General features: G+C 35.4%; 2 protein-coding genes and 1 pseudogene across 3 annotated transcripts in view; all 3 read right to left on the bottom strand.

The window, feature by feature from the left end:
• Positions 1–122,350: 122,350 nt before the first annotated feature.
• Positions 122,351–126,427, bottom strand: LOC127831530 (uncharacterized protein DDB_G0271670-like). The gene is made up of 3 exons (XM_052356513.1): positions 126,395–126,427; positions 123,096–123,345; positions 122,351–122,721 (listed from the first exon to the last, which is right to left on the bottom strand). The coding sequence occupies exons 1-3, from the start codon at positions 126,425–126,427 to the stop codon at positions 122,351–122,353; spliced, it is 654 nt and encodes a 217-aa protein (XP_052212473.1).
• A 2,097-nt stretch (positions 126,428–128,524) lies between these two features.
• On the bottom strand, positions 128,525–228,369 carry LOC127881239 (polyamine-transporting ATPase 13A3-like; annotated as a pseudogene).
• Positions 228,370–251,474: 23,105 nt separating this feature from the next.
• LOC127882073 (thymidine kinase 2, mitochondrial-like) overlaps positions 251,475–288,358 on the bottom strand; it is a 66,665-nt gene continuing 29,781 nt past the window's right edge. For both annotated transcript variants that reach the window (XM_052430498.1, XM_052430499.1), the window contains 6 exons: positions 274,591–274,680; positions 264,813–264,886; positions 261,798–261,886; positions 258,325–258,404; positions 257,723–257,803; positions 251,475–251,650 (listed from right to left, as the gene is read on the bottom strand). In XM_052430498.1, the coding sequence (XP_052286458.1) occupies positions 251,561–251,650; positions 257,723–257,803; positions 258,325–258,404; positions 261,798–261,886; positions 264,813–264,886; positions 274,591–274,680 (504 nt within the window). In that variant the 3' untranslated portion in view covers positions 251,475–251,560. The remainder of the gene's footprint in view (positions 251,651–257,722; positions 257,804–258,324; positions 258,405–261,797; positions 261,887–264,812; positions 264,887–274,590; positions 274,681–288,358) is intronic.

Here is a 288,358-nt window from a genome sequence, read left to right as displayed (position 1 = left end):
GGTGCAGTGTATCGGTACTGTACACCGGGCACTTAAAAGAACCAGGGGCGCCTCTGGAATCGGGGCGCCCTCTGTATCCCGCTCGAACCCCCACTAACACCCCTCGGGGCGGAGAGCACAAAAACCACACACAAACTATAAGGAATAAACATAAATGCCAACAAGGATAATGCTAATCTAGAGATAATAGGAATACTGCAAAAACCATTTCGATAAAAGGCAAACCACTACAATATCCATAAAAAATCAAACAAAGCATCTAGACACATTAAGGTCTCACTGGCCATCGTGCTCTGATGTATAATATGACCTAATTTTCTCCCCTGAAGGATCACAGGGGCAGGTCGATACATCTGTAGTCGCGAAGACGCTGGACGACCTGTAAATAAATCTCAAACACACACACACGCAAATTGGGCAGTATATAAAAGGCTTGCAAATAGGCAAGTTGGGCAGAGGACTCGGACGATGGTCACTTCGGTGTTGTCCATATGGCTTCTCGTCTGGGCCCGGCTCGAACTAATATACTAATATTAATTAATTTGGCTCTAAAACTGTACCGTAAAACAATTCATGATATATGTAATTTTTAAGATTCCAATTAATAATGACTATCTTATGTACTTATGACAAGAGGAAAATTGCATCAACAAATAAATAGATATAGAAACACTGCATGTAATGTGCACGCCGAGAACCTATATTTGTATTTGGGGTCCAAATTGACTTTGGATTGGTAGTACATTACAGTGCAGTGTCCAATAACACCTTGTTGACGTCAATACATAAAAAGTAAATAAACAATACTATAAACAAGGCAAAGATGAGGGAGCTGTCTATAACGAACGTTCGCTGTTTCCTCGTCTGCGCTTTAAGATATATAGGAAAATTACACCAATAAATAAATAGATAAAGACTAATAATACTAAAACGACGGAAGGGTACGCCCCCCCCCCCCCAATACATATGTCACTTGGCCCCTTTCGACCACTATGGATAAGCTCTAACCCTTCTTTTACAACCAAATAGCGCTCTAGGTTCCGTGAGACCCTCGTTTGCCTTCTCTTAAGCTGTAATCAGCAACGACAACGAAGGTAGGGGAAAAGCACACAGACAACATACTTCCACGCAGGATCGGAAGACGCAGTAAGTGCGCACGTGGGCAAATTTACCCACAGTGCAACCCCTATAGGTGTAAATATTGTTGTAATTAAATGTGATTAGTAAACATTTTTTCCCATATGTACAAGACTTAAACATGTTGAGTAGAGCGTGTCGGCTGAGCTAGAGGGCGCGCCTGGATAGATATCTCTCGTCCGTGCACTCTGGCTCCGTTGACATGACATACCCAACATGACAAAACTAAAAATAAAAAGAGAATGGTGACGGTATTTGTTGTTGCTGTTTCCCCTACTGTAGCGTAGGTGATGTTTTCTTGTAGTGTAGTGTTAGTTTTTTCCTTGCATGCCTGTGCCTTGTTACGTTTGTCGTTGAAGTGTAACCTTTGTATTGCTAACCTGCACGTATTACCCTTGTCACTATTGAGGGTCAGATCGAATTAGAGGGATGGTCAGCATTAACATCCCAGATCTATTCCCTCCTGACCATATAATAATATACATATAATTACCATCTGTGTAACCACTAGCAATATGAACAGGAAGAAGAACGTGCGCTCTCTCTCTCTCTCTCTCTCTCTCTCTCTCTCTCTCTCTCTCTCTCTCTCTCTCTCTCTCTCTCTCTCTCTCTCAAAAACAAACCAATATAAAGGCGCGTGAAAATTGTCTCCCCAAGAAAGAAAGTGTAGAACCAGAAATTGTCCTCCCTGTACCCCCAACAACCAGTCATCTCGGTCCAACCACACAAACGCAGCCCCTTTTCTACTATATTAAACTAAATTACCTTTCAAAACTAGTCTGACCCTTGCAACACCATTAAAACACCTGACAATATCCAATAGCACAACAGAGAGAGACCATGTGAATTTACACCAAGACACAGGGCAGTAGAATAATATCTGTACTAATCTATGTTTATGTACTAACTAGTCCTCCGCGAGGGACGTTAAACGGGGGTGCAGTGTATCGGTGCTGTACACCGGGCACTTAAAAGAACCAGGGGCGCCTCTGGAATCGGGGCGCCTTCTGCATCCCGCTCGAACCCCAACTAACACCTCTTTGGGCGGAGAGCACAAAAACCACACACAAACTATATGGAATAAACATTATTGCCAATAAGGATAATGCTAATCTAGTGATAATAGGAATACTGCAAAAACCGTTTCGATAAAAGGCAAACCACTACATAATCCATTAAAAAAAAATAACAAAAAAAACACAAAAAAACATCTAGTCACATTAAGGTCTCATTGGCCATCGTGCTCTGATGTATAATATGACCTTATTTTCTCCCCTGAAGGGTCACAGGGGCAGGTCGATACATCTGTAGTCGCGAAGACGCTGGACGACCTGTAAATAAATCTCAAATACACACACCCGCTTAAATGGAGGACTAATAGGGACTGGCTATTCTCTTATCTGATTCCATGCTGTGTCTAAGCCAAAAATTACATAGTTTGAGAAATACTGATAAGGCAGTCATTTCAACACCAAAATATTTATTGCATAATACACAGCACCCTTAACGCATTATATTTAATTGTGAATATTTGAATATAACATGCTGAATGGTGTTAGCAAATAATAATAATAGTATAAATATTATTTTAATTGCCTTTTAAATGTATGTTTATGGTCAATGTGGTAGACATTAATTGTATTGGGGTGTAAATATCAGTATAAAAAAGTTCAAATACTTATTTTTTATGTTGAGGAAATATTATTGATACTTTCAAGCCCACATAATATTTTTGACACTTTGAATATTTTTAATTAGTTACCCACCGTCTGATTAAGGTGGAAATTTTGAGAAATGTTTGAGATTAAAAAATGTTATTAAATGTTATTAAAATAAGATTAAAACGAAAGCAATGTTATATGCATTGAAATTGTATTATAAAGTATATTAACATTGATCAGGTTCATATGCACAACCAGTAACCGCTTTGAATTCAAACTGCACCTTATATTATAACAGGTTACTGAGGTACATGTCTATGTTTATTCATCTGATGCAAATAAATTGTTAGAGCCTGCAACAATTTTGTTTCTTGTTCAATTTCTGTACAACATTTGCTAAACGGTTGTTAAAGACGCACTTTTTAAGAAGTGTGTTAAACATGTGTCTTTTTAGATGCATCCGTTTAAAACAGATCATATGATAAAAACGCACTTATGAAATAAAAGACTAACTTATGCTAAAAAAAGACGCACATCAAAAAATAAAAACGCACTTTTGTGAGAAAAAACCCACATCTGTAAATCTTAAAACACACTTCTAAATAAAAGACGCACTTCTTAGATAAAAAAAACACACATTTTGCTCACATCTTCACTCAAAAGCGCACTTACAGATGAAGAAAACACACACAAAACGCACTTCCTAAATAAAAGACGCCATTCTTAGATAAAAACACACATTTTGCTCACATCTACACTCAAAAGCGCACTTACAGATGAAGAAAACACACAAAAAACGCACTTTTTCACTAAAATAACGCACTTGAAACGAAAAAATGCACAAAATGCGCAATTAAATGCACTTTTAAACACGGAAAATGCACATATTAACAAAAAACACACACAATTAACGCACTTTTTAGTGCGCTAAATGTGTGTTTTGGTAAAAAGTGCGTTTTTAATTGACAAGGGTACTGATAAAATGCAAAAATATGTATGGATTCCAACTAATAAGATGATAAGTAGAGCATATTAATGATCACAAAAACAAGTGCTCTAGCTTAAGAAATAAGAAAACGGTTTCCAGATAATAAGTATTCTTATCTGGAAAAAATATTGGTTGCAGTATTGTTGTATGACAAGCAATATATAAAATATGAACCGGAACAAGTTGACAAGATAAATAAATCATTAAACATATGTATATAATTATTCACATTAAGACATCACACTCAAAAACAGCTGCTTTAGTTTGAAAACTGTTTGAAAGCACAAATATATCAAAAGCATAGGGGAAAGTGTAGTGCTCTCAAAAACAGAAAGCATGAATATATAAAAAATGAGGCTATTTAAGAAAAACACAATACAATATTTACAGTCTTGGAAAAAGTAAAAGACAATATATAGCTATTTTTGTGTTAAGATAGAAAAATATTTCATATTATACTCGCCTTATACAGGTAGAGCTTTCATTAATTATGTGTAATAAGTTCATCAATTTAAAATACACATTTTGAAGCGCGATATTTTTATAACAAGGGGCGAAACTGCGTTATAATAACAGCACAATGCATGTGCGTAGCTAGATTCTTTATGCTACTTGATTAAAAGAGGTAGTGTTTAATTATATTTTTCACATACTGTAACTTCAATGGTGTTGTGCCGGGTATTTTATCTGCGTTGCATGTTGGTTGCCTTTAAACAACGCAAATATTTTGCCCTCGAAGAACCACGCTTTTTCGACGTCGCTACATGTATTTTACAATATATTCATATTTCATTTTCAGTTAAAATGATATGCATCCAATGTTTTGGTCTGGGAACCAGACTACCAATGTTTACGGTGACTTTTGTATTATTAGCCAATCAACAATTCGGGTTTATTCAAATTTCACTATACAAATGCACTTACCGATTTCTGGCACAATTGCTTGTAAAATTCCAGATGACCGCGCATGAAATCTTTCACTTTAAATCCAGGTTATGGGAACACTGTGCATAAAGTGCTTGACTCAAGATACTTAGTCTGTGAATGTCCAACTATCATAGCCATAATAATAACTATTTCTGAACACACACACACACACACACACACATAGAAATAAAACCCGCTTAAATTACGAAGAAACACTTAGTAATGCTTAATTGAGTATCATACAACATATATGTTCTACAGGTTTTTAAAAAAAACTGGATGTTTTTTAAATATATATGCAGTCGACATTTACTCTACCATTAACAGCTTGTTAAAGGTGTGACATATGTGGACATAAAGATCATATACTTGTTAATGAAAAAAAAGGTAAAACTGACAATCATTATCGCAGATCACAGAAACTCCAATTATATTGTTATGGGAAAACAGGCTCAAATGAGTAAAGTGTTGTCCCAGATTAATGAGGCAAATCAGGAACGACATTTTCCGCCTAATGAATTTTAGTAAGAAAAGACTTCCTTTAAACGAAAATACCATGAAAGCGGAAAATGTCATCATAAAAAGCCTGTGCAGACTGCACAGGCTAATCTGTGAAGGCATTACACACATGCTTTAAGCAGTGTTATCTCAGAATGAGGCTATATTTCTCAATTCACTTTGTTTGCATAAATGGTATGTTTTTGAGTTACCATATTTTGCATTGCATATACTTGTGGTTTTTAGGGAATGTTCCTGGGCAAGAAACACTTTCCTAGCCTTGTAGTGGTTTGCAATTCAGGGATCATGACAAAATAACATAAAATCTCCATACACATTACAAGTATAGAATTGTAGCTGTATAATGTTTTTTAGTAACATTCTATCTTTACGTATAGTTCAGTTATATTGCGATCCACTTATTGGTGATTGAGAAAGATCCCTATCACTATACAACTAGATCAAGTACTTGGGTAGAACGATGGTCCACGAAAATTCTCTCTGCCTTGGGATACGAAAGTTTTTGGTTCAAATTCTGTGATAAGCAGTACAACATCTTTTAACTCTGCTTACTACCAACCCCTTTTTCAAGTATTAAAGGCAGCTATGTACCATACACCCTGGATACCTAACCTTCTGGTTTGGAGAACTTATGTCACAATCAATAAATTAATTCGCTGGCTTATTATGTGAAATAAAATGATTGATGGCTAATTCCTGTAAATAAATATTCAACCTGTCAAGAAGCATACCTTAAGCTTATAATTCCTATTGTGTGGAGTATAGTCAGTCCATTTGTTATTTTAGACTGAAACAAGAGCTGTGTTTGTGAAACACAATGCCCCCTATTGCGCCGCTTTGAAGCCATATATTTGACCTTTGACCTTGAAGGATAATCTTGACCTTCAACCACTCACAATGTACAGCTCCATGAGATACACATGCATGCCAAATATCAAGATGCTATCTTCAATATTGCAAAAGTTTGACCGAGGTTAAGTTTTTGGACAGACACACACAATGACAGACAGACAGACAGACAGACAGACAGGCCAAAAACAATATACCCCCGATCATTCGATCCTGGGGCATAAAAATGAGGTACTATGCCACAAGTTTAAATGTGAACAAGTGCATAAAGTGAGTTAATCAGTCAAGAATTATTTCTTTGTCCCTTTAACATGAATAAAAGACTTTGAAGAGATGAGTAAATTAGTCATGTTCTTGCGTAAGTGTGAATGCCATCAAAAATCCATATGTCTGCGGTGTTATTACAGGTCCGGCTGTGTCCAATGTTGCTTGCCAAGGTTCTAAACATGCCTTCAGGGCGATGCTGATCTTCTAAAATGTTAAACCAAGGCCCTTTTGTCATTCAGGGGGCTCCATCCAGCATTCACTCCAATGGTGGATTCAGGACACCCTTTATGACCAAGGTGAGTGCATATCTTGTATGTGTGTTTGTTTTTAAAGTTCTTTAATACACTATTAGTGCATCTGATTTTGAATTTTCTTGTAGATTTTTGTTTTATTTTCCCTTTAATAGTATATAACACCACATTTCAAACAAGTTATAAACAATAAATACCAGCTTGTTATCTTTGAGATTTTGATCACAAAAAAATGTCTAAAGGAGAAATTTACTTCAGAAGCTCATGCAAAAATGGGTCTTAGGACATATCAGCGCGGTGCTGCAGATATGCCTCTGCCATCCGTACACTCTGATACGGAGTCATAATGTCCCCTTTTGAGTCCAGGAAACCTTACATGACTTTATGGCAGACAGGCTGGTCTGCAGTTTTTCTGGTCGCATCTGTTGAAGTAAGATTCTTATATCCATTCGCACGAAAAGGCTCATAAACATTCATGTTGAACATTGTAGGGCCTGGGTCTTGCTCAAAACGCAGTGATGGCAGTGAAGTGACCGACGCCATATGGGTCTCTTTCTCATCAGATTTACCGCATCATGACTAATCACGGGTTTGGTGGAAAAGACTTCTCGTCTGCTTTTAAATTATTGCTCGATTAGAACAAGCAAAAGACATGATAAATAACATCACTATGTACTATTATTATTTCCTAAATGTACATACAAAAATCATGTAAATACATGAAAACTAGTGTTTATGAATCAAGAAATTTCAAAAAATGATTTTAAAATGATTTTTTGTATAGATTATACAATATTTTTTACACCTGAGGCAATTATTTTGTTAAAAAAAACAACAACAACCTTTTCTTAGATATAACTTAAAATAAAATTGTTGATATTTACCTGGTGAAATATGTTTTTTGTTATAAAAAGCTTTTGTTCAGCCTGAAATGTCTTAGATAAAATAATATTTTTATCTAATTTTCACACTGTATAAAGGGTGTTTCAGCAGATAACCAGACATCAAACTGCGTGTCAGCGGTTGTTACACGTATCAGTATGATCAGTTTGTGTTTATTTTGTATGTACTAATACATTTTGAAAGAGTTGAAGAGATACTATAATTTTTCTATCTTGATGACTCAAAAACGTGCATTTTAAGAAAGAGCTTTCTATGACAGTGCCTCTTCAAAAGTCAACATTTTGTTTCCATGATAGGTTGTATTTTGAAATAGCATTTAAAATACTTGTATCTTTTAAAAGAAGCAAATGGGAATGTTGTTTATGGTAGTTGTTGTTGAATTCAATATGAATTGCTATGAATAGAATATATATTCTGTATGCACTGTATGTGCTTCTTTAGTATGGTATATGGTACCAGTTTAATTTATCACATAGTGTGTATAGCTTTTTAAAGTTTTCATGAAATGCCAATTGTGTTGTTGTTTTGGAAAGATGATTGCATCTTGTTGTAACTAATGAATAAATCTTTTTTATTTGAACAATTATGAGATTTTCAATAAATTGCAAACCACTATTGCTGCTCTTCATTGGATATATTTCTTTATAGTGCATTGCTTTACATTTGAGTCTGGCTCTGGGAAAATTAGACTCAATGCATGTGCTCAAAATGTTTTCTCATATTAGCCTGTACGGTCAGCACAGGCTTATCAGGGACAACACTTTCCGCCACAGACTTTTTTATCGAAAAATTCCAATTAGGTAAAATTGCATCGCTGATTTGCCCTGATTAACACTTGACACACATGCTTAAGACCCATTTTCCCAGACCATGTCTCAATTATGTTGTTGCTGTGTGTGAATGAAGCCATCCATGATGAAATAGCGTGTCAACATAATCTAAATACTGAATAGCATTTTTTAATTTTTTTTTAGGAAATATATGTATAACATGGCATACTGGTTAAATAAATATTAGGATGAAACATATATTACATAAACATCATCTGAAAACAAAATTATCACTCCTGTTGCTAGTGTATCCCACACATACTGCTTATGACTAGACATATGCAACTTTAACATGATCATACAATTGTTTTCAAAACAATCTATACACTGGTGCAATAAAAGTTAAAAACCTACATATACATGTGAGATTGCACTACTGTCTGGTTATATGTAAATGCCTGGATGCACAATAAATAAATAGATTCATATTTGTTAATTACATATACTTCCATCATGCCTTTATAATTTGTGTAAAACAAATGCATAAAACCACAATAAAAATTAATACCTGTCATTTTGTTTGCCAAACTTTTTTTTACACATGTTAACTTCTTTCATGTTAAAGAAGTAATATATATGGAAAACATTTTTGGTAGCAAATATAATTGTTGCTAGTGTTCACCTTTTACTTATAAAAGACATAGAATAAGTGTGGAAAAGCACATAACCTAATAAAATGCTTGAATTCAGGATCCTGTCTTAACAAAGATCTTGTGACACTTTTTGGTTATGACTGAATATTCAGCTTACAACAAATAGGCGTTTAGAATCTGTATGATCCTAAAATAAAAATATGTGAATATTGAAAGGAAATAAATACAATTGACCCTTGCTCTGGGAAAATGGGATTTAATGCACGTGTTGTCACAGATTAACTTGTACGGTCTGCACAGGCTTATCAGGGAAGACACTTTCTGGTTTTATGAGATTTTGAAAAAGAAAAGTCAAGGTCGAAAGTGTTGTCCCAGATAAGCATGTGTGGACCACAAAAGCTTATCTGGGATGACACTTCACACACATGCATAAAGCCAATTTCCCCAGGACGCGGCTCAATTTGATTGAATACATGTACCACTACTTAACCTAGGCTGTTCACTGCAAACAAATTATAACTAATGTCTAAATGTCAGCACAACAAAATAGAAAGGCAAGAATTTTTACTAAAAATCTACACCATTAAAAATCTAGCAAGAACATATCTGCTTACCAGTCTACAAGATGTGTGAAAAAGATGCTTGTAAAATCATTGCAAGATAAGTAAAATAATCTGAAATAAATCAATTTCTCTAATTTTATGTTGAGCTTAAGCATGCCAAATGCTCAAATGACAAACAACAAATTGCTGCATGATTGAATAAACAGTTCAATATGTTCAAACTAGAAGAATATTTCTTATTAAGATTGGCCTTTTTTCTAAATCTTAATAAAATACCACTTTAGATATTGGATACAGAGTAGCACAAATTCTTAGCAATAAAACACATAACACACTGTTATCATTATCAGAGCATTTAGACTGGTCCCTGAAGGTTTTTCTTAAGCTGCTTGTAGCATAGTAATCAAAACGTCTTACTGTAGGCTTGTTTGAATTTAACTATGTTTTCGTCGCATATCTTCGTAAAACTGTCATTTATCTAATAAAATTGGTTGATACCTAGGGTGGGTAAAATTGTATCTCATTCAAATGATTCTTTTTAATTGCTTTGACTAGTTTATCCCCAATACGGCATGGAAATTCATACAAAGAGCGAATTAAAATGGAAAGCAATGTGAGAAAATAAGTATGCACAGTTACCTTATTTACCTATGGTTCTCCGTCGTGTATGCAGTATTGCTTATGCATTCGTCTTAATGAGGGCATTCGTGTGAGCTTCATGTGAGCTGCTGCCGTGCGCTTATTCATTTCGCTTAGTAGAACTTACACAAAATGCCATTTTCTAGCAATATTTCTAGTATTGAAATGATAATATTTCAGCAACAAGAACTTTTATCAACGCCAAAACAGCAAAGTATCTTTATTTTCAGGTTGTTCACGAGTCGTGCTAGTAACGACAAACGCAAAAATAAAAAACTTAAAAAACTTGCAAAGATCAAATTTTACAAATTTGCAATTTTCGTACCGATGTATCGATCTTTTTGAGCTGTCATTGAGTTGTATTCATTGTTAAACACAATATAATCATATTTGTACAGTCCCAGAAATGCAAATTAAAAAAGTTAAACAATTGCAAATTTGTAAAATTTGAACTTTGCTTCTTTTTTATGTTTAACTTTATTCAAATGCTTAATTACTAAAAATAAACGATTTTCATCGCCAAAGACACAGCAAGTTCAAATTTTACAAATCATCATGCGAAAACAGCAACACATGAATCTTTTTGGACTGTTCTTTACGTTCTACTCATGATTTGAAACACATTTTTTCACATTGTCAGTAATGTAAATAAAATAAGTTCAAAAATTGCAAATTTGTAAAATTTGAAATTTGCTTGTTTTTAAATGTGAAAACACCTTTATTAAACGTAAACAATAAACGTCACAAACATGCAAAGTTCAAGTTTTTGGTTCAAATTCTGTGATAAGCAGTACAACATCTTTCAACTTTGCTTACTACCAACCCCTTGTTCAAGTATTAAAGGCAGCTATGTACCATACACCCTGGATACCTAACCTTCTGGTTTGGAGAACTTATGTCACAATCAATAAATTAATTCGCTGGCTTATTATGTGAAATAAAATGATTGATGGCTAATTCCTGATTGTAAATAAATATTCAACCTGTCAAGAAGCATACCTTAAGCTTATAATTCCTATTGTGTGGAGTATAGTCAGTCCATTTGTTATTTTAGACTGAAACAAGAGCTGTGTTTGTGAAACACAATGCCCCCTATTGCGCCGCTTTGAAGCCATATATTTGACCTTTGACCTTGAAGGATAACCTTGACCTTTAACCACTCACAATGTACAGCTCCATGAGATACACATGCATGCCAAATATCAAGATGCTATCTTCAATATTGCAATAGTTTGACCAAGGTTAAGTTTTTGGACAGACACACACAATGACAGACAGACAGACAGACAGGCCAAAAACAATATACCCCCGATCATTCGATGCTGGGGCATAAAAATGAGGAACTATGCCACATGTTTAAATGTGAACAAGTGCATAAAGTGAGTTAATCAGTCAAGAATTATTTCTTTGTCCCTTTAACACGAATAAAAGACTTTGAAGTAAATTAGTAAATTAGTCATGTTCTTGCGTAAGTGTGAATGCCATCAAAAATATGTCTGCGGTGTTATTACAGGTCCGGCTGTGTCCAATGTTGCTTGACACGGTTCTAAACATGCCTTCAGGGCGATGCTGATCTTCTAAAATGTTAAACCAAGGCCCTTTTGTCATCCAGGGGGCTCCATCCAGCAATCACTCCAATGGTGGATTCAGGACACCCTTTATGACCAAGGTGAGTGCATATCTTGTATGTGTGTTTGTTTTTTTAAAGTTCTTTAATACACTATTAGTGCATCTGATTTTGAATTTTCTTGTAGTTTTTTGGTTTATTTTCCCTTTTATAGTATATTATACCACATTTCAAACAAGTTATAAACAATAAATACCAGCTTGTTATCTTTGAGATTTTGATCACAAAAAATGTCTAAAGGAGAAATTTACTTCAGAAGCTCATGCAAAAATGGGTCTTAGGACATATCAGCGTTCTGCAGATATGCCTCTGCCATCCGTACACTCTGATAAGGATTCATAATGTCCCCTTTTGAGACCACGAAACCTTACATGACTTTATGGCAGACAGGCTGGTCTGCAGTTTTTCTGGTCGCATCTGTTGAAGTAAGATTCTTAGATCCATTCGCACGAAAAGGCTCATAAACATTCATGTTCAACATTGTAGGACCTGGGTCTTGCTCAAAACGCAGTGATGACAGTGAAGTGACCGACGCCATATGGGTCTCTTTCTCATCAGATTTACCGCATCATGACTAATCACGGGTTTGGTGGAAAAGACTTCTCGTCTGCTTTTAAATTATTGCTCGATTAGAACAAGCAAAAGAAATGATTAATAACATCACTTTGTACTATTATTATTTCCTAAATGTACATACTAAAAATCATGTAAATACATGAATGAACGTTTATTAGAAAACTAGTGTTTATGAATCAAGAAATTTGAAAAATGATTTTTTGTATAGATTATACAATATTTTTTACACCTGAGGCAATTATTTTGTAAAAATAAAAACAAACAACAACAACCTTTTCTTAGATATAACTTAAAATAAAATTGTTGATATTTACCTGGTGAAATATGTTTTTTGTTATAAAAAGCTTTTGTTCAGCCTGAAATGTCTTAGATAAAATAATATTTTTATCTAATTTTCACACTGTATAAAGGGTGTTTCAGCAGATAACCAGACATCAAACTGCGTGTCAGCGGTTGTTACACGTATCAGTATGATCAGTTTGTGTTTATTTTGTATGTACTAATACATTTTGAAGGAGTTGAAGAGATACTATAATTTTTCTATCTTTATGACTCAAAAACGTGCATTTTAAGAAAGAGCTTTCTATGACAATGCCTCTTCAAAAGTCAACATTTTGTTTCCATGATAGGTTGTATTTTGAAATAGCATTTAAAATACTTGTACCTTTTAAAAGATGCAAATGGGAATGTTGTTTATGGTAGTTGTTGTTGAATTCAATATGAATTGCTATGAATAGAATATATATTCTGTATGCACTGTATGTGCTTCTTTAGTATGGTATATGGTACCAGTTTAATTTATCATATAGTGTGTATAGCTTTTTAAAGTTTTCATGAAATGCCAATTGTGTTGTTGTTTTGGAAAGATGATTGCATCTTGTTGTAACTAATGAATAAATCTTTTTTATTTGAAAAATTATGAGATTTTCAATAAATTGCAAACCACTATTGCTGCTCTTCATTGGATATATTTCTTTATAGTGCATTGCTTTACATTTGAGTCTGGCTCTGGGAAAATTAGACTCAATGCATGTGCTCAAAATGTTTTCTCATATTAGCCTGTACGGTCAGCACAGGCTTATCAGGGACAACACTTTCCGCCACAGACTATTTTATCGAAAAATTCCAATTGGGTAAAATTGCATCGCTGATTTGCCCTGATTAACACTTGACACACATGCTTAAGACCCATTTTCCCAGACCATGTCTCAATTATGTTGTTGCTGTGTGTGAATGAAGCCATCCATGATGAAATAGCGTGTCAACATAATCTAAATACTGAATAGCATTTTTTTTTTAAATTTTAGGAAATATATGTATAACATGGCATACTGGTTAAATAAATATTAGGATGAAACATATATTACATAAACATCATCTGAAAACAAAATTATCACTCCTGTTGCTAGTGTATCCCACACATACTGCTTATGACTAGACATATGCAACTTTAACATGATCATACAATTGTTTTCAAAACAATCTATACACTGGTGCAATAAAAGTTAAAAACCTACATATACATGTGAGATTGCACTACTGTCTGGTTATATGTAAATGCCTGGATGCACAATAATAAATAGATTCATATTTGTTAATTACATATACTTCCATCATGCCTTTATAATTTGTGTAAAATAAATGCATACAACCACAATAAAAATTAATACCGGTCATTTTGTTTGCCAAACTTTTTTTTACACATGTTAACTTCTTTCATGTTAAAGAAGTAATATATATGGAAAACATTTTTGGTAGCAAATATAATTGTTGCTAGTGTTCACCTTTTACTTATTAAAGACATAGAAAAAGTGTGGAAAAGCACATAACCTAATAAAATGCTTGAATTCAGGATCCTGTCTTAACAAAGATCTTGTGACACTTTTTGGTTATGACTGAATATTCAGCTTACAACAAATAGGCGTTTAGAATCTGTATGATCCTAAAATAAAATATGTGAACATTAAAAGGAAATAAATACAATTGACCCTTGCTCTGGGAAAATGGGATTTAATGCACGTGTTGTCACAGATTAACTTGTACGGTCTGCACAGGCTTATCAGGGAAGACACTTTCTGGTTTTATGAGATTTTGAAAAAGAAAAGTCAAGGTCGAAAGTGTTGTCCCAGATAAGCATGTGTGGACCACAAAAGCTAATCTGGGATGACACTTCACACACATGCATAAAGCCAATTTCCCCAGGACGCGGCTCAATTTGATTGAATACATGTACCACTACTTAACCTAGGCTGTTCACTGCAAACAAATTATAACTAATGTCTAAATGTCAGCACAACAAAACAGAAAGGCAAGAATTTTCACTAAAAAACTACACCATTGAAATCTAGCAAGAACATATCTGCTTACCAGTCTACAAGATGTGTGAAAAAAGATGCTTGTAAAATCATTGCAAGATAAGTAAAATAATCTGAAATAAATCCATTTCCCTAATATTATGTTGTGCGTAAGCATGCCAAATGCTCAAATGGCAAACAACAAATTGCTGCATGATTGAATAAACAGTTTAATATGTTCCAACTAGCAGAATATTTCTTATTAAGATTGGCCTTTTTTTCTAAATCTTAATAAAATACCACTTTAGATATTGGATATAGCACAAATTCTTAGCAATTAAACACATAACAAACTGTTATCATTATCAGAGCATTTAGACTGGTCCCTGAAGGTTTTTCTTAAGCTGCTTGTAGCATAGTATCATTGTAACGAAAGTGTGTTACGATGAACAAAACGTCTTACTGTAGGCTTGTTTGAATTTAACTATTAATTTCATTCTGTTTTCGTCGCATATTTTCGTAACACTGTCATTTATCTAATAAAATTGGTTGATACCTAGGTTGGTAAAATTGTATCTTATTCAAATGATTCTTTTTAATTGTTTTTGACTAGTTTATCCCCAATACGGCTTGGAAATTAATACAAAGAGCGAATTAAAATGGAAAGCAATGTGATAAAATAAGTATGCACAGTTACCTCATTTACCTATGGTTCTCCGTCGTGTATGCAGTATTACTTATGCATTCGTCTTAATGCATTCGGCTTACTTCATGTGAGCTGCTGCCGTGCGCTTATTCATTTCGCTTAGTAGAACTTACACAAAATGCCATTTTCTAGCAATACTAAGTATTGAAATGATAATATTTCAGCAACAAGAACTTATTTCTGTCAACGCCAAAACAGCAAAGTATCTTAATTTTCAGGTTGTTCACGAGTTGTGCTAGTAACGACAAACGCAAAAATAAATAACTTAAAAAAACTTGCAAAGATCAAATTTTACAAATTTGCAATTTTCGTAGCGACGTATCGATCTTTTTGAGCTGTCATTGAGTTGTATTCAATGTTAAACACAATATAATCATATTTGTACAGTCTCAGAAATGCAAATTAAAAAAGCTTAACAATTGCAAATTTGTAAAATTTGAACTTTGCTTCTTTTTTATGTTAAACTTTATTCAAATGCTTAATTACTAAAAATAAACGATTTTCACTCGCCAAAGACACAGTAAGTTCAAATTTTACAAATTTGCAATTTTCTAATCATCATGCGAAAACAGCAACACATGAATCTTTTTGGACTGTTCTACTCATCACTTGAAAGATGCAAATGGGAATGTTGTTTATGGTAGTTGTTGTTGAATTCAATATGAATTGCTTTGAATAGAATAGTGAGAACTGTATGTGCTTCGTTAGTATGGTATATGGTACCAGTTTAATTTATCATTTAGTGTGTATAGCTTGTTAAAGTTTACATGAAATGCCAATTGTGTTGTTGTTTTGGAAAGATGATTGCATCTTGTTGTAACTAATGAATAAATCTTTTTTATTTGAACAATCATGAGATTTTCAATAAATTGCAAACCACTATTGCTGCTCTTCATTGGATATATTTCTTAATAGTGCATTGCTTTAACATTTGAGTCTGGCTCTGGGAAAATAAGACTCAATGCATGTGCTCAAAATGTTTTCTCATATTAGCCTGTACGGTCAGCACAGGCTTATCAGGGACAACACTTTCCGCCACAGACTTTTTTATCGAAAAATTCTAATTAGGTAAAATTGCATCGCTGATTTGCCCTGATTAACACTTGACACACATGCTTAAGACCCATTTTCCCAGACCATGTCTCAATTATGTTGTTGCTGTGTGTCTTGTAATGACTGTGAATGAAGCCATCCATGATGAAATAGCGTGTCAACATAATCTAAATACTGAATAGCATTTTTTACAATTTTATTAGGAAATATATGTATAACATGGCATACTGGTTAAATAAATATTAGGATGAAACACATATTACATAAACATCATCTGAAAACAAAATTATCACTCTGGTCCTTGTTGCTAGTGTATCCCACACATACTGCTTATGACTAGACATATGCAACTTTAACATGATCATACAATTGTTTTCAAAACAATCTATACACTGGTGCAATATAAGTTAAAAACCTACATATACATGGCACTACTGTCTGGTTATATGTAAATGCCTGGATGCACAATAAATAAACAGATTCATATACATATACTTCCATCATGGCTTTATAATTTGTGTAAAATAAATGCATAAAACCACAATAAAAATTTATACCTGTCATTTTGTTTGCCAAACTTTTTTTACACATGTTAACTTCTTTCATGTTAAAGAAGTAACAATTATATATATGGAAAACATTTTTGGTAGCAAATATAATTGTTGCTAGTGTTCACCTTTTACTTATAAAAGACATAGAATAAGTGTGGAAAAGCACATAACCTAATAAAATGCTAGAATTCAGGATCCTGTCTTAACAAAGATCTTGTGACGCTTTTTGGTTATGACTGAATATTCAGCTTACAACAAATAGGCGTTTAGAATCTGTATGATCCTAAAATAAAGGGCATGTGAATATTGAAAGGAAATAAATACAATTGACCCTTGCTCTAAGAAAATGGGATTTAATGCATGTTCCTAAAGTGTTGTCACAGATCAACTTGTACGGTCTGCACAGGCTTATCAGGGAAGACACTTTCTGGTTTTATGAGATTTTGAAAATTGAAATCCAGTCTTGGTCGAAAGTGTTGTCCCAGATAAGCATGTGTGGACCACAAAAGCTAATCTGGGATGACACTTCACACACATGCATAAAGCCAATTTCCCCAGGACGCGGCTCAATTTGATTGAATACATGTACCACTACTTAACCTAGGCTGTTCACTGCAAACAAATTATAACTAATGTCTAAATGTCAGCACAACAAAATAGAAAGGCAAGAATTTTTACTAAAAATCTACACCATTGAAATCTAGCAAGAACATATCTGCTTACCATTCTACAAGATGTGTGAAAAAGATGCTTGTAAAATCATTGCAAGATAAGTAAAATAATCTGAAATAAATCAATTTCTCTAATATTATGTTGAGCTTAAGCATGCCAAATGCTCAAATGGCAAACAACAAATTGCTGCATGATTGAATAAACAGTTCAATATGTTCAAACTAGAAGAATATTTCTTATTAAGATTGGCCTTTTTTCTAAATCTTAATAAAATACCAATTTAGATATTGGATACAGAGTAGCACAAGTTCTTAGCAATAAAACACATAACACACTGTTATCATTATCAGAGCATTTAGACTGGTCCCTGAAGGTTTTTCTTAAGCTGCTTGTAGCATAGTAATCAAAACGTCTAACTGTAGGCTTGTTTGAATTTAACTATTAATTTCATTCTGTTTTCGTCGCATATCTTCGTAACACTGTCATTTATCTAATAAAATTGGTTGATACCTAGGTGGGTAAAATTGTATCTCATTCAAATGATTCTTTTTAATTGTTTTTGACAAGTTTATCCCCAATACGGCATGGAAATTCATACAAAGAGCGAATTAAAATGGAAAGCAATGTGATAAAATAAGTATGCACAGTTACCTTATTTACCTATGGTTCTTCGTCGTGTATGCAGTATTACTTATGCATTCGTCTTAATGCATTCGGCATTCGTGTGAGCTTCATGTGAGCTGCTGCCGTGCGCTTATTCATTTCGCTTAGTAGAACTTACACAAAATGCCATTTTCTAGCAATACTAAGTATTGAAATGATAATATTTCAGCAACAAGAACTTTTTTCTGTCAACGCCAAAACAGCAAAGTATCTTAATTTTCAGGTTGTTCACGAGTTGTGCTAGTAACGACAAACGCAAAAATAAATAACTTAAAAAAACTTGCAAAGATCAAATTTTACAAATTTGCAATTTTCGTAGCGACGTATCGATCTTTTTGAGCTGTCATTGAGTTCTATTAAATGTTAAACACAATATAATCATATTTGTACAGTCCCAGAAATGCAAATTAAAAAAGCTTAACAATTGCAAATTTGTAAAATTTGAACTTTGCTTCTTTTTTATGTTAAACTTTATTCAAATGCTTAATTACTAAAAATAAACGATTTTCACTCGCCAAAGACACAGTAAGTTCAAATTTTACAAATTTGCAATTTTCTAATCATCATGCGAAAACAGCAACACATGAATCTTTTTGGACTGTTCTACTCATCACTTGAAAGATGCAAATGGGAATGTTGTTTATGGTAGTTGTTGTTGAATTCAATATGAATTGCTTTGAATAGAATAGTGAGAACTGTATGTGCTTCGTTAGTATGGTATATGGTACCAGTTTAATTTATCATTTAGTGTGTATAGCTTGTTAAAGTTTACATGAAATGCCAATTGTGTTGTTGTTTTGGAAAGATGATTGCATCTTGTTGTAACTAATGAATAAATCTTTTTTATTTGAACAATCATGAGATTTTCAATAAATTGCAAACCACTATTGCTGCTCTTCATTGGATATATTTCTTAATAGTGCATTGCTTTAACATTTGAGTCAGGCTCTGAGAAAATTAGACTCAATGCATGTGCTTAAAATGTTTTCTCATATTAGCCTGTACGGTCAGAACAGGCTTATCAGGGACAACACTTTCCGCCACAGACTTTTTTATCGAAAAATTCTAATTAGGTAAAATTGCATCGCTGATTTGCCCTGATTAACACTTGACACACATGCTTAAGACCCATTTTCCCAGACCATGTCTCAATTATGTTGTTGCTGTGTGTCTTGTAATGACTGTGAATGAAGCCATCCATGATGAAATAGCGTGTCAACATAATCTAAATACTGAATAGCATTTTTTTACAATTTTATTAGGAAATATATGTATAACATGGCATACTGGTTAAATAAATATTAGGATGAAACACATATTACATAAACATCATCTGAAAACTAAATTATCACTCTGGTCCTTGTTGCTTGTGTATCCCACACATACTGCTTATGACTAGACATATGCAACTTTAACATGATCATACAATTGTTTTCAAAACAATCTATACACTGGTGCAATATAAGTTAAAAACCTACATAGACATTGCACTACTGTCTGGTTATATGTAAATGCCTGGATGCACAATAAATAAACAGATTCATATACATATACTTCCATCATGGCTTTATAATTTGTGTAAAATAAATGCATAAAACCACAATAAAAATTTATACCTGTCATTTTGTTTGCCAAACTTTTTTTAAACATGTTAACTTCTTTCATGTTAAAGAAGTAACAATTATATATATGGAAAACATTTTTGGTAGCAAATATAATTGTTGCTAGTGTTCACCTTTTACTTATAAAAGACATAGAATAAGTGTGGAAAAGCACATAACCTAATAAAATGCTAGAATTCAGGATCCTGTCTTAACAAAGATCTTGTGACGCTTTTTGGTTATGACTGAATATTCAGCTTACAACAAATAGGCGTTTAGAATCTGTATGATCCTAAAATAAAGGGCATGTGAATATTGAAAGGAAATAAATACAATTAACCCTTGCTCTAAGAAAATGGGATTTAATGCATGTTCCTAAAGTGTTGTCACAGATCAACTTGTACGGTCTGCACAGGCTTATCAGGGAAGACACTTTCTGGTTTTATGAGATTTTGAAAAAGGAAATCCAGTCTAGGTCGAAAGTGTTGTCCCAGATAAGCATGTGTGGACCACAAAAGCTAATCTGGGATGACACTTCACACACATGCATAAAGCCCATTTCCCCAGGACGCGGCTCAATTTGATTGAATACATGTACCACTACTTAACCTAGGCTGTTCACTGCAAACAAATTATAACTAATGTCTAAATGTCAGCACAACAAAATAGAAAGGCAAGAATTTTTACTAAAAATCTACACCATTGAAATCTAGCAAGAACATATCTGCTTACCAGTCTACAAGATGTGTGAAAAAGATGCTTGTAAAATCATTGCAAGATAAGTAAAATAATCTGAAATAAATCAATTTCTCTAATATTATGTTGAGCTTAAGCATCCCAAATGCTCAAATGGCAAACAACAAATTGCTGCATGATTGAATAAACAGTTCAATATGTTCAAACTAGAAGAATATTTCTCATTAAGATTGGCCTTTTTTTTAAATCTTAATAAAATACCACTTTAGATATTGGATACAGAGTAGCACAAGTTCTTAGCAATAAAACACATAACACACTGTTATCATTATCAGAGCATTTAGACTGGTCCCTGAAGGTTTTTCTTAAGCTGCTTGTAGCATAGTAATCAAAACGTCTAACTGTAGGCTTGTTTGAATTTAACTATTAATTTCATTCTGTTTTCGTCGCATATCTTCGTAAAACTGTCATTTATCTAATAAAATTGGTTGAAACCTAGGGTGGGTAAAATTGTATCTCATTCAAATGATTCTTTTTAATTGTTTTTGACTAGTTTATCCCCAATACGGCATGGAAATTCATACAAAGAGCGAATTAAAATGGAAAGCAATGTGAGAAAATAAGTATGCACAGTTACCTTATTTACCTATGGTTCTCCGTCGTGTATGCAGTATTGCTTATGCATTCGTCTTAATGCATTCGGCATTCGTGTGAGCTTCATGTGAGCTGCTGCCGTGCGCTATTCATTTCGCTTAGTAGAACTTACACACAATGCCATTTTCTATCAATACTAAGTATTGAAATGATAATATTTCAGCAACAAGAACTTTTATCAACGCCAAAACAGCAAAGTATCTTTATTTTCAGGTTGTTCACGAGTCGTGCTAGTAACGACAAACGCAACAATAAAAATCTTAAAAAACTTGCAAAGATCAAATTTTACAAATTTGCAATTTTCGTACCGATGTATCGATCTTTTTGAGCTGTCATTGAGTTGTATTCATTGTTAAACACAATATAATCATATTTGTACAGTCCCAGAAATGCAAATTAAAAAAGTTAAACAATTGCAAATTTGTAAAATTTGAACTTTGCTTCTTTTTAATGTTTAACTTTATTCAAATGCTTAATTACTAATAATAAACGATTTTCATCGCCAAAGACACAGCAAGTTCAAATTTTACAAATCATCATGCGAAAACAGCAACACATGAATCTTTTTGGACTGTTCTTTACGTTCTACTCATCATTTGAAACACATTTTTTCACATTGTCAGTAATGTAAATAAAATAAGTTAAAAAATTGCAAATTTGTAAAATTTGAAATTTGCTTGTTTTTAAATGTGAAACCACCTTTATTAAACGTAAACAATAAACGTCACAAACATGCAAAGTTCAAGTTTTTGGTTCAAATTCTGTGATAAGCAGTACAACATCTTTCAACTCTGCTTACTACCAACCCCTTTTTCAAGTATTAAAGGCAGCTATGTACCATACACCCTGGATACCTAACCTTCTGGTTTGGAGAACTTATGTCACAATCAATAAATTAATTCGCTGGCTTATTATGTGAAATAAAATGATTGATGGCTAATTCCTGATTGTAAATAAATATTCAACCTGTCAAGAAGCATACCTTAAGCTTATAATTCCTATTGTGTGGAGTATAGTCAGTCCATTTGTTATTTTAGACTGAAACAAGAGCTGTGTTTGTGAAACACAATGCCCCCTATTGCGCCGCTTTGAAGCCATATATTTGACCTTTGACCTTGAAGGATAACCTTGACCTTTAACCACTCACAATGTACAGCTCCATGAGATACACATGCATGCCAAATATCAAGATGCTATCTTCAATATTGCAATAGTTTGACCAAGGTTAAGTTTTTGGACAGACACACACAATGACAGACAGACAGACAGACAGGCCAAAAACAATATACCCCCGATCATTCGATGCTGGGGCATAAAAATGAGGAACTATGCCACATGTTTAAATGTGAACAAGTGCATAAAGTGAGTTAATCAGTCAAGAATTATTTCTTTGTCCCTTTAACACGAATAAAAGACTTTGAAGTAAATTAGTAAATTAGTCATGTTCTTGCGTAAGTGTGAATGCCATCAAAAATATGTCTGCGGTGTTATTACAGGTCCGGCTGTGTCCAATGTTGCTTGACACGGTTCTAAACATGCCTTCAGGGCGATGCTGATCTTCTAAAATGTTAAACCAAGGCCCTTTTGTCATCCAGGGGGCTCCATCCAGCAATCACTCCAATGGTGGATTCAGGACACCCTTTATGACCAAGGTGAGTGCATATCTTGTATGTGTGTTTGTTTTTTTAAAGTTCTTTAATACACTATTAGTGCATCTGATTTGAAATTTCTTGTAGTTTTTTGGTTTATTTTCCCTTTTATAGTATATTACACCACATTTCAAACAAGTTATAAACAATAAATACCAGCTTGTTATCTTTGAGATTTTGATCACAAAAAATGTCTAAAGGAGAAATTTACTTCAGAAGCTCATGCAAAAATGGGTCTTAGGACATATCAGCGTTCTGCAGATATGCCTCTGCCATCCGTACACTCTGATAAGGATTCATAATGTCCCCTTTTGAGACCACGAAACCTTACATGACTTTATGGCAGACAGGCTGGTCTGCAGTTTTTCTGGTCGCATCTGTTGAAGTAAGATTCTTAGATCCATTCGCACGAAAAGGCTCATAAACATTCCTGTTCAACATAGTAGGACCTGGGTCTTGCTCAAAACGCAGTGATGACAGTGAAGTGACCGACGCCATATGGGTCTCTTTCTCATCAGATTTACCGCATCATGACTAATCACGGGTTTGGTGGAAAAGACTTCTCGTCTGCTTTTAAATTATTGCTCGATTAGAACAAGCAAAAGACATGATTAATAACATCACTTTGTACTATTATTATTTCCTAAATGTACATACTAAAAATCATGTAAATACATGAATGAACGTTTATTAGAAAACTAGTGTTTATGAATCAAGAAATTTGAAAAATGATTTTTAAATGATTTTTTGTATAGATTATACAATATTTTTTACACCTGAGGCAATTATTTTGTAAAAATAAAAACAAACAACAACAACCTTTTCTTAGATATAACTTAAAATAAAATTGTTGATATTTACCTGGTGAAATATGTTTTTTGTTATAAAAAGCTTTTGTTCAGCCTGAAATGTCTTAGATAAAATAATATTTTTATCTAATTTTCACACTGTATAAAGGGTGTTTCAGCAGATAACCAGACATCAAACTGCGTGTCAGCGGTTGTTACACGTATCAGTATGATCAGTTTGTGTTTATTTTGTATGTACCAATACATTTTGAAGGAGTTGAAGAGATAATATAATTTTTCTATCTTGATGACTCAAAAACGTGCATTTTAAGAAAGAGCTTTCTATGACAGTGCCTCTTCAAAAGTCAACATTGTGTTTCCATGATAGGTTGTATTTTGAAATAGCATTTAAAATACTTGTACCTTTTAAAAGATGCAAATGGGAATGTTGTTTATGGTAGTTGTTGTTGAATTCAATATGAATTGCTATGAATAGAATAGTGAGAACTGTATGTGCTTCTTTAGTATGGTATATGGTACCAGTTTAATTTATCATATAGTGTGTATAGCTTTTTAAAGTTTACATGAAATGCAAATTGTGTTGTTGTTTTGGAAAGATGATTGCATCTTGTTGTAACTAATGAATAAATCTTTTTTATTTGAACAATTATGAGATTTTCAATAAATTGCAAACCACTATTGCTGCTCTTCATTGGATATATTTCTTAATAGTGCATGGCTTTAACATTTGATTCTGGCTCTGGGAAAATTAGACTCAATGCATGTGCTCAAAATGTTTTCTCATATTAGCCTGTACGGTCAGCACAGGCTTATCAGGGACAACACTTTCCGCCACAGACTTTTTTATCGAAAAATTCCATTTAGGTAAAATTGCATCGCTGATTTGCCCTGATTAACACTTGACACACATGCTTAAGACCCATTTTCCCAGACCATGTCTCAATTATGTTGTTGTTGTGTGTCTTGTAATGACTGTGAATGAAGCCATCCATGATGAAATAGCGTGTCAACATAATCTAAATACTGAATAGCATTTTTTACAATTTTATTAGGAAATATATGTATAACATGGCATACTGGTTAAATAAATATTAGGATGAAACACATATTACATAAACATCATCTGAAAACAAAATTATCACTCTGGTCCTGTTGCCACACATACTGCTTATGACTAGACATATGCAACTTTAACATGATCATACAATTGTTTTCAAAACAATCTATACACTGGTGCAATATAAGTTAAAAACCTACATATACATTGCACTACTGTCTGGTTATATGTAAATGCCTGGATGCACAATAAATAAACAGATTCATATACATATACTTCCATCATGGCTTTATAATTTGTGTAAAATAAATGCATAAAACCACAATTAAAATTTATACCTGTCATTTTGTTTTCGAAACTTTTTTTTACACATGTTAACTTCTTTCATGTTAAAGAAGTAATATATATGGAAAACATTTTTGGTAGCAAATATAATTGTTGCTAGTGTTCACCTTTTACTTATAAAAGACATAGAATAAGTGTGGAAAAGCACATAACCTAATAAAATGCTAGAATTCAGGATCCTGTCTTAACAAAGATCTTGTGACGCTTTTTGGTTATGACTGAATATTCAGCTTACAACAAATAGGCGTTTAGAATCTGTATGATCCTAAAATAAAGGGCATGTGAATATTGAAAGGAAATAAATACAATTGACCCTTGCTCTGGGAAAATGGGATTTAATGCATGTTCATAAAGTGTTGTAACAGATCAACTTGTACGGTCTGCACAGGCTTATCAGGGAAGACACTTTCTGGTTTTATGAGATTTTGAAAATGAAAATCCAGTCTAGGTCGAAAGTGTTGTCCCAGATAAGCATGTGTGGACCACAAAAGCTAATCTGGGATGACACTTCACACACATGCATAGAGCCAATTTCCCCAGGACGCGGCTCAATTTGATTGAATACATGTACCACTACTTAACCTAGGCTGTTCACCGCAAACAAATTATAACTAACGTCTAAATGTCAGCACAACAAAATAGAAAGGCAAGAATTTTTACTAAAAATCTACACCATTGAAAGAACATATCTGCTAATCCAGTCTACAAGATGTGTGAAAAAGATGCTTGTAAAATCATTGCAAGATAAGTAAAATAATCTGAAATAAATCAATTTCTCTAATATTATGTTGAGCTTAAGCATGCCAAATGCTCAAATGGCAAACAACAAATTGCTGCATGATTGAATAAACAGTTCAATATGTTCAAACTAGCAGAATATTTCTTATTAAGATTGGCCTTTTTTCTAAATCTTAATAAAATACCACTTTAGATATTGGATACAGAGTAGCACAAATTCTTAGCAATAAAACACATAACACACTGTTATCATTATCAGAGCATTAAGACTGGTCCCTGAAGGTTTTTCTTAAGCTGCTTGTAGCATAGTAATCAAAACGTCTAACTGTAGGCTTGTTTGAATTTAACTATTAATTTCATTCTGTTTTCGTCGCATATCTTCGTAAGACTGTCATTTATCTAATAAAATTGGTTGATACCTAGGTGGGTAAAATTGTATCTCATTCAAATGATTCTTTTTAATTGTTTTTGACTAGTTTATCCCCAATACGGCATGGAAATTCATACAAAGAGCGAATTAAAATGGAAAGCAATGTGAGAAAATAAGCATGCACAGTTACCTTATTTACCTATGGTTCTCCGTCGTGTATGCAGTATTACTTATGCATTCGTCTTAGTGCATTCGGCATTCGTGTGAGCTTCATGTGAGCTGCTGCCGTGCGCTTATTCATTTCGCTTAGTAGAACTTACACAAAATGCCATTTTCTAGCAATATTTCTAGTATTGAAATGATAATATTTCAGCAACAAGAACTTTTATCAACGCCAAAACAGCAAAGTATCTTTATTTTCAGGTTGTTCACGAGTCGTGCTAGTAACGACAAACGCAAAAATAAATAACTTAAAAAACTTGCAAAGATCAAATTTAACAAATTTGCAATTTTCGTACCGATGTATCGATCTTTTTGAGCTGTCATTGAGTTGTATTCATTGTTAAACACAATATAATCATATTTGTACAGTCCCAGAAATGCAAATTAAAAAAGTTAAACAATTGCAAATTTGTAAAAAAAAATTATTCAAATGCTTAATTACTAAAAAATAAACGATTTCCACTCGCCAAAGACACAGCAAGTTCAAATTTTACAAATTTGCAATTTTCTAATCATCATGCGAAAACGGCAACACATGAATCTTTTCGAACTGTTCTTACCGTTGTAACTTGAAACACATTTTTTCACCGTTTCAGTAAAATAAAGTTCAAAATTGTAAAATTGCTCGTTAAATTTGCAATTTTCTAATCATCATGCGAAAACAGCAACACATGAATCTTTTTGGACTGTTCTACTCATCACTTGAAAGATGCAAATGGGAATGTTGTTTATGGTAGTTATTGTTGAATCCAATATGAATTGCTATGTGAGAACTGTATGTGCTTCTTTAGTATGGTATATGGTAACAGTTTAATTTATCATATAGTGTGCATAGCTTTTTAAAGTTTTCATGAAATGCCAATTGTGTTGTTGTTTTGGAAAGATGATTGCATCTTGTTGTAACTAATGAATACTTCTTTTTTCTTTGAATAATTATGAGATTTTCAATAAATTGCAAACCACTATTGCTGCTCTTCATTGGATATATTTCTTAATAGTGCATTGCTTTAACATTTGAGTCTGGCTCTGGGAAAATTAGACTCAATGCACGTGCTAAAAATGTTTTCTCATATTAGCCTGTACGGTCAGCACAGGCTTATCAGGGACAACACTTTCCGCCACAGACTTTTTTATCGAAAAATTCCAATTAGGTAAAATTGCATTGCTGATTTGCCCTGATTAACACTTGACACACATGCTTAAGACCCATTTTCCCAGACCATGTCTCAATTATGTTGTTGCTGTGTGTCTTGTAATGACTGTGAATGAAGCCATCCATGATGAAATAGCGTGTCAACATAATCTAAATACTGAATAGCATTTTTTACAATTTTATTAGGAAATATATGTATAACATGGCATACTGGTTAAATAAATATTAGGATGAAACACATATTACATAAACATCATCTGAAAACAAAATTATCACTCTGGTCCTGTTGCTAGTGTATCCCACACATACTGCTTATGACTAGACATATGCAACTTTAACATGATCATACAATTGTTTTCAAAACAATCTATACACTGGTGCAATATAAGTTAAAAACCTACATATACATTGCACTACTGTCTGGTTATATGTAAATGCCTGGATGCACAATAAATAAACAGATTCATATACATATACTTCCATCATGGCTTTATAATTTGTGTAAAATAAATGCATAAAACCACAATTAAAATTTATACCTGTCATTTTGTTTGCCAAACTTTTTTTACACAGGGACTTCTGTTAACTTCTTTCATGTTAAAGAAGTAATATATATGGAAAACATCTTTGGTAGCAAATATAATTGTTGCTAGTGTTCACCTTTAACTTATAAAAGACATAGAATAAGTGTGGAAAAGCACATAACCTAATAAAATGCTAGAATTCAGGATCCTGTCTTAACAAAGATCTTGTGACGCTTTTTGGTTATGACTGAATATTCAGCTTACAACAAATAGGCGTTTAGAATCTGTATGATCCTAAAATAAAGGGCATGTGAATATTGAAAGGAAATAAATACAATTGACCCTTGCTCTGGGAAAATGGGATTTAATGCATGTTCCTAAAGTGTTGTCACAGATCAACTTGTACGGTCTGCACAGGCTTGTCAGGGAAGACACTTTCTGGTTTTATGAGATTTTGAAAAAGAAAATCCAGTCTAGGTCGAAAGTGTTGTCCCAGATAAGCATGTGTGGACCACAAAAGCTAATCTGGGATGACACTTCACACACATGCATAAAGCCAATTTCCCCAGGACGCGGCTCAATTTGATTGAATACATGTACCACTACTTATCCTAGGCTGTTCACCGCAAACAAATTATAACTAACGTCTAAATGTCAGCACAACTAAATAGAAAGGCAAGAATTTTTACTAAAAAACTACACCATTGAAATCTAGCAAGAACATATCTGCTTACCAGTCTACAAGATGTGTGAAAAAGATGCTTGTAAAATCATTGCAAGATAAGTAAAATAATCTGAAATAAATCAATTTCTCTAATATTATGTTGAGCTTAAGCATGCCAAATGCTCAAATGGCAAACAACAAATTGCTGCATGATTGAATAAACAATTCAATATGTTCCAACTAGCAGAATATTTCTTATTAAGATTGGCCTTTTTTCTAAATCTTAATAAAATACCACTTTAGATATTGGATACAGAGTAGCACAAATTCTTAGCAATAAAACACATAACACACTGTTATCATTATCAGAGCATTTAGACTGGTCCCTGAAGGTTTTTCTTAAGCTGCTTGTAGCATAGTAATCAAAACGTCTAACTGTAGGCTTGTTTGAATTTAACTATTAATTTCATTCTGTTTTCGTCGCATATCTTCGTAAAACTGTCATTTATCTAATAAAATTGGTTGATACCTAGGTGGGTAAAATTGTATCTCATTCAAATGATTCTTTTTAATTGTTTTTGACTAGTTTATCCCCAATACGGCATGGAAATTCATACAAAGAGCGAATTAAAATGGAAAGCAATGTGAGAAAATAAGCATGCACAGTTACCTTATTTACCTATGGTTCTCCGTCGTGTATGCAGTATTACTTATGCATTCGTCTTAATGCATTCGGCATTCGTGTGAGCTTCATGTGAGCTGCTGCCGTGCGCTTATTCATTTCGCTTAGTAGAACTTACACAAAATGCCATTTTCTAGCAATATTTCTAGTATTGAAATGATAATATTTCAGCAACAAGAACTTTTATCAACGCCAAAACAGCAAAGTATCTTTATTTTCAGGTTGTTCACGAGTCGTGCTAGTAACGACAAACGCAAAAATAAAAAACTTAAAAAACTTGCAAAGATCAAATTTTACAAATTTGCAATTTTCGTACCGATGTATCGATCTTTTTGAGCTGTCATTGAGTTGTATTCATTGTTAAACACAATATAATCATATTTGTACAGTCCCAGAAATGCTAATTAAAAAAGTTTAACAATTGCAAATTTGTAAAAAAAAATTATTCAAATGCTTAATTACTAAAAAATAAACGATTTCCACTCGCCAAAGACACAGCAAGTTCAAATTTTACAAATTTGAAATTTTCTAATCATCATGCGAAAACGGCAACACATGAATCTTTTCGAACTGTTCTTACCGTTGTAACTTGAAACACATTTTTTCACCGTTTCAGTAAAATAAAGTTCAAAATTGTAAAATTGCTCGTTAAATTTGCAATTTTCTAATCATCATGCGAAAACAGCAACACATGAATCTTTTTGGACTGTTCTACTCATCACTTGAAAGATGCAAATGGGAATGTTGTTTATGGTAGTTATTGTTGAATTCAATATGAATTGCTATGTGAGAACTGTATGTGCTTCTTTAGTATGGTATATGGTAACAGTTTAATTTATCATATAGTGTGTATAGCTTTTTAAAGTTTTCATGAAATGCCAATTGTGTTGTTGTTTTGGAAAGATGATTGCATCTTGTTGTAACTAATGAATACATCTTTTTTCTTTGAATAATTATGAGATTTTCAATAAATTGCAAACCACTATTGCTGCTCTTCATTGGATATATTTCTTAATAGTGCATTGCTTTAACATTTGAGTCTGGCTCTGGGAAAATTAGACTCAATGCACGTGCTAAAAATGTTTTCTCATATTAGCCTGTACGGTCAGCACAGGCTTATCAGGGACAACACTTTCCACCACAGACTTTTTTATCGAAAAATTCCAATTAGGTAAAATTTCATTGCTGATTTGCCCTGATTAACACTTGACACACATGCTTAAGACCCATTTTCCCAGACCATGTCTCAATTATGTTGTTGCTGTGTGTCTTGTAATGACTGTGAATGAAGCCATCCATGATGAAATAGCGTGTCAACATAATCTAAATACTGAATAGCATTTTTTACAATTTTATTAGGAAATATATGTATAACATGGCATACTGGTTAAATAAGTATTAGGATGAAACACATATTACATAAACATCATCTGAAAACAAATTTATCACTCTGGTCCTGTTGCTAGTGTATCCCACACATACTGCTTATGACTAGACATATGCAACTTTAACATAATCATACAATTGTTTTCAAAACAATCTATACACTGGTGCAATATAAGTTAAAAACCTACATATACACTGCACTACTGTCTGGTTATATGTAAATGCCTGGATGCACAATAAATAAACAGATTCATATACATATACTTCCATCATGGCTTTATAATCTGTGTAAAATAAATGCATAAAACCACAATTAAAATTTATACCTGTCATTTTGTTTGCCAAACTTTTTTTACACAGGGACTTCTGTTAACTTCTTTCATGTTAAAGAAGTAATATATATGGAAAACATCTTTGGTAGCAAATATAATTGTTGCTAGTGTTCACCTTTAACTTATAAAAGACATAGAATAAGTGTGGAAAAGCACATAACCTAATAAAATGCTAGAATTCAGGATCCTGTCTTAACAAAGATCTTGTGACGCTTTTTGGTTATGACTGAATATTCAGCTTACAACAAATAGGCGTTTAGAATCTGTATGATCCTAAAATAAAGGGCATGTGAATATTGAAAGGAAATAAATACAATTGACCCTTGCTCTGGGAAAATGGGATTTAATGCATGTTCCTAAAGTGTTGTCACAGATCAACTTGTACGGTCTGCACAGGCTTGTCAGGGAAGACACTTTCTGGTTTTATGAGATTTTGAAAAAGAAAATCCAGTCTAGGTCGAAAGTGTTGTCCCAGATAAGCATGTGTGGACCACAAAAGCTAATCTGGGATGACACTTCACACACATGCATAAAGCCAATTTCCCCAGGACGCGGCTCAATTTGATTGAATACATGTACCACTACTTAACCTAGGCTGTTCACCGCAAACAAATTATAACTAACGTCTAAATGTCAGCACAACTAAATAGAAAGGCAAGAATTTTTACTAAAAAACTACACCATTGAAATCTAGCAAGAACATATCTGCTTACCAGTCTACAAGATGTGTGAAAAAGATGCTTGTAAAATCATTGCAAGATAAGTAAAATAATCTGAAATAAATCAATTTCTCTAATATTATGTTGAGCTTAAGCATGCCAAATGCTCAAATGGCAAACAACAAATTGCTGCATGATTGAATAAACAATTCAATATGTTCCAACTAGCAGAATATTTCTTATTAAGATTGGCCTTTTTTCTAAATCTTAATAAAATACCACTTTAGATATTGGATACAGAGTAGCACAAATTCTTAGCAATAAAACACATAACACACTGTTATCATTATCAGAGCATTTAGACTGGTCCCTGAAGGTTTTTCTTAAGCTGCTTGTAGCATAGTAATCAAAACGTCTAACTGTAGGCTTGTTTGAATTTAACTATTAATTTCATTCTGTTTGCGTCGCATATCTTCGTAACACTGTCATTTATCTGATAAAATTGGTTGATACCTAGGGTGGGTAAAATTGTATCTTATTCAAATGATTCTTTTTAATTGTTTTTGACTAGTTTATCCCCAATACGGCATGGAAATTCATACAAAGAGCGAATTAAAATGGAAAGCAATGTGAGAAAATAAGTATGCGCAGTTACCTTATTTACCTATGGTTCTCCGTCGTGTATGCAGTATTACTTATGCATTCGTCTTAATGCATTCGGCATTCGTGTGAGCTTCATGTGAGCTGCTGCCGTGCGCTTATTCAGTTCGCTTAGTAGAACTTACACAAAATGCCATTTTCTAGCAATACTACGTATTGAAATGATAATATTTCAGCAACAAGAACTTTTATCAACGCCAAAACAGCAAAGTATCTTTATTTTCAGGTTGTTCACGAGTCGTGCTAGTAACGACAAACGCAAAAATAAAAAACTTTCAAAGATCAAATTTTACAAATTTGCAATTTTCGTACCGATGTATCGATCTTTTTGAGCTGTCATTGAGTTGTATTCATTGTTGTTCTATAGGGTTCTATTTAAATCCGCCTCAGGAAAAATTATAAACACACACTATTGCACATTTCAACTATATGATACTTTTATTACACTATAGTTATTTAAAGATTTCACAATATACTTTACTTTTCTTATAAAGCATTTAAACAACTCTTTTCTATTATTCCTATTATTGCTATAAAATATTTCCATGTCTATGCTGCTTTCTCTATAAAACCTAAAATTTAACTGAACTAAAACAAAGCTTATTCTAACAGCTATTTTAAATGTCAAAACATCTATTCAATTTGCTACAGGAAACAAGAGCATGGTGAAATTAATTCTCTATCAACAGAGTGACATTTAAAGTAAACAACAGGCAACACAATGTTGTTATTAATTTCATGGTTAAATGCTATCCATTAATTTCCCCGCAGAACAATTGTTAAACACAATATAATCATATTTGTACAGTCCCAGAAATGCAAATTAAAAAAGTTAAACAATTGCAAATTTGTTAAATTTGAACTTTGCTTCTTTTTTATGTTTAACTTTATTCAAATGCTTAATTACTAAAAATAAACGATTTTCATCGCCAAAGACACAGCAAGTTCAAATTTTACAAATCATCATGCGAAAACAGCAACTCATGAATCTTTTTGGACTGTTCTTTACGTTCTACTCATCACTTGAAACACATTTTTTCACATTGTCAGTAATGTAAATAAAATAAGTTCAAAAAGTGCAAATTTGTAAAATTTGAAATTTGCTTGTTTTTAAATGTGAAAACACCTTTATTAAACGTAAACGATAAACGTCACAAACATGCAAAGTTCAAGTTTTTGGTTCAAATTCTGTGATAAGCACTATAACATCTTTCAACTCTGCTTACTACCAACCCCTTTTTCAAGTATTAAAGGCAGCTATGTACCATACACCCTGGATACCTAACCTTCTGGTTTGGAGAACTTATGTCACAATTAATAAATTAATTCGCTGGCTTATTATGTGAAATAAAATGATTGATGAATTCCTGATTGTAAATAAATATTCAACCTGTCAAGAAGCATACCTTAAGCTTATAATTCATATTGTGTGGAGTATAGTCAGTCCATTTGTTATTTTAGACTGAAACAAGAGCTGTGTTTGTGAAACACAATGCCCCCTATTGCGCCGCTTTGAAGCCATATATTTGACCTTTGACCTTGAAGCATAACCTTGACCTTTAACCACTCACAATGTACAGCTCCATGAGATACACATGCATGCCAAATATCAAGATGCTATCTTCAATATTGCAATAGTTTGACCAAGGTAAAGTTTTTGGACAGACACACACAATGACAGACAGACAGACAGACAGACAGACAGACAGACAGACAGACAGACAGACAGACAGACAGACAGACAGACAGACAGACAGACAGACAGACAGACAGACAGACAGACAGACAGACAGACAGACAGACAGACAGACAGACAGACAGACAGACAGACAGACAGACAGACAGACAGACAGACAGGCCAAAAACAATATCATTCGAAGCTGGGGCATAAAAATGAGGAACTATGTTTAAATGTGAACAAGTGCATAAAGTGAGTTAATCAGTCAAGAATTATTTCTTTCTGTATGTGCTTCTTTAAGTATGGTATATGGTACCAGTTAATTTATCATATAGTGTGCATAGCTTTTTAAAGTTTTCATGAAATGCCAATTGTGTTGTTGTTTTGGAAAGATGATTGCATCTTGTTGTAACTAATGAATAAATCTTTTTTATTTGAACAATTATGAGATTTTCAATAAATTGCAAACCACTATTGCTGCTCTTCATTGGATATATTTCTTTACATTTGAGTCTGGCTCTGGAAAAATTAGACTCAATGCATGTGCTCAAAATGTTTTCTCATATTAGCCGGTACGGTCAGCACAGGCTTATCAGGGACAACACTTTCCGCCACAGACTTTTTTATCGAAAAATTCCAATTAGGTAAAATTGCATCGCTGATTTGCCCTGATTAACACTTGACACACATGCTTAAGACCCATTTTCCCAGACCATGTCTCAATTATGTTGTTGCTGTGTGTGAATGAAGCCATCCATGATGAAATAGCGTGTCAACATAATCTAAATACTGAATAGCATTTTTTACAATTTTATTAGGAAATATATGTATAACATGGCATACTGGTTAATTAAATATTAGGATGAAACATATATTACATAAACATCATCTGAAAACAAAATTATCACTCCTGTTGCTAGTGTATCCCACACATACTGCTTATGACTAGACATATGCAACTTTAACATGATCATACAATTGTTTTCAAAACAATCTATACAGTGGTGCAATATATGTTAAAAACCTACATATACATGTGAGATCGCACTACTGTCTGGTTATATGTAAATGCCTGGATGCACAATAAATAAATAGATTCATATTTGTTAATTACATATACTTCCATCATGCCATTATAATTTGTGTAAAATAAATGCTTACAACCACAATAAAAATCAATACCTGTCATTTTGTTTGCCAAACTTTTTTTTACACATGTTAACTTCTTTCATGTTAAAAAAGTAATATATATGGAAAACATTTTTGGTAGCAAATATAATTGTTGCTAGTGTTCACCTACTTATAAAAGACATAGAATGAGTGTGGAAAAGCACATAACCTAATAAAATGCTAGAATTCAGGATCCTGTCTTAACAAAGATCTTGTGACACTTTTTGGTTATGACTGAATATTCAGCTTACAACAAATAGGCGTTTAGAATCTGTATGATCCTAAAATAAAGGGCATGTGAATATTGAAAGGAAATAAATACAATTGACCCTTGCTCTGGGAAAATGGGATTTAATGCATGTGTTGTCACAGATAAACTTATACGGTCTGCACAGGCTTATCAGGGAAGACACTTTCTGGTTTTATGAGATTTTGAAAAAGAATAGTCAAGGTCGAAAGTGTTGTCCCAGATAAGCATGTGTGGACCACAAAAGCTAATCTGGGATGACACTTCACACACATGCATAAAGCCAATTTCCCCAGGACGCGGCTCAATTTGATTGAATACATGTACCACTACTTAACCTAGGCTGTTCACTGCAAACAAATTATAACTAATGTCTAAATGTCAGCACAACAAAATAGAAAGGCAAGAATTTTTACTAAAATACTACACCATTGAAATCTAGCAAGAACATATCTGCTTACTAGTCTACAAGATGTGTGAAAAAAGATGCTTGTAAAATCATTGCAAGATAAGTAAAATAATCTGAAATAAATCCATTTCCCTAATATTATGTTGTGCGCAAGCATGCCAAATGCTCAAATGGCAAACAACAAATTGCTGCATGATTGAATAAACAGTTTAATATGTTCCAACTAGCAGAATATTTCTTATTAAGATTGGCCTTTTTTTCTAAATCTTAATAAAATACCACTTTAGATATTGGATATAGCACAAATTCTTAGCAATAAAACACATAACACACTGTTATCATTATCAGAGCATTTAGACTGGTCCCTGAAGGTTTTTCTTAAGCTGCTTGTAGCATAGTATCATTGTAACGAAAGTGGGTTACGATGATCAAAACGTCTAACTGTAGGCTTGTTTGAATTTAACTATTAATTTCATTCTGTTTTCGTCGCATATCTTCGTGACACTGTCATTTATCTAATAAAATTGGTTGATACCTAGGTTGGTAAAATTGTATCTTATTCAAATGATTCTTTTAATTGTTTTTTACTAGTTTATCCCCAATACGGCATGGAAATTAATACAAAGAGCGAATTAAAATGGAAAGCAATGTGATAAAATAAGTATGCACAGTTACCTCATTTACCTATGGTTCTCCGTCGTGTATGCAGTATTACTTATGCATTCGGCTTACTTCATGTGAGCTGCTGCCGTGCGCTTATTCATTTCGCTTAGTAGAACTTACACAAAATGCCATTTTCTAGCAATACTAAGTATTGAAATGATCATATTTCAGCAACAAGAACTTTTTTCTGTCAACGCCAAAACATCAAAGTATCTTAAGTTTCAGGTTGTTCACGAGTTGTGCTAGTAACGACAAACGCAAAAATAAATAACTTAAAAAACTTGCAAAGATCAAATTTTACAAATTTGCAATTTTCGTAGCGACGTATCAATCTTTTTGAGCTGTCATTGAGTTGTATTCAATGTTAAACACAATATAATCATATTTGTACAGTCCCAGAAATGCAAATTAAAAAAGCTTAACAATTGCAAATTTGTAAAATTTGAACTGTGCTTCTTTTTTATGTTAAACTTTATTCAAATGCTTAATAACTAAAAATAAACGATTTTCACTCGCCAAAGACACAGTAAGTTCAAATTTTACAAATTTGCAATTTTCTAATCATCATGCGAAAACAGCAACACATGAATCTTTTTGGACTGTTCTACTCATCACTTGAAAGATGCAAATGGGAATGTTGTTTATGGTAGTTGTTGTTGAATTCAATATGAATTGCTTTGAATAGAATAGTGAGAACTGTATGTGCTTCTTTAGTATGGTATATGGTACCAGTTTAATTTATCATATAGTGTGTATAGCTTTTTAAAGTTTACATGAAATGCCAATTGTGTTGTTGTTTTGGAAAGATAATTGCATCTTGTTGTAACTAATGAATAAATCTTTTTTATTTGAACAATCATGAGATTTTCAATAAATTGCAAACCACTATTGCTGCTCTTCATTGGATATATTTCTTAATAGTGCATTGCTTTAACATTTGAGTCTGGCTCTGGGAAAATTAGACTCAATGCATGTGCTCAAAATGTTTTCTCATATTAGCCTGTACGGTAAGCACAGGCTTATCAGGGACAACACTTTCCGCCACAGACTTTTTTATCGAAAAATTCCAATTAGGTAAAATTGCATCGCTGATTTGCCCTGATTAACACTTGACACACATGCTTAAGACCCATTTTCCCAGACCATGTCTCAATTATGTTGTTGCTGTGTGTCTTGTAATGACTGTGAATGAAGCCATCCATGATGAAATAGCGTGTCAACATAATCTAAATACTGAATAGCATTTTTTTACAATTTTATTAGGAAATATATGTATAACATGGCATACTGGTTAAATAAATATTAGGATGAAACACATATTACATAACCATCATCTGAAAACAAAATTATCACTCTGGTCCTTGTTGCTAGTGTATCCCACACATACTGCTTATGACTAAACATATGCAACTTTAACATGATCATACAATTGTTTTCAAAACAATCTATACACTGGTGCAATATAAGTTAAAAACCTACATATACATTCCACAACTGTCTGGTTATATGTAAATGCCTGGATGCACAATAAATAAACAGATTCATATACATATACTTCCATCATGGCTTTATAATTTGTGTAAAATAAATGCATAAAACTACAATTAAAATTTATACCTGTCATTTTGTTTGCCAAACTTTTTTTACACAGGGACTTCTGTTAACTTCTTTCATGTTAAAGAAGTAATATATATGGAAAACATCTTTGGTAGCAAATATAATTGTTGCTAGTGTTCACCTTTAACTTATAAAAGACATAGAATAAGTGTGGAAAAGCACATAACCTAATAAAATGCTAGAATTCAGGATCCTGTCTTAACAAAGATCTTGTGACGCTTTTTGGTTATGACTGAATATTCAGCTTACAACAAATAGGCGTTTAGAATCTGTATGATCCTAAAATAAAGGGCATGTGAATATTGAAAGGAAATAAATACAATTGACCCTTGCTCTGGGAAAATGGGATTTAATGCATGTTCATAAAGTGTTGTCACAGATCAACTTGTACGGTCTGCACAGGCTTGTCAGGGAAGACACTTTCTGGTTTTATGAGATTTTGAAAAAGAAAATCCAGTCTAGGTCGAAAGTGTTGTCCCAGATAAGCATGTGTGGACCACAAAAGCTAATCTGGGATGACACTTCACACACATGCATAAAGCCAATTTCCCCAGGACGCGGCTCAATTTGATTGAATACATGTACCACTACTTAACCTAGGCTGTTCACCGCAAACAAATTATAACTAATGTCTAAATGTCAGCACAACTAAATAGAAAGGCAAGAATTTTTACTAAAAAACTACACCATTGAAATCTAGCAAGAACATATCTGCTTACCAGTCTACAAGATGTGTGAAAAAGATGCTTGTAAAATCATTGCAAGATAAGTAAAATAATCTGAAATAAATCAATTTCTCTAATATTATGTTGAGCTTAAGCATGCCAAATGCTCAAATGGCAAACAACAAATTGCTGCATGATTGAATAAACAATTCAATATGTTCCAACTAGCAGAATATTTCTTATTAAGATTGGCCTTTTTTCTAAATCTTAATAAAATACCACTTTATATATTGGATACAGAGTAGCACAAATTCTTAGCAATAAAACACATAACACACTGTTATCATTATCAGAGCATTTAGACTGGTCCCTGAAGGTTTTTCTTAAGCTGCTTGTAGCATAGTAATCAAAACGTCTAACTGTAGGCTTGTTTGAATTTAACTATTAATTTCATTCTGTTTGCGTCGCATATCTTCGTAACACTGTCATTCATCTGATAAAATTGGTTGATACCTAGGGTGGGTAAAATTGTATCTTATTCAAATGATTCTTTTTAATTGTTTTTGACTAGTTTATCCACAATACGGCATGGAAATTCATACAAAGAGCGAATTAAAATGGAAAGCAATGTGAGAAAATAAGTATGCGCAGTTACCTTATTTACCTATGGTTCTCCGTCGTGTATGCAGTATTACTTATGCATTCGTCTTAATGCATTCGGCATTCGTGTGAGCTTCATGTGAGCTGCTGCCGTGCGCTTATTCATTTCGCTTAGTAGAACTTACACAAAATGCCATTTTCTAGCAATATTTCTAGTATTGAAATGATAATATTTCAGCAACAAGAACTTTTATCAACGCCAAAACAGCAAAGTATCTTTATTTTCAGGTTGTTCACGAGTCGACAAACGACAAACGCAAAAATAAAAAACTTAAAAAACTTGCAAAGATCAAATTTTACAAATTTGCAATTTTCGTACCGATGTATCGATCTTTTTGAGCTGTCATTGAGTTGTATTCATTGTTAAACACAATATAATCATACTTGTACAGTCCCAGAAATGCAAATTAAAAAAGTTAAACAATTGCAAATTTGTAAAAAAAAAAATTATTCAAATGCTTAATTACTAAAAAATAAACGATTTCCAATCGCCCTTTCAAATTTTACAAATTTGCAATTTTCTAATCATCATGCGAAAACGGCAACACATGAATCTTTTCGAACTGTTCTTACCGTTGTAACTTGAAACACATTTTTTCACCGTTTCAGTAAAATAAAGTTCAAAATTGTAAAATTTGAGCTTTATTCGTTAAATTTGCAATTTTCTAATCATCATGCGAAAACAGCAACACATGAATCTTTTTGGACTGTTCTACTCATCACAGATGCAAATGGGAATGTTGTTTATGGTAGTTGTTGTTGAATTCAATATGAATTGCTATGAGAAGAATAGTGAGAACTGTATGTGCTTCTTTAGTATGGTATATGGTACCAGTTTAATTTATCATATAGTGTGTATAGCTTTTTAAAGTTTTCATGAAATGCCAATTGTGTTGTTGTTTTGGAAAGATGATTGCATCTTGTTGTAACTAATGAATAAATATTTTTTCTTTGAACAATTATGAGAATTTCAATAAATTGCAAACCACTATTGCTGCTCTTCATTGGATATATTTCTTAATAGTTCTTTAACATTTGAGTCTGGCTCTGGAAAAATTAGAATCAATGCATGTGCTCAAAATGATTTCTCATATTAGCCTGTACGGTCAGCACAGGCTTATCAGGGACAACACTTTCCGCCACAGACTTTTTTATAGAAAAATTCCAATTAGGTAAAATTGCATTGCTGATTTGCCCTGATTAACACTTGACACACATGCTTAAGACCCATTTTCCCAGACCATGTCTCAATTATGTTGTTGCTGTGTGTCTTGTAATGACTGTGAATGAAGCCATCCATGATGAAATAGCGTGTCAACATAATCTAAATACTGAATAGCATTTTTTACAATTTTATTAGGAAATATATGTATAACATGGCATACTGGTTAAATAAATATTAGGATGAAACACATATTACATAAACATCATCTGAAAACAAAATTATCACTCTGGTCCTGTTGCTAGTGTATTCCACACATACTGCTTATGACTAGACATATGCAACTTTAACATGATCATACAATTGTTTTCAAAACAATCTATACACTGGTGCAATATAAGTTAAGAACCTACATATACATTGCACTACTGTCTGGTTATATGTAAATGCCTGGATGCACAATAAATAAACAGATTCATATACATATACTTCCATCATGGCTTTATAATTTGTGTAAAATAAATGCATAAAACCACAATAAAAATTTATACCTGTCATTTTGTTTGCCAAACTTTTTTTTACACATGTTAACTTCTTTCATGTTAAAGAAGTAATATACATGGAAAACATTTTTGGTAGCAAATATAATTGTTGCTAGTGTTCACCTTTTACTTATAAAAGACATAGAATAAGTGTGGAAAAGCACATAACCTAATAAAATGCTAGAATTCAGGATCCTGTCTTAACAAAGATCTTGTGACGCTTTTTGGTTATGACTGAATATTCAGCTTACAACAAATAGGCGTTTAGAATCTGTATGATCCTAAAATAAAGGGCATGTGAATATTGAAAGGAAATAAATACAATTAACCCTTGCTCTGGGAAAATGGGATTTAATGCATGTTCATAAAGTGTTGTCACAGATCCAACTTGTACGGTCTGCACAGGCTTATCCTGATAAGCTTCCCTGGAAGACACTTTCTGGTTTTATGAGATTTTGAAAAAGAAAATCCAGTCTAGGTCGAAAGTGTTGTCCCAGATAAGCATGTGTGGACCACAAAAGCTAATCTGGGATGACACTTCACACACATGCATAAAGCCAATTTCCCCAGGACGCGGCTCAATTTGATTTAATACATGTACCACTACTTAACCTAGGCTGTTCAGTGCAAACAAATTATAACTAATGTCTAAATGTCAGCACAACAAAATAGAAAGGCAAGATTTTTTACTCAAAATCTACACCATTGAAATCTAGCAAGAACATATCTGCTTACCAGTCTACAAGATGTGTGAAAAAGATGCTTGTAAAATCATTGCAAGATAAGTAAAATAATCTGAAATAAATCCATTTCCCTAATATTAAGCATGCCAAATGCTCAAATGGCAAACAACAAATTGATGCATGATTGAATAAACAGTTCAATATGTTCCAACTAGCAGAATATTTCTTATTAAGATTGGCCTTTTTTTCTAAATCTTAATAAAATACCATTTTAGATATTGGATATAGCACAAATTCTTAGCAATAAAACACATAACACACTGTTATCATTATCAGAGCATTTAGACTGGTCCCTGAAGGTTTTTCTTAAGCTGCTTGTAGCATAGTATCATTGTAACGAAAGTGGGTTACGATGATCAAAACGTCTAACTGTAGGTTTGTTTGAATTTAACTATTAATTTCATTCTGTTTTCGTCGCATATCTTGGTAACACTGTCATTTATCTAATAAAATTGGTTGATACCTAGGTTGGTAAAATTGTATCTTATTCAAATGATTCTTTTTAATAGTTTTTTACTAGTTTATCCCCAATACGGCATGGAAATTCATACAAAGAGCGAATTAAAATGGAAAGCAATGTGAGAAAATAAGTATGCACAGTTACCTCATTTAACTATGGTTCTCCGTCGTGTATGCAGTATAAATTATGCATTCGTCTTAATGCATTCGGCATTCGGTTTACTTGATGTGAGCTGCTGCCGCGCGCTTATTCATTTCGCTTAGTAGAACTTACATAAAATGCCATTTTCTAGCAAAACTAAGTATTGAAATGATAATATTTCGGCAACAAGAACTTTTTTCTATCAACGCCAAAACAGCAAAGTATCTTTATTTTCAGGTTGTTCACGAGTTGTGCTAGTAACGACAAACGCAAAAATAAATAACTTAAAAAACTTGCAAAGATCAAATTTTACAAATTTGTATCGATTTTTTTTGAGCTGTCATTGAGTTGTATTCATTGTTAAACAAATATAATCATATTTGTACAGTCCCAGAAATGCAAATTAAAAAAGTTTAACAATTGCAAATTTGTAAAATTTGAACTTTGCTTCTTTTTTATGTTAAACTTTATTCAAATGCTTAATTACTAAAAATAAACGATTTTCATCGCCAAAGACACAGCAAGTTCAAATTTTACAAATTTGCAATTTTCTAATCATCATGCGAAAACAGCAACACATGAATCTTTTTGGACTGTTCTTACCGTTCTACTCATCACTTGAAACACATTTTAACACCGTGTCAGTAATGTTAATAAAATAAGTTCAAAAATTGCAAATTTGTAAAATTTGAACTTTGCTTGTTTTTAAATGTGAAAACACCTTTATTCAGATGCGAAAACGTAAACAATAAACGTCACAAACATGCAAAGTTCAAGTTTTTGGTTCAAATTCTGTGATAAGCAGTACAACATCTTTTAACTCTGTTTACTACCAACCCCTTTTTCAAGTATTAAAGGCAGCTATGTACCATACACCCTGGATACCTAACCTTCTGGTTTGGAGAACTTATGTCACAATCAATAAATTAATTCGCTGGCTTATTATGTGAAATAAAATGATTGATGGCTAATTCCTGATTGTAAATAAATATTCAACCTGTCAAGAAGCATACCTTAAGCTTATAATTCCTATTGTATGGAGTATAGTCTTTCCTTTATTTTTTTTAGACTGAAACAAGAGCTGTGTTTGTGAAACACAATGCCCCCTATTGCGCCTCTTTGAAGCCATATATTTGACCTTTGACCTTGAAGGATAACCTTGACCTTTAACCACTCACAATGTACAGCTCCATGAGATACACATGCATGCCAAATATCAAGATGCTATCTTCAATATTGCAAAAGTTTGACCAAGGTTAAGTTTTTGGACAGACACACACAATGACAGACAGACAGACAGGCCAAAAACAATATAACCCCGATCATTCGATGCTGGGGCATAAAAATGAGGAACTATGCCACATGTTTAAATGTGAACAAGTGCATAAAGTCAAGAATTATTTCTTTGTCCCTTTAACAAGAATAAAAGACTTTGAAGAGATGAGTAAATTAGTCATGTTCTTGCGTTAGTGTGAATGCCATCAAAAATCCATAGGTCCGGCTGTGTCCAATGTTGCTTGCCAAGGTTCTAAACATGCCTTCAGGGCGATGCTGATCTTCTAAAATGTTAAACCAAGGCCCTTTTGTCATTTAGGTGGCTCCATCCAGCAATCACTCCAATGGTGGATTCAGGACACCCTTTATGACCAAGGTGAGTGCATATCTTGTATGTGTGTTTGTTTTTAAAGTTCTTTAATACACAATTAGTGCATCTGATTTTGAATTTTCTTGTAGTTTTTTGGTTTATTTTCCCTTTAATAGTATATTATACCACATTTCAAACAAGTTATAAACAATAAATACCAGCTTGTTATCTTTGAGATTTTTATCACAAAAAATGTCTAAAGGAGAAATTTACTTCAAAAGCTCATGCAAAAATGGGTCTTAGGACATATCAGCGCAGATATGCCTCTGCCATCCGTACACTCTGATAAGGAGTCATAATGTCCCCTTTTGAGACCACGAAACCTTACATGACTTTATGGCAGACAGGCTGGTCTGCAGTTTTTCTGGTCGCATCTGTTGAAGTAAGATTCTTAGATCCATTCGCACGAAAAGGCTCATAAACATTCATGTTCAACATTGTAGGACCGGGGTCTTGCTCAAAACGCAGTGAAGTGACCGACGCCATATGGATCTCTTTCTCATCAGATTTACCGCATCATGACTAATCACGGGTTTGGTGGAAAAGACTTCTCGTCTGCTTTTAAATTATTGCTCGATTAGAACAAGCAAAAGACATGATAAATAACATCACTATGTACAATTATTATTTCCTAAATGTACATACTAAAAATCATATAAATACATGAATGAACGTTTATTAGAAAACTAGTGTTTATGAATCAAGAAATTTGAAAAATGATTTTAAAATGATTTTTTGTATAGATTATACAATATTTTTTACACCTGAGGCAATTATTTTGTAAAAATAAAAACAAACAACAACAACCTTTTCTTAGATATAACTTAAAATAAAATTGTTGATATTTACCTGGTGAAATATGTTTTTTGTTATAAAAAGCTTTTGTTCAGCCTGAAATGTCTTAGATAAAATAATATTTTTATCTAATTTTCACACTGTATAAAAGGGTGTTTCAGCAGATAACCAGACATCAAACTGCGTGTTGTTACACGTATCAGTATGATCAGTTTGTGTTTATTTTGTATATACCAATATATTTTGAAGGAGTTGAAGAGATACTATAATTTTTCTATCTTGATGACTCAAAAACGTGCATTTTAAGAAAGCGCTTTCTATGACAGTGCTTCTTCAAAAGTCAATATTTTGTTTCCATGATAGGTTGTATTTTGAAATAGCATTTAAAATACTTGTACCTTTTAAAAGATGCAAATGGGAATATGACAGTGCCTCTTCAAAAGTCAATATTTTTGTTTCCATGATAGGTTGTATTTTGAAATAGCATTTAAAATACTTTTAAAAGATGCAAATGGTAGTTGTTGTTGAATTCAATATGATTTGCTTTGAATAGAATAGTGAGAACTGTATGTGCTTCTTTAGTATGGTATATGGTGCCAGTTTAATTTATCATATAGTGTGTATAGCTTTTTAAAGTTTACATGAAATGCCAATTGTGTTGTTGTTTTGGAAAGATGATTGCAGCTTGTTGTAACTAATGAATAAATCTTTTTTATTTGAACAATTATGAGATTTTCAATAAATTGCAAACCACTATTGCTGCTCTTCATTGGATATATTTCTTAATAGTGCATGGCTTTAACATTTGAGTCTGGCTCTGGGAAAGTTAGACTCAATGCATGTGCTCAAAATGTTTTCTCATATTAGCCTGTACGGTCAGCACAGGCTTATCAGGGACAACACTTTCCGCCACAGACTTTTTTATCGAAAAATTCCAATTAGGTAAAATTGCATCGCTGATTTGCCCTGATTAACACTTGACACACATGCTTAAGACCCATTTTCCCAGACCATGTCTCAATTATGTTGTTGCTGTGTGTCTTGTAATGACTGTGAATGAAGCCATCCATGATGAAATAGCGTGTAAAGATAATCTAAATACTGAATAGCATTTTTTACAATTTTATTAGGAAATATATGTATAACATGGCATACTGGTTAAATAAATATTAGGATGAAAAACATATTACATAACCATCATCTGAAAACAAAATTATCACTCTGGTCCTTGTTGCTAGTGTATCCCACACATACTGCTTATGACTAGACATATGCAACTTTAACATGATCATACAATTGTTTTCAAAACAATCTATACACTGGTGCAATATAAGTTAAAAACCTACATATACATTGCACTACTGTCTGGTTATATGTAAATGCCTGGATGCACAATAAATAAACAGATTCATATACATATACTTCCATCATGGCTTTATAATTTGTGTAAAATAAATGCATAAAACCTACAATTAAAAATTTATACCTGTCATTTTGTTTTCCAAACTTTTTTACACAGGGACTTCTGTACTTCTTTCATGTTAAAGAAGTAATATATATGGAAAACATCTTTGGTAGCAAATATAATTGTTGCTAGTGTTCACCTTTACTTATAAAAGACATAGAATAAGTGTGGAAAAGCACATAACCTAATAAAATGCTAGAATTCAGGATCCTGTCTTAACAAAGATCTTGTGACGCTTTTTGGTTATGACTGAATATTCAGCTTACAACAAATAGGCGTTTAGAATCTGTATGATCCTAAAATAAAGGGCATGTGAATATTGAAAGGAAATAAATACAATTGACCCTTGCTCTGGGAAAATGGGATTTAATGCATGTTCATAAAGTGTTGTCACAGATCAACTTGTACGGTCTGCACAGGCTTATCAGGGAAGACACTTTCTGGTTTTATGAGATTTTGAAAAAGAAAATCCAGTCTAGGTCGAAAGTGTCATCCCAGATAAGCATGTGTGGACCACAAAAGCTAATCTGGGATGACACTTCACACACATGCATAAAGCCAATTTTCCCAGGACGCGGCTCAATTTGATTGAATACATGTACCACTACTTAACCTAGGCTGTTCACTGCAAACAAATTATAACTAATGTCTAAATGTCAGCACAACTAAAATAGAAAGGCAAGATTTTTTACTAAAAATCTACACCATTGAAATCTAGCAAGAACATATCTGCTTATCAGTCTACAAGATGTGTGAAAAAGATGCTTGTAAAATCATTGCAAGATAAGTAAAATAATCTGAAATAAATCAATTTCTCTAATATTATGTTGAGCTTAAGCATGCCAAATGCTCAAATGGCAAACAACAAATTGCTGCATGATTGAATAAACAGTTCAATATGTTCAAACTAGCAGAATATTTCTTATTAAGATTGGCCTTTTTTCTAAATCTTAATAAAATACCACTTTAGATATTGAATACAGAGTAGCACAAATTCTTAGCAATAAAACACATAACACACTGTTATCATTATCAGAGCATTTAGACTGGTCCCTGAAGGTTTTTCTTAAGCTGCTTGTAGCATAGTAATCAAAACGTCTAACTGTAGGCTTGTTTGAATTTATCTATTAATTTCATTCTGTTTTCGTCGCATATCTTCGTAAAACTGTCATTTATCTAATAAAATTGGTTGATACCTAGGGTGGGTAAAATTGTATCTCATTCAAATGATTCTTTTTAATTGTTTTTGACTAGTCTATCCCCAATACGGCATGGAAATTCATACAAAGAGCGAATTAAAATGGAAAGCAATGTGAGAAAATAAGTATGCACAGTTACCTTATTTACCTATGGTTCTCCGTCGTGTATGCAGTATTACTTATGCATTAGTCTTAATGCATTCGGCATTCGTGTGAGCTTCATGTGAGCCTCTGCCGTGCGCTTATTCATTTCGCTTAGTAGAACTTACACAAAATGCCATTTTCTAGCAATATTTCTAGTATTGAAATGATAATATTTCAGCAACAAGAACTTTTATCAACGCCAAAACAGCAAAGTATCTTTATTTTCAGGTTGTTCACGAGTCGACAAACGACAAACGCAAAAATAAAAAACTTAAAAAACTTGCAAAGATCAAATTTTACAAATTTGCAATTTTCGTACCGATGTATCGATCTTTTTGAGCTGTCGTTGAGTTGTATTCATTGTTAAACACAATAAATCATATTTGTACAGTCCCAGAAATGCAAATTAAAAAAGTTAAACAATTGCAAATTTGTAAAAAAAAAAATTTATTCAAATGCTTAATTACTAAAAAATAAACGATTTCCACTCGCCAAAGACACAGCAAGTTCAAATTTTACAAATTTGCAATTTTCTAATCATCATGCGAAAACGGCAACACATGAATCTTTTCGAACTGTTCTTACCGTTGTAACTTGAAACACATTTTTCACCGTTTCAGTAAAATAAAGTTCAAAATTGTAAAATTTGAACTTTGCTCGTTAAATTTGCAATTTTCTAATCATCATGCGAAAACAGCAACACATGAATCTTTTTGGACTGTTCTACTCATCACTTGAAAGATGCAAATGGGAATGTTGTTTATGGTAGTTGTTGTTGAATTCAATATGAATTGCTATGAGTAGAATAGTGAGAACTGTATGTGCTTCTTTAGTATGGTATATGGTACCAGTTTAATTTATCATATAGTGTGTATAGCTTTTTAAAGTTTTCATGAAATGCCAATTGTGTTGTTGTTTTGGAAAGATGATTGCATCTTGTTGTAACTAATGAATAAATCTTTTTTCTTTGAACAATTATGAGATTTTCAATAAATTGCAAACCACTATTGCTGCTCTTCATTGGATATATTTCTTAATAGTGCATTGCTTTAACATTTGAGTCTGGCTCTGGGAAAATTAGACTCAATGCATGTGCTCAAAATGTTTTCTCATATTAGCCTGTACTGTCAGCACAGGCTTATCAGGGACAACACTTTCCGCCACAGACTTTTTTATCGAAAAATTCCAATTAGGTAAAATTGAATTGCTGATTTGTCCTGATTAACACTTGACACGCATGCTTAAGACCCATTTTCCCAGACCATGTCTCAATTATGTTGTTGCTGTGTGTCTTGTAATGACTGTGAATGAAGCCATCCATGATGAAATAGCGTGTCAACATAATCTAAATACTGAATAGCATTTTTTACAATTTTATAGGGAAATATATGTATAACATGGCATACTGGTTAAATAAATATTAGGATGAAACACATATTACATAAACATCATCTGAAAACAAAATTATCACTCTGGTCCTGTTGCCACACATACTGCTTATGACTAGACATATGCAACTTTAACATGATCATACAATTGTTTTCAAAACAATCTATACACTGGTGCAATATAAGTTAAAAACCTACATATACATTGCACTACTGTCTGGTTATATGTAAATGCCTGGATGCACAATAAATAAACAGATTCATATACATATACTTCCATCATGGCTTTATAATTTGTGTAAAATAAATGCATAAAACCACAATAAAAATTTATACCTGTCATTTTGTTTTCCAAACTTTTTTTTACACATGTTAACTTCTTTCATGTTAAAGAAGTAATATATATGGAAAACATTTTTGGTAGCAAATATAATTGTTGCTAGTGTTCACCTTTTACTTATAAAAGACATAGAATAAGTGTGGAAAAGCACATAACCTAATAAAATGCTAGAATTCAGGATCCTGTCTTAACAAAGATCTTGTGACGCTTTTTGGTTATGACTGAATATTCAGCTTACAACAAATAGGCGTTTAGAATCTGTATGATCCTAAAATAAAAGGCATGTGAATATTGAAAGGAAATAAATACAATTGACCCTTGCTCTGGGAAAATGGGATTTAATGCATGTTCATAAAGTGTTGTCACAGATCAACTTGTACGGTCTGCACAGGCTTATCAGGGAAGACACTTTCTGGTTTTATGAGATTTTGAAAAAGAAAATCCAGTCTAGGTCGAAAGTATTGTCCCAGATAAGCATGTGTGGACCACAAAAGCTAATCTGGGATGACACTTCACACACATGCATAGAGCCAATTTCCCCAGGACGCGGCTCAATTTGATTGAATACATGTACCACTACTTAACCTAGGCTGTTCACTGCAAACAAATTATAACTAATGTCTAAATGTCAGCACAACAAAATAGAAAGGCAAGATTTTTTACTAAAAATCTACACCATTGAAATCTAGCAAGAACATATCTGCTTACCAGTCTACAAGATGTGTGAAAAAGATGCTTGTAAAATCATTGCAAGATAAGTAAAATAATCTGAAATAAATCAATTTCTCTAATATTATGTTGAGCTTAAGCATGCCAAATGCTCAAATGGCAAACAACAAATTGCTGCATGATTGAATAAACAGTTCAATATGTTCAAACTAGCAGAATATTTCTTATTAAGATTGGCCTTTTTTCTAAATCTTAATAAAATACCACTTTAGATATTGAATACAGAGTAGCACAAATTCTTAGCAATAAAACACATAACACACTGTTATCATTATAAGAGCATTTAGACTGGTCCCTGAAGGTTTTTCTTAAGCTGCTTGTAGCATAGTAATCAAAACGTCTAACTGTAGGCTTGTTTGAATTTAACTATTAATTTCATTCTGTTTTCGTTGCATATCTTCGTAAAACTGTCATTTATTTAATAAAATTGGTTGATACCTAGGTGGGTAAAATTGTATCTCATTCAAATGATTCTTTTTAATTGTTTTTGACTAGTTTATCCCCAATACGGCATGGCAATTCATACAAAGAGCGAATTAAAATGGAAAGCAATGTGAGAAAATAAGCATGCACAGTTACCTTATTTACCTATGGTTCTCCGTCGTGTATGCAGTATTACTTATGCATTCGTCTTAGTGCATTCGGCATTCGTGTGAGCTTCATGTGAGCTGCTGCCGTGCGCTTATTCATTTCGCTTAGTAGAACTTACACAAAATGCCATTTTCTAGCAATATTTCTAGTATTGAAATGATAATATTTCAGCAACAAGAACTTTTATCAACGCCAAAACAGCAAAGTATCTTTATTTTCAGGTTGTTCACTAGCACAGTAACGACACACGCAAAAATAAAAAACTTAAAAAACTTGCAAAGATCAAATTTTACAAATTTGCAATTTTCGTACCGATGTATCGATCTTTTTGAGCTGTCATTGAGTTGTATTCATTGTTAAACACAATATAATCATATTTGTACAGTCCCAGAAATGCAAATTAAAAAAGTTAAACAATTGCAAATTTGTAAAAAAAAAAATTATTCAAATGCTTAATTACTAAAAAATAAACGATTTCCAATCGCCAAAGACACAGCAAGTTCAAATTTTACAAATTTGCAATTTTCTAATCATCATGCGAAAACGGCAACACATGAATCTTTTCGAACTGTTCTTACCGTTGTAACTTGAAACACATTTTTTCACCGTTTCAGTCAAATAAAGTTCAAAATTGTAAAATTTCTCGTTAAATTTGCAATTTTCTAAACATAATGCGAAAACAGCAACACATGAATCTTTTTGGACTGTTCTACTCATCACTTGAAAGATGCAAATGGGAATGTTGTTTATGGTAGTTATTGTTGAATTCAATATGAATTGCTATGAGTAGAATAGTGAGAACTGTATGTGCTTCTTTAGAATGGTATATGGTTACAGTTTAATTTATCATATAGTGTGTATAGCTTTTTAAAGTTTTCATGAAATGCCAATTGTGTTGTTGTTTTGGAAAGATGATTGCATCTTGTTGTAACTAATGAATACATCTTTTTTCTTTGAATAATTATGAGATTTTCAATAAATTGCAAACCACTATTGCTGCTCTTCATTGGATATATTTCTTAATAGTGCATTGCTTTAACATTTGGGTCTGGCTCAGGGAAAATTAGACTAAATGCATGTGCTCAAAATGTTTTCTCATATTAGCCTGTACGGTCAGCACAGGCTTATCAGGGACAACACTTTCCGCCACAGACTTTTTTATCGAAAAATTCCAATTAGGTAAAATTGCATTGCTGATTTGCCCTGATTAACACTTGACACACATGCTTAAGACCCATTTTCCCAGACCATGTCTCAATTATGTTGTTGCTGTGTGTCTTGTAATGACTGTGAATGAAGCCATCCATGATGAAATAGCGTGTCAACATAATCTAAATACTGAATAGCATTTTTTACAATTTTATTAGGAAATATATGTATAACATGGCATACTGGTTAAATAAATATTAGGATGAAACACATATTATATAAACATCATCTGAAAACAAAATTATCACTCTGGTCCTGTTGCTAGTGTATCCCACACATACTGCTTATGACTAGACATATGCAACTTTAACATGATCATACAATTGTTTTCAAAACAATCTATACACTGGTGCAATATAAGTTAAAAACCTACATATACATTGCACTACTGTCTGGTAAATGCCTGGATGCACAATAAATAAACAAATTCATATACATATACTTCCATCATGGCTTTATAATTTGTGTAAAATAAATGCATAAAACCACAAATAAAATTTATACCTGTCATTTTGTTTGCCAAACTTTTTTTACACAGGGACTTCTGTTAACTTCTTTCATGTTAAAGAAGTAATATATATGGAAAACATCTTTGGTAGCAAATATAATTGTTGCTAGTGTTCACCTTTAACTTATAAAAGACATAGAATAAGTGTGGAAAAGCACATAACATAATAAAAAGCTAGAATTCAGGATCCTGTCTTAACAAAGATCTTGTGACGCTTTTTGGTTATGACTGAATATTCAGCTTACAACAAATAGGCGTTTAGAATCTGTATTATCCTAAAATAAAGGGCATGTGAATAAATACAATTGACCCTTGCTCTGGGAAAATGGGATTTAATGCATGTGTTGTCACAGATAAACTTGTACGGTCTGCACAGGCTTATCAGGGAAGACACTTTCTGGTTTTATGAGATTTTGAAAAAGAAAAGTCAAGGTCGAAAGTGTTGTCCCAGATAAGCATGTGTGGACCACAAAAGCTAATCTGGGATGACACTTCACACACATGCATAAAGCCAATTTCCCCAGGACGCGGCTCAATTTGATTGAATACATGTACCACTACTTAACCTAGGCTGTTCACTGCAAACAAATTATAACTAATGTCTAAATGTCAGCACAACAAAAAAGAAAGGCAAGAATTTTTACTAAAAAACTACACCATTGAAATCTAGCAAGAAGATATCTGCTTACCAGTCTACAAGATGTGTGAAAAAAGATGCTTGTAAAATCATTGCAAGATAAGTAAAATAATCTGAAATAAATCCATTTCCCTAATATTATGTTGTGCGCAAGCATGCCAAATGCTCAAATGGCAAACAACAAATTGCTGCATGATTGAATAAACAGTTTAATATGTTCCAACTAGCAGAATATTTCTTATTAAGATTGGCCTTTTTTTCTAAATCTTAATAAAATACCACTTTAGATATTGGATATAGCACACATTCTTAGCAATAAAACACATAACACACTGTTATCATTATCAGAGCATTTAGACTGGTCCCTGAAGGTTTTTCTTAAGCTGCTTGTAGCATAGTATCATTGTAACGAAAGTGGGTTACGATGATCAAAACGTCTAACTGTAGGCTTGTTTGAATTTAACTATTAATTTCATTCTGTTTTCGTCGCATATCTTCGTGACACTGTCATTTATCTAATAAAATTGGTTGATACCTAGGTTGGTAAAATTGTATCTTATTCAAATGATTCTTTTTAATTGTTTTTTACTAGTTTATCCCCAATACGGCATGGAAATTAATACAAAGAGCGAATTAAAATGGAAAGCAATGTGATAAAATAAGTATGCACAGTTACCTCATTTACCTATGGTTCTCCGTCGTGTATGCAGTATTACTTATGCATTCGTCTTAATGCATTCGGCTTACTTCATGTGAGCTGCTGCCGTGCGCTTATTCATTTCGCTTAGTAGAACTTACACAAAATGCCATTTTCTAGCAATACTAAGTATTGAAATGATCATATTTCAGCAATAAGAACTTTTTTCTGCCAAAACAGCAAAGTATCTTAATTTTAAGGTTGTTCACGAGTTGTGCTAGTAACGACAAACGCAAAAATAAATAACTTAAAAAACTTGCAAAGATCAAATTTTACAAATTTGCAATTTTCGTAGCGACGTATCAATCTTTTTGAGCTGTCATTGAGTTGTATTCAATGTTAAACACAATATAATCATATTTGTACAGTCCCACAAATGCAAATTAAAAAAGCTTAACAATTGCAAATTTGTAAAATTTGAACTGTGCTTCTTATTTATGTTAAACTTTATTCAAATGCTTAATTACTAAAAATAAACGATTTTCACTCGCCAAAGACACAGTAAGTTCGAATTTTACAAATTTGCAATTTTCTAATCATCATGCGAAAACAGCAACACATGAATCTTTTTGGACTGTTCTACTCATCACTTGAAAGATGCAAATGGGAATGTTGTTTATGGTAGTTGTTGTTGAATTCAATATGAATTGCTATGAGTAGAATAGTGAGAACTGTATGTGCTTCTTTAGTATGGTATATGGTACCAGTTTAATTTATCATATAGTGTGTATAGCTTTTTAAAGTTTTCATGAAATGCCAATTGTGTTGTTGTTTTGATTGCATCTTGTTGTAACTAATGAATAAATCTTTTTTCTTTGAACAATTATGAGAATTTCAATAAATTGCAAACCACTATTGCTGCTCTTCATTGGATATATTTCTTAATAGTGCATTGCTTTAACATTTGAGTCTGGCTCTGGGAAAATTAGACTCAATGCATGTGCTCAAATGTTTTCTCATATTAGCCTGTACGGTCAGCACAGGCTTATCAGGGACAACACTTTCCGCCACAGACTTTTTAATCGAAAAAATCCAATTAGGTAAAATTGCATTGCTGATTTGCCCTGATTAACACTTGACACACATGCTTAAGACCCATTTTCCCAGACCATGTCTCAATTATGTTGTTGCTGTGTGTCTTGTAATGACTGTGAATGAAGCCATCCATGATGAAATAGCGTGTCAACATAATCTCAATACTGAATAGCATTTTTTACAATTTTATTAGGAAATATATGTATAACATGTCATACTGGTTAAATAAATATTAGGATGAAACACATATTACATAAACATCATCTGAAAACAAAATTATCACTCTGGTCCTGTTGCAAGTGTATTCCACACATACTGCTTATAACTAGACATATGCAACTTTAACATGATCATACAATTGTTTTCAAAACAATCTATACACTGGTGCAATATAAGTTAAAAACCTACATATACATTGCACTACTGTCTGGTTATATGTAAATGCCTGGATGCACAATAAATAAACAGATTCATATACATATACTTCCATCATGGCTTTATAATTTGTGTAAAATAAATGCATAAAACCACAATAAAAATGTATACCTGTCATTTTGTTTGCCAAACTTTTTTTTACACATTTTAACTTCTTTCATGTTAAAGAAGTAATATGCATGGAAAACATTTTTGGTAGCAAATATAATTGTTGCTAGTGTTCACCTTTTACTTATAAAAGACATAGAATAAGTGTGGAAAAGCACATAACCTAATAAAATGCTAGAATTCAGGATCCTGTCTTAACAAAGATCTTGTGACGCTTTTTGGTTATGACTGAATATTCAGCTTACAACAAATAGGCGTTTAGAATCTGTATGATCCTAAAATAAAGGGCATGTGAATATTGAAAGGAAATAAATACAATTGACCCTTGCTCTGGGAAAATGGGATTTAATGCATGTTCATAAAGTGTTGTCACAGATCAACTTGTACGGTCTGCACAGGCTTATCAGGGAAGACACTTTCTGGTTTTATGAGATTTTGAAAAAGAAAATCCAGTCTAGGTCGAAAGTGTTGTCCCAGATAAGCATGTGTGGACCACAAAAGCTAATCTGGGATGACACTTCACACACATGCATATAGCCAATTTCCCCAGGACGCGGCTCAATTTGATTGAATACATGTACCACTACTTAACCTAGGCTGTTCAGTGCAAACAAATTATAACTAATGTCTAAATGTCAGCACAACAAAATAGAAAGGCAAGAATTTTTACTCAAAATCTACACCATTGAAATCTAGCAAGAACATATCTGCTTACCAGTCTACAAGATGTGTGAAAAAGATGCTTGTAAAATCATTGCAAGATAAGTAAAATAATCTGAAATAAATCCATTTCCCTAATATTAAGCATGCCAAATGCTCAAATGGCAAACAACAAATTGCTGCATGATTGAATAAACAGTTCAATATGTTCCAACTAGCAGAATATTTCTTATTAAGATTGGCCTTTTTTCTAAATCTTAATAAAATACCATTTTAGATATTGGATATAGCACAAATTCTTAGCAATAAAACACATAACACACTGTTATCATTATCAAAGCATTTAGACTGGTCCCTGAAGGTTTTTCTTAAGCTGCTTGTAGCATAGTATCATTGTAACGAAAGATGATCAAAACGTCTAACTGTAGGTTTGTTTGAATTTAACTATTAATTTCATTCTGTTTTCGTCGCATATCTTCGTAACACTGTCATTTATCTAATAAAATTGGTTGATACCTATGTTGGTAAAATTGTATCTTATTCAAATGATTCTTTTTAATAGTTTTTTACTAGTTTATACGGCATGGAAATTCATACAAAGAGCGAATTAAAATGGAAAGCAATGTGAGAAAATAAGTATGCACAGTTACCTCATTTAACTATGGTTCTCCGTCGTGTATGCAGTATAAATTATGCATTCGTCTTAATGCATTCGGCATTCGGTTTACTTGATGTGAGCTGCTGCCGCGCGCTTATTCATTTCGCTTAGTAGAACTTACATAAAATGTCATTTTCTAGCAAAACTAAGTATTGAAATGATAATATTTCGGCAACAAGAACTTTTTTCTATCAACGCCAAAACAGCAAAGTATCTTTATTTTCAGGTTGTTCACGAGTTGTGCTAGTAACAACAAACGCAAAAATAAATAACTTAAAAAACTTGCAAAGATTTTTTTGAGCTGTCATTGAGTTGTATTCATTGTTAAACAAATATAATCATATTTGTACAGTCCCAGAAATGCAAATTAAAAAAGTTTAACAATTGCAAATTTGTAAAATTTGAACTTTGCTTCTTTTTTATGTTAAACTTTATTCAAATGCTTAATTACTAAAAATAAACGATTTTCATCGCCAAAGACACAGCAAGTTCAAATTTTACAAATTTGCAATTTTCTAATCATTGTGCGAAAACAGCAACACATGAATCTTTTTGGACTGTTCTTACCGTTCTACTCATCACTTGAAACACATTTTAACACCGTGTCAGTAATGTTAATAAAATAAGTTCAAAAATTGCAAATTTGTAAAATTTGAACTTTGCTTGTTTTTAAATGTGAAAACACCTTTATTCAGATGCGAAAACGTAAACAATAAACGTCACAAACATGCAAAGTTCAAGTTTTTGGTTCAAATTCTGTGATAAGCAGTACAACATCTTTTAACTCTGTTTACTACCAACCCCTTTTTCAAGTATTAAAGGCAGCTATGTACCATACACCCTGGATACCTAACCTTCTGGTTTGGAGAACTTATGTCACAATCAATAAATTAATTCGCTGGCTTATTATGTGAAATAAAATGATTGATGGCTAATTCCTGATTGTAAATAAATATTCAACCTGTCAAGAAGCATACCTTAAGCTTATAATTCCTATTGTATGGAGTATAGTCTTTCCTTTATTTTTTTTAGACTGAAACAAGAGCTGTGTTTGTGAAACACAATGCCCCCTATTGCGCCGCTTTGAAGCCATATATTTGACCTTTGACCTTGAAGGATAACCTTGACCTTTAACCACTCACAATGTACAGCTCCATGAGATACACATGCATGCCAAATATCAAGATGCTATCTTCAATATTGCAAAAGTTTGACCAAGTTTAAGTTTTTGGACAGACACACACAATGACAGACAGACAGACAGGCCAAAAACAATACAACCCCGATCATTCGATGCTGGGGCATAAAAATGAGGAACTATGCCACATGTTTAAAAGGGGAACAAGTGCATAAAGTCAAGAATTATTTCTTTGTCCCTTTAACAAGAATAAAAGACTTTGAAGAGATGAGTAAATTAGTCATGTTCTTGCGTTAGTGTGAATGCCATCAAAAATCCATATGTCTGCGGTATTATTACAGGTCCGGCTGTGTCCAATGTTGCTTGCCAAGGTTCTAAACATGCCTTCAGGGCGATGCTGATCTTCTAAAATGTTAAACCAAGGCCCTTTTGTCATTTAGGTGGCTCCATCCAGCAATCACTCCAATGGTGGATTCAGGACACCCTTTATGACCAAGGTGAGTGCATATCTTGTATGTGTGTTTGTTTTTAAAGTTCTTTAATACACAATTAGTGCATCTGATTTAGAATTTTCTTGTAGTTTTTTGGTTTATTTTCCCTTTAATAGTATATTATACCACATTTCAAACAAGTTATAAACAATAAATACCAGCTTGTTATCTTTGAGATTTTTATCACAAAAAATGTCTAAAGGAGAAATTTACTTCAGAAGCTCATGCAAAAATGGGTCTTAGGACATATCAGCGCAGATATGCCTCTGCCATCCGTACACTCTGATAAGGAGTCATAATGTCCCCTTTTGAGACCACGAAACCTTACATGACTTTATGGCAGACAGGCTGGTCTGCAGTTTTTCTGGTCGCATCTGTTGAAGTAAGATTCTTAGATCCATTCGCACGAAAAGGCTCATAAACATTCATGTTCAACATTGTAGGATCGGGGTCTTGCTCAAAACGCAGTGAAGTGACCGACGCCATATGGATCTCTTTCTCATCAGATTTACCGCATCATGACTAATCACGGGTTTGGTGGAGAAGACTTCTCGTCTGCTTTTAAATTATTGCTCGATTAGAACAAGCAAAAGACATGATAAATAACATCACTATGTACAATTATTATTTCCTAAATGTACATACTAAAAATCATATAAATACATGAATGAACGTTTATTAGAAAACTAGTGTTTATGAATCAATAAATTTGAAAAATGATTTTAAAATGATTTTTTGTATAGATTATACAATATTTTTTACACCTGAGGCAATTATTTTGTAAAAATAAAATTAAACAACAACAACCTTTTCTTAGATATAACTTAAAATAAAATTGTTGATATTTACCTGGTGAAATATGTTTTTTGTTATAAAAAGCTTTTGTTCAGCCTGAAATGTCTTAGATAAAATAATATTTTTATCTAATTTTCACACTGTATAAAAGGGTGTTTCAGCAGATAACCAGACATCAAACTGCGTGTTGTTACACGTATCAGTATGATCAGTTTGTGTTTATTTTGTATATACCAATATATTTTGAAGGAGTTGAAGAGATACTATAATTTTTCTATCTTGATGACTCAAAAACGTGCATTTTAAGAAAGCGCTTTCTATGACCGTGCCTCTTCAAAAGTCAATATTTTGTTTCCATGATAGATTGTATTGTGAAATAGCATTTAAAATACTTGTACCTTTTAAAAGATGCAAATGGGAATATGACAGTGCCTCTTCAAAAGTCAATATTTTTGTTTCCATGATAGGTTGTATTTTGAAATAGCATTAAAAATACTTGTACCCTTTAAAAGATGCAAATGGTAGTTGTTGTTGAATTCAATATGAATTGCTATGAATAGAATAGTGAGAACTGTATGTGCTTCTTTTGTATGGTATATGGTGCCAGTTTAATTTATCATATAGTGTGTATAGCTTTTTAAAGTTTACATGAAATGCCAATTGTGTTGTTGTTTTGGAAAGATGATTGCAGCTTGTTGTAACTAATGAATAAATCTTTTTTATTTGAACAATTATGAGATTTTCAATAAATTGCAAACCACTATTGCTGCTCTTCATTGGATATATTTCTTAATAGCTTTAACATTTGAGTCTGGCTCTGGGAAAATTAGACTCAATGCATGTGCTCAAAATGTTTTCTCATATTAGCCTGTACGGTCAGCACAGGCTTATCAAAGACAACACTTTCCGCCACAGACTTTTTATCGAAAAATTCCAATTAGGTAAAATTGCATCGCTGATTTGCCCTGATTAACACTTGACACACATGCTTAAGACCCATTTTCCCAGACCATGTCTCAATTATGTTGTTGTTGTGTGTCTTGTAATGACTGTGAATGAAGCCATCCATGATGAAATAGCGTGTAAAGATAATCTAAATACTGAATAGCATTTTTTACAATTTTATTAGGAAATATATGTTTAACATGGCATACTGGTTAAATAAATATTAGGATGAAAAACATATTACATAAACATCATCTGAAAACAAAATTATCACTCTGGTCCTGTTGCTAGTGTATCCCACACTTATGACTAGACATATGCAACTTTAACATGATCATACAATTGTTTTCAAAACAATCTATACACTGGTGCAATATAAGTTAAAAACCTACATATACATTGCACTACTGTCTGGTTATATGTAAATGCCTGGATGCACAATAAATAAACAGATTCATATACATATACTTCCATCATGGCTTTATAATTTGTGTAAAATAAATGCATAAAAACCACAATAAAAATTTATACCTGTCATTTTGTTTTCCAAACTTTTTTTTACACATGTTAAAGAAGTAATATATATGGAAAACATTTTTGGTAGCAAATATAATTGTTGCTAGTGTTCACCTTTTACTTATAAAAGACATAGAATAAGTGTGGAAAAGCACATAACCTAATAAAATGCTAGAATTCAGGATCCTGTCTTAACAAAGATCTTGTGACGCTTTTTGGTTATGACTGAATATTCAGCTTACAACAAATAGGCGTTTAGAATCTGTATGATCCTAAAATAAAGGGCATGTGAATATTGAAAGGAAATAAATACAATTGACCCTTGCTCTGGGAAAATGGGATTTAATGCATGTTCATAAAGTGTTGTCACAGATCAACTTGTACAGGCTTATCAGGGAAGACACTTTCTGGTTTTATGAGATTTTGAAAAAGAAAATCCAGTCTAGGTCGAAAGTGTTGTCCCAGATAAGCATGTGTGGACCACAAAAGCTAATCTGGGATGACACTTCACACACATGCATAAAGCCAATTTCCCTAGGACGCGGCTCAATTTGATTGAATACATGTACCACTACTTAACCTAGGCTGTTCACTGCAAACAAATTATAATTAATGTCTAAATGTCAGCACAACAAAATAGAAAGGCAAGAATTTTTACTAAAAAACTACACCATTGAAATCTAGCAAGAACATATCTGCTTACCAGTCTACAAGATGTGTGAAAAAGATGCTTGTAAAATCATTGCAAGATAAGTAAAATAATCTGAAATAAATCAATTTCTCTAATATTATGTTGAGCTTAAGCATGCCAAATGCTCAAATGGCAAACAACAAATTGCTGCATGATTGAATAAACAATTCAATATGTTCCAACTAGCAGAATATTTCTTATTAAGATTGGTCTTTTTTCTAAATCTTAATAAAATACCACTTTAGATATTGGATACAGAGTAGCACAAATTCTTAGCAATAAAACACATAACACACTGTTATCATTATCAGAGCATTTAGACTGGTCCCTGAAGGTTTTTCTTAAGCTGCTTGTAGCATAGTAATCAAAACGTCTAACTGTAGGCTTGTTTGAACTATTAATTTCATTCTGTTTGCGTCGCAAATCTTCGTAACACTGTCATTTATCTGATAAAATTGGTTGATACCTAGGGTGGGTAAAATTGTATCTTATTCAAATGATTCTTTTTAATTGTTTTTGACTAGTTTATCCCCAATACGGCATGGATATTCATACAAAGAGCGAATTAAAATGGAAAGCAATGTGAGAAAATAAGTATGCGCAGTTACCTTATTTACCTATGGTTCTCCGTCGTGTATGCAGTATTGCTTATGCATTCGTCTTAATGCATTCGGCATTCGTGTGAGCTTCATGTGAGCTGCTGCCGTGCGCTTATTCAGTTCGCTTAGTAGAACTTACACAAAATGCCATTTTCTAGCAATACTACGTATTGAAATGATAATATTTCAGCAACAAGAACTTTTATCAACGCCAAAACAGCAAAGTATCTTTATTTTCAGGTTGTTCACGAGTCGTGCTAGTAACGACAAACGCAAAAATAAAAAACTTGCAAAGATCAAATTTTACAAATTTGCAATTTTCGTACCGATGTATCGATCTTTTTGAGCTGTCATTGAGTTGTATTCATTGTTGTTCTCTAGGGTTCTATTTAAATCCGCCTCAGGAAAAATTATAAACACACACTATTGCACATTTCAACTATATGATACTTTTATTACACTATAGTGATTTCACAATATACTTTACTTTTCTTATAAAGCATTTAAACAACTCTTTTCTATTATTCCTATTATTGCTATAAAATATTTCCATGTCTATGCTGCTTTCTCTATAAAACCTAAAATTTAACTGAACTAAAACAAAGCTTATTCTAACAGCTATTTTAAATGTCAAAACATCTATTCAATTTGCAACAGGAAACAAGAGCATGGTGAAATTAATTCTCTATCAACAGAGTGATATTTAAAGTAAACAACAGGCAACACAATGTTGTTATTAATTTCATGGTTAAATGCTATCCATTAATTTCCCTGCAGAACATTCTCCCCTACCTTGATAAATTTTAGTGTATCAAAATGTCAAGTATACCAGATGTATGCTAACTGCTTATGCTAACTGTACTCTGTCAAATTTCAAAAGTATGCCATATACTATATTCTATCAAATACTGTAAGTATAAGACTTATACTGTATTCTATCAAATGTTAACGGTATGACATATCTTCTGTACTATTTGCTTATGGAAGCGTTGCTATTACTATACTAACTATAATTTATTGTAATATCATACTACAATACAAACGAGACACTTAAATCTCCAAATTCTCAACTACACACAATTGCATTATTTTTATTAACAAGACTATAACATTTCACATGCATATATGATATAGAGGATATTTGTTGGATTCGGTGGATTATCGATTTTAATTCACGAGTGATCATAGAAAATATATTTTCTATGATCACGAGTGAATCAAAATCGATATTCCGCCAAATCCAACAAATTTTCTTTTTATTTTATGCTTTTTTCGCAATTTATATACATTGTTTAATAGTTTAACTAAAGAATTTCGCTGGGATAATGACGTCATTTCGTCCAAAAAATGACGTCATTTCACAGTAAACAATGAAAATTATCGATAATTTTCACTGATAATTTTCACTGTTTGAAACAGTGAAATTATCAGTTTTAATTCACTGATATTTCTCTATAAACCACCGGAAAGCATAAAATAAAAAAGTTTGAAATAAAAGCAACAAATAATATACATTCTCTATCATCAAAATGTCATACAATGTATAGTAAACTAAAATGTGATTATAAGCAAAATTTCAAGCTCTTCAGTTTCACAAAATGTTCACTATGTTTGTCTTCCCAAAAATAGGATATACAGTAATTATTATGCGCTCTGAGTCAAATTGCAAATCTGCATAAAAAACTTTTTACACCTAACAGTAATGGTTACTGTGGTTGCTTTGTGGATTATTATGCCACTTAACACAACAACCAACATTCAACTAGCTTATTTACACTTGCACTTGGTCTTGAAGCTGAGTTCATGATCTAATCTTCTTCCTCTGGCACAATTAAACAAAGTCTTGTAATTGATCTCTTCAAAACTGATTGTCCAATACGAACACTGACAGCGCGAACATGACCATCAGCTCCTGGGAAAATCTCCACTATTCTACCAAGCGGCCATCGACCTCTAGGCTGCTCAGGATCGACAACAAGAACAACGTCTCCTATCCTAAAGTCTCTGTGTTGATGAAACCACTTCTTTCTGCCAGCAAGCATTGGCAGAAACTCTCGCAACCAACGTTTCCAGAAGTGTTTCACGAGTTCTTGTACACGTCTCCAAACTGAGTCTGGAGCAAATTGACCTCCAACTTGTCCGAACAGGAAATGGTTAGGAGTAAGCGGTGTGCAATCATCCACATTTGCAGACTGGTACGTTAGTGGACGAGAATTAATCAAACTTTCAGCACCAGTACAAACTGTGATGAGCTCTTCATCAGATATATCAGCTGAGGTCAAGATTGCTGATATTGCTCATTTTGCTGATTTAATCATTATTTGATGTACGCCACCCCAGTGTGGCGCCGCAGGAGGGTTGAAAAACCGCTGTATTCCTCGGTTAGCAGCACTTTCTTTGATTTTGTCTTTGTCTACATTCTGCACTAGTTCTCTTAGTTCTTTATCTGCCCCAACAAAGCTAGTGCCATTGTCAGAATACACTGAAACTGGTAAACCTCTCCTATTCACCATTCTGTAGAATGCATTCAAGAATGCGTTTGTGTCGAGACCAAAGGCTATTTCTAGGTGCACTGCCCGTGTTGATAAGCATGTAAATAGACAGAGATATCTCTTTGCTCGTCTTGTTCCCCTTCCCTGGATTGTAACCACCAACACTTAAATCTCCAAATTCTCAACTACACACAATCGCATTATTTTTATTAACAAAACTATAACATTTCACATGCATATATATGATAAAAGTTTGAAATAAAAGCAACAAATAATATACATTCTCTATCATCAAAATGTCATACAATGTATAGTAAACTAAAATGTGATTATAAGCAAAATTTCAAGCTCTTCAGTTTCACAAAATGTTCACTATGTTTGTCTTCCCAAAAATAGGATATACAGTAATTATTATGCGCTCTGAGTCAAATTGCAAATCTGCATAAAAAACTTTTTACACCTAACAGTAATGGTTACTGTGGTTGCTTTGTGGATTATTATGCCACTTAACACAACAACCATCATTCAACTAGCTTATTTACACTTGCACTTGGTCTTGAAGCTGAGTTCATGCTCTAATCTTCTTCCTCTGGCACAATTAAACAAAGTCTTGTTATTGATCTCTTCAAAACTGATTGTCCAATACGAACACTGACAGCGCGAACATGACCATCAGCTCCTGGGAAAATCTCCACTATTCTACCAAGCGGCCATCGACCTCTAGGCTGCTCAGGATCGACAACAAGAACAACGTCTCCTATCCTAAAGTCTCTGTGTTGTTGAAATCACTTCTTTCTGCCAGCAAGCATTGGCAGAAACTCTCGCAACCAACGTTTCCAGAAGTATTTCACGAGTTCTTGTACACGTCTCCAGCGTTTAATTGGGCTATAATCTGTGTTGTCAACTGAGTCTGGAGCAAATTGACCTCCAACTTGTCCAAACAGGAAATGGTTAGGAGTAAGCGGTGTGCAATCATCCACATTTGCAGACTGGTACGTTAGTGGACGAGAATTAATCAAACTTTCAGCACCAGTACAAACTGTGATATCAGATATATCAGCTGAGGTCAAGATTGCTGATATTGCTCATTTTGCTGATTTAATCATTATTTGATGTACGCCACCCCAGTGTGGCGCCGCAGGAGGGTTGAAAAACCGCTGTATTCCTCGGTTAGCAGCACTTTCTCTGATTTTGTCTTTGTCTACATTCTGCACTAGTTCTCTTTATCTGCCCCAACAAAGTTAGTGCCATTGTCAGAATACACTGAAACTGGTAAACCTCTCCTATTCACCATTCTGTAGAATGCATTCAAGAATGCGTTTGTGTCGAGACCAAAGGCTATTTCTAGGTGCACTGCCCGTGTATGTAAATAGCATGTAAATAGACAGAGATATCTCTTTGCTCGTCTTGTTCCCCTTCCCTGGATTGTAATGTATGGACCACCAACACTTAAATCTCCAAATTCTCAACTACACACAATCGCATTATTTTTATTAACAAAACTATAACATTTCACATGCATATATATGATAAAAGTTTGAAATAAAAGCAACAAATAATATACATTCTCTATCATCAAAATGTCATACAATGTATAGTAAACTAAAATGTGATTATAAGCAAAATTTCAAGCTCTTCAGTTTCACAAAATGTTCACTATGTTTGTCTTCCCAAAAATAGGATATACAGTAATTATTATGCGCTCTGAGTCAAATTGCAAATCTGCATAAAAAACTTTTTACACCTAACAGTAATGGTTACTGTGGTTGCTTTGTGGATTATTATGCCACTTAACACAACAACCAACATTCAACTAGCTTATTTACACTTGCACTTGGTCTTGAAGCTGAGTCCATGCTCTAATCTTCTTCCTCTGGCACAATTAAACAAAGTCTTGTAATTGATCTCTTCAAAACTGATTGTCCAATACGAACACTGACAGCGCGAACATGACCATCAGCTCCTGGGAAAATCTCCACTATTCTACCAAGCGGCCATCGACCTCTAGGCTGCTCAGGATCGACAACAAGAACAACGTCTCCTATCCTAAAGTCTCTGTGTTGTTGAAACCACTTCTTTCTGCCAGCAAGCATTGGCAGAAACTCTCGCAACCAACGTTTCCAGAAGTGTTTCACGAGTTCTTATACACGTCTCCAGCGTTTAATTGGGCTATAATCTGTGTTGTCAACTGAGTCTGGAGCAAATTGACCTCCAACTTGTCCAAACAGGAAATGGTTAGGAGTAAGCGGTGTGCAATCATCAACATTTGCAGACTGGTACGTTAGTGGACGAGAATTAATCAAACTTTCAGCACCAGTACAAACTGTGATGAGCTCTTCATCAGATATATCAGCTGAGGTCAAGATTGCTGATATTGCTCATTTTGCTGATTTAATCATTATTTGATGTACGCCACCCCAGTGTGGCGCAGCAGGAGGGTTGAAAACCCGCTGTATTCCTCGGTTAGCAGCACTTTCTTTGATTTTGTCTTTGTCTACATTCTGCGCTAGTTCTCTTAGTTCTTTATCTGCCCCAACAAAGTTAGTGCCATTGTCAGAATACACTGAAACTGGTAAACCTCTCCTATTCACCATTCTGTAGAATGCATTCAAGAATGCGTTTGTGTCGAGACCAAAGTGCACTGCCCGTGTTGATAAGCATGTAAATAGACAGAGATATCTCTTTGCTCGTCTTGTTCCCCTTCCCTGGATTGTAATGTATGGACCACCAAAGTCTACTGCGACATTACTAACTGCACGCATGGTTACTCTTGTTCTCACTTTTGGTATAGGTGCCATGATTTGATCCTTTGGATGGCCTTTTCTTCGTTTGCATTCAGAACACTTGTTTTCCCAATCTCTTATTTGTTCTCTAGCAGCTACAATCCAGTATTTCACTGACAGATCAGAGAGTGTTTGGTTTGTTCCGCTATGATTGTTTTTTTCATGGGCATCTTTCACTATTAACTCTGTAACTGGACTCTTTCTGGGTAGTAACACAGGATATTTTGTGTCATATGGAAGAAAGTCAGAGTACTTTAGTCTACTGCCACTTCTTATCACCCCTTCAGTGTCTAACCTTGGATTCAGTTTGATCAGTTTGCTGGAAATTCCTACTTTCTGATTCTTACCAAGTTTATCATACTCTTCTGCAAAATATCTTCTCTGTGTCTCTTTGATCATTTCAGTCTTGCTTTCTTCAATTTCGACTACATTCAATGGCCCACTGACTCGATCTTCTTTCTTCATTTTGCAGTTTTCAACAAATCTAATCACCCATGCTCGAATTCTAAGTTTTGTCCAATTTGAATATCTTTCCGGGCTAAGTCTCCACTCTTCTTGTGACACAAAAAATGTACGCAAATGTGTTTGTGCTGTCTTTCGCATTTCAAGTTTTCCATCATTACCCACATAAATTTTGCTCTTTGGCCATTCGTTTTCACTTTCTTTTAGGAAGCTGGGGCCTTCCCACCAATTGTTCGCAACAGCAAGACTGTTAAAAGGTAAACCTCTTGACACATAGTCTGCTGGGTTTTCGTTTCGTTTATCTCCATTGACTTGGATTTGTTACTCTGTGAATTTCACCAATTCTGTTTGCAACAAATGTTTTTAATTGTCTGCTGTTATTTCGTATCCCATATATGACATTCATGCTGTCCGACCATAATGTTACTTGTTTGATTTCTATTTCAAGAGTTTTGCAAATCCTTGATGTCAGTTTTAAACCAAGTGTTGCTGCAAGTAGTTCAAGTCTTGGGATACTAGTAGATTCTATGGGAGCAACACGACTTCTTGCAGCTACAAAGCGTACAGTCACATCGTCATTTTCATACTCACATCTCAAATATGTTACTGCTCCATATGCACCTACAAATGTATGAATTGACATTGACTTCAGCTGTGTTCATTATTTTCGTTTTTGAGACAACGTGGAATCTTGATCTTATCTAAATGTTTAAGTTCTTCGAACCACCTTTCAAAATTCAACTTCTCGCTTCTCTCACGTTTTCATCCCAGTCAACCCCACTTAACCAGATGTCTTGCATGATTTGTTTCCCTTGCACTACATATGGCGCTAAAAAACCTAAAGGATCAAATATCCTACAAACAGTCTTCAATACATTTCTCTTTGTGATTCATCTGGCATGATCATTTCGTCACCGACTTTGAATATAAATTCATCATGTTTTGCTTGTCAGGATATTCCAAGAGCTTTAGTTGTTGGCAGATTTCCTGTTCCTAAATCTATTTCTGCTGCTCTATCTTCTTCTGGTATTGTTTCTAACACTTCTAGTGAATTTGAAATCCACTTTCTAGCATGCATATCAGCTTTCTGCCACAGCTCTCTCAATTGTCTACATAGTTCTATTCCCTCTGTCACGTTTTTCGTAGAATCCATGCTATCGTCCATGTAGCATGACTTCAGAATTGTCTCAGCCGCCATCGGATATATGTCAGCATGGAGCGCAGCATTATGTTGAGATACAAACTGGGCTAGATAAGGTGATGAGTTAACTCCGAACACTAAACGTGTGAATTCAAATGTTTCAATGGGGCTTTCTGGTGATTCTCTCCATATGAATCTTTGGTATTTTTGATCCTCACTTGCTAGGCCAACTTTCAAATACATCTCCGCTATGTAACAGACAACTGCGATCTGATTTCTTCTGAACCTTAGCAACACATCAAACAGTTCTCTTTGCAATTTTGGACCTGTACTTAGGTACTCATTCAAACTTGTGCCTTCATGTTTAGATGATGCATCAAACACAATGCGAACTTTTGTTGTCTCCTTTTCTGGCCTCACTACAGCAAAATGTGGCAAATACCATCCTTTTTCATTGTCTTTTCTTTCAACCTTCTTAATAAAGCCTTTTTCTTTATATTTCCTTATAATATCACTATACTCCCGCTTCAATTCAGGAGATTTCTTCAATTTTTTCTCAGTACCATATAGTCTGTTTAAGGCACTACTATAGTTGTCAGGTAATGTTTCTTTATCTGATTTCCATGGCAATGGAACTATGTATCTATTGTCTTTGTGTTCAATACTGTTTTCTATTTTAACCTGCACTTTCTTGTCTTCTAGTGACATTTGGTTACACTCCGTTTCACTTTCAACTTCCCAAAACTGTTTCAATGAAGTCTCCAAGGTATTATTAGCATGAAACACAAACATGCTAGTGCTATCATGATTATTCTCTCTATTTATTGGCCCAACACATGTCCATCCAAGTGGTGTCAATCTAGCCACTGGTTCACCATCACCACCTACTATCTCTCCAAGTGACCTATGAAGGTGCGCATAGTCAAGACCTATCAGTAAATCTATTTTCTTCTTTCTACCAGTACTTGGGAATGGTATGTCTTAAGATGTGGCCACTGCTCTTTCATTATTTGCCAATTCACTGTTTGAAGTTTCCCAGTAACATTTCGTGTTGTTTGTGCTTCCATTGAAAGCTCAACTTTTCTATTTAAGCTCTGGAGTTTGAACATAACATTCATAGTGCTGAATCTATCTGATTTTCCATTCATCACTCTTACTTCAATGGTTTTTATTTCACCTTGGAGTTGTAATTCACATGCAACATCTTCATTAAGATAAGACGTTGTACTCCCGTCATCTAACAATGCATTGATGACTAATTCACGATTGCCCGCTGATACTACTACCGGAATGGTTCTCAGCGCAATACTTGATCTATTATGGGCACTATATGTCTTCGAGACATCTTCTTGTGGTACTGGGTGAAATGCATTAGCATTTACATTCAAAACATCTCTATGTAATGGTCTGTTGTGTGTCTTTGTGCAACTATTTATTCCACACTGTCCCGTTAATCTACATTCTTTCCCCATATGATTACCTTTAAGGCATCTGAAACAAAGTCCAGCATCTTTTGCTTGTTTCCATCGTTCTTCTATTCATAGCCTTGAATTTCATGCATTCCCATGCATTGTGATTTTCTCTGCAAATTTGACATTTAACAGATTGTTTTTGCCTTGCGTCTGTTTTTAGGAAGAAGGTCTATTGGGGGTTTCATTCGCGGGTTTTCTTGGTGTTTCAAACCATATATAGTCTCATTTGCATGAACTGCATATTCCGTCTCTTCATTTACAAACGTTCTCAATGTTTCAACAGAGTCTGGTAACGATTTGTCATGGAGTGTTTCTCATATAGCGTGTTAACATGGTTTGTGGCAGTTTCTTTAACAAACGGTGGTATAACGATCCTCCTTCAAGATCATGAAGATGGTTTTCTTCCTTTAAGTTAATAACTGCAATGTCAAGTAAATCAGCGAATTTTCCAAGTTCTTTAGGTGATTCATTCTTTAACGGCTGGAAATTCTCTAACTCATCTAAGAATTGGTTCACTACTCTCTTGGTACCACCATATTTCCTGTCAAGCCTTTCCTTTGCAGCGTTATATGCCTCTTTCGAATGTCCCAGATTTTCAATAGAATGTAGCGCTTCGCCACCTAGGTACTGGCGTAACTGCAGAAGTTTGTACTGTGGGGTACTTGGCGATTCGTCAATACATTCTTGAAAAGCTGCCTTCCATGCAGGGTACTTTGTTTTATCACCAGGTGAACACGGGAATCTTTACTCTTTGAAGTTGTTTCCACATGTCTTTGCCTAATGCGTAATCTGATTTACTGTCGTCTTCATGGTTTGATTCATGATCTTGGTCAGACTTGGAGCTTACTTTGTGGTCAGACTCGGAGCTTACTTTGTGGTCAGACTTGGAGCTTACTTTGTGGTCAGACTTGGAGCTTACTGTGAAAACTTCATCATATAAACTTACGAGGTCATCCATACTGTTTTTCAAAATGTCATTCAAAGTACTTGCCAATTCAGTTGAATCTTTCCCCACTAAGGCTAGGTCTTGAACACTTTGCACTGCTATGTCCATAGCCTCTTCAACCTTGTCAAGAGACTCTTTCGCAAGATCTTTATTTGGCGTATCATCGCTTAAAATGTCTTTCATTTTATTACGCGCCCTTGTGAATGCTGCTTTACATCGTGATTTCTTCACTTTAATTCTACCAAATTCTCCTGAGGGGCCTCTTGAGGGGTGTCTTCATCTTCTTTGTCATCCATTGTGAGATGTAGAAATAGGCAAACCACGCTCTGCTACCAAATTGTTCTATAGGGTTCTATTTAAATCCGCCTCAGGAAAAATAATAAAACACACACTATTGCACTTTTCAACTATATGATACTTTTATTACACTATAGTTATTTAAAGATTTCACAATATACTTTACTTTTCTTATAAAGCATTTAAACAACTCTTTTCTATTATTCCTATTATTGCTATAAAATATTTCTATGTCTATGCTGCTTTCTCTATAAAACCTAAAATTTAACTGAACTAAAACAAAGCTTATTCTAACAGCTATTAGGTCAAAACATCTATTCAATTTGCTACAGGAAACAAGAGCATGGTGAAATTAATTCTCTATCAACAGAGTGATATTTAAAGTAAACAACAGGCAACACAATGTTGTTATTAATTTCATGGTTAAATGCTATCCATTAATTTCCCCGCAGAACAAGTTTTTGGTTCAAATTCTGTGATAAGCAGTATAACATCTTTCAACTCTGCTTACTACCAACCCCTTTTTCAAGTATTAAAGGAAGCTATGTACCATACACCCTGGATACCTAACCTTCTGGTTTGGAGAACTTATGTCACAATTAATAAATTAATTCGCTGGCTTATTATGTGAAATAAAATGATTGATGAATTCCTGATTGTAAATAAATATTCAACCTGTCAAGAAGCATACCTTAAGCTTATAATTCCTATTGTGTGGAGTATAGTCAAGTCCATTTGTTATTTTAGACTGAAACAAGAGCTGTGTTTGTGAAACACAATGCCCCCTATTGCGCCGCTTTGAAGCCATATATTTGACCTTTGACCTTGAAGCATAACCTTGACCTTTAACCACTCACAATGTACAGCTCCATGAGATACACATGCATGCCAAATATCAAGATGCTATCTTCAATATTGCAATAGTTTGACCAAGGTTAAGTTTTTGGACAGACAACAGACAGACAGACAGACAGACAGACAGACAGACAGACAGACAGACAGACAGACAGACAGACAGACAGACAGACAGACAGACAGACAGACAGACAGACAGACAGACAGACAGACAGACAGACAGACAGACAGACAGACAGACAGACAGACAGACAGACAGACAGACAGACAGACAGACAGACAGACAGAGACAGACCAGACAGACAGACAGACAGACAGACAGACAGACAGACAGACAGACAGACAGACAGACAGACAGACAGACAGACAGACAGACAGACAGACAGACAGACAGACAGACAGCGACAGACAGACAGTAGACAGACAGACAGACAGACCAATATAGACAGACAGACAGAGAGACATAACTACATGACTCAAAAACGACAGAAGACAGACAGACAGACAGACAGACAGACAGACATAGACAGACAGACAGTATGTGAAAGACAGACAGACAGACAGATGACAAATGGGAATATGACAGTGCCTCCAAAAGTCAATATTTGTTTCATGATGGTTGTATGAAATAGCATTTGGAACTATGTTTAATGTGAACAAGTGCATAAGTGAGTTAATCAGTCAAGAATTATTTCTTTCTGTATGTGCTTCTTTATGTAGGGTATATTGGTACCAGTTAATTTATCATATAGTGTGTAATAGCTTTTTAAAGTTTCATGAAATGCCAATTGTGTTGTTGTTTTGGAAAGATGATTGCATCTTGTTGTAACTAATGAATAATCTTTTTTCTTTGAACAATTATGAGATTTTCAATAAATTGCAAACCACTATTGCTGCTCTTCATTGGATATATTTCTTTACATTTGAGTCCTGGCTCTGGAAACAATTAGACTAATGCATGTGCTCAAAATGTTTTCTCATATTAGCCTGTACGGTCAGCACAGGCTTATCAGGGACAACACTTTCCCGCCACAGACTTTTTTTATCGAAAAATTCCAATTAGGTAAATTGCAAATCGCTGATTTGCCCTGATTAACACTTGACACACATGCTTAAGACCCATTTTCCCAGACCATGTCTCAATTATGTTGTTGCTGTGTGTGAATGAAGCCATCCATGATGAAATAGCGTGTCAAACATAATCTAAATACTGAATAGCATTTTTTTAACAATTTTATTAGGAAATATATGTATAACATGGCATACTGGTTAATTAAATATTAGGATGAAAACATATATTACATAAACATCATCTGAAAACAAAATTATCACTCGCTGTTGCTAGTGTATCCACACTACTGCTTATGACTAGACATATGCAACTTTAACATGATCATACAATTGTTTTCAAACAATCTATACACTGGTGCAATATAAGTTAAAACCTTACATATACATGTGAGATCGCACTACTGTCTGGTTATATGTAAATGCCTGGATGCACAATAAATAAATAGATCATATTGTAATTAATATACTTCCATCATGCCTTATAATTTGTGTAAAATAATGCATACAACCACAATAAAAATCATACCTGTCATTTTGGTTGCCAAACTTTTTTTTACACATGTTAACTTCTTCATGTTAAGAAGTATATATGGAAAACATCTTTTGGTAGCAAATATAATTGTTGCTAGTGTTCACTTTTACTTATAAAAGACATAGAATAAGTGTGGAAAAGCACATAACCTAATAAAATGCTAGAATTCAGGATCCTGTCTTAACAAAGATCTTGTGACGCTTTTTGGTTATGACTGAATATTCAGCTTACAACAAATAGGCGTTTTAGAATCTGTATGATCCTAAAATAAAGGGCATGTGAATATTGAAAGGAATAATACAATTGACCCTTGCTCTGGGAAAATGGGATTTAATGCATGTGTTTCATAGATAAACTTGTACGGTCTGCACAGGCTTATCAGGGAAGACACTTTCTGGTTTTATGAGATTTTGAAAAAGAAATCCAGTCTAGGTCGAAAGTGTTGTCCCAGATAAGCATGTGTGGACCACCAAAAGCTAATCTGGGATGACACTTCACACACATGCATAAGCCAATTTCCCCAGGACGCGGCTCAATTTGATTGAATACATGTACCACTACTTAACCTAGGCTGTTCACTGCAAACAAATTATAATTAATGTCTAAATGTCAGCACAAACAAAATAGAAAGGCAAGAATTTTTACTAAAAATCTACACCATTGAAATCTAGCAAGAACATATCTGCTTACCCAGTCTACAAGATGTGTGAAAAAGATGCTTGTAAAATCATTGCAAGATAAGTAAAAATAATCTGAAATAAATCAATTTCCTTATATTATGTTGAGCTTAAGCATGCCAAATGCTCAAATGGCAAACAACAAATTGCTGCATGATTGAATAAACAGTTCAATATGTTCAACTAGCAGGAATATTTCTTATTAAGATTGGCCCTTTTTTCTAAATCTTAATAAAATACCACTTTAGATATTGGATACAGAGTTAGCACAAATTCTTAGCAATAAAACACATAACACACTGTTATCATTATAAGCGCATTATAGACTGGTCCCTGAAGGTTTTTCTTAAGTGCTTGTAGCATAGTAATCAAACGTCTAACTGTAGGCTTGTTGAATTTAACTATAATTTCATTCTGTTTTCGTCGCATATCTTCGTGACACTGTCATTTATCTAATAAATTGGTTGATACCTAGGTTGGTAAAATTGTATCTTATTCAAATGATTCTTTTTAATTGTTTTTTACTAGTTTATCCCCAATACGGCATGGAAATTAATACAAAGAGCGAATTAAAATGGAAAGCAATGTGATAAAATAAGTATGCACAGTTACCTCATTTACCTATGGTTCTCCGTCGTGTATGCAGTATTACTTATGCATCGTCTTAATGCATTCGGCTTACTTCATGTGAGCTGCTGCCGTGCGCTTATTCATTTCGCTTAGTAGAACTTACACAAAATGCCATTTTCTAGCAATACTAAGTATTGAAATGATCATATTCAGCAACTAAGAACTTTTTTCAACGCAAAACAGCAAAGTATCTTATTTCAGGTTGTTCACGAGTTGTGCTAGTAACGACAAACGCAAAAATAAATAACTTAAAAAACTTGCAAAGAATCAAATTTTACAAATTTGCAATTTTCGTAGCGACGTATCAATCTTTTGAGCTGTCATTGAGTTGTATTCAATGTTAAACACAATAATCATATTTGTACAGTCCCACAAATGCAAATTAAAAAGCTTAACAATTGCAAATTTGTAAAATTTGAACTGTGCTTCTTATTTATGTTACAACTTTATTCAAATGCTTAATTACTAAAAATAAACGATTTTCACTCGCCAAAGACACAGTAAGTTCAATTTTACAATTTGCAATTTTCTAATCATCATGCGAAAACAGCAACACATGAATCTTTTTGGACTTGTTCTACTCATCACTTGAAAGATGCAAATGGGAATGTTGTTTATGGTAGTTGTTGTTGATTCAATATGAATTGCTCTGAGTAGAATAGTGAGAACTGTATGTGCTTCTTTAGTATGGTATATGGTACCAGTTTAATTTATCATATAGTGTGTATAGCTTTTTAAAGTTTTCATGAAATGCCAATGTGTCTGTTGTTTGGAAAGATGATTGCATCTTGTTGTAACTAATGAATACAATCTTTTTTCTTTGAACTAATTATGAGAATTTCAATAATTGCAAACCACTATTGCTGCTCTTCATTGGATATATTTCTTTAATAGTGCATTGCTTTAACATTTGAAGTCTGGCTCTGGGAAAATTAGACTCAATGCCTGTGCTCAAATGTTTTCTCATATTAGACTGTACGGTCAGCACAGGCTTATCAGGGACAACACTTTCCGCCACATACGTTTTTAATCGAAAAAATTCCAATTAGGGTAAAATTGCATTGCTGATTTGCCCTGATTAACACTTGACACACATGCTTAAGACCCATTTTCCCAGACCATGTCTCAATTATGTTGTCTGCTGTGTGTCTTGTAATGACTGTGAATGAAGCCATCCATGATGATGAAATAGTCGTGTCAACATAATCTAAATACTGAATAGCATTTTTTACAATTTTATTAGGAAATATATGTATAACATGGCATACTGGTTAAATAAATATTAGGATGAAACACATATTACATAAACATCATCTGAAAACAAAATTATCACTTGGTCCTGTTGCTAGTGTATCCCACACATACTGCTTATGACTAGACATATGCAACTTTAACATGATCATACAATTGTTTTCAAAACAATCTTTACACTGGTGCAATATAAGTTAAAAACCTACATATACATTGCACTACTGTCTGGTAAATGCCTGGATGCACAATAAATAAACAAATTCATATACATATACTTCCATCATGGCTTTATAATTTGTGTGAAATAAATGCATAAAACCACAAATAAAAGTTTACCTGTCATTTTGTTTGCCAAACTTTTTTTACACAGGGACTTCTGTTAACTTCTTTCATGTTAAAGAAGTAATATATATGGAAAACATTTTGGTAGCAAATATGAGTGATCATAGAAAATAATATTTTCACGAGTGGCACAGCCAAGAGTGAAAGCACATTTTCTATGATCACGAGTGAATCAAAACCGTATTCCGCCAAATCCAACACTTTCTTTTATTTTATGCTTTTTCGCAATTTATATACATGTTTAATAGTTTAACTAAAGAATTCGCTGGGATAATGACGTCATTTCGTCCAAAAAATGACGTATTTCACAGTAAACAATGAAAATGTATCGATAATTTTCACTGATAATTTTCACTGTTTGAAACAGTGAAATCTCAAATTTTAACTTCACTGATATTTCTCTATAAACCACCGGAAAGCATAAAATAAAAAAGTTTGAAATAAAAGCAACAAATAATATACATTCTCTATCATCAAAATGTCATACAATGTATAGTAAACTAAAATGTGATTATAAGCAAAATTTCAAGCTCTTCAGTTTCACAAAATGTTCACTATGTTTGTCTTCCCAAAAATAGGATATACAGTAATTATTATGCGCTCTGAGTCAAATTGCAAATCTGCATAAAAAACTTTTTACACCTAACAGTAATGGTTACTGTGGTTGCTTTGTGGATTATTATGCCACTTAACACAACAACCATCATTCAACTAGCTTATTTACACTTGCACTTGGTCTTGAAGCTGAGTTCATGCTCTAATCTTCTTCCTCTGGCACAATTAAACAAAGTCTTGTAATTGATCTCTTCAAAACTGATTGTCCAATACGAACACTGACAGCGCGAACATGACCATCAGCTCCTGGGAAAATCTCCACTATTCTACCAAGCGGCCATCGACCTCTAGGCTGCTCAGGATCGACAACAAGACAACGTCTCCTATCCTAAAGTCTCTGTGTTGATGAAACCACTTCTTTCTGCAGCAAGCATTGGCAGAAACTCTCGCAACCAACGTTTCCAGAAGTGTTTCACGAGTTCTTGTACACGGCTCCAAACTGAGTCTGGAGCAAATTGACCTCCAACTGTCCGAACAGGAAATGGTTAGGAGTAAGCGGTGTGCAATCATCCACATTTGCAGACTGGTACGTTAGTGGACGAGAATTAATCAAACTTTCAGCACCAGTACAAACTGTGATGAGCTCTTCATCAGATATATCAGCTGAGGTCAAGATTGCTGATATTGCTCATTTTGCTGATTTAATCATTATTTGATGTACGCCACCCCAGTGTGGCGCCGCAGGAGGGTTGAAAAACCGCTGTATTCCTCGGTTAGCAGCACTTTCTTTGATTTTATCTTTGTCTACATTCTGCACTAGTTCTCTTAGTTCTTTATCTGCCCCAACAAAGCTAGTGCCATTGTCAGAATACACTGAAACTGGTAAACCTCTCCTATTCACCATTCTGTAGAATGCATTCAAGAATGCGTTTGTGTCGAGACCAAAGGCTATTTCTAGGTGCACTGCCCGTGTTGATAAGCATGTAAATAGACAGAGATATCTCTTTGCTCGTCTTGTTCCCCTTCCCTGGATTGTAACCACCAACACTTAAATCGTCCAAATTCTCAACTACACACAATCGCATATTTTTATTAACAAAACTATAACATTTCACATGCCATATATATGATAAAAGTTTTGAAATAAAAGCAACAAATAATATACATTCTCTATCATCAAAATGTCATACAATGTATAGTAAACTAAAATGTGATTATATGCAAATTTCAAGCTCTTCAGTTTCACAAAATGTTCACTATGTTTGTCTTCCCAAAAATAGGATACAGTAATTATTATGCGCTCTGAGTCAAATTGCAAATTGCATAAAAAACTTTTTACACCTAACGGTAATGGTTTACTGTGGTTGCTTTGTGGATTATTATGCCACTTAACACAACAACCATCAATTCAACTACCTTATTTACACTTGCACTTGGTCTTGAAGCTGAGTTCATGCTCTAATCTTCTTCCTCTGGCACAATTAAACAAAGTCTTGTAATTGATCTCTTCAAAACTGATTGTCCAATACGAACACTGACAGCGCGAACATGACCATCAGCTCCTGGGAAAATCTCCACTATTCTACCAAGCGGCCATCGACCTCTAGGCTGCTCAGGATCGACAACAAGAAACAACGTCTCCTATCCTAAGTCTCTGTGTTGTTGAAACCACTTCTTTCTGCCAGCAAGCATTGGCAGAAACTCTCGCAACCAACGTTTCCAGAAGTGTTTCACGAGTTCTTATACACGTCTCCAGCGTTTAATTGGGCTATAATCTGTGTTGTCAACTGAGTCTGTGGCAAATTGACCTCCAACTTGTCCAAACAGGAAATGGTTAGGAGTAAGCGGTGTGCAATCATCCACATTTGCAGACTGGTACGTTAGTGGACGAGAATTAATCAAACTTTCAGCACCAGTACAAACTGTGATGAGCTCTTCATCAGATATATCAGCTGAGGTCAAGATTGCTGATATTGCTCATTTTGCTGATTTAATCATTATTTGATGTACGCCACCCCAGTGTGGCGCAGCAGGAGGGTTGAAAACCCGCTGTATTCCTCGGTAAGCAGCACTTTCTTTTGATTTTGTCTTTGTCTACATTCTGCGCTAGTTCTCTTAGTTCTTTATCTGCCCCAACAAAGTTAGTGCCATTGTCAGAATACACGAAACTGGTAAACCTCTCCTATTCACCATTCTGTAGAATGCATTCAAGAATGCGTTTGTGTCGAGACCAAAGTGCACTGCCCGTGTTGATAAGCATGTAAATAGACAGAGATATCTCTTTGCTCGTCTTGTTCCCCTTCCCTGGATTGTAATGTATGGACCACCAAAGTCTACTGCGACATTACTAACTGCACGAATGGTTACTCTTGTTCTCACTTTTGGTATAGGTGCCATGATTTGATCCTTTGGATGGCCTTTTCTTCGTTTGCATTCAGAACACTTGTTTTCCCAATCTCTTATTTGTTCTCTAGCAGCTACAATCCAGTATTTCACTGACAGATCAGAGAGTGTTTGGTTTTGTTCCGCTATGATTGTTTTTTTCATGGGCATCTTTCACTATTAACTCTGTAACTGGACTCTTTCTGGGTAGTAACACAGGATATTTTGTGTCATATGGAAGAAGGTCAGAGTACTTTAGTCTACTGCCACCTTCTTATCACCCCTTCAGTGTCTAACCTTGGATTCAGTTTGATCAGTTTGCTGGAAATTCCTACTTTCTGATTCTTACTAAGTTTATCATACTCTTCTGCAAAATATCTTCTCTGTGTCTCTTTGATCATTTCAATTTCGACTACATTCAATGGCCCACTGACTCGATCTTCTTTCTTCATTTTGCAGTTTTCAACAAATCTAATCACCCATGCTCGAATTCTAAGTTTTGTCCAATTTGAATATCTTTCCGGGCTAAGTCTCCACTCTTCTTGTGACACAAAAAATGTACGCAAATGTGTTTGTGCTGTCTTTCGCATTTCAAGTTTTCCATCATTACCCACATCAATTTTGCTCTTTGGCCATTCGTTTTCACTTTCTTTTAGGAAGCTGGGGCCTTCCCACCAATTGTTCGCAACAGCAAGACTGTTAACAGGTAAACCTCTTGACACATAGTCTGCTGGGTTTTCGTTTCGTTTATCTCCATTGACTTGGATTTGTTACTCTGTGAATTTCACCAATTCTGTTTGCAACAAATGTTTTTAATTGTCTGCTGTTATTTCGTATCCCATATATGACATTCATGCTGTCCGACCATAATGTTACTTGTTTGATTTCTATTTCAAGAGTTTTGCAAATCCTTGATGTCAGTTTTTAAACCAAGTGTTGCTGCAAGTAGTTCAAGTCTTGGGATACTAGTAGATTCTATGGGAGCAACACGACTTCTTGCAGCTACAAAGCGTACAGTCACATCGTCATTTTCATACTCACATCTCAAATATGTTACTGCTCCATATGCACCTACAAATGTATGAATTGACATTGACTTCAGCTGTGTTTCATTATTTTCGTTTTTGAGACAACGTGGAATCTTGATCTTATCTAAATGTTTAAGTTCTTCGAACCACCTTTCAAAATTCAACTTCTCTGCTTCTCTCTCGTTTTCATCCCAGTCAACCCCACTTAACCAGATGTCTTGCATGATTTGTTTCCCTTGCACTACATATGGCGCTAAAAAACCTAAAGGATCAAATATCCTACAAACAGTCTTCAATACATTTCTCTTTGTGATTCATCTGGCATGATCATTTCGTCACCGACTTTGAATATAAATTCATCATGTTTTGCTTGCCAGGATATTCCAAGAGCTTTAGTTGTTGGCAGATTTCCTGTTCCTAAATCTATTTCTGCTGCTCTATCTTCTTCTGGTATTGTTTCTAACACTTCTAGTGAATTTGAAATCCACTTTGTAGCATGCATATCAGCTTTCTTCTGCCACAGCTCTCTCAATTGTCTACATAGTTCTATTCCCTCTGTCACGTTTTTCGTAGAATCCATGCTATCGTCCATGTAGCATGACTTCAGAATTGTCTCAGCCGCCATCGGATATATGTCAGCATTATGTTGAGATACAAACTGGGCTAGATAAGGTGATGAGTTAACTCCGAACACTAAACGTGTGAATTCAAATGTTTCAATGGGGCTTTCTGGTGATTCTCTCCATATGAATCTTTGGTATTTTTGATCCTCACTTGCTAGGCCAACTTTCAAATACATCTCCGCTATGTCACAGACAACTGCGATCTGATTTCTTCTGAACCTTAGCAACACATCGAACAGTTCTCTTTGCAATTTTGGACCTGTACTTAGGTACTCATTCAAACTTGTGCCTTCATGTTTAGATGATGCATCAAACACAATGCGAACTTTTGTTGTCTCCTTTTCTGGCCTCACTACAGGCAAAATGTGGCAAATACCATCCTTTTTCATTGTCTTTTCTTTCAACCTTCTTAATAAAGCCTTTTTCTTTATATTTCCTTATAATATCACTATACTCCCGCTTCAATTCAGGAGATTTCTTCAATTTTTTCTCAGTACCATATAGTCTGTTTAAGGCACTACTATAGTTGTCAGGTAATGTTTCTTTATCTGATTTCCATGGCAATGGGACTATGTATCTATTGTCTTTGTGTTCAATACTGTTTTCTATTTTAACCTGCACTTTCTTGTCTTCTAGTGACATTTGGTTACACTCCGTTTCACTTTCAACTTCCCAAAACTGTTTCAATGAAGTCTCCAAGGTATTATTAGCATGAAACACAAACATGCTAGTGCTATCATGATTATTCTCTCTATTTATTGGCCCAACACATGTCCATCCAAGTGGTGTCAATCTAGCCACTGGTTCACCATCACCACCTACTATCTCTCCAAGTGACCTATGAAGGTGCGCATAGTCAAGACCTATCAGTAAATCTATTTTCTTCTTTCTACCAGTACTTGGGAATGGTATGTCTTTAAGATGTGGCCACTGCTCTTTCATTATTTGCCAATTCACTGTTTGAAGTTTCCCAGTAACATTTCGTGTTGTTTGTGCTTCCATTGAAAGCTCAACTTTTCTATTTAAGCTCTGGAGTTTGAACATAACATTCATAGTGCTGAATCTATCTGATTTTCCATTCATCACTCTTACTTCAATGGTTTTTATTTCACCTTGGAGTTGTAATTCACATGCAACATCTTCATTAAGATAAGACGTTGTACTCCCGTCATCTAACAATGCATTGATGACTAATTCACGATTGCCCGCTGATACTACTACCGGAATGGTTCTCAGCGCAATACTTGATCTATTATGGGCACTATATGTCTTCGAGACATCTTCTTGTGGTACTGGGTGAAATGCATTAGCATTTACATTCAAAACATCTCTATGTAATGGTCTGTTGTGTGTCTTTGTGCAACTATTTATTCCACACTGTCCCGTTAATCTACATTCTTTCCCCATATGATTACCTTTAAGGCATCTGAAACAAAGTCCAGCATCTTTTGCTTGTTTCCATCGTTCTTCTATTCATAGCCTTGAATTTCATGCATTCCCATGCATTGTGATTTTTCTCTGCAAATTTGACATTTAACAGATTGTTTTTGCCTTGCGTCTGTTTTTAGGAAGAAGGTCTATTGGGGTTTCATTCGCGGGTTTTCTTGGTGTTTCAAACCATATATAGTCTCATTTGCATGAACTGCATATTCCGTCTCTTCATTTACAAACTTTCTCATGTTTCAACAGAGTCTGGTAACGATTTGTCATGGAGTGTTCTCATATAGCGTGTTTAACATGGTTTGTGGCAGTTTCTTTAACAAACGGTGGTATAACGATCCTCCTTCAAGATCATGAAGATGGTTTTCTTCCTTTAAGTTAATAACTGCAATGTCAAGTAAATCAGCGAATTTTCCAAGTTCTTTAGGTGATTCATTCTTTAACGGCTGGAAATTCTCTAACTCATCTAAGAATTGGTTCACTACTCTCTTGGTACCACCATATTTCCTGTCAAGCCTTTCCTTTGCAGCGTTATATGCCTCTTTCGAATGTCCCAGATTTTCAATAGAATGTAGCGCTTCGCCACCTAGGTACTGGCGTAACTGCAGAAGTTTGTACTGTGGGGTACTTGGCGATTCGTCAATACATTCTTGAAAAGCTGCCTTCCATGCAGGGTACTTTGTTTTATCACCAGTGAACACGGGAATCTTTACTCTTTGAAGTTGTTTCCACATGTCTTTGCCTAATGCGTAATCTGATTTACTGTCGTCTTCATGGTTTGATTCATGATCTTGGTCAGACTTGGAGCTTACTTTGTGGTCAGACTCGGAGCTTACTTTGTGGTCAGACTTGGAGCTTACTTTGTGGTCAGACTTGGAGCTTACTGTGAAAACTTCATCATATAAACTTACGAGGTCATCATACTGTTTTTCAAAAATGTCATTCAAAGTACTTGCCAATTCAGTTGAATCTTTCCCCACTAAGGCTAGGTCTTGAACACTTTGCACTGCTATGTCCATAGCCTCTTCAACCTTGTCAAGAGACTCTTTCGCAAGATCTTTATTTGGCGTATCATCGCTTAAAATGTTTTTTATTTTATTACGCGCCCTTGTGAATGCTGCTTTACATCGTGATTTCTTCACTTTTAATTCTACCAAATTCTCCTGAGGGGCCTCTTGAGGGGTGTCTTCATCTTCTTTGTCATCCATTGTGAGATGTAGAAATAGGCAAACCACGCTCTGCTACCAAATTGTTCTATAGGGTTCTATTTAAATCCGCCTCAGGAAAAATAATAAAACACACACTATTGCACTTTTCAACTATATGATACTTTTATTACACTATAGTTATTTAAAGATTTCACAATATACTTTACTTTTCTTATAAAGCATTTAAACAACTCTTTTCTATTATTCCTATTATTGCTATAAAATATTTCTATGTCTATGCTGCTTTCTCTATTAAACCTAAAATTTAACTGAACTAAAACAAAGCTTATTCTAACAGCTATTAGGTCAAAACATCTATTCAATTTGCTACAGGAAACAAGAGCATGGTGAAATTAATTCTCTATCAACAGAGTGATATTTAAAGTAAACAACAGGCAACACAATGTTGTTATTAATTTCATGGTTAAATGCTATCCATTAATTTCCCCGCAGAACAAGTTTTTGGTTCAAATTCTGTGATAAGCAGTATAACATCTTTCAACTCTGCTTACTACCAACCCCTTTTTCAAGTATTAAAGGAAGCTATGTACCATACACCCTGGATACCTAACCTTCTGGTTTGGAGAACTTATGTCACAATTAATAAATTAATTCGCTGGCTTATTATGTGAAATAAAATGATTGATGAATTCCTGATTGTAAATAAATATTCAGCCTGTCAAGAAGCATACCTTAAGCTTATAATTCCTATTGTGTGGAGTATAGTCAGTCCATTTGTTATTTTAGACTGAAACAAGAGCTGTGTTTGTGAAACACAATGCCCCCTATTGCGCCGCTTTGAAGCCATATATTTGACCTTTGACCTTGAAGCATAACCTTGACCTTTAACCACTCACAATGTACAGCTCCATGAGATACACATGCATGCCAAATATCAAGATGCTATCTTCAATATTGCAATAGTTTGACCAAGGTTAAGTTTTTGGTACAGACAGACAGACAGACAGACAGACAGACAGACAGACAGACAGACAGACAGACAGACAGACAGACAGACAGACAGACAGACAGACAGACAGACAGACAGACAGACAGACAGACAGACAGACAGACAGACAGACAGACAGACAGACAGACAGACAGACAGACAGACAGAACAGACAGACAGACAGACAGACAGACAGACAGACAGACAGACAGACAGACAAGACAGACAGACAGACAGACAGACAGACAGACAGACGACAGACAGACAGACAGACAGGACAGACAGACAGACAGACAGACAGACAGACAGACAGACAGACAGACGAGACAGACAGACAGACAGACAGACAGACAGACAGACAGACAGACAGACAGACAGACAGACAAGACAGACAGACAGACAGACAGACAGACAGACAGACAGACAGACGGACAGACATACAGACAGACAGACATACAGACACAGACACAGACAGACAACAGACCAAAAACAATATACCCCGATCATTCGAAGCTGGGCATAAAAATGAGGAACTATGTTTAATTGTGAACAAGTGCATAAAGTGAGTTAATCAGTCAAGAATTATTTCTTTCTGTATGTGCTTCTTTAGTATGGTATATGGTACCAGTTAATTTATCATATAGTGTGTATAGCTTTTTTAAGTTTTCATAAAATGCCAATTGTGTTGTTGTTTTGGAAAGATGATTGCATCTTGTTGTAACTAATGAATAAATATTTTTTCTTTGAACAATTATGAGATTTTCAATAAATTGCAAACCACTATTGCTGCTCTTCATTGGATATATTTCTTTTCATTTGAGTCTGGCTCTGGAAAAATTAGACTCAATGCATGTGCTCAAAATGTTTTCTCATATTAGCCTGTACGGTCAGCACAGGCTTATCAGGGACAACACTTTCCGCCACAGACTTTTTTATCGAAAAATTCCAATTAGGTAAAATTGCATCGCTGATTTGCCCTGATTAACACTTGACACACATGCTTAAGACCCATTTTCCTACTGTCTGGTTATATGTAAATGCCTGGATGCACAATAAATAAATAGATTCATATTTGTTAATTACATATACTTCCATCATGCCATTATAATTTGTGTAAAATAAATGCATACAACCACAATAAAAATCAGTACCTGTCATTTTGTTTGCCATACTTTTTTTTACACATGTTAACTTCTTTCATGTTAAAGAAGTAATATATATGGAAAACATCTTTGGTAGCAAATATAATTGTTGCTAGTGTTCACCTATTACTTATAAAAGACATAGAATGAGTGTGGAAAAGCACATAACCTAATAAAATGCTAGAATTCAGGATCCTGTCTTAACAAAGATCTTGTGACACTTTTTGGTTATGACTGAATATTCAGCTTACAACAAATAGGCGTTTAGAATCTGTATGATCCTAAAATAAAGGGCATGTGAATAAATACAATTGACCCTTGCTCTGGGAAAATGGGATTTAATGCATGTGTTGTCACAGATAAACTTGTACGGTCTGCACAGGCTTATCAGGGAAGACACTTTCTGGTTTTATGAGATTTTGAAAAAGAAAAGTCAAGGTCGAAAGTGTTGTCCCAGATAAGCATGTGTGGACCACAAAAGCTAATCTGGGATGACACTTCACACACATGCATAAAGCCAATTTCCCCAGGACGCGGCTCAATTTGATTGAATACATGTACCACTACTTAACCTAGGCTGTTCACTGCAAACAAATTATAACTAATGTCTAAATGTCAGCACAACAAAAAAGAAAGGCAAGAATTTTTACTAAAAAACTACACCATTGAAATCTAGCAAGAAGATATCTGCTTACCAGTCTACAAGATGTGTGAAAAAAGATGCTTGTAAAATCATTGCAAGATAAGTAAAATAATCTGAAATAAATCCATTTCCCTAATATTATGTTGTGCGCAAGCATGCCAAATGCTCAAATGGCAAACAACAAATTGCTGCATGATTGAATAAACAGTTTAATATGTTCCAACTAGCAGAATATTTCTTATTAAGATTGGCCTTTTTTTCTAAATCTTAATAAAATACCACTTTAGATATTGGATATAGCACACATTCTTAGCAATAAAACACATAACACACTGTTATCATTATCAGAGCATTTAGACTGGTCCCTGAAGGTTTTTCTTAAGCTGCTTGTAGCATAGTATCATTGTAACGAAAGTGGGTTACGATGATCAAAACGTCTAACTGTAGGCTTGTTTGAATTTAACTATTAATTTCATTCTGTTTTCGTCGCATATCTTCGTGACACTGTCATTTATCTAATAAAATTGGTTGATACCTAGGTTGGTAAAATTGTATCTTATTCAAATGATTCTTTTTAATTGTTTTTTACTAGTTTATCCCCAATACGGCATGGAAATTAATACAAAGAGCGAATTAAAATGGAAAGCAATGTGATAAAATAAGTATGCACAGTTACCTCATTTACCTATGGTTCTCCGTCGTGTATGCAGTATTACTTATGCATTCGTCTTAATGCATTCGGCTTACTTCATGTGAGCTGCTGCCGTGCGCTTATTCATTTCGCTTAGTAGAACTTACACAAAATGCCATTTTCTAGCAATATTGAAATGATCATATTTCAGCAATAAGAACTTTTTTCTGCCAAAACAGCAAAGTATCTTAATTTTAAGGTTGTTCACGAGTTGTGCTAGTAACGACAAACGCAAAAATAAATAACTTAAAAAACTTGCAAAGATCAAATTTTACAAATTTGCAATTTTCGTATCGACGTATCAATCTTTTTGAGCTGTCATTGAGTTGTATTCAATGTTAAACACAATATAATCATATTTGTACAGTCCCACAAATGCAAATTAAAAAAGCTTAACAATTGCAAATTTGTAAAATTTGAACTGTGCTTCTTATTTATGTTAAACTTTATTCAAATGCGTAATTACTAAAAATAAACGATTTTCACTCGCCAAAGACACAGTAAGTTCAAATTTTACAAATTTGCAATTTTCTAATCATCATGCGAAAACAGCAACACATGAATCTTTTTGGACTGTTCTACTCATCACTTGAAAGATGCAAATGGGAATGTTGTTTATGGTAGTTGTTGTTGAATTCAATATGAATTGCTATGAGTAGAATAGTGAGAACTGTATGTGCTTCTTTAGTATGGTATATGGTACCAGTTTAATTTATCATATAGTGTGTATAGCTTTTTAAAGTTTTCATGAAATGCCAATTGTGTTGTTGTTTTGATTGCATCTTGTTGTAACTAATGAATAAATCTTTTTTCTTTGAACAATTATGAGAATTTCAATAAATTGCAAACCACTATTGCTGCTCTTCATTGGATATATTTCTTAATAGTGCATTGCTTTAACATTTGAGTCTGGCTCTGGGAAAATTAGACTCAATGCATGTGCTCAAATGTTTTCTCATATTAGCCTGTACGGTCAGCACAGGCTTATCAGGGACAACACTTTCCGCCACAGACTTTTTAATCGAAAAATTCCAATTAGGTAAAATTGCATTGCTGATTTGCCCTGATTAACACTTGACACACATGCTTAAGACCCATTTTCCCAGACCATGTCTCAATTATGTTGTTGCTGTGTGTCTTGTAATGACTGTGAATGAAGCCATCCATGATGAAATAGCGTGTCAACATAATCTCAATACTGAATAGCATTTTTTACAATTTTATTAGGAAATATATGTATAACATGTCATACTGGTTAAATAAATATTAGGATGAAACACATATTACATAAACATCATCTGAAAACAAAATTATCACTCTGGTCCTGTTGCAAGTGTATTCCACACATACTGCTTATAACTAGACATATGCAACTTTAACATGATCATACAATTGTTTTCAAAACAATCTATACACTGGTGCAATATAAGTTAAAAACCTACATATACATTGCACTACTGTCTGGTTATATGTAAATGCCTGGATGCACAATAAATAAACAGATTCATATACATATACTTCCATCATGGCTTTATAATTTGTGTAAAATAAATGCATAAAACCACAATAAAAATGTATACCTGTCATTTTGTTTGCCAAACTTTTTTTTACACATTTTAACTTCTTTCATGTTAAAGAAGTAATATGCATGGAAAACATTTTTGGTAGCAAATATAATTGTTGCTAGTGTTCACCTTTTACTTATAAAAGACATAGAATAAGTGTGGAAAAGCACATAACCTAATAAAATGCTAGAATTCAGGATCCTGTCTTAACAAAGATCTTGTGACGCTTTTTGGTTATGACTGAATATTCAGCTTACAACAAATAGGCGTTTAGAATCTGTATGATCCTAAAATAAAGGGCATGTGAATATTGAAAGGAAATAAATACAATTGACCCTTGCTCTGGGAAAATGGGATTTAATGCATGTTCATAAAGTGTTGTCACAGATCAACTTGTACGGTCTGCACAGGCTTATCAGGGAAGACACTTTCTGGTTTTATGAGATTTTGAAAAAGAAAATCCAGTCTAGGTCGAAAGTGTTGTCCCAGATAAGCATGTGTGGACCACAAAAGCTAATCTGGGATGACACTTCACACACATGCATATAGCCAATTTCCCCAGGACGCGGCTCAATTTGATTCAATACATGTACCACTACTTAACCTAGGCTGTTCAGTGCAAACAAATTATAACTAATGTCTAAATGTCAGCACAACAAAATAGAAAGGCAAGAATTTTTACTCAAAATCTACACCATTGAAATCTAGCAAGAACATATCTGCTTACCAGTCTACAAGATGTGTGAAAAAGATGCTTGTAAAATCATTGCAAGATAAGTAAAATAATCTGAAATAAATCCATTTCCCTAATATTAAGCATGCCAAATGCTCAAATGGCAAACAACAAATTGCTGCATGATTGAATAAACAGTTCAATATGTTCCAACTAGCAGAATATTTCTTATTAAGATTGGCCTTTTTTCTAAATCTTAATAAAATACCATTTTAGATATTGGATATAGCACAAATTCTTAGCAATAAAACACATAACACACTGTTATCATTATCAAAGCATTTAGACTGGTCCCTGAAGGTTTTTCTTAAGCTGCTTGTAGCATAGTATCATTGTAACGAAAGATGATCAAAACGTCTAACTGTATGTTTGTTTGAATTTAACTATTAATTTCATTCTGTTTTCGTCGCATATCTTCGTAACACTGTCATTTATCTAATAAAATTGGTTGATACCTATGTTGGTAAAATTGTATCTTATTCAAATGATTCTTTTTAATAGTTTTTTACTAGTTTATACGGCATGGAAATTCATACAAAGAGCGAATTAAAATGGAAAGCAATGTGAGAAAATAAGTATGCACAGTTACCTCATTTAACTATGGTTCTCCGTCGTGTATGCAGTATAAATTATGCATTCGTCTTAATGCATTCGGCATTCGGTTTACTTGATGTGAGCTGCTGCCGCGCGCTTATTCATTTCGCTTAGTAGAACTTACATAAAATGTCATTTTCTAGCAAAACTAAGTATTGAAATGATAATATTTCGGCAACAAGAACTTTTTTCTATCAACGCCAAAACAGCAAAGTATCTTTATTTTCAGGTTGTTCACGAGTTGTGCTAGTAACGACAAACGCAAAAATAAATAACTTAAAAAACTTGCAAAGATCAAATTTTACAAATTTGTATCGATTTTTTTGAGCTGTCATTGAGTTGTATTCATTGTTAAACAAATATAATCATATTTGTACAGTCCCAGAAATGCAAATTAAAAAAGTTTAACAATTGCAAATTTGTAAAATTTGAACTTTGCTTCTTTTTTATGTTAAACTTTATTCAAATGCTTAATTACTAAAAATAAACGATTTTCATCGCCAAAGACACAGCAAGTTCAAATTTTACAAATTTGCAATTTTCTAATCATTGTGCGAAAACAGCAACACATGAATCTTTTTGGACTGTTCTTACCGTTCTACTCATCACTTGAAACACATTTTAACACCGTGTCAGTAATGTTAATAAAATAAGTTCAAAAATTGCAAATTTGTAAAATTTGAACTTTGCTTGTTTTTAAATGTGAAAGCACCTTTATTCAGATGCGAAAACGTAAACAATAAACGTCACAAACATGCAAAGTTCAAGTTTTTGGTTCAAATTCTGTGATAAGCAGTACAACATCTTTTAACTCTGTTTACTACCAACCCCTTTTTCAAGTATTAAAGGCAGCTATGTACCATACACCCTGGATACCTAACCTTCTGGTTTGGAGAACTTATGTCACAATCAATAAATTAATTCGCTGGCTTATTATGTGAAATAAAATGATTGATGGCTAATTCCTGATTGTAAATAAATATTCAACCTGTCAAGAAGCATACCTTAAGCTTATAATTCCTATTGTATGGAGTATAGTCTTTCCTTTATTTTTTTTAGACTGAAACAAGAGCTGTGTTTGTGAAACACAATGCCCCCTATTGCGCCGCTTTGAAGCCATATATTTGACCTTTGACCTTGAAGGATAACCTTGACCATTAACCACTCACAATGTACAGCTCCATGAGATACACATGCATGCCAAATATCAAGATGCTATCTTCAATATTGCAAAAGTTTGACCAAGTTTAAGTTTTTGGACAGACACACACAATGACAGACAGACAGACAGGCCAAAAACAATATAACCCCGATCATTCGATGCTGGGGCATAAAAATGAGGACAGCCACATGTTTAAATGTGAACAAGTGCATAAAGTCAAGAATTATTTCTTTGTCCCTTTAACAAGAATAAAAGACTTTGAAGAGATGAGTAAATTAGTCATGTTCTTGCGTTAGTGTGAATGCCATCAAAAATCCATATGTCTGCGGTATTATTACAGGTCCGGCTGTGTCCAATGTTGCTTGCCAAGGTTCTAAACATGCCTTCAGGGCGATGCTGATCTTCTAAAATGTTAAACCAAGGCCCTTTTGTCATTTAGGTGGCTCCATCCAGCAATCACTCCAATGGTGGATTCAGGACACCCTTTATGACCAAGGTGAGTGCATATCTTGTATGTGTGTTTGTTTTTAAAGTTCTTTAATACACAATTAGTGCATCTGATTTTGAATTTTCTTGTAGTTTTTTGGTTTATTTTCCCTTTAATAGTATATTATACCACATTTCAAACAAGTTATAAACAATAAATACCAGCTTGTTATCTTTGAGATTTTTATCACAAAAAATGTCTAAAGGAGAAATTTACTTCAGAAGCTCATGCAAAAATGGGTCTTAGGACATATCAGCGCAGATATGCCTCTGCCATCCGTACACTCTGATAAGGAGTCATAATGTCCCCTTTTGAGACCACGAAACCTTACATGACTTTATGGCAGACAGGCTGGTCTGCAGTTTTTCTGGTCGCATCTGTTGAAGTAAGATTCTTAGATCCATTCGCACGAAAAGGCTCATAAACATTCATGTTCAACATTGTAGGATCGGGGTCTTGCTCAAAACGCAGTGAAGTGACCGACGCCATATGGATCTCTTTCTCATCAGATTTACCGCATCATGACTAATCACGGGTTTGGTGGAGAAGACTTCTCGTCTGCTTTTAAATTATTGCTCGATTAGAACAAGCAAAAGACATGATAAATAACATCACTATGTACAATTATTATTTCCTAAATGTACATACTAAAAATCATATAAATACATGAATGAACGTTTATTAGAAAACTAGTGTTTATGAATCAAGAAATTTGAAAAATGATTTTAAAATGATTTTTTGTATAGATTATACAATATTTTTTACACCTGAGGCAATTATTTTGTAAAAATAAAATTAAACAACAACAACCTTTTCTTAGATATAACTTAAAATAAAATTGTTGATATTTACCTGGTGAAATATGTTTTTTGTTATAAAAAGTTTTTGTTCAGCCTGAAATGTCTTAGATAAAATAATATTTTTATCTAATTTTCACACTGTATAAAAGGGTGTTTCAGCAGATAACCAGACATCAAACTGCGTGTTGTTTCACGTATCAGTATGATCAGTTTGTGTTTATTTTGTATATACCAATATATTTTGAAGGAGTTGAAGAGATACTATAATTTTTCTATCTTGATGACTCAAAAACGTGCATTTTAAGAAAGCGCTTTCTATGACAGTGCCTCTTCAAAAGTCAATATTTTGTTTCCATGATAGATTGTATTGTGAAATAGCATTTAAAATACTTGTACCTTTTAAAAGATGCAAATGGGAATATGACAGTGCCTCTTCAAAAGTCAATATTTTTGTTTCCATGATAGGTTGTATTTTGAAATAGCATTTAAAATACTTGTACCTTTTAAAAGATGCAAATGGTAGTTGTTGTTGAATTCAATATGAATTGCTATGAATAGAATAGTGAGAACTGTATGTGCTTCTTTTGTATGGTATATGGTGCCAGTTTAATTTATCATATAGTGTGTATAGCTTTTTAAAGTTTACATGAGATGCCAATTGTGTTGTTGTTTTGGAAAGATGATTGCAGCTTGTTGTAACTAATGAATAAATCTTTTTTATTTGAACAATTATGAGATTTTCAATAAATTGCAAACCACTATTGCTGCTCTTCATTGGATATATTTCTTAATAGCTTTAACATTTGAGTCTGGCTCTGGGAAAATTAGACTCAATGCATGTGCTCAAAATGTTTTCTCATATTAGCCTGTACGGTCAGCACAGGCTTATCAAAGACAACACTTTCCGCCACAGACTTTTTTATCGAAAAATTCCAATTAGGTAAAATTGCATCGCTGATTTGCCCTGATTAACACTTGACACACATGCTTAAGACCCATTTTCCCAGACCATGTCTCAATTATGTTGTTGTTGTGTGTCTTGTAATGACTGTGAATGAAGCCATCCATGATGAAATAGCGTGTAAAGATAATCTAAATACTGAATAGCATTTTTTACAATTTTATTAGGAAATATATGTTTAACATGGCATACTGGTTAAATAAATATTAGGATGAAAAACATATTACATAAACAACATCTGAAAACAAAATTATCACTCTGGTCCTGTTGCTAGTGTATCCCACACTTATGACTAGACATATGCAACTTTAACATGATCATACAATTGTTTTCAAAACAATCTATACACTGGTGCAATATAAGTTAAAAACCTACATATACATTGCACTACTGTCTGGTTATATGTAAATGCCTGGATGCACAATAAATAAACAGATTCATATACATATACTTCCATCATGGCTTTATAATTTGTGTAAAATAAATGCATAAAAACCACAATAAAAATTTATACCTGTCATTTTGTTTTCCAAACTTTTTTTTACACATGTTAAAGAAGTAATATATATGGAAAACATTTTTGGTAGCAAATATAATTGTTGCTAGTGTTCACCTTTTACTTATAAAAGACATAGAATAAGTGTGGAAAAGCACATAACCTAATAAAATGCTAGAATTCAGGATCCTGTCTTAACAAAGATCTTGTGACGCTTTTTGGTTATGACTGAATATTCAGCTTACAACAAATAGGCGTTTAGAATCTGTATGATCCTAAAATAAAGGGCATGTGAATATTGAAAGGAAATAAATACAATTGACCCTTGCTCTGGGAAAATGGGATTTAATGCATGTTCATAAAGTGTTGTCACAGATCAACTTGTACGGTCTGCACAGGCTTATCAGGGAAGACACTTTCTGGTTTTATGAGATTTTGAAAAAGAAAATCCAGTCCCTAGACTGGATTTTCAATTTCGAATTTTCAATTGGATTTTCAATTTCGAAAGTGTTGTCCCAGATAAGCATGTGTGGACCACAAAAGCTAATCTGGGATGACACTTCACACACATGCATAAAGCCAATTTCCCCAGGACGCGGCTCAATTTGATTGAATACATGTACCACTACTTAACCTAGGCTGTTCACTGCAAACAAATTATAATTAATGTCTAAATGTCAGCACAACAAAATAGAAAGGCAAGAATTTTTACTAAAAATCTACACCATTGAAATCTAGCAAGAACATATCTGCTTACCAGTCTACAAGATGTGTGAAAAAGATGCTTGTAAAATCATTGCAAGATAAGTAAAATAATCTGAAATAAATCAATTTCTCTTATATTATGTTGAGCTTAAGCATGCCAAATGCTCAAATGGCAAACAACAAATTGCTGCATGATTGAATAAACAGTTCAATATGTTCAAACTAGCAGAATATTTCTTATTAAGATTGGCCTTTTTTCTAAATCTTAATAAAATACCACTTTAGATATTGGATACAGAGTAGCACAAATTCTTAGCAATAAAACACATAACACACTGTTATCATTATAAGAGCATATAGACTGGTCCCTGAAGGTTTTTCTTAAGCTGCTTGTAGCATAGTAATCAAAACGTCTAACTGTAGGCTTGCTTGAATTTAACTATTAATTTCATTCTGTTTTCGTCGCATATCTTCGTAAAACTGTCATTTATCTAATAAAATTGGTTGATACCTAGGGTGGGTAAAATTGTATCTCATTCAAATGATTCTTTTTAATTGTTTTTGACTAGTTTATCCCCAATACGGCATGGAAATTCATACAAAGAGCGAATTAAAATGGAAAGCAATGTGAGAAAATAAGCATGCACAGTTACCTTATTTACCTATGGTTCTCCGTCGTGTATGCAGTATTACTTATGCATTCGTCTTAATGAATTCGGCATTCGTGTGAGCTTCATGTGAGCTGCTGCCGTGCGCTTATTCAGTTCGCTTAGTAGAACTTACACAAAATGCCATTTTCTAGCAATATTTCTAGTATTGAAATGATAATATTTCAGCAACAAGAACTTTTATCAACGCCAAAACAGCAAAGTATCTTTATTTTCAGGTTGTTCACGAGTCGTGCTAGTAACGACAAATGCAAAAATAAAAAACTTAAAAAACTTGCAAAGATCAAATTTTACAAATTTGCAATTTTCGTACCGATGTATCGATCTTTTTGAGCTGTCATTGAGTTGTATTCATTGTTAAACACAATATAATCATATTTGTACAGTCCCAGAAATGCAAATTAAAAAAGTTAAACAATTGCAAATTTGTAAAAAAAAATTATTCAAATGCTTAATTACTAAAAAATAAACGATTTCCACTCGCCAAAGACAGAGCAAGTTCAAATTTTACAAATTTGCAATTTTCTAATCATCATGCGAAAACGGCAACACATGAATCTTTTCGAACTGTTCTTACCGTTGTAACTTGAAACACATTTTTTCACCGTTTCAGTAAAATAAAGTTCAAAATTGTAAAATTGCTCGTTAAATTTGCAATTTGCAATCATGCGAAAACAGCAACACATGAATCTTTTTGGACTGTTCTACTCATCACTTGAGAGATGCAAATGGGAATGTTGTTTATGGTAGTCATTGTTGAATTCAATATGAATTGCTATGAATAGAATAGTGAGAACTGTATGTGCTTCTTTAGTATGGTATATGGTAACAGTTTAATTTATCATATAGTGTGTATAGCTTTTTAAAGTTTTCATGAAATGCCAATTGTGTTGTTGTTTTGGAAAGATGATTGCATCTTGTTGTAACTAATGAATACATCTTTTTTCTTTGAATAATTATGAGATTTTCAATAAATTGCAAACCACTATTGCTGCTCTTCATTGGATATATTTCTTAATAGTGCATTGCTTTAACATTTGAGTCTGGCTCTGGGAAAATTAGACTCAATGCATGTGCTAAAAATGTTTTCTCATATTAGACTGTACGGTCAGCACAGGCTTATCAGGGACAACACTTTCCGCCACATACGTTTTTATCGAAAAATTCCAATTAGGTAAAATTGCATTGCTGATTTGCCCTGATTAACACTTGACACACATGCTTAAGACCCATTTTCCCAGACCATGTCTCAATTATGTTGTTGCTGTGTGTCTTGTAATGACTGTGAATGAAGCCATCCATGATGAAATAGCGTGTCAACATAATCTAAATACTGAATAGCATTTTTTACAATTTTATTAGGAAATATATGTATAACATGGCATACTGGTTAAATAAATATTAGGATGAAACACATATTACATAAACATCATCTGAAAACAAAATTATCACCTTGGTCCTGTTGCTAGTGTATCCCACACATACTGCTTATGACTAGACATATGCAACTTTAACATGATCATACAATTGTTTTCAAAACAATCTTTACACTGGTGCAATATAAGTTAAAAACCTACATATACATTGCACTACTGTCTGGTAAATGCCTGGATGCACAATAAATAAACAAATTCATATACATATACTTCCATCATGGCTTTATAATTTGTGTGAAATAAATGCATAAAACCACAAATAAAAGTTATACCTGTCATTTTGTTTGCCAAACTTTTTTTACACAGGGACTTCTGTTAACTTCTTTCATGTTAAAGAAGTAATATATATGGAAAACATCTTTGGTAGCAAATATGAGTGATCATAGAAAATAATATTTTCACGAGTGGCACAGCCACGAGTGAAAAATATATTTTCTATGATCACGAGTGAATCAAAATCGATATTCCGCCAAATCCAACAAATTTTCTTTTTATTTTATGCTTTTTTCGCAATTTATATACATTGTTTAATAGTTTAACTAAAGAATTTCGCTGGGATAATGACGTCATTTCGTCCAAAAAATGACGTCATTTCACAGTAAACAATGAAAATTATCGATAATTTTCACTGATAATTTTCACTGTTTGAAACAGTGAAATTATCAGTTTTAATTCACTGATATTTCTCTATAAACCACCGGAAAGCATAAAATAAAAAAGTTTGAAATAAAAGCAACAAATAATATACATTCTCTATCATCAAAATGTCATACAATGTATAGTAAACTAAAATGTGATTATAAGCAAAATTTCAAGCTCTTCAGTTTCACAAAATGTTCACTATGTTTGTCTTCCCAAAAATAGGATATACAGTAATTATTATGCGCTCTGAGTCAAATTGCAAATCTGCATAAAAAACTTTTTACACCTAACAGTAATGGTTACTGTGGTTGCTTTGTGGATTATAATGCCACTTAACACAACAACCAACATTCAACTAGCTTATTTACACTTGCACTTGGTCTTGAAGCTGAGTTCATGCTCTAATCTTCTTCCTCTGGCACAATTAAACAAAGTCTTGTAATTGATCTCTTCAAAACTGATTGTCCAATACGAACACTGACAGCGCGAACATGACCATCAGCTCCTGGGAAAATCTCCACTATTCTACCAAGCGGCCATCGACCTCTAGGCTGCTCAGGATCGACAACAAGAACAACGTCTCCTATCCTAAAGTCTCTGTGTTGATGAAACCACTTCTTTCTGCCAGCAAGCATTGGCAGAAACTCTCGCAACCAACGTTTCCAGAAGTGTTTCACGAGTTCTTGTACACGTCTCCAAACTGAGTCTGGAGCAAATTGACCTCCAACTTGTCCGAACAGGAAATGGTTAGGAGTAAGCGGTGTGCAATCATCCACATTTGCAGACTGGTACGTTAGTGGACGAGAATTAATCAAACTTTCAGCACCAGTACAAACTGTGATGAGCTCTTCATCAGATATATCAGCTGAGGTCAAGATTGCTGATATTGCTCATTTTGCTGATTTAATCATTATTTGATGTACGCCACCCCAGTGTGGCGCCGCAGGAGGGTTGAAAAACCGCTGTATTCCTCGGTTAGCAGCACTTTCTTTGATTTTATCTTTGTCTACATTCTGCACTAGTTCTCTTAGTTCTTTATCTGCCCCAACAAAGCTAGTGCCATTGTCAGAATACACTGAAACTGGTAAACCTCTCCTATTCACCATTCTGTAGAATGCATTCAAGAATGCGTTTGTGTCGAGACCAAAGGCTATTTCTAGGTGCACTGCCCGTGTTGATAAGCATGTAAATAGACAGAGATATCTCTTTGCTCGTCTTGTTCCCCTTCCCTGGATTGTAACCACCAACACTTAAATCTCCAAATTCTCAACTACACACAATCGCATTATTTTTATTAACAAAACTATAACATTTCACATGCATATATATGATAAAAGTTTGAAATAAAAGCAACAAATAATATACATTCTCTATCATCAAAATGTCATACAATGTATAGTAAACTAAAATGTGATTATATGCAAAATTTCAAGCTCTTCAGTTTCACAAAATGTTCACTATGTTTGTCTTCCCAAAAATAGGATATACAGTAATTATTATGCGCTCTGAGTCAAATTGCAAATCTGCATAAAAAACTTTTTACACCTAACGGTAATGGTTACTGTGGTTGCTTTGTGGATTATTATGCCACTTAACACAACAACCATCATTCAACTACCTTATTTACACTTGCACTTGGTCTTGAAGCTGAGTTCATGCTCTAATCTTCTTCCTCTGGCACAATTAAACAAAGTCTTGTAATTGATCTCTTCAAAACTGATTGTCCAATACGAACACTGACAGCGCGAACATGACCATCAGCTCCTGGGAAAATCTCCACTATTCTACCAAGCGGCCATCGACCTCTAGGCTGCTCAGGATCGACAACAAGAACAACGTCTCCTATCCTAAAGTCTCTGTGTTGTTGAAACCACTTCTTTCTGCCAGCAAGCATTGGCAGAAACTCTCGCAACCAACGTTTCCAGAAGTGTTTCACGAGTTCTTATACACGTCTCCAGCGTTTAATTGGGCTATAATCTGTGTTGTCAACTGAGTCTGTGGCAAATTGACCTCCAACTTGTCCAAACAGGAAATGGTTAGGAGTAAGCGGTGTGCAATCATCCACATTTGCAGACTGGTACGTTAGTGGACGAGAATTAATCAAACTTTCAGCACCAGTACAAACTGTGATGAGCTCTTCATCAGATATATCAGCTGAGGTCAAGATTGCTGATATTGCTCATTTTGCTGATTTAATCATTATTTGATGTACGCCACCCCAGTGTGGCGCAGCAGGAGGGTTGAAAACCCGCTGTATTCCTCGGTAAGCAGCACTTTCTTTGATTTTGTCTTTGTCTACATTCTGCGCTAGTTCTCTTAGTTCTTTATCTGCCCCAACAAAGTTAGTGCCATTGTCAGAATACACTGAAACTGGTAAACCTCTCCTATTCACCATTCTGTAGAATGCATTCAAGAATGCGTTTGTGTCGAGACCAAAGTGCACTGCCCGTGTTGATAAGCATGTAAATAGACAGAGATATCTCTTTGCTCGTCTTGTTCCCCTTCCCTGGATTGTAATGTATGGACCACCAAAGTCTACTGCGACATTACTAACTGCACGAATGGTTACTCTTGTTCTCACTTTTGGTATAGGTGCCATGATTTGATCCTTTGGATGGCCTTTTCTTCGTTTGCATTCAGAACACTTGTTTTCCCAATCTCTTATTTGTTCTCTAGCAGCTACAATCCAGTATTTCACTGACAGATCAGAGAGTGTTTGGTTTGTTCCGCTATGATTGTTTTTTTCATGGGCATCTTTCACTATTAACTCTGTAACTGGACTCTTTCTGGGTAGTAACACAGGATATTTTGTGTCATATGGAAGAAGGTCAGAGTACTTTAGTCTACTGCCACTTCTTATCACCCCTTCAGTGTCTAACCTTGGATTCAGTTTGATCAGTTTGCTGGAAATTCCTACTTTCTGATTCTTACTAAGTTTATCATACTCTTCTGCAAAATATCTTCTCTGTGTCTCTTTGATCATTTCAATTTCGACTACATTCAATGGCCCACTGACTCGATCTTCTTTCTTCATTTTGCAGTTTTCAACAAATCTAATCACCCATGCTCGAATTCTAAGTTTTGTCCAATTTGAATATCTTTCCGGGCTAAGTCTCCACTCTTCTTGTGACACAAAAATGTACGCAAATGTGTTTGTGCTGTCTTTCGCATTTCAAGTTTTCCATCATTACCCACATCAATTTTGCTCTTTGGCCATTCGTTTTCACTTTCTTTTAGGAAGCTGGGGCCTTCCCACCAATTGTTCGCAACAGCAAGACTGTTAACAGGTAAACCTCTTGACACATAGTCTGCTGGGTTTTCGTTTCGTTTATCTCCATTGACTTGGATTTGTTACTCTGTGAATTTCACCAATTCTGTTTGCAACAAATGTTTTTAATTGTCTGCTGTTATTTCGTATCCCATATATGACATTCATGCTGTCCGACCATAATGTTACTTGTTTGATTTCTATTTCAAGAGTTTTGCAAATCCTTGATGTCAGTTTTAAACCAAGTGTTGCTGCAAGTAGTTCAAGTCTTGGGATACTAGTAGATTCTATGGGAGCAACACGACTTCTTGCAGCTACAAAGCGTACAGTCACATCGTCATTTTCATACTCACATCTCAAATATGTTACTGCTCCATATGCACCTACAAATGTATGAATTGACATTGACTTCAGCTGTGTTTCATTATTTTCGTTTTTGAGACAACGTGGAATCTTGATCTTATCTAAATGTTTAAGTTCTTCGAACCACCTTTCAAAATTCAACTTCTCTGCTTCTCTCACGTTTTCATCCCAGTCAACCCCACTTAACCAGATGTCTTGCATGATTTGTTTCCCTTGCACTACATATGGCGCTAAAAAACCTAAAGGATCAAATATCCTACAAACAGTCTTCAATACATTTCTCTTTGTGATTCATCTGGCATGATCATTTCGTCACCGACTTTGAATATAAATTCATCATGTTTTGCTTGCCAGGATATTCCAAGAGCTTTAGTTGTTGGCAGATTTCCTGTTCCTAAATCTATTTCTGCTGCTCTATCTTCTTCTGGTATTGTTTCTAACACTTCTAGTGAATTTGAAATCCACTTTGTAGCATGCATATCAGCTTTCTGCCACAGCTCTCTCAATTGTCTACATAGTTCTATTCCCTCTGTCACGTTTTTCGTAGAATCCATGCTATCGTCCATGTAGCATGACTTCAGAATTGTCTCAGCCGCCATCAGATATATGTCAGCATGGAGCGCAGCATTATGTTGAGATACAAACTGGGCTAGATAAGGTGATGAGTTAACTCCGAACACTAAACGTGTGAATTCAAATGTTTCAATGGGGCTTTCTGGTGATTCTCTCCATATGAATCTTTGGTATTTTTGATCCTCACTTGCTAGGCCAACTTTCAAATACATCTCCGCTATGTCACAGACAACTGCGATCTGATTTCTTCTGAACCTTAGCAACACATCAAACAGTTCTCTTTGCAATTTTGGACCTGTACTTAGGTACTCATTCAAACTTGTGCCTTCATGTTTAGATGATGCATCAAACACAATGCGAACTTTTGTTGTCTCCTTTTCTGGCCTCACTACAGCAAAATGTGGCAAATACCATCCTTTTTCATTGTCTTTTCTTTCAACCTTCTTAATAAAGCCTTTTTCTTTATATTTCCTTATAATATCACTATACTCCCGCTTCAATTCAGGAGATTTCTTCAATTTTTTCTCAGTACCATATAGTCTGTTTTAGGCACTACTATAGTTGTCAGGTAATGTTTCTTTATCTGATTTCCATGGCAATGGAACTATGTATCTATTGTCTATGTGTTCAATACTGTTTTCTATTTTAACCTGCACTTTCTTGTCTTCTAGTGACATTTGGTTACACTCCGTTTCACTTTCAACTTCCCAAAACTGTTTCAATGAAGTCTCCAAGGTATTATTAGCATGAAACACAAACATGCTAGTGCTATCATGATTATTCTCTCTATTTATTGGCCCAACACATGTCCATCCAAGTGGTGTCAATCTAGCCACTGGTTCACCATCACCACCTACTATCTCTCCAAGTGACCTATGAAGGTGCGCATAGTCAAGACCTATCAGTAAATCTATTTTCTTCTTTCTACCAGTACTTGGGAATGGTATGTCTTTAAGATGTGGCCACTGCTCTTTCATTATTTGCCAATTCACTGTTTGAAGTTTCCCAGTAACATTTCGTGTTGTTTGTGCTTCCATTGAAAGCTCAACTTTTCTATTTAAGCTCTGGAGTTTGAACATAACATTTATAGTGCTGAATCTATCTGATTTTCCATTCATCACACTTACTTCAATGGTTTTTATTTCACCTTGGAGTTGTAATTCACATGCAACATCTTCATTAAGATAAGACGTTGTACTCCCGTCATCTAACAATGCATTGATGACTAATTCACGATTGCCCGCTGATACTACTACCGGAATGGTTCTCAGCGCAATATGTTTGAACATAACATTTATAGTGCTGAATCTATCTGATTTTCCATTCATCACACTTACTTCAATGGTTTTTATTTCACCTTGGAGTTGTAATTCACATGCAACATCTTCATTAAGATAAGACGTTGTACTCCCGTCATCTAACAATGCATTGATGACTAATTCACGATTGCCCGCTGATACTACTACCGGAATGGTTCTCAGCGCAATATAGTGCCCATCTATTATGGGCACTATATGTCTTCGAGACATCTTCTTGTGGTACTGGGTGAAATGCATTAGCATTTACATTCAAAACATCTCTATGTAATGGTCTGTTGTGTGTCTTTGTGCAACTATTTATTCCACACTGTCCCGTTAATCTACATTCTTTCCCCATATGATTACCTTTAAGGCATCTGAAACAAAGTCCAGCATCTTTTGCTTGTTTCCATCGTTCTTCTATTCATAGCCTTGAATTTCATGCATTCCCATGCATTGTGATTTTCTCTGCAAATTTGACATTTAACAGATTGTTTTTGCCTTGCGTCTGTTTTTAGGAAGAAGGTCTATTGGGGTTTCATTCGCGGGTTTTCTTGGTGTTTCAAACCATATATAGTCTCATTTGCATGAACTGCATATTCCGTCTCTTCATTTACAAACGTTCTCAATGTTTCAACAGAGTCTGGTAACGATTTGTCATGGAGTGTTCTCATATAGCGTGTTAACATGGTTTGTGGCAGTTTCTTTAACAAACGGTGGTATAACGATCCTCCTTCAAGATCATGAAGATGGTTTTCTTCCTTTAAGTTAATAACTGCAATGTCAAGTAAATCAGCGAATTTTCCAAGTTCTTTAGGTGATTCATTCTTTAACGGCTGGAAATTCTCTAACTCATCTAAGAATTGGTTCACTACTCTCTTGGTACCACCATATTTCCTGTCAAGCCTTTCCTTTGCAGCGTTATATGCCTCTTTCGAATGTCCCAGATTTTCAATAGAATGTAGCGCTTCGCCACCTAGGTACTGGCGTAACTGCAGAAGTTTGTACTGTGGGGTACTTGGCGATTCGTCAATACATTCTTGAAAAGCTGCCTTCCATGCAGGGTACTTTGTTTTATCACCAGTGAACACGGGAATCTTTACTCTTTGAAGTTGTTTCCACATGTCTTTGCCTAATGCGTAATCTGATTTACTGTCGTCTTCATGGTTTGATTCATGATCTTGGTCAGACTTGGAGCTTACTTTGTGGTCAGACTCGGAGCTTACTTTGTGGTCAGACTTGGAGCTTACTTTGTGGTCAGACTTGGAGCTTACTGTGAAAACTTCATCATATAAACTTACGTGGTCATCATACTGTTTTTCAAAAATGTCATTCAAAGTACTTGCCAATTCAGTTGAATCTTTCCCCACTAAGGCTAGGTCTTGAACACTTTGCACTGCTATGTCCATAGCCTCTTCAACCTTGTCAAGAGACTCTTTCGCAAGATCTTTATTTGGCGTATCATCGCTTAAAATGTCTTTCATTTTATTACGCGCCCTTGTGAATGCTGCTTTACATCGTGATTTCTTCACTTTTAATTCTACCAAATTCTCCTGAGGGGCCTCTTGAGGGGTGTCTTCATCTTCTTTGTCATCCATTGTGAGATGTAGAAATAGGCAAACCACGCTCTGCTACCAAATTGTTCTATAGGGTTCTATTTAAATCCGCCTCAGGAAAAATAATAAAACACACACTATTGCACTTTTCAACTATATGATACTTTTATTACACTATAGTTATTTAAAGATTTCACAATATACTTTACTTTTCTTATAAAGCATTTAAACAACTCTTTTCTATTATTCCTATTATTGCTATAAAATATTTCTATGTCTATGCTGCTTTCTCTATAAAACCTAAAATTTAACTGAACTAAAACAAAGCTTATTCTAACAGCTATTAGGTCAAAACATCTATTCAATTTGCTACAGGAAACAAGAGCATGGTGAAATTAATTCTCTATCAACAGAGTGATATTTAAAGTAAACAACAGGCAACACAATGTTGTTATTAATTTCATGGTTAAATGCTATCCATTAATTTCCCCGCAGAACAAGTTTTTGGTTCAAATTCTGTGATAAGCAGTATAACATCTTTCAACTCTGCTTACTACCAACCCCTTCAAGTATTAAAGGAAGCTATGTACCATACACCCTGGATACCTAACCTTCTGGTTTGGAGAACTTATGTCACAATTAATAAATTAATTCGCTGGCTTATTATGTGAAATAAAATGATTGATGAATTCCTGATTGTAAATAAATATTCAACCTGTCAAGAAGCATACCTTAAGCTTATAATTCCTATTGTGTGGAGTATAGTCAGTCCATTTGTTATTTTAGACTGAAACAAGAGCTGTGTTTGTGAAACACAATGCCCCCTATTGCGCCGCTTTGAAGCCATATATTTGACCTTTGACCTTGAAGCATAACCTTGACCTTTAACCACTCACAATGTACAGCTCCATGAGATACACATGCATGCCAAATATCAAGATGCTATCTTCAATATTGCAATAGTTTGACCAAGGTTAAGTTTTTGGACAGACACACACAATGACAGACAGACAGACAGACAGACAGACAGACAGACAGACAGACAGACAGACAGACAGACAGACAGACAGACAGACAGACAGACAGACAGACAGACAGACAGACAGACAGACAGACAGACAGACAGACAGACAGACAGACAGACAGACAGACAGACAGACAGGACAGACAGACAGACAGACAGACAGACAGGACAGACCGACAGACGACGACGGACAGGACGGACCGACGGACGGACGGACGGACGGACGGACGGACGGACGGACGGACGGGACGGACGGACGGACGGACGGACGGACGGACGGACGGACGGACGGACGGACGGACGGACGGACGGACGGACGGACGGACGGACGGACGGACGGACGGACGGACGGACGGACGGACGGACGGACGGACGGACGGACGGACGGACGGACAGACAGACAGACAGGACATACAGACAGACAGACAGACAGACAGACAGACAGACAGACAGACAGACAGGACAGACAGACAGACAGACAGACAGACAGACAGACAGACAGACAGACAGACAGACAGACAGACAGACAGACAGACAGACAGACAGACAGACAGACAGACAGACAGACAGACAGACAGACAGACAGACAGACAGACAGACAGACAGACAGACAGACAGACAGACAGACAGACAGACAGACAGACAGACAGACAGACAGACAGACAGACAGACAGGCCAAAAACAATATACCCCCCGATCATTCGAAGCTGGGGCATAAAAATGAGGAACTATGTTTAATTGTGAACAAGTGCATAAAGTGAGTTAATCAGTCAAGAATTATTTCTTTCTGTATGTGCTTCTTTAGTATGGTATATGGTACCAGTTAATTTATCATATAGTGTGTATAGCTTTTTAAAGTTTTCATGAAATGCCAATTGTGTTGTTGTTTTGGAAAGATGATTGCATCTTGTTGTAACTAATGAATAAATATTTTTTCTTTGAACAATTATGAGATTTTCAATAAATTGCAAACCACTATTGCTGCTCTTCATTGGATATATTTCTTTTCATTTGAGTCTGGCTCTGGAAAAATTAGACTCAATGCATGTGCTCAAAATGTTTTCTCATATTAGCCTGTACGGTCAGCACAGGCTTATCAGGGACAACACTTTCCGCCACAGACTTTTTTATCGAAAAATTCCAATTAGGTAAAATTGCATCGCTGATTTGCCCTGATTAACACTTGACACACATGCTTAAGACCCATTTTCCCAGACCATGTCTCAATTATGTTGTTGCTGTGTGTGAATGAAGCCATCCATGATGAAATAGCGTGTCAACATAATCTAAATACTTAATAGCATTTTTTACAATTTTATTAGGAAATATATGTATAACATGGCATACTGGTTAATTAAATATTAGGATGAAACATATATTACATAAACATCATCTGAAAACAAAATTATCACTCCTGTTGCTAGTGTATACCACACATACTGCTTATGACTAGACATATGCAACTTTAACATGATCATACAATTGTTTTCAAAACAATCTATACACTGGTGCAATATGGGTTAAAAACCTACACATACATGTGAGATCGCACTACTGTCTGGTTATATGTAAATGCCTGGATGCACAATAAATAAATAGATTCATATTTGTTCATTACATATACTTCCATCATGCCATTATAATTTGTGTAAAATAAATGCATACAACCACAATAAAAATCAATACCTGTCATTTTGTTTGCCAAACTTTTTTTACACATGTTAACTTCTTTCATGTTAAAGAAGTAATATATATGGAAAACATCTTTGGTAGCAAATATAATTGTTGCTAGTGTTCACCTATTACTTATAAAAGACATAGAATGAGTGTGGAAAAGCACATAACCTAATAAAATGCTAGAATTCAGGATCCTGTCTTAACAAAGATCTTGTGACACTTTTTGGTTATGACTGAATATTCAGCTTACAACAAATAGGCGTTTAGAATCTGTATGATCCTAAAATAAAGGGCATGTGAATAAATACAATTGACCCTTGCTCTGGGAAAATGGGATTTAATGCATGTGTTGTCACAGATAAACTTGTACGGTCTGCACAGGCTTATCAGGGAAGACACTTTCTGGTTTTATGAGATTTTGAAAAAGAAAATCCAGTCTATGTCGAAAGTGTTGTCCCAGATTAGCATGTGTGGACCACAAAAGCTAATCTGGGATGACACTTCACACACATGCATAGAGCCAATTTCCCCAGGACGCGGCTCAATTTGATTGAATACATGTACAATGTACTAAACCTAGGCTGTTCACTGCAAACAAATTATAACTAATGTCTAAATGTCAGCACAACAAAATAGAAAGGCAAGAATTTTTACTAAAAAACTACTCCATTGAAATCTAGCAAGAACATATCTGCTTACCAGTCTACAAGATTATAGATGTGTGAAAAAAGATACTTGTAAAATCATTGCAAGATAAGTAAAATAATCTGAAATAAATCCATTTCCCTAATATTATGTTGAGCTTAAGCATGCCAAATGCTCAAATGGCAAACAACAAATTGCTGCATGATTGAATAAACAGTTCAATATGTTCCAACTAGCAGAATATTTCTTATTAAGATTGGCCTTTTTTTCTAAATCTTAATAAAATACCACTTTAGATATTGGATACTTAGATGGATTCTTAGCAATAAAACACATAACACACTGTTATCATTATCAGAGCATTTAGACTGGTCCCTGAAGGTTTTTCTTAAGCTGCTTGTAGCATAGTATCATTGTAACAAAAGTGGGTTACGATGATCAAAACGCTAACTGTAGGCTTGTTTGAATTTAACTTTTAATTTCATTCTGTTTTCGTCGCATATCTTCGTAACACTGTCATTTATCTAATAAAATTGGTTGATACCTAGGTTGGTAAAATTGTATCTTATTCAAATGATTCTTTTTAATTGTTTTTGACTAGATTATATCTCCAATACGGCATGGAAATTAATACAAAGAGCGAATTAAAATGGAAAGCAATGTGAGAAAATAAGTATGCACAGTTACCTCATTTAACTATGGTTCTCCGTCGTGTATGCAGTATTACTTATGCATTCGTCTTAATGCATTCGGCATTCGGCTTACTTCATGTGAGCTGCTGCCGTGCGCTTATTCATTTCGCTTAGTAGAACTTACACAAAATGCCATTTTCTAGCAATACTAAGTATTGAAATGATAATATTTCAGCAACAAGAACTTTTTTCTATCAACGCCAAAACAGCAAAGTATCTTTATTTTCAGGTTGTTCACGAGTTGTGCTGTCATTGAGTTGTATTAATTGTTAAACACAATATAATCATATTTGTACAGTCCCAGAAATGCAAATTAAAAAAGTTAAACAATTGCAAGTTTGTAAAAAAAAAATTATTCAAATGCTTAATTACCAAAAATAAACGATTTTCACTCGCCAAAGACACAGCAAGTTCAAATTTTACAAATTTGCAATTTTCTAATCATCATGCGAAAACGGCAACACATGAATCTTTTCGAACTGTTCTTACCGTTGTAACTTGAAACACATTTCTCACCGTTTCAGTAATGTAAATAAAATAAAGTTCAAAATTGTAAAATTTGAACTTTGCTCGTTTTTGAATGTGAAAACTCGTTTATTCAGATGCAAAAACGTAAACAATAAACGTCACAAACATGCAAAGGTCAAATTTAACAAATTTGAAATTTTCGTTTTACGATGCAATAAGAACGATGTATCCAGCTTTTCGAAAGGTCATTGAGTTCAAATTTGTAAAAGTTGAACATTGCTTGTTTTTGATGGTAAAGATGCGAAAACGCAAAAAAATTAACGTCACAAACATGCAAAGTTCAAATTTTACAAATTTGCACTTTGTAATTCGTAAAACGTTACGATGCGATTCATCGAGCTTTTCGAGCTGTCATTGAGTTGCATTTATTGCTTCATTAAAAATCATCATATTTGTACAGTCATATATGTGCAGTCAATTTATTATGCAAATTTAAAAAAGGTTCAAAAATTGCAAATTTGTAAAATTTGAACGTTGCTTCCTTTTGATGGTAAACTTTACTCAGATGCGAGTAACTTCTTTTGAATGATCTTTTCAAACTGTTCTTACCGTTGTACTCATCGCTTGAAACACATGTTTTCACCGGCCCAGATACGCAGTAAAAACAAAGTTTAAAAAATCAAATTTGTAAAATTTGAACTTAACTTCTTTTCATGATATAATATTTGATAATACACACAAAATAATCATATTTGTACAGTAATATTTGTACAGTAAATTTAAAATGCAAATTAAAAAAAAGTTCAAAAATTGCAAATTTGTAAAATTTGAACTTTGCTTCTGTTTGATGTTAAACTTTTCAGATGCGAAATTACTGAAAATAACCTTTCCCGTGCCGAAGTCAAAGCAAGTTCAAATTTTACAAATTTGAATTTTTTTGGTTATGAATTGAAAACAGCAAAGCAACTGTCAGAACTCGTCCCTTGAAACACACGTTAGCACCGTAAAATAAAGTTCAAAAATTGCAAATTTTTAAATTCTATCTTTGCTCGTTTTTTATTATAAAGATGCTAAAACGCAAAAATAAATCACATAAAAAAACTTGTATTATATGCGAAAACAGCCAAGCATGAATCTTTTCGAACTTTTCTTACCGTTGTACTGATCTCTTGAATCGAATGTTTCACCGTTTCATGTATCTAAATCAAAAAAAGTTCAAAAAATGCAAATTTGTAAAATTTGAACTTTATTCGTTTTTGAATGTAAAACCCAGATGCGAAAACGTCAAAAAATAACGTCACAAACATACAAAGTATAAATTATACAAATTTGCAATATTCGTTTTACGATGCTATAAGAGCATTGAGCTTTTCGAGCTGTCAATGAGTTGTTTTCATTGTTACACACAAAATAATCATATTTGTATAGTCATATGTGTACAGTCAATTTAAAATGCAAATTCACAAAAGTTCAAAAATTGCGAATTATAAAATTTGAACTTTGCTTCTGTTTGATGTTTAACTTTCAGATGCGAAATCACTCAAAATAAAGCCTTTCCCCGCCAAAGACATAGCAAGTTCAAATTTTATAAATTTGCAAATGATGCGAAAGCAACTGTTCTGTACTCATCACTTGAAACACACGTTTGCACCGTTAAATAAAGTTCAAAAATTGCAAATTTGTTTAATTTGAACTTTGCTTGTTTTGATGGTAAAGATGCGAAAACGCAAAAATAAATTACGTAAAAAACTTGCAAAGATCAAATTTTACAAATTTGCAACAATTTTCGTGTTACGAAGCTATGTATCGAGATTCTTTAGCTGTCATTGAGTTGTATTCATTGCTAAACACAAAATAATCATTTTGTACATGCGAATTAAAAAAAGTTCCAAATTGCAAATTTGTATAATTTGATTTTGCTTACTTTTTATTTTTAAATTTATTCAGATGCTAAATCACTCATAATGAACAATTTTCACTCGCCAAAGACATAGCAAGTTCAAATTTTACAAATTTGCAATTTTCTAATCATGATGCAAAAACAGCAACACGTGAATCTTTTCGAACTGTTCTTACCGTTCTACTCATCACTTGAAACACATTTTTTCACCGTTTCAGTAATGTAAATAAAATAAGTTCGAAAATTGCAAATTTGTAAAATTTGAACTTTGCTCGTTTTTGAATGTGAAAACACCTTTATTCAGATGCGCAAACAATAAACGTCACAAACACTAAAAATAAACGATTTCCCCCCAGCCACAGACATATCAAGTTCAAATTTTACAAATTTGCAATTTTCTAATTATGATGTGAAAACAATCAAAGCATGAATCTTTTCGAACTGTTCTTACCGTTGTACTCATCATATGTTTTCACCGTTTAATGTATAAATCAAATAAAGTTCAAAAATTGCAAATTTGTAAAATTTGAACCCAGATGCGAAAACGCAAAAAAATAACGTCACAAACATGCTAGTTCAAATTTTAGAAATTTGCAATGTTCGTTTTACGATGTTATAAGAAAGATGCATCGAGCTTTTCGAATTGTCATTGAGTTGTATTCATCGCTACTTTCAAAATAAAATCATCATATTTTTACAGTCCCAGAAATGGAAATTAAACAAACCTAAAAAAAAAAAGCAAATGAGTAAATTTTGCACTTTGCTTCTTTTTTACGGTTAACTTTATTCAGATGCGAAATCTCTAAAAATAATCGCTTTTCACCAAATTAACATTTTACAAATTTGCGATTTTGATCTTTTTTTATTTGCGCATCTGGAACGGTGAATACATGTGTTTCAAGCGATGATTGCAACGGTAAGAACATTTTGAAAAATTCATGCTTTGCTGTTTTCGCATAATAATATAAGAAAAAAGAACCCAAGTTCAAATTTTACAAAATTGCAATTTTTCAACCTTGGTGTAATGACCATGTTCAGGCATGCAAATCAAAATATGTTGCAAAATCAGTGCCAAAAGAACAAATTTCTTTGTTTTCGTGTTGTTCACGAGTTGTTCTAGACACATTATAAATGTGTAATGACCATGTCAGGCAAATAATAAAGTTCAAAAATGACTTTTTCTATCAATCTAGCAAAGTGCCTTTCTTTTCAGGCTGTTCACGACTTGTGCTTGTAACTACACACAATATAAATGTGTAATGACCATGTCAAGCTTGCAAATAAAAAATGTTCAAAAATGACTTTTTTCTATCAACGCCAAAACAGGGGCAAAGTGTCTTTATTTTCAGGTTGTTCACGAGTTGTGCTAGTGACTACAAACGCAAAAATAAATAAATTTGTCAAATTTTCAATTTTCGTTTTACGAAGCTATAAGTGCAATGTATCGATCTTTTGGAGCTGTCATTGAGTTGTATTCATTGCTAAACACAAAATAATCATATATGTACAGTCCCAGACATGCAAATTAAAAAAGTTAAACAATTGCAAATTTCTAAAATTTGAACTTTGCTTCTTGTTTGATGTTTAACTTTATTCACATGCTAAATCACTAAAAATAAACGATTTTCACTCGCCAAAGACACAGCAAGTTCAAATTTTACAAATTTGCAATTTTCTAATCATCATGCGAGCAACACATGAATCTTTTCGAACTGTTGTACTCATCACTTGAAAATACATTTTTTTTCACCGTTTCAGTAATATAAATAAAATAAGTTATAAAGTTGCAAATTTGTAAAATTTGAACTTTACTTCTTTTGAATGTGAAAACACCTTTATTCAGTTGCGAAAACGCAAACAATAAACGTCACGAACATGCAAAGTTCAAATTTTAAAAATTTGCAATGTTCGTTTAACGATGCTATAAGAGAGATGCATCGAGCTTTTCGAATTGTCATTGAGTTGTATTGATTGCTACATTCAAAATAATTATATTGTTACAGTCCCAGAAATGAAAATTAAACAAAGTTAAAAAATTGCAAATGAGTAAATGTTGCACTTTGCTTTTTTTATGGTAAACTTTATTCAGATGCGAAATCTCTCAAAATAATCGCTTTTCACCCGCCAAATGTCACATTTTACAAATTTGCAAATTTTGAACTTTGTTTATTTGCGTATCTGGAACGGTGAATACATGTGTTTCAAGCGATGAGTACAACGGTAAGAACAGTTTGAAAAGATTTTTTGCTGTTTTTGCATCATAATATAATAAAAAAGAACCTAAGTTCCAATTTGACATATTTGCAATTTTTGAACTTTGGTGTAATAACCATGTCAGGCATGCAAATAAAAAAAAATGAAAAATGAATTTTTTTCAATCAATGCCAAAACAGCAACATTTCATGTTATTCACGAGTTGTTCTAGTAACTACAAACGCAAAAATAAATAACGTAAAAAACTTGCAAAGATCAAATTTTACAAATTTGCAATTTTCGTTTTACGAGCGATGTATCGATTTTTTTTGAGCTGTCATTGAGTTGTCTTAATTGCTAAACACAATATAATCATATTTGTACAGTCCCAGACATGCAAATTCAAAAAGTTAAACAATTGAAAATGTGTAAAATTTGAACTTTGCTTCTTTTTTATATTTAACTTTATTCAGATGCTAAATCACTAAAAAATAAACGATTTTCACTCGCCAAAGACACAGCAAGTTCAAATTTTACAAATTTGCAATTTTCTAATCATCATGCGAAAACAGCAACACATGAATCTTTTCGAACTGTTCTTACCGTTGTAATCATCACTTGAAAACACATTTTTTAAACCGTTTCAGTAATATAAATAAAATAAGTTCAAAAATTGCAAATATATAAAATTTGAACTTAACTTCTTTTGAATGTGAAAACACCTTTATTCAGATGCGAAAACGAAAACAATAAACGTCACAAACATGCAAAGTTCAAATTTTACAAATTTGCAATTTGCAATTCGTTAAACGTTACGATGCTATAAGAGCGATGCATCGAGCTTTTCGAGCTGTCATTGAGTTGCATTCAATGCTACATTCAAAATAATCATATTTGTACAGTCCCAGAAATGCAAATTAAACAAAGTTAAAAAAAATTGCAAATGTGTAAATTTTGCACTTAGCTTCTTTTTGATAGTATGATGCGAAAACAGCAAAGCATGAATCTTTTCAAATTGTTTTTACCGTTGTTATTACCGCTTGAAACACATGTTTTCACCGTTCCAGATACGCAAATAAACAAAGTTCAAAAATTGCAAATTTGTAAAATTTGAACTTTGCTCGTTTTTATGGTAAAACCCAGATGCGAAAACGCAAAAAAATTAACGTTACAAACATGCAAATTTTACAAATTTAAAATTTCCGTTTTACGATGCTTTAAGAGCGATGCATTGAGCTTTTCGAGCTGTCATTGAGTTGTATTGATTACTACACACACAATCATCATATTTGTACAGGTCCAGAAATGCAAATTTAAAAAACAGTTCAAAAATTGCAAATTCGTAAAATTTGAACTTTGCTCGTTTTTGATGGTAAAACCTATATGCGAAAACGCAAAAAATTAACGTCACAAACATGCAAAGTTCAAATTTTACAAATTTTCAATTTTTGTTTTACGATGGCTATAAGAGCGATGCATCGAGCTTTTCGAACGGTCATTGATATGTATTTATTGCTACACACACACACTCATCATATGTGTACAGGTCCAGAAATGCAAATTTAAAAAACAGTTAAAAAATTGCAAGATTGTAAAATTTGAACGTTGCTTCTTTTTGATTGTAAACTTTATTGCGATGCGAAATCCGTTGAACTCATCTCTTCTATCATATGTTTTCGCCGTTTCATTTATGTAAATCAAATAAAGTTTTAAAATTCAAATTTGTAAAATTTGAACTTTGTTCGTTTTTGAATGTAAAAACCCAGATGCGAAAACGCAAAAAAATTACCGTCACAAACATGCAAAGTTCAAATTTTACAAATTTGCAATTTTCGTTTTACGATGCTATAAGAGCATTGAGCTTTTTGAGCTGTCATTGAGTTGTATTCATTGCTACACACAAAACAATCATATTTGTACAGTCATATGTGTTCAGACAATTAAAAATACAAATTAAAAAAAGTTCAAAAATTCAAAATTGTAAAATTTGAACGTTGCTTCTTTTGATGGTAAACTTTCTTCATATGCGATATCTCTCAAAATAAACGATTTCCCCCCGCCACAGACATATCAAGTTCAAATTTTACAAATTTGCAATTTTTTAATTTTGATCCGAAAACAGCAAAGCAACTGTTCTGTACTCATCACTTGAAACACACGTTTGCACCGTAAAATAAAGTTTAAAAATTGTAAATTTGTAAAATTTGATCTTTGCTCGTTTTTGATGGTAAAGATGCTGAAACGCAAAAAAAAACCGTAAAAAACTTGCAAAGATCAAATTTTACAAATTTGCAATTTTCGTTTTACGAAGCTATATATCGAGCTTTTTTTAGCTGTCATTGATTTGTATTCATTGCTAAACACAAAGTAATCATTTTGTACAGTCCCAGACAGGCAAATTAAAAAAAAAATAAAAAAAAAATGCAAATTTGTTAAATTTGAACTTGCTTATTTTCTTATGTTTAACTTAATTCAGATGCTAAATCACTAAAAATGAACGATTTTCACTCGCCAAAGTCATAGCAAGTTCACATTTTACAAATTTGCAATATTTGAACTTTGTTTATTTGCGTATCTAGAACGGTGAAAACATGTGTTTCAAGCGATAAGTACAACGGTAAGAACAGATTGGAAAGATTCATGCTTTGCTGTTTTCGCATCATAATATAATCAAAAAGAAGCTAAGTTCGAATTTTACAAATTTGTAATTGTTGAACTTTTGTGTAATGTTCATGTCAGGCATGCAAATGAAAAAAAGTTCAAAAATGACTTTTTTGTTTCTATCAATGCCAAAACAGCAAAGTGTCTTTTTTTCAAGTTGTTCAAGAGTTGTGCTAGTTACTGAACACATTATAAATGTGTAATGACCATGTCAGGCATGCAAATAAAAAATGTTGAAAAATGACTTTTTTTCTATCAACGCCAAAACAGAAAAGTGTCTTGATTTTCAGGTTGTTCACGAGTTGTGCTAGTAACTACAAACGAAAATATAAATCACGTAAAAAACTTGCAAAGATCCAATTTTCGTATAGCTTCAACGAAGCTATACGAGCGATGTATGGAGCTTTTTGAGCTGTCACTGAGTTGTATTCATTGCTAAACACAAAATAATCATATTCCCAGACATGCGAATTAATAATAGTTTTAAAACAAGAGGGCCTGAAAGGCCCAAAGTCGCTCACCTGAGATAACAAGATATTATTGGGACAAATCTTCTTACCAAGTTTCATTAAGATCGGAAAATAAATGTGGCCTCTAGAGTGTTAACAAGGTTTCACTATTGCCATATATGGAAAATGCCCCGCCCCCCTGGCGGCCATGTTTTTCAACCAACTGGCATCATTTTCGAAATCGTCCAAGATATTATTGGGATAAATCTTCTGACCAAGTTTCATGAAGATTGGGCAATAAATGTGGCCTCTAGAGTGTTAACAAGATTTTACTATAGCCATATAAGGAAAAATGCCCCGCCCCATTACAGACATGTTTTTAAGCAAAGTTACCATTTTTTTAAATCATCTAAAATATCATTGAGACAAATCTTCTGAGCAAATTTCATGAAGATCGGAATATAATGTGGCCTCTAGAGTGTTAACAAGGTTTTACTATGGCCATAAGGAAAAATGCCCCGTCCCCCGGCGGCCATGTTTTTCAACCAGCCAGCAGCATTTTCGAACTCGTCCAAGATATTATTAGGATGAATCTTCTGACCAAGTTTCATGAAGATCGGACAATAAATGTGGCCTCTATAGAGTTAACAAGATTTTTCAATAGCCATATAAAGCCATATTCGAAAAAATGCCCCACCCCTTGGCGGCCATGTTTTTCAAGCAAACGTTACCATTTTTGAACTCATCCAAGATATCATTGAAACCAATCTTCTGACCAAATTTCATGAAAATTGGACAATATATGTGGCCTCTAGAGTGTTAACAAGGTTTTACTATAGCCATATAAGGAAAAATGCACCGCCCCCTGGCGGCCATGTTTTTCAACCAACCTGCATCATTTTCATGCTCGTCCAAGATATCATTGGGATGAGTCTTCTGGCCAAGTTTCATGCGGATCGGACAATAAATGTGGCCTCTAGAGAGTTAACAAGATTTTGCTATAGCCATATATAGCCATATAAGGAAAAATGCCCCGCCCCTTGGCAGCCATGTTTTTCAAGCAAACGTTACCATTTTCGAACTGTTCCAAGATAGCATTGAAAAAAATCCTCTGACCAAATTTCATGAAGATTGGACTGTGGCCTCTAGAGAGTGAACAAGGCTAATGTTGACGTCGCACAACGGACAACGCACGACGCACAACGGACGACGGACAAAAGGCAATCACAAAAGCTCACCATGAGCACGTTGTGCTAAGGTGAGCTAAAAATGCAAATTTGTAAAATTTGAACTTTGCTTCTTTTTGATAGTGCTAAATCACTAAAAATAAACGATTTTCACTCGCCAAAGACATAGCAAGTTCAAATTAAAAAAATTTGCTATTTTCTTATCATTATGCGAAAACAGCAACACATGAATCTTTTCGAACTGTTCTTACCGTTGTACTTATCACTCAAAACACATTTTTTCACCGTTTCAGTAATGTTAATAAAATAAAGTTCAAAAGTTGCAAATTTGTAAAATTTGAACTTTGCTCTTTTTTGAATTTTAAAACACCTTTATTCAGATGCGAAAACGCAAACAATAAACGTCACAAATATGCAAAGTTTAAATTTTACAAATTTGAAATTTTCGTTTTATGATGCTATACGAGCTTTTCGAACGGTCATTGTGTGCCTACACACACAATAATCATATTTGTACAGGTCCAGAAATGCAAATTAAAAAAAGTTCAAACGATGCAAAATTGTAAAATTTGAACTTTGCTTCTGTTTTATGGTAAACCTTATTCAGATGCAAAATCTCTCAAAATAAACGCTTTTCACTCGCCAAAGACATAGCAAGTTCAAATTTTACAAATTTGCAATTTTTGAACTTTTTTTATTTATAATGTGTGCTACACAACTCTTTAACAACCTGAAAGAAAAGAAATTTTGCTGTTTTGGCATTGCTAGAAAAAAAATCTTTTTTTTTTACTTTTTTTATTTGCATGCCTGACATGGTCATTACACCAAAGTTCAAAAATTGCAAATTTGTAAAATTTGAACTTAGCTTTTTTAAAATTATATTATGATGCGAAAACAGCAAATCATAAATATTTTCAAACTATACTCATCGCTTGAAACACATGTTTTCAAAGTTTCAGATACGCAAATAAAAAAAGTTCAAAAATCGCAAATTTGTAAAATTTGAACTATACATGTTTTTGATGATATGATGCGAAGCATGAATCTTTTCGCACTGTAATAACCGTCGTACTCATCTCTTGAAACGTTTGTTTTCACCATTTCAGTAATGTAAATAAAAAAAGTTCAAAAATTGCAAATTTGTTAAATTTGTACTTTGCTCGATTTTGATGGTAAAACCCCTTTATTCTGATGCGAAAGCACAAACAAATAAACGTCAAAAACATGCACAGTTCAAATTTTACAAAGTTGCAATGTTCGTTTTACGATGCTATAAGAGCGATATATCGAGCTTTTCGAGCTGTCATAGAGTTGCATTCATTGCTACACACAAAATAATCATATTTGTACAGTCCCAGAAATGCAAATTTAAAAAAGTTAAAAAATTGCAAATTTGTAAAAAATTGAACTTCGCTTCTTTTTGATATTAAACTTTATTCAGATGCGAAAACGCAAAAAAATTACGTCAAAAAATGCAAAGTTCAAATTTTACAAATTTGCGATTTTTGTTTTAGGATGCTCTAAGAATAGTGTATCGAGCTTTTCGAGCTGTCATTGAGTTGTATTCATTGCTTCACACACAATAATAATATTTGTTAGAAACAAAATAAATATTGAGATGCGATATCTCTCAAAATAAACGATTTCCCCCCGCCAAAGACATAGCAAGTTCAAATTTAAAAAATTGGCAATTTATAATTATGATGCGAAAACAGCAAAGCATGAATCGTTTCGAACTGTTTTTACCGTTATACTTATCTCTTGAAATTTATTTTACCGTTTCAGGTATGTAAATAAAATAAAGTTCAAAAATTGCAAATTTTTAAAATTTGAACTTTGCTCGCTTTTAAATGTAAAAACACCTTTATTCAGATGCGAAAACGCAAAAAATAAACGTCATAAACATGCAAAGTTAAAATTTTACACATTTGCAATTTTCGTTTTACGATGCTATAAGAACGATGTATCGAGCTTTTCGAACTGTATTCATTGCTACACACAAAATAATTATCTTTGTACAGTCCCAGGAATGCAAATTAAAAAAAGTTCAAAAATTGCAAATTTGTAAACTTTGAACTTTGCTTCTTATTGATGTTAAACTTTATTCAGATGCGAAATCCCTAAAAATAAACGATTTCCCCCGCCAAAGACACAGGTGGTTAGCGTGTGGCTATGATATTAATTAATGAAAACATCATTTTGAATGATAAATATTATAACGAAAAATTTACTTTTCTGAAAAAAATATTTCACTATCATATATATATATATATATATATATATATATATATATTCACACATATGGCCAGTTACGGGGTCTCTGATTTAGAAATAGGTTATGGGGTTCCCACTTTAAATACATGTATCTCCATACCCTTTTTTATCCGATATAAACACGAATTAAGGTATATAGGGGTACCTACTATTATTATTGTATATAAATACGTCATTTATTTAACGTCTTATACAAGGAAATATATAGCGAACTTATTTGCGAGGTATATACAATTTCAATTTCAGACCTGATTGTGGTTTTCGATTTAAGACCTTATTGTGAGATTTGATTGCATTACCTCCCCTACACCCCCCTCATAGTAATTAAAGGAGCCTAGATTGCGGGGTTGTATATAGACCCCGTTTTTTATATTGACCTCGTAAGTACAGTCTGAAAACTACAGAGACCGCGTAACTGGCACTATGTATTGGTATATATATATATATATATATATATATATATATATATATATATATATATATATATATATATGCATACCATATATAACAAGGTATGCAACTCAAAATCAGCCCAAAACGGGGTGCATCGCTTTGAACAGCCATATCTTCATCAATTGTGCAGCGATTTTCACGATCTTGGTCTTATTCAACGCAGAAATGAATTTCCTTTCTGGAAATGTATGTGTCTTGCAATATTTTTACAAATGCTGGGTCAATTTTTAAGAAATAACACGATACACAACACGCATGACCCAGTTGACAGTGATCATGCATTCTTTATGAATGAAATCTCCAGTTGTAAAGACACACCTCCGCATTGGACCAATGAAATCACTCGTGTGTTTAAAATGTCAGTTAGTTGAAATCTATGTAAACAAAGGTTTCAAACGGCGCTGGACAGTTAGTCTTGATGCAGAATGTAACGACAAGAACGGTAATAATGTTTTTTCATACGTTTTATTGAATTATGGTATCGAACTACATGAACTTTGTAGGGAAGTTGCACTTTACTCCGTGAAGATTTCAGTCTTAAAGACAGCATGATCACTGTCAACTGGGTCATGCGAGTTGTGTATCGTGTTATTTCTTAAAAGTTGACCCAGCATTTGTAAAAATATTGCAAGACATATACATTTCCAGAAAGGAAATTCATTTCTGCGTTGAATAAGACCGAGATCGTGAAAATCGCTGCACAATTGATGAAGATATGGCTGTTCAAAGCGATGCACCCCGTTTTGGGCTGATTTTGAGTTGCATACCTTGTTATATATATATTTGATAGTGAATTTTTTTTTCAGTAAAGTTAATTTTTCGTTATAATATGATTATCTTTCATTTAAAATGATGTTTTCACTAATTAATATCATAGCCACACGCTAACCACCTGTGGCCAAAGACATAGCAAGTTCAAATTTTACAAATTTGCAATTTTCTGAATAGGATGCTACTTCTACTACTGTTGCTACGGATGCTACTAGTTCTACTTCTGCTACTGCTTATACTGCTGCTACTACTGCTGCTACTGCTGCTTCTCTTCCTACTGCTGCTTGCACTGCTTCTACTGCTAATGCTGCTCTTTTGCTGCTGCTACTGCTGCTATTGCTGCTTCTACTCCTGCTACTTTTTCGAATGCTGCTACTGCTTGTACTGCTGCTGCTACTACTTTTACTGATGCTGCTGCCGATGCTGCTTCAACTGCTGCTACTCCTTCTACTGCTGTTGCTGCTGCTACTGCTGTTGCTACTGCTGCTACTGATGCTTCTTCTGCTGCTACTTATGCTGCTTCTGCTGATACTGCTGCTGCTTATGCTTCTACTGCTGCAACTGCTTCTACTGCTACTTCTGCTACTACTACTACTGCTACTACTACTACTGCTGCTACAAATACTACTGCTGCTACTGCTGCTTCTGTTGCGACTTCTGCTATTGCTGATACAGCTGCTTCTGTTACTGCTGCTGCTGCTGCTTCTGCTTATACTGCAGCTACTGCTGCTGCTTCTGCTGCTAATACTACTACAACTACTTCTTCTGTTGCTACTACTACTTCTGCTGCTGCTACTGCTTCTACTGCAACTGCAACTACTACATCAAGTACTACTACTGCGACTGCTGCTGCTACTGATGCTACTGCTTCTACTGCTTCTTCTACTGCTACTACTACTGCTGCTTCTATTGCTACAACTGCTAATACTGCTTTTACTGCTACTGCTGCTACTACTGCTATTGCTGCTACTGCTTCTGCTGCTACTGCTGCTTCAGCTGCCAAAGCTAATACTGCTACGTCTGCTTCTACTTCTGCTGCTTCTTTTGCTGCCACTACTGCTGATGCTGCTACTGCTACTGCTGCTATTGCTGCTACTGCAACTTCTGCTGCGGCTGATGCTACTGCTTCTAATGCTGCTACTGCTTTTACTACTGCTACTACTACTGCTGCTACTAGTGCTACTACTGCTACAACTGCTACTGCTGCTTCTACTGCTACTGCTGCTACTACTGCTACTACTGATACTGCTGCTTCTACTGGTACTGCTGCTACTATTGCTACTACTGCTATTGCTGCTGCTTCTACTGCTGCTACTACTGCTACTGCTGCTACTACTGCTGCTGCTCCTACTGCTACTACTGTAGCTACTGCTTCTACTACTTCTACTTGTGCTACTTCTTCTACTACTGCTCTGCTGCTGCAACTGCTGCTTCTTCTGCTGCTGCTGCTACTACTTATATTTGTGTTTTTGCTGCTTCTGCTGCTGCTACTGCTATTGCTGCTACTGTTGCTACTGCTAATACTTCTGCTGCTACTGTTGCTACAGCTGCTGCTACTGCTGCTACTGCTTGTACTGCTGCTTCTGATTCTACTGCTGCTATTACTACTGCTTCTAATGCTAATGCTGGTGCTACTGCTACTACTGCTCTTGATGCAGCTGCTGCTACTGCTTCTTCTACTACTACTACAACAATTATTACTACTGCGACTTCTGCTGCTACTGTTGCTACAGCTTCTACTATTGCTACTACTACTGCTGCTACTACTGCTACTGTTGCTACTACTGCTACTTCTGCTATTGCAGCTACTGCTGATACTGCTTATGCTGCTACTGCTGCTTCTGCTGATACTGCTGCTACTACTTCTGCTACTACTGCTGCTGCTAATACTACTGCTGCTGCTTCTACTGCTGCTACTGCTTCTACTGCTGCCACAGCTGCCACTGCTGCTTCTAATGCTAATGCTGGTGCTACTGATACTTCTGCTCTTGATGCAGCTGATGCTAATGTTTCTACTACTACTACTTCAACAATTATTACTACTGCGACTTCTGCTGCTACCGCTGCTACAGCTTCTACTATTGTTACTACTACTGCTGCTACTACTGCTACTGTTGCTACTTCTGCTATTGCAGCTACTGCTGATACTGCTTCTGCTGCTACTGCTGCTTCTGCTGTTACTGCTACTGCTGCTGCTACTACTGCTGCTGCTGCTTCTACTGCTGCTACTGCTTCTACTGCTGCCACAGCTGCTGCAGCTGCTACTGCTGCTTCTACTGCTGCTACTGCTACTACTGCTGATGCTACTGCTTATGCTGCTACTGCTGCCACTGCTGATTCTGCTCCTACTGCTGTTGCTGCTGCTTCTGGTGCTACTGCTGCTACTGTTTCTTTTTTGCTACTGCTTCTACTGCTGTCACTTCTGCTGCTGCAACTGCTGTTGCAACTGCTGCTTCTGCTGCTAGTGCCGCTCCTATTACTACTACAAGTACTACTACTGCTACTGCGGTGGTGCTGGTGCTGCTACTGTACTGCTACTGCTTCTGCTAATACAACTACTTATATTACTGTAACTATTTCTACTACTACAAATACTTCTACCACTACCACTACCACTACTACCAGTCTCACTACCACTACCGCTATTACTACAACTACTACATCTACTACTACTACTATTACTACTACTACTGCTACTACTTCTACTACTACTAATACGACGACTACTACTACTACTACTACTACTACTACTACTACTACTACTACTACTACTACTTCTACTACTACTACTACTACTACTACTACTACTACTACTACTACTACTACTACTACTACTACTACTATTATTATTATTACTACTACTACTACTACTACTACTACTACTACTACTACTACTACTACTACTACCGCTACTACTACCGCTGCTACTTCTACTACTGCTTCTACTAATACTGCTGCTTCTACTGCTGCTACTTTTGCTACTGCTTCTCCTGTTACTACTGCTTCTACTGCAGCTATTACTACATTAAAATCTACTACTTCTACTGCTTGTGTTTCTGGTGCTGCTACTGCACTGCTACTACATTTTTACTTCCACTACTACTATTACTACTACTACTTCTACTGCTACTACCACTAATATTACTATTACTACTACTACTACTACTACTACTACTACTACTACTACTACTACTACTACTACTACTTCTACTACTACTACTACTACTACTACTACTACTACTACTACTACTACTGCTACGACATTATTACTTCCACTACTACTATTACTACTACTACTACTACTACTACAACTAATACCACTACTACCAGTCCAACAACAACTACCGCTACTACTGCTACTGCTTCTACTGCAGCTGCTACTACTACTACAACATCTACTACTGCTGGTGTTGCTGGAGCTGCTAATGCATTGCAACTGCTGCACTGCTACTACATTATTACTACCACTTCTACTACCACTACTACCAGTCCAACTACCACTACCACTACTACCAGTCTCACTACCACCACCGCTTCTCCTCCTACTACTACTACTACTACTACTACTACTACTACTACTACTACACTACTACTACTACTATTACTACTACTACAACTACTACAATTACTACTACTTTTACTACTACTACTGCTACTGCTTCTACTACTGCTTCTGCTGCTACTACTGCTGCTGCTGTAACTGCTGCCACTGATGCTACTGCTGCTACTACTTCTACTGCTGCTACTGCTTGTACAGCTAATACTTTTGCTACTGATGCTTCTACTTCTACTGCTACTGATGCTTCTTCGACTGATGCGGCTGCTTCTACTGTTGCTTTTGCTGCTGCTGCTTCTAATTCTACTACTGCTGTTACTACTGCAACTGCTTCTACTGCTACTTCTGCTACTACTACTACTTCTACTAATGATATTGCTGCTACTGCTTCTAAAGCAGGTTTTGCTGCTGCTTCTGCTACTAGTACTGCTGTTACTACGACTACTGCTGCTACTACTACTACTACTACTGCTACTGCTGCAACTAGTACTGCTGTTACTACTACTACTGCTTCTTCTACTACTACTACCTACTGCTATTGCTGTTACTCCTGCTGCTAGTACGGCTACTGCTACTACTGCTTCTCTTGCTGCTGCTGCTGCTACTCTACTTCTACTGCAGCTACTACACTTACTACTACTACTACAAGTGCCACTACTGCGACTGCTGCTGCTTCTGCTTCTACTACTGCTACTGCTGTTCCTACTGCTACTGCTACTGCTGCTACTTCCACTACTGCTGTTGCAGCTGCTTGTACTGCTGATGTTGCTTCTGTTGCTGCTACTGCTGCTTCTTCTGCTGCTACTGCTTCTACTGCTGCTACTGCGTCTTCTTCATTTGCTGCTACTGCTGCTACTAGTGCTGCTACTGCTTCTACAGCAGCTACTACTACTACTAAAACAAGTACTACTGCTACTGCTGGTGGTGCTGCTACTGCACTGTTACTGCTACAACCAATCCAACTACCACTACCACTACTACCAGTCTCACCACCACTACCACTACTACCAGTCTCACTACCACTACCGCTTCTACTACTGCTACTGCTGCTACTTCTTCGACTGCTTCTACTGCTGCTGTTGCTACTGCTGCTACTTCTTCTTCTGCTGCTACAACTTCTAATGCTGCTGCTGCTACTGCTGCTGTAACTGCTTCAACTGATGCTACCGCTGCTATTACTTCTAATGCTGCTACTGCTTATACTGCTGCTACTTTTGCTACATCTGCTTCTAATTCTACTGCTTCTATTGATTTTACTGCTGCTGCTGCTACTTCTTCGACTGCTGCTGCTGCTTCTATTGTTGCTTGTGCTGCTGCTGCTTCAAACACAAATAATTTCTTATTATCATGAAGGTACTGTACCTAGCAAGTTGAATTTGACCTTGACTCTCAAGGTCAAATTAATTAATTTTGCCTAAATTGCCATAACTTCTTTATTTATGATAAGATTTGAATCATACTTTGACAAAACAACACTTACCTGACATACCACAATGAACTCCACACAAACCATCCCCATCCCCACCCCAGAATCCCCCCCCCCCCCACAAAAAATGTTTTTTTTTGTGTTTCCTTTTTTTTCCTTATTTTTGACAGATAATCTAATAAATGACCACCCCTCCGCATTATACCCCCTCTCCGCCCCACCCCGCCCCACCGTATTTTTTTTTGTAACATTAATTTTTTTTTTCATTTTTGAAGGACCATCCCACCCAAGCTATTGCTATCAAACTTGAAATAAAATCGTATTACTTTGTTTTATGTCCTTACAAATGTTAAATAGATTGTGGAAAATATACCTGAACTCAGAATCGGCTATAAAGTATAACTTCTTTAAAACATAAGCGATCAATATGTTTCAAATATGGTCCTCTTCCACTTAGAATATGACTATATTACCTTGACGTTATTGACTATGAATAATTTCCCCATTATGGCTTACGTTATAAGCACTCGAATAGTCGAGCGCGTTGTATTCTGACAGCTCTTGTTTAAAAAAGATATACGGCGTTGATTGTTGTTGGAGTTTATGAAAGGTAAAGAGTTCAATGAATGAGATCAAGGATAGCGAATGTCTTTTTCTGTGCAGTTCTGAGCTCCATCACACGCAGTACGGGATGCTATTCGGAGTTTTCGCGGCTTATTTAATATTATTAAATATTGCTGGTCATTAACCTATAGATACCAAACAGAAAAGCAAACGAAGAATTGAAGTGAAATTGGAACATATGAGTCAACCAGCCACACGCTACTCCGTATCCGTACATATTTGAAATATTTATACGCGCGTTCTTCGAACAAACCTGTTTTAGTGGTTTGTCGGGCATTGCTATTTGATTCGGTTATCAACAGTATCGAGAATCATCGCGCTCAATAGTGGAATAATTCTTCTTAAATTAATTAAAAATAATATTTATCATGGTATTGTTGAAAACACATTAAGAATCTATTATTGACATACCATATATATATATCGCTGGATATCTTCATTTAACATTTTTCTGGTCTAAAAAAATTTCAGTGTACCTAGTTTACGCTATAGCGTCTTTATTATATAACGATTATTTTACTGGCCGCGAACTCGGGTCAGCACATAAGGTTAGTCGCGAAGATGCAGCGATGACCTGTATATAAAACTCTGTCATTCACACACTGGCCGCGAATTGACCCGATACCTCGCGGGTTGCATTAAAGTGAGGCCTCGCTTCCACTGCTCTTTATACTTTTACATGTTTAACATGTTGACAGGAATATGGCAGTTAGTACTAAATACGAGAATATAGCCTTTACGTACAAACGTTCTCTCCCTGGAAATCCTCTGAAAATAAAAGGTGCACGCAAAAACTGTATTGATGTCGAGATTGAGTGTAAAACTGTTCTACGTATTAAGCCTTTTCATTAGAGATAAAATTGTTTCATGCTGAACACTCAGTTAAACAGTGTTACAAAGACGCGGACATGTTTCCAATGTTCTGGTCGTAATCTCAAATCAGCCTATGGGATAAACGCAGTGTATTCATTCTTACCTAGCCGCGGGAAATTTTATTTGAATTTTATTGAACAGTTACAAAGGTCGTAAGGTGAAAAGCTGGCGTATACAGCTTCGCCCAAAATCCGATGCTGTATAGAGTTAAATGTCGCATTGTCTTGCAGAAATTTAGGGCTTAACGAAACTGAAGGAATCAGGAGTCACGTTATTCGATACCATTCATAGAAGTATGGATATAGATCGTGTGGGTGTTTATAGCTAGACATAGAATGTGTTCAAATGGTAAACTATAATGCATTAAAGATTTGTAAACAGGTGTAATTCATAATGTAAAATACTACATGGATTGTAATGAAGATTTGTTTACTTGTGAGAAAATGAGTAAGCATGTTAATATAAACAGTGTATACAAATTGCAAATACAACACTGTGATACAAATCTATTGATATTAATATTGTATTTTTATATTATAATAATAATAGGATACTTGACGATCGAAACATAAAAATATATGTCATTTGGCAAGCACAAGTGCTTTTTAAAGGTTATTAAAATTCACCCGTCGACAAACATAACACTTAATTCATTAATGTTTCGATTGTTCGAGTACGAAAAAAGGCTTAACACATGAAATTTATTAAAATACTAATACACTAGTAAAACACGCGAGAAATTCGGTTATATAATGAACAGTAATTGATAGATAAGGCGATAATTTTACAGTGAGGGTATGTGTATGAATAGAAAAGACACCAATGCCATTCTCGATATGATTTGCACTTAGTTAATAACCGAGTGGGTAAACAAATGGTACGTTGTCAAAATAAATAGACTGATCCCGGAATTAGCTTGAGTATCGAAAAAAAAACTAATCCGAACAACGCTGGTCCAGTATATCAACAATGATAGCTTGATTTAAATAAAAACGGTTGATACTGTGTGTGATTTTGAAAGGTTTATCAATTGTTCAGCTTAATTTGTACCAGCAGATTAGTGGGGTTTTTCAAAAAGTTGCTTTTCCAGGATACATTTATTGGAGGCCATATTATTGCAAAATATGATACAAAGGTACAAGCAGTTTAACAGTTTGAAAACACTGTTGTCTTCGTTGACTATCAAGCGACCGTGATAATAGACGCGTTGACTATCAAGCGACCTCGATAATAGGCGCGTTGACTATCAAGCGACCGTGATAATAGACGCGTTGACTTGCTCGAGTGTTCGTAACCTTCATGTCAGTAGTTACAGACGTGTCGACTCATTGGTGTTGTCGTCACATTGGAATGTAGAATTGTCCGCTCCAGCTGAATAACCGTCATCCAAACTAAATTCAAGTTTTCCTGTCGACCCTGAATATAAACAAAGAAAAGGGACAAATAATTAAATACTTGATGGTGGCACATTAATGGATTGTACTTTAATTTACGAAAAATACTGTTCAGTGTAGTTAACAGTGATGTAAGACGACCTTATTCAGGAAGATACATGCTTCAAACCTTTTTGTTCCGTCAAAGTGTGTAATTTTTATTACGTACAGGAGCATTTCCAAAACTATCATTTCCAAGCCTCTGACCAAGTGATCACTATATAAGTAATGACGCCTATGTTTATCGTTATATAGGCCTGAACGACATCGTTTATACGGTGATAAAAAATGGAACCGCAGAATGCGACAGAATGCCCACTCGCACAATTGCGATAATAATGTTGATATGGAAATAGTGATTTTAATGTAGAACATTTTTCCAATGTTGTAATTTTGCTTTGCAACATTTCATAGTTTTGTTAATTCTTTACAACCAATGTGGAATTCCGTACACTTTCTCCAAACCAAGAAAAAAGGACAGATGCAAACCATACCGTGTATTTGTAAAAAGCACGTTGTTGTATAATCCATTGATTAACCGTTAAACGTTGGGCAAACAATCGATATGCATAACGTTTAATATCCGGTTGTGTCCAGAATTCCTATCGCGTTTTAGCTACAATTGCTATATTTCGTTGCACGTCTTCACATTAACGTGTCGAGTCAAAGCATGTGTATCAATGTTTGCATATTTTTCGTTGCGTACACATGTTTATTTACGACAATTATTCGAGGTGTAAACGTTTCATCACATTGCTACCTGTAAGGCGAAAACTGTCCGACTCGCTGCTGGACAATGAGAGGTTGTCCGTCTCGTTGAGGGTATTTTTGGACATCTGAAACGCGCTGTCCAGACGCTGGAATGTGCAGGCTAGGTCCTCGGACGTCACTGGCGGCCACGTGCTATTTCCTTGGAGCCAGCTCTCAACCTCTTCGTATCTTTTAAATTATGGAAAAACAAATTTTCTAAAATAAAATTCATTTTAATTATTCAATACTTACCTGCTATCCCTAGCTATACCTTTTCAAGGTGGGTTAGCTACTCCAGAAATCTTCAAGTGCCGTAATTCGGCCACCTCTCCTACTGAAAACAGATCAGGTTAAACATAGTATAACGTAACCTAACCGGAAATCAAGAACCGTAACTCATCTTCCTTTTCAACTTAATTATAAAATATAAAACGATGAGCGGGGTTGGGAGGTGGGACTTACCGATAGCAAATAAGTATTTAATAATTAAAATGAATTTTATTTTAGAAAATTTGTTTTAATATTATAAATACATACCTGCCATCCCTAGCTGATTTTGTAGCTGTGGCGGGAGGTTCTCGTTTTATTTTCCCATCACAGCAAAAACCGATAATCAGGTTTTTCAGCCAGAGATAGTCGAAATGTGTCCTCATACAATCTTCGTTAGTACAGTATTTTTCTTAGTTTCTAGATAGCACCAGTACATTACGCCATGGAAGAAACTACTGTTTCAGCAACCACAAGAGGACCCAACATATATAAATTGTCCTGTTGACACTCAAGAGAACGAAGATAGAATGAGGAAAAGGTTGTCGGATTCCTCCAGAAAGCAGCTTGAAGCACCTCAGAAAGTGGAGCATTATTAATATACGCCCGCGAAGCCGAAAGAGCTCTTAATTCATGCGGTCTAATCTTAAATATGGATAAATCCCTAGATGACAGAGAAGAGTAAGCCTTCCTTATGGTCGAGGCTACCCATCGAGAAATAGAAGCCGCAGACACATTCCCCTTTTAACGGAATGAAAAGTCTCTCACGAGAACCTCGAATAGACTACTCTTTTAAGATAGAATTTTAACGCCCTGAATGGGCAAAGAAGTCTATCATCACCTTCATGTCCAAAAGTATTAGAAAGACTTGGAACTTTGAAGGGTTTAGAAGCCATAGAGGGGAGTTGATTTTTTAGCAAGTAATCCTGGCTGACATAACAAAGTTACAGATCCATCTGAGGAATCAAAACGAAGATGACCATCCTCGATAGAAAGAGCATGAATTACACTTCTCCTTTTGGCTGAAGCCATAGTAAGAAGGAAAACTGTCTTCCAAGTTAGGAACTGCGAAGAAGCTTGATCTAGAGGTGCGTATGGAGCCTTAGTAAGAGAACACAAGCCAATTCCCATTTAGGTGCAAGTGTACGAGAAACAGGACGTGTAAGTTCCATAGCTCGAATAAGTTCCGAAATTGCTAGATCAGCACATACTTGTGATGACTTAGTAAAGGCCAAAGTATGCGAAATCATTGATCTGTATCCTTTGATGGAGCTAAGAGAAGTTTCTTATCATCAAAAAGATAGATGAGAAAATCTGCTACACGTCTAGCAGAGGAATTTAGGGGATCAATCTTCCCTCGAATACACCAATTAGAGAAGAGTTTCCAGCGAGCATCATAGACTGCACTGGTGGACTTCCTCCTTGCCGAAGCAACGAGGGTTGAAGCCCTGACAGAAAATCGTTTCTTTTGCAGAGATTGCCTGATAAAGGCCAAACGTGTAAGTGGAACATTGCTGGATCTGCATGTAGTTTGCCTCTTTGAGACAGAAGATCTGACCTGTAAGGGAGTTTCCTGGGATAATCGTACAGGAGATTGAGAAGATCGTTGAACCAAGCGTTCCTGGGCCACCAAGGAGCAATCAGGAGTATGCGACACGCACTCACCCTGATTTTCGCCAATATTTGGGGAATCAGAATGGGTGGGGGATAGGCGTAGGCGTCCAGTTGGTCCCAATCGAACGAAAGCGCATCTACTGCCCACGCTGCTGGATCGTACACTAGACTCACATACAGTGGAAGCCTGTTGTTGTGTCTGGTCGCAAATAGGTCGACCAGAGGATAACCGAAAATGAGAAAGATCTGATTGGTCACTTCTTGATGAAGTGTCCACTCTGATGGTAGTAACTGGTGTTTGCGAGACAACCCATCCGCCAGGGCGTTGAGGCGACCTGAAATATATTTGGCTAAAAGAGAAATATTGAGCGTCTTGCAAAGAACAAGTAATTCCTTGGTTTCCAGATACAGGGAGTGAGAATGTGTTCCCCCCTGTGTCTGGATGTAAGTCACAAATGACGTGTTGTCTGTTGACACCATCACACACGAGTCTCGAAGACGTGACTGGAAGTGAGATACTGCTAGAAAAACTGCTCGCATTTCTAGATTGTTGATATGTAGCTGTGACTCCTGATGAGACCACGGCCCTAAAATTATCAGACTGAGTGGTTCCAGATGAGCACCCCACCCTTCCTTGCTCGCATCCGTAATTAGGAATAAAGAAGGTTGCGGAGGTAAAAGGGGTACTCCTGCCAAGAGATTGTCCTCGTCTAGCCACCACTGAAGATGAGGTACTAATTCTGGACAAATTGGAATCTTTGTAAGCAGATTGTCCGGAGACATTTGCCAACACGCTGAGAGGTAATGCTGAAGATGACGAAGGAACAGACGTCCCAACTGCACAAAGTCTGCTACTGAGCTCAGGATACCGTTGAGAGAGAGGAATTCTTGAGCTGTTAAATGAGATTGGGACAAAACCCATTTGACTTTCAGCAGAAAGTCTGATATACGTTGACGTGAAACTCTGACCCGATTGACGTGAGTAAAAAAATTCATTCCCACGAAAGTGAAATCTTGAGAAGGAATGAGATCTGACTTGTCCGCATTAAGAAGGAGTCCTAAGGATACGAGTTCCTTCCAAGAGAATTCTATGTGATGCAGAAGCAATTGACGATCGAGCTGGTGTAACAGCCAGTCGTCGAAATATTGGAGAAGAATACCCTGCACCCGGAGGTGTGCTCCGACCGCAGCCATTAGCTTGGTAAAGACTATTGGAGCCGTTGCCAACCCAAATGGCATCGCGTGGAACTGGTAGACCTGGCCTTGAAAGGCGAATCGCAAGTACTTCCGGTAGTTGGGATGTATAGGAACATGGATCTTCCAAGTCCAAGGACACCCCCCAGTGCAGGGGTTTGATGGAGTCCCGTATGAAGGACGGAGTCTCCATCTTGAAAGTTGGTTTGAGTAGATACATGTTGAAGGCTTTTAAGTCTATAACTGGTCTCCAGGAACCATTTTTCTTTTGAAAAAGAAAAAGACGACTGTAAAATCCTGGAGAATATGGATCTTGTACCCTTTCTACCGCCTGTTGTTCCAGAAGAACACGAATGGACTCTGGAATATGAGGATGCGGAGATACCATTTCTATGGGGACGCGTGAAAGAGGAGGTCTGTTCTCGAATTGAAAAGTCAGGCCTTTTGCAACAAGAGAATGAAACCAAGCGTCGGAAGTTATTTGAAGCCATCGATTTGAAAAATGTAGAAGTCTGGCTCCCACTGGTATTTCTGGCATCGGCGGAGATGGTGGTAGAAAGAGTTGTTTCCTAGGGCTGATAAGAAGGAGGCCCACCCCTGCCGACAGGAGGTCTGGAATTCCTCTTATCTAGCCGAGGTTTGTTCTTTTTAGCAGGGTTCCTAACAGAAGACCTATGAGAAAAAGATGTTCGGTTACTTCTAGATCTATTAGACCGTGAGCGAGGATTCCAGGAAGGTTTTTTAGAGAAAAGATTAGTCCTCTTATCTTTCTTAACTACTGGACCTGCCAGTGGTCTAGAAGCCGGTCGCTTAAAGGCCCCTTGGCGTTGTCCAGAGTTATTTCTTGCAAGAGAAGCATGAAGTTGATCATCTTTATCAGCTGTGAGTGCTTCTTGTATCTTTCCACCGAAAAGAAATCTTGATGAGAGAGGTGCGCCCTGAGCGAATTCATACCTGCTCTAATAGAAAATCTTTAGGTAAAGAGGAAAGGATCTCTATGAATCCTTAACATCTCCGACATTGAAGAAGCAGCATTATGTGAAAGGTTCAATATCGTTCGGGATAAATGTATCAATAAGTATCGAAGTTCATCCGAAACCGAATCTGACCAATCACAAACAAGGCGCAAGATAGTTGCTAGCATTCTATTTGGTTTGATAGACCCAAAGACCTATAGATAAGTGTATTATAGGTCTTTGATAGACCTAACGCTCTTCTCTCTCTTCCTTCCCATTGTTCTAAGATGGAATAAGGAACGAAATCGATTTTGAAGAACTAGGTATGGTAAGCAACAGTTTATTAATGTCAGGATCCTGAATTGGTAATTTAGAGAAATCTAAACCAGAATTCGGATCAGGTACTGGAGGCTTATAGCTTTCGAGTACGTTCCTGAGTTTTTGGTTCGGAGAATTCTTTAGGTACTCTCCATATCTCTCCTCGTTTAAGAATCGTTGTATTGATTGATTCCAATGACTGAAACACAGATAAAACTGAAGCACCAATCTAAAGACGTGTATCAATGCGGGAACTCGCCTTAGTAACACTGGTAGGATCAAATGTACGAACCAACTGCTCAGTGAACGAGATGGTCGAATTGGCAGACACCTCCACAGGTCGTGAACAATACTTTTCGCCAAGAGTTTGGAACATGAGATCGTATATCGGATGAATGGGTGCTAAATACTGATCAGTATCATTATCTGCATCCGAATCATGCTCACTGTCAACAACGCCAGAGGTGTGCAAAGAATCCATAGAAACTGTGGTAGGAATGATAGGAGGATTATCCTGACCGAATGATGATTCTCCGGTAACGAAGAATGACTATCCGTAAAGTCAACACATTGATAATTAAAACCGGAAATAGACGGTGAATTATCAGAAGTGACAGGTACATAATTTCTAAAGGAATCTTGAACCCATGTGTCACGCATAGACGGAGTAGCAGCCGGGGGTTTCCGACTAGGAATAGTAGTAGATACCATCGGTGCAGACAAAACAGCCGTTGTGGTGAGATGAACACCAGAATTGAAGGGCTGTGAAATCGGATCAGTCACTGCAACATATGTTGACATCACACTGGAAACTGGTGCATATGGTATGGAGACATTACAATCAGAAATAGGATAGTAATGTGACCGGTCATGAAAGTCGGAACGACAATGCTTCCGTGAAGCTTGTCTACGACCTTTATTTCTGTGATGCCGAGATCTAGAACGGCTACGACGCCGAGAGCTAGAACGGCTACGACGGTAATAACGTCTCCTCGAGTATCGTTTTCGTGATGATCGAGATGATCGTTAATGATCATAAAGATGACGGGAATGAGGACTGCTCGATGAATAAGAGCGTGTCTGACGTCTACCTCTATAATCGGAACTAGTCGACGACGAATGTGCATTCGACGACGAAGAAGTGGAATAATCCGACGAAGAAGAACGTCTGTTTCTGATCGTTGACCGGTGACTGGTAATTGTTTACCGGTTAATGATCGGTGCATGTTGACCGTCGTCCGGTGACCGATCGGTAGTTATGACCGGTGACCGGTAGTACTGACAGGTGACCGGTGACCAGACCGGTCATCAGTAACAGATGACCGGTGACCGGTGGGTCGGACCGGTCATCAGAAACAGATGACCGGTGACCGGTGGGTCGGACCGGTCATCAGCAACAGATGACCGGTGCCCGGTGGGTCGGACCGGTCATCAGTAACAGATGACCGGTGACCGTAGGTCGGACCTGTGACCGGACCGGTCTCCGTTGACCGGTGACCGGTGTGTCGGACCGGTGACCGGACCGGTCTCCGTTGACCGATGATCGGTGACCGGTGCCTTGGACCGGTGACCGGGCCGGTCCCCGATGACCGGTCGTTGCCCGGACCGGTCCCCAGTGACGTACCGGTCATGACATGACCAGCGTTGTAACCGGATAATGACCGTATGGCGGGTGCCAATTGGTCTGGCATTGGTCGATGTCCTTGACCAATGCCATCAGGCAAAGACCGGCTGACGGTTGTCGCCATAAAGTCTGATGTTGATCGACTTTCCGATGGTAAAGTACGATCGCCATCTTGCCTGATACCCAGCGACTGATGCTGCAAATGATCATCTGACGTCTGTATAGTCACCGGGCAAAAACCATCTGTTGATGGTACATCTGGTCGTTTCCTGCTCAAAAACGTTCTGCGACGTATTGCTTTCTGCCAAATGTCGTCGTCCCATGAACTACAAATAGAACATTTATGGTCAACTATACACAAAGTGCATGATAAACAAGTGTTGTGTTTATCCCACGACGCTTTTAAATGACCACAAATGCCACGTAGTTGAACACTCATTTTAATTTCTTAATTAGAAAATAGAAAAGAATTTAAGCAAGGAACAATTTTTAGTGACAATTATGATGAATAAAACCGTTAAATACGGTATATAAACTGTACAAAATATAGTCAATACTTTTTGACTAACCCACGAAAAGCTCGTGCACAAGTGCATGAGCCCGTAGAAAAACCCGGCAAAATCTGAAAATAACACTATTTACAACAAAATTTAAAGAGAAAAGATTTCTGAATATAGCAGAAATGACAAATTATATAATTTATCAAATCGGAAACCCAAAACACCACGCAGAAAAAAAAAAACACCAAAATTCCACAGGAGCAGAAAAACGGCGGTCTTTCTCGGTGTTCTCCTGAAAAGGAAGATGAGTTACGGTTCTTGATTTCCGGTTAGGTTACGTTATACTATGTTTAACCTGATCTGTTTTCAGTAGGAGAGGTGGCCGAATTCCGGCACTTGAAGATTTCTGGAGTAGCTAACCCATCCTTGAAAAGGTACAGCTAGGGATAGCAGGTATGTATTTATGATATTAAAATAGTTTTTAAAAATAAACATATCAAACAAGAGGACCTAAATGGCATAGGTCGCTCATCTGACACACGTAGGAAAATAGTCAAAGTCCCCATAACTTCGCCAAAAAATCAATGGACCGGAAATACACTCACACTTCATCAAGTCATGAAGGTAACCTCACACACCTCAAATCAGCTTAATATCTGAGAGCGTGTTGCGAAAAACCTCGGTAAAACGGTTATTATAGAGAAAATGTCTTAGTCCAATGCCCATAACTTCGCCAAAAGTCAATGGGCCGGAACAAAATTCAAACTTCATCTCTAGGTCAATAAGAAGACGCACATACGGAAAATCAGCTAAATACATGGCCGTACGCAGAAATATTTGACTGGTGAACCCAACCGGGAGGGTGCAAAGGGGTCTTCCCTCCCTATTTTTTATATTTTGCACTTTTATTGTGAATTTTATTGCTTAAAAAACTTATCATGTAATATAAATGGAATATCAGCAAATCAGCGCCTTTCTGAAGTCATTACTTCGCCCAAACTCTGTTTACCTGAACAAAATTTCCACTTTATCTGTAGGTCATGTGGATATACTCACATACTAAAAATCAGCTCGCTATCTGAAAGCATTGCGTAAAACAACTCTGGAAAACGGAATGCCGGACGGACAGACGGACCGACGGACTGACATTGTGACTGGGTTATGCAGCCAAACCGGGCGCGTAAAAAGTACCCTTTTATTGGGAACCGCTTTGACCCCGGGTACATTCGTATATTTGAACAAACTACGTTTAGGGCCACCATAAGATGTCGCAAACAAAAAATTAAACACATTAAGCCTTGCAAATCAAAAGTGTTATATCTTTTTTTCTAAATTCGATCATAATGCAATGTAATCAAAAAAGTAAAGTCTACATAATTATGAAGAAACATGTGTTGCAAAGAGATTTTTAAGATGTATGTTATTGAATACACAACTCAAAAGAAGCTGGAGTAAAATAAACAAAAAGGTAACAACTAAAGCCGAAGCTATACTATTTTTTGGCAGATATTAGAAGGGGAAGATTCGTTGACCTTTGCATTTTAGAAAATTAATATTGCAATAGGGGACAATAGGTTTTTGTATTTTCACATTTGATGTAGAGAACATATTTTGAGAATGTTGAGAATTTAGTCATTGGATTTATTAAATATGATATATTTTGGTTTTTCAGGTTATTGACTTCTTAATAAAGTTGGTTACCTATATATTCACATATTTACATTTTGGCTTTTAATAGATTGTGTATATGTTCTGTTTACATTTGGGTTTCAGTATTTACGTTGAAAAATAAAAATAAATATGAAAAAGGAACATTATCAATCAAATGAAAGTCATGTGATGATTTATATATCGTGCATTGACGCTAACTCATGTCCTTAACTCCATTTCCTTGGCTTTGGCTTCATCTCTCCTTTGGAAAAAATACAAAATTATCTAATAGATCTGAACGATGTCAATGTGTCCACAGCAACTAGTGTATGTTGAACGCAATCGATTGTTTTAGTCGCGAATTAATGTGGTGGAATTTTGCTCGTCACACAGGCATAATATATTGATTGGCTTTCAAAAACTCCACCATGTCGCAACTTATAAAGGTCCTAAAGTTTCCAAATGGGTTGTGGTTGTATGTTTATGCACATTTGTGGATGAGTAAATCTTCGCTGAATCGCGTTACATTGTCCGATTTCTTAAATATTGTGAAATATGTTGGAAAAACATATAAAACCTTCTAAACCTGAAGAATTATTCGTGAAATTTCAAAACATCCGGTCCTTAGCACTACCTCGCAAACAGAATTGGCTCATTCATTAATGCATAGCAAAACAGAGTTGGCGCCGTGATGATTTGAACAAACCTTGTAGAGGACCGTCCTGCGATGTTACACACACAATATTTAAACCATTATCTTGACGTTTCATACAAGAAGATTGTTAAAAGTTATTTTCTATTTGAGTACACATTAATTATGTTACCCTGTGGCGTGCGCAGTTTTGACCATAAAGACATAATTTGAACACACTTAGTTTAGGACTACTATACGATGTTGAATACCAAATATTTGACAAATGACACTTGTGGTTTTAAGTAAAGTTGTAAGTATCCATTTTTCAAATATTGTTTAAGCTCCAGCGATTTATATTTGCAACGGACTGGAACGATTTGAACAACTTTGAGAGAATTCTAGTCATCATCCTTTTGACGTTTCATTAAATTGTGCCAAGCGGTTCGAGAGAAGTCGTAAGAAGAAATATAATAATAATAATAATAATAAAAGCTTTATTTACAGAAGGTTACACATAAAGACAATGACACATTATACATATTATGCAAATGAATCAATACTTTTTTACAATGTCGCCTTCTTAAAATATCATACACAAATAGGTCTATAATAAGTATAACGTTCAAACAATATTTTCTTACACCTATACATAACACACATAGATAGACACACATTAAAATATTATTGATTATAATAATAATAAAAGCTTTATTAACAGAAGATTACACATAATAAAAGCTTTATTAACAGAAGATTACACATAAAGACAATGACGCATTATACATATTATGCAGATGAATCAATACTTTTTTTACAATGTGGCCTTCTTACACTAACATACACAAATAGGTCTATAACAAGTAAAACATTTAAACAATATTTTCTTACACCAATACATAACACACATTTTGCCTTTTAGACAGACACACATGAAATATCATTGATTAGAAAAAAAGACAACAACAACATATGACATATTATTGATTAGAAAATAAATGTGCTTTATATTGCCTTTTAAAAGCAGAGATAGAGCATGCCATTCTTATTCCAATCGGTATACTGTTCCAAATATCCATTCTATGGTATGAAAAAGCTCGTTTCTTATAACCTGTATTTGCTTTGGTATTAACAATATCGCTATGGGTGGCAGATCTTAAGTTATATTTTTGATTTTGAGAAAAAGTTATAATATTATTTAAATATTCTGGAGTCTGATTGTTGACACATTTATATATCAAGATTGCCGTGTGGTATTTACATCTATTATTAAACGAGAGCCAATTAAGCTGTAAAAAAACAATTCTTTGGATGGTGTTCTATTTGGCTTTTGCAGAATGACTTTCGCTGCGCGTTTTTGTAAAATATTCACTTTTTTTAAATTGGTTTTATTAGCGTTGCCCCAGATCGTACAACAGTAATCGAAACATGTTAGTATGTATGAATTATGAAATAATTTCTTCATATCAAAAGTGAGATAATTTGATATCTTTTTTTAGTAGAGTTATTTTACTGCTTATTTTAGAGCATGTTTTATCAATGTGTACTTTCCATTGCAGATGTTTGTCAATATAAAGACCTAAAATGTTATGACTAGTGACATTTTCATTTAGCATTATTATCTATTTTTAGATCAAGGTTGATATCCTTAATTTTTTGTTTTGATCCAATAAGCATGCATTTTGATTTATTAGGGTTTATCATCATGTTATTGAGGGTGCACCATTTTTGTATGGAATAAATATCATTTTGTAAGTTAGTTTGAATTTCTGAGGGATTGGCCCGTGTAGCATGTAGTGTCGAGTCATCAGCATACAAGTCTATGTCTGATTGGTTTAGTAATAACCCAATATCATTTATATAAATTAGAAACAAGAGAGGGCCCAAAATAGAACCTTGAGGGACACCACTCTTTATAGTAAGAGGGGTAGAAAAACTAGTTCCTAGTTTAACGCATTGTTGTCTTTGACTAAGATAAGAATGAAAAAGGGACAAGGTACCATCCGAAAAGTGATGAAGTTTTAGTTTGTATAACAGAATTTCATGATCTACTAAATCAAAAGCTTTTTTCATGTCAATAAAAACAGAACCAATACAATTACCGTTATCTACATCTTTGAGCCACTCATCAATAAGTCGAATCAGTGCTGTTTGGCAAGAATGATTTTCTCTAAAGCCTGACTGATGTTTATTCAACACATTTGTTATTCGAAAGAATTTTTTCAATTCGTTTGAAAGATGTCTTTCGAATGTTTTGGATATAGTTGGCAAAATTGAAATCGGACGATAATTATTACAGTCCTCTCTGTCTGAGTCTTTATATATTGGTAGAACATACGCTTGTTCTAACAAATCGGGGAAAATTCCTGTACGAATACAATTATTAATTATCGAGGTAATTGGTAAAACAATATGCTCTCCACAGTATTTAATAATGTTTGCACTGATCCCGTCGAGTCCCGTAGCCTTGTTAACATTTAAATTGTCAATTATTATACTTACTTCGAGAGGGGTAATGTAATTTATAGAAAATTCATGCTGTTTTAAAGATTTGTCGAGATATAACTTCAAATAAGCAAAGTTTTCTTCGTGAAATTTAAGATTATCAACAATATTTGATATGTTTGTAAAATGCTCATTTAAGGCAATTAGGATCCTACTTTTGTGACGTTTTGTCCTCAACATACACACCGTTCACTAAAATTTTATTTGGCAAATTTACTCCGCAGTTTTGATCATTGTCATTATTAGATATCATTTTCAAATTTTTCCAAATATTTGTCGTACTAGTACCATTTTTAACAGCATTGTTGTAATATTCTTTCTTGCTTTTGCGAAATCATGCCGTAGTTTTATTTCGTAACAGTTTATAATTGTCCCAGTCTTTAATTTTGTGGAAGTGATCTCTATCGCACATACTTTTAATAACTTCTTTGTTTATCCATTTTGGCATATGTGTGCTTTTTATTCTCTTTTGCTTGTAAGGGGCGTGCTTTTTTAAAATGTTATTTAAAATTCTATATAAAGATTGAAGGGACATATTTGGATCGTGAACAGTTTCAATTAAGCTTAGTTGCGAAATTGATAGATCAAATTGGAAATCAGATATTGAAAACTTTTTAAAGCATCTATATCTTATATTCGAGTGAGTGCCTTGTTTCGAGATTTTATAGTTAATTTTCCTTGTCATGCATACCGGATAGTGGTCGCTTATAGATATTTGTGGGACATAAGCAGTATTTACTCTGTCAGTTCGATTAGTATATATATGATCAATTATTGAAGACGATTTATCTGTGACTCTGGTTGGTGTGTTAATAAGTTGCAAGAGGCCATGCTTTAATACCGTTTTTGACCACATTTTGCATTCATAGGACTTGCTGTCAGCAAAGTATTTAAAATTGAAATCACCTAATATGTGATACTCAACGTTTAAACCCTCAAACTTAACAAGTAACGCATTAAATTTTTCTATCCATTTTTGCGTCTCATTAGGTGGACGATAGATAAAATTTAACAGAAAAGATTTTGTGTTTTTAAAGCAAATTTCAATACAAACTGATTCAATCCCATCAGGCTCTAAGTCTGGCCTATGTTTAAATGGTACATGGTAACCTATATAAAGCAAGATTCCGCCACCCTTTTTCTGACTTCTGTCTTTACGAATGTATGTAAAATTCGGAATATTTAAATTTACATCAGACAAATTTTCGTTTAAAAATGTTTCGCAAAAACCAATAACATCAACATTACATTTTTTCGGACAACAAAACGTACTTAATTTCATCAAGTTTTGGCAAAAAGTGTTGAATATTTAAACCAACGATATGAAGTCCCTTTTTTGAAAATTTTAATGTAGACGCTGCTGAATTATTTTTATCCTCGCAAAAGTTTAATCTTTCAGTTGCAATAGGGATTGAGATTGAAACATCATTATTATTGCATGACATATTATGACAGCGTTTTGAGTAATCAGAAACTTTAATACTGGCATCAAAGACACGGTCTATATCACCATATTTTAGCACTATTGCGGATTCATTACATATACAAATCTTAAAATTACAATTTTTACAAACCTTGTTAAGTTCTTTAAATTCGTTGACTATATCACCATATTTTAGCACTATTTCGGATTCATTACATATACAAATCTTAAAATTACAATTTTCACAAACCTTGTTAAGTTCTTTATATTTGTTGTGTATCAGTACATGTTTGTGTCTGTCTACGCGTTCCTACTGAGCCGAACTCAATCTTCTGCATTCACTAGTGTAGTGATTATTGTAATGACAGTACTCAAAATGTTTTTGTTGTTGTCCATAATTACTACTATGTTGATATCTAGATAGATTATGCTTCTTGCCATCCCTTCCGTCACGTGAACCGCCATTCCTTGAGCCTCGATCAGATGCGTTAATTTGGAAACCGTTACTTCCTGTTTGCGTCTGATAGCCATTTTGCCCGTCACGTGAGTCGCTATTTATTAAGCCATAACCTGGTGCATGATCTCCCTAGCCGAAACTGCTGGTTTGTGTGTGAAAACTGCCTCTTCCGTCACGTGAAAAGCGATTCATCGAGCCACGTTCTGAAGCATACTTTTTGTAGCCATAACTTCCGGTTTTCAACTGATAATTACGTGAATCGCCGTTTGTCGAACTGCCTCGATCAGGAGCATAATAAGGGTATCCATTACTTCCGGATTGAGTATAGTGAAGGGTTACGCTACGATTCGCTTGTTGATCTTGTTGTCCGCTCGTCTTCTGTTTAATGATGTGCACGGCTTTGTTGATGTTAGCCACTAGAGTACTGCAGCCTTTAGCTTGCAGATGTATCCCATCGCTGCCATACAAATGTTAAGCCATGTTACCATTTCCATAAATAAAGGATGTATACAGTTCAATATATTTAGCATCTGTTTCGTCGCATATTTGTTTAATTATATCATTCAGTGGAACTACATCTGCATCTCGTCTTGGGGCAACTGTGCACAAGTATACAGTGCATTTATGTCCATTTAGTTCATGTAGCAGTTGCTTTATTTCACGGTATGCTTTTCTTGCGTCGCCTCCTTCCGCCATGTCATTACCACCAATATATATTATCACATTTTCGTATTTTGTCATGTCCCATGAATCCAGTGTCAAACGAATGTCTTTAATTTTCCGCCCTGGTAGAGTTTTAATGTGTGTATTTTCATTTAATCCACGCCTGTTAATTCCACTTATAATTGAGTCACCTATTATTAGAGTTTTCAAAGTATTCTTTGATCTATCTGTCGTGTCCACAATATCAATATTCACTTCAAGTTGTTGCTCTGTTGAAGACTGTTTTCTCTCTTTTGTATCATGTCCGCTTCCGTTAATTTTACTTTTTTGTGACTGAGGTGTTTCCGCTGTAGCTCTTTCACTGCGTTCAGTTTGTGCCAACTGTTCTGCCATATTCGCTGTTGATGGGATCATCTTCTTTTTATTGTCATGCACTGATTGTAATTTCCTGTGAAGTGCGTCGTTGGCTTGTTTCATGTCTTTACTGAGTTTATCCGTACTCTGACTAACTGTTTGTACTTTATCTGTTGATTGCTGGTTAGCTAACGAGATTGTATTTTTTACACTTGCGATTTCATCTCTTAATTGCGAAAGTTGCAATGCAGTCTCCTGTTGAAAATTGTTCAATTGGAATTTAGTAGCTAACAGAACTTCAGTCATCATCTTCATTTCCTTAAGAATGGCATTTTCTACCGAGTCTATTTGGGTGGCACAATTAATATGAAAACTAGCCTCGCTTTCTGATTCTAAATTAGTCTCGGAATTTTCAGTCAATTCATCTTCCGCTTCTGTCTCTATCTCGATATTTGTGTCCGCTTTATTATTCTCTTCTTTTTGGGAGTCCTGTTTTATATTACTGTCTAAAAGCGTGCGAGGTTCATCAACATCATGCGTTACAGACATTTTCGGTGATGGGCGCTCGGGATTTTTATGCTCCAAGTATGACAGTATTTGCTGTTTCATGTATTCATTTATTTCACTTATCGAATAATTATTTGTCTGAATGTCAGTTTCCATTATTTGGAGGATGTTTGGAAGGTCTATGTCAAAGAAGTGAGCCACGTTTCTACCAATGATCAAGCACGGGGAAGTTGTGTGGTACATGTTAAACGTGTACAAGTGGTTCTTCTCATCTGCGACTTTATAACGAAGCTCCACTTCATTTGATTTTCTGTCGTTTGCTGGTTTACATAAGTACTTATAATTAAGTGAATTGTCTGAAAAATACTTTTTGCTAGCAAATTTTAACAGTTCATAAGTACCTGTGTTGAGTACGAGTTTTGTTCCTCCGTAAGATTCTATAATCTCAAGCGATTCCTTTTTAGTAGATGACAATTTCTTCTTCATATTCACATGTTCGTTCAAACTGTAATTTCTCACTTCCACATCTTCTCCTTGCTCGCTCCCGCCGATATTGACTTCCACTGGCGCAAGTTCATAATTATTTATTTTCCCTCTTTTTTCTTTCATTTTTAGTTTTTTCCTCAACAGGCGAGCTTCGTTAATGTCAAATAATTTGATTTTAGAGTGAACTTCCGGTTGATCTTGCGCGACCGCTGAATCTTCGTTGTCCATTTTTTGCCGTCAACAATCACTCACGAAAATATTTTTAACATATAAATGTAGAGAATTTTTGAAGCTTTCTTCCGCACTATTTTTGTTTAATTAACTCTATTTATGACCGAAAGATTAATTTTTTCTCATTTTTAACTTAACGTCTTTTTTTAAACTTGTTTATCCGGACGCGACGTCATTATACCATTATAACGGACGAACGCACGCAGGGACGGATTGACGACGGACTACACGGTATCCTAAAAGCTCACAATGAGCACTTTATGCACACATGAGCTAAACAGTGTGAAAACACAGTGTTATCGTTGTTCTATAGCAATACATAATTACATATTAATTGCTATTTGTCAACTTAGTTTACAAAAGATGACACCAATAAATACCATACATTGACCAGTGTATTCTATGGTGTTGTTTGTTGTATGCTATAAAATTATTTAGTATCGAAAATATTAGCCCATTCAAATAAAACGAGGGCTACAACAACAACAACTTAAAACCAAAACGCAATTGACTTAAACAACAACAACTACTACAACAACAACAACATCTACAAGAACTACAGCTTCTACAACTACACCTACAAAAACTTATACACGAATTACAAAAACTAAAACAACTACTAAAATTTGATTTAAGACATTTGATTTTTTTTTCTTACAAAATCAAGGAAACTCGTCAGACCAAAATAGTGTTCGAGTCTGACCAGAGCAATCAATCGTGATACGTCAATAACGTTCATATTCCCGATACGAATATCTATCCATAAACCAAGTTTAATCATAATAGTTTTTACGTTTTGAGTTGTTGCAGTATCAAGATTTTAGTTTCCCTTTATTTCTGCAACCACAGCAACCTCTTACCTTATGGTGCATTACGATACAACATCTTTATATTATTTACTCACCGTGGGCATGCACCGGGTAGAATTCTGTCCAGTTTATTTTGCAACGTTACAGTCACAAAATGGCTGTCCAGGACCAAAGTCTACAACCAATAAATATATAACAACATCAGCAGCTTTAACACATAAATAATTGTTCGGGCTTATCGCAAAATATTGCATAACTGGATGAAAAAGTTCAAATCCGTATCACGAGCTCATTGTTGATAAAACGAACAATTTCATAGTAAAAGTTAAAACAAAAATATTCATTTATAAAATGTTGTTGTTAAACAGAATATCATACCTCGAGTAGAAGGCATAGCAGCAAGTTAATAAAGCCACCTCCCAGGAATATAAGACGATACGGAACATTGGGTGGCATTTTCAACTAAAAAAACAATAGTCGTGTAATAACCAATAAAAAATACTTTGTGGATGTTATGTCAAACGGAAGATGTTGATATTTTAACATGATCAAAGGCAATTAGGAAATTGCGTATTTTTAATAAGCCATTGTATGGCCCATGTCTAACCTTCGTAATATAAAGTTGCATGTGTACCAGGTGTTATATAAAAGGTGCCCACGTTAACAAACAATACTAATATATGTGAATAAGCTATTTTAACATATAGCAGACAGTATCAACCAGTTTATTCTTAAATACGTGTGAACTGCTGATCAAGTAACTTTCATAGACATAGGAATGCACTTAATGTGGTAAGACAGTATTCCGTTTTAGAAGGTATTTTTAAAGACCCACCTCAAATAAATCCACAATTTCATCCGGAGGATATATATTCAGCCAGGCGTTCACTCCAAATACGATGATTAGATTCACCAGGAAGGCATCTAGAGTATAAGCACGTTGATAAGATTGTATGCATAGTAGACAATATCATTTAATGCATATACACTTCTTAAAGTTTTTATAACATATCTACCGTTTTCTGCCACCAATGAATAACGTATTAAACATTCAATGATGAGAAACCAAATCCGCTTAAAGCGTTTTCTTTTTTCCTATCATCAATTAGCTGATCTATTGCGTATGCTTGAGAACCAAAGATGCTTTTCGCATAAACGTGTCTAAGATAAGCGACATATAACCCAGACACGTGCATATCACTGGGAATAAGCAGGAAGTCCTGCACATTTGCAATTCATGACAGTGGCATATTTTAAAATTTATATTCAATGGTTTGATAATGTGTTCAACGCTTGCAACATGGGATTACACACACATATGCAGTTCGTGTATATGACATGTGTCCGGTAACGGTTACAGTATTATCAACATTTTCTCCAGGTGAACGTGTTACTCATAATATCTGTGACGTACAGTTAGTGAACATGGATTTCCGGTAAGGTTTGCCTTTAGAGAAGATGATTGCGAGGATGATGTACTGGTAGGATGAACTAACGAAGATGGCCATGTTCTCGTAGCTCACGTAATTATATTCGTCCTCTGGGTCTACCACGAAGGCTACAAACCTAGAGAGCACAACAACTTAAATAACGGAAATAGATTGTTTTATTATTTGTAATTATTACCTTGTCACATGTCACCCCCATCGCATATGGAATCCAAAGCAAAACTTCCATAAAAGGCATCTATGTATTTGGTTCCATAACAAAACATTTCATTCTGAAGCGACTTATTAAGCAGATAGTATTTGCATATACTTCAATCCGTTACCTTTACATTAACCCCATACGACTTAATATGCATTTCAAAGCGAGTTCTCGATGTTAGGTACTAATACGTGTATCGGTATTTATAATTTTATAATAATTCCGTTATCCGTTCTTGAGTTAAGAAATGGAAATCCTTTATCTTTTTAGTAACCATGACCCGATAAGCCATTGTGTAAACACAAGTTTAGACTTAATATACTGGGTGAATTGTTTTATAAACGTTAGTTCAGTCTGGAGTTATTGATCAGAGACCATACTTTTACGGAGCATTTAGCCCACTACCCGCTCGCCAAACTTTCAATTAACGTACCACAATGGCATCCTATAGAAGAATAACAGGTGTAATAAAACACAAAGCATGCACTAAAGCTAAACAAAAGCAAATAACGTGGGATTCATGTTAAATGTATGAAAAGATGATTTTAGTACTTTATCAACACAACACGTTATAAACAACACACCTTTTTTCAGGCTTCGATTAGAATGAGCTTGCAAAAGCACGACTAAATGTTGTTACCATGACGCCCGCTGGATGAAGAAGAAGAAGAAGATCTGCACGGCCAACATGATGAGTATATGAAGTATAAGCGACAACACGGGGGCCAGGCTCATCAGCTTCACTGGTGGGGCCACTCTGTGCAGCTTTCCGTAGGCGTGTGTTCGCCCGACTGTCCGCAGAAAGACATTCATTGAAACGTGCACATGAATGACTGGCGAAATACTATTTTATTTAAACAGTTTATAAACGTGAGTACAATCGTGACTCAGAAACACAAGTCAATAAAGTTTTAAGTTAAGGATATGACAAAATTTAAATTAACTTATTTTACTTTGGCCATGTCTGATGCCCCTGATCTTAGACCAATAAAACTGGCTCTTGAGGGGGTGTCTCCATCTAAATGGGTTATAACTTCTGTCAAGTTATTTGAAAATCCTCGTTATGCTTAAGGCTACATGTATGTTCTTACTTCTGACAATACTTATGGTATTGACTTAAGGCTTAAGGACCTTGTCCTTGCGTGCGACACTCAGTCTCATCATGCTCATTGCTTATGCTCTGCACAAAGTGCTGGGGACTGATACCCTTACTTTAACCTTTGACCTTCAATTGTGACATTGACGTTGGATTAAGTAATTTGACTTCTTTCATACTAATTTTTGCTAAGTTAGTCTGAAATGCATGCTTGACAAAGATGTCGTCCGGAAAATATATTCAGTCCACAGGTGTTTCCATATAAAGTAAAAACAAACACTTTAAAATCGGATTAATAGTATTAAATGAATTGCTTACACGTGATCATGAGAGTTGTCAACAGGAAAAGGTCAATGTAGAGGAATTCGAAGTCTGTCACTCTGTTGCTGATCTGCAAAGCAAACTTAAAACATAAACAGAGACAAAACCGATGTGCATTGGATGGCATTTACTAGGGCCCACTATCATAAACATTCTGAACTGCTCAGGTAAGCCCAGAAAATGCGATTTGAGTTTCTGTAAAGCTGAGCACTGAGAATGTTAGCCAGCTCATGAACAAACTAAAGATTACGCCATTCACATTCTTTATCAAACTCAGAAATGTGTCCCACTCAAACAAGCAAAGTCGTTGAATTTATATCTCTAGCCAAATAAAGTTTGTTTATGGATCGGTGCAAAGCCCTTTGTACAAACTATAATCATTAAGTGAAGTGTAATTAGTAAAAGGTAATAATAAATTTTATGGTAATTGTTTTATGCATTGCAATTCTCCTTTTTTTATATATACACACCAATGAAGTTTTATGTTTAAATATTGTAGCGTATCTGATATATAGCCTTAAATATATACATGATACAAAAACAACAAAGGGCAAAAACGCTTAAATACGAAAGTGCATGGCTATGGTTATTGTGCATGGCAATGCTTCCAATTGAGTTCTACACACCCATGCATTTTCATTTTGAAACGTTGAATCATTTCTTAAATACAGCTCTGAAAAGTTCAACAACAATGGCAATACTCTTATTTAAGAAAGTGGCGGGTTAAAGTTCTTAAGCATGGCACTGCTCCTCATACATATCAATACACCCATGAAGTTTCATATCTGTGATACAGCCCTGATTACTCTTAGTAAAGAAAGTGTTGGGTCAAGGTTCTGTTCTTGTGCATGTCACTTCTCCTCATTGATATCTATACACCTATGGAGTGTCAAGTTGATAGCTTATATACTTATTAGATATAGCGCTAAACAGTTATGTGACAGAAAGACGGACGGACTGACAGACTGACAGATGGACGGACTTACGGACGGATGGACAGTGAACTTTTCAGACGAGAATTGGGTTTGAGACACATCGACAATAACAAATGAGTATTGATTTACAGACATGGTGACATAATGAGACTAGAATTTGGTAACATACACATTGACTATAACTGACTATTAACGGTTCACACACACACATCAATCACACACATTGCCTTTTACACGCGATTATTGGTTAATAGAGACGTTGACCATAACAGACGATTATCATTTTACAGAAAACATTGATCCGAACAGACACTTAATTGTTTACAGGCACATTGACCTTAAAAGCTTATTAACAGACAAATTGGCCATATTAGACTATACTGGTTTTCAGACACATTGACCATATTAGACTATACTTGTAAGTTGGTTTTCAGACACATTGTCCATATTAGACTATACTGTTTTTCAGACACATTAGGCCATATTAGACTAAACTGTTTTTCAGACACATTGGCCATATAAGACTATACTGGTAAGTTGGTTTTTAGACACATTGACCATATTAGACTATACTTGTAAGTTGGTTTTCAGACACATTGGCCATATTAGACTATACTGTTTTTCAGACACATTGGCCATATTAGACTATACTGGTAAGTTGGTTTTCAGACACATTGACCATATTAGACTATACTTGTAAGTTGGTTTTCAGACACATTGTCCATATTAGACTATACTGGTTTTCAGACACATTGGCCATATTAGACTATACTGGTAAGTTGGTTTTCAGACACATTGGCCATATTAGACTATACTGGTAAGTTGGTTTTCAGACACATTGTCCATATTAGACTATATTGGTTTAGAGACACATCGACCTTAACAGACAATTATTAGTTTACAGATACAGTGACCTCAACATTCAAGTATTTTGTTAACAGAAAGATTTACAATGACAGACGATGATGGGCTACAGGCGCAGCGACATTAACAGACGAGTATATGTTTACATACACAGTGAAATAGACCGACGAGAATTTGATTACAGACACATTGACAATATCAGATGTTTATTGGTTTACAGTGACCTCCTTAACAGACGATTATTTCTTTACTGTCGTAGTGACCTTTACAGACGATTATTGGTTTTAAGACGAGTCTAAGATATGCGAATTGGATTACATAGAAAGAGATTCAAACAAAGAAATTTTCGTTTACAGTAACAATGATCTGAACATGAGAGAATTGGGTTAAATACAAACTGACATGGACAACACATGACAATACAGTCCGAGCTTTATACGCATGTAGGCTTCACTATATTTGCATTCGGTTTTGTTCTTGCACGCGTTTGTAGATACTATTTAAAAGAAAGCTATTGAACTCGGTTCTAGCACGGACACTTGTTTACTCTTTGTAACGGTATTTATTATATTCATACATAATGATCAGTGACAATTTAATATCGCCGAGCTATACTTCAATTTAAATCAACTCTTGACGTTTAATATAATACCTAGTGTTTAAGACGTACCCAATAAAGAATGAGCACTGACAGGAACTGTGTTAGACTGTAGCAAGCCATGTACTTGAAGATCCCAAAACTGGTCACCAGAGCGGCCCGTCCCTCTCTGTACGGCAAATAAAGAGCAACACGTAAACATAATTTGGTGCATATAGCTGCCCTCTGCTGTTGTTTTTTTCGAATTAAAAACAGCAAAATACAACATATTTTTGCTAAAACTTTGCTTTGTATTTATCCCTATGTTATTTTATTATGCGAATAAACAAGAGGTGTGTTTGTCAGAAACACAATGCCACCTATTGCGCCACTTTGAAATAAAATTTCAATATATCATTTGGCAGGTTTAGAAATTATTTCCCTTTTAAAGCTTATTACTTCCCTTGGATTGTGTTTTATGACTTTTGACCTTGAAGGATGACATTGACCTTGACCTTTCACCACTCAAAATGTGCAGCTTCATGAGATACACATGCATGCCAAATATAAAGTTGCTATATTCAATATTGCAAAAGTTATGGCCAATGTTAAAGTTTTCGGACGGACGCACAGACTGACAGACTGACGGACTGGCAGACTGATAGACGGACTGACGGACAATTCAACTGCTATATGCCACCCTACCGGGGGCAAAAACGTTAATTAATATATTATTTGCTTAGAATGACATACATGAGCTAGAGCCATTATCTCTTACTTACCGTATAACAGTCGGCACACACGAAATGTTGGCGTTCTTTGAGGTGAAAGGAGAGGCGACGGACGCCTCCGCCTCTGACAGGCTGATTCCCGCGTGGGCGGTCTTGAGAGCGCCACAGTCGTTTGCTCCGTCACCACACATGCCCACGTAGTAACTGTAGCACACACAATGTTGAAAATTACACGCGAATATGCATATAGACCAACAACTTTCAGGAATAATTATATCGACAACAAGAGATGTGTTGTCAGACACACAATGCCCCCAATTGCGCCGCTTTGAAATAATATTTCAATACATCATTTGGCAGGTTTAGAATTTATCTCCCTTTTAAAGCTTATTACTTCCTTTGGATTGTATTTTTTTACATTTGACCTTGAATAATGACATTGACCTTGACCTTTAATCACTCAAAATGTGGAGCTTCATGAGATACACATTCATGCCAAATATCAAGTTGCTATCTTGAATATTGCAAAAGTTATCGCAAAACTTTAACCAAGGTTAAAGTTTTGGGACAGAATGACAGACATACAGACAGGCCAAAAACAATATGCCCCCGGTCATTCGATCCGGGGCATAACACTCTTTCCTCTATTGGTCTACCTCCCTGCTTTGTTAAGAAAATGCGAGTGCATTCAGACATTTATTATGACAAAACAACAGAAATTAAATCTTGAATCATTTTTTATCAAGACGACAACAGGGTCATTTTCATAATGCAGCGTCATGCACGAAAGGACTTTGCAACGTAGCAACGTTACAAAAAGGACCAGCTGTAAATCGACTGTGATTGGTGTCGATTATTAAAGTATCTCGCAAGCACCACATACAGGTTCGTCTATCCATGAAGATATATCATTTTGCTGGTACAGTATGATATTACCTGCTAAGTAACAGAGAAAACTCGGGTTATTGGCAAAGTATTCTTTATGATATTAACGAGACCAATAAAGTCTGCAAGATGCCATCCTAGACATATTATATACATTGTACAATGTATATAAGTCACGGACCCAGTAAACCCAGCACATTGCCTTACTCGGCATTCGATCTTAGAGGCGGGCAAAATAAAGCCAACACAGTTTCTTGCTGGGCATTTGATCGATTTGTGAGACACGTGCCCAATATATCATGCAAAGCGTTTACTCGACATGCTATCTGTATGTGAGGCACGGGCAAAATAAAGCAAGCTCACTGCCTTATTCGACATGTGGTTCATATGATGGTTCTGTAAGACGCAAAACCGAATACATCTTTAACAGTGACGTGCCTTACTCGACATTTGATCTATTGGAGACCCACACCAAATAAAGCAAGAACAATTCCTTATGAGACAACTCATCTTTATGTTACAAATGGACCAAATAAAGCTAACAAAGTTCTTAATCGACTTAGTATCTATATGCGACACACGGGCGCAAAAGAGCCAATACACTGGTTTACTCGACATTTGATTGTATATGTTAATAATACGCCTTATAAAGCAAAAACAGTGTCTTTCTCGACATTTGATCTATATTTATGACACTGAACACATAAACTAAGAAGAATGTCATACTCAACATTGTATCTATATGAGAGACACCACGTCCCAAATAGAGCCAACAAGTTTCTCACTCGAACTTTCATCTATGCGCGACAAGGACCCAATAAGGAGTACTATGATCTACCCAACATTTGATATTTACATGAGACTTAAAATCAACAAGAGATTGCCAAGCAAAATTGTCCCCTACCGGTGAAACTCCACAATTGTCAGTATTTTTTTTAATGTGTTGCCATAGCAACCAGAATTCTTGACGTAGGAACAAAATGAAATGACGTGCATAATCTCCATATTGCCATCTATCCATGTTTCATGTTTCATGAAAAAATATGAATAACTTTCAAAGTGATCGCAGGATCCAGAAAAGTGGGACGGACAGACTGACAGACAGACAGAGCGGTAGGGGACAATAAGGCAAGTACTATGACTTACTCGACCCAATAAGGCCAGCGTATTGGCTTACTCGACATTCGATCTGTATGTGAGACATTGACCCAAAAATGGCAGCACATTGACTTACTCGACATTAGATCTGTATGCGAGACATTGACCCAATAATGACAGCACGTTTACTTACTGGATATTAAATCTGTATGTGAGACACTGATCCAATAAGGCTAGCATACTGACTTACTCGACATTAGATCTGTATGTGCGAAAATAACCCTATAAGGACAGCATATTGACTTACTCGACATTAGATCTGTATGTGAGACACTGATCCAATAAGGCTAGCATACTGACTTCCTCGATATTAGATCTTAAAAGGGGGCCTTTTCACGTTTGAGTAAATTGAAAAAATTGAAAAAAAAGTTGTTTTAGATTCGGACATTTTCGTATTAGTTATGATATTTGTGAGGATATGGTAATACTGAACATTTACCATGCTCTAAAATAGCCATCATATGCATCTTTTGACAATTTAAAAACCCGAAAATTATAAAGAGTTGCAACGCGAAACGAATTAATAATTTGTTCTTTTGTTGTCGTTATATTTTGTGAAACTACGAGGATTGGTTATATGAAGTATAAAATACAACTGTCATTGTACCTGGAAGGATGGCTGAGAGGTCAAAGTGGGAGACTTTTTACTCCAGGACTCCAGAGGTCAGTGGTTTGAGCCCTGCTGAGGGTAACCTTTTTTTCTTATTTTAATTTTATTCTTGATTTTTTTACTGGAGTTTTTTATATCCAATGTTAACATATATCAATATAAAGCATTTAATGACAAACTTAAAAACATGCCAAAATCTGTGAAAAGGCCCATTTAAGTGAGACACTGACCCAATAAGTACAGCATATTGACTTATTCGATATTAGATATGTATGTGAGACACTGACTCAATAAAGACAGCATACTCGACATTAGATCTGTATGTGACAAATGGACACACTAAGCTCAGCATACTGACTCACGTGACATTAGATCTGTATGTGACAAATGGACACACTAAGCTCAGCATACTGACTCATGTGACATAAGATCTGTATGTGAGACACTGACCAAATAAGGACAGCACATTGACTTACTCGACATTAGATCTGTATATGAGACACTGACCTAATAAAGAAAGCACATTGACTTACTCGAGATTACATCTTTATGTGAGACCCTGCCACAATAGGGACAGCACATTGACTTACTTGACATTCGATCTCTATGTGAGACTCTGACCCAATAAGGACATCATATTGACTTACTCGACATTAGATCTCTATGTGAGACAATGGCCCAATAATGACAGCATATTGAATTACTTGAAATTCGATCTGTATGTGAGACACTGACCCAATAAGGCCAGAATACTGACTTACTCGACATTCGATATGTATGTGAGACACAGACCCGATAAGTCAAGCACATTGACTTACTCGACATCAGATCTGTAAGTGACATATGGTCCCAATAAGGCCAGCATACTGACTTACTCGACATTCGATCTGTATGAGAGACACTGACCCAATAAGGAAAGCATATTGACTTACTCAACATTATATCTGTATGTGAAATGTGGACCCAATAAGGCCAGCATACTGACTTACTCGACATTCGATCTGTATGAGAGACACTGACCCAATAAGGATAGCACATAGACTTACTCGACATTAGATCTGTATGTGAGACCCTGCCACAATAGGGACAGAACATTGACTTAATCGACATTCGATCTGTATGTGAGACACTGATCAATAAGGCAAGCACATTGACTGAATCGGCATTATATCTGTATGTGAGACATTGACACAATAATGACAGCAACTTGACTTACTCAACATCAGATCTGTATGTGAGACACTGACCGAATAATGACAGCAACTTGACTTACTCAACATCAGATCTGTATGTGAGACACTGACCGAATAATGCCAGCACATTGACTTAATCGACATTCGATCTGTATGTGAGACACTGACCGAATAATGCCAGCATATTGACTTACTCGACATTCGATCTGTATGTGAGACATTGACCCTATATGGCCAGCATACTGACTTACTCGACATTCGATATGTATTAGAGACACTGACCCAATAAGTATAGCACATATTTTGACTTACTCGACATTACATCTGTATGTGAGACTCTGACCCCATAAGGCCAGCATATTGACTAACTCGATATTAGATCTGTGTGCAACACATGTATCCAATAAGGAGAGCACATTGACTGACTCGACATTTCATCTGTATGTGAGACTCTGACCCAATAAGGACATCATATTGACTTACTCGACATTAGATATGTATGTGAGACAATGACCCAATTATGACAGAACATTGACTTACTCGACATTAGATCTGTATGCAACAAATGTATCCAATAATGACAGCACATTGACTTAATCGACATTAAATCTGTATGTGAGACAATGACAAAAAAAAATAACACCACATTGACTTACTCGACATTTTATCTGTATGCAACAAAAGTATCAAATAATGAAAAAACATTGACAAACTCGACATTCGATCTGTTTGTGAGACTTTGACCCAATAAGGACAGCATATTGACTTACTCAATATTAGATCTGTATTTGAGACAATAACCCAATAATGACAGCACGTTGACTTACTCACTCGAAATTATGTCCTGTAAATGAGACAAAAACCAATAAGGCTTGCACATTGACTTACTCGACATTCAATTTGTATGTGAGACATTGACCCAATAAGGCCAGCGCATTTGCGTATTCGACATTAGATCTGTATCTGATACACTGACCAAATAAGGCCAGACATTTACTTACCCGACATAAGATCTGTATTTGAGACACTGACACAATAAGACCAGCATACTGACTTACTCGACATTAGATCTGTATGTGCGCAACTGACCAAATAAGACAAGCATACTGACTTACTCGACATTAGATCTGTATGTGAGAAACTAATCCAATAAGGATAGCATACTGACCTACTCGACATTAGATCTGTATGCTAGACACTGACTCAATAAAGACAGCACATTGACTTACTCGACATTAGATCTGTATGTGAGACAATGACCCAATAATTACAGCATATTGACTTAATCGACATTCGATCTGTATGAGAGACACTGAACCAATAAGGATAGCACATTGACTTACTCGACATTAAATCTGTATGTGAGACATTGGCCCAATAAGGCCAGCATACTGACGTACTCGACATTCGATCTGTTTGTGAGACACATACCCGATAAGCAAAGCACACAGACTTACTTGACATAAGATCTGTGACATAATGTCCCAATGAGGCCAGCATACTGACTTACTCGACATTAGATCTGTATGAGACACACTGACCCAATAAGGATAGCACATTAACTTACTTGACATTAGATCTTTATGTGAAACATGGACCCAATAAGGCCTGCATACTTTCTTACTCGACATTCGATCTGTATGAGAGACACTGACCCAATAAGGATAGCACATTGACTTACTCGACATTAGATCTGTATGTGAGACCCTGCCACAAAAGGGACAGCACATTGACTTAAACGACATTCAATCTGTATTTGAGACACTGACCAACAAGGCCAAAACATTGACTTAATCGACATTATATCTGTTTGTGAGACATTGGCATAATAATGACATCACATTGACTTAATCGACCCTATAAGGCCAGCATACTGACTTGCTCGACATTAGATCTGTATATGAGACACTGACCAAATAAGGCCAGCATATTGACTAACTCGATATTAGATCTGTGTGCAACACATGTATTCAATAAGGAGAGCACATTGACTGACTCGACATTTCATCTGTATGTGAAACTCTGACCCAATAAGGACATCATATTGACTTACTCGACATTAGATCTCTATGTGAGACAATGGCCCAATAATGACAGCATATTGACTTACTCGACATTAGATCTCTATGTGAGACACTGACCCAATAAGGACATCATATTAACTTACTCGACATTAGATCTCTATGTGAGACAATGACCCAATAATGACAAAACATTGACTTACTCAACATTAGTATCTGTATGCAACACATGTATCCAATAATGACAGCACATTGACTTAATAGACATTAAATATGTATGTGAGACAATGACAAAAATAACACCACATTGACTTACTCAACATTTTATCTGTATGCAACACATGTATCAAATAATGAAAAAACATTGACTAACTTGACATTCGATCTGTTTGTGAGACTTTGACCCAGTAAGGACAGCATATTGACTTACTCGATATTAGATCTGTATGTGAGACAATAACCCAATAATGACAGCACGATGACTTACTCGAAATTATGTCTGTAAATGAGACAAAAAACCAATAAGGCAAGTACATTGACTTACTCGAAATTAGATCTTTATGTGAGACACTGACCCAATAAGGCTAGCACATTGACTTACTCGACATTCGATTTGTATGTGAGACATTGACCCAATAAGGCCAGCGCATTTGCGTATTCGACATTAGATCTGTATCTGAGACACTGACCCAATATGGCCAGACATTTACTTACCTGACATTAGATCTGTATGTGAGACACTGATACAATAAAACCAGCATACTGACTTACTCGACATTAGATCTGTATGTGAGAAACTAAACCATTAAGGCTAACATACTGACCTACTTGACATTAGATCTGTATGCTAGATCACTGACTCAATAAAGACAGCACAGTGACTTACTCGACATTAGATCTGTATGTGACACAGTAGACCCAATAATGACAGCATAGTGACTTACTCGACATTAGATATGTATATGACGTATGGACCCACTAAGCCCAGCATATTGACTCACTACCATTTAGATCTGTATGTGAGACACTTACACAATAACGACAGCAAATTGCCTTAATCGACATTAGATCTGTATGCGAGACCCAGACCCAATAAGGCCAGCACATTGACTTACTCGACATTCGATCTGTAAAGGAGGCTCTGACCCAATAAGAACAGCACATTGACTTACTCGACATTAGATCTGTATGTGAGACAATGACCCAAAAATAACAGCATATTGACTTCATCGACATTTGATCTGTATGTGAGACACTGACCCAATAACGCCAGCACATTGACTTCCTCGACATTCGATCTGTATGTGAGGCACTGACCAATAAGGCAAGCACATTGACTTACTCGACATAAGATCTGTAGGTGAGATATGGCCAGCACACTGACTTACTCGACTTTCGATCTGTATGTGAGACATTGACTCAATAAGGCCAGCATACTGACTTACTTGATATTAGATCTATATGGGAGATATTAACCTAATAAGGCCAGCATATTGACTTACGCGACATTAGATCTGTATGTGACACATGAACCCAATAAGGCCAGCATACTGACTTACTCGACATTAGAGCTATATGAGAGACATTTACCCAATAAGGCCAGCATACTTACTTACTCGACATTAGATCTGTATGTGACACATGGACCAAATAAGGACAGCATGCTTACTGACTCGACATTAGATCTGTATGTGAGACACTGATCCAATAAGGCCAGCACATTGACTTACTCAAATTAGATCTGAATATGACACATGGACCCAATAAGACCAGCCTATTGACTTCATCGACATTTGATCTGTATGCTACACATGAACCCAATAAGGCCAGCACATTGACTTACTCGCCATTAGATCTGTATGTTACACATGAACCCAATAAGGCCAGCACATTGACTTACTCGCCATTAGATCTGTATGTTACACATGGACAAAATAATGCCAGCACATTGACTTACTCGCCATTAGATCTGTATGTGACACATGAACCCAATAAGGCCAGCATATTGACTCACTCAACATTTGATCTGTATTAGAGACACTGTCCCAATAAGAATAGCACATTAACTTATTTCACATAAGATATGTATGTGAAACATAGACACAATAACTCCAGCATACTGACTTACTCGACATTCGATCTGTATGTGAGACACTGACCCAATAAGGATTTCACATTGATTTACTCGACATTAGATCTGTATGTGACACATGGACCCAATAAGGCCAGCATACTGACTTACTCGACACCAGATCTGTATGTGAGGCACTGACCCAATAAGACTAGCACATTGATTTACTCGCCATTTTATCTGAATGTGACACATGGAACCAATAAGGCCAGCACATTGACTTACTGGACTCCGATCTGTATGTAAGACTCTGACCAAATAAGGCCAGCGCATTGACTTACTCGACATTAGATCTGTACGTCAGACACTGACCCAATAATGACAGCACATTGACTTACTCGACATTCGATATGTACGTGAGACACTGACCCAATAATGACAGCACATTGACTTACTCAAAATTAGATCTGTATGTGACACATGGACCCAATAAGGCCAGCATACTGACTTATTCGACACTAGATCTGTATGTGAGGCACTGACCCAATAAGACTAGCACATTGATTTACTTGCCATAAGATTTGTATGTGACACATGGAACCAATAAGGCCAGCACATTGACTAACTCGACATTAAATTTGTGTTACACATGGACCCATTAAGGCCAGCCCATTTACTTACTCGACATTAGTTCTGTATGTGACACATGGACCCAATAAGGACAGCACATTGAACTTACTCGATATTCGATCTGTATGTGAGACATGGACCCAATAAGGCCAGCACATTGACTTACTCGACATTAGATCTGTATGTGAGACAATGACCCAATAATTACAGCACATTGGCTTACTCGAAAGTAGATCTGTATGTGAGACACGGACCCAATAAGGCTAGACATTGACTTAGACTATACAAAATCTGAATGTGACACATGGACCCAAAAAGGACAGCACAATATCTTTCTCGACATTTTATCTGTATGTGAGACATTGACCCAATAAGGCCAGCATATTGACTTACTCGACATTCGATCTGTATGTGACACACTGACCCAATAAGGCCAGCATATTGACTTACTCGACATTAGATCTGTATGTGAGACATTGACCAGATAAGGCCAGCATACTGACTTACTCGACATTAGAACTGTATGTGACACAGGGACCCAATAAGGCAAGTATACTTACTTACTCGACATTATATCTGTATGTGAAACATTGACCCAAAAAGGCCAGCATATTGACTTACTTGACATTTGATCTGTATGTGAGACTCTGACCCAATAAGGCCAGCACATTGACATACTCGCCGTTAGATCTGTATGTTACACATGGACCCAATAAGGCCAGCACATTGGCCTATTCGCCATTAGATCTGTATGTTACACATGGACCCAATAAGGCCAGCACATTGACTTACTCGCCATTAGATCTGTATGTTACACATGGACCCAATAAGGCCAGCACATTGACTTACTCGCCATTAGATCTGTTTGTTACACATGGACCCAATAAGACCAGCACATTGACTTAATCGCCATTAGATCTGTATGTTACACTTTGACCCAATAAGGCCAGCTTACTTACTTACTCGACATTCGATCTGTATGTTACACATTGACCCAATAAGGCCAGCACATTGACTTACTCGACATTTGATCTGTTTGTTGCACATGGACCCAATAAGGCCAGCACATTGACTTACTCGACGTTGTATCTTCATGTCAGACGTGTTCCCAGAAAAAAACAGCACTTTACACGCAATAGTCACATATAACAGTTTACAAACTGATAGTGTGTCTTTTAACTCAGTCCGTTTCACATGTTCAAATTGAGTGCGTTTCTATTTACCCCAATTCCTGGAGATTTTCAACAAGTTGGGCTTTCTGGTCAGGTGACATCCTTGCAAAGATGGTCCCACGCACGACAATCTACGTGGAAACAAAACATAATGTGACTCGTGTTACCGTGTTTACAAATTTAAGCTTTTGGACTGCCCAAAAACTATGAACTTGCAACACTAAGCAAACGTCCATTTCTGTGCGAAGACACAGGATTACGATGCATGAACGCGATATTAAGTCCATTCCGATGTTCACCTTATGTTATTGTATCATAAAATATCTTTAAAACAAGACTATTGCCAAGCAGTATATGTCCCCTACCGGCTCCACCATTGTCAGATTTTTTACATATTTTATTTGTTGCCATGGCAACCAGAATTTTTGACGTAGGAACAAAATTAAATGACGTGCATAATGTCCATATTGCCATCTATCCATGTTTCAAGTTTCATGAAAACATATGAAGAACATTTAAAGTTATCGCAGGATCCAGAAAAGTGTGACAGACTCACAGACAGACGCACAGAGCGCAAACCATAAGTCCCCTCCGGTGAAACCGGTAGGGGACAATAATACGAGGTCTTAAAACAAAAATTTGTGTTGCTACTTTTGACATCAGGTCTGGGAAATGTTCTTTCAGTACGGCCCATGACTTCCCGGTGACCGCAAAGTGATAGACGCGACCCTGGCCCTTCTCAATATCGACGCCTTTCTCTCTGATATCCTGTCAATATATTGGAAGAAATTTATATTACAAGAACGAAAGTAGAGTGAAAAGGGTGCCAGGATAGTAATAAACCAGGGCGCTAAAATTACTCAAGCTCACCTTCTTAATCTGATCAACGTTCTGTATATGTGTATGTTAATGTCAACACTAGCATATGAGTAATAATAATTTTTACTCATATATTTTTATGTTGATATCTATTTTGATATCCATAGGATACAGCAGCTACCACTAAAAGTCAGGGGACACATACATAAAGGTTGTGTGATAGACTAAATATGAAATGTAAATGCAGCAAAAAGATTATGAAGAAGATAAAATGATAGTTTTTAGCTTTATACTATTGAAACACTGTATGGCATAACCTTATTGCGACAATGTTCATCAAGTAAGAAATAACTTGATTACGTTCGCCATTTTCAAAATCTTATCTTGCATGGTAACGGAACTAGTTTATTACAGATGTGCACTTTCATTAAATCCATACATATTAAACATAACTACAAAGTTCCAGAAGTAAGTGACCATGAGCCTTAAGTTAGCGATGTATTACATGGTCTGTATCCTCTAAATGCGCGGCCAAAAGATAATGCATACTCATCAAATAATTCAAGCTAAAACAAAAGAATAGAGAGTGATGTAGGTCAAGCATAAGTCTATAGTATTTTGATTCATATTCCATGTTATCGTTTTGTAATAGATTTGCGTAAGACATTCCGTTATATATCTACAGACACCAAAACTTTCTTAAATAAAAGTCAGAATAACATGCCAAAAACGAATTAAGGAACACCAAAAAAATGATCCTCGACAAAAAGTACATACTTTATTTTGTTTAAATAAACATATATATATATATATATATATATATATATGAAGAAAGGTGTGTGAACAACCAGATACACAGACATACAAACAGACATACTCATTGCCATGTGAGACTTCGGCGTGTGCGCCTAGCTACGGTGCAGAACAAGGCATACATATATGAAATCCCCATCCCCCAAAAAAGAATGGTTCATTCACAGCTATATATCTCGCACTTACACCGCAACACATCTCGACGTGGGAACAATTTTTACATACACAGAATGGACAATGTTACATACATAAACACTTATTTACAAACATGAAATCATAGTTGTATTAGGGCAAGATCCGATAAGGATTCTAAACTACCCTCACACTATGTTAGAGACACCGCGGAAATCCGTTTGATCAAGAAGATACAGTGAAATCATGAATATATTTGTGTATTAACAGGGAGATAATTATATTTCACAACAACGTCATTTCCTATTTCTAGGAACTATTAATAAGATACTCGTTCACAGTCGATAATTCGGCGTCAGCTGTATACGCCAGCTTTTCACCTTAGCCTGACCTTTGTTAGCGTCCAATAGAATTCAAATAAAACTTCCCGCGGCCAAGTACAGATGAATACACGTCATTGACTGCATTGGCTGATTTGATAATACCACTAGAACATTGGAAACATGTCCGCGTCTTTGTAACACTGTTTTACTGCGTGTTCAGCATGAAACAGTTTTATCTCTAATAAAAAGGCTTTATAGATGGAACAGTTTTACACTCAATCTCGACATCAATACAGTTTGTGCGTACATCTTTTATTTTCAGAGGATTTTCAGCGCGAGAACGTTGTGTACTTAAAGGCCATGTTCTCATATTTAGTACTGACTTCCATATTCCTGTCAACATGTTATATGTAAAAGTATAAAGAGCAGTGGAAGCGATGCCTCACTTTAATGTGTTGCATTTCAACCCGCGAGGTATAAGGGGTCAGTTCGCGGTTAGTGTGTTTGAATGTCAGAGTTTATATACAGGTCAGACCTTCTGTGCTGTTCGGAGTTCGCGGTCAGTTATATAATAGTTATATAATAAAGACGCTATAGCGTGAACTAGGTGAACCGGATTTTTCTTTACCACCAGAAAGATGTGAAATGAAGATATCCAGCGATATTATTTTATGGCATGTCAATAATAGATTCTTAATGTGTTTTCAACAATACCATGATAAATATTATTTTTAATTAATTAACAAGAATTATTCCATCATATTTACTAATGTATTATTGCAGCATATTGACTAATGTATTAAGTATGAGCGCGATGATTCTCGATACTGTTAATAATCGAATCAAATACACGTAGCAATTCCCGATAAACCACTCAAACAGGTTTGTTCGAAGAACGCGCGTATAAATATATAAAATATGTACGGAGACTTCGCGTGTGGCCGGTTGACTTTGGTTTTCTTTTTTGTATCTATAGGTTTATGACCAGCAATATGTAATAATGTAAAATAAGCCGCGAAAACTCCGCGTAACATCCCGTACTGCGTTTGATGCAGCTAAAAACTGCACAGAAAAAGATATTAGCTAAACTTGATCTCATTCATTTAAATCTTTACCTTCCATAAACTTCAACCACAATCAACGCCGTATATCTTTTTTAAAGATATTTCTTGTTTATATATAGGGAGAAAGGTGTGTGAACAACCAGATACACAGACAAACAAACAGACATACATATTCCCATTTGAGACTTCGGCGTGTGCGCCTAGCTACGGTGCAGAACAAGGCATACATACTATGAAATCCCCATCCCCAAAGATTGTCTTACGGCACAGTAAAATCATTATTTGCACATAATGCAAATGATTAACATTCTCCCAGTTTATTATTGTAAACGAGAACGCCGCGTGCACGCTTGAATACACTCTGCCCTTTGGCATAAATTAAACAAACGTTTAATACAATCCATATGAAATAACACGGCGATTAAGTTGCTGTACAAATACTTAAACTTGTCTAAACAAAAACCCAACCAAAACACAGAAAATAAATCGAAATAAATTCAATTTTCAAAGCCAACAATTGTTAGTATTACCCGTATCCGGAAGAAGATTGAGGTATATGGGATCGTTCTAGCTTAAGTAACATTACACTATGTTCCGACCTAGTCTAATTTGCGTATATAGGCTCCAGAAATTTCCGGATAAATAAACCTACCTTGGAAGATAGTAGCTAATTAGATAGCAAGTAACGTATTTATGACATTAAATGTCTCTCATGTTAACCTCAATTGCTTGTGCCATTGATACTGCTATGCTTTTTCCTTTTAATCAGAATAAAACTTACAGGACAAAGCAGTGTGTAAGATAACTACACAAATAGTACTGTACTTGTCATTATAACAGAAATATATCACGCTGATGTAGATTATTTTCATTGTCAGACTTAGAGTGTTATTTTTGGAGAAAACACTTAAGGACACAAGTCGCTAACAGAGATTCTTGACCATGGGAAGTTTGTTCATGAGCACACTTTTCTAAAATATCATAAGTTAAATATGGGTGATAAAACTGGAAAAATGGATATATTACAAAGACATATTCCAATAAGATCCAAAGCGTACTTAGGAAACAAAATACATGAATTAAAGAAAATTTAACATTGTGATCTTCAAACAATGTGTCATAATTCTACAAATGTGCAAACATAAGTTAAATTAAACAGATTGGATAAATAACTGTGTAAAAAGTTTAAAACAAGTGTAAAATACATTCTTATGAGTTTTAATTTAAATCATTCTTTTACACTCTCGGTATCTGTGACATACTAACTTTGTCATAAACAACGGTTCAGCTAAGAGCAAGTGAGGCAAGATAATTAAACAAAATTATGGATACTTTTGAGTGGAATAAATATATAACACACTATTTACACAATTGCGGTTGCAAAAAAAATATAAGCATGCTGGAGCGATAGGGCCCACAAACAAACAGGACAAAATATCAATTATTCAAGCTACATACAAACCAACACGAACATAGACAAGGTACACAATAAATGACTCTTCAGTCATTGTCATGAGAAGTCAAAATTCATTATATTGTCAGTTATCATTAATTCAGTACATAGTTTACTATCTTGATCGTGCGAGTCCATTAAGATAACAAAAATGATTTTCATGTATCTTTCATCTGTATAAATATGTGAAACGATTTTTTAGGTACTATTCTTTAAAACATCCCTTATTTGGAAAGGGTCAGATCTACAATGAAGTCCCTTCAATATGTGTAGTTTTTAACTAGATTAAATAATAATTGGACATTGTTTTCTTTTTACATGTTCAGTTTGTAACCTAATTTGGTCGAACAAATGTGCTGTTGTTCATAAGTACTACCATTTACCGAAAATACCAGTTATCATTAATAAGTCAGTTGTCAAATGTAAGAATTAGCTATATTTATATAGCAAGAATTGTATTTATATAAAATTACGTAATTTTTATAGCATGATAAAATAATTTGCAATCCAAATGATGGCATTTTAATAATACCCCGCTACAAAGTAAAGGCGGTATGGCGGAATCATCATGAACGTCTGCGTGTCTGGTCGTCTGATTCATAATTTGTAACGGGAATTTACGTTACTGATTATATTGGTGCCTATGATATTTATTTATTGCATATCATCTTAATACATTTTTTTCCAACTGAATATAAATGTCAACGCCGATAGTTTAGTTTTTTTTAAGAAATGTCCTGTTAACTTTGTGTGTTTACTTGGCTTGTTTGGAATAAACGTTTGCTGCAGACCATCTCAACTTAAGTATGTTTTTTTTTGTCCTATACAACTGCATAGTTAATGCGCTAGCTGCAGATCATCTCAACTTAAGTATGGGTTCTTTGTCCTATACAACTGCATAGTTAATGCGCTAGCTGCAGACCATCTCAACTTAAGTATGGGTTCTTTGTCCTATACAACTGAATAGTTAATGCGCTAGCTGCAGACCATCTCAACTTAAGTATGGGCTCTTTGTCCTATACAACTACATAGTTAATGCGCTAGCTGCAGACCATCTCAACTTAAGTATGGGCTCTTTTCCTATACAACTGCATAGTTAATGCGCTAGCTGCAGACCATCTCAACTTAAGTATGGGTTCTCTGTCCTATACAACTGCATAGTTAATGCGCTAGTTGCAGACCATCTCAACTTAAGTATGGGTTTTTTGTCATAGACAACTGCATAGTTAATGCGCTAGCTGCAGACCATCTCAACTTAAGTATGGGCTCTTTGTCCTATACAACTGCATAGTAAATGCGCTAGCTGCAGACCATCTCAACTTAAGTATGAGTTCTTTGTCCTATACAACTGCATAGTTAATGCGCTAGCTGCAGACCATCTCAACTTAAGTATGGGCTCTGTGTCCTATACAACTGCATAGTTAATGCGCTAGCTGCAGACCATCTCCACTTAAGTATGGGTTCTTTGTCCTATACAACTACATAGTTAATGCGCTAGCTGCAGACCATCTCAACTTAAGTATGGGCTCTTTGTCCTATACAACTGCATAGTTAATGCGCTACCTGCAGACCATCTCAACTTAAGTATGGGTTCTTTGTCCTATACAACTGCATAGTCAATGCGATAGCTGCAGACCATCTCAACTTAAGTATGGGTTCTTTGTCCTATACAACTGCATAGTTAATGCGCTAGCTGCAGACCATCTTAACTTAAGTATGGGCTCTTTGTCCTATACAACTGCATAGTTAATGCAATAAGCGCTTTCATATCACGCGTGTGCGTACCCCGCTTACTTGCCATCAACGCCATTTTTCTTGAATTAATAACAATCTTAGTCATGTTGGTTCATATTTATATCGAAGGCCACAATCTCTCATTATTTGTAATCTTTAAATCTTTATGTCAGACTGCGATTGTACTGTTGAACTGTATTGCGCGCTGTCAAAAGAAATGAAGCTCTTTATCAAAAGAACGATACGAAATATTTGCAGTTTGAATATATCAATTTTATGGCACAGCCAAAGTAAACTCAATATGTACTTGACATGCATTTCTTTGGTCGGGAAGGTTTAATAACTGCCGTTTTTTCTTTTTTGAAAGGTCATCATCTCCACAAAATACCTAGATTTCAGAGTTCACTAAGCAACAACTCAATGATAACGCTTTGACCTGAAACATACACCGATTACTTTGTGAAGTATATCAATCAATACAAATGGAAATCGGGATCTACTCCTTGGTAAGTATCTACATAATAAATAAGTTTATTTTCATAGGTCACAATGACTAGACAGATAATTCATGACTATATCAAGTTTATATGCCAAGTTTAAGAATAAATCCAAAAACATTATTAGGAGAAAAATTCTTGTGAACAGTCGTTAGTTTAAAGCATTAACCGGTTCCCAGTTTACTACAGGGAAAAATAACACCACATAAAAAGTAAAACAAGTAAAGCTGGAAGACGAGATTTAATTGCATTCCTACCGTTTATAAAAATAAATATTTTCTATAATAATTTGTAATAATATGTATGCTAATGTCCACATTGCTTCATTTGATAGTCGTTGGGTTTAAGTTTGAATGTACACAAAAGTTACTCATAAACTTTTAATAACTTGCAAGCCAATATTTTGTTTTAAAGTGTAAGAGCACCAAAAAAGACAGGAATTCTTGAACAACACTTTAATAAAATTAATACACTTGTTCATTTTGTAAAAGTGAATAAATAATATTTTCATAGAAAAACTGCAGTTTGAAATTTGTAAAAATTATAGAACTTTTAACGCTTCACAATATACTTTATGGCATGTTTTGATATTTCAAATGTATCTTTCGTTTTTAGCTACCATAGCTGTTTTTGTTGTTTTTATTTGTATAAAACAAACATAAATTGTCATTTTCTATATACGGGTGAATATTGCTAATATAAATTATAATGCCTATGTCATCATATTAAGGAATCAAATTATTGCGGTGTCTTATGCGTGTTCATTTTTTATCATGGAAATGCTACAAATTTTAATATCAATTTTTTTTGTCAATACTGTGTACACAATAATGCTCCAATTCTAATCTTGTAAACATGTAAAAATGTTCAATATCTTTGCATCGTATTTAAAGATGCCGAATCTGTGTTTTCCGAAACTATCCAATATATATATATAGTTTCTAAAACTTGCTTCGATAATGATTCACATTGAACAAAGTATGACTTATCCTGTTTGGCAATACTGACAATATTTAATTACAATAAGAAAAAAACTTTATAGGAAAATCTGCAAGCATGTCTGGCTGTGTTTATTTACATTTGAAACGCCCGCTTCGACACGCATACGTTTCAACTTGATTTTAAATCTGTTAGAAATAGTCGTTGTGAATGTTAATAACCAAACCGACTTGTTGACAGGGCAGACTACTTGGCAATAAAACACGCATACGTTTCAAATTGATTTTAAATCTGTTAGAAATCGTCGTTGTGAATGTTAATAACCGAACCGACTTGTTGACAGGGCAGACAAATTGGAAATAAAACACGCATACGTTTCAACTCGATTTCAAATCTGTAAGAAATAGTCATTGTGAATGTAAATCTTTCGATAAGTATGCGATCTTTGACAAAAAAGCTATAAGCATACGATTCCAGCATCTTTAAACGTTTCAAGCATGGCAAAAGAGAACAATCGAGTGTTCAATATTTAACAACCGTCGTGAATAACGAAAAACTCTCAAACGCTAACGTTTGATAACAGCAGTTCAAAATGTATTACATATGGTACACCAGTCGCTCAAAATGTGAACTCATCGGGTACATCAATCGTTCAAAATGTGAACTCATCGGGTACATCAATCGTTCAAAATGTGAACTCATCGGGTACATCAATCGTTCAAAATTGTGAACTCATCGGGTACATCAATCGTTCAAAATGTGTACTCCTCTGTTTCATAAATCGTTCAAAATATGTACTCATCTGGTTCATCAAGCGTTCAAAATGTGTACTCCTCTGGTTCATCAATCGTTCAAAATATGTACTCATCTGGTACATCAATCGTTCAAAATGTGTACTCCTCTGGTTCATCAATCGTTCAAAATGTGTACTCCTCTGGTTCATCAATCGTTCAAAATGTGTACTCATCTGGTTCATCAATCGTTCAAATTGTGTACTCATCTGGTACATCAAGCGTTTAAACTGTGAACTTATCTGGTACATCAAGCGTTCAAAATATGTACTCATCTGGTTCATCAAGCTTTCAAAATTTGAACTCATCTGGTTCATCAAGCTTTCAAAATTTGAACTAATCTGGTCCATCAAGCTTTCAAAATTTGAACTCATCTGGTTCATCAATCGTTAAAAACCTGTATTCCTCTGGTTCATCAATCGTTCAAAATGTGTACTCATCTGGTTCATCAATCGTTCAAATTGTGTACTCATCTGGTACATCAAGCGTTTAAACTGTGAACGTATCTGGTACATCAAGCGTTCAAAAATATGTACTCATCTGGTTCATCAAGCTTTCAAAATTTGAACTCATCTGGTTCATGAAGCTTTCAAAATTTGAACTAATCTGGTTCATCAAGCTTTCAAAATTTGAACTCATCTGGTTCATCAAGCTTTCAAAGTTTGAACTCATCTGGTTCATCATGTTTTCAAAATGTGAACTCATCTGGTACATCAATCGTTCAAAATGTGTACTCATCTGTAACATCAAGCGATCAAAATGTGCACTCGTATGGTAAATCAGTCGCTCAAAATGTGTACTAATCTGGTACATCAATCGTTCAAAATGTGAACTCATCTGGTAAATTAAGCGTTCAAAATGTGTACTAATCTGGTAAATCAAGCGTTCAAAATGTTTACTTATCTTGTACATCAAGAGTTCAAAATGTGTACTCATCTGGTTCATCAAGCGATCAAAATGTGAACTCATCTGGTAAATCAAGCGTTCAAAATGTGTACTCATCTGGTTCATCAATCGTTCCAAATGTGTACTAATCTGGTACATCATGCGTTGTTCAGAATGTGAAGTCATCTTGTACATCAAGCGTTCAAAATATGTACACATCTGGTACATCAAGCGTTCAAAATATGTACCTATCTGGTACATCAAGCGTTCAAAATGTGTACTCATCTTGTACATCAATCGTTCCAAATGTGTACTCATCTGGTAAATCAAGCGTTCAAAGTGTGTACTCATCTGTTTCATCAAGCGTTCAAACAATGTATCATCTAGTACATTGATCAAGTGTTCAAAATGTGTACTAATCTGGTAAATCAAGCGTTCAAAATGTGTACTCATCTGGTTCATCAAGCGTTCAAAATGTGTAATTATCTGGTACATCAAGCGTTCAAAATGTGTACACAGCCGGTTTATCAAGCGTTCAAAATGTGTACTCATCTGGTTCATCAAGGGTTCAAATATGTTTACTCATCTGGTAAATCAAGCGTTAAAAATGTGTACTCGTCTGGTAAATCAAGCTTTTAAAATGTGTACCGTCTGGTAAATCAAGCGTTCAAAATGTGTACTCATCTGGTACATCAAGCGTTCAAAATGTGTACTCATTTGGTAAATCAAGCTTTCAAAATGTGTACTCGTCTGGTAAATCAAGCGTTCAAAATGTGTACTCATCTGGTACATCAAGCGTTCAAAATGTGTACTCATCTGATACATCAAGAGTTCAAAATGTGTACTCATCTGGTTCATCAAACGTTCAAAATATGTAAAAACCTGGTAAATCAAGCTTTCAAAATGTGTACTCATCTGGTACATCAAGCGTTCAAAAAGTGTACTCATCGGGTACATCAATCGTTCAAAATGTGCACTCATCTGGTTCATCAAGCGTTCAAAATGTGAACTCATCTGGTACATCAAACATTCAAAATGTGTACTCATCTGGTACATCATGCGTCCGAACAGTGTACTAATCTGGCGAATCAAGCGTTCAAAACGTGTACTAATCTGGTTAATCAAGCGTTCAAAATGATCAATCATCTGGTACATCAATCGTTCAAAATGTGTACTAATCTGGTTCATCAAACGTTCAAAATATGTACAAATATGGTAAATCAAGCTTTCAAAATGTGTTCTCATCCGGTACATCAATCGTTCAAAAAGTGTACTCATCGGGTACATCAATCGTTCAAAATGTGCACTCATCTGGTTCATCAAGCGTTCAAAATGTGAACTCATCTGGTACATCAAACATTCAAAATGTGTACTCATCTGGTACATCATGCGTCCGAACAGTGTACTAATCTGGCGAATCAAGCGTTCCAAATGTGTACTTATCTGGTTCAGCAAGCGTTCAAAATGTGCGATCATCTGGTAAATCAATCGTTCAAAATGTGTACTAATCTGGTAAATCAAGCGTTCAAAATGTGTACTCATCTAGTTCATCAAGCGTTCAAAATGTGTAATCATCTGGTACATCAAGCGTTCAAAATGTGTGCACAACCGGTTTATCAAGCGTTCAAAATGTGCACTCATCTGGTTCATCAAGCGTTCAAATATGTTTACCCATGTGGTAAATCAAGCGTTCTAAATGTGTACTCATCTGGTACATCAATCGTTCAAAATGTGTACTCATCTGGTAAATCAAGCGTTCAAAATGTGTACTGATCTGATACATCAAGCGTTCAAAATGCGTACTCATCTGGTACATCATGCGTCCGAAAAGTGTACTAATCTGGCGAATCAAGCGTTCAAAATGTGTACTAATCTGGTTCATCAAGCGTTCAAAATGTGCAATCATCTGGTTCATCAAGCGTTCAAAATGTGCAATCATCTGGTTCATCAAGCGTTCAAAATGTGCAATCATCTTGTTCATCGAGCGTTCAAAATGTGCAATCATCTGATTCAACAATCGTTCAAAATGTGTACTAATCGGGTAAATCGAGCGTTCAAAATGTGTACAAATCTGGTAAATCAAGCGTTCAAATTGTGTACTCATCTGGTACATCAAGCGTTCACAGTGTGTACTTATCTGGTACATCAATCGTTCAAAATATGTACTTATCTGGTATATCAAGCGTCCAAAACGTGTATTCATCTGGTACATCAAGCGTTCAAAAAATGTGTGCTCATCTGGTACATCAATCGTTCAAAATGTGTACTCATCTGGTACATCAATCGTTCAAAATGTGTACTCATCTGGTACATCAAGCGTTCAAAATGTGTACTCATCTGGTACATCAAGCGTTCACAGTGTGTACTCATCTGGTAAATCAATCGTTCAAAATGTGTACTCATATGGTACATCAAGCGTTCACAGTGTGTACTCATCTGGTACATCAAGCGTTCAAAATGTGTAGTCATCTGGTACATCAAGCGTTAAAAAAGTGTAATCATCTGGTACCTCAATCGTTGAAAATGTGTACTCCTCTGGTTTATCAAGCGTTCAAAAATGTGTTCTCATCTGGTTCATCAATCGTTCAAAATGTGTACTCATCTGGTTCATCAAACGTTCAAAATATGTACAAATCTGGTAAATCAAGCGTTCAAATTGTGTACTCATCTGATACATCAAGCGTTCACAGTGTGTACTTATCTGGTACATCAATCGTTCAAAATATGTACTTATCTGGTATATCAAGCGTCCAAAACGTGTATTCATCTGGTACATCAAGTGTTCAAAAAATGTGTGCTCATCTGGTACATCAAACGTTCAAAATGTGTACTCATCTGGTACATCAAGCGTTCAAAATGTGTACTCATCTGGTACATCAATCGTTCAAAATGTGTACTCATCTGGTACATCAAGCATTCAAAATGTGTACTCATCTGGTACATCAAGCTTTCAAAATGTGTACTTATCTGGTACATCAATCGTTCAAAATGTGTACCAATCTGGTAACTTAAGCGTTCAAAAAGTGTACTAATCTCGTTCATCAAGCGTTCAAAATGTGTACTCCTTTGGTACATCAAGCGTTCAAAATGTGTACTCATATAGTACATCAATCGTTCAAAATGTGTACTCATCTGGTACATCAAGCGTTCAAAATGTGTACTCATATGGTACATCAAGCGTTCAAAATGTGTACCAATCTGGTAAATCAAGCGTTCAAAATGTGTAATCATCTGGTACATCAATCGTTGAAAATGTGTACTCCTCTGGTATATCAAGCGTTCAAAAATGTGTTCTCATCTGGTTCATCAATCGTTCAAAATGTGTACTCATCTGGTTCATCAAACGTTCAAAATATGTACAAATCTGGTAAATCAAGCGTTCAAATTGTGTACTCATCTGGTACATCAAGCGTTCACAGTGTGTACTTATCTGGTACATCAATCGTTCAAAATATGTACTTATCTGGTATATCAAGCGTCCAAAACGTGTATTCATCTGGTACATCAAGTGTTCAAAAAATGTGTGCTCATCTGGTACATCAAACGTTCAAAATGTGTACTCATCTGGTACATCAAGCGTTCAAAATGTGTACTCATCTGGTACATCAATCGTTCAAAATGTGTACTCATCTGGTACATCAATCGTTCAAAATGTGTACTCATCTGGTACATCAAGCTTTCAAAATGTGTACTTATCTGGTACATCAATCGTTCAAAATGTGTACCAATCTGGTAACTTAAGCGTTCAAAAAGTGTACTAATCTCGTTCATCAAGCGTTCAAAATGTGTACTCCTTTGGTACATCAAGCGTTCAAAATGTGTACTCATATGGTACATCAATCGTTCAAAATGTGTACTCATATGGTACATCAATCGTTCAAAATATGAACTCATCTGGTAAATCAAGCGTTCAAAATTTGTATTCATATGGTACATCAATTATTACCATATTGAAGACATCAGTCTCAGTAGAATGCAGAGACGCGTTTAAAAGGTATTGCTTTTTCGAGTGCAATAAGATTTCTAAACATTAAAATTTAAATTTGCTGTGTTAAAGGAGCACATGTCGTCCAGTGTTCATTCCGAAATTCTATTGTAACCTCCCGTCACTTTATAAAGCAACACAATCAAACCATTTATAAAACATTAAAAGAAAACCCCAGAGTAACCGTTGTATAGTTTAATAAAACTCCAAACAGCGATTAAGGGGGAAATCTTTCAAAATCACCTTCAAACACTTTTTATATCTTCAATGACCTATTACACGATATACTCGACCAGAACGAGTTTTTATCAAATGGAGTACAGAAGCGGTTGTCACTTGAATAAATTGTGGATGCACTACGACGGACAAAAATACGGAATCCGGATAGTGCCATCTATAATCTCGCACTTCTTTCATCAAGGGCGACACTAGACACACGAAGCAATACTTGATCTTTTTCTTGACAGTCGCGGCGAAACTTGATCTTTTTCTTGACAGTCGCGGCGATACTTGATCTTTTTCTTGACAGTCGCAGCGACGCACGATATATTTAACACGATATATCGCCCTTGTGTAGGTAGCCAAAAAGGCGATATCATATATCGTGTTAAATATATCGTGCGACTGTCAAGAAAAAGATCAAGTATCGCTTCGTGTGTCTAGTTTCGCGTTCAAAGGGCGACACTAGACACACGAAGCGATACTTGATCGTTTTATACTTCAATCTGGCCATAAATAAATATTTAATATTACATAAAAATTTTATATGAACGTATATTTGATGATAGGAAAATCGCTTGGAATAACGATTTTCAATATATGACTGAGTTCCCAAGGTGCAGTTATTAATTGTTCGATTCTACGGTTCAACGTGCATTACGTGCTTTTGTTAAAATCATATTTGACATGCACAAAAGTAACAGTGTGAACTGTATCTGAATATAATTATATAATAGACATTTATATTATATATGGAACCCTGTTAAGCAATATGAAACAAACGTTTTTCTCCCTTCAAAAGCGTTTTTGTTAGCCAATATGAATATTATAAAATTGTTGTTTGCACTGTATGCAGTTTTATTTATGCCGATCATTTATTTGATAAAGCATCATAAAAGGTATTTAAAAGGTAAAACAATACCAGCAACAAAAATACCGTCTAATTAATGTATTAATAGACTGGACATTAATGTTGCTCGTCAATAATCTGGATAACCTATAAATGATGATTACACATGTACAGAAAAGAAATCTTCGGGTTTAATATCGATGTCTTACTTGAAGTTAAGCGTTATCTATAAATCTGCAATCCTTTTGGAAGTGATACAGATTATAATGATATATTATCTTAAAATTGATAGAAATTTTACTCCATTGTTCAAATTTCTGAATAGTTTTAAACATATATCGTTGTCAATATATATTAAAATTATTATGAAAATTAATTAATCTGTACTCGGTTTACTAATGCTAGAATAATCTTTTATAAGTGTGTCGATGGCAGCAATATTAATAATAAATGGTTGAAAATTACTGTAACACCGTTTAAAAAACCTGACAGTGGACAGGCGATATTATTACAGCGATATTTGAACGCGACTGTCAACAAAAATATCGAGTATCGCTTCGTGTGTCTAGTGTCGCGGTCTGAAATTAGACCGCGATACACGAGGTTACGGATAATATGGGCGATAGTTGAAAAATAAAATATCGTGCGTCGCCGCGACTGTCAAGAAAAAGGTCAAGTATCGCTTAGTGTGTCTAGTGTCGCCCTTTGGACGCGACACTAGACACACGAAGCGATAATTGATCTTTTTCTTGAAAGTCGCGGCGATACTTGATATTTTTCTTAACAGTAGCGGCGATACTTGATCTTTTTCTTGACAGTCGCGGCGACGCACGATATATTTCACGATATATCGCCTTTTTGGCTACCTACACAAGGGCGATATATCGTGTTTAATATATTGTGCGTCGCCGCGACTGTCAAGAAAAAGATAAAGTATCGCTTCGTGTGTCTAATGTCGTCCTTGATGAAAGAAGTGCGAGCTTAAAGGTTGCACTATCCGGATTCCGTACAAAAACATGTTACAAAAGCTATTCATGAGTACGACAGCTATCAAGAATAATGAAAAAGTGTTTATAAATAAGTTAAGGTGTAGAACATTACCAATAAATATGAATGATTATGTTATGCGTCGTATTAAATTATATTGAACGTACTTAAATACAAGGTGTCGACATTTGTTATGTTATGAAAACTTCAACAATGTTTTGGTTATAATTACAAACCATTTGCACATAACTTCATGCAATCATTACAGAACTGAATTCGGAATCCATATGATACGTGTATCACGTGATATAGGTGTGAGCGGTCGCAAAATTTTAGCGGGATAAAAAGTTATAGTTTTTAGCAAATAACAGTGTTGAATTAATATTTTGTTTTGGATTTTATGTGAAAAATGTGATTATATTGGGTTAGTTATGTGTTAGTATGAATCATAATGCCGAAATCGAAAAGAAACCAAAGAAACAGTAGTGACAATGACCATAACGCTAGTAAGATACATAAACAAAGAGGCCCGTCCGCGGATGCCGAAATCGGTAATGTGCATGTAAGTGACATAATAAATACGGCAAACTCTGTGTTATATGGTGTGGACAATCTAGAAAACAGTGTATTTGTTCAGAGTCCAAGTTGCATTGGAAGTAGCGGCGGAAGTTTAATAAGTGAAATCGGTAGTGGAGGTGATAACAACAAGATGGCGGTAAGCAGTGATGAGCCGACAATCCGTGATGTGATGGTGCTACTCAAGGCCGTCTCGTGTCGTTTAGAATGTCTGGAGACGAAAATGAGTATAATGGACTCCATCGAGAAGCGAATGGAGAGTTTGAAAAGGATATGAGACGGCTGTGGCTGGTACACGATGAGAGGGCTAAGAAAGTAGACGAGCGGGTATCACGCCTGGAGGATAAATTGGAAGGATCCGATATTCATGTTGCAGGGCTCGCGGAGAAGATTCAGGGGTTAGTGAAGGAGCGTGATACCCTGCGTGAGGATGTTAGCTATCTCCAATCGCAGTCAATGCGCAACAACCTGATCTTCACATCAGTACCGGAGGCCAGCGAAAACGGAGTCGAGACGCCGGAGAAGACGGAGGAGAAGCTACGCCAGCATTTGCTTAGCGCTTTTAAGCTCTCACAAGAGATGGTAACTTCTATCAGGTTCGAACGAGTTCATCGGTCCCCGGGGTCGCCAACACAAGGAAAGATCAGAAATATTGTAGCCAAGTTCACATACTTCAAAGACAGAGAAATTGTTAGAAAATTGTGGAAGGAACTTGACGGCACGCCGTTCAACGTTTTCGAACAATTTCCACCGGATGTTATCATGAAAAGGCGTCCATTGGTGCCGAAAATGAAGGAGGCGAGGCGGCTAGGTAAACGGGCTTACCTAGCCTACGATACGCTCTACATCGACGGCACCCCGGTGCGCGCTTAGGATCACGGCGGTGGTGAAGTCTCAATCCTGTCGTGGAACATTAATGGACTTACCGATAGTAAGAAGTCATCGTCCAATTTTGTAAATATTTTAAGCTCATATGATATATGTTTTCTATATGAATCTTGGGCGAAAAAGTAGTAGTGACATTAATTTAAGTGGTTATTTGTCATTTAATTTCTTCAGACAATTTCAGAATAGAAAAGCACGCAGAAATAGAGGTGGAATTGTTGTCTTTATTAAAGAAGAATTAACTAATGGTATTGAGATTGTAAGAAATCATTATGATTCTATTATCTGGTTGAAACTCGATCACACATTTTTTAATATTTCAGAAGATTTTTATATCTGTGCAACTTATATATGGCCTAATGAGTCCCCAGCATATAACACATTTAATATTGACCTGTTTGAAATTTTAGAAAACGATATTACTTATTTTTCTGAATTTGGTAAGATTTTTGTAACTGGTGATCTCAATAGAAGAGTTGGAAATAAATGCGATTTTATTGCAAAGATAGTATTAATACTGAATATGACGACCCTGATTACTCTCCAGATAACACCTCTGTCAGGGCCTCTGTTGTTTATTAAATAGTCACGGTGTAAAATTATTAGACCTATGTAAATCAACGTGTTTACGCATTGTTAATGGTAGAGTTGGAAATAGATGTAAACATACTTTTTATTCTTATAACGGTTCGTCTGTAATTGACTATTTGTTAGCAAACGAATACAGCTTTCCAATTATATCGGATTTTACCGTGCATGATTTTAACGAATTTAGCGATCACGCCCCGTTACACTTTTCACTACTATGTAATAATGTCCCCTCTGATTACCAATCATACACCGATGTCAAGTATAAATGGGACGATGCATTACGTGGGCAATTTCGCTCAGGAATTATTTCTTTGTTACCTGTATTTAATTCCATTGTACAACATATAGATTATTCAAGTAGAACATCAATTAATAACATGTTAAATAGTTTTACCGAAACCATTCGCAGTGTTGCTGATCCGTTATTTTCCAAAACATGTGTTTATAAAACAAACCCTAGTTTCAATGTAAATAGTTGCATAAAGAATGCACAATGGTTTGATAACGAGTGCAATAGCGCACGAAATTTATACCACGAAGCTCTACGTACTTTTAACTCGTGCAAAACAGACATTAACAGAGAACGTTTATGTACAAGTAAAAAGCATTATAAGGACTTAATCCGTAAGAAGAAAGCATATTGTTATAGGCAAAAATGTGGGAGATTGAAAATTTAAGAAAACACAAACCAAGGGACTTCTGGCGATTTTTCAAATCGAAAAATAACGTTATTAAAAATAAAATTCCCTTAGAAGAATTTACAAAGTTTTTCGAAAACATTAGTAACAATATGTCTGATTTTTGCAATACTGAAGCAGAAGATTTTTGTTTAAACAATGACTTTAATTTAGAAAATTCTGTATTTCCAGAACTTGACGTACCTATATCTGTTTATGAAGTTAATTCTGCAATTAAACATTTAAAACGACATAAATCATCGGAAAGTGATTGTATTTTGAACGAATATTTTATAAAAATGCAGTGATATTTTATCAACTCATTTGTGTGATGTGTTTAACGGTATTTTTGTATCGGGATTTTTCACCGATAAGTGGACAGAAGGGGTAATAATCCCTTTGCATAAAAAGGGTGCTATTAGTGATGTTAATAATTATAGAGGGATTACTTTAGTAGTTGCTTTTCAAAATTATTTACCACGATTTTAAACAAGCGCATTGAAACGTTCTGCAATGAAAACACTATTATTTCGGATGCGCAGTTCGGATTTAGGAAAGGTTATTCAACCGTTGATGCCATTTATATACTGATGTCGATTGTACAAAATTATTTAAATGAAAATAAACGCCTGTATGTTGTATATGTCGATATGTTTAAATGTTTTGATAGTATATACCGCAATGCATTATATTTGAAAATGTTTAAGTCTGGTATACACGGAAAATTGCTTAGAATAGTTAAGGATATGAATGCAAATGTTAAGTCACGTGTTAAATCATGTTCTTCTTATTCAGATTATTTTAGTTATGCGGTTGGACTGAGGCAAGGGGAGGTTATGTCGCCAATTTTGTTTTCTTTATTTGTTGAGGACCTTGAACTTAGCCTACAAGACAACATTAATTCTGGTTTGAATATAGATGATATTGTGTTGATGTTATTATTATTTGCTGATGACATGGCTATTTAAGGCAAGTCACCGGCTGAAGTCCAATCACATTTAGACAACTTATATGTATATTGCAATTCTTGGGGGCTAAATGTTAACACTGCAAAAACGAAGATTATGGTATTTCGGAAGAGGGGAGGGTTAAAAGATAACGAAAAATGGACATACAATGGTAATGAAATTGAAGTGGTAGATAACTTTAACTACTTAGGAACGGTTTTGAATTACACAGGAAATTTTAAATTAAACCAGGAACATTTGGTTGGTAAGGCCCTTAAAGCAATGAATGCATTATTGTATAAATGCAATGATTATGACATAAAACCGAAAATATTTTGTCAGTTGTTTGACTCTTTTGTTGGCTCCATATTAAGTTATGCTTCAGAAGTATGGGGATTCACAAAGTCAGATGACATTGAACGCATACATTAAAAATTTTGTAAACGATTGTTACAGGTTAAAATAAATACATGTAATGTAGCTGTTTATGGAGAATTAGGGAGATATCCATTGTATGTTCGTTAAAATTATCAAATACTGGTTTAAAATTATTAACAATGAAAATATCATAATGCAAACTGTTTACAAACAAGCTATAAATGATTGTAATAAAGGTTATACAAATTGGGTCTCAAATGTCAAGAACATGTTAAATAATTTTGGATTTGGTTATGTATTTGAAAATCCAAACGTTGTTAACGTTAATAGTTTTATTAGCGAGTTCAAATGTAGACTTGTTGATAATTTTAAACAGGAGTGGTATGGTAAAATGAATAACAGTTCTGTATTAGATATGTATAAAGTCTTTAAAACCTCTTTTGGATATGAAGAATATTTAGACTTACTTCCTAGACGTTTGTGCCTATTTTTTGTAAGATTAAGAGTGTCTGCACACCCGTTGCGAATCCAAATTGGCAGATACGCTCAGAATAACATACCACGAAATGAACGTTATTGTTTATGTTGTAATGAATCTGATTTAGAAGATGAATACCATTTTATATGTATATGCCGCTGCTTCACTGATTTAAGAAAAAGATATATAAGCCGTATATTTTATATCAACCCATCTGTGTATAAATTCCACAGTTTATTAGTTTCATGTGACAAAACAGTTATTTCTAATGTATGTAAATATATCAAAGAAGCTTTTGTTTTAAGAAATACCTTGCTTAATAATGTTGTTTAATAAATTTCAGTACCGCCTTGACAGAACCTTTGTGTTCTTTCGATTGATTGTGATTATTTGTATTTGTATTCTTACATGACTATTTCTATGTTATGTAATGTTATGTTGTTACACCTATTTACGTGACAGAAAGCATGTGTATATATAAGTATGAAGACGATGTTCTTTTGTATAAGTCTGAATAAACTGTCTGTCTGTCTGTCTGTCTGTCTGTCTGTCTGTCTGTATTCTTAAATACTTCTAGTAGATGTATGGAGAAGTACACACTTGTAAACGAAAAACAAAATCAACTCTTCATTTTCATTAATTGGCGTGTATGTTTAGTATGCATGACTCCTTGATTTTTTAATTGAAGACCACATTGTAAACAGCAATAGAAATGTGAAATTCATCAGGGTTTTTTCATGAAATAAATTTATTACTATAATAATAATAAGACCCAGATATCCTATTTAATGGAATGCCGGCAGAAAATGTTTATGTTACCATGTTATGAGGGTTTTCAAGAACGCTTTCCCGTTTATCTGTGTAGACGTACTCCACGTGCGGCGCCTCTGTGACGTTACCGACGTCGTCTGTCTGTGGCGGAAACGCCTGCACGAGAATGATGGGCTCACTGGGCTTCACGAACCCGCTCTCTCGGGCCACACTCAGTGCTGTCAACATGTTGTCGCCTGTAGTCAAGAAAAAGGCCAAGTCATAACAGCTACGAATGACTGGTTTTCAAGTAAACTTTTAACATCTATAATTCGATTCGGAGTGACATCGTACAAGAAGGTCATGATGACCAACATAAGCAGAGGGTGGCGCATGTTATCATAGCATGACAAACTTTCAGAAGTAGCAAGAACTCAACTTATATTTGGCTTTGATAGCATTTTTCTGTGTTTGCAACGAAATGATATTTGAATTTAGATAACTGTATCAGATTAAGAGATTTACATTTACCTGAAATTATAGAAATTATAACAAAAAATGTTAAATAAATGTCAATAAATTAGTATTATCAAGATTTACCAATGATTTTTATTTGTTAAATGAAATTGGCAATTTCTAACAACATCTGCAAGGTACCTACATATACAATTTCAGCTATAACCCATCGAAATCAAGGTATAAAGCACACAACGTTTTTGTTTTTTAAGTAACAGTGACCTTGCTCGGACAGGCCAAAATTGAACTTAGTCTGCTTCAAGACTAACCCCATTCAAAATTTAAGATAAATATCTGATTGGACCGTTATCGTTGTAGAATAATTTAATGACAGTGACCTTGACACAACAGGCCCACTACGCTAGGTCTCCATGTTTGCTACTTACACATAACATTTCAGCAAAAAACGAATACATAGCTCATCCTAAAATGAACAAACTCGTTTAACTATTTTAGCGACTGCATCTCTGACCTTGATCCAACTGGCCCTATTGTCAAGCTACTTCACCACACCAGCGTGCTATGTACACAGTGTCAAGGTTGGTAAATGAAATCCAAATTTATTGCCCGGCAACGCAAACCTTAATGTTAATCTTTGATTATGTAAATATAAAACGAGCATAAATGCAAGTACGAGTTATGGGCCAGGTGAGTGACATTGCATGATGATTTCAAAGACACGTATAAAGTTTCAATGGAATATCTGTATAAGTAGATACAGAGATATATGAACTTAAAGCATGCAACTTCACCTTGATTTTAACTTCTGTGAATAGTCGAGCAAATAAGAACTGTCAGAAGACAGATTGTTCAAACAAAAATGTTATTCAATTTGAATATGCTTGAATGATGATTGCTCATTGAGTCAAATCGTTATATACATATTAGATATAAGTTATAAAGTTAGAAATAGTGAGCATGGTCTTCATCAAAACCATCCCAAATTCAGTCCATAAAATACGTAATTCGTGTATCTTTGCTCATATATATTGCTTTTATTCAATTTATTGAGTAAACAAATTCTTCATCATCTATTTACAGTGACCATGACATTAACCTTGTCCCCTCACATCTTATATATTATCCCAAGCTAGACCTGGATACAAGGCATTTATATAAGTATATTAAATACAATACTTATATTTGAAAAGCTATTTTAGTAACAGTGATCCTTGCCTTGACCCCATTCATCCCATACGCAATCCTAAGGAGGGTGAGGGGGTCTTGGTACATATACCTACACATACACTTAAATGGCGATATCTATCTAACTTTTTGGCTAGCTGTAACATGTCTATATATATATGTGTGTGTATATGTAATTTCTTTCAAACGCGAGTTGCCAAAGTGATCATATTTGCCATTTCAATGTGGAAATAATTGTTAGTAGTTTTAGTGATATAACCATTTAGCTATTCTTGAGAAACAAGCTTACCGGAAAACTTCAGCCTAGTTCGGGCGAGTAGAATAGAAAAAAGTCGAGCTAAATCCGGCTAGTTGTGAAGTAACATTCAGTTTTGACAATAATAAATTGTAGTATTAAAATAATGAAACTTTGTACATGCATGTAAACGTTGAAAGAGCAGTATTTACCCGTGACCATAATAGTTCTGATGTTGGCCTTGCTGAGCTGGCTGATGACGGGGGTGGTTTCCGGCTTGAGCCTGTTCTCCATGACGATAAGGCCAAGGAAGGTGAGGCCACGCTCCACCTCCTCCCTGGAAACACGGCAAACATTTAACTATTTCGGTGCATGTAAACAGGGCGGCGCATGTCACCAGGGCGGCGCATGTAACAAAGGCGGTGCATTTAACCAGGGCGGCGCATGACATCGAGATATTCGCAAGATAATAAAGTACATGCGATTCTTATCTAACGGCCAGATCGTCAATATTGAAATTATAAGCACATATATTAACCAAAGACGAAATATTACTAAACATGTACGTTGGAAAGATCAAGCCTCTATAAAATTCGACATATTTTAACATACGAACCTGTAACTCATAAAATTGATGCATTTAACAAAGAAACCTTTTATGCTGTAAATGCTCACCTTTCAATTCTCTGTAATTTTGGATATTTTAGTTTTTCCGAAAGTGACTTGTATGCCAATGCGAGGACCCTGTATCCATGGCGCGTGTATGTGATCAATACATCGTGGAAATCAGGCGGAACTGTTATATTAAATACTATTAGTACATTTAAAAAGGTCAAGCTCATATTTAACTTTGCATAATGTTCACACATATGCCATTCTAACTCAAAGGATTTCTACGCTGAGCGGTCTCAATTTGTGCGTGATTAATTGGTTAGATTCCCTTAATACCATAAACAGTTAACACAACATTATTATTACTTTTATCTTGTTTTCCACGGCCATATTGTAATATAAATGCACGAATTTAGAAGTAGTTTGTGGTTTCATAAATAAAGTTTGCTGAAAGAGTGACAACATGAAATACGGCCATTGCTGTTATAACGACGCCTGATCGGTTTGGGGAGTCAGTCCATACCGGTATCAGTGATGCAGAGCGAGGCCACCATTTCCGGGGCGCCCTTGGTGTAGATGTCGAAGTGGTCGCTGCCTAGGTTCCGAACGATGACGGACATCCGCTGCAGGCTCGAGGAGAACGTGAACTGACGGACGATTCCAATCTCTATAGAAGTAAGCTGAAATCAGTGGTTTTTTTTCTAAATAAACAATGGGGATAAAATGTTGCTGAATAAACACTGTACAGTTAAGTGCATTACAAGTTCAATTTACAAGTATAATTAATTTTCAGGTATTCGATTACCTGCAGGGTGAATAATGCACACGGTGGTAATAACAACCGAATAATGATTTGTTTGCAAAAGCAGAATACAATTCTACACAACGCTACAATTTTGAAACAAGCAATCACATTGGCCCTGGCTGGATCATCTGTGTAATGTGGCGTGGTCAGTTTCGAACATGGTCACAATGCAACTAATACAACTTAGTGCTTTGTGGTTTCATAAACTTTAGACTTGATATGAAAATATCAAACTTGTCAAAACCCAAAGCATTCACAATTTTGACCCCAGGAGCCTGATCAAATTTAGTAGATGACCACTATATGATGTAACATGACCAATATTACAACTCTTCACCTTGTTTTTCGAGATGATGTATGAACTTATTTAAAAATTAATCTATATAAAGTATATGACCCTGTGGCATGTTTTGATCCCATGGGCAAATCTTAACAAACTTGTTCATGACAACTACATGTACATGGTATAACATACGAAATATAACAGATTTGCGACTTGCGATTTCATAGAAACGATTTAATTGTTTATTACATAAGTCTAAATAAATAAATCTTAGAAGAGGACCATACACGGAAGTTACAAGCAAATTTTTTAACCCCTGACCCATGATGTTTCAGAATATAGTTTTTTAATCATATTTGTTTAGCTATGATGACCAACGAATACAGCGTGCCAAAATGAGTTAAACAACTCTTTAAGTGGGTAACCTAAGGTTCAATCCTGCATCGTTAAAATCATCTTGGCGGTTTAGAAAGAGAATTGTTTAAATAAAACGTTTATTTACGACGCCCAATTGACAAAAAGCTATCATAAATGGTAACACCAACGACCTAAAAATGATAAATGCATTATTATTGGTTCCATTCGAATTAGTGCACTGCACTTTGAAATACAGTTACTGTATACATGTTTTGTGTCGAGTTAATGATTGACTTACCGACTTGGTACTGGAGAGGTCCAAAGATCCAATCAGCTCCTCTGTCCGCGGGTACACAATGGTGGGACATATCTTGTCGAAGTTACTGCTCTCGTCCATACCTGGTTCTTTAAGTTCCTGCGAATAAACGTTTATGCACAAGTTTAGTGTGGACACAAACACAACCGATGGGCTGGAGCTATATTTACTTTAGGGACACTTACACAGCCTATGAACTAGAACTGTTTCAATGTAAGACACATACTTAACAAATGAACTGGAACTGTCCACTTTTAGTACACATTCCCAACCTATGAACTGCAATTGTCCACAACTAGTGCACCTACCCAACCTATGGACTTAAACTGTCCACCACTTGTGCATCTACTCAGCCTATGGGCTGGAACTGTCAACTATTTGTAAACCTAGCCAGCCTTAGAAAGGAATTGTTAACTATGTTTACACCTACGCTGCCTATGGACTAGAACTATCCACTACTTGCACACATTTACAGCCTATGGAGTGGAATTGCCCAATACTTGTACACGTACTCAGCCTTTGGACTAGAACTGTCCACTACTTGCACACATTAAAAGCTTATGGACTGGAACTGTCCACTACTTGTACACGTACCCAGTCTCTGGACTGGAACTGTCCACTACTTGTACACGTGCCCAGCCTATGGACTGGAACAGTCCACTACTTGTACACATAGCCAGCCTATGAACTGGAACTGTCCACTACTTGTTACACGTACCCAGCTTATGGACTGGAACTGTCTAGTATGTGTGAACATAGCCAGCCTATGGACTGGAACTTTCCACTTCTTTTACACATAGCCAGCCTATGGACTGGAACTGTCCACAACTTGTACATATAGCCAGCCTAAGGACTTGAACTGCCCATTACTTGTACACGTACCCAGCCTATGGACTGGAACTGTCCAGTACTTGCACACATTAAACGCTTATTGACTGGAATTGTCCACTACTTGTACACGTATCCAGCCTATGGACATGGAACTGTCCACTACTTGTACACGTGCCCAGCCTATGGACTGGAACAGTCCACTACTTGTACACACAGCCAGCCTATGAACTTGAACTGTCCACTACTTGTACACGTACCCAGCTTATGGACTGGAACTGTCTAGTATGTGTGGACATAGTTAGCCTATGGACTGGAACTTTCCACTACTTTTACACATAGCCAGCCTATGGACTGGAATTGTCCTACAACTTGTACATATAGCCAGCCTAAGGACTTGAACTTCCCACTACTTGTACACGTACCCAGCCTATTGACTGGAACTGTCCAATACTTTAACACCTACACGGCCAATGCAACTTAATTGTCTTTTTTATGACAACTTACCAGCTTATGGACTGAAAATGTTCCGTAACTGTACACCTACCCAGCCTATGGACTGGAACATGATCAGTTCCAATGGATCCCCGCTAAGTACACCTTCAATTATCGTCAGTGAGTGACACGTGGCCATTCCCACCATCATGTTCCCGCGGGGCAACCGTTTAACGCTCGATAGCTCTTGTTCAAATCTGAAATATTTCAATCGTCCTCTTTCTTTAAACATAGTTTTACAAATGTCTGCTCAAGCATGGTAACGTTCATTGGGTACCGGCATATTCACTTAATGTTGCTGTAGCTTAGTTGATGTGTGTCTCATTTAATTACAAGACAAAGCAAATTTGAAATCTTACTAAGATCATCATATTGGATTAATGTCAAAGTTCGACCTCTTTAGTTTTTACAATAAAACTTTATTTTATAGTTTCAAAGTTAACGAACAACATCGCATACTATATCATTCTTTTTTTCTCCATACGCACTGCACTGATATGCCGACAGAAAGGAACGTTGTTGAGCATTAGTAATTCAGATAAAACGATGTTAAGCGTACATATTCACTCATTTACTGAAACTATCATTGTGTGTGATCTACCATTTCAGGAAAGACAATTTTTCGTCTATTTAAATCAAGGAACCAAATTCAGCAACTCATCTTATCAATTGAGTCAAATATCAAATATTTAAGTGATCCAAATTAAGTCTCAAATAATAAAGGTGTTCAATCAATATTGCGCACGACTATAATCATGCCTATCTAATCTGATCAACGCGCTATTCATACTAACATTCTTTAAGGTAAATTGAAATGTTATGTTTATATTAAATAGAGGATATTTGTTGGATTTGGTGGAATGTCGATATTTATTCACGAGGGATCATAGAAAATAATATTCTCACGAATGGAGCGGTCACGAGTGAAAACATATTTGTTCTATGATTACGAGACGGAGTATGGTGATTAAAATGATTATTTTTGCCATTCCGGACAAGCCAATTCCCTGTTAGACGCCCCGAAATATCATTACATGTATGTTCAATGGAAACTTAATTGTATGTTGTTGTAAATATTCAATGCAGAGTAATCGCCCTTGTTGTATGTCACAATGGGGAAACCAAACATATCTAAAAATAGTTTCGGTAATCAATGGTAATTATCGATAATTTTTACGGTTGATTTTCACTGTTTATAAGAGCCATCATGTACCGTCACAAGACTTTGCACATCTACGTACTTGATATCATGTACCGTCACAAGACTTTGGATATCTACGTACTTGCCATCATGTACCGTCACAAGACTTTGCATATCTACGTTCTTGCTATCATGTACCGTCACAAGACTGCATATCTACGTACTTGCCATCATGTACCGTCACAAGACTTTGCATATCTACGTACTTGCCATCATGTCCCGTCACAAGACTTTGCATATCTACGTACTTGCTATCATGTACCGTCACAAGACTTTGCATATCTACGTACTTGCCATCATGTACCGTCACAAGACTTTGCATATCTACGTACTTGCTATCATGTACCGTCACAAGACTTTGCATATCTACGTACTTGCTATCATGTACCGTCACAAGACTTTGCATATCTACGTACTTGCCATCATGTACCGTCACAAGACTGTGCATATCCAGCCCCTCTTCAGTCAATGTCCCAGTCTGGAAGACCAAGCATTGATCTTTTAAAAAGATATTGAACACATGTGTAATTATAACATGTACTTGAACATCTGAAATCGATGGTGAAAGATTTTATTGCAGGTAATTTAATCGTGAGGAACATAATTCTGTGTAATTACAAGTCAAGAAATGCGTCTTAGTCAGTTTCCCCACCCAACGATACATAAGACTTGTGTAGAGTTTCCAGCACATTTCAGAACCGACAGCTTGATCTCTCCAATGAATATTCCAGTTTAAACCATGAGACATATTTAGACATTTACAATTCAGTAGGTAAATAAAGTAATTTAAATTAACAGCCAGTGAGGAAACAAACTAAGCACTGAAATATTGGTAAAATAAACATTGAATTATCAAGTAATAATCAAGTACTAGGACATGACGGTGTTGTTCTGGCGGCTTGTATCGAACATGATGGTTATGTTATGCTGTATTACACGAGCCCGAACATAACATATATTTTTATACGCCCGTCTATGACGGGACGTATTATGGTATACCCCGCGTCCGTCTGTCCGTCCGTCCGTCCGTCCGTCCGTCCGTCCGTCTGTTAATGTCGTACGCTACGTCAAATATCCTTTGACAGATTTTCTTCAAATTTTAACACAATCTTAATATTGATAAACCCTGATCCCCTTTCGTTTTTGACGGAATTCTGAATTGTCGTTCCAGAGTTATGGGACTTTGTTCGTCAAAATTTCGTGATTTCATTGAATGTCCTACTGTAGCTCAAATATCCTTCGATGGATTTTTTTCAAATTTCAACACAATCTTAATATTGATAAACCCTGATCCCCTTTCGTTTTTGACGGAATTCTGAATTGTCGTTCCAGAGTTATGGGACTTTGTTCGTCAAAATTTCGTGATTTCCATGCTCATGTACTTATAAAATAAACCATGTATTCAAATACAAATAAACTGAAGTAAAAAAATGATTCAAAGGGTTATTTATTACCTTACTACTTCATTGGCGAACGACGGGCGTATCATGCGCTCATGGCGCAGCTTTTATTTTTCTTATTCACAATTATTATGCAATTTTTTTATAGATATAATAATTGTTAAAACTGTACAAAGCGTTAGCATAGTTCGTAGCGCAGCTGCATTCTGCTCTTTATTGATATTCGGACCAACCTATGGTACCTTGTCAAAGCAGACTGTGTTGATGCTGCCACAGATGTTGATGCTGCGGGGGCTGATGCAGTAGATCCGGGCATGTTTCATGCGGCTCTGTGCAAACACGATCCCCACGGAGAGCGCGGCTGGAAGTGCAGGGGGCACAGCGATTGTGATCAGGTCTAGGGATCGCTTAATTATGTCTCCAACTAAATTGTCGCGACGTACCTGAATTAAAGTGTTACTAATAGCCATAATTAGCACACACTTTACAACTGTCGCGTAATGCTTAAAGTGATCTTAAAAATTGCATACACATGTCGTTCAAATTGCTGAACATACTTTGCAATATTTTCTTTCATATGATTGAGCTCCTAAAAATGTGTACGATAATACGTCTTTGCAGCGTCTTGAACATAGGGGATCTTGTCCAGAAATGTTGCGTTTTGCTTTGGCACCTTTTCAAAGAATTTGTTAAATTGTATTATTGTATAGTCGAATAATACGTGAATATGTTTTTGTCATGAATATGGTGAAATGGTGATAGTATCCTGATATCACATAGAACTATAAGTATACGGATCCTGGTCTTGTTGATATTTCTAGTTTTATTTATAAAAAAATAAATCCATGATAGTATATGCGCTTCTTAAGTGAAGCCGTCATTATGCGGTGTATAACAGTTATCTCAAAAGTTACTTTTTCATGCATGTAAATTGTGTGTAATTATTTAGCTGGATTAGCGGTCAACACTGTTGAAATCATCACTAGTTTATCAACGAACAGAATCCAGATCGAGTTTCCGTTCACCTTTTAAGGTTTCACGATTGTAAAACTACTTTTTCATTGTTTCGCCTTTCCTCGCATATGTAATGTCCAGCCGTCATTCATAATTATGCTGACCTTAGGTTAACCCCGCCCACACCAATCAATGTCATACAAAGGTCAATGTCAACTTCAACTTGCCAGGTACAGTACCCTCATGATAGAAAGTATTTGAAGTTTGAAAGCAATAGCCTTGATACTTTAAATGTAAAGTGGATTTAAACACAACATTTAATAAAATATTCAAAGTTACTAAGACAAAAAGTGCCATAATTCCTTAAAATGCCAAACAGAGTTATGCAACTTGCCATGTACAGTCCCCTTACGATAGTTAGCGAGTTTTCCAAGTCTGAAAGCAACAGCTAGGATACTTTAGGAGTAAAATGGACCAAAACACAAAACTGAACAAAATATTCAATTATCTAAGTATAAAAAGGGCCATAATTTTGTCAAAATACCAGTCAGAGTTACATAACTTTGCCTGCACAGTTCCCTTATGATAGTTAGTAAGCGTTGCAAGTATGAAAGCAATAGTTTCGATACTTCTGGAATAAAGTGAACCTAAACACAAAACTTTACCAAATTGTCAATTTTCTAAGTATAAAAAGGAAACAAAATTCTTACAAAATGCTTGAAACAGTTATCTGCTCTTGTTTATAGATTGGGGTCATGTTGGCAAAGAAGTATGCAAAATATAAAAACAATATGACAAGGTACACAGAAAATATTTGAGATGGTACGCAAACTTTAACATAGATTTATCAATAATATGCATATTCTAAGTGGAAAAAGGGCCGTACTTCTTACAAAATGCTTGATACAGTTGTTTGCTCTTGTTTACAGATTGTGGTCTTGTTGGTAAAGAAGTGTGCAACATGTAAAAGCAATATGTCAAGGGACTTTGAAAAATATTTGAGGTGGTACGCAAACTTGAACAGTCACGCTCACGTCGACGCCGGGGTGAGTAAGATAGCTCCACTATATATATTTCATATATAATAGTCGAGATAAAAAACGATAAACTAAGGATTCGCAGACATTTTAAATTGCAAACCCTTACTTTGTTTCCCCCATTTTCTGGTATCACTTTAATTACAAAATTCACTCCTATGAACATAAATACTGATAAAGACTTATTTTGGTATGAGTGTTTACATAAATGCGTTATACACGTATTTATGAGAGTAAATAAGTGTGCAACAAGTGGAGTAAAGAAAATATCAGCACAAAAGTGCTGTTGTCTCCCCTAAACAAAAACAAGCAAAATAGAATTCTCAAGTCATAGGTTATTATAAATATATAAAAAACAAACGACAGAAGAAAATACAAATGTTGGGCATAGCATTTTTATATGTTGTATCCTTGAGAGGAAAATAGAAAAAAAATTACTTCCACAACAAAAGGTTCCAACTTAACTTGGTGCGCCCACAAAGGAATACGCCATAATAATTCTTTCTGCAGATGAGAATTTTAGATCATGCATACACAATTAAAATATCGTTTTTATATACTAAACTATCATAAACTGCGATCAAGTATGAATAGCATGTGATTAATCATTTGTAAACGAAACACGTATGAAAATGTTATTCTCCAAAAGTTGCATACCAAATAAAAAGCAAATTTCTTTTGGAAGTAAATGTTATGTATAAAATATTTATCGCAAGAAATCTAGTTCCAAACCAATCTTGATACTGCTCCGTCAAAAGGTACTCTTAACCTAATACCGATGAGACAATTCATCCATATATGTCATTACATTTCTATTCCAAATATAATTATATTTTACATACCATTAAAATGATTGTATAGATGAAGCCAAGCACAGCGATGCCGCACAATATACCTACGAAAATGTAAGTATCTCTGTTAAACCGGAAATCCACGGGCTTTGGATACAAGATGGAGCGAACAAGTTCCCCCTTTGCAGTGCTGAATCCTGTAAAAAGTAGACTGAACAATAGCACGTGCCATATCCTGTTTCCCATGTAATATAACCATTACGGATATTTTTATCTTACACAGGTGTAATATACTTTTTAAGCGTTTTCATTGGCTTAGTTTTCGTTCGATTGACCAATCGCATTTTGGTATTTTGCAGAAATGACGTTAAACGTCAAATGACGTCACGAAATGTAAACAACATTCGGGATTTATCATTATGTTTGCCTAAATATTTATCTAATTTGCTCATTTAAAAGCATGTGATAAAAAAGATCTCTAACTCGTTATCATTTCATACCATATTCTATTAAACTCGTCCGGGAAACAACAAAATTCCTGAACTCGTTTAATAAAATATGGTATGATATGACAACTCGTGCCCAATCCTTTATATATTATATATATGAGTGGGAGTGAGGGGGCAGGGGGAGGGGGAGAGAGAGAGACAGAGAGAGAGATTTTTTTGCATGGGTCTTAATCATAAGAATTGATTTTAATGAAACAAATAACATCTTGGAATTTCTCCGTAATGGTATTTATCTGGATTCATTTAAATGTCACAAAGGGTAGGATTTTGCACATTCTTAACGGGCAAAAATATCCATGGCAATCTGTCAATTGAGATTTCAAATTGACACCATTTACCAGTGCTGTGAATTATTCAACGCAGATATATAAATTGTCTAATCGGTGGGTGTATCTCAAGTTGATTATAGCAGACAAAGTATGGCATCAGATAAGAGATTAGGCCTCCCCCAGCTAAATCAACTTCAAATCATTAACATTTAACGCTATCAGCCGCACCCTGTTAACCAAGGTCCCCCACCCTGTCCTCTTATATATATATATATATATATACATTCATGTCGTTGTTTTTATTAGTAGTCATAGGCAAAGCGATCGTAATGTATAATGACACTAAAACATTAAATTTTGTTTTGTTCAGACATTTAACACAATAAGACAATTATTTATGTTCGAAATTGTATTTTCAATATGATGGTCATCTTGAGCATCGACAAAAGAATACTCGCCGTCCGAGTCAGATTAAGACAAATCTGACTGATAGTCACTAAATAACGGCTCCTACATGTACGTTCAACTCAAAACTCTTCATTATCCCAATTATAGTCCAATTTCACCATTTTGTATCATTATCACATAAAAAAATATAATGCAAGCTCGTAAATGAGAGCATTAACATGTGTGAAATTTACGTCACGTCCGGTTTGAATGAAATGGCGAGTAAATCTGAAAGTTTGACAATTCGCCACTTTGTTGCAATCGTTCTCGCTAATAACTTCTTCATTACAAAAGTGCAAATGGAAAACATCTTATATATTTTTTACATCGAGTGACAGTGAAACTCACCTGTTCTGAAGACCACGGCCTTGACCTTGTGACCTCCATAGTAGCGTGTCTGTATGACCTTAGTACCGCAGTACAGGATGTGACGTGCATGGTCCTTTACGTTGAAGTACACCTTACTGTCTTCATGCGTGAATCGCGGATTCGGGAGGGGTGTCTTTGTTACAGGAATACTTTCGCCTTCGTAGATAAAATATGCGTGTACATGTATACCTTTAATGTGTTGCTTTTTATAAACGAAAAGAGTTAAATATATAATTTAAAGTTGTGAAAAATATGTGTGACACCACGTATAGGCCTGTAGTACCCTTTAAACAGGAGATGGTTGAATTGTAAACAGAAGTCTACAGTTATGAATGCCTACAAATATGGACCTTTTAAGGCATGACGTGCCTTTGCCTTGCAACAAGTTTTGATGAATTAATCAAGTTCCGTTTTACTCGTTGGTAGTGCATTTTCAGTTGACATGTATGTAAGGCATGAGAGGTATCATATTTATAATCACGAGCTTAAAGGGATCTTTTCACGTTCAGATTCGCAAGTTTTCGTATTAGTTATGATATTTGTAAGGAAACAGTAATACTGGGCGTTTACCATGGTCTAATATAGCCATTAAATGCATCTTTTGACGATTTTAAAACCTGAAAATTATAAAGCGTTGCAACGCGAAACGATTGAATAATTTGGAGAATTCTGTTGTTGTCGTTTCAACTTTGTGAAACTACGAAGATTGCTTATATAAAGTATAAAATACGTGTTTCATACACTCTTGGCAGGATGGCCGAGCGGTCTAACTCGTTTTTACTCCAGGACTCCGGAGGTCACTGGTTCGAGCCCTGCTGCGGGCTATTTTTTTCCTTTTTCTTAATTTTATTCTTGATTTTTACTGGAGCTTTTTAGATCCAATGTTAACATTTATCAATAAAAAGCATTTAATGACAAACTCCAAAACATGCCAAAATTTGTAAAAAGGCCCCTTTAAGTCACGACTGAAAGTGAAAGTCATTTAAGGGAACTACATATACATGTGTAATCAAATACTTTTGGCTATTGCGTGATGCTGTATATTTCATTTACGTATGCACCTACTAACTTAATAAATTCGTTGACTATTCTTGAAAAGGGGATATTAGTTTTGCCCTTCCGTCCGTTCCTTCTTCCTTGATTATGAGATAAATCGAGATGTATTGCAGATAATTTGATGATAACGAAATTGTACCGAAAACAACTGATATCACTAAAGAGTACATAAGATATTGTCATGAAACTAGTATAAAACTAGTATATATCACCTGTTATGTTGGTAATTTGTGCTCAATTTAAACTTAACTGTTAATATGCTCACATTGGTCCGTAATTACATGTTGTAATGCTCTCATTAACGATACAGTTGGTCCGTAATTACATGTTGTATTGCTCTCGTTGACGATACACTTGGCGCGTAGTTACCTGTTGTAATGCTCTCGTTGACGATGCAGTTGGCCCGTACTTGCCTGTTAGCATGCTCTTATTGAAGAAACAGTTGGCCCGTACTGACTTGTTACAATGCTCTCATTGACGAAACAGTTGGTCCGTTCTTACCTGTTGGCATGCTCTCATTGACGAAACAGTTGGCCCGTACTTGCCTGGTGTAATGCTCTCGTTGACGATACAGTTGGCCCGTAATTATCTGTTGTAATGCTCTCGTTGACGATACAGTTGGTCCGTAATTACCTGTTGTAATGCTCTCGTTGACGATACAATTGGCCCGTACTTGCCTGTTGTAATGCTCTCATTGACGATACAGTTGGCCCGTAATTACCTGTTGTAATGCTCTCGTTGACGATACAGTTGGTCCGTAATTACCTGTTGTAATGCTCTCGTTGACGATACAGTTGTCCCGTAATTACCTGTTGTAATGCTCTCGTTGACGAATCAGTTGGTCCGTAATTACCTGTTGTCATGCTCTCATTGACGATACAGTTGGTCCGTAATTACCGGTTGTAATGTTCTCGTTGACGATACAGTTGGTCCGTAATTACCTGTTGTTATGCTCTCATTGACGATACAGTTGGTCCGTAATTACCGGTTGTTATGCTCTCATTGACGATACAATTGGTCCGTAATTACCTGTTGTAATGCTCTCATTGAAGATACAGTTGGTCCGTACTTGCTGTTAGCATGCTCTTATTGAAGAAACAGTTGGCCCGTACTGACTTGAAACATTGCTCTCATTGACGATACGGTTGGCTTGTTCTTACCTGTTTGCATGCTCTCATTGACGAAACAGTTGGCCCGTTCTTACCTGTTGGCATGCTCTCATTGACGAAACAGTTGGCCCGTACTTGCCTGCTGTAATGCTCTCATTGACGATACAGTTGGTCCGTAATAACCTGTTGTAACGCTCTCGTTGACGATACAGTTGGCCTGTAATTACCTGTTGTAATGCTCTCATTGACGAAACAGTTGGCCCGTTCTTACCTGTTGGCATGCTCTCATTGACGACCAGTTGGCCCGTACTTGTCTGTTGTAATGCTCTCATTAACGATACAGTTGGTCCGTAATTACCTGTTGTAACGCTCTCGTTGACGATACAGTTGGCCTGTAATTACCTGTTGTAATGCTCTCATTGACGATACAGTTGGTCCGTAATTACATGTTGTAACGCTCTCATTGACGATACAGTTGGTCCGTAATTACCTGTTGTAATGCTCTCATTGACTATACAGTCGGTCCGTAAGTACCTGTTGTTATGCTCACAATGACGATAAAGTTGGCCCGTACTTGCCTGTTATCATGCTCTTATTAAAGAAACAGTTGGCCCGTACTTACTTGTTACAATGCTCTTATTGACGATACAGTTGGCCCGTTCTTACCTGTTGGCATGCTCTCATTGACGAAACAGTTGGTCAGTACTTACCTGTTAACATGCTCTCATTGACGATACAGTTTGCCCGTAATTACCAGTTAAAAGGATATCATGGACGATACAGTTGGCCCGTAATTACCTGGCATAATGCTCTCAATGACGATACCGTTGGCCCGTACTCGCCTATTAAGAGGCTATCATTGACGATACGGTTCGCCCCTAGATCTCCTGTTAACATGCTCTCACTGACGATACAGTTGGTCCGCATTGCCTGTTAACATGCTTTCATTGACGATACTGTTGGTCTGTAATTACCTGCTAACATGCTCTCCTTGACGATACAGTTGACCCGTACTTTTCTATTAACATGCTCTCATTAACGATACAGTTGGTCCGTTATTGCCTGTTAACATGCTCTCATTTACGATACAGTTGACCCGTATTTATCTGTTAGCATGCTCTCATTGACGATACAGTTGGTCCATAATTACCGGTTGTAATGCTCTCATTGGCGATACAATTGGTCCGTAATTACCTGTTGTAATGCTCTCATTGAAGATACAGTTGGTCCGTACTCGCTGTTAGCATGCTCTTATTGAAGAAACAGTTGGCCCGTACTGACTTGTAACAATGCTCTCATTGACGATACGGTTGGCTTGTTCTTACCTGTTTGCATGCTCTCATTGACGAAACAGTTGGCCCGTTCTTACCTGTTGGCATGCTCTCATTGACGAAACAGTTGGCCCGTACTTGCCTGCTGTAATGCTCTCATTGACGATACAGTTGGTCCGTAATAACCTGTTGTAACGCTCTCGTTGACGATACAGTTGGCCTGTAATTACCTGTTGTAATGCTCTCATTGACGAAACAGTTGGTCCGTTCTTACCTGTTGGCATGCTCTCATTGACGACCAGTTGGCCCGTACTTGTCTGTTGTAATGCTCTCATTGACGATACAGTTGGTCCGTAATTACCTGTTGTAATGCTCTCATTGACTATACAGTCGGTCCGTAGTTACCTGTTGTTATGCTCACAATGACGATAAAGTTGGCCCGTACTTGCCTGTTATCATGCTCTTATTAAAGAAACAGTTGGCCCGTACTTACTTGTTACAATGCTCTCATTGACGATACAGTTGGCCCGTTCTTACCTTTTGGCATGCTCTCATTGACGAAACAGTTGGTCAGTACTTACCTGTTAACATGCTCTCATTGACGATACAGTTTGCCCGTAATTACCAGTTAAAAGGATATCATGGACGATACAGTTGGCCCGTAATTACCTGGCATAATGCTCTCAATGACGATACAGTTGGCCCGTACTCGCCTATTAAGAGGCTATCATTGACGATACGGTTCGCCCCTAGATCTCCTGTTAACATGCTCTCACTGACGATACAGTTAGTCCGCATTGCCTGTTAACATGCTTCCATTGACGATACTGTTGGTCTGTAATTTCCTGCTAACATGCTCTCATTGACGATACAGTTGACCCATACTTTTCTATTAACATGCTCTCATTAACGATACAGTTGGTCCGTTATTGCCTGTTAACATGCTCTCATTTACGATACAGTTGACCCGTATTTATCTGTTAGCATGCTCTCATTGACGATACAGTTGGTCCGTAATTACCTGTTGTAATGCTCTCGTTGACGATACAGTTGGTCCGTAAATACCTGTTGTAATGCTCTCATTGACATTACAGTTGTCCCGTAATTACCTGTTGTAATGCTCTCGTTTACGATACAGTTGGCCTGCACTTACCTGTTAACATGCTCTCATAGACGATACTGTTGACACGTACTTACCTGTTAACATTCTCTAATTGACGATACTGGTGACCCGTAATTATCTGTTAACATTCTCTCGTTGACGACACTTTTGAAATGTACTTACCTGTTAACATTCTCTCATTGACGATACTGGTGACCCGTACTTACCTGTTAACATTCTCTCATTGACGATACTGTTGAAGCGTACTTACCTGTTAACATTCTCTCATTGACGAAACTGTTGAAACGTACTTGCCTGTTAACATGCTCTCATTGACGACACTGTTGACTAGTACTTACCTGTTAACATTCTCTCATTGGCGATACTGTTGACTCGTACTTACCTGTTAACACGCTCTCATTGACGATACTGTTGAAGCGTACTTGCCTGTTAACATGCTCTCATTGACGATACTATTGAAGCGTACTTGCCTGTTAACATTCTCTTATTGACGATACTGTTGACCCGCACTTTCCTGTTAACATTCCATCATTGACGATACTGTTGACCCATACTTACCTGTTAACATGCTCTCATTGACAATACAGTTGACTCGTACTTACTTGTTAACATGCTCTCATTGACGATACAGTTGACTCGTACTTACATGTTAACATTCTCGTATTGACGATACTGTTGACCCGTACTTGCTGTTAACATGCTCTCATTGACGATACTGTTGACCCGTACTTGCCTGTTAACATTATCTCATTGACGATACTGTTGACCCGTACTTGCCTGTTTACATTATCTCATTGACGATACTGTTGACTCGAACTTGCCTGTTAACATGCTCTCATTGACGATACAGTTGCCAGAGATCAGCACGGCGTCGCATTGCATAAGGCAGCCACTCTTGGGGATCTCGATGATATCGCCGGGCACAAGGTCCTCGGAACTGATCTCCATGAACTCTGAACAACAGCATAGGAACACAAACTGTTAGCGACAGCAAGGTCATACATACTTTCTTATAAAAAAGTAATATCTTAAGTGCTAAAATAATCATTTGTTTTTAAAAGCCGTATTTTTTCGCCAATGATTTTATAGTTGCAGAATTGCCAGCCTTACTCTGAAAATTCGACGCGGTCCCCGATTTTTGTTAATTTCGACAATATCTCTACACTGTTAAGGAAAAGTGCAGGCCTTCCGGTAAACTAAATTGGCAACCGCTTAATTGTTAAAATATTAATTTTGTACCAACAGGCTTTACAAAAATTCTGAAAATGTATGACCGATTCCAAAATCTTACCGTTGTTATTCCTGATAACAGTAACAATGGTTGAAGACTGAACGGTGTTCCGTAGTGCACGTTGCATCTGTAACACATGCGGATCAAACAATTGTCTAATTATATTCGCAACGGTATGAGAAGACGGTCAATGAACTTTGTTCGCATATAGTTTATTCAATATGACGGTGTTATTACGTTTTTATACAGACTTGCAAGTTACCACATGTTAGAACAAAGAACACGATATTATTACTCCAAAGTGAAATCATTTACACAATTTTCGCAGTAAAATTGTGTCACGCAAATAAACATTCATGCACAAATGTATGGCAGAAAGTTGGCATAGTATTTTATGGCAAAATGCTCATATCGTAAGTAGAGGTGTTCGTGAAGCTAACCTTCCGCGTCTGGTAGATGGTGGTGGTGATGGAAAGAAACGATATGAGCACGATGCAGCCGGCGTAGTAATAGTACTCGTCCGCGAACCACAACGAGCAGCTAAACACCTGGAAGATGTAAAACGGCGACAGCACCTGCAACATACACCAACATATTAGACACGTGTATCCTGATTGCAACATACACCAGCAACAGAGACACGTGTATCCAGATTGCAACATACACCAGCAACAGAGACACGTGTATCCAGATTGCAACATACACCAGCAACAGAGACACTTGTATCCAGATTGCATACCACACCAGCAACAGAGACACGTGTATCCTTATTACATAACACACCAGTTACAGAGACACGTGTATCCTGACTGCAACACACACCAACAACAGCGGCACATGTTACACACACACACAAACACCATCGGCACATGTATCATACACCAGCAACAAAGGCGCATGTATCCTGATTGGTACACACACCAACAACATAGGCACATGCATCCTTACTGCTACACACACCAACAACATTGATATATGCATGTATACTGACTGGAGCACATATCGACAACATAGACGCATGTATCCTGACTGCTACGCACACCGTCAACATACTAATATGTATCCTTACTGATACGCACACCGACAACACAGGCACATGCATCCTGACTACTACACACACCACCAACAAAGGGATATTTATCCTGATTGTAACACACACACGACATAGACACATGTATCCTGACTGCAACAAATACCGACAATATAGACACGTGTGTCCTGATTGCAACACAAACCAACAACAAAGGCACTTGTATCCAGACTGCAACACACACCGACATCATAGGCACATGTATCATGACTGCAACACACAACAACAACAAATGCATGTGTTTCCTGACGCATTTATCCTGACTGCAACTCATCCCACATTCAAAGGCACGTGAATCCTTACTGCAACACACACCAACATCAGACGCATATGTACCCTCACTGCAACAAACACCAACAACAGAGGCATATGTACCCTCACTGCAACACACGCAAAAAACAGCGGCATATGTACCCTCACTGCAACACACACCAACAACAGAGGCATATGTACCCTCACTGCAACACACACCAACAACAGAGGCATATGTACACTCACTGCAACACACACCAACAACAGAGGCATATGTACCCTCAATGCAACACACACCAACAACTGAGGCATATGTACCCTCACTGCAACACACACCAACAACAGCGGCATATGTACCCTCACTGCAGCACACACCAACAACGTAGACATATGTACCCTCACTGCAACACACACCAACAACAGAGGCATATGTACCCTGACTGCAACACACGCAAACAACAGCGGCATATGTACCCTCAATTCAACACACACCAACGTCAGAGGCATATGTACCCTCACTGCAACACACACCAACGTCAGAGGCATATGTACCCTGACTGCAACACACACCAACATCAGAGGCATATGTACCTTCACTGCAACACACGCAAACAACAGCGGCATATGTACCCTCACTGCAACACACACCAACATCAGAGGCATATGTACCCTCACTGCAGCACACACCAACAACAGAGGCATATGTATCACGACTAAAACACACACCAACAACAGAGGCATATGTACCCTCACTGAAACACACACCAACAACAGCGGCATATGTACCCTCACTCCAACACACCAACATCAGAGGCATATGTACCCTCACTGCAACACACGCAAACAACAGAGGCATATGTACCCTCACTGCAACACACACCAACAACAGAGGCATACGTATCCTCACTGCAACACATACCAATATCAGAGGCATATGTAACCTCACTGCAACACACACCAGCAACAGAGGCATATGCAGTTATGTACATTCACTGCAACACACACCAATATCAGAGGCATATGTACCCTCATTGCAACACACATCAACAACAGCGGCATATGTACCCTGTCTGCAACACACACCAATAACAGAGGCATATGTACCCTCACTGCAACACACACCAACATCAGAGGCATATGTACCCTCACTGCAACACACACCAACAAGAGAGGCATATGTATCACGACTGCAACACACACCAACATCAGAGGCATATGTACCTTCACTGCAACACACACCTACAACATCGGCATATGTACTCTCACTGCAACACACACCAACAACAGAGGCAAATGTACCCTCACTGCAACACACACCAACATCAGAGGCATATGTACCCTCACTGCAACACACACCAACAACAGCGGCATATGCACCCTCACTGCAACACACACCAACAATATAGGCACTTGCAACACACACCAAAAACATAGCCACCTGCAACACACACAAACAACATAGGCACCTGCAACACACACAAACAACATAGGCACCTGCAGCACACACAAACAACATAGACACCTGCAACACATACCAACAACATAGGCACCTGCAACACACAAAAAAGCATAGCCACCTGCATTACACACAACAAACATAGGCACCTGCAACACATACAAACAACATAAGCACCTGCAGCACACACAAACAACATAGGCACCTGCAACACATACCAACAACATAGACACCTGCAACACACACAAACAACATAGACACCTGCAATACGCACAAACAACATAGACACCTGCAGCACACACAAACAACATAGACACCTGCAACACATACCAACAACATAGGCACCTGCAACACACACAAACAACATAGGCATCTGCAGCACACACAAACAACATAGGAACATGCAACACATACCAACAACATAAACACCTGCAACACTAACCAACAATATAGGCACCTGCAACACACACAAACAACATAGGCACCTGCAACACACACAAAGAAGATAGACAACACTCAACAACAATAAAGGATCCTGCAACCCACACAAACAACATTATTACCTGCAACACACACAAACAACATAGGAACCTGCAACACACACAAACAACGTACGCACATGCAACACACACAAACAACATAGGCACCTGCAACACACACCAACAACATAGGCACATGCAACACACACAAACAACATAACCATCTGCAACACACACAAACAACATAGGCACCTGCAACACACACAAACAACGTACGCACATGCAACACACACAAACAACATAGGCACCTGCAACACACACCAACAACATAGGCACCTGCAACACACACCAACAACATAGACCCCTGCAACACTCACAAAAAACATAGACCCCTGCAACACTCACAAACAACATAGCCACCTGCAACACACACAAACAACATAGGAACCTACAGCACACACCAATAATATAGCACCTGCAAAACATATGAACATATTAGGCACGTGCATCATCAAACAAATAGATACTGAGGTACGACGTGGATGTATCGATATTATTTACAACTAACTAAAAATAACCATTAACCGAGGCATCACTTACACACAATTTGTCTTTGGTGACACATGGTAAATGCCATGGTACTTTGGGAAATATCAATCGTCATTAAATGAAACAGATACTGTTACTCAAAACGCATATTCATGTACAGGGTGCTTTGCGACAGTGATCGCCAGGGCATAATTTAACTATTAGTACCTCTTTAAACAGCATTCTAATGATTGGGGTGACATGGATGTCGATGGAGTTCGATCCGTACGTCCGTTTCCGATTTCTGAAGACTTCGTTGAAAGACAGGCACGCCGCATCGTGAAAATAATTGCAAGTGACGTTATCTTCGATACCTCTGCGAAACAAATACAAATTACAAAGTGAGTTTGCGTGTTAAGTTGACTTTTTTATGCAAAAAAAACAAAAGTGCATGGTGAGCGTCCGTCCTCCCGTCTGTCTGTCGAGACAAATTAGATTAAAGAAGAATCGTTACGCGCGAGTTGTCATCCTACGTTTAAAATAACGTGAAGGTATGCCCTTTTTTCAAATTAGATTTGAGTTTATACAATTTGCTTCATATTATGACATGCGGCGTAAGGGAGTATTTGTGACTTAAGTGACAAACACTACTTCCTGAATGCCATCAAAAAAGAAGATAGATATAAAGAGAAACTGGTTGGTACTTACTTGAGTTTGGTGAATTGCGAATATTCGGAGTCCCAGATATATTTTATCTTTTTAGTCACGAAATACCTTATAACGCTAGATCTCTGAAATGAAACAATTCTGTGTCAGAATCTTTCTGTACATAGAATTACATTTTTTCTTTAATTGAAAAACACATTATACATGTATTTTGACCAGGCACTTGAGTGGGACTGAGACTAAATGTTCAAATATAAAATATGACTAATATATGAGTACTAGTCCGATTTGCGTAAGTTAGTAATCAATGCCCAATTTTCAGCATCGTCCTGCTATTCTTGGTGACTATCAGCCTTATGAAAAAAAAAAGAATTTACCAACATTTGGAGATGATAAGAATTATTTCTAAACAAACTATTGCACTTGCAGTTTCTTTTTCATATATTGCTATATAATCACAGAAATCTGTTTTATTCGGATCTACAAACTGCATAGGTCCTACTTACGAAGGAAACTTGAACCTTTCATAAACATGATTGTCTTCAATGTTGCCCTTAAGGGACTTTACCTTTGCGTGTTCTACGTCCGCTAGATGGGTGATGCTACCTTCGGACGCAGACCGGGACTCCTTTTCATGAACCACGTGCACGCTACAACACACAAGAGAAATGTCCCGTTTTCTCTTTTAAGTATTTAACATTTAAATGCATGTCAGGGTGCGAAGGATTCAGGACAAAAAATTTAACATAGATACAATTTAATTGTATACTAATCTATACAGGATCATACCATTGGCTTTTAAATCTATACGAGTATAATTGATTCAAGTGATATACAGATACTTTCATTATACATTTGTACTTCTAGGTGAGTCCATAACGGCTTTTATAATTTAACAAATTTATATTAAACAATGGTGTGTTCAAATGCACACATGGGTATTTTTTAACTTACAAAAAGTACCTTTATTACTGTACAAGGGTACACGACCCCAACCCCTGGCACAGTTAAATTGTTTGATTGTACATAAATACACGTATGTATTATTATTTCAACATACGGCAGAGAAGATTATGTAATGGATTAAAAAAGTGTGCTAATTTCTTAGTATTGCAGATAATGATTCTTACTCGGAGATACGTGGTAATCAACACATTTTCTTAAAGAGAGAAAATGTTGACAACGGACGACAAAAAATTATGAATGGTAGCGACTGACCACAATACTTACAATAGCACATTATGATCGTACAAAGCCCAATGTGAGATAATTGTCCAAAACAAAGCAGAATTGTATATTAAACTTTGTTAGACATGTACTTACGGTTGACCGTCCTCTGTGACGACGTGCACACGGGACACGAACCACTGTTTATATTCGTCCTGCAATAGAAAACACAATACAGTTATGTGACGTGATCTTGTTTTACAACGTTTAAATGGTCTATTATTTAGATCGTTTGATCGATCTATTCTAGAATGCAGAAAGCAAGCGTATTAGCGAACTAACCTTAAGAATAAGGACTTACAGCCCGGTCGAGGGAGCACCTCGTGTTCATGGCACGAACCATCAGGTGCGGAAGCCAGTAGAAAAACAGCCTCAACAGCCCCGCAGTTAGCACGATGAACACCCAAGTGATGGTGGTCTTCACAATGCTGCTTTCATAGCCGTACACTTCCTGTAAAGCAACCGGAATGAAACACATTTCAAATAATATTACAAAATATGTTTAATCTATCATTTTGCTATTTTCGTTATTTTCATATGTTACAATAGCTTAAGCTTATTCCTGTTAGTCATCCGATTATGGAAAATATGTTGTAGCTTGATATTAAAAACGGCTTCCTTAAATACCGCCAACACACTTGACATTAACTTAAAATAAGGTAATTACTATGTTTAACATATCGTTAAAAAGAACACTTAGGAGACGTAGCCGAATAAAGAAACGTGTCACATTCCGACATGTGCGATTATTCCTCAAATCTAGGTGGACTACACATCATTCGGACTGTTTTAGTTTTACATTAATACATGCCTTGTTATTTTATTTTAATCTGACATTTGAAACGTGGTGCATGTATCTTAATGCGTGACATTAAATAATTTGCAGGTTCATTCTTGTATTTGTCCAACTCCATCTTCATTAAAATAATTATTGAAATAGAAACAAAAATAACCACGAACTATACATATATATACAGACTAGACAGATACCGTAATGATATTAAACGGCAAATATTATACAGAATTACAAATAGAGAAAAAAGGTCCCGTGCGCAAATAGATTTCCAAACTAACCGGTAACACACATTTTTTTTTAAATGAAATGTCGCATGTTTTTACAATATTTGTTACCAAATATGTTGTTAAGAATAAACATATCTGCATATTGATTCATAATAAACGAAACCTTAATTGTCGTACGAAATGCATAATAAGCCTGAAGAGGCGTTATATTTAACTCATAACTGTGATTTAAAATTCAATGATGAAACAGCACATGCCTCTTGCCAAACACATTCTCAAACTGATGCATTTAAAGTTAACTCATTATATTTGCACATCACTTCACGTTGCTCGTCATACAAACGAAAACGGACTGCAATAATTTTTAGGTACCATATTAAAAAATATGATAAAAGTCGATCACCACAATTTTAAGAAGACTGTTTTGGTGTAATAATAAAAAACGATGGGTATACCCATTTATACAAGATGGAAAGTAACTTCGTTTCTTTTTCCTGCTTCCTTATTTTAATCATTGAATAAGAAACATTTCGTTATTCCTAATTCAAGCTTTAAATATGTGATACAAGCTCTTTAAGAAAAAATATGAACAATTCGTAAGTAAATCAAAATAAAATAACTAGCAAGTAGCTGAATAATATATGTTTTATATATCCCATTCCGTTCTCTGGCGTAAACAGTTACTAAGGGATATGTAAAAGTTGCAAAGTCATTTCAATACGTAACTATAAATGCAAGACTGCACCGGAAGCAGCGGTCCATGTAGCTCTAATACACTGAAAAGTTTAATATTAGTTGTAATAGCCTGTTTTTCCATAGTTTCTTTAAGTAAGAATACGCGTTTTCTTCCTCATGCAACGGAACATTCGGCAACCTTCAACCTCGGCATACGATTGACATGACGCCTTATCTATGATCGCTCCGCCCACTAGAATTGATCCACCAATCAGCGATCGATTAATCGGGCGCACTCGTTAGCAACGACCTGTCCGCCATTTTCTAGATAAGCTACATGTATAGGTTCACTTTTATTCCAACGAGTTTCTTTTGTTTTCCTCTTAAAAAAACGATTAAAAATGGTTAAACGGTGTCAATGGAGATTATGTAACTCGGACAGTCGATATCCTGAGAGATTAGATGGTGACATTTAATTTATATCGTTTCCAAAGCCGAAAAGAGATCTTGAGAAGTGTAAGAGATGTATAAATACATGCGGTCGTCACCACGAACAACTGAACGTCAACATTGTCAAAGACAATTATAATATATTTTTATCGGATATACTAGCAGATTTAAATAGTTTATGTTATCGATCTGATTATCACATAATATTTCACTTTTTTTTAAATAGTTTTATCAGTTACTAGGTCAGAAGCGAGGTTCATCTGCATTACTTAAAGAGAAATAAAACCCAGCATGAAGCCTAATTCATGCTGTGTTTTATTACTCTGATAGTAATGCACTAAATTGACATCATACATGTTATTTGAAGGTGACATGTGATATATTATCTTATTAACGGTATCTACACATTTGCACTCATGTGGTGTCACCAGGGACCTATACAAACAAATTTTGTTTGTATAGGTCCCTGGGTGTCACCAATAAACACTTTTAATCCACACTAGGAGCTCGAATGCCTAGATCTCATTTTTTAAACGAGTTTCGTTTATTTTGTTCGGATTAAAAAACGGAAATGAAATATGGCAAAAACGGTGTAAAAAGGGTTAATGCAACTCTGACATTTAGTATCCAGAAAGATAAGTTAGATGATTTAAATTTATACCATTTCCAACGCGGCAATGCGGTCTTGACAAGAGCGAGTGGAAGCTTCAAGAATTACCGAGATCCCCTTTATAGAACATTAATTTATTTCACAAACTTGAAATGTCATATAAGCAATAACTAAGCATTATTAAGTATGTATTATGTCACGTGTGCATGTAAAATGATTGAGAATTTTGGTACCCAATTCGTGTAACTTTACGAAATCCCCGTTCAAAATCGCGCTTCTGTGTGTGTCAGAAACAAGTGAAAACCATTTTGTTTTACTTTAATAAAGACGTATCGATAAATGCTATTGTAAAAGAGTTATTATTACTGATATTAGTTAACCAATAAATGCGGTAACTTCGGGGAAGTCGGTACCTGCGCGATCGTCTGATATTGGTAGCCTTATTAATTTATAATAGCCTGGCCGTATTCCATTTCGTAAAACGCTTATTTTATAGCATACAATGTCCAAACTTACTGTGTTGTTTTTGCGCTTTAAATTATAGTGATTGATAAATGTCCCATAAGCAATGTTTAATATGATTAATATCACTTTTATACGCAATAACGTGTGGGATTGAGGTACCCACCCGGCGTCAGAAACTGCGTAAAACTTCGCCGAATTCCCAGTTATAAAGCGCTATTTCGTGTCAAATACACGGGTAGGGGGGGGGGGGGGGGGGAATGTTTCGGTAATAATTTTGTTAATAACACGGGTAAATACCGGTGAAGTGTTAATTTATTGCAAGTACCACCATTACACGTAAAAACGGGTTCGATTTCGGTAAGCGCGCAAGCGTTTGAGAGCGTGTTTAATGTACCGATTTACCCGTTATAAATAGCTAATGTTCTCTTTAATCGTATATTTTTTGCATTTGCAAAATAACTAAATGGCATCAACCCCATTACAAGTGTAATATGGTGTTAAACAAGTCCATAAAATCATCCGGAATATCGCGTAAATCTATATGCAGTCTATAGGCAAAGAAGCCATTTTGGTGTTAGCTTGTCTAGGTTTTCTTCCCGCTGAGCCACGTGATTAAGTGGGCGGAGCGATCACTGATAAGGCGTCATGTCAATTATGGACCATAGCGATCTATAGAACGACAATTGCCCCGATATAGTCCTAAGCCGATCTCACTTAGTCGTATTACTACTACTTGTGTCAGACTAAACACATAAGAATAGTTTGACCAAATCGACCTACTCATTGTTATTATGTTGCATTCTTTATGTAATTGTAAAGCTAAAATATGGTTATTCTCATTGCAGAAGAGTGTTTAAGTGTGCATACGCGAGGATCATGTTTCATAACATTGGTATGTGTAATCCAAAAACATCTTAACATTTATCCTACCGCTTTTTGACTGTCAATGTTTATCCGATACTGTTATGCCGGGCAGATTTTTGTTCGCATTCAATATGTGCAAGTGTTCTTTGATGATTAACATAAATTTATTCTAACGTTTTTATGGCATTCATGGTTTAACCGATAAGCTCATTCCGGACTGCTTGTCAGTAAATATGTTTAAACGTTCTTTTGAAATCAATCTTTGTTGACAGTAACAAATAATCACTTAATTGGCGTCGCCCTAGAGGGCGGCGACTAGTATGTAATGCATTTTTTTCGCTTATGGGAGGAGACGTTATTTTACGGATCAATGTATATATTTTTGTTTTAAGAATATCTTGCATAGTGGTGTTTTTTTTGTGTGTAAATTAGTGAAAATAAGTACTGCATTTGTGCCTATTACATTTATTACAACATTTATTGCCAATAATGCAAAGCTAATTGTTTTAATTAATAACTGATCCACAACTGATCACAGGGGAAATATCACAGGGACTGAGCAAATACGCGAAACTTTCTGGTTTTGTATAAAAACAAAACATAATCAAAATATATTTATTTTGTGTTTTTTTTAATTTGCTTATTTAGTGGAGAATCAATGTAGTACGATATTTGACGACCTATCGCGCAAGCAAATTTATTGGAAGGCGTAGTCGTACGAAAACGTACAATGCATTAGTTTATTAATAGACATATAATAACGATCGCTATACACAACTTAACCAAATAGCAGTACATAAGTGAATGTCAGCCGGAATAGCTCAGTTTGGAGAGCGTAAGGCTGAAGATGTTTACGCAACAGTCATCTAAAGGCCTCCGGTTCAATCCCGGGTTCCGGCACGAACCGAACAGTTAGGCGGCTGACAATTTTTTCAGTCAGGTTAATAAATATAATAAAGCTTTATTTTATGTAGACATTTTAAAATCCATTTTACTTCTATTGCACATTTTTATTAAAATTAATGGATGCAACGTGGTGACAACGTTAATTAATATTTCTTACATCACTTTAAGATCTTATAAAAAATACACGTGTTTTTATATTAACAAATAAATGCAAACAACACATCTATTATCCATGTATTTTTAAGGTTGTCTATCATAGGCCTATCCCTACCACATATAGAGCGCAAAGCGCGACACGTATTATTGGTTGTAACAATGAGTTGCGATAAAGGAAGCAGCCGCTTATCAAGGAGGAGCTGTGTCCCAGCAACCCGTTTCCCTAGAGTCAAGCACTCCTCGGAGTTTTTTTTAAGAACCACATATAGAGCGCGAAGCTCGACACGTATTACTATCCAGGTGGTATGGGCCCTTTAGCATTATCCGACCATTACGCCCATAGTTATCTTCCTTAGAATTTGAGAAATGTTGAAATCCTTGTTCGAAGTCCAAAATTTTCATCCGATTGTTCCCAAACTTTCACAGGTTTTTTTATCAATGAGGACCCAACCCAAACTCTATATGAGCAATATCGGACCATAAGTCCAGAATTATGTATCTTTGAATTTAAAAATAAAAGTGAAAAACTGCTTGGTTAGGCGATTATGTCAACATTTTTCATCAGATTATTTCCAAACTTACAGTGTCTTCATATCAATGAGCATTTTTACCTCATTTAAAATGAGAAACATCGGGACAATAAGTCCAGAATTTTGTTCTATTAAATTTGACAAAATAAACAATTTCCACTTGTTTAAAAGATTTCACAACTTTCGTCTGAATCTTTCCAAACTTGTTAAGTGTTTTTATATCAGTATTACTCGAACCCTATTGAAAATGATGAATATCGGAGCAATAAATCTATTATGATCTTTTACTGAATTTCAAAGTATTGTGAAATGCAGCTTCTTTATACAATTTACAGTTTTCATTCAATTGTTTTTCAAACTTGTACAGTGTTTTCATATCAATGAGTACTCAACCCCTATCGTAAATGAACAACGTAAGAATACGTTCAGAATCATCTCCCCTTTTAAGTTGAGAATAATATGAAATTATGCTTACAAGATGAAGCAGATTTTTTAAAACCTACACAGTTCTGTTCCATTAATGAAAACTGCACACGGATACCAGTAAAAAAAGGAAACCAATGTAAATAAAATGAACTATGAAATATTTGGGAGTTACAACACAAAATCATAGATAATGGTTATTTGGGGGTTATAACACAACATCATTAATAATGGTTATTTGGGGGTTATAACACAAAATCATAGATAAAGGTTATACCAGTATCTTTTTCTATTTTGTTTGAAATAATCGGCCAATATATTAATATTTACAGTAGAAAAAAAATCGTTCCATGTAACTTCATTGAGTGCCTTTTACACTGAAATTCCCGACGCCCTATGATGCTTTGCATCAGTACTTATCTTGTACTTAGATTTAAATATTAACTGATAACGTAATCAGGCATCAACGGTGCATCATTCAGTTCAAGGACGCGCGTGCTTCAGCATTTTGAAACGCAGTCGGATTGAAATACGTCACGCAGACTTGTATGGGTTGAGGTGGATTATAATAATAACATATTGTATAACATAATATTTGGAACGTATGGCTCGAAGTGGTGAGATATCCATAGTCTACAGTAATATTGAATAATTCCACAATGCACTATGAACATGAACTGTTCCAAGACAGCATGCTCGACTATTCCACCGCTTGATTTAACGGATATAATTATGACACCATAGTATATTCAAACTTAAAGTTGAATATTTTAAAATAAAAGCAAGACATGTTTGTTAATACACTATTGTCACCTTTACCGATTCAGCTTATTGCTGAAGCTGACGTTAAATTTAAAGCGGGTATATACGATTTTGTCAAATATTTATGAATTTATATAAACTGTGAAAAAAACTTATTATACATATATTTCAATATAAATTAAAATAAAAGTTAAGAAGAACATGTGTCGAAAAATGCGAAATAAGCCAGATATTTAATTCTGAAATTGAAAACGGCTGTACAGCCGAATTCGCCAGCATGTATACCAATATACATGTACGATGTGCATCTAAACTTACGAGGGGTGTTCCAGAAGTTCGTGGATTTTCGCTATAACTTTCATTTGGTAACATAAATGGACACACAAAAAGCATGTTAAGAATATTTCGTCCTTAACAAATATACTCTCCAAATATCATGGAAATACATTAAACAATAAATATATATCAGAGATTTAAACATGTGCACAATGCGCACACCGACGCACGTGTAACGCTTATGTTCAACGTCAATGACGTTATGAAGTTAACAACTGTCAAATCTTTTCCACATAATCACCTCCAACGCGAATGCACTTTATGTGTCGGGAAATCCACTTGTCAAAAGTGTCTCTATACCAGTCAGCGTCAAAAGACAACACGATTCGCTTTGCTGTAACTGTAAGTTCCTGTTTACTTGCAAAGCGAATACCGCGCAACTGTGATTAAACTTCCGTGAAGACGCGGAAGTCCATAGGGGCCGAATCCGGGCTGTAAGGAGGACTTAGGCGTTGTAACGTGAAATTTGCCGTAAATTCTGTTTATCAACGACATTTAAACCAAATTTAAATTCGCGTAACGCTCATACTTATAATAAAATACACGCGTGCGCCGCATGTCGTTACTGAGGTCTCTATGGCAACGCGTTTCAAACGCGCTTTATGGAATTCATGCATTTTTAGCTTATATATAAAGTCCGTGATAATTGGGTTGTATAATATGTAAATTTCATTGACTTTTACCAGCAAACTAATAAGTTATAGCGAAAATCCACGAACTTCTGGAACACCCCTCGTAGTTTAACGGTTTATAATACAAAGACGAATGCTTCGGTTATTGTAGGAAAATATGTACGTCACTACCGGCTCGGGGCGCTAAATTGTCTTTGCTGCATTTTATGAAATTCGGCTTTAATGTATAATTTCTCTTGCCTATTTTGTGTTATTGTAACATATTTTATCAATATATTACGATTAAACACATATAAAAAATCGTATATACCCGCTTTAAGTTGAAATCTTTGTGTACACACGGCCGTGCGTAGGAATTTTTACTAGGGGCCCAACCTTATAAATATGAATTTTAATGAAAAAAAAATTTAAAAACCTTATTTTTTATATGAAATTAAATAGGCCTTTTCACGTTTTGATAGATTGACAGAATTAAAAAAATGTTTCAGATTCGCAAATTTTCGTTGTAGTTATGATATATGCGAGGAAACAGTAATACTGAACATTTACCATGCTTTAAGGTAGCGCACCTCTAATGATTTCCCGCGATTTCTTCGAAGGTTGGAGAGCCTACTATTAGGTGCCGTAGCCTAGTGGTTAAGGCGATAGACTAGAAATCTTTTGGGATATTCCCGCGCAGGTTCGAATCCTGCCGACGACGTATACTTTTTTGCGACGCGTTTTATTTATTTTCTAACGTAATTTGATTTAATATGGCATATAAGCTATATGTATTGTTAAATATGTTGCAATTTTTATGCACATTCTTTAATTATTAAAATTAAAACAACGTTATGGCGAAATTGGGTGATTTACTGTTGAAAATACGAACCATGCATGTTGCATTTTTATTTTTATTTCAAAAAGTAAACGGTAAATCTGTCTATTTCTTGGTATTTTTGCTGTATATAGTGTTTCTATAAAAACTAAGTTTAAAATATGACTTAAATGATACTATTTTGAATTTTATGACACTTTGTTTTTAACCGACCCAATTTTTACTTGGCTGAAATCACTTACATTTCATGGCGATCTTCCATAGATAAAAATTTGTAAAAAATAAATGTCTGTAAAAGAATACTTTTTTCATCTTGTTTAAACTTTAAACACCTTTACAGCATCTGTACACACCAAATGCATGCCAATATTTGGAAATTTGAATGAATTATGGAACTTTTATATACCCCAGGGGTGAAAATAAACTGGACAAAAGCCGAGCGTGGGGGTGGTTTTGAAAAAATCGGTATATTTTTTAAAAAGCATGGAAAGCCTACCTACAAATTTGCATGTAGTTCAGTGAAATGATGCTGATTAAGAAAATAATTAATTAGATTATATTTGGATATGTGCCCATTAGAGGTGCGCTACCTTAAAAGATCCATTATATACATCTTTTGACGAGATAATGAGCTGATTTTTGGTATGTTTGTCTACCTACATGACCTCACCAGCACCCGATTGTATAAACAGTTAAACCGGCGGTTAACCACATACCGGCGGTTAAAAGTCGGTAACATGTTGGTTACTGGTCGGTAAGCGTTTGTATAAAATTTGGTTAGTTATACCGATCGGCTAAAACCAGTTAAAACATACCCTGCTTCCCTAGGTGGGTAAGTACAAGTAACCGAGAGGTAACTTACACAAAATGGCCGCGGCGCGCGACATTATAAAAGCACACCATCGACGACCTTCACAATTTCGACGAGTAAAAAACAAATTGCAACGACTGACACTTTATTTGACTTAATTTACAGGGCAATACGATTTCCGACTTCGCACGACGAATTTAAGGACGCACAGAACGCGTTTCTTATATTCTGTTATGGGTATGCCGTGTGTGATCCGATGCATCAATGGCGCCCATGTTAAAATCATTTCTCCGAGAACAGGGAACAACAAAAGTACAAACAAAAAACAAACCACGTTCGAACTAGTAGATCGTACCTTTAATAATCCTCAAAAATCCATAAATAATCCATTTAAGTTTGCATCTAGGGTCTTTGATAATTATTTTAGCATAGTTAAATAAAGACCCTTATGCCATCATATCATTATATTCAAATGAGAACTCAATAAACTTTCTTCTTCATCACACGCTACGTCATGTACTCTATGTACATTACTGCTGTTAAAATGAACCGGAGCAGTTTATCAAATGTGTCGTGTTCTGAGAAAAATGTGCATAATGCATGTGCTTAAAGTGTCGTCCCATATTAGCCTGTGCAGTTCGCACAGGCTAATCAGGGACGACACTTACCGCTTTTATGACATTTTTTGTTAAAATGAAGTCCCTTCTTAGCAAAAATCATTTTTTGGCGGAAAGTGTCGTCCCTGATTAGCCTGTGCGAACTTTACAAGCTAATCTGGGACGACACTTTACGCACATGCATTATGCCCAGTTTTCTCAGAACACGACACAAATAATAGCCGTTAGTGAACTCGGTTGCATTTGCAAAGATATATTTAAACTTGAACAATGTTTTATTTGTCTATGGTAAATTCCCTTATTGTACAAGAAAGTAAGTAAGTTTATTGTAAACATAAGCCAAATTAGAAGAATAGTCTAGCATGTTACGACGACCATGTAATAATTTTTATGTTACATCTAGAACAACTAGAAGAATAGACGTGCAGATTGTATAAACGCTGGTTTAAGTAACCGCTCGGTAACTTTCAAACCTTGGTAAGTTTGCTGTTGTTCAGGTTTAGTAACCTTCAAGGTAACTCGATTGTATAAACACGATATACCGCAAAGTAACATAACCACGCAAAGTTGAATTTAACCACCGGTAAATTTAACCAAAACATTCCCACGATGCATTTTATAATGACGTAATTTTCGCGCGAAGTGTCACGCTTCGATTTCGTTAACACACAAAATAAACAGCGACATGTATTTGTAATATCTTTCGCCAAATAACGATTTTTACACATTCAAAGCACAACGCTGAGTATATCATTAACTTAAAATTACATCCGAAAATCACTTTGTCTACAGTCCAATCTTGCATATTGCAATTGAGAAAAATGCGAGTCTTTTTGACGATTTATTATAAACGCGACTTATTTCACATGTACATGTACTGTATTTCGACATATTTGAATTGACAATTTATCACCTTTTCCTTATTTCGTGCAATGTGCATTGTTTATAATCCGCGCATATACTTTTGACATTTTAGAATGTACAACAAGCCATACAAATATCGCACAATTCATAAATAATCTGCAATATTTGCTTTCCGATTTAATTCACGTTAGGCATAGAGATGTTTAAAGTATCACATATTATATAAGATGGTAAAAATAGCACCACACTGGAATTCTGAATGTCCCATTTTGTACACGGGTATTATCCACTTCATTTTTCTGTTGTATAATTGAATGTTTTTCCATTCTTTGTGTAATTATATATTAAATTATTTTCTTGTACAATAAAGGCATTTACTATAGACAAATAAAACATTGTGCAAGTTTAAACATATATTTGTAGATGCAGAAACCTGAAAATGCAACCGAGTTTACCAACGGCTATTATTTGATAAACTGCTCAGGTTCATTTGAACAGCATAATGTACAGTACATGACGTAGCGTGTGACTTAGAAGAAAGTTTATCGAGTTCATAAACCCATTTGAATTTAGTGATAGGATGGCATAAGGGTCTTTATTTAACTATGCTAAAATAATTATTAAAGACCCTGGATGCAAAATCGTCAATTATTGAGTTAAATGGATTATTTATGGATTTTAAAGGATTATTAATGGTAAGATACTAGTTCGAACGTGTTTTGGTTCTTGTTTGTACATGTACTTTTGTCGTTCCCTGTTCTCGGAGAAATGATTTTAACATGGGCGCCATTGATGCATCGGATTACACGCGGCATACCCATAACTTGGTTTACAGTCAACTCGTCCCCAAGTCAACTCGTCCCGTGGTCAACTCGTCCCCATTTTGGTAAACTCGTCCCCAAGTCAACCCGTCCCATGGTCAACTCGTACCTTATTCAAACTATTCATTTGGCAATGAGCTTGAGACGCGTAATTTATACAAACACATAAATAAGAAACACATCAATAGAGTTTAACATAGCATTTATATTTCACAGCTTGCACAAAATAACAAAGTTTTACACCATGGACACAATGACACATCTGTTTCGTTAAAAACAGCATTGTAAATTAAATACTTTCTCATAAAAAACAAAGTTGTAAACCATGGACAGTTTATAGTTAAATGTACAGTTGTTCGGGTGTTTTCACGCACATGGCTTGTATTTCGTGCTGAGCTGTTTCAGCAGTTTCAATTTCACAAATATAATCCAACTCCCAGCTATTGACCCTCCGGGTCCTGGAGCTGTACGTATGTGTTCATAATAGCTCAGAGCATTCAAGAAGAACTAATGATAAACTAGTCGCCTTATATATATATCAGGAAGTTACTATGATCAATTATAAAAAAGCGCATGCGACAGACAACACGTAATTGAAATCTTTTAAATTCTTTGACATTATAACACGTCAATTTTTCGTGATAAACATGCTTATTAAAGTAAAACTTCATCATTTAACCAACAATTAACTTTAATTGAATCATAATAGGCAATTAATTACCGTACGCTGTATAAAACACCTTTCACACCATTTCCCTTGTTAAACATGCTTATCAAAGTAACACTGATTAATTAAACTACCACTAAATTTTGATTGAATAATGCCAGGCAATTAATTACCGTACGATGTAAATAACACCCTTTCACACATTTAAAAACGAATAACCTGTGTCAGACGCCGACCACAAGTGACAATTTTCATAAACCCTTTCCGCGTTTTATACCTATCCGCAGCAGACAACTTACCTATGAACGAGACGTTAATTCTGTCAGCCGTATGCTTAGATAATTCGAGGAAAAAACACTAAGAGAAAATTAGACATCGTCTCTATGATTTAGACTTATAAACTGACCATTCTACACCTACTTCTGTATATTTCTGTATGTTGGGTACGAGTTGACTCGGGTAGGGACGAGTTGACCAAAAAACAGGGACGAGTTGACCAAAATGGGTACGAGTTAACCACGGGAGGAGTTGACTTGGGGACGAGTTGACCGGCACCCCCACCCCCATAACAGAATATAACAAACACGTTCTGTGCATCCTTAAATTCGTCGTCCGAAGTCGGAAAACGTATTGCCCTGAAAATTAAGTCAAATAAAGTGTCAGTCGCTGCAATTGTCTGTTTACTCGTCGAAATTTTAAAGGTCGTCGATGGTTAGCTTTTATAATGTCGCGCGACTCGGCCATTTTGTGTAAGTTACCTCTCGGTTACTTGTAGGACTACTTACCCACCTAGAGAAGCAGGGATGTTTTAACTGGGTAACCGATCGGTATAACTCACCTAATTTTATACAAACGCTTACCGACCAGTAACCAACAAGTACCGACTTTTAACCGCCGGTATGTGATTAACCGCCAGTTTAACTGATAGGGTGCAGATGAAATATGAAAGTCGTGCCGGTCCAATGATTTGTTGAGAAGTTATGGGCCTTGGTCTTATATTGTTTTCTATAATTACTGTTTTTCTGAGGGAGGGGGAGGGGGGTACGCAACTCTTTTACATATTCAGTTGATTTTTACGCTCCCGGTAGGATGGCGAATAGCAGTTAGACTGTCTGTCCGTTTTTCTGTCCGTCCGGCATTTCTTTTTTTTTTTTACTTATTTTTAAAACGCTGTAAGAAAAAGACCTGGTATTTGGTTTGTGAGTCTACAAACATGACTTGTCATTAGACGAAGTGTGCAATTCGTATGTTTTTCGTTTCGGTCCATTGATTTTCTTACTTTAACATCAATGAAAATTGATCCAAAGTGAACCACATATAAATGAAATCCATTATATATGTATAAGCTGTATATTTAAAATACTTATTGTAATACATTTCTACTTAGGTTTAAGTCACAAACCTACCTAAATAAAGGGTCAATACACGCAGTTCCCAACAAGATTGCAATGAAGTTCAATACACGCAGTTTAAAAAAACGTGCAGTTCACACCCAACAACGAGACTACAATGAAGGGTCAGTACACGCAGCTGAACACCAGACTTAAATACAGTGTCATTACACGCAGTTCACCCAGACTAGAATGAATGGCCAAAAAGCGCCTTTCACAGCCAGACCACAAAAAGGAGTAATATGCGCAGTTCACAACCAGACGACAATGAAGGGTCAATACACGCACTTCACAACCAGACTACAATGAAGGGTCAATACACGCAATACACAACCAGACAGCAATGGATGGTCAATACACACACTTTACAACCAGACAACAATGGAGGGTCAATACACGCACTTTACAACCAGACAACAATAAAGGGTCAGTACACGCACTTAACAACCAGACTTCAATAAAGGGTCAATACATGCACTTCACAACCAGACTACACTAAAGGATAGTACATGTACACGCACTTTACAACCAGATTCGCAATTCAAACCCAAACTAGAATGAAGGGTCAATAAGAGCACTATCCACCCAGACCACAAACAAGGGAGCAATACGCGCACTTCACAACCAGACTACAATAAAGGGTCAATACAAGTGCTTCACAACAAGGCTACAATGAAGGGTTAATGCACGCACTTCACAACCAGACTACAATCAAGGATAAATACGCGCACTTTACAACCAGACTACAATGAAGGTTGAATACACGCACTTTACAAACAGACTTCAATGAAGGGTCAATACATGCATTTTACAACCAGACTACAATGAAGGGTCAATACTTGCATTTTACAACCAGACAACAATGAAGGGTCAATACATGCATTTTACAACCAGACAACAATGAAGGGTCAATACTTGCATTTTACAACCAGACAACAATGAAGGGTCAATACATGCATTTTACAACCAGACAACACTGAAGGGTTAAAACAAGCGCATTACAACCAGACTACAATGAAGGGTCAATACACGCACTTTACAACCAGACAACAATAACGGGTCCATACACGCATTTGACAATCAGACTACAATGAAGGATCTATACACGCACTTCACAACCAGACAACAATGAAGGGTCAATACGCGCACTTCACAACCAGACTACAATGAAGGGTCAATACGCACACTTCAAATACTGACAACAATGAAGGGTAAAAACACGCATTTTACAACCAGACTACAAAGAAGGATCAATACGCGCACTTCATAACCAGACTACAATAAAGGGTCAGTACACGCACTTCACAACCAGACTACAATAAAGGGTCGATACACGCACTTTACAACCAGATTTCAATAAAAAGTCAATATACGCAACTGAAAACCCAAACAAGAATGAAGGGCCAATAAGAGCATAATACAACCAGACCACAAAAAAGGAAATTGAAGGGTCAATACAAGCACTTTACAACCAGACAACATTTTAAGGGTCAAAACATGCACTTTACAACCAGACAACAATGAAAGGTCAATACACGCACTTCACAACCTGACGACTACAATGAAGGGTCAATACGCCCACTTCACAACCAGACAAAAATGAAGGGTCAAAACATGCATTTTACAACCAGACTACAATGAAGGGTCAATACACGCACTTCACAACCAGACAACAATGAAGGGCCACAACATGCATTTTACAACCAGACTACAATGAAGGGTCAATACACGCACTTCACAACCAGACAACAATGAAGGTTCAATAGGTGCATTTTACAACCAGACTACAATGAAGGGTCTATATATACGCACTTCACAACCAGACAACAATGAAAGGTCAAAACGCGTACTTTACAACCAGACTACAATGAAGGGTCAATGCGCGCACTTCACAACCAGATACAATGAATGGTAAAAACATGCATTTTACAACCAGACTACAATGAAGGGTAAATACACGCACTTCACAACCAGACAACAATGAAGGGTCAATACGCACACTTCACAGCCAGACTACAATGAAGGGTCAATACACGCACTTCACAACAAGACAACAAAGAAGGGTCAATACGCGCACTTCACAACCAGACAAAAATGAAGGGTCAATACAAGCATTTTTTAATCTTACTACATGAGGGGTCAATACGCTCACTTCACAACCAGTCTACAATGAAGGGTCAATGCAAGAATTTTACAACCAGACTACAATGAAGGGTCAATACACGCACTTTACAACCAGACTACAATGCAGGGTCAATACACGCATTCCACAGGCAGATTACAATAAACGGAGTAATACACGCAGTTCACACACAGCCAGCCAACATAAAAAATGAAACTCAATCAGGTTATTAAATGTCGGCCTGTATGTTGTTGTTTAAATCTAGCTTTCTAATAGGCAAACTGCAACCAAAAGAACACCTTACCATTTGATCATCTTCACCTTGATTGAGGTAGCGTTTGCCTCGTTGCTGCGACATGCTTGACACGTGTCAGCTGTAAAAAGAAGTACATGCAATCAAACGACTTCTGAGAAAACCGGCTTTATTACCTAATGTCATTGTATTGTGTTCACGTGTTAGAACCCCAACAAAATACATATTCAGTTATCATATAAGTTTGATTCCAACAGCGGTCAGGAACTAGCACGGGGTACAAAACAAGTTACATGATAATTTTCAGAATCACTTAAGTATTTTACATCGCTACCTAGTATAATTAACTGCACTACTAACGTGTACATAGTCAATGAAAAGTAAGTATTTAAATAATTCACAAGATAAGTATTGATGCAAAGCATCAAAGGGCGTCGGGAATTTCAGTGTAAAAGGCACTCAATGAAGTTACATCGAACGAATTTTTTTCTACTGTAAATACTAATATATTGGTCGATTATTTTAATCAAAATAGAAAAAGATACTGGTATAACTATTATCTATGATTTTGTGTTATAACCCCAAAATAACCATTATCTATGATTTTTTTGTTATAACCCCCAATAACCATTATCTATGATTTTGTGTTGTAACCCCCAAATATTCCATAGTTCATTTTATTAACATTGGTTTCCTTTTTTTAATGGTATCCGTGTGCAATTTTCATTAATGGAACAGAACTGTGTAGGTTTTAAAAAATCTGCTTCATCTCACAAAATGCGCAGTGATAGTGTCACCATGTTGGAAAACTTTACATATGTCAATATAAGATTGATATAAAATGACAGTATTGTTTTTTTGAATTTTGATAGTACATTTTAATGCCCACACCTAACTCCGCCCGTTACGAAAAGAGTGTCTCACAAAACAATTGTGTACAACGCGAAACGATGTTTTATGTTACAAACAGAAGGTGTGTTTGATTCGCTCTCTGAAGTCACGCATGCATATCAATAGTACGCACGGTCGTTAATCACGGGCGCCACCTCTTTTTTTCGATGCATTAATAAATGAGCCAATGCTACTTCCGAGCAGGCGCTTAGTACCGGATGTTTTAAAAATGTCACGGATAATTCAACAGGGTGAGTAGGTTTCATATGTATATTTCAACATATGTCTCATCATTTTAAAAATTGGACAATGTAGTGCGATAAAGTGCAAGTTAATTTATATACAAAATACAGAAACAAACAGTCACAATCCAATTTGATACGAGAAGACCTTTAAAAGTTGTGGCATGGTGGAATTTTTGAAAGCAAATCGATGTATTCCGCCTTTGAGGCGAGCAAAGTTCCACCCGATTAATTCGCTAACGACATCAAACGTTTGCTTTTAACATTTACTAGTTGCTGAATGCACAAACACATTTGCTTCTTGTCGATCTTTCGGATAATTTTGTATTTTTCCAAAAGAGATGGAGCAAATATAAAGGAGGTGGCGCTAAGTGCAGGAGGTGGCGCCAATGCAAGATATAGGAATCATCACATGACTTATATATAATAGATAATTTTCCATTTTAATTTTTAACATTTCCTTTTATTCTTCAACGTAAATATGTAAACTCAAATATAAACATAACAAATACACATTCTATAAAAACAAGATGTAAATCTGTTAATATATAAGTCCCCAACTTAATTTAGAAGTCAGAAACCTGAATAAAACATATTGTACGATATAAACCAAAAATATATAATACTCAATAAATCATATCTTAATATGAATATCATAACTAAATCCTCAAAATTCTCAAAATATGTCTACTAAAACAAATTTGTTTCTTTACAGTAAGATATTTAAGGAAATAATTTTAAGTTGCTACGATACTTCTGCTTAAAACGATTAGTTTTGTAGCTTAATCCAAATGCTTAATTTACTAGAAGGCATACGTCAACGAATCTTAATTAGGCTAAAATATGTCGATTACACTTACATCTCCAAAACTAGGATAGGTCGGTCTTTAATCGTTAACCTTTTTATAATACTCAAGTTACTTTCAAGTTTTATAGGATATTCAAAGACAGAATTCTTGCAAGAAATGTTTCTTCATAATAATGTAGACTGCTCTTTGAATTATATTTCATTATTATCGAATTAAGAAAAAAAGATCGAACACTTAACCTGGAATACCACACACAAAGTGTATGGTCGGCAACGAAATTAACGCATTGAATTAAAATAGCTGAAAATTTGCGTAAGCGCCACCTCCTGTCATTAGCGCAACCTCCTTGGAATTGGATCCATCTCTTATGGATTAATGCAAAATTATCTATTAGATCGTCAAGAAACCAATGTTTTTCTTCATGCAACAACCTGTATACGTTCAAATCGATGGTTTGATGTCAATAAGGTCAAGGTAATATATTCATATTCTAAGTGGAAGAGGACCATAATTGGAACATATTGATCGCTTATGTTTTAAAGAAGTAATAAGATTTTATTTCAAGTTTGATAGCAATAGCTTGGGTGGGATGGTTGGATGGTACTTCAAAAATAAAAATAAAAAATATTTGTGTTCTTTTACCATGTTTCAAACAAAAATTGGGGGGTTGGGGGAGGGGGGTATAATGTGGGGGTTTGGTCATTTATTAGATGATCTTTCAAAAAATAAGAAAAAATGGGGAAAAAATAAATAAATTGTGTGGGGGGATTCTGGGGTGGGGCGTGGGGGATGGTTTGGGTGGAGTCCACTGTGGTATGTCAGGTAAGTGTTGTTTTGTTAAAGTATGAATAAAATCTGATCATAAATAAAGAACTTATGGCAATTTTAGCAAAATTTAATAATTTGACCTTGAGAGTCAAGGTCATTCAAAGGTCATCTCAAATTTAACTTGCCAGGCACAGAAACCTCATGATAATAAGAAAGTATTTGAAGTTTGAAAGAAATATCCTTGATACTTTAGAAGTAAAGTGGATCTTAACGCAAACTTTAACAAAACATTCGAAGTTACTAAGTCAAAAAAGGGCCATAATTCCGCCAAAATGCCAATCAGAGTTATGCAAGTTTTCCTGTACAGTCCCCTTATGATAGTTAGCGAGTGTTCCCATTCTGAAAGCAAAAGCTATGATCGAAACACACAACTTAACCAAATTATCAATTTTCTAAATATAAAAGGGGCCATAATTCTGTAAAAATGCCAGTCAGAGTTACATAACTTTGCCTGCACAGTCCCCGTATTATAGTTAGTAAGTGTTGCAAGTATGAAAGCAATAACTTTGATACTTTAGGAATAAAGTGGACCTAAACTAAAAACTTAACCAAATTTTAAATTTTCTAAGTTCATAAAGGTAACATTATTCTTACAAAATGCTTGATACAGTTGTCTGCTCTTGTTTATAGATTGGGGTCATGTTGGTAAAAAAGTATGCAAGATATAAAAGCAAAATGTCAAGGCACTTGATTATCTTTGATAGTTTTCAAATTATTGAACTTATTAAATATTTTAACCAGAATTCTAAGTTAAAAAGGGGCATTACTCTAAAATTAATGCTGACAGGGTTATGCACCTTGACCAACACAATTGTCTTGTTTCCATAAAGAAGTATTCTAAGTTAGAGATCATTATCGTTGATAGTGTTAAAGTAATTTGACTTTATAAAAAACTTTAACCAACGCGGACGCCGACGCCGCGCGAGTAGTATAGCTCTCATTTTTCTTCGAAAAGTCGAGCTAAAAATAAATCGATTTTCTTTAAAAACCTTCACCATGCCACAACTTATCAAGGTGACCACGTTTCCAAATGGGTTGTTATCATATGTTTATTTACATTTGTGGATAAATAAATGTTCGCTGAATCGCACTACATTGTCCGATGTAACAAATAATGCCAACTATGTTAAAAAATATAAATTCTACTCACCCTGTAGAACTATCCGTGAAATTTCAAAACAATCGGTGCTTAGCGCCACCTCGGAAGAAGCATTGGGTCATTTATTGCAAAATAAAGGTGGCGCCCGTGATTTACGGCCGTGTCAATACGATCCAGTTGAAAGAATGCGATGTTTATAGTGGGCAAGTTGAACATTTATTTTGGATGAAGGCGTATTAATTGAATATTAAAAAAGAATGTGTTTCTTTTATTGTAAAGACTTTCAATAATAAATTGAATCGTAAGCATGAAATATTATGATGTTACATTAAAACAGGCAAGTGTATATAACCTTTTGGCATTTCAAGTTAACCATTTTTCTATTTGATATTGAATATTGTTGATTATTGATTCACGCAAATGCTGATGATGAGTATTTTAAAGAAACAAAGAAATAAAGACCTAAAGGAATCACTGAAGCTTATCGAGCTATCAAATTACGCATTCAACCAACGCAAATTATTATAGCTATTCAAGTTGAAAACACGGACGATAGAGATACGCACTAAAGCAGAGCTTAAACATAAATATGTAAATTGTCGGGTTCTGTGTGCAGCTATGTATTCTGCATATCAAATGAGTTTCGGTTTTGGTGGCCCATTACCTTAACGTATAATGCGTCGTCTGGTTATTCATTACTTTTAAATAACGCACTCACGCATGACCGATGGCACACATGTAGATTGTTGTTGTTTTTGGCATGTACTGTCAAAACAGAGTTTATTTACAGGCGATCGCTGCGTCTTCACGACTACCTTATGTGCTGACCTGTTAAAGCAATCGACCATGACTTTACATGCTATACAAATTGCTTATCGCTCACCGTGACCGTAGGGTAGAATACATCGGAGCGTACAATTCTTCTATGGCACATTAAACCACAATACAATTATGCAATGTTGAGGGAAAAAAGTTAGACAAAAAGAATGTTGAAAAAAAGGCAACAGGTTGAAAAAACTAAAGAATAAACAATATAATGCACAATAGACACCATACCTGCCAAAATCCAACTTTGACATAAAATCGCTTAATATCGATTATCAAACACACAAACACACTGTCAAATACCACTGTCAAATCATAACTAAAACAGGTTTTTGCTGGATTTAGCAACGATTTACACGATAGCAAGCTTTTTAGGTAAGCGATGTAATATGATATCATCTGAAACAATCCTTCGATATACGATCTTTGTTTCTATATAATATTAAACATGTATTTTAAAGTTTTAAATACAACGGTCTTATCACACTGCAGGTAAACACTCTCTCAATCTTTTGTCAGAGGTAAATGAAATCAAGCCGATTCGTCTTATCCACGGTGCATTGAAGTGTCACCGCATAACAACCGAGGGTTTAATAGATGACGGACTCTCTTACCGCGTGAACATGCATCATATAGTTACTGGACTGCAACATTCTTATGTAAATCCGCTTGTCCAAGCATACGCATTATCTCATGTACGACAGATCAGATTCACAATAACTTTGAGTATTTGATAAAAAAAATACTTTATTACAAATAAAAAAATCATTTTTAACAAGAAGTGGCACGGCAGAGGCAGACGCGTATCCCCACGCCGCATAGATGTTATATTAAAAGGCAATTTTGGGTGGGCAAGGCCTATGTTGGTGGGGCCCCGGGGTGGGTAATGTGGACATTGATAGTTGAGATAGACCGTGTTGTCATAAGAGATGTTCAGTATTAATTTGAATTCATTTGGTGAATAAATGAAGAAGTTATGTTAAAACAAAATTTTGGGATGGTGTGGTTGTCCACTATCTCCTCCTACACTATTAACACTAGAACCTTGAAACTTACACACATGGTAGCTATGAGCATATGTGCGACGGTGTACTATTTGGAATTTTGATATAACCCCTAGGTCAAAAGTTATTATCATGTGCGTCGCATGTTGTTAGTAAAATAAGTTTTTTACCCATTTTAAAGTTTTATTAGCACTAGAACCTTTAAACTTACACACATGGTAGCTATGAGCATATGTGTGATGGTGCACTATGGAATTTTGATCTGACCCTGGGTCAAAAGTTAATATCATATGCGTCGCATGTTGTTAGTAAAAATATTTTTTACCCATTTATTTACCCATAACTTTTGACCAAGGGGTCAGATCAAAATTCCGTCGCCGTCACCGTCGCACATATGCTCATGGCTACCATGTGTGTAAGTTTCAAGGTTCTAGTGCTAATAGTGTAGGAGGAGATAGTGGCCGAACGGACGGACAGAAAGATGGAGATCAGTACAATATCCCCACGCTTTTAAAAGCGTGGGAATAATAAAAGATATAAACCCAACAGGTGAGAAGGATCATGAGGATTTAACTAAAAATTATATACATGTAGATGTGTAAGAGACCTGGTTGAGATATAGTTGTTACATAGTTGTTGTAAATGTATATACCGTTATTAATCTATGTTTTAGAACATTTAGATACAAACACTATTTAAAAAATAGAGATGTCCGAAAATTTAGAAACATAAATTAAGTCGTCCGAAAATTAAAATTATATTGAAATAAAAGCAATTAATCAATGTAGAATTATTTTATTGTGATGTACTCTTCTTTCTGCTTAAAAAATAAATAAATAAAATACAAAATGTTCAACTACACATCTTTGCTTACACTTGCCTGAAATGATAAAGAACAAAAAGATAAAAAAACATAAAACATTCTGCTTCCTTAATAGGACGAAACTTTTTTAAATGCTATAGACAATCCTAGAAATCGATAACTCCCGGATTAGCGCCCCTGAATACTCGCGCGCACCTCCAAAACGGTACTGAAGAACAATACAGGGATGTTTGAATAAGTCCCTGAACAATAAAGGATGTGAAGCAAGTTTATCTTATATATTTGAAGATTTAAATAGTTTCTGTTATCGATATGATCATCACATAATAGTTCGTATTTTTTAAATAAATATTTTTATCAGTTATTTGGTGATTAAAAGAAACAAGGTTCGTATGCATTTTTTAAGTCATAAAACTCAGCATGAATTGATTTCCTAGATTGTCATTTTAAATTTTATCAGAAGGTGACGCATTGTATCTTATCTTATTAACGGTATCAACACACGTGCAGACATGTGGTGTCACATGTATAACACTTATAAACCAGCCTTGGGACATCGCCTCCCAATGAGGGAAAGCTTTCGTGCCTCTATCACAGATGGTGTTTTCAAGACCATTAGATCTACTTTGATTAAATTGACAATCCGTTATTGAAGAAGAAAAACATCAACTATTTTGTTCGTGTTTTATTTTTTATCGTAAATTAAGACTTTAATGCGAAAAATTTAATAAAGGCATTTATAAGTTTAGAAAATGTAGAGAACATCATTGGAGCTATTTAAGTTTATTTAACACTCCATATTTTCATATTGGACATAAATTATGAAATCAGTTTAGTTAACATTATTTAAATAATAACATAAAAATAAAGTTTATGGCAAAAGCTCATATGTACTTTTCAATAAAAAAAGTATGCCATGTCCTGACATCTTACGTAGTTTTGCTACTGTAATGAATAGCTCCGGTACTTGTTCATTTAAAATTCATATCCGTTAAGAGTTTTTGTGCTAGCTTGAGAGCGATTTTTAAGATATTAATTTAAATACAAACTTCAGTTTTAGACTAAACCAGATACACACTTTTTAATAAAAAAAGTTTGCCTCTAATATATTTCCGGACCAATTTTAGTTCAAAGCACAAACTGTATTTCGGCTACTAGTATATATTTTTACATTACCTTTAAAAAAGATACTTAAATAAGAATATAAATAACGAAATAATAAATGTTTAGACAAACAAAGATATGTACTATTCAATAAAAAAAGTCTGCCTTTGTCTTGAATTTTATAAGTATCTCCGGAACCATATGCTTATTTATAAAGAAATAATAATGTTTTAAACAAATGCAGTTATCTACTTTCCAATAAAATTGTCTACTGCGGCCTTAAATCATTCAAAGTTTCGCTAATTAATATCTCCGCCTTGACTAATTCCATTCCATAAAGAAATACAAAATTTGTATGTATTGTATTGTAATGTAAACATTGGATTATAATGGATCGACATCTACGGCAAATAGTTCAAATGTAAACACTGTTGTATAACACATTGTTGTATAACAGACTTCAAATGTAAAGACAGTTTTGCATGATTAAATTAAACCCCATAAAAGATCATACATACCAGCGATCAGAGTGCAAGGTACAATAAAGAAAATCAAATGAAGCTTAAAACCAAACAAAAGTCGACCCACTTCATAAAAAATGTTCCGATATTGTAGGTCATTTCCATTATCCACAAGTTTATTGTACCTACCAGATCCATAGGCAACCATTTAGTATAAAAAGAGAGTCAGATTTTGTTTTGTAGAGATTCGGCTAGCATATACATCGGATTAAATAATATATAAATAATAACACATTTATATAGCGCCATCTTCATACAGTAGTGTGCGTTCAAAGGCGCTTTACCAAAAAAAGTCATACGTATTACTAGTATCTTCGTTAGTATTAAGGGTCGGTGTTCTCATTGTAATTGTGAATAGCGGGGCAGGCCCGTAAGGGTATGGCCGTCCGCCGTACTTTTAATTATTGAACTTCAATATTTTACGATCTTGAGAGTTACTAAATGTATCTTATTAATTGGAAATTGTGTGGACTTGTTAATTAGCAGAACAAAATCTAAATGAAAAATTCATCGGACTTGTGTTTCAATTGTCATCCCAACGCTTAATTATGTTACAGTATTAAACAGCTTTTGTATATCTTTGTTTTGATTAATTATCGATGCCGAGTCTTTAGACCTCCTTAACTCTGATGGTCATGGGTAACTCGTATTTTTATATAGATGAAATAAAATTTATAAAGATACACTAATGGTACTAAATATTATGTCGTTGAACTGTAACTTAGTTAGATGTCAGAATGTTTAATGTTAATAGTATTACTTATAAATGCATTTACTAAACACATGCCTGTATGCATATGTTTGACGTTATTGTAATCAGCATCAGTGCAATAATATTCAACTGATATAATATCATCGGTATTCTCCACTAAAGAAAGTTACACGTTCACCCTCTTTTGAAATTCGACGCGTCACGTGATACCTAAAAATAGCAACAGTCGAAGTAATGTGAAACTGGTCGCGAATGTAATGGTCCATTGCCCTCAAGGTATGCATCTGCCATGTTTTAGTACCTTAAAGGGACCTTTTCACGTTTTGGTAAATTTAACAAAATTAAAAACAAATGCTTCAGATTCGCAAATTTCCGTTGTAGTTATGATATGTGTGAGGAAACTGTAATACTGAACATTTGCCTTGTTCTAAAATATCAATTATGTGCATTTTTTAATGATTTAAAAACCTATAAATTATAAAGCGTTGCAACGCGAAACGATTGAATAATTTGGAGAGTTCTGTTGTTGTCGTTATTTTTTCTGACACAACGAGGATTGCTGACATAAAGTATAAAATACATTATTCATTGTATTATAAGGGATGGCCGAGTGGTCTAAGCATTAGACTTTTACTCCAGGGGTCAGTGGTTTGAGCCCTCTTGAGGGTTACTTATTCTTTCTTTAATTTTATTCTTGTTGTCTTTTTTTACTGAATCTTTTTGTATATAATGTTTACATTTATCAATATATAGCATTTAATGACAAACTTCAATGCATGCCAAAATCTGTGAAAAAGTCCATTTAATCCGGTTGTAAAAAGACATGATCGAAGTGTCACCAAGATAAGCGAGAACAGGGCCGAAGTCTGTAGTATAGCGCTGTAATATATACTGTCCGAATATCAAGAGATATTAATTATGGACGAAAACCCGTATTTCGGAAAATCAAGAGTCACACAAATATTTATTTTTGTTAAAAAGTGTGTGTCCGAAATCTTAGAGTGTCAGAAAAAAAGTAATGACGGTACTAATAAAAGCACACGTGTAACAGCCGCTTTGACCAGTGATGCATGACTCAATGCTCTAGATATAATCAAAGCGCTGAAGGCACTGAAGTTGTTCGCTATTGCATAATCTTAGACGCAACTCAGTTTTAAAAATTATGTTATAGCTTTTTTATATCGCAAGTTTGAAATGAGCACAACCCATTCACGTGTATAAAGAGTGTGTCTTAAAGCACAGGTCGAGATGTGTGTGCACTGTTTATCCTCATATTTATGTTATAGAGATAACTTAAAAAAATACAACACCATTTCTCTATTTTTCACAATTGGTTGCTGCAATGGCAACCATCTTTAGAATTTTGGTTTCCTTGCTGAAGAATAGCAAGCCTAGAATCATGCCCATGTTGTGGTATGTGTATCTAATACGTTATCTATTTTCTTATTGAGCAACAATTTTCCGACATGACAGACTTTTAATGCATCATGCCTTGTTGTGAGCCGGAATTGAATCATTTCCTAGGCCTAATTGATCCACGGTCGCCAATTTGTATTCTATATTTAATTGGATTGATTTGTTCAAGCTTTGAAAAAGCTTGTTGCCCTGCTTTTTAGCCCATATGTAACCAACTTTTGAAATTGAGTTTCCAGGGCTTAAATTTACTGACCCAGGCTAACAGGCAACCACTAAGCATGTAAGTTATTCATGATGTAAGATCTGACAGTGCATTGAACTCATTCAATTTGCAAGTCTGAAGACAATAAAGGGACCTTTTCACGTTTGGGTAAATTGACCACATTAAACGATTTAATAATTTGGAGATTTCTGTTGTTGTCTTTATATTTTTTCATACTACAATGATTTCTTATACATATTAAGTATAAAATACATCTCTCATGTATGAGCAAGGATGGCCGAGTGGTCTAAACGATAGACTTTTATTCCAGGGGTCAGTGGATCGAGCCCGGTTGAGGGTAACTTTGTTGTTTCTTTAATTGTATTCTTGTTGTTGTTTTTTTAATGGAGCTTTTAAGATTTAATTTTTACATTTATCAATAATAAGCATTTAATGACAAACTGTGAAAGGTCCCTTTTAGATCTTTACTTAAAAATGCCACAAAATAATAATTTAGAACTCATCGGTGGTTTATTTGATTTAAAAGTGATTTTGTTTATTTGCCATGTCAGCGAGGTTATTTTGAAGTTGTTATCACTTTTTTCTGAATAGGCTGAATATGTTGCTAAAAAGGCTAAAATGGGTCAAAGGGATGTATGCCTCAACCTAGTTAACAAACTTGATAAATAAGCTCACCACTGGTACACTGCAGACAGCCTGTATGTAATCAATAGTGTTTAACAGCTTGTGCGACGATATTTGCCAGTCTAGTGTATAGAACAGCTTGTGCGACGACATTGGCCAGTTTATCATTGAAATCTGTACATATCGGCTGCTTTCAGGGAAAACGGGGCTTAAGGCATGTCAAATAAGATTAGCCTGTGCACACTGATTAGCCTGTGAAATGCGCACAAGCTATTCAAGGACGACACTTTCTGATTTTATGGTGTTTTTCGTTTAAAGAGAGTCTCTGGTACTGGGATGACAATTAATGCAAATGCATTAAGCCCTGTTTTCCCAAAATGGAGCTTAAATTATCTCTTTATTAATGATTTGAATACATACGGTATTGTGTTGTTTTATTGTCAAACCTTTTTTGTTATATGAAGTAAATTTAAAATGTAAATCACGATTTTTATATGGGGTTTTAACTCTAGTTAGTAGTTAATTCGATTTAGTCGTTACGGTCGTTGTTCTCTTTTTTCTTAAGTTCAGTTCATCTTATCCATGCAGCTGCACGTTTATACTCTGACTAATACTCAGTCCACACCTCCCTTTTCCGGTGCAATAATATCCTCAATGTCGATCTCGTGCATTGGATGATTGATATAGTCTTTCGATGCTTTACTTTGAACGAGTTTACATCTTTGATATATTAATGATTTATAATAGCATTAATAAATATACACCGGTATTTCAGGTAACTTTGTTGAGTAGAGTTTAAAAAGCGTGGGGATATTGCATTGTGTCCATCTTTATGTCCGTCCGTTCGGCCCCTATCTCTTCCTACAATATTAGCACTAGAACCTTGAAACTTACACACATGGTAGCTATGAGCATATGTGCGACGTTGACGGCGACGGATTTTTGATCTGACCCCTGGGTCAAAAGTTATGGGGAAATAAATGGGTAAAATGGGTAAAAAATACTCATTTTACTAACAACACGCGACGCACATGATAATAACGTTTGACCCAGGGATCACATAAAAATTCCAAAAAGTTCACCGTCGCACATATGCTCATAGCTACCATGTGTGTAAGTTTCAAGGTTCTAGTGCTAATAGTGTAGGAGGAGATAGTGTCCGACCACGCCCACCCATAATTTTGTTTTAACATAACTTCTTCATTTATTCACCAGGGGACCGTTTCTTAAAACCACGTACGTTCAAACATCATGCGTAAGTGCAAAACGTTCAGTTAGTAGCGTTTCTATAAACTTCGTAAAGTTACGTTTACCGTATTTTTGCACGTTAAGTTACGGGTGCTCAAAGGCTCACGTAACTCAGTAATTTAGCGTAAATATGGCGGCGTATGCACCGATATTTCGGAGAACCGAACGGAGACTACGAAATCTACGAGCGCAACATCATTTTAGTTAATTTAAACCTTTATCTATATTAAGATCTTGGTAGGGCATGGGAAGATACTGTAACGGAAATCCTGCGTTGATTGTGCAGGATCTATTGTGTACGATTGTGGATTGGAGTTTTGCTAAAAGAGAAAATTTTACATGTTCGAATCGATTGTTGTTATGATTTGTTCGATTTTCCTTTTGACAATTCATTCAACTTTCGTTTTAAACAAGGCTTTATCCAACACAAGACGCCAAGTTGAACTCAACGAATGTGGCGTTTGCTGAGTGATAGAATTGATTCCGGGATAAGTCTATTGCCATCGGTTTGCCATCGAAGTATTCGCATTACCAGCGTGAATAAGCGATCGCTTCGCTCACGTGACCAAGATATTAGAAAACCACTAGCAGACGACGCGCTGTATATTTTCCTTAAGTTGTGAAATAACGCTGCGTATTTACACAGTTTTAAAAGCACACATATTATATAAACCAAAATCGTATTAGCCTCAATAAACACGACTATAGAGTACGAATTAAGATTAAGCGTACATGTCAGGCTTCGAAATATGTTGACTATAGAGAAATCGATCGTGAATCACGTTACTGTTACATATAATTAAATAATGTTTCGTATCAACAAGAGTCAAATTTTAATTTATAAAATATAAATAAAAACAATAGCAAATTAACCCGCGTTTTGTTGCATTGCCATAATAGTTCCGATATGCATTTAAGATTTTAATAAAGTGAACAGTATATTCTAATCCATGAATGAAAGTTAGATATACAGAATACCTTTCTAATATTTATATAATAGCGTGAATCGTACCTCTAGTTTCACTGCTAATATGATTTTCAATTTCTCCCGAGCTACCTTAACTTGCGATTTGGATCAATAATAAAACACACACGTAACTGGCTAAAGGTAAAACTGCGATTCATGCGATTTGCCAATCCAAAGTTTGCCAATACATAATGTATTGAATTGTAACATAATGGTCTTATTATGTGCAACGATGCGTAGGCATTCACAATAAGTTGAAAGGATTGAAAAGAAATAGTGTTGAATTTCAAGGATCTAAATGCAGCTCTTTTATACGATGAATACAAAAAGCTGGCGGAAATAAACTGCAAGATATTACAACGTTGTAGATTCAAATATAAGGGAACATACCTTAACAAAGTATTGTTCATTGAACTATGAGATTGTATTCCCTTCGTAACAGCACAGTATAATTTGTATCTGAGGACTTCGCGATTTATTATTTTAATTTCAACATCAAGTTTAACTACTTAATACCAGCAGTATAATATAAATGCAACTATTTACAAAAACGTAGATTACTGTATACAATTTTAATTGATATGTCAACAGCGCTTCTTATAAATGTGTATACGGTTGTCACTTGATTGTTGAATTTGGCACATTTACAGTTTAAGCAGAAGTTCTGCATCAAGATCCATTTCATTGGAAATAATATCATGCATATATCATTTTGTCAAAACTGCGTAAAATAAAATATACTGCAGAGACTATGAGATACAACCTGTCGACATGTTAGCTAAGTTGAGTTAGATTGGTCTTTGTCAGCTCTGGTACTACTTGAAAGTTCCCTGGGTACTATTATGTATGCTACAATATACCCTGGGTACAGAAAATATACTTAAACATACCCAGGAATACTTAGGCTAAATCTGCTGTTGTTGGCTCTATTTTCAAATTAAAAATGTTTCTGTTTACATTCTGTGAAATGGCCTCCGCGATGATATTATCGAAACTCGTACTCAAAAAAGCATATTGAGTTAGGTTTTGTTCAAAGAGGATTTTGTTTCGTATTTGGAAGTGCGTTTGATGACATCAGATTTTAGGCAGGAATACAACTCTGTACCCAGGGTACATTGAAGTGTACTTAAGAGTACCCCGGGTACTTTTAAGTAGTACGGGGCCAACAATGACCAATCAAGCATCAGTTGTTTAAGCGCTGCAATTATAAACTGGAAGTAAAGGTCAAGGCTCACACACTTGGCTAACTTTGCGCAATGGTTATTGTAACAACTTAAACTTAAGTTATCTGAATATTAATAATGGCTAATTTTAAAGTAGGTTTGAAAAGTTTTCACTGTTGAAGTAAATTTACTGAAAACATGTATTGAAATGTACCAAATATGTCATTCTATACAAAAACTGTCAAAACACTATGACTTTTAAACCAATTAGGTTTGTTTTTGGTAAGTTACAGTTGTAATATGCTCAAAGTTGTATTTTTAGCGAGGCTGTTTTCGGAGAGAGAAAACCCGAGCTATTGTCATAACCAGCTAGTTGTCCAACGTCTGCCCGTCCGCTGTAGGCAATGTGCTAAAACCTTAACATTTGGCTCTAAACTCAAAGTGCTTCCACCTTCAACTTTGAAACTTCATATGTTGATGCACTTTGATGAGTTCTAAACGCCACACCTATTTTGGGTCACTAGGTTATAGGTCAATGTCACTGTGACCTCTACAAAAATATAAAATTCTGACAAGCTTTCACAGCACAGCGAGGCACCAGATATGCGGTGCTCTTGTTTATTATCAGATGTCATCGGTAATCAATCATATTAATATCATATTGATGGCAAAACTGTGTTGTTGCTGTATGCTTTACAATCATTTTTTCTGAGTTTTTAGGTTTTTTACAAAGAAATTTTAGAACACAAACCATGGGGACAATACAAAATCAGTTCATTTTGTTTTATATATGGTATATCAACATTCAAAACCTTTAATATTGTTATTATAAATGCAGTTGCCATGAAGAAGAAGTGTCAAATTTTAACTAAGGTCATTGTTAATCTTTACTGTCTGAATTATTTAATTACTAATTTTAAGATTATTTTTTTAGTTTCCTATAAACCATATGGACACATTAAATGCAGTTTCATTGATATGTTCAAATAAAATTGTTATGTCCTAAGAAGTTATTTAGAACCTTTTTCTTTATAGGTGGTCACACAGATTGACAATCAGTTTTTTTCCAATATCTTTGAACACATTTCTTTAAACTCTTTACTGTGTTTTTGTACATACTGTAATGTCCATTTATACCATTTAATTTTCTATAATAATGCTGTAAACATTGCAAAACCCACTTCATTTTATCTTATATTGTGAAAAGCAATGCTGCAAATTTTCTCTTTTTTTTACATTCAGTTATTATATACCTTTTTTGTTGGGAAATATTAGAATAAGGTATACTGTCTTTGTTATAATAAGTAAATGTATTTTTTTAATGTTTTAAAACCATTAACTTGTACAAATAAATAAGAAACATAAAATAGACAATGTTTGTGTTGTGAAGAGCATTTACTACCATTGCAATCAAATAATTTAAATAATACCATTTTGTTTCTTCACTTTTAACACCATAGTTATGCATAATATTCACATTAAGTTATTTGTCAAAAACATAACTTATAAGACAATATAAATTCAAAAGAAGTTGTTTGTTTTGCATTAAATAAAGCTTTTTGCGGACATGTATGGTGTCAGTGTATGTGTTCAAAAATCAATTGAAAAAAAACCATTAAAGATTTGAACTGAATAAAACAACATATTTAACATATTCTCATAATTATGTATCTTTCCCAAACACATGAAAAAACATTTGAATAGCACAATTTTTACTGATTAAAAAAAAAATGTAATAGAAATTTAATATCAAGTATAGGGACACATATTTTTTAATAGCATAATTATTAGGAACTTGCAAGAATAAATTTTGTCATCCTGACATGATTCAACCAGTAAAATTTAACTTCATAAAAATAGGAATATTTAAAAATGGTTTGCTTTCTCCCTGTGTTTTGTTCATATGTACATTAAGCCAGATGTGTAAAACTTGTCCATGAATTTAAATTGATGCATTAGTTTCCATTAGTGAATGGCATTATGTTTAAGTATATTATGAGTGACTGAACTTTTTCACAAATATTTCAGTCATTGTGTTGGTAAAGCATGTAAAGTGATTCAGGTTTACGCAAGTGCCCGCTTGTCATACCAATTACCCCATACCAATGACCCAGGATGGATCCCAATTTCTCAAATTTTGTATTTAGAACTAATAACAACTGGTACATACCCTGACATATATTTTACCAATCCATGCATGTTTTTTAAATATTGAACAAAAATATAATATAATTATATATGTGAAGAAGCATACTTTATGATAATTGCAAATGCCTATTGTCTCAAATTAATAGAAGCATTCATGGACAATGTTAATTTATCACAGAAAAAAGATTCTCATTTTAAATGAATTTATGAGTAAAAATCTGTTGTTTTTTTTACATATTTTGCACACAAGTATAAATATAAACATGGTAAAAACATGATGTTGATTGTTATAAAAATATCTAGAAGTGCGACAAGTGAATACAAGCTACAGAGTTTGTTAATTCTTCTAAAACCATACTGTACTACTGTACATTATCATTGATCATTAAATGAAAATTAAAAAAATACTACCTTCTTTACAGAGGCCATTGCTGATGTTCTTCTTATTATAGGACATTCCATTTGTAATTCAGTGACGCACTAAACATAATCAAAGATACCCTTCCAGTAAATTGAATTCCTGTCAGGAAACTCCTTGATTATGTTTCTGTAAATTCAGATGTGTAAGCTACAATACACATGCCTGTCTTCTCAGTATTATCCATCCATTTTTTTCCAGTGTGCTACAGCGATTTCAGTTTGAAATATATCTGACTAACCTTCGTAAAAGATTTGCTTCAGTAAGAATCATCACTTCTGTTTTAACAAAGAGCATATCCAGCACAACAAAGAATGGCCACACTTAATTTTAAAAGAATCAACAGATTGAACTTTTTTTTACAGTTGACCCCTTTTTTCGTCGCAATTTCGCAAACAAGGGAAAGAATTTTGCTCTTTATAATGTACTTCTTAATGATAAATGTATAAATATTTAGTCTACCGAAAGTTTGTTCGAGAAAGCAAATTAAATCTACTTTATGAATTTCTTCAAATGTTCTCTATAAGGTCCGCGCAATCACCAGACTTCTGTTTAGAGATTATTCAAACATAGCAACTAAGTTTTACGCTACGTTCGGTTTATAAATTATAGAAACGCACTTACGCATTCAGAAAAGCGTACGTAACTTTATACGTACGTACATTTTCGTCCGTAAAGTTACGCATTGTACCAGAAACGGCCCCCAGTTGACTTCAAATTAATACTGAACATCTCTTATGTCAACACGGTATACTGAACATTTCTTATGTCAACACGGTCTATCTCGACCATCCATATCCACATTACTCACCCAAGGGCCATTGATAAAGGTAAAGGCAACTTGGTTCCCGTCCTCTTTCAAATTTATCGAGAGGTCCACGGGTACTACCCCCCCCCCATTTTTTGTAACCCAAATTTTTCGCACCCAATTTTTTGTCCTACCCAAAATTTTCCGTACCAATTTTTTTTTCATACCCATGTTTTTTTCGTACCCAATTTTTGTTCGTACCCATTTTTTTCGTACCCAATTTTTTGTTCGTTTCCAAATTTTTGTTCGTACCCATTGTGTTTTCGTACCCACATTTATTCGTACCCAAATTTTTTTTCGAACCCAATTTTTTTTCGTACCCAAATTTTTCCGTACCAATTTTTTTTTCGTAACCAATTGTTTTGTCGTGGCCAAATTTTTTTTCTCACCCAAATTTTTTCGTACCAATTTTTTTTTCGTACCATCCCTTTTTTTCAGATCATCACCGTGGGAATCACGTAGTCGCAAGCATCACCTTTACCACAACCTCGGATTCGATGACATACGATGTTAAATGTGCAGTATTAAATTGAATAGCCCCAACCAAAAAGCCGTTAGAAAAGTACTCAAGTTGTTTTAATAACAAGATTTATTATGGTAAACATTTCAATAGATACCTTGCACGGTATTTACCCACACCATTTTATGAGGGATAATATAGATGATGTTTGCTTTTAGTCGAACTCGGATGTTATGTAGCCCATAAGGCGCATTGAGTGTCATTTAAAGCATACCGGTAATAATTAGTTAAATATACCTCATTTCAAATGTTATATCAAATTACTATACCATTTATGTACAGCTTAAAGGAATGATGGAAGTTAGCGTGTATTTGTAAAAGTGGTATAACAGATAATTTAACTATCTAATTTTAAAGCAGTTAAACTCTAGTCTGGAATGCCATTTGATACCGGACATATAAATTTATCAAATTAAGTATGACAATACATGTACTCTTTTATTGATTTCTACATTGAGCTGTGTACGCTTGCGTTGTACGCAGAATAATTTCTTTAAAAAATTGCTTACCTTAAAAGGCTCAACTAGTGCTGATGGAGTGTTTGAATATGGGGTATCTGTCTGAAGTTCTGTGTAGCCTGCAAAGGTCTTTTGAATGTCAATTCACCCACTCAACACATAATGCAGCGAATACATCGAATACAGGTGTATGCGGATATTGAGCTGGGGACGCGTTTTACAATGCTCAGCAGTTCTTATACTTACTGACACACAAGATCCTGTGTCATCAACACAATGAATAATTAATGCCACAAATTTGTTTGCCAAAAAGATGGGGGTAAAACTGCAATATGTTAATGCTGTGTGATCAGTGAAAATTATCCGTATCCTATATATTACATGGGCTTTGTATACTGTTGACATTTTCTATCAAATCATTTGGTTTCAACTGTGCCGATTACATATAATAAAGCTTCTTTAAAGAAACGGTTTCGATTTTTGACTGACTAAAATATGTTTAAACTATGGTCTGTTTCTTTTTTCCACCATACAATAGTTCCCCCCCCCCCCCCCCCCCCACAAAAAAATAAAATAGTGCGTGCTCTCCTCTTAAACTGTTTGCAATCTTTCGATGTTGAATTCACTTAATACGTATGCTATTGTGAAAGACGGAATAACTGCTGAGCCAAACATTTGTAATATTTTTTTTTTCCACCAAAAAATACATAGGCTCCGAGATGAACTGTTCTAAACTCGCCTTTAATCTACTTTCAAGTTATTGTGCTGGCTACTCATCCGAAAAGAAAGAAGGTGACCAGTCAGAGGTTAAGGTCAAATGGGCTTCAACATAAAACAGCACATACTATCAAGAAGATGTTTCGACATTGTCTAATAAACATTAGAATGCTGCTTGAGGTAATATGTTTTGGATCACAATTTCAAAAATAAATAGATGGCATGCGTATTTGATTATTAATTACTTAATTAATTAACCTATTAGCAAATGAATATATTGACGACTGGGCTGCAATGAGGTAATTAAAGGACAAAACACGACACAGTTTATTAAAATATCTTAGAAAACAACAACAACTCATCAGCTGTTTTAAGTCTTAAAGGTTCAATTGATTATCAGTTTACCCCGTGCAGAAATTTAAAACGGTACCATTCCGAATCCGATACTCTGACCATTTGTCCATATTTAATGGGAAATCAGCGCCAAATCAGTGAAACAAAAAAAATCTGAAAAAAGGAAACATAGACAATAGGCTCAAATTTCACCTTTGTTTCTTCCAAGCATCTTCTCATAATTTGAACATCGGTTATTGTTAATTGCAAGAAAAAAATATATATTGGGTGGCCATTGCTTTACACGACATCGTATGCTATAAACATTGTATGAATGAATGCAAATCAGCAGAACCAGCGTCATTCGTGGCAGAAGTTACAAATTCGTCTTTAAAGAATAAATAATGCTTTTTTTATATCTCAAAATGTACTAAACAGTAGTTAATTATTGTACCATTTTTATAGGATACTTGTTTGCTTCAAATGTCTTTTCAAGATTAATTATGGTTTCCGCCCACTATAAAACCGCATATGCAAAGAGGAAAATTCATCCATAGGTTGCTATTATTTTACTTGACTTCGCATTGTATCATTCATTTTTCACTTAGGGGCATGGACCATTTGCCAAAATATTGCTTATTCTCAATTCTGCCTTAGTATTTGGAAATAGATTCGTGTTGGACTTAGTTATGATTTGGACAAAAGCATTTTTTCTCAGAACTAGAATTGTGACCCTTACGTTAGAAAAACCGACTTGTTTTGTGTGCGCCGCGACAATTCGTATCATCATGCTTATCATGCTCATCACTTGTACCACGTTATTTGAAGATCGTCACAGCGTAGACGATTATCCTCAAAATCTGTTCAGACAATTTTTAAGGTAGGTAGTAGGTACAGAAGGTCACTTATGGGTTTGATGCAAAATTGAAGACGGCGAATCGGTACAAGATCAAACAAGCCAGTGTCGGTACTACTTGCATAGGACCCGCACTTTACATGTATCGTAGATCGTCTACTTCTCAACCGCGGTACAACACGCCTCGAACCTGAAGGAACTAAATGTGTAAAAGTGATCTTCTATTGTTTGAACAAACTCCAGGTAAGTGAAACTTAATCTGAAAAACAACGGGTAAGACTGTACCACGGTTGTCAGCTAATTAAGGATACTTCTGTGGACGCTAAGTCCTTTCCCCCTAGGACCTTTGAGTACAGTGGCACTCATGTGCATGAATTTCCTTATCGGGGTTACCCATGTGCCTGAATTTCCAAACACAGGTACCCGTGAGTCTCATTTTCATTTCAGGAGAATCCCTGATGCTTTATTTCCAATAATTTAATGTGTGGGCTTGTTTCAGCATTTAATTTACGTAAAAATTTAGTTCACATTAAATATTAAAAAAATAAACCTATTTTAACTGTGGATGTTTGACCTTGTGCATTTTCAAAATGCTCGAGAAAACCCTCAGTATACCGTATCCAACTATCTCCATAGTAGCCACAATCATGAAGATTGAGGAGCGTGTGTAGGTACACTGTCAGAGTTTATGATCGAATCTCGAGCAGTACGAGGGCTATAACCTTGAAGATGTACCAGTATGTAGTTTTACAATGGGCCCTTTTTGTTGGTGAGGTCGGCTTAATCCAAAAAGAAACAGCTCAGTGCCTTCCCGGCAAACTTCCACTGGACTTGAATTGTGTTATATACAACAGCGCCTCGATTGCATCACTTATAATCGATGGAAAGCTTCAGTTCGTCGGTCAGCTATGTAGTCTACCGTTCCATTGTCAATTGTTGTTAACATATTTGATCAATGTTTTCATCGTGACATACGAACCATGGAAATAAGTCTAATTAGTTACATAAGTAAACTCTCTTAATTGTTAAATGCCTATGGGCAGTTTACAATGTGGTATATTACATATTATTGTCTCAGTGAAATTTTTTAATAAAGTCGAGTTACATGTATATATAATATAATTAGGGATGGGACCGAATATCCGAATATTCGAAAATCGGCCGAATATTCGAATCCAAAGTTCATATTCGAATATTGTATTTTTTATGCAAAGATACTTCCAAAAAAGTTATAAGTAGATGTACAAAGTCGCAGTTTTGGTTTCCATTATGAGTCATTGCTTTGATAACAGCTTCCATCAATGAACGAGATGATAATTTGCAGACGGGATGGTATAAGGAGAGGGACCACTCGTCGATTTACTATCAATTCATAGCTATGCAATATGTACAAACTTTTTTCTGAAAATCAGTCGAAAATGAAAGTAAATTTATGTAAAACTACGATAAACATTAAAAATTTATTTGTGTTTTAACAGTTTTTTTAAACTCAGCGGTCAATTGTATAACAGTGGTTAATATTAACTTTAGTAACTTGATTAACGCAGTTGACAATAATATACTTAACGGAGTCAACGGTTATATTCAACGGGGAACCAGTTAAAATTTTTCTGTGGTAAGTTACAAAATTTCAATGGTTAGGTTAAAAAAGTTTTTAACGCTTCCTGCGCAGATGGAGGGTGTTCTGCTTGTTATAGTAAGCCCGGCGAGAGCCACCCTTGGTCTTGTTGAAACCATGGCCTTTACCAAGCCCTCTTGATGACTTGGGTTAGGTTACAACGAAGTAACCATCGTATATACAAATATCTTGCGATAACATAACCATGTAAAGCCTCATAAACACTCAAAATCAACGAATATTTCGTAAAATATTTGATAAAATAAAGTTAACCCATACAAAATCATTGTTCCTTAAAGCAATAGCCAAAATGTGAACGCTAGATGTGGTCTGGTAACACAGATTTAACAAGATACAGTGTTACAAGACCACATCAAGCGTTGAAATTATGGCTATTATATACGGAACACTGATTTTGTATGGGTTAACTTTATTTTTATATGATGTCTACGCATTGAATCGCTAAACTCTTTTCTTCATCGGGATGATATAACTATTGTGGTTAGTCTCCATTAGCGACACGGTAATTCACATGGACCGAAAAAGGGTGCAACGAAGCAATACAACGAAACGAACACATAATTTTTAAAATATGTTGTCACAAAATTTATTATCGAATCCCGGGTGAATACAGTTTCATGCTTTTGTACATAATTTCACGAAATTTATGATCGAATCCCGGCTGTATAAAGTTTGAAGCAATAAAAGTGTGCGTTTTGCAACACTGCGTTTAAGCTTTATTTAATTTATTCTTACATATTTGATACATGTACGTCTACTTATTGCTTCGTTCACTTAGCTTACTGTATCTTATACATATTGAAGAATGCAGAAAACAAAACATTGTTTAAGCTTTGAAATGCTGATTTTTTTCTTGCGATTGGTTAACCTTAAATGCAGTCTAACAGACTGTTTAGTTTCATTAGATGTAAGATATTTCAGGAAAACACATAACCGTGATTTTTCTATATGGATAACGGTATTAAAACATACATGCCAGATCTCTACGCCTAACATACCGGTATGTTGCACTCGAGAAGTAGACGTTGGTTGTAAATAGGGGGCAATAAAGGGATAAGCGATGGTAACTTTTAGCCAGACAGAGCTTGAATAGCGAATTTTATTGTGAATTTATAGAACGTTTAATTTACGAATATCTTGACAAATTGTCTCATATCGGGACGCCTGAACAATCACCAAACTGCCGGGACTGTCCCGTCGAGATCTGGCATGTATGTTTTAATTCCGTTATCCATATATCAAATCAATGATTATCTAATCAGAATTTAGTTTCTCAAATCTAAACCAATTAAATCGTTCTTAAATAGTTCTTTATTCCAGAAAAAATAGCGAAACCAAAAGCATAAATATTATCGATGGAAAGTAATCCAGATCAATTTTAAGTATTGAAATAAATTAGAATTACAGTAATGTGTTTTCCTGAAATATCTTACATCTAATGAAACTAAACAGTTTTTATTTGAAAAAAGAGCATAATAATCAATGATCTTTAATAAATTACTCTATCCTGTTTTTCTAAGCCGCACGTAAGATACGATGTATAGTGGCATTTGTGGCAATCAGGAATAGTAATTTGCTCCGGACGGTCATAAATTCGGACATTTTAATATAAGGTTTAAAAATCGAATGACAAAACTCCTGTTAAATATCCAGGGGAGAAGCTTACACCTCATGATATCGGCATGTCCCGAAACCCTTAATGCGTGATGTTAGAATGAAAAGGCTAATTGTGGGATGTTTGCGTGCAAGTAATTGTTATAAGCTTTTGGTGTCTTTGAATGAGGACTTATATGCCCTACTTTCTGTTTATAACAGCGATGCGCTTTTTATACTTTTCCGGATGTGGCGTCATTAACACGTTACGACCATTATTAAAAATATCTTCCAATAAATACGAATTGTCGGATCTACCGATCGATTGAGATTCATAAGTGAACAACAGTTTTATCTCCTGCCCTTTCTATTACTCTTGGATGTTAAATCTAAGCTTACACGTGACAAATATTTAGTTGCGTATCCCATTGAGGATATTCCAGCAATTGTAGCCAATCAGAGTAAAAAAATATCTATTAATTTGCGTTACACGTCTCATTTATCTTGAATTTCTAGATTTTAGGAATAACAACTCGGACGTGGTGGTTTCTTCACAACACAATAGTATTTAAACATCGAACGAACCCAAAACTTATTGCGGATTGTGTGTTTGTCATGCATTATTCGAAACTTCGATACAAATAAGAGAAAAAAAGGCATTATGACCGTCATTCCACATGTAACACAAGACAAAAATATGTATCAGGTTGATAGTGAGGCATGTAACGTCATGTTAGATATCTCTACATACATTATGGTAAGTTGAGACACAACATTTTGTTTTGATGATAAAAAACGTTTGGAAGCCATGGGAGCGAATAAAATCAAACCTTTATTTGTCTTAGACAAGAGATTGGTTCTTTCGGATGAAATATAAAAACTAGCTTAATGACATGGAATTATGTATTTGTATTGAGGCAGGTTTTAGTTAAGAGTATTTTACGACATCGGATTTTGGGCGGTAATAAAAATCGGGTAGTCTAAATTTGCGGGGTACGTGCTAGTAATTTTCCGTACCCGGGGTACATTAAAGCAAACTTAAGAGTACCCGTGGTACATTTAAGTAGTAGCCGAACCAAAATTAAGCTCAGTATCTGAACGCGTTTCAGAAAAAAACAGACGATTTATTTTAAAGAAAATTCCCAAGTCGAAGGCCTTCAATCTCGTAAAAAATCAAGTGACAAGAAACTCGAACTAGATCTGTATGTCAGGTAGGTAGACTCACACACCAAAAATAAGGTAAATATCTGAAACCGTTATAGAAAAAACTCCGGAAACGAATGTAAAAGTATGGACCGAAACTGCCGCTCGATTGGTCATTGTCTGCTTGGACTTAAATCAGGCCAGTACCCAGGCCTCTCCCCCCAACCCAGCTTGCTGTTGAGATAGGAGTTTTTATGAATGGGTCCTCTGCAAATGTTTCTCTCATGAAAGGGCACACATTACACTTTCCCTAAATACAAAACTGGTGTGTTTTTATTGTCCATGATAAACAAGGGGACTTAACTTGCCAGTGGAGATATGCCCATAAGCAACGTTTTATTATCGCCTTGTACACACATGCCCGAACAACCCTTTGTGATACTTATTTCTTCATCTATCGATGGTTGATTTACACTTCTTTTGATTGACCACAGAAAGAAATGCACCGAATGATAGCAACTGATACAGGTCATAGGTCTGAAAATTGTTGTAAGAAAAGCAAATAATTTTGGAAGCACTCAGAAAGGTGATATGGATAATCGTCATTTATTTAAATCGGTAAGTTTCTTTGTCTAAGTCCAAGGCCCATTACTTCGCCAAAATCAATGGACCGGAACGAAACTTCATTTGTAAGTCATGCAAGTCACACACCAAATATCAGGTCAATAGGTCAATATCTTAATGCGTTTTTAAAAGTCCGGAAAATGAAATGCCAGACGGACGGACGGACAGTCTGACTCTGTATATGCCACCATATAGAGGGCATAAAAATCAGCTCAATATTTGAAAGAATTGCGTAAAAAAAAACTCCGGAAAACCGATTATAATAAAAAAAAAATAAGTCCAAGGACCACAACTTCGCAAAAAATCAATGGACCGTAACAAATTCACGCTTCATTTGTAGGTCATGATGGTAGACTCGCATTCCAAAAATCAGTTCAATATCTGAACGCGTTGCGTAAAAAAACCCTCCGGAAAACGGTTATTATAAAGCATATTTAAAGTCTAATCTACAAGTAATGTCGGAGTTGCAGACGATTTTGTTTTGTGTCAAATAAGAAATGCTCTTATGGTATTATGTCAGTTTTTAAGCATTTGAATTCGCCTTGAAAAATGACAAATTAAACAAGAGGGCCAACATGGCCCTAGTTCGCTCACATGAGAGGAGTCGGTTCATTCAATCTTTACCAAACGTCAAACTTGACCTAGATATTGTCCAGACAAACATCCTGGTCAAGTTTCATCATTATTGAACCAAAACTCTGGCATATGTAGTTTTTTGTTTTTGTAAGATTTGACCTGGTGACCTATATTTTGAGTAGACCCCCTTATCAAACATCAAACTTTGCTTACAAAAATAAATATTATGACCAAGATTCATAAAATCTGAAACAAAATTGTGACCTCTAGAGTGTTTACAAGGATTTTGTACAATATAATGAAAATTTGGACAATATAAGGGCAATAATTATGGCATTAATTATGTGATATATATAAAACCAATCTTTTCACCAAGTTTCATGATGATTGCGCAAAAAATGTGACTTCTAGAGTGTGCAAAGCTTTTTTACTATATAAATATATGAAAACTGCCCCCCCCCCCCCCGGCAGCCATGTTATTAAACTGACCGGAACCATTTTCAAACCAAACTCTCAGTCTCATATCAAGGAAACAAAAATGTTCTGACCAAATTTCATGAAATTGGGCCAAAAATGAGACTTCTAGAGTGTTCACGTTGTCACAATATACATATAGAGAAAAATGCCCCGCCCACTGGCGCCCATGTTTTTTCACCGATCTGAACCATTTTCGCACTCGTCTGAGATATCAATAAAACCAATGTTTTGACCAACTTTCATGATGATTGGGCAAAAACTGTGACTTCTAGAGTGTTTACAAGGTTTCTCTATAGCCAAATAAGAAAAACTGCCCCCCCCCCCCCCCCGGCAGCCATGTTTTTCAACTGGCTGGAACCATTTTCAAACTCAACTCTCATATCAAGGAAACAAATGTTCTGACCAAATTTCATGAAAATTGGGCCAAAAATGTGACTTCTAGTGTTCACATGTTTTCACTATATACATATAGAGAAAAATGCCCCGCCCACTGGAGGCCATGTTTTTTCACCGATCCGGACCATTTTCGAACTCGTCCAAGATATCAATAAAACCAATGTTTTGACCAACTTTCATGATAATTGGGCAAAAATTGTGACTTCTAGAGTGTTTACAAGGTTTCTTTATAGCCAAATAGGGAAAACTGCCCCGCCCACTGGCGGCCATGTTTTTCAACGGACCGGAACCACTTTTGAACTCAACCAACATATCATTAAGACAAACATTTTGACAAAGTTACATGAAGATTGGGTATAAAATGTGACTTCTACAGTGTTTACAAGTTTTTTCTCTTTTTTTTGACCTAGTGACCTAGTTTTTGACCCAGTGCAACCCAGTTTCGAACTCGACCGAGATTTTATGGGGACAAAGCTTCTGACCAAGTTTCATGAAGATCGGACAAGAAATGTGGCCTCTAGAGTGTTTACAAACCAAATGTGGACGACGGACGGAAGGACGGACAAAGACCAGTCACAAAAGCTCACCTGAGCTAAAAAAAAAATTGGGCGGGGAGACTCTTCCCGCACCCTCCCCGGTTGCCCCCCCCCCCCCGGGTACGGCCCTGAAAATGTACCCAGGTACTCCTAATTATACTTAAAAGTATTCCGGGTACGGAAAATATAATAAAGCTTACACAGGAATTCTAACGCTAAATTGGTCGTTGTCGGATATTATTTTTCAAATTAATTATGTTAATATTTGTGTAAATGTTTTGTAAAATGACCTCTAGATAATTGAAACTCATACTCAAAAAAGAATTTTAAGGCAGATTTTGTTCAAAGAGAATTATGTTTCGTTTTCGACATCGGATTTTGGGCGGGAATAAAACTCTGGTACAGTTTAAATTAGCCTGGTATGTTTTAGTATATTTTTCGTACCCGGGGTACATTTAAGTATACTTAAGAGTACCCGGGGTACATTTATGTAGTACCCGAGCCGACAATTACCAATCAAGCGATACTGTCGTATGCTACCTTACAAGGGCCATAAAAACAAGGGAAAGATGGACAACAAATACAGGTATTAATACAAATTTTCTTCTACATACTCCTAAAAATTGCTACTACACGAATTACATAAACTAAAGAGTTGTGATATAAATTATGGCTAATTTTCTTTGTTCAGCCGTAGAATTTCCTCTCTGTGAAGGTCAAACTTCTTGTACATGTCATCAAGCCCACAGTCTGCATTGATTACCTGCAATAGTGTTAGCTGCAATAAGCATGTGCATTATCTACATTTAATACAACACGTGCGCTCAAGTTATCGCTAAGTTTGCATTTGGGGTACTTAAAAAAACTGATGCGCGTTTTGAGGACAAATGACTGATTCATTAAATTTAAAACTGAAATTGTAGCACCTGTATTGTTACCAATTTATGTGAAAACATTTAACCTTGCAAGAAAAATCTGAATATTGTCTACATTCACAGGAAACAGAAAGACACAGCACAATACCTCAATCCAGACTAAAAACATTAAACCATCTTTTATATTTTAAGTGACATAAACCTCATCAATCAAGTGCAATGCTTTATGCCTCCCATGTGGGCCATAAAAAGTGATTAATCATCTGGTAAAAATTATAATCATGAAAGTGAGCATAAGTTTCACAATCGGAGATATTGTTGAGATGTCTCAGTTACTTAAGATGTAAACCAAACATTGTGCACATACTAAATTGTATTTGTGCCTACTGGCTAAATGCTGGTATAGATCAACTAAACAATTCTGAGAAGTTTGAAACCAGAATAATAAAAGTACTTTATAAAAGCATTGAAAATGGTTCAAGTTGCTCGAAAAACATGGCCACCAGGGGGCGGGGCATTATTCCTTATATGGCTTTATTTGGCTATGTAAACCTTGTTAACAGAGGCCATTTTCATTTTCTGCTCTTCATGAAACTTGGTCAGAAAATGTGTCCCTATATCTTGGACGAGTGCCAAAATGCTTCCGGTTGGTTTAACAATATGGCCGCAAGGGGGCGGAGCATTTTTTCATATGTGGCTATAGTAAAATCTTGTTAACGCTATGGTCCATTTATTGTGTGATCTTCATGATACTTATTCAGATAATTTGCCCTAATGATATCTTAGATGTTTTCGAAAATGGCTCTGTTCTGTTGAAAAACATGGCCGCCAGGGGGTCAGGGCATTTTGCCTAGATATCTTTTGACGATTTTGAAAATGGATTAAATTGCTTGAAAAACATGGCCGCTAAGGGGCGGGGCATTTTTCCTAATATGACACTGTAGAGGCCACATTCGTTGTCAGATATTCATGAAAGTCAGAAGATTTGTCCCAATAATATCTTGGACAAGTTTGAAAATGCATGGTCTCCGGTTTGTTGAAAAAACATTGCTGCCGTGTGTGGAGGGGATGTTTCCTAATATGGCTATGTTAACAACCTTGTTAACACTCTGTAAGTTACATTCACTCTTCATGAAATTTGGTCATAACATTTTTTTGGATATCTTGACCTGAACATAACAGGTCAGTTCTTATGTATCTCAGGGCTATTCCAGTAAAACAAATGAACCAACCCCCTTTAGAAGTTAATTTAAAAAAAAGGAACCCCCTTTAGAATATTTTTTCTGCTATTTGTTCCCCCTTTAGAAGTTGTTTTATGGCACTACCGTTTTGATTTTAAAAGCAGTTGTAGGGCTTTTTTAACGCTGTGCCACGGACTATGGATAACCGTGTAATAACACTAAAAACGGTGCATGAGCGCGAAAATCTCTTTTTAACTGTAATAACCAATTAACCACGGCCTCTAGATGACAATATACGCTCCGTGACCTACCACACGAATCGGTCCCTACAGTTTACTCCTCCACGAACAAATCGTGGCCAGAGACTGATGATAGCAACCGGGTGTAATCCTCATGGAAATCGTGTTTTTCATGCATAATATTATATCAAAATATTGTTCGACACGTTAAGCGTTGTAGCAAATTAATATTGAATTCATTACACATATAATGCAAATATAAATGGTTTGTGTAATATCCAAATGCGAATAATTATTTGTAATCCGAAACACACTTCTGATTTTTTATGTTAACGCGACGTTTACAAATTCTAGCGTTAAATATACAGTCCTCATGTATGTTTGTGTTTTTCTTTTGTTCCGACAAAAAGCGCGCGAAAATTATGCGGTAATGTACAACATCACGCTATACGCCTGGAAAGCGTTTGTGTATTGATTTTTGGATTAAAACTTGGTAGCGCAGAGAACGTTGAGACCTGTTGATTTCGGTTAAAAGTTTCGCTGGTCTTTTAAACACAATTATATCGCGAACAATTTGCAAGTGGCATTTCTTCTAAATTAATTTCGAATCAAACACGACGTATCTTTTTCGTTACTGTCTATATTATGTGTTACAATAATACGATTATTATTAATAATACAAGTCTACAAGTATTTCACAACCAATTCACATGGCAGTTTTTTCGTGTTTGTAGACGCCCAGGATAAAAGTAAACCGTGCTCGCACATACATGTAGCTATATGCCCCCGCACCTGAAGAGTGATAATTGCGTGTTGTTTATGCTTTTATCAGTTTGAAGCCATGACGAACCCATGATTAATTGTGATAATTGCATCATATATGTCTAAATGTCGGAACTGAAACATAAGGCGGTGACCAAGATACCCCGGTACTTTATTTGAAATTCACTACCATTTTAATGGAAATTACTAGTAAAAGATCCACATGTCTGCGCTAAGATTTTTTTGTGTTCCAAATAAATACACCCACGCTAATTTTCGCGCGCTTTTTATTTTGAAGGAAACATGAATTCAAGAACTACACATGTACGTGTGCACTATTTATTGGTGGAAAGAATTTGTAACAGAACATGAACTGTACACGACGTGCATAAACTGCGTAAGGGGATTTACGCATGACCTAATTGGGCGCTTATTTCATCAAATCTTTAAATGGAAACATATGATACTTTAGAAAAATGGGAGAATATTTGTGTAAATGAAATTTTGAGCACTGTTTTCGTCAATATTTACCAGCTTTGATTTTAAAAATGGAAGCGGGCATTTACGGGATTATCATTGTTTAAGGTTCATGTAAAGTCCCAAAATGACCCCATATAGATGAAATTTTAAAATATAAAAAATGATCAGTTATACCCAAAATAAGTTAATGAAATTTACATATGGTTGCAATAATCACATTTTTATTCCATATATGTACACAATTAAAAAAAACACTCACAAATGGTAGTAATAATGTAATTATTATCAAAAATATTGAAAGGTATGGCAAATTCTCAATTTCATTAAAAAAAACACAAATGCACCAAATAAAAACACCAACAGTATATGCAAGTTATATGTAAGGTACTCCGAGCATTGAATTGCGTCAATACAGCCCCACAAAGACACTATGCGTATTTCAAAATGAACATGTCAATGCCATGAGTCGCTATTTATAGATTTTGGAAAAATACTAACTTTCTGCGCGCATGGCATGCGAACAATAAGAGTTATGATCTTATAAAATAAAATTAATGAAAATATATCATTTTCATAATATCTCCATAACAATGACACTTACTTGAAACGCACTATTTGAAAAGAATCTTGATATAATTGACTCTCCTCCCGATTTAATTTCATCGGTCGTCCATCTTGGTCAGAAATGTGTATTGATTCGTATTTGCGAATTTGTTAAATATTGCTTATATTAAATATTTACTTTATAACATAACTTGAAATTACCTCATAAACAAATTATACAAATTTTATAACAAACGGATCGTGAGTAATTTATCAATGATCGATTTTGAAACGAAATATTTGTCGAATATACTTCCGGCAAATAATGGCTTCCTGAACAAGTAAACATGACAAGACAATAACAAAAGCACTTTTTCATCGATGACAAGGTTGTTATAGAAATGTAAGTGTTCAGTTGGTTTAATATGTGCGTGTGCCCAACATTTGTATAATTCATTTTTCCGATCCCACAAATATTATGCCTAGATCGTTAATTGAAATATTGTTATGTCGACTTCCTTGAAACCGGATGTTTTATGTCCCACATGTTTAACTAACGTGTATGGAGTTCGAGATGTGACATAAACATGTTGTAATTTGTTTTAAGGTAGCCAATTAGTCGTCTTTCCGAGTCCTATATATTTCAAATGAACAATCAAAGTGTTTTCCCTTTTGGTAATATAGTTTATTTTTTGTAATTGTGTCATTTTGTGACTATAATGAGTACTGTATTGCGAGTAGATAAGTAATTTTGAAAATGAAGGTTCACTGGTAAGTCCACCATACTTAAAGTAGTTCCCAATTATTGTGTTAACTTTTGACATTTTTTTTATGTTTTTCTTTTCCTTATTTTAGGATTGTTGGTGTGTGTTGTGTGGACTTTTCATTTGTAGTACCTAACATTAAGTGTATACAATATTTTGACCAAAGGAATTTGTTCAATTTAACTCCGTTTGTTATTTTGATAATTTCATGCATGCGCTGTATATTTCTTCAAAAGCAACATTTTGCATCATATTTTTTTTATTAGCATTTTCTTATATGTTCTACAAGTGTTAACAAGGCTATTGACTTATAAATTGAATTTATTGCCATAATATTTATTGAAGTATTTCTATGTGAAGAATACGCCTTTTTACACTTTACATGAACCTTAACAGATGACATCCGATGGTAATTGTATGAAGTATGCACCATGGAGAGAAGCTGACGAAATGTTAACACAATCGCGTAGAAGTAAACATATCAGCGTTTTATCTGTAACTGTTTCTTATTTTCGTTAATTTGAAAATTAGTTAACCTTTGTTATAGTAAACAATGACTATTTGTAAATTTTTATACTCGGCGAATCGCCGCGTGTTTAGACGCGGCGTGACTCCGCGGATCGATGCCGAGGCAGAAACAGACGCGGCGTGACTCCGCGATTTTATCGCCGAGTGACTCGGCAATATGCCGAGTAAATACTCGTTGCGCTCGCGACGAGAAATCGCAAACTAAAGAATCTGGTTTTGCGTGAGCTGTACTGTAGACTAAAACCCACGCCGTTCCGTTTCACAGCCGACCCGGTCATGTTGATCGCGTGATTATAGGACTCCAAAACATTCGTGATAAAAAACGGTTGGCATGGAAAGGTATTTAAATGATCATATAGTTCATTTTAAGTTGGCAAATAGGGTTAGAAGCAAAATAGAAATGATGGCCCCAACAGAAGTAAAATATAAGTTATTACGACCCTCTTCTGAAGCAAATTATGAAGAAATCCATCCCCAACAGAATTTCTTTATTTTGCCGTCCAGGGGTGGGATATATGTTTAACTGGAATAGCCCTCAGGTGAGCGACTTCGGGCCTTTCAGGCCCTCTTGTTTTATTTTTTGCCAAGTAGACATAGAGATATGGAGATGTTTGCATGCAAACCTCATCCATATTTTTTTAAGGAAAATAAAGCAGCATTATTCTGATAAATTGCACATCAAATTTATGGAACTTGGTCAGTGATCTCACACAATGACCCCAAACATGTCTTAAGTTTCAATTAAATACCAGTAGCAGAAACAATGATGTGGATATGTTGCATATTCACCCTTACCAATTTTCTATTGCACATTTACCTTAGCCAATTGTCTAAGTACTAAAAAGTGGCATGATACTGCTAAACTGAAGGTCAGAGTTATGGAACTTGGTCAGTGAACTTACACAATGACCCAGAACACATGATTGAAGTTTCAATTGAATAAATGACATGTTCCTGTAGTAGAGACAGTGATATGAAGATTCAGCACCTTTACCTGAAGGAAATTTCAAAAGTACAAATAAGGGCTTAATTCTGGTAAATTGCAGGTCAGAGTTATAGAACTGTGCCAGTGACCTCACACAACAACCCCAAACAGGTGTGTGAAGTTCAAATGGAATACCTATAGTTAAAAAAGTGATAGTAAGATATTCAATGTTTTCCTTAACACATTTTTTTAGTTCAAAAAGGGAATAATCCTGCTAAATTGCAAGTCGTTGTTATAGAACTCTGTCTGGGAATCTTGCACAATGACCCCAAACACATGTGTGAAGTTTCCATTGACTACTTGTAGTAGAAATGGAGATGTTTACCTTAACCAGAGCATCAGAACGAAGCTAACACTGGCATTGGGGTAAGAGTATAGATTTCACTATTCAGTGAATAGACACACACACAATGGTGAAAATAAACAATTAACTGTGAATGAAAAAAAATATTTCTTTAGCTTAACTTCTACTACATACCAGTACAGGGCAAGGTGTCTTAAACTTGGTTTGTTTGATGAGCCAGTTCTCATGAAGGTCGTTCAATGACTCCAGGTAGTCCTGAAACAGGCACACAGAATGACTCAAACAGCTTCATTGTACATGTCAAACAATTACTCGCAATATGTCAGTTTTATGGTACTGTGAAATCATTTGTATTCACCACACATGAACTTTTGTATATTACGTCATTAAACCAATTGAAGAATACAAATAACAATGTCAAATGTTAAAAAATACAAGAATGAACAAGATTTCCAAGCAATATGGTCCCCTACCAGTGAAACTCCACCATAGTCAGTATTTAAAAAAAAATGTTTGTTGCCATAGCAACCAGAATTCTTGATATAATTCCTAAAAAAATTAATCTAGTTAAGTAAGTAAAATTAACATTCCGATGAAAAATGCTGACATTTATGCCCAGACACATGGGAAGTCTATTACACGCCAATTTATTCTGACAACTTCTATGGAGAACAGTACAAGAATTGTTCCTAATCTTTATTCCGAGGATTGTGAAGAAGATATCACTATAACCAGCCATCACTGAAGCACTAGACCCATTCTGACAAGCATCTTACCAAGGGCACACTCTGCTCCTCATGCCTGTTCCTCATCTTAATTCTCTCCTGGCATGTAACAGGCAGTGCTTGAAGATACACTGCAACAAACTTAAAGGTCTGCAAAATAGGTTCATCACTTCATTTATTCTATGAACTGGAATATTGGTGGAATAAAAGCTAATGAAACTAGTCAGGTTTATTTATAACAATAAGTTTCATTATTAGTTCTGCAAATTTATTAATAACAAGGGACAAAATTGTCACAAAACCAGGTTTTCATTGTGAAAAAAAATATGATAAAGGGAGACAACTCAAACTGAACTTTTGAAATGAACAAACAAAATTAACCTCCTTTGTAAGTTTGTTTTAAAATAAATATATTTTTAGTCGTGGCGACCTTGACATTGCAGATATTGACGTGATTCTTTCGTGCGACACACCGTCCCATGATGGTGAACAAATGTGCCAAATGATTTTAAAATCTCATAATGAATGACATAGTTATAGCCCAGACAAGCTCATTTATGGCTATTTTTTACCTTTGAACTCAAAGTGTGACCTTGACCTTGGAGATATTGACGTTATTTTTTCGCGCGTCACACCGTCTAATGATGGTTAACAAATGTGCCAAATGATTTTAAAATCTCACAATGAACGACAAAGTTATGGCCTGGACAAGCTTGTTCCGCCCGCCCGCCAGCCAGCCAGCCAGCCAGCCCGCCCGCATTCGCCAATCTAATAACCAGTTTTTTCCTTCGGAAAACCTGGTTAAAAATCCCTTGGAATAGTATGCTCAATAAAATTATGTTATGGCTGATGTAAGAACCTTGCTTTTGATGCATCACACAATCTCATAATATACAATGTACAGTCCAACATGAGTATAACCTGGCTATAGCGGTCAGTCTAGATCCCCCAGATGAACATCATTATATATTACACCCGAGTATAACATCACCTGGCTTCAGTGGCAAATGGCCACTATATGTTGTTCCCAAAGCTATTTTTCACCTGTGTTTAGCGGTCGTCAAGCAGTTTTTTTCAATGCGCAAAAAGAACACACAAATCAAAATGTGTTGTTGTCTCTCACCTGTAACTTACAACTTTGGGGTAGTAATGAGATTACTTTAAATTGATTTGAAAATAACATTTACTTTAAACAAGAGTTCCCCAGTTGGAGACATATGCCCACCAAACAGGACTTTGAACTAGTGACCCCAATTTTAATAGAGGTCATCTACTGTCCAAAGCCAATTCAGTATGAAGAATCAAGCCATCAGTAAATTTGTTGACCAGTTATTGATTGGAAACAATTTGTACAGTTATTGTAACAGTGACCTTAACCTTTGACCATCTACTGTCAAAGGCCAATGCACATGGAGAGTATCAAGCCAATCGGTCTAATCGTTTACGAGTTACTGATCAGAAACAATTTTCCCACTTATTGTGACAGTGAGCATGACCTAGTGACCTCAATTTTAATAAGGTTAATCTACTGTCCAAGGCCAATCAACATGGGAAGTATCAAGCCAATCAGTAAATTGGTTGATGAGTTATTGATCATAAAAGATATTCACAATCATTGTGACAGTAACCTTTATCTTTGACCAAGTGACCCCATTTTCAATAGGGGCCATCTACTGTCCAAGGCCAATGCACATTTAAAGTATTAAGCCAATCGGTCAATTTGCTGATACTTTATTGATCAGAAACGATTTTCACACCTATTGTAAACTTGACCTTTGACCTAGTGACCCCAATTTCAATAGGGGTCATCTACTGTCCAAGGCCAATGCACATGTGAAGTATCAAGCCAATGAGTCAATGCGTTGACGAGTTATTGCTCGGAAAGGAACTGGTCTACCAACAGACATCCAGCAAAACAATATACCCCCTCTTATTCAAGGCAGGCATGACGATCTCTCTATAAATTTAATTACACATACAATTTACATGCAATCAGAATAATAAACCATGAATTTACAATTAGTTGTAAACATAAGTTCTCACCTTAGAGAAATGAGTGAAGTGTGTGAAACTGTTTGAATCTGTAAAAAGTTTGCATTTGATTGCAAGTGAGTTAAGTGTTGGAGATGCCAATGTTTTATTGAATGTATGAGTAAAACAGTTTATTTAAGATAAATTGTGCTATGATTTACCCGTAACAGTTGTTCGATGAAATTCTAGCTTATGGTGTCTGCTTCTTTGAATGAGAATGATACTTTCATCTAACCAATGATCTACAAAATGGACACCCTAGTAGAGCCGCCACCTGCCTACCATGGCCACATCCCTTAACCTGCCCCTGTACCCAGGTTGGCCTGTTTATTATCAACAGTATTTGAAAATACTTCAATTCATATATTTTTTTATCATAACATTGTTATTTTACTAACTTTTGAGGGTGGTTTTGACCACAAATCTAGTTTTTCAAATCATCTCTTTCACAAAACAGATTAGAAAGGGAGCTGATAGTTATGTGCAAAATGTCCCGTCATGCTAATTGCCAACCACTTATGTACAGTTATTTGTATTATTGTTCTATGCTGGACCCTTCCATGGACCTTACCTATGCACAAGACATGGTTGTTCAGGAATTAAAAACTCCTTCCACATGGGACAAAAATAATTTCCACACAAGAATATGACCATTTGTATATGCATACAGAAGGGTCGGTACCAAACCCTACTTATTAAGGGCAAATCATTTATTTAAATATGATTCAAAACTGTAAATTTTCAAAGAATATTCACCAAGAGCTTTGACAAAATAGAAACCCCCTTATCAGGTTAATGTTGTCCGAAATCAGGATCTACCTAAGGTTCGTCAACTTAGCTTAAGTACTTTTAAGTTATGGCAGAATCCACAAACTATAGCAAACTCTATTCGTTTCCTATACAAATAGCTAATTAAGTGCAAGGGTACATGACTAACGAACAAATGGATTACTTGGAATGCAAAAAATGTCTTGCACATCTACACTTTATGGTGATGGCATATTGCAATGTGCAATGCAATAGTTTTCGAAATGTAGAAGTAATTGCTCAACTAATTAATAGCATTTTATGCATTAAAATGGCTAAGTTCAAGGTTACATATGTACATTGTTGTATTACTGGGAATGTTAAACGGTCTTGCTTTATAGTGACAACATATTTCAGTTGTTTTTTCCTATCACTGTTGAAATGCTGTAGTTCACACCACATACTAGTAGATTAATTTAACATTACGAGGAAAGGATGACAACCAACCATCCAACCAAAGGAGTAACCAAATGACGTATTGACAGCTGAGTTATAATTGTTTTCAAGTTTTGATCAGTTTCAGTAACTTAAATCCAGGTTGTTGGGGTCATGGTTAATCACCTAAACTTCTGTTAATTGTAATTCAAGCACATATTTAATAAACAATTTTGTGAAAGTATATAAATGGCAAGAAAAACTAAGACTAACTACTACTGTACAACTTGTTTTCAACAGGCTCCACTGACCAATGAGATCAATATGCATGTCTTCGTTGTCCTGTATCCAGTTGTACCATTCAGAGAGTATGGCATAGTCCACTTCAGGCATCAAACCACTGCAACAACACATGAAAATACCATAGATTTTACATAGAATAAGCCCATGACAAATATGTCATCACAAGAACACAACAAGAAATGTGGGAATGTAAACAAAACCTGGTTTTCAATCAATTTACAAGGTCCTTCACAAAGCTGGTCCAAATTGTTATCGAGGTCTGCTTGCAAGCTACCTTAAACAAGATCGGCACTAAATTAATTCAAACTCAAGTTCCATAATTACTCAAATTATTGGACACTAATTTTAAGTCAAAATAATTCTTTTCTACACACCTAGATTTTCCCCTATAATTAATCACTATTTATTTTCTGACAGTTGCATTTAATCACAACAACCTTCATTTGTGGACATATCAGACGTCATTTAACAACCGGATGACTGTTGTGAAACTTGGCAGATGAATGCATGAAATCAGTGGAATGTTGCTATTATTGGCAAGTATGCTTGTACGCACAACAATATTGGAAGAATATTGGAAGATACAGTACAGCCAACGCGGAACAAACATAATCCTTGGTCAATCCACGGCCATAACGTTAGTACTCTGTAGCCGCGTCGTGTGTTCACGCGGCGTATCGCAGAGGCAGGCGGCATCGATCCGCACAACCACGCCGAGTCTGTATTAACCTGGCATACTTTTGCTGCATAAATCTGCCGCATATTTACGCGGCGGATCGAGTGCAAAGATATACACCTACATGTACAATTGTGAAGCGTCGAAAGCTATATTTACGCTACTTTCATAGTTATTATTTTCACGTTTTAATAAGCTGATATGATTTTTCTATAATGCTTTATAGACTATTTATATTATATATATAATATCACTCAAATATATTCGACACGTAATGTGCCTTAACAAATTATCATTGAATTAATTATGCACAACTGTAAATGTTTCGTTCGATTCTCAAATGAGCATTATTTAATTTCTAATCCGAAACACGCTACCGAATTTAAATGCTAACGTGACATTAACAATAAAATTTTAGCGTAAAATAAACAGTTCTTTTTCCTTTGTCTCAATAAAAAGCGCGAAAATTATGCAGACATGTAGAACGTCGCATGGAAAGTGTGGGTGTATTTTGTGTTGTATAAAGACATGAACAACACGTAAGGCGATTTACGCGTGTTCAGTGGAAAAAAAACCGCCCCGATTGGACATTATTTCATCACATCTTTAATAGAAACAAATGCCAATATTATTTATTTGACACTTAAGAAAAATGGCAAATGTTTGTATTTCTCAAAATTCATGAGAACTTTTATCATAAATATTTACCAGAATTTGCTTTAAAACTGGAATATACAGGACTATCAGGTAATGAGTAGCGACATGAAAAATAGTAAGTATTCAGTAATAGATACATTCAATTAATTATGATTTTAAATATTATTATAATGTTCTTTTAAAATTTATTGACTAATTAATCATTTTTAAAAGATTTTTATTTTATGATGGCGCATCGACTCGGTGGATCGCAGTTTGCCTTGGCGGACAGATGCGAAGCATCGCCACAAAATGCGACGTGCCGCCGCATACTGACGCTGCTTCAAATGCCGACTTGGCATCTACTAGTTGCGCCTTGACGCCGCGGATCGCGAAATATGTTTGTTCCGCATTGGCTGTACTGTATATGCAATTTGTGTATTGCAAGTGTGTCCCTAAATTTTCTGACATTGTTTTCAGATATTTATGTGAATCTAAATTTCAGACGCAAAAGAATGAAATATTTTTTAGTGTCCAAAAACTGAAGAGTAATTACAGTACCTGCAATACACAAATTTCAACTTTTAACTTCTTGCCGTGTTAATGATTGTATTTTATGCTTTATCCATAAAAATTGCTCAGTTAAAGGGAACATTATAGAAAATAAACATGGACTGATATAAACCCATAGACAGATGTAATATTATATCAGGCATGTTTGGAGCATGTTGATAGCTTCATCGAGTCTGAGGTATGAGAAAACTCAAGAACAGGTGGATCACTACACATAAACAAGAGCACCGAATAACGGGTGCCAACGCTCGGCTGCGAAGGTTTGTAAGAAAAAAAAACATTTATTTTTTTAGAGGTCACAGTGAACTTGACCTTTGACCTAGTGAACCAAAATTGGGTGTGGCGTGTAGAACTCATCAAGGTGCATCTACATATGAAGTTTCAAAGTTGTAGGTGGAAGCACTTTGATTTTAGAGCCTATGTAAAAGTTTTATATTAGAGGTCACAGTGACCTTGACCTTTAACCTAGTGACCCAAAAATAGGTGTGGCGTGTAGAACTCATCAAGGTGCATGTACATTTGAAGTATCAAAGGTGTAGGAGGAAGCACTTTGATTTTAGAGCGAATGTTAAGGTTTATGTTAAAGTTTTATATGAGAGGTCACAGTGACCTTGACCTTTGACCTAGTGACCCAAAAATGGGTGTGGCATGTAGAAATCATCAAGGTGAATCTACATATGAAGTTTCAAAGTTGTAGGTGGAAGCACTTTGATTTTAGAGCTTATGTTAAAGTTTTATATTAGAGGTCACAGTGACCTTGACCTTTGACCAAGTGACCCAAAAATGGGTGTGACATGAAGAACTCATCAAGGTGCATCTACATATGAAGTTTCAAAGTTGTAGGTGGAAGCACTTTGATCTAAGAGCCAATGTTAAGGTTTTAGCACTACGCCTAGGGCGGACGGCGAGCTGGCTATGACAATACCTAGAGTTTTCTCCGAAAACAGCTGAGCTAAAAATGTGTCTTGCTCATCAAAACATTATGGCGACCACATATTTAAAGTTTTAAATTTCTCCACAAACTGAAAAATTGAACGTGGAAAAACCAACCAACAAACAGATAGTGGGCCTCTGGAACAGCCGTTTTTCCATTTGTGGGTGTCAGGTAAATTAATATAATGACACAATAATACATTACCCTTGATACAAATTCTCCACAAAACAGTATCGTGCACTGTACAAGGATCTTTCAATCATCTTCACAGGACGTTGCTGAAAAAACAAGAGCATTGCATAACTGGTGCCACACTCGGCTAGGGGTGGAGTTTTGAATAAATGAAAGCTTGTCAATTTTTTTTTTTTTAAACGTCACAGTGACCTTGATCTTTGACCTAGTGATCTAAAAATGGGTGTGGCGTGTAGAACTCATCAAGGTGCATCTACATATGAAGTTTCAAAGTTGTAGGTGGAAGCAATTTGATTTTAGAGCCAGTGTTCAAAACCTTAACAAAATGTTGTGGTTTTAGCACGCCGCGGACGGGGTACAACACAACTAGCTGGCTATGACAATACCTCGGGTTTTCTCCGAAAACGCAGAGCTAAAAATCAACAAAATCAGTGAAACTGTCAGCTGCTCTTCCATTATATGTTTTGTCTTTGTATGGGTTAATTGTTAACATGGGATAACAAAAGCAAAGATGATAATTGCTTTCAATTTATATTAGATAGTTTGTTGACAGTTTGCAAAGTTCATACAGATCAAAGCTAACTGTGTAACAATAGTGAATGACAATAAGAGAATGGGTTTAAAGCCTAAACATTTCCAGTAACTGCAAGTTGCCATTTAAGCATGCTCGGAATGACATTAAACACACAAAAGTGCATGTACCGGGGTGTAGCATTTTGAAACAATAGCTTTGCATAACATTTAACTTAAGTCCCCTATCCTATTAATTGTAATCCGAGTAAAAACAGGATCACCACGAGTTTATTTATCATAATTTAGTACTTTTTAGTTATGGCAGGATGCAGATTTTAGTTTAATTTTTTTTCAGTAACTACAGAAACCACAACTTTGGTATGAGGAAAAAAAACTGAAATAAAATGCATATTAACCAGATGTTCCTTACACTGGGACAACGGAGGATGACAAGCCGTGTGGACCACTTCCCACATACAAATTTTCATCAACATAGCTTGAGCACTTTTTGAGGGGTTAGAGGCTCCAGATTTTAATTATCACTTATTTCTGTAACAATTTAAACCAAAATTTTTGCCAGACAAATAAAGATAAGTAACAAGCATGTTACGCATATCACCATCTATAAAGATACTGATTCTTTTGATAAACAGACAGAAGAACAAACTCAAACACACAACTGAAATAGCATGCATATTACCCATATAACCCTCTTTCAACATACCAATTTTCATGGTCCTAGCTCATAATTATTATTTTGTGTTATTGCAGGATCACAATTTTTGCCTGCCAAAACACCCTGAAAAAAACATGCATATTCCTCATATAGACTTCTATCCAAGTTCCAAGTTTCATCAACATAGCAAAAGTACTTTTTTGTCACCACATGATCCAGATGCAGACAGATAGAATAAGAGATGTGTTTTGCCAGAAACACAATGCCCCCTAATGTGCCGCTTTTTTTTTGGACCTTTGACCTTAAAGGATGACCTTGACCTTTCACCACTCAAAATTTGCAGCTCTATGAGATACACATGCATGCCAAATATCAAGTTGCAATGTTTAATATTTCAAAAGTTATTGCAAAACTTTACTGTAAGGTTAAAGTTTTGGGACAGAATGACAGACAGAAAGACAGACAGGCCAAAAACAATATACCCCCAATCATTCGATCCGGGGGCATAATAACAGACAAGAGTAAACTCATAGACCACTACAATTACACCAGAAAGGACTAAAAATACAACATGAATACCATTATTACTCTAAATTTTTTGATACCACCTAATTTTACAGCAAAAAATAATTATTTTGTGTGACTCTAAATTTTTGGACTTACAGATTTTTGTCTATAATTAATGACTCTAAATTGTACGACAGTCTATTTAACATCGCTATTTCACCTTATTTAAGGCCTGATTTTGCTTATCTGTTGACCCTTGGATCATGTGTTTTTACAACAGGATTTTTTGTCATAAAACCTGGCAAATTAATGCCTGAGGGCACTTGACCATTACATTTGCCTTATTGGGTAAATTACCATGTAACCGATGATAAACAAGGCTATTGTCAAGCAATATGGTCCCCTACCGGCTCCACCATTGTCAGAAATTCCACCATTTTCAGAATTTTTTGTTATTTTTTGGTTGCCATAGCAACTTCAATTTTTGACGTAGGAACAAAATGAAATGACGTGCATAATGTCCATATTGCCATCTACAGGGCTTAACACTAAGGCACGTCCGAAAGACATTCACTGCCTGTACCTAGGTCCGGGCTAGCCAATGTCCCAGTAACATGCCCGACTGGTTGTGTGTATTTTGGGCGGGATAATGTGTTCTATATTTGGAACCCCCTGATTGAAATAAAAAATAGGCCGACAATTCAGAAAATCCCCAGCGGTTTTCCTGGTAAAACACGTCAGAACCTATTTTTAAACGGAATTCCGCTAGATACGGTTTTGATTGGTTTCCTCGAAGTGACGTGTTTTCTCAATTAAAATACGTTTTTAACTAAAAGCCGGGATCGCCCAGGATTGTCCGGGATCGATGAAGGTATAAAACTCGACATTAACACAAAGTTAATATAAAATTATTATTTATCAATTTTAAATAATTTTAATTTGTTTGATCGATTAGAAGTGTTTTGACAATCTTTTTTACGCAATTCAATTAGCAAAACTAATATTAATGGTCGATCCCGGCTTTTAGTAGAGAGTTTACCTTGTACAATTTTTACGACTACCGTAACACGTTATTTGTTATTTTGCGACACCTAAGATTCACTTACCGTTTGTTGTCAGACGGCAACCGCGGCAATCTATGTAAAAAGGTTTTAACGTTCATGTCGTTGTTTAAGTTTGGCTTTACGGGTGGGAATTGGGGTTCCTCGGATAAGAAAAGAAAAGGGAAGGAGGAAAGTAAGAGAAAGTATGAGGAAAAAAAAACAAGGAAATTTCTCCATAAATGGCGTGAAGTTACAAATAGATGTCTTAAGTAGATGAATATTGAATTCATTAGCATTAGTAAGGCAAGCTAATAAGATTGATTGAATCATAATTGCGCATCTCCACGCACAAGAAAATACAAGTTAAATGATAAATATAAAGGTTTTGATAATACTTTGGTCGGGGCACATGAAAGATTGGTCAGGGCTAGTAGGTTCTACATTTACTAGCCCGAATGGGCTAGTTGAAAAAAAGTTAGTGTTAAGCCCTTCTCTTTCCATGTTGCAAGTTTCATGAAACAAGAGCTGTCAGAGGACAGCGCGCTCGACTATTCGAGTGCTTGACAGTATAATGTAAGCCATCATAGGGAAATTGTTCATATTCAATAACTTATTAGACGATCTTTCAAAAATAAAAAAAGGAAAAAAACAATTTATTTTGTTTTTGTGGGGGGGGGGGGGGGGGGTTGAGAGGGGGTATAATGTGGGGGGGGGGGTCATTTATTAGACAATTTTTCAAAAATAAAAAAAAAATATTTTTTCTTTTTTATTTTATTAGATGATGTTTAAAAAAAATATTTATTTTTTTATTTTTTTTTTGGGGGGGGGGGGTAGGGGAGGGGGTTGAGGGGGTGAGAGGGGGGTATAATGTGATGTGTGGTAATTTATTAGATGATGTTTAAAAAATGGGGGGGGGGGAGGTGGGGGAAAGGGATTCTGGGTAGGGACGTGGGATATTGTTTGGGTGGAATCCATTGTGGTATTCAGGTAAGTGTTGTTTTGTCAAAGTAATAATAAAATGTGATCATAAATAAAGAAGTTATGGCAATTTAAGCAAATGTTTAATTATCTAAGTGTAAAAGGGGCCATTATTATGTCAAAATGCTTGATACAGTGGTCTGCTCTTGTATATTGGTTGGGGTCATGTTGGTAAACAAGTATGCAACATATAAAAGCAATATGTCACAGGATATAGGAAATATTTGGGGTAGTACGCAAACTTTAACATAGATTTATCAATAATATGCATATTCTAAGTATAAAAGGGGCAATAATTATGACAAAATGTTTGATAGAGTTGTCTGCTCCTGTTTATAGGTTGGGGTGATGTTGGTAAACAAGTATGCAAAATATGAAAGCAATATGTCAAGGAACAATGAAAATAAATGGGATAGTACAAAAACTTAAACATTTGGTGCATATTCTAAGTGGAAAAGGGGCCATAATTATGACAAAATGCTTGATAGAGTTGTCTGCTCTTGTTTATAGGTTGGAGTCATGTTGGTAAACAAGTATGCAAAATATGACAGCAATGTGTCAAGGGACTAAGAAAATATTTGGGGTAGTACGAAAACTTTAACATTTGCACGATTACGCAGACGCTGACGCCAGGGTGAGTAGGATAGCTCCACTATATATATTTTATATATAATAGTCGAGCTAAAAATATTAAGAACTTTTTAAGTTATCGCAGGATCCAGAAAAGTGTGACAGACAGACAGACAGACTCACCAAGTGCAAACCATAAGTCCCCTCCGGTGAAACTGGTAGGGGACAAAAAATTGTTTCACCCAGCAGCATTTGAGCAATAAGTTTATATGAATGTTCATAGTGATACATGTAGGTATTGTTTTATAATATTAGGTATGAGATTAAAACGATGCAAAGTTGTATTTATTTCAAACCAGAGGAAGAAGAGTACAACAAAATAAAACTATTGTGCATTGATGTATTGTTTTATTTCAATATAATAATTTACAAACAAATATAGCATACCTATCTATAAATTTTCGGACACATTCATGTTTTGAATACTTTCCATATCTAAATTTTTAACAATTTTTTTTATCATTTTATTTTTAAGTGTCCGCAAACTAAGAGTAATTGAGGGTAATCATATTTAGAATTAAAACAAGAGGGCCATGATGGCCCTGGGTCGCTCACCTGAGTAGAATTAACGTTAAGCAAGGGTTCTAAACGTTGTTTTGTGAAAAGAAAAGGGTTTGTTGTCTTGGCAAATATATACATACATGTATATGCTTTATATGTAGTTTTTAGTGTGTGTGTTTATGTTTTTTTAAATAGACATTTGTTACCCATTGTGACAAAGCAATATTTTGGATAAAAGTTATATGAAGACAATTATTTATTAATAAGCATCAGCAAAAGAAAAGTACATTTTTTCCGCAAATTGTTGTGCAGCTTTGAGATCATGCCATAAGAATCTCTGCATCTTTGGATGTTATATGAGATGACTAGTTACAGCTTGTTTTTGCAAAAACAGCTTTAGATACTGAAAACAACTGTATTTTTTCAATAGATTGATTGTTTATGAAATAGTTTTTGCATAATTTAATACAATATTTATTTTGAATTGTTATCATATATCAAAGTCGGCTGTAAAGAAGTAAATGAGTATGAGAATAATGTACAAGAAATTCCAAATTGATCTTCTTTTAATGTGCAAAACATCACTTGATCTTTCTCATAGTTACAAATGTGTGCAACTATAGAAGTAAACACACACAAGACATTGGAAAATGTATCATATCAAAACACCTGTCAAACTATTTGTAATTTAAATGCAAAAAATATGTAGAATAAATACATTTTTTCGCAAAAACTGCCAAAACCACCTTTTATTTTTAAACAAACCGTTTTTGTGATCCTTAAAAGATGTGATAAAATGTTTTTGACATAGTGTTTTTAATCAACTGGAACAATTTCTAGACTCAACTTGCAATGATATTTCCAATTCAAACAACAATAAAACCCGATAAAATCACAAATCTTTCATAATCACACAACAACTACTGACTGACTGCAAACTGTAGGCCTTAAACGTTTCAAGTTGTAATCTATTTTATGAAGGGTGTCAATCTGCCATCACGACAAAAGTGCCCAAATCATCATCATCATCATCATCATCATCATCATCATCATCATCATCATCATCATCATCATCATCATTGTGCACCATCATTACAACTAGAGTGTTAACCATATTAGAACAAGAGTGCCAAACTGTCACAAGATACGCCCGTTCGAAGGTTTTGGACACCATGCTCAATGCTTGAAAGTGTCCTCAAGACCTAGTTATTGACCCGGCATGACCCATATTTGAACTTGACCTAGATATCACTTAGATGTAACATCTGACTAAATTTGGTGAAGATCAGATGAAAACTACTTCAATTAAAGAGCGGACAACATGCTTAATGCTTGAAATGCACTATGTGACCTCGTTTTTGACCCGGCATGACCCATGTTCGAACTTGACCTACATATCATCTAGACACAACTTCTGACCAAATTAGGTGAAGATCAGATGAAAACTACTTCAATTAGAGAGCGGACACCATGCTAAATGCTTGAAATGCACTAAGTAACCTCGTGACCTAGTTTTTGACCCGGCATGACCCATATTTGAACTTGACCTACATATCATCTAGACACATTTTCTGACCAAATTTGGTGAAGATCGGATGAATACAATTTGAATTAGAGTCCGGACAAAGTGGCGCCGTTGAAAATGCACTAATTGACCCTATGACCTAGTTTTTGACCCGGCATGACCCATATTCGAACTTGGCCTATATATCAACTAGATGCAACTGCTGACCAAGTTTGGTGAAGATCGGATGAATACAATTTGAAATAGAGTCCGGACAAAGTGGCCCCTTTGAAAATGCACTTATTGACCCTATGACCTAGTTTTTGACCCGGCATGACCCATATTCGAACTTGGCCTAGATATCAACTAGATACAACTGCTGACCAAGTTTGGTGAAGATCGGATGAATACAATTTGAAATAGAGTCCGGACAAAGTGGCCCCTTTGAAAATGCACTTATTGACCCTATGACCTAGTTTTTGACCCGGCATGACCCATATTCGAACTTGGCCTAGATATCAACTAGATACAACTGCTGACCAAGTTTGGTGAAGATCGGATGAATACAATTTGAAATAGAGTCCGGACAAAGTGGCCCCTTTGAAAATGCACTTATTGACCCTATGACCTAGTTTTTGACCCGGCATGACCCATATTCGAACTTGGCCTAGATATCAACTAGATACAACTGCTGACCAAGTTTGGTGAAGATCGGATGAATACAATTTGAAATAGAGTCCGGACAAAGTGGCCCCTTTGAAAATGCACTTATTGACCCTATGACCTAGTTTTTGACCCGGCATGACCCATATTCGAACTTGGCCTAGATATCAACTAGATGCAACTGCTGACCAAGTTTGGTGAAGATCGGATGAATACAATTTGAATTAGAGTCCGGACAAAGTGATGCCTTCCGCCCGCCGCCCGCCGCCCGCCCGCCCGCCGCCCGCCCGCCCGCCGCCAAGGGGTTTCACATAATACGTCCCGTATTTTATACGGGCGTATAAAAACTGCCTTGCGGCCTGGCAGCCAGTTTTTAAACGGGCCAGAACCATTTTTGAACTCAGCTCAGATATTTTTGGGACAAATGTTCTAACAAAGCTTCACGAAGATAGGACAAAAAATGTAACATCTAGAGTGTTAAAAAGCTTTTTCTTTTCTTTGGCCTTGTGACCTAGGTTTTGACCTCAAGTGATCGAGTTTAGAACTTGACCAAGATATCATTGGGACAAATCTTTTGACCAAGTTACATGAAGATCAGACGATATATGTGGCCTCTAGAGTGTTAACAAGTCATAATGTTGACAGCAGATGAGGCAAGACGGACAAAAAGTGATCCCAAAAGCTCACAATGAGCATGTTGTGCTCAGGTGAGCTAAAAAAAATGTACCGTAATAACCCAAGTTTTTGGCCACTTAAAAAGAATTAATTTTGTTTGTGTCTTAAAATTTAGATATGGAAACTATTAACAAGAGGGCCTGAAAGGCCAAAAGTCGCTCACCTGAGATAACAAGATATTATAAGGACAAATCTTCTGACCAAGTTTCAAAAGATCAGACAATAAATATGGCCTTTGGAGTGTTAACAAGGTTTACTATAGCCGTATAAGGAAAAATGCCCCGCTCCCTGGCAGCCATGTTTTTCAACCAACCGGCATCATTTTTGAACTCGTCCGAGATATATTTGGGATGAATCTTCTGACCAAGTTTCATGAAGATCGGACAGTAAATGTGGCCCCTAGAGTGTTAACAAGATTTTACTATTGTCATATAAGGAAAAATGACCCGCCCCTTGGAAGCTGTTTTTTTCAAGCAAACATAATTATTTTCGAAGTCATCCAAGATATTATTGGGATGAATCTTCTGACCGAGTTTAATGAAGATCGGACTATAAATGTGGCCTCTTAGAGTGTTAACAAGATTTTACTCTAGCCTTATATAGCCATATAAGGAAAAATGCCCCGCCCCTTGGTGGCCATGTTTTTCAAGCAAACGTAACCATTTTCGAACTTATTCAAGATATCATTGAGACCAATCTTCTGATTAAATTTCATGAAGATTGGACAATAAATGTGGCCTCTAGAGAGTTAACAAGGCAAATGTTGACGGCGCACGACGGACAAAAAGCGATCACAAAAGCTCACCATGAGCACGTTGTGCTCAGGTGAGCTAAAAAGTAAAAAGATTTAACATAATGCTTTCTTAAACGGGGCCTTTTCACAGATTTTGGAATGTATTGATGCAAATGCTTTATATAGATAAATTTTAACCTGGGATCTAAGAAGCTGCAGTAAAAAAACAAAAATAAAATTGAAGAAAGAAAAAAAAGTAACACTTAACTGGGCGCAAACCACTGACCCCTAGAGATAAATTCTATTGCTTCTACCACTCGGCCATCCGTTCTCATACTATGACTGATGTATTAAATTCTTTACAATATAAGCAATCCTCGTAGTATCATAAAATATAACAACAACAACAAAACAAATTATTCAATCGTTTGGCGTTGCAACACTTCATAATTTTCAGGTTTAACAATTATCAAAAGATGCATATAATGGATATTTTAGAACATGGTAAATGTTCAGTATTACTGTTTCCTCACAAATATCATAACTACAACGAAAATTTGCAAATCTGGAACATTTTTTAAAATTTTGTCAATTGGTAAAATAGCGCTATAAATTACACTGTCCTAAAATTAAGGGTCATTAATGATAGATGAAAACCGGCATGCCCGAAAATGTAAGTCACACAAAAAATTATTTTGGCTAACAAAGAGGGTGTACTAAAACTTAGGAGTAATTATGGATTACAAATATATTTACAAAAATAATATTATGTACAAGATTAAAAAATGAATGATATCAATGTAATGATATCTTTATATTATATGCATTTATCACTTTTTGTAAATTTATTTTTTGTTTTAGAAACTCTTTTGTTTTTTTTAGATTTTATTTTATTAAGATCACAACAAGGCTTCACAAGATTCTAGTCTGAAAAAAGAAAACGTCAAATCCCAGGTCACAGCAGATCAAAAAGGTAATCTGCTATTAATTGTCACAGCCTAGACCAATGTCTACAAATGTCCACAGATACACAAAGCCTCAGAGAATGGTAATACTATATGCTATTCCGCAATTATCATGGGGTCGTTAAAAGATGTGCATAATTCTGACATTTCCCTTTATTACAAGTATTCCAAGTTTCATCCAAGTAAGTTTTGTACTTTTTTTTAGGGATTGCAGGAATAAATTAGGTGGATGAACTGGACAGGACTGAAGGAGGGAGGGTAAACCTACTGTATAGTCCCCTCTGTTGTAAGCTGTAGTGGAATAATAATGCAGGCACGATATAATTCTTTTTTTTTTTCATTTTGTTAATAGCGAACAGATATGAATAACTATCGCATGCTTTGATACTTTTGTGTACAGACCGTGTCTTTTCTATGCACATCTGCCATGGTCAACTGCACGTAAGACTGGAAAGCTAAGCTCCACCGAGAGGCATCTTTGTACATCATTTCCTGCATAGAAATAGCAAATACATGAAGTGCCTGTCACATATATAAAAAGAATGATGTACTTATTTATTTCATCTACAACAATTTGTAAGAATTAATATGGGCTGTGTCGCGGCAAAACCTGTATTCGTGACATCAGTTATGACGTTGGTAAAATCTCTGTAAAGTGACGTCAACATTTTATTTAATTTGCGCGATTTCGTCATCACTGCAACATGTGGATCTGTGTAGCTGTTTTGGACAGTTTAATATTTGTGTTAAATATGAAATGATGTGATATGGGTAATGAAATTGAAGTAAGTAGTATATTTTATTATTATTGGCTATTTTGCAAAATTGGTTTGATCTAAATATTTAATAGAATATAGCGAACTAGACGTGTTTACAAGTTAACCACCATGTTAAACGTTGTTAAGATATTCAGTAAACGAAAATTTATTTACGGTATAACTTATCAGACTAAAAGTTTGTTATTTTTATTTGTACATGAATTGTTGTAAGAGTTTATCCCAACCTTTTATTGGAACCATGGGGTTACTACAAAAAGTTTTTTTTTCCAATATTGAACCCGATCGATTCTTATTTGTTGTGCCGATCCTAAAGGCTAAACAGTTTTTATAATTCAAAGCAAAATACTATTTTTTTTATTTGTTAGTTTTTGTTTTCGATTTTTATTATAAACTCGACCATAGTCTCTAAATTATTATTTATCCAACTTCTTAATAGATTTAAATAGATTAATATGCAGGAAAGAATATTGCATAGAAGTTTGGAAGATTTTTGTCACTTATTAGTTATTATCCTTGTTTCGGTAGGAAATAGCTTGCATATCGCACTTATAGATCCACATTGTCTACTTTTATTCAATGACTGAGTGCAAAAACAAATTTCTGTAATTTCGCGTATAGAAACACGTATCGATTATTTAATGTTTGAATAATTGGCATAGACTATATACGTTTCCAGGAACTGGACAATTTATTGTCCGACTACTTTGGGCGAACTCCATCTGCATCTCAAGTGAGCTCAAATTCCGATGATGGGACTTATATAAATTCCCCAAATGATCATTCATTTAGTGAGGACGAAAACAGTTCAGCAGCAAATAGTGTTGATTGTAGAGCCAGAAATTTCATTCACCAACATGACATTGTATGTAACAACAGTGATGATTATGAAAGTGATGTGGACGATACATACAGCGTCAGTGGTGCATGCGCCAGTGGTGACATGGACGCTGACTATGCAACTGTCAGGCAGTTTCTCGAGATCGGATGTGGTTGCAAGAGTAAGTGTACTGTTAATTTTGAAATTGGCCAGGTATACCATCATATATTGAACATGAGAGAATTGACAAAGGAAGAGAAGGATATTATTGTCATGAGTAATCTTAAGTGTGGAAATGGCCTGACTACAAAACAAGGGAAGCCAAGGAAACGTTCGATGGTTTCATACAATGCATTCCAAAAGCCAGTTTGCAAGAAAACGTTTATGCTGGTTAATGACATTGGTAGATCAGCTTTAGAAAATCTTGTAGACCATTATAAGCAGAATAGTCCATTGCCAAGAAAGCAATGGAAACGTAGGAAAGAAACCATCACAAGCCGTCATTTATGATGATGTAAAACGCGTGGTTGAATTTTTGCAAAATTATGCGGACACGTATGGTATCCCCAAACCAGCAGCTCCCAGAGGAAGCGACAATACTCCTCCAATTTATCTTGACAGTGGTAAAACAAAACTAACCATTCATAAAGAGTATATAGAAAGTTGTCGCGAGGCTGGGGTTAGATCTTTACAGCGAACTGCTTTCTGTAAAATTTGGAAAAGCTGTCTGTGTCACATTAGAATAGCTTCGCCTAGGGATGATGTATGCGCAACATGCAAAGGCCATAGAAAGAACATTATGAAGGCAATAGAAGAGAGTGAAAAGTTAGAGGCTGCCGAAAACTTCAAACAACATGTGATAAATGCCCAAAAAGAAAGAGAACTTTATAATGACTGTGTAAAGCGTGCCAAGGAAACATGCATATTAAGTTCTGATAAAAGAACAAACCACTATACTTTTGATTTTAGTCAAAATGTATCCATTCCTCACTTCTCGCGACAAATGGGGCCAATTTATTTCATGTCCCTTCGCAAAGTACAGATTTTTGGTGTACGGATAGATGGACTGCCTAAACAGCTCATTTTTTGAATGATGAAAGTGAAACTATGGGCATAGATGGTACCCAAACCCACGGACCCAATGCTGTCATCTCGATGCTGGATATAGTGCTAGACACCCCTGGGCGTGGTAAATCGACATGCTCCATCCATGCGGATAATTGTCCAGGTATTATTTTGTAAAATTATCCAGTGGTAATCAATCATATGATTCATTTAGTTATATTTGAATAAATATTTCAAACATATGAGTAAATATTGTGTTCTTAACAATTAAACATTATTTATATCTATGACTTTATAGCATATGGTAATAATTGTTTGATTTTTCTTTTAAAGTAGGCTTAACAGAATGTGTAACATTACCTTAATAACAAAGAAAAAAATATAGAAACGTTTTAGTATGTATTTTTCGAATGTAAACATATGGTCTGCAATATTTTACAGGTCAGAACAAGAACCGCTACCTCATTGGCTATTTCACATGGCGTGTGATGACCGGCAGACATGACGTGATAGAATACCACTAGTTTTAGAACAAATAGATACCTGATAATATATTTTTAACAAAATAAATGTGTTCTTTAATGTTATTTCATGTCTTGTTTATAAGTGTGGATTTTGATGTAACATACATCTGAATGCGGTTTACTTGAAAACGTTGTTAACGTTGTTAACGTCAAAACACCTCTGCAGTGCTGTTACTAAAATAAAAATTTCTCTGTAAGTAATGGGGCTTTATCTATAAATTTGGTATCATAATAACAAGCACAGAACAGTCTTTATCAATCCATAGAAAACAAAAAATGTGAAATTTTGTCACGAATACAGGTTTTGCCGCGACACGGCCCATATGTTTTCTTTAATGTTCTAAAACAATTCCACAAATAACACAATTGACATTTTCAGCAATCAATATTCATTTACGAATAACCAAACAACATTGAACACATACACTTTTTTCATATAAACAAATACAAAACAAGAGGGCCATGATGGCCCTGAATCGCTCACCTGACTAACCAAATACAATCCCAACCCAGATTTCATCAAGATAAACATTCTGACCAAATTTCATAAAGATTAGATGAAAACTGTGACGTCTATTGTCTACACAAGGTTTTTCTATTATTTGACCTTGTGACCTAGTGTCTGACCCCAGGTGACCCAAATTCAATCCCAACCCAGATTTCATCAAGATAAACATTCGGATCAAATTTCATAAAGATTGGATGAAAACTGTGACCTCTATTGTCTGCACAAGGTTTTTCTATTATTTGACCTAGTGACCTAGTTTTTGACCCCAGATGACCCAAATACAATCCCAACCCAGATTTCATCAAGATAAACATTCTGACCAAATTTCATAAAGATTGGATGAAAACTGTGACCTCTATTATCTATACAAGGTTTTTCTATTATTTAACCTAGTGACCTAGTTTTTGACATAGTGACCTAGTTTTTGACCCCAGATGACCCAATTACAATCCCCACTCAGATTTCATTGAGATAAACATTCTGACCAAATTTCATAAAGATTGGATGAAAACTGTGACCTCTGATGTTTCACAAACAAATTGTTGATGGTTTTTCTATTAATTGACCTAGTGACCTAGTTTTTGACCTCAGATGACCCAAATACTATCCCAACCCAGATTTCATCAAGATAAACATTCTGACCAAATTTCATAAAGATTGAATGAAAACTGGGACCTCTATTGTCTACACAAGGTTTTTTTATTATTTGACCTAGTTTTTGACCTAGTGACCTAGTTTTTGACCCCAGATGACCCAAATACAATCCCAACCCAGATTTTATCAAGATAAACATTCTGACCAAATTTCATAAAGATTGGATGAAAACTGTGACCTCTACTGTCTACACAAGGTTTTTTCTACTATTTGACCTAGTTTTTGACCCTAGATAACCCAAATACAATCCCAACCCAGATTTTATGAAGATAAACATTCTGACCAAATTTCATAAAGATTGAATGAAAACTGTGACCTCTACTGTCTACACAAGGTTTTTCTATTATTTGACCAGTGACCTAGTTTTTGACCCCAGATGACCCAAATACAATCCCAACCCAGATTTCATCAAGATAAACATTCTGACAAAATTTCATAAAGATTGGATGAAAACTGCTACCTCTATTGTCTACACAAGGTTTTTCTATTATTTGACCTATTATGTGACCTAGTTTTTGACCTAGTGACCTAGTTTTTGACCGCAGATGACCCAAATACAATCCCAACCCAGATTTCATCAAGATAAACATTCTGACCAAATTTCATAAAGATTGGATGAAAACTGACCTCTACTGTCTACACAAACAAATTGATGACGGACGCACGCACGCACACACGCACGCACGCACATACGGACGCCAGACATCACACGGTCACATAAGCTCACCATGTCACGTGAGCTAAAAACACATACAAAGGCCTGATTTTGGGTGGCCTACAACAAACTGAATAAACTTTGTATAGGACCACTATTGCTTTGTGATCTCAGAGTTGTTCAAGTTATTTGTCTATACACAACATATTATCCCTGGGGCATGTCAAGTTTTGACCTTATGATTATGACATGAATACATTTTTCAGAGGATCGCTTAACAATGTTACTGCTGAACTTTGTTATCTTGGCCTCCAATAAGACTAATTACTGCTGAGGTCAATGTGAATTGAGATTCCCAAACATAACTCTTCTGAAACATTTCACATTTTGTCGTTTATCTCCAAGTAATCTTGTATTTTCACACACTGTCTGAGTCATTGTGTGAGGTTACGGACCCAGTTTCATAGTTACATGTATGCCCTTCAATTTAGTAGAATTTAATGTATCTCCATATCACTGTTGCTACAGGGATTCAACTGAAATTTAAAAAATGTGTTTAAGATCATCATGCAAGGTCAATCACCATGGCCCCAAAATTTTACATGCAATTATGCATAATTAAGGCCCTTTTGCACTATAGAAAATTGAGGTTTACTTTTACAAGCAGCAACTCCATATTGTTCCCTTGAAGCATGAATAAGCCCCATTTTGTACTTAAACAAGTCAATAAATAGTTTGCAAACAAGTTGAAATTTATTTTAATGTTTGAATGCAACAATACATTTACCATTGTTCGACACTAATGGAGACTCCTTGAAATGAGACTCAGACTTATTTTTTGTCAAGGTAGTCCGTCGGACACCTTCAAATTCATCGTTGAATTATACAAAATCCATTGGTTTCTAATTTGTTCTTTTCGCAAGATCAGAATGTCCACACTTTTACGCCTACTTAAAAATGTCACTTATCATTTAGCTTGGACACATCCAAAAAACCAAACAATCCAAAAAAAATTATTTGGGTTCCGTGTTGCAGTCCAAGCATGTTTAAATAATAAAAACTCTCGAATTCCAAATCAACTCGATTGTTGTTGTGTTTTTTTCTTTGATATTTTTCCTGTAGTAAACTAGCTTTTATCAAAAATAAACAAGGCTATTGTCAAGCAATATGGCCCCTACCGGATCCACCATTGTCAGAAATTCCACCATTTTCAGATTTTTTTATTTTTTAAATATTTTTTTTGGTGGCCATAGCAACCACAATTTTTGACTAGTTCGCTCACCTGAGAGGAGTTGGTTCATTCAATCTTTACCAAATGTCGAACTTGGCCTAGATATTGTCCGGACAAACATCCTGGTCACGTTTCATCATTATTTCATCTACAAGTCATGATCAATGTACCTATGAAGTTTCATGATCCTAGGCGTAAGCATTCTTGAGTATTATCCGGAAACCATTTTTCTAAGTTGAGTCACCATGACCTTGACAGCCATTGTGTGAATACGTTTTTTGCCACAGTGACCTTGACCTTTGACCTAGTGATCTGATAATCAATAGGGGTCATCTGCGAGTCATAATTAATACAGACCTATTTACCCTACCGATTGCTTCTCAGTAGTATGGAGGGAATCTCTCAGTAGTTTTGGGCTGTTGTCAGTAGTTTTAACCTTTTCAATCATTTTGAGCATTAAAACACCATATCAGTTTAACGGTACATAAAGCATTAGATGAATTTACTTGCTAATAATTAAATCTGTTAAGTGATTTTATTTGCTTTTATTTGTTACAGCCTTTGCCATTTGGTTTGGGAAAAATGGCGCGATAAACCATGAAATTTGAAAAAATAGCGCGATAAACCATGAAATTGGGAAACATTAAGCATTATAAATATGATTATAAGTAACAGAATTAAAATTGTTTTTAAGTGCATGTTTGACAGCATTTTTATATTATAAAGTGCTGCTTTAATGTCTTTTTACAATGAAGACAATATTTAATTAATATCCATCCACATGCATATTAAACTTACAATAATCTATAGATTCTTAAATACACCATTTGATCATAAGCTCTTTAAGAGTAGCTATTAATTTAATTCAGTATTTTTTAAAATTAAATATCATAAGGGGAAAACATAAACAAATATTGACAAACACCCTTTAGTGTTCTTGTTGTGTTAATAATGTATTAAATGGAGTTAAAACAATATATTTTATTTGTTTACCTTTCAATATCTTGCACTTGACAACCTCAGTTCAATCACAGGAGTTTGAAATTCTATCAATATAGATAATCAAATTGCTAAATAATTTTTTTTATACCCCTATATAGTATAAAGACTACTATATAGGGGTAAAAATGTTTATTTAGCAATTAGATTAGCTATATTGATAGAATTTCAAACTCCTGTGGTTCCATGCTATTTCATTAAACAGTACAGCGTAACAAACATAATATAGCAGAATATGCATATAAATCTTAGTATACATAGATCCACTAACATATAACTCAAATCATGTTTGTCTCTTTCCTTTTGCGAACGATACTCATTATAATAAATGCTTTAACTTTGTGAGTAGACTGAACTACAATTTTACAACACTTGTTTCCGTGACGCACATTCACGGTGCATATATTTCTGATAAATATTTTATTTTTATCTCAAACGTAGTATTTTGCGTGAATTGACACACGCATTACATTATTCCCTAATGACCATATGATAGCCGTTGTTAATTTGAATGGTATTTATTATTTTCGCCGTTAATCACAATTACTTGTCTGCTTGCTGCCATCTTGGACATGTGTAAAAACAGGCATGCTCAATCCCGAAACATCGACTTTCGTCGGTATTCTCCGCAATAGAGAGAGAGATGTGTATACTGGATAGCAAAGTAAAATCGTATATATTCGGCTAAATTTGCGAACCAATACGCAAGTCAGTTGTTGTTCGGTGACGACTCGACAAGCTCGATCAGCACTCGTTCCCCGGGTGGCTTGAATTTTAACGTTTCTTACTACGCAAGCGCCAAAATGATTATGATTGATAAATTACCCGCAAAGACCGAAAATAAGCGAAAGTACGATTAAAAACTGAAATTTGACCATTTTGATAGATGGATCCGTAGTTTTTCAGTACAAGTCCGTAGTGCATAGTTTAGCCAAATAATCCGTAGTAACTACGGCGAATCCGTAGAAGTAAACAGGTCTGTTAATATACCTATGAAGTTTCATGATCCTAGGCATAAGCGTTCTTGTGGCATCATCCAGAAACCATTTTACTATTTCAGGTCACAGTGACAATGACCTTTAACCTAGTGCCTTGAAAATCAATAGGGGGCATCTGCGAGTCATGATCATTGTACCTATGAAGTTTCATGATCCTTGGCTTAAGTGTTCTTGAGTTATCATCTGGAAACCATTTTACTATTTCGGGTCACTGTGACCTTTGATCTAGTGACCTGAAAATCAATAGGGGTCATCTACAAGTCATGATCAATGTACCTATGAAGTTTCATGATCCTAGGCCTAAGCGTTCTCGAGTTATCATTCAGAAACCATTTTACTATTTCGGGTCATCATGACCTTGACCTTTGACCTAGTGACCTGAAAATCAATAGGGGTCATCTTCGAGTCATGATCAACATACCTATAAAGTTTCATGATCCTAGGCATAAGCATTCTTGAGTTATCATCTGGAAACCATTTTACTATTTCGGGTCACCACGACCTTGACCTTTGACCTAATGACCTAAAAATCAATAGGGGTCATCTACAAGTCATGATCAATGTACCTATGAAATTTCATGATCCTAGGCCTAAGCGTTCTCGAGTACTCATTCGGAAACCATTTTACTATTTCGGGTCATCGTGACCTTGACCTTTCACCTAGTGACCTGAAAATCAATAGGAGTCATCTTCGAGTCATGATCAATGTACGTATGAAGTTTCATGATCCTAGGCTTAAGTGTTCTTGAGTTATCTTCTGGAAACCATTTTACTATTTCGGGTCACTGTGACCTCTGACCTAGTGACCTGAAAATCAATGGGGGTCATCTACAAGTCATGATCAATGTATCTATGAAGTTTCATGATCCTAGGCCTAAGCATTCTCGAGTTACTCATTCGGAAACCATTTTACTATTTCGGGTCATCGTGACCTTGACTTTTCACCTAGTGACCTGAAAATCAATAGGGGTCATCTACGAGTTATGATCATTGTACCTATGAAGTATCCTAGGCCTAAGCGTTCTTGAGTCATCATCCGGAAACCATTTTACTATTTCGGGTCATCGTGACCTTGACCTTTGACCTAGTGACCTGAAAATCGATAGGGGTTATCTTCGAGTCATGATCAATGTATCTATGAAGTTTCATGATCCTAGGCATAAGCGTTCTTGAGTTATCTGCGAGTCATGATCATTGTACCTATGAAGTTTCATGATCCTAGGCCTAATCAATCTTGAGTTATCATTTGGAAACCATTTTACTATTTCGGGTAATCATTACCTTGACCTTTGACCTAGTGACCTGAAAATCAATAGGGGTCATCTACAAGTTATGATCAATGTACCTATGAAGTTTAATGATCCTAGGCCAAAGCGTTCTTGAGTTATCATCAGGAAACCTTTTTACTATTTCGGGTCATCGTGACCTTGACCTTTGACCTAGTGACCTGAAAATCAATAGGGGTTATCTGCGAGTCATGATCAATGTATCTATTTAATTTCATGATCCTGGGCATAAGCGTTCTTGAATTATCATCCTGAAACCATTTTACTGCTTTGGGTCACCGTGACCTTGACCTTTGACCTAGTGACCTGAAAATAAATAGGGGTCATCTGCGAGTCATGATCAATGTATCAATGCAATTTCATGATCCTAGGCATAAGTGTTCTTGAGTTATCATCCAGAAACCATTTTACTATTTCGGGTCATCATGACCTTGACCTTTGACCTAGTGACCTGAAAATCATTAGGGGTTATCTGCGAGTCATGATCAATGTACCTATGAAATTTCATGATCCTTGGCATAAGCACTCTTGAGTTATCATCCGGAAACCATCTGGTGGACGGACAGACATGAGCAAAACAATATACTCCCTTTTCTTCGAAAGGGGGGGGGGGCATAATGAGAAAACTGCCCCCCCCCCCCTCCCAGCAGCCATATTATACAACTGACCGGAACCATTTTTGTACTCAACTCTTGTATCAAGGAAACAAATGTTCTGAGCAAATTTCATGAAAATTGGGCCAAAAATGCGACTTCTACTGTGTTTACATGTTTTCACTTCATACATATAGAGAAAAATGCCCCACCCTTTGGCCATGTTTTTTTCACCAATCACATCCATTTTCAAACTCGTCTGAGATATCAATAAAACCAATGTTTTGACCAACTTTCATGATGATTGGGCAAAAATTGTGACTTCTAGAGTGTTTACAAGGTTTCTCAATAGCCAAATAAGGAAAACTGCCCCGCCCACTGGCGGCCATGTTTTTCAATGGATCGGAACCACTTTTATACTCGACCAAGATATCATTAAGACAAACGTTTCGACAAAGTTACATGAAGATTGGGCATGAATTGTGACTTCTTCAGTGTTTACAAGGTTTTTCTTTCTTTTTTTACCTAGTGACCTAGTTTTTGACCCTGCACAACCCAGTTTCGAACTCGGCCGAGATTTCATTGGGACAAAGCTTCCGACCAAGTTTCATGAAGATAGACAAGAAATGTGGCCTTTAGAGTGTTTACGAGCAAATGTTTACGGACGGACGGACATACGACGGACAAAGACCGGTCACAAAAGCTCACCTGCGCAATCAGGTGAGCTAAAAATATTAAGAACTTTTAAAGTTATCGCAGGATCCAGAAAACCACCATTTTCAGCAGTATTTCTAGTCTATTTGTTGCCATAGCAACCATAATTTTTGATGTAGGAACAAAATGAAATGACTTGCATAATGTACATTTTGCCATCTATCCATGTTTCAAGTTTCATAAAAATATATTAAGAACTTTTAAAGTTATTGCAGGATCCAGAAAAGTGTGACAGACACACACAGCGCAAACCATAAGTCCCCTCCAATGAAACCAGTAGGGAACAAAAAATGATCACAATACCCTTTATAGTTTACACAACGCACATTTAATGGCCCTTATTTGTTCAATAAGGCACTGATAATGGGAACACTCAACAGATCTGCATCCGTCGTCTGTGAATACCGCGTGTCACTATCAATCAATTTCTTCTGTGGTTTATTGCAATTTGTTGGATTTGTTATACCTACCTAATTAATCAGTCCTTAAAGTGTACTCCTACATTATAAACTAATGGCCAATTACTTAAAAGACTAATGTATTATACTCGGGGAAATTGTTCTTTTCATGCATTATTAAAAAAAAAAATTCAATCAACATGTAAAGCGATTTTACATATTATAATTGTAATAATTACTCACAACTGTAGATATTTTGTTGAATTTTCAAATGAAAATTATGATGTTAACATATTTTAGCTTGAAATCAACAGTGCGCATGTATTTCGTGTTGATCCTTTACCCTGTTAAAAAGTGCAAAAAATAAATAAATACATATGTACAAATTCACTTATTTAACATGGGTGAATTGATTTTTGCATAGCAACTTTGAAGCGCATAAAACATTTAGACCTTTTAATTTTGGTTAAACTTTCGTAGTTCATTTCTTTATCTGATTGTTTAAATTAAAACATTTTTAGAAATATTTGTGAGAAAATATATAAGCATATGTAAACGCAATGAAAGGCTGTTACACCCATATGATGTGATTCATTAACAATGACACAAAACAAAATGGTTTTGGTTTGGTTATGGTTAAGTACCCTTATCACAAGGTTCAATAAGCAAGTATTTAAATGCATAATAGAAAATACTTTTTATGCCCCCGGATCGAAAAATTGGGGGATATATTGTTTTGGCCTGTCTGTCATTGTATGTGTGTGTGTGTGTTCCAAAACTTTAACCTTCTTCATAACTTTTGCAAAATTCAACATAGCAATTTGATATTTGGCATGCACAGGGTTTTTTTCTCCATTTTTTGGGAAGATAGCCCATGGCTTTGAAATTGGGAATTTTATCGGCATTTTCATGAAATTGGGAAAATAAATTCATTAGCCTTTTTTTTCCATACGAAAAGTCCACTGATTAGGGAAAACCTAAATTTTACATAACTTTTTATAATCATTCAAATTAAAAGAACAAAATCATATAATACTTTGTTAGATGTAATTGAATTAAAATTGAGATAAAATACGCATTAGACACTTCTTTCTAAAAAAAAAAAAAAAAATTTTTTTCTTTTTTTTAATTGGGAATTTTTTGCCACATTTTGGGAAAAAAGTATACTTTTTGTGATTGGGAACATAGCCGAATTTCGGCTATAAAATCGGGCCAAAAAAAACCCTGATGCATGTGTATCTCATGGAGCTGCACATTTTGAGTGTTGAAAGGTCAAGGTCATCCTTCAATGTCAAAGGTAAAAAAAAATAATTCAAAAACTTTAACCAAAACTTTAACCTTCTTCATAACTTTGCAATATTGAACGTAGCAACTTTATATTTGGCATGCATGTGTATCTCATGGAACTGCACATTTTGAGTGGTGAAAGGTCAAGGTTATCCTTCAATGTCAAAGGTCAAAAAAAATATTCAAAGCGGCACATTAGGGGGAATTGTGTTTCTGACAAACACATCTCTTGTTTTTAAACTTACAATATTTAACTTAAATACTACGCGAATGGGTTAAATAATTTTGCAATGTGAGATAATAAACGACAACCAATATTAAACAGCAGAACTACAAACTTTCATAGATTTACATGATGAAATACGCTAAAACATATGTGGACTCCATGAAGTCTTTAAGACTCCTAAATTTCTAATATAGGTAGTCCAAATTACTCGTTACACTGATTAGTTAGTGTCAAACGCTCAGTACATATCTCTGTAACCATTACATATTTGATGTTCAATTGAAACCTGACACACGTCTTTGGGCTCATAATGTGAGGTAACTAAGCAAGGACTATAGCTCTGAGCTGCAATTTAGCAGAATTATGCCCCTAATTGTAATTTGTGTACTAGAAAATTCAGATGTTTATGTGCAACAACTACTATTTCTAGCTGACATGGGTTTGAATTGAGGGCCAGTTGGGTCAAGTTCACTGTTGCTAAAAATATATATTTAACGTTTGCCTTCAATTCTGTCTCTTATGATGGAGATGTTGTGCTTAAAATTGTATGTGTTAAAGGCTGATCTAACAAGGCATTGTTTTGTGGCCAGTAGGGTTATTGTTACTTTAGTTTGGATGGAGATACTGTGCCAAAATTTTGTTTCTAGGTAGCTTTAATGTAGCCCTAGGGTGGGATTGCATTTTTGACCGTCAAGGCTTATAATTAGGGCTGTCACGATACGCCGTGAGCGTACCGCGGTATGTCGTGGTACGGCAACACTGTATCGCGGTACGTACCGCGATATTTTACAGAATATGTATCTGTGAAGAAAACAGCAGAATAACAAGTTTAACAAACTTTATTAAACTCAATAATCAGAAAACACTGGTATCATAGTATGACTAGAAACTGTAAAAGAAACTGTAATAAACTTGATAGAAGTAGTCATTGTTATTGTTCGCGTCTTTTTCTAAAATGTGCGCCATGTTGTTTACAATAGCTGTGACTACGATCTGTGTAAATCAAACGCTTCAAGGGCATGTTCAAAATGCGGAGTCAGCGGGCCCAGTATTGAAAATCCGTAGCGTTCTGACTCTTCCTCGACTTTCAGAATCTTAAGATAACATGATTCGGAAGTGCCATGCTTTGAACGATCGATACACTAAAGAAAGAAAATAAGAAAGAAAATAAACATCTTTTGGATAATTATGAACTTATTTGCAAAGGAAATCTGTCCCTAATTCCAAAAAAGGTACGGACCCATAAATCGCCGTATTTTAAACGTGAAAGTTAAACATCTACAAGTGGAAGCGCTTGCTTGACCTGGATATTAACGGATTATTTATTTAGCCCTTTTGAACCGCTTCTACATTTTTCAAAACGATATCTATATCAAAATAATTATGTAATGTATTTATATCTGTGCTAATATAATAATATTTAAAAAACCGGTGCG

This window comes from Dreissena polymorpha, chromosome 5, assembly GCF_020536995.1.
Source record: "Dreissena polymorpha isolate Duluth1 chromosome 5, UMN_Dpol_1.0, whole genome shotgun sequence".
Taxonomy (NCBI): Eukaryota; Metazoa; Mollusca; class Bivalvia; order Myida; family Dreissenidae; genus Dreissena; species Dreissena polymorpha.
Note: the sequence above shows the minus strand (reverse complement) of the source record. Positions and strands in the feature narration are given on the sequence as shown.

Excerpts from the sequence above, each read along its gene's own strand:
- LOC127831530 (XM_052356513.1), bottom strand. The coding sequence starts at position 126,427 with ATGGTTTGTGTGGAGTTCATTGTGGTATGTCAG. Across the intron at positions 123,346-126,394 it reads AGTTCATTGTGGTATGTCAG|AGCAGAAGTATCAGTAGCAC; the intron begins GTAAGTGTTGTT and ends AGCTGCATCAAG. Across the intron at positions 122,722-123,095 it reads CAGTAGTAGTAGCAATAGTA|ACAGTAGTAGCAGTAGGAGC; the intron begins GAAGCTGTAGCA and ends GAAGCAGTAGCT.